Source organism: Lepus europaeus, chromosome 12 (assembly GCF_033115175.1).
Source record: "Lepus europaeus isolate LE1 chromosome 12, mLepTim1.pri, whole genome shotgun sequence".
In the NCBI taxonomy this organism is placed as follows: domain Eukaryota; kingdom Metazoa; phylum Chordata; class Mammalia; order Lagomorpha; family Leporidae; genus Lepus; species Lepus europaeus.
In genome coordinates this window covers 36,716,092-36,978,376 of record NC_084838.1, presented here as the reverse complement: position 1 = coordinate 36,978,376, position 262,285 = coordinate 36,716,092, and the positions used below count along the sequence as shown (strand labels likewise).

The following is a 262,285-nucleotide window of genomic DNA, read 5'->3' as shown; positions in this document are numbered from 1 at the left end:
CATGGGAGACCAGGAGAAGCACCTGGCTCCTGGCTTCAGATCAGCGCGATGCGCCAGCTGCAAGCGGCCATTGGAGGGTGAACCAACGGCAAAGGAAGACCTTTCTCTCTCTCTTTCTCTCTCTCTCTCTGCCTGTCAAAAAAAAAAAAAAAAAGAAAGAAAGTTTAATCAGACCATCTCTGACTGTTCAAGTCTGACAAGATGTTAGTGAGCCATTTTTCCTGAGTGCACTAAGAGAGCAGCTGAAATACGAGTATAACTTCTGTTGTTGTGCCCTGAGATTGTTGAAAGAAGTGTTCTTGATTAGTTTCCCTGGCAAAGCCTTGGGGGTTTCTCTCCATTCCAACCCAACTCCAGAGGGCCTGGAACCAGTAAATCAAGTCCACTTCAATCACGGCCGACCCAAGGCCATGGCTGAAGAGTGTTCAAGGACCTCCTGTTTAGGCCAGGCAGAGGGGGAGGCCGGATAATATTCTGAGCTGTCCCTCAGGCTCCCCACATCAGTGGTGGGGTCTCAGGAAGAAACTCGGCTCAGACCTAGCGCGGAGCCCTATGGAGTCCGCTTTCCTCCGGGAGCGGCACGCGGCAGTAACCATTTCTAAAGCTGAGATCACCGAAGACAGCCCCGGACGCCCGGAGACCGGAAGCGCGGGGGCGGGCCGTCGTCGCTCCCGGGCCCCGCCCACCAGACACGCCCAGGGGCGGGGCGCGCAGGACAGCAGCCGGCCCGCGACGCCATGGCGGTGCTTCGCTGCCTCGGAGTGTTGAGGCCGGTGAGTGAGGGCTCGCGCGATCTGGGCAGCAGGCAGCGCAGGTCGCCCACTACCGGGTGGGATCCTGAGAACCCAGGCGCGTGTGCAGAGTGGGATTCCAGGCCCGGCTCTCGGCTTCGAGCAGCCCGGCCCGGGCCTGGGGTCCCGTGAGGTCCATTCTAAGTTCGCCGTGTTTGCTGTTTTTTTGTTTATTCAAGAGACAGAGAACCTGCCCTTTGGTTCCCTCCCCAAATGCCCTTCACGGCCGAAGCCAGGACCCCGGAACCCAATCCGGGCCTCCCACGTGGCTCAGAGCCCTAACTCTGTGAGCCTTTAGTGTTGTCCCCCAGGGTGCTGGCGAGACTCGAACCCTGGCACTCCCCTGTGGGATGTGGGTGTCTTAACTGCTACGCCAGAGATTCCCGAAGTCCTTGTTTTGAGCCTCTCCTGCTGCCTTTTCTGGTTGGAAATGCAGAGGAGGCCCTTCGCCGCGGGCTGTGTGTGCCATTCATCCTGGGGCCCGCACGTGGGACTTTCTCGGAAAATGGGCCTGGGTGAATTAGGCTCTTCTCCATTGAGGGTTTGCCGGTTCTGAGCCATGCAGCCGCGGCAGCTCTGCCTTCCAGTACCTCTGGCCTTTATCTCTGCAATGTCTGCTATTCATATACTTTAAAAAAAAAAATGTATTTATTTGAAAGTAAGTGACACAGAGAAAGGAGAGGCAGAGAGAGAGGTCTTCCATCTGCTGGTTCACTCCTCAATTGGCCCCAATGGCCAGATCTGCGCCGATCCGAAGCCAGGAGCCAGGAGCTTCATCTAAGTCTCCCATGCAGTTGCAGGGTCCCAAGGACTTGGGCCATTTTCTACTGCTTTCCCAGGCCACAGCAGAGAGCTGGATGGGAAGTGGAGCAGCTGGGTCTCGAACCGGCGTCCTTATGGGATGCCAGCACTGCAGGCGGTGGCTTTACCTGCCACAGCCACAGGGTGGGCCCCCATATACTTTTTTCTTTTTTTTAAGATGTATTTATTTGAAAGTCAGAGTTACACAGAGAGAGAAGAGGCAGAGAGAGAGAGAGATCTTCCATCCGCTGGTTCACTCTCCAGATGGCCACAACAGCCAGATCTACGTTGATCTGAGGCCAGGAGCCAGGAGCTTCTTCAGAGTCTCCCACATGGGTGCAGGAGCCCAAGGACTTGGGCCATCTTCTGCTGCTTTCCCAGGCCATAGAAGAGAGCTGGATCGGAAGTGGAGCAGCTGGGTCTTGAACCAGCACCCATATTGGATGACGGTGCTTCAGGCTAGGACATTAAACTACTGCGCCACAGTGCCGGCCCCTATATACTTTTTTAAAAAATGACTTTTATTGGCCGGCGCCGCGGCTCACTAGGCTAATCCTCCGCCTTGCGGCGCCGGCACACCAGGTTCTAGTCCCGGTCGGGGCACCGATCCTGTCCCGGTTGCCCCTCTTCCAGGCCAGCTCTCTGCTGTGGCCAGGGAGTGCAGTGGAGGATGGCCCAAGTGCTTGGGCTCTGCACCCCATGGGAGACCAGGATAAGCACCTGGCTCCTGCCATCGGATCAGCGCGGTGCGCTGGCCGCAGCGCACCTTCCGCGGCGGCCATTGGAGGGTGAACCAACGGCAAAAGGAAGACCTTTCTTTTTTTTTTTTTTTTTAAAGATTTATTTATTTATTTGAAAGTCAGGGTTACAGAGGCAGACAGAGAGGTCTTCCATCTACTGGTTCAATCCCCAAATAGACGGGGCTGGAGCTGGGCCGATCCAAAGGCAGGAGCCAGGAGCTTCTTCCAGGTCTCCCATGCGGGTGCAGGGGCCCAAGGACTTGGGCCATCCTCCACTGCCTTCCCAGGCCATAGCAGAGAGCTGGATTGGAAGTGGAGCAGCCAGGACTCTAACCCGCGCCATATGGGATGCCGGCACTGCAGGCTGCTGCTTTACCCGCTACACCACAGCGCCGACCCAGGAAGACCTTTCTCTCTGTCTCTTTCTCACTGTCCACTCTGCCTGTCAAAAAAAAAATTATTTTATTATTTATTTGAGAAGTAGTTACAGAAAGGGAATGACAGAGAGATCTGCCATCTGCTGGTTCACTCGGCAAATGGCTGCAATGGCCAGGGTTGGGCCAAGCCAAAGCCAGGAGCCAGGAGCTTCTTCCGGGTCTCCCACGTGGGTGCAGGGGCCCAAGGACTTGGGCCATCTTCTGCTGCTTTCCCAGGCACATTAATAAGGACCTGGATTGGAAGTGGAGCAGCCAGGACTCAAACCAGGGTGCTGGAACTATGGGACGCCAGCACTGCAGGCCGCAGCTTTCACCCATTGTGCCACAGAGCTGTCCCCGCTCGGTGTTTCTAAAGCATATACAGATGCTGGAGAAACTTCTGTTGTAGGAGTGCCAGTGAGCATGCTGGCACCAGGAGGTAACGTGCACTTCTGCAATGACTCTCCCGGGCCTTCTACCTGTAAAGCTTATTGTTATGATGATATCAAAGGAAAAAAAATATTTCACAGGCCCGAGTCCATTTTCTCAGATAAGCAGCAAAGGGTAAATTTGGAGCTCAGAGCAAAACATTGATCATTGGCATAAAATCTCATGAGGCTGTAAGATCCTAAGGTACGTCTGCCCAGGCTAAGAAGGCTTCTGTGGTAAAGGATATCAAACATTTAAAGAAGATACCATCTCTGGAGCCGGCGCTGTGGATTAGCGGATAAAGCCGCTGCCTGCAGTACCGGCATGCCATATGAACTCTGGTTCAAGTCCTGGCTGCTCTACTTCCAATCCAGCTCTCTGCCATGGCCTGGGAAAGCAGTAGAAGATGGCCCAGGTCTTTGGGCCCCTGCACCCACGTGGAAGACTCAGAGGAAGCTCCTGGCTCCTGGCTTTGGACTGTCCCAGCTCCAGCCATAGTGGCTGTTTGGGGAGTGAACCAGTGGATGGAAGACCTCTCTCTCTGTCTCTGTCTCTCTCTCTCTCTCTGTAACTCTGACTTTCAAATAAATAAATAAATCTTTTAAAAAGAAGACACCATCTCTGTAGATATAGAAAAAAGCACTGACAAAGTCTATCCCTGTCACAATAAAAAATATTAGTAGAGGGGAACTTCCCGTCCTGATGAAGGGCATCTATGAAAAACCTGCAGCTAACATACTGAATGGTGAAAGACCTAAACCTTTCCCTCTAAGATCGGAACTAAAACAGGGAAGTCTGCTCTCACCACTTGTGTTCAGCATTGTACTGGAGGTTCTACCAGAGCAATTTGGCAAAAACAAAACAAAAAGTAAAGTAATAAAAGGTATCAAGGTAGGAATGGAAGAAGTGAAGTGTCTATTTGCAGTTGGTTTCTGATATATAGAAAATCCAAAGAAAACCATTAGAACTAACAAATTCAGGAAAATTTCAGGATTCAAGAACAATATATATAAAAAATCAATTCTATTTATGAAATGAACAACCAAAAAATGAAATTTTAAAAATAATTCCAATTATATAAGCATCACATAGAATAAAACACTTGGGAAAAAATTTAACATAAGAAGTGCTGCACTGAAGCTCTGAAAGTATTGAAAGAAATTAAAGGTTATTAAAGAAGATCTGAGTAATTAGAATGGCACTCTGTGTTTATGGATCAGGATATTTAATATTGTTAGGATAGCAATATTCTCCAAATTTACATATTAATTTAACCGAAACCCTCTCAGAATCCAACCAGCTTTGTTGCAGAAATTCAAGGGACCCAGAAGAGCCACAACAGTCATGAACAAAGCCGGAGGACTCACATCTTTGATTTCAAAGTTTGCTGCAAGCCTGCAGTAACCCAGATAGCAGGGTACCAGCATAACATAGTGCCCTAGGGGATAGCAGATGGTGACTTCAGTGGTTGCCACCCACGAGGGAGATTCAGACTGAGATCTATGCTGTTGGCTTTGGCCTAGCCCAACTCTGGCTATTGTGGACATTTGGGGAGAGAGCCATCATTGGATGGAAGAGCTGTCTCCCTGCATTTCAAATAAAGAAAAATGTAAAACACACACAGAAATAAGACCCCACACTTAATAATTAACTGATTTTTGACAAGGTGCCAAGACAATTCCATTGGGAAAGTTGGATATCCACATGTTAAAAAAAATACGTATAATATCTCTAAATGTGTCAAAGACGTAAATGTCAAAGCTATCTTACAAAGCTGTTTGAGGGGCCAGCCTTGTGGAGTAGTGGGTAAAGCTGCCGCCTGAGATGCCAGCACCCTTTCTGGGCCCAGGTTCAAGCCTCAGCTGCTTCACTTCCAATCCAGCTCCCTCCTAATTGCCTGAGAAAAGCAGTAGCAGATGGTCCAAGTGCTTGGGCCCCACCACTTGTGTGGGAGACCTGGAAGAAGCTACTGGCTCCTGGTTTTGGCCTGGTCCAGCCCTGGCTGTTGTGGCCATACGGGGAGTGACCAGCAGATGGAAGATCCCCCTCTCTCTGTAACTCTAACTTTGAAAATAAATAAATAAATCTTAAAGGAAAAAAAAAAAACTCTTGGAAGAAAACAGACAAATCATGATGACATTGGATATGGCAGTGGTTTCTTCAATATGACACCACCAAATACGCCAGCATCCAAGGAAAAAATATATATACATTAAACTTCATCAGAATTAGAATAGACAACCCATGGAATGGGAGAAAATATTTGAAAAATCATACATTTGATAAAGGGCATATATCTGGAATGGATAAGGAGCTCTTATAACTTAGTGATGAAAAGATCACCCAGGAGCCTGCGTTGTGATGTAGCAGACGGGCTGACACCTGCAGTGCTGGCATCCCATATGGGCTGTGGTTTGAGTCCTGGCTGCTCCAATTCTGATCTGGCTCTCTGTTATGGCCTGAGAAAACAGTGGAAGAGGGCCAAATCCTTGGGCCCCTGCATCCACATGGGAGACCCGGAGGAGGCTCCTAGCTCCTGGCTTTGGATCGTGCAGCTCCAGCCGTTACAGCCATCTGGGGAGTGAACCAGCGGATGGAGGACCTCTTTCTTTCCCTCTGCCTCTGCCTCTCTGTAATTCTGCCTTTCAGATAAATAAATAAATCTTAAAAAAAAAATCACCCAGTGTAAAAGTAGGCAAAAGATCTAAGTAGGCGTTTCTTCAAAGAAGATAAATTGTGAGTAAGCACATGAAGAGATGCTCAATACCATTAGCAGGGAAATGCAAAATAAGAACATGAGATACCACTTTATCTGCACTAGGATGGCTAAAATCAAAGACAAAATAACAAGTGTTAGCATGAGGGAGAAAAATTGGAATATTCATCTTATTGGTGGGAGTGTAAAATAAGACAGTGACTTTGAAAAAACAGTTTCACAGTTCCTCAAACCGGTAATTCCATTTCTAGAATATTCCCAAGAGGGGTGAGTCTTGTGGTGCAGTGGGTTAAGCTGCTGCTTGGGATGTGTGCATCCTATATCAGACAGAAAAATTGAAAGCTTCTGTTTGTACAAAAACTGGCACAGAAATGTTCAGAGTAGAATTACTTAAAATGACTCAAAAGTGCAAACAGTGTATTCCATAAACTGATGAATAAACAAAATATGATGTATCTTCCAAAACAATGTTATTCAGGCCACAAAGGAACTAAGTACTGATACATAAATAAACCTAGAGAGCGTGCTCTATGAAAGAAGCCACATAAAAAAAATAAGGCCGCATATTGTTTTAGTCCATGTATATGAAATGTCCACATTAGAAACAGAAAGTTGCATAGTACTCCTTAGGGACTGGGAAGAGAGTTCAATGGGTATAGAATTTCAGTTTGGGAACATCAAAGAAGTTCTGGAGGTGTTGGTGATTGTTATCCAACAAAGTATTTAATGCCATTGAAACATACACCAAAAATGTTTAAAATGGTAAATTTCATGTTATGTATATTCTACTACAATAAAAGAATTGTTTCTACAGAAAAAGTAGAGGAATAGATGAAACAAGTGTGGCAAAAATTTTTGTATATCTTCTTTAATGAAATATCTTCTTCCTATCTTCTGCCCATTTTTTAAATGGGTTGCTTATCTTTAGGAAAAAAAAAAAAGATTTATCGGGGCCGGCACTGTGGCATAACGGGTAAAGCTGCCACCTGCAGTGCTGGCATCCCATATGGGTGCCAGTTCAAGACCTGGTTGCTCCACTTATGATCCAGCTCTGCTATGGCCTGGGAAAGCAGTGGAAGATGGCCCACGTGTTTGGGTCCCTACATCCACAAGGGAGACCCGGAAGAAGCTACTGTCTCCTGGCTTCAGATCAGCCCAGCTCCGGTCGTCGCAGCCATATGGGAGTGAATCAGCAGAGGGAAGATCTGGAAGAAGCTCCTGACTCCTGACTTTGGCCTGGGCCAGCCCTGGCTGTTTTGGCCATCTGGGGAGTTAACCAGTGGACGATTGGAAGATATCTCTTTCTCCTCTCTTTTTTAACTCTGCCTTTCAAATAAATAAATAAATAAATCTTTTTTTAAAAAATGGCAGACACTATGCTTATGTTCATACCTCAGGTATTTTTATTAGTTGACTTAATTTTAAAACCGTTGTAACCTAGCAACTTGCAAGGTTTTTTGTTCATTTGTCCCCCAGTTTTTTTTTTTTTTTTAAGATTTATTTATTTATTTGAGAGGCAGAGTTATAGAGAGAAGGAGAGACAAAGGTCTTCCTTCTGCTGGTTCACTCCCCAGATGGCTACAATGGACAGATCTGAGCCAATGAGGACCCAGGAAGTTCTTCTGGTTTCCCACGTGGGTGCAAGGGCCCAAGCACTTGGGCCATCTTCCACTGCCTTCCCAGACCATAGCAGAGACCTGGATCAGAAGAGGAACAGCCAGAACATGAACCAATGCCCATATGGGTTGCCAGTGCTGCAAGTGGAGGCATAGCCTACTGCGCCATAGTGCCAGCCCCTGTCCCACAGTTTTTTAAAAGTAATTTTTCAAGTATGGTTTTCCCTTTTTTTCTTATGATTTCAAACACATAAAAGTCAGTAGACTCGTATGATGAACCTTTGTGTAGCCAAAATATAGCCCCAAAAGCCACCAATCTTGCCGTTTACACCCATGGGAAAAACACAAAATCAACATTTAAAAATTAGGAGGTTTCATTGGAAAATCTGTTTCTTTATTATTATTATTTTTTAAAGATTTATTTATTTATTTATTTGAGAGGGAGAGACCCAGAGACAGGTCTTCCTGTCTTGCTTGTGTAACTGAATCTCAGAGATCTGTTTATTCACCCACATTAGGCACCGCTTGCTGGGTGAGATACATCATTTTCTTTTTTTAAAAAAGATTTATTTTTATTTATTATTTGAAAAACAGAGTTACAGAGAGAGGTAGAGACAGAGAGAGAGGTCTTCCATCTGCTGGCTCAGTCCCCAGGTGGCTGCAATGGCCAGAGCTGGGGCAGTCCAAAGCCAGGAGTCAGGAGCTAGGATCTAATTCTGGGTCTCCCAGAGGGATACAGGGGCCCAAGCACTTGGGCCATCTTCCACTGCTTTCCCAGGACATTAAAAGGGAGCTGATCAGAAGTGGAGCAGCCAGTATTCCAACCAGCCAGTATTCCAACCATATGGGGTGCTGGCACCTCAAGTGGAGGCTTAACCTACTATTCCACAGCACCAGCCCCCAAAATCTGTTTCTGATGAGCTGATCCAAAATGTGTACTATAGTTTCAAAGATTGGCTAGAATAATGTCAAGTTCAGGTTATTCTCCCTTCAGGTTGCTACCTAACCTGGGACCAAACAGGCAGATAATGTCCATAGCATGAAGGCTATACCTGCTGCCCATCCTGAGATGTGTCTGAAATTCAGTAATGACTCTGTCAGGCAGAAGATGACAGTATTGTGGGCTCAGTTGCCTTGTGTAACTGGATCTCAGAGATCTGTTTATTCAGCCACATTAGGCACCGCTTGCTGGGCGAGATACATTGTTTTCTTTTTTTTTTTTTTTAAAGATTTATTTTGATTTATTATTTGAAAGACAGAGTTACAGAGAGAGGTAGAGACAGAGAGAGAAGTCTTCCATCTGCTGGTTCACTCCCTCGATGGCCGCAACAGCCGGAGCTGTGCTGATCCAAAGGCAGGAGCCAGGAGCTTATTCCAGGTCCCCCACGTGGGTGCAGGGGCCCAAGCACTTGGGCCATCTTCCACTGCTTTCTCAGGCCACAGCTGAGAGCTGGATCAGAAGTGGAGCAGCCAGGACTAGAACCAGCGTCCATATGGGATGCCGGGGCTTTAGGCCAGGGCTTTAACCTGCTGCGTCATGGTGCCGTCCCCAAGATACATCATTTTCCCATGTCCTCTTTTATTGCTGCATCACTGGGCTGACAGCAGACCTCATTCTGAACTGCCACATTCACTTCTCTTGAAAAATATTGTGACAATATTGAAATACTGAAAAACTTGTGACAATATTGAGCTTACATTCCCTCAAAGTAGCTGAGTTGTGGTTGTCCCCAGTGGAGGGAGATGATTTCAGTTTTAGAGACAGCGCCTGCAAAGCTCCTACCAATTTACCTGGTGACGTATTTAATCAACAGATCAAAGTTGTTCTTTTTAATGGTAGTACAGTCAATCAGAGATTTAGGATTAAAATGTTAAGAAGGGGGGCCAGCACTGTGGCACAGTGGGTTAAAGCCGTGGCTTGCAGTGCCAGCATCCCATATGGGCGCCAGTTAGAGTCCCATCCAGCTCTCTGCTATGGCCTGGGAAAGCAGTAGAAGATGGCCCAAGTCCTTGGGCCCCTGCACCCACGTGGGAGACCCGGAAGAAGCTCCTGGCTCCTGGCTTCGAATTGGTGCAGCTCCATCCATTGCGGCCAACTGGGGAGTGAATCAGCAGATGGAAAACCTCTCTCTCTCTGGCTCTACCTTGCTCTGTAACAATTTCAAATAAATAAAATAAATCTTTAAAAAAAATGTTAAGAAGGGTTTAGGAGAAAGCAGGGACCAGGCCTGAGACTTATAGATTGGCTTACATTTAGAAGTTGTCCTAAAAAAAGATTTAATTATTTATTTTTTAAATTATTTATTTTGAAAGTCAGAGTTACTGCTTCACTCACCAGATGGCCACAACAGGCAGTGCTGGACCAGGGCAAAGCCAGGAACTAGGAACTTCTTCTGGGTCTCCCATGTGGGTGCAAGGGCCCTAGGTCTTGGGCCATCTTCCACTGCTTTCCCAGGCCTTGAGCAGGGAGCTGGATCAGAAGCCGAGCAGCTGGGATATAAATGGCACCCATATGGGATGCCAGAATCGCAGGCAACAGCTTTACCCGCTATGCCACAACACTGGCCCCAGGTTTAGAAGTTTTTAAGAAGTACTGTTGAGCAGGCATTTGGTCTAGCCACTAAGACAACAGTTAAGATGCATGTGTCCTGTATCAAAGTGTGTGGGTACGATGCCAGACTCTGCACCTGACTCCAGCTTCCTACTAGTTGCAGACCCTGGGAAGCAGCAGTGATGGCTCAAGTGCCAGCCAGGCACTGCAGGCATTTGGGTAGCCGATGGGAACTCTTTTTGTCTCTATAATTAATCAATTAATTCAAATTAAGTTAATTAATCAATTAAGTCAAAAAGTATTGAGTTGCAATCCTTAGCAGTGAGCTTGTATGCACAGCATAACACATGGTTATTAGCATGACTGCCTGGATTTGCTCTGCTTCTTGGAGGCTCTGTGACTTTTTGGTGTCTTTCCTTTTATCTTTAAAACAGGGATAACAGTACCAACATAACATGTGATTTGAATTATTAGGCACATACTAGGCATTATATGAGTTTAAAAAGTTTTATATTATTTTTAAATGTGTATTTGTTTATTTAGTATTTGAAAGGCAGAATGACAGAGATAGAGAGGAACATCTTCCATCTGCTGGTTCACTCCCCAGATTGCTGCAACAGCCAGAGCTGGGCCAGGCTGAAGCCAGGAGCCAGGAATCGCCACGGGAGTAGCAGGGGCCCAAGTCCTTGGGCCATCTCCTGCTGCTTTCTCAGGCACATTAGCAGGGAGCTGGAAGGGAAAGGAAGCATGCAGGACTCAAATTGGTGCTTCACTCACAACTCAACGCCAGCCCCCGTGTTAGCAAATCCTCATAGAGCTCTGTGGTTTTAGTATTATTTTCGACACAGTGCAGATAAAGGAATTGAAGTAAGAGAAATAACCTGCCTTAGAGCACACAGCCAGGATTCCATCGAGACAGTTGGGCTTCCATTGAGCCCTGCATTATCGCACCATCTTTCACAGCCTGGGACATCTTGACCAGACTGAGTTTTCTAGAAAACCATGATTTTGATTTTTCTTGTAGCTCTCTTATAACTGTGTGTGGTAAAAGGCATAAAGGAGCTGCTTGTCCATGTGTTTGTTTTCCACTCTTCATTTAGAAAGCTATTACCAGGGTTAGCGGCGTGGCATAGGTAAAGCCGCCACCTGCAGTGCCAGCATCCCATGTGGGTGCCGGTTCGAGTCCCAGCTGCTCCACTTCTGATCCAACTCTCTGGATCAGAAGCAGTAGAAGATGGCCCAAGTCCTTGGCCCCTGTACCTGCATGGGAGACCTGGAAGAAGCTCCTGGCTCTTGGCTTCAGGTGGCCACAACTCTGGCTGTTGTGGCCAGGATTGTGGCATGGTGGTAAAGCCACTGCCTGCGACACTGGTCTTCCATGTGTGCCGGTTTGTGTCCCAGCTGCTTTGCTTCTGATCCAGCTCCCTGCTGATGGCATGGGAAATGCAGCAGAGGATGGTCCTAGTGTTTGGGCTCCTGCACCCATGTGGGAGACCCAGATGAAACTCCTGGCTCCTGGCTTCGCCCTGGCTCAGCCCTGGGGAGTGAACTGGTGGATGGAAGATTAACCTCTGTCTCTCTGTAGCTCTGGTTTTCAAGTAAATAACTCTTAAAACAAACAAAAAAAAGGTGCAGATTTTCCAAGCCATTCCTTCAGTAACCCATCCAAATCTGTCTTTGTTTCTTTTCAGTCTCTTCACATTGTGACAAATAGATTGTGGAAAACATTGCCTGTGGTGACCCTGAACTTGCGCCTTTATGAGACTCAGCAGGACGAGAAATCCAAACCCATCAGCCGTTACCCCATTCCCTACAAGAAGGACTTGCCTTTTGATATTTTAGAGCTCATGGAGGAGATCGAAAGGAAGGTGAGACTCGTGTAGTGTGGGGAGTCCCGCCAGCACAAGCCTTTGTTGCTGCAGGCTGTCCCGGCTCCCCAGTGTGGATGAACCCTTCCTTTGGGCTCTACATGTATCCCAATTGCATACTTTTCCAAACCCTCTTGCTTAGGCAAAGCCTCTTGGCTTCTCATCTTCTTTGTCACTCAGTCTTCTGCTAACCTGTGACTGAGGTATGATCTCTGTAGAGTGTGGTGTAGAGATACAACCATGGAGAATATGTGCTAACTGCTTAAGAAAGTGAAAGCTACCTTACTCTTTTCTGTGAAATGTATTAGTTTTAGAAACTACAGGTTGAAAAATTAGAGAAACTAAATAAGAAAATTTTAAAAACCATATAAATCTGATTCTGCCTTTCAAAGTCGACCCACTAATGGCATTTTGATGTGTTTTCTTCTTCCCTGTTTTCTTTGTATAATTATATGTTGTAAATTTGTTTTAATGAAATCATGTTCTCATGAATGTGTTTCTAGGTCAAACAGTATTTTTAGTTGCTGCATGATAGAACATTGTATAATAGAGCTACTGTAATTTATTTTAGCAATCTAAATCTTTTGACATTTAGGACTTGAATCAAAGTTTGTGTGTGTGTTTGTTTTTTAACAGACTTTCTGTGTGCATATATATGGTTTTATGTACATTCCTGAATTATTTTCTGATGGTAGTTTGTAAAGCCAGTGATCTTTGCTAACAAAGTCTAAGACTCTTCCTTAAACATAGACATTTATTCTAAATTTTTATTTTTCAAACTTGGTTATATAATTTTGTAGGTTTTGGGGCTGGCATTGTGAAATAGCAGGTAAAGCCACAGCCTTATGGGTGCCAGTTCAAGTCCCGGCTGTTCTACTTCCAATCCAGCTCCTTGCTAATGGCCTGGGAAAAGCAGTGGAAGATGGTCCTTGGGCCCCTGGAAGAAGCTCCTGGCTTTGACCTGGCACAGCCCCAGCCATTGTAGCCATCTGGGGTGTGAATCAACGGATGGAAGATATCTCTTTCTCCCTCTGTCTCTCCCCCTTTCTCTGTAACTCTTTTAAACAAATAAATATTTTTTTAAAAAAAAGAACGTTATAGTTTTTTAAAAATATTTTATTTTATTTGAAAAGCAGCATGATGGAGAGGGAGAGAAAGAGATCTTCCATGTACTGGCTCACTCCCCATGTGGCCACAACGGCTAGGCTAGGCCAAGCCAGGCCAGGCCAGACCAAAGCCAGGAGCCAGAAACTCAGTCCGGGTCTTCTACATGGGTGACACGGGGTCCAAGCACTTGGACCATCCTCCTCCGCTTTCCCAGGCACTCTAGCAGTGAGCTGTATCAGAAGCAGAACAGCTGGGATGCAAACCAGTGCTCCGATATGTGGGATTTAGGTGGGAGCTAGCACAATGCTGGCCTCAATGGATTTTTTTCTTTTTTCAAAGAAAGTACTGCATAGAAATTCATTATACAAGGGTTCTTCAAAAAGTTTAATTCTGTTTTAAATTCTTTATCTTTTAATTCCATTTTCCCATGAACTTGTTGAAATATCCTCATATAAAAGTGTTTAAAAACCTGGCTGCGGTGATGGCAAGAGTTTGGAGCCCTCACCCTCTCTCAACACCATCTTCCCTATCCACACCTTTCCCCTTCTCCCTTCCTTCCCCAGACTCTACCCTAGCAATGTTAATGTCTCTTTATGCTATGTATTCTTTTTTTTTAAAGATTATTTTATTTTATTTTATTTGAAAGAGTTACAAGGAGAGGTAGAGACAGAGAGAGATGTCTTTCATCTGCTGGTTCACTCCCCAGATGGCTGCAACAGCCAGACCTGCGCCGATCCAAAGCCAGGAGCCAGGAGCTTCCTCTGGGTCTCCCACGTGGGTGCAGGGGCCCAAGGACTTGCGCCATTGTCTACTGCTTTCTCAGGCCACAGCAGAGAGCTGGACGGGAAGTGGAGCAGCCGAGACTAGAACCGGCACCCATATGGCTTCAGGCCAGGGCTTTAACCTGCTGTGTCACAGCGCCGACCCCTATGGTATGTCTCTAGATCAGTAAAGAGGCTTTAGCATTTATTATCAGTTAGAGTGCTTTCAGCTACAAGTTGTACAGAAAGTTCAATTCAGCCAGCATAACAATAAAGACAATTCAATATCTCACTTAATAGCAGCAGGTCCAGAGGTAGGCGACCCCTGAATTGTTTGAGTCAGTGGCTCAGTGATGTCATCAAGGATCAGTGTCTCTCCATCTTGGGCTTTGTCTTCCTCAGTGTGATGACTGTGCTCAGATAATCCCCTCATGGATATTAGAGGACCATCACAGCAGCAAGTGTTATTTCCTTGCACAACTCCTGTGGGAGGAGAGGAGGGCATGCTTGTGCTTTTTGGAGAGGGAGGAAGGCTTCCAGCTGACTTCTCATTTCTCATTAGGCAGAACGGTGTCCCATGCCGTTCTTCAGCCAGCCATTGAGAAGTGGAATGAATCACCGTGAATGGTTTGGTTTAGACCGATAGGGATTCTCTTACTAGCACTGAGGAAGGACTTAGCCTTCTCTGAAACTCATGGAAATCTCATATCTGAGCAACATCCAAGTTCTGTTGTCAGGAGAAGAGGGGAAAAAAAATATGGTTGTTGAATAGCAGCCCAACAGTTGTCTGCCACAGCATCCCACTAGAAACTATTCTAGGGGTCAGCTCCGTGGTACAATAGGTTAATCCTCTGCCTGCAGCACCGGCATCCCATAGGGGCGCCGGTTCTAGTCCTGGCTGCCCCTCTTCCAGTCTAGCTCTCTGCTGTGGCCTGGGAAAGCAGTAGAAGATGGCCCAAGTGCTTGGGCCCCTGCACCCGCATGGGAGACCAGGAAGAAGTACCTGGCTCCTTGCCTTGGATTGGCACAGCTCTGGCCATTGCAGTCATTTGGAGAGTGAACCAACAGAAGGAAGACCTGTCTCCCTCTCACTGTAACTCTGCCTCTCAAATAAATAGATAAAATCTTAAAAAAAAGAGACTATTCTGAAAACTCAGTATCAAAATCCCACAGCTTCACTTTACTTTTGGTATTGGGTATGGCCTTGAGCAAATCACTCAACCCCTCTGGGTCTCAGTTATCTAAAGTGGGAAGGATAGTACTTACCATATCTACCTTACAGGGTTGTGGAGATGTATGAAAGAATTTTAAACAGTATGATATCAAGGCTTATTACTAATTTATTTTTAGAAGAAATGAGTACTACCAGCCCTTCTGTGAAAAGGTGGGACCTAAGCAGTAGAACCTAAATTCCAAGTGTTACTTGGTTTTGTTTTAGCATTCATTCTAATTTCTTAAGATGACTTACCAAAAAGATGCCATATACACCTTTAGAAATAACATCCTAACAGGTAAAGGCATGTGGAGGAGACCACACCTTCCTAAGATTTCATCTGGCATTCGGCAGACAATAATTGTTGCCCATTCTGTTCTTAGTTTCCATTTTGTATGACCCTGTCTTTTTTTTTTTTTTTTCCTTGCAGACAGGATTTTTACCAAATATATTTAAAGTGTTGTCTTACCGGCCATTGGAATTCAGAGCCTTCTTTGCTTATTATAATGTCATCTGCAACAAAGAAACAGGTAAATGAAGAAATAATGCTAGGTGGTTCTTGGATGGGATTACTTAGTAGCGTTCCTTCCCATGTAGTCCCTGACTGCTGTGGGGATAGAGAGAAGCTCAGCTCCTCTGAATTCGGAGTCTGAGCTCCTAATGCAACTTTTATGGTTTTAAGTACAGAACTAAAATACGTTAGTTAGGCACTCTGGCTCGTCTTTCTTCAGGTTTAAGAGCCATCCACGGTTCCCTACAGCCCTTGCATACATCTCACTGGTCTTCAACCTGGCAATCATGGATTTATCATTTACGATTCAGATTACTACTTCCCAGAGCCTAAAATAAAGTGGTTTAAACAAGATTTATTTATTTATTTGTTGCCTCTCTCCCCCCTCTAATAGTCCCTATGTGAGCTGCAGAGGGCTAATGTATGACCTATTGTTTACTGTCTAGAATTGTGCTCTCTTACAAACTCTTGGAGGCTCATCATTGCCTACCTTAAGAGAGACAGGGGGAGGGTGGGGCACTGCTGGGCACACCTTTAAGATCATAACATCTGCTTCCATTTATGTCCCATTGGCCAGAACTTTGTTTCACTGTCACATCTAGCTGTGAGGGAAGCCGTGTGGCAGGTGCCTGGCTAAAATTAAGGGATTCTATTACTAAAGAAAAGTGAGAATGGAGAGTAGGAGAAAGCCAGCAGTCTGTTAGTGTTTCTTCATGGCCTCACACCAGCCTGCCTTTCTGGCCTTATCTCCCATACCCCTCTTTATGTCCTGAGTCAAAATGGGCTGTTTTATCCACAACATTCAGGTCTCATGATTATCCTCTAACTTTGTTTATATTTTTCTGTATCCCTGGAATGCCTTGTCTCCTATCTATGCCTTGTGAATCTGATCTATCCTTGGAAATCCATCTCATTTGCCTTTACTGATAAGAAATTCTTTCTCCTCTGATCTCCTACCACCTCCTTCATCTGCCCTTTTCCAGTGGCATGCAGAATGCTGTCTGCCTTATGTTAGCATCTTATCTGTCCAGTCTGTCTAGTGTGGTAAGAAAAGATTGGTACTTTGTTCACATCAGAGTTCTGCCATAAATAATCCAAGTGAACTTCAGCAAAATACTTAAATATATCAGAGCCTTAGTTTCCTACTGGTAACACGGTGTTACTAATCCCACTATGCAAAGCTGGTGTGAAGATTAAATGAGATAGCATGAAGTTCCCAGAACTGTGCCAGGTACCAAGTAGTTCCCTCCCTCCGTCTCTGGCTCTCCTTTCACCCAAGAAGTAGGTCCCCTGAGGTTAGGAAACCTTTCTTCTTTTTCTTCCTCGTTTTAAAAAATGATTTTATTTGAGATGTAGAGTTACAGATAGAGGCAGGGGCAGAGAGAGAGGTCTTCCATCTACGTGTTCACTCCCTAAATGGCTGCAACAGCTGGAGCTGAGCGAATCCAAAGCCAGGAGCCAGGAGCTTCTTTCAGATCTCCTACACAGGTACAGGGGCCCAAGCATTTGGGCCATCTTCTACTGCCCTCCTAGGCTATAAGCAGAGAGCTAGATAAGAAGAGGAGCAGCTGGGACACAAACTGGTGCCCATATAGGATGCCAGCGCCACAACACCAGCCCCTACTTCCTCATTTTAACTGTTATCCCAACACCTGATGGTCCTCAAAAAATTTTATATGAATTGAGTAGTTCATTCCACATATTTTCTGAGTAACTATTATATGCCAAGTACTTCTCTTAGGAGTCAGAAAAATGGACTTTCAAATATACTTTTTTAAAAATCTTATTTATTTTGAATTCAGAATTATATATAGAGAAAGAGAGACACAGAGAGAGAGGTCTTCCATCCACTGTTTTAACTCCCCAGGTAACTGCAATTGCCAGGGCTGGGCCAGGCTGAAACCAGTAGCTAGGAACTTCTCTCAGGTCTCCCGTATGGGTAGTGGGGGCCCGAGCACTTGGACTATCATCCTCTGCTTTTCTCAGTCCATTAGTAGGGAGCTGGATTAGAAGTGGAGCTAAAAGGACATGAACTGGTGCCCATACGGGATACTGACATTGCAGGCCATGCTTTACCTGCTATGCCACAATGCTTGCCCCTCAAATATACTGTTGAGAGGAGAGAACAGACAGTGAAAAACTAAGTAAAATAAAAGAACAACATAACTTCAGAGAATATTAAATACTGTGAAGAAAATATAATAGTTGGTAGCAAGAAACTGGATGGGTGGACAACTCCATTGCTAAAACATGGCTGAGCCTGTCTAGGTTGTTCTGAGCTACTGCTCTGAGCTTGTGGACAAGTCTGCTCTCTACTTCCTCCCCAGGCCAACTCAGCAGAGCTGACAAGGAGCTCATCATTGTGGTGACCAGCCTAGCCAACAGGTGCCCATACAATGTGGCTGCCCATAGTGCCCGGTACAGGGTCTACTCGAAGAACCCAGTGCTCTCTGACCAGGTTAGTGCCTGCCTCCCCTGTGACAGTTTCAGGGCCTCTGTGTACATGAAGAAAGGGCAATGAATAAGGCCTCTAGCTCTGCCACCTGCGTGAGTTCACCTTCCATTCTTTGTCACAGAACTCACTGGCCTCTGTGTGTGTGTGTGTGTGTGTGTGATATGATGTTTGGAAGTAGGAGCCCCAGCCTGTGCCAGACATGGTGCTGGAAACTTGGCATATATCCTCTGGAATGCACACAATTTCTCCTCCAAGGTGGGGGGAAATTTATACTTGAACCTGAATTTTACATTTGAGGTGCAGAGACTTACTTTAGGTTGGGGGATTTGATGAGAATGTGGCATAGTCCATTTGCAAAGCTGTACTCTTTCTGCTACATTACACTCTCTGCAACTTCCAGAGGGAATTTGTTTCCTCTCCTAATGAGTCCAGATCAGCCTGTTGGATTTTTTTCTTGCTGCTGGCCCTAGGCCTGGGCCTGCCTGCCATTTGTTCCAGAACTGCCTTATTCACTCGTTCCCACCAGCACTGGCAGTCCCCTTAATCAGCAGCCTAATCTAATTGGCTTTATCCAAAATCAGGTCCATTGGGTGTCAGAGGACATACTAATTATTTCCAGAGCATTGGACTGAGGGTAAAGACCTAGCAGATGTGGGTTTGTCACCAAGCTTACAAAATTCCTCTTATTCCTAAGTGAAATCCCTGATCCTAAGAGCCAGGGAACCTCTGTTGTCTTCATTACACTTGAGGTTAGGGTTCATCAGTGTCCCTACTTTCCAACCTCTTTCCTTGACTTGAGTGGAGACCCTGCAGCCTGTTCCCTAGGCACCTCTGTTGCCAGCCTCAAGAGAACTTCAAGATCATCATCTTTGCCTGCTGAGCGCCTCTTGCCTACTAATCTGACCTTGTTTGTTAGTCCAGGATCAGTTTCCCAGGTACTGCCTCCCTAGTGGCCATTGGCTTTTTAGGTTTTTAGTGGTTTCCATGCTCTTGCTTCAGCAAGGGTAATGATCGTCAGTGTCATCTTTGGATTCTGTACACCTGCCTTACTCTAGCCATATGATCTTGGGGGAGTCACTTCACCTCTTTGAGCTTCTGCTTCTTTGTCAATAAAATGGGGATGATAATAAAAACACTACTGCCTAGGCTTATAAGAATTAAGTGAGATAATTGATGTGAAGCACTGAGCACATTCCTAGCACAAAGTAACTCCTGATGTCAGCTATTTTGCATATTGTGTCTTGTTTTGATAAATTAGAAGCAGAAAGTTATTAGATCTGGGATTTTCTGATGCCATGGATATTTACAGAAAAAATAAGTTTTTGTAGTCACAATGAGCAAAGACTTCTTGGTAGAGATGGTGCCGAGCCACACTTCTATGTTTGCCTTCCATTGATCTTGATCCAAAATACTTGGCCTTCTGGAAAGCTTATTTTGGGTTGAGTTTTCCCCTTTGTGCTAACCTTGGATCTCTGTTCTCATTATTGCCAATTTTGTGAGGCCTTATGTTGTATTGGCTTTGTCGTGATGGACAGAGATTCTGCATCTGACCAAGTTTTTTTTCTTGCAGGTCTCTGTGAACTGGAGAAAGTCTGACCTCCCTGCTCGGGAAAAAGCAATGCTAGAGTTTGCACTTGCTATTTCCCAAGCAGATGACATAACAGATGACCATTTCAAAAAACTCGAAGTGCATGGCTTCAATCAAGAAGATGCCTGGGACATAGCTGCAATTTCAGCTTTTTATGCCATGTCCAACCGCCTTGCTAATTTTGTCAATCTTGTTCCTAACAAAGAATTCTATTTCATAGGCAGAACCAGTGATGTTAAAGACATCAAGAGTGAGCTTGCTCCTCCCAAAGTATGAAAGCGGGATGAGTGTTTATCATCTCAGTCATTTTGCATTGTAAGACATCAGTTGGGAAGTAATTAAAAAAAAAAGTCAATGGATAGAGAAGTAAATAAATGTTGTTCTTTGCCTGCTTGATAAGGTGAATCCTAAGTGTTGTGGATATCCTGGGACATGTGATACTAAGGCATAGAGGACACATTTTTTAAAAACTGCTAATTGTTGACTTTTGTTGTGATCTAAAAGGACCACCAGGGGCAAAGGAGTTCAAAGAAAGCTTTAGGTATTTCTGATAATGTGACATCCAGCTGGATTTAAGCAACTGAAGTTGAAAGTTTTCAAAAATGACGTTACACTGAAATCAGCCTATCTAGTCTGTGATTTGAAATCAATTCCTTATTAACGTGGTTAAATTTAAAGACTTTTTTTTTATTTTTTATTTTTTGACAGGCAGAGTGGACAGTGAGAGAGAGAGAGACAGAAAGGTCTTCCTTTGCTGTTGGCTCACCCCCCAATGGCCACTGCAGCCGGCGTACTGCGCTGATCCGAAGGCAGGAGCCAGGTGCTTCTCCTGGCCTCCCATGGGGTACAGGGCCCAAGGACTTGGGCCATCCTCCACTGCCCTCCCGGGCCATAGCAGAGAGCTGGTCTGGAAGAGGGGCAACCGGGATAGAATCCGGCGCCCCAACCGGGACTAGAACCCGGTGTGCCGGCGGAGGATTAGCCTATTGAGCCGCGGCGCCAGCCAAATTTAAAGACTTTTAAAGGCACTGAGTAAATAGGAGCAGGCACAGGTGAAGTTTAGTTCTGTCTTAGTGTTTTCTCAGGTAACTTCAAGTAATTTTTTTTTTACTGATAGGTTGTAAAAATCATTGTAATTTCAACAGAATTCTAGTCCTTTATAATTCTTATTTTGGGTTTCAGTAAATCTTTTGGAATACATTAGCACTTAGACCTTAAGTAGGAATATTCAGAAAAAAATTGGCATTACTAAATGAACTATGTATTACAACCATCACTGCCTTAAGTTTGTGGCCATATTAACTTTTCAAGAATCATTCTCATTATTTAACTGATAGAGTTACATGCAAACCTATAAAATATTTTGTTCCCTCTTAGTTTCTCTGGATTCTACAAGTTGTCTGTCAACAGTTCTTAATCAACTTTGGGCTACAGCACACTGATTTTCAAATCTGAGTATCTTGAGCTTGTGTTTTTCTGTTGGAGCTGTACTTTCAATACCTTGGAGTATTTAATCTTTAAAAACTGAGTTTGATTTTACTTATTTAAAAAGGTAATGACATGGCCGGCAGCGCGGCTCACTAGGCTAATCCTCCGCCTTGCGGTGCCGGCACACCGGGTTCTAGTCCCAGTCGGGGCGCCGGTTCTGTCCCGGTTGCCCCTCTTCCAGGCCAGCTCTCTGCTGTGGCCAGGGAGAGCAGTGGAGGATGGCTCAAGTGCTTGGGCCCTGCACCCCATGGGAGACCAGGATAGGCACCTGGCTCCTGCCATCGGATCAGCGCGGTGCTCCGGCCGCAGTGCGCCAGCCGCGGCGGCCATTGGAGGGTGCACCAACGGCAAAAAGGAAGACCTTTCTCTCTGTCTCTCTCTCTCTCTCTCTCACTTTCCACTCTGTCAAAAAAAAAAAAAAAAAAAGGTAATGACATTTGTAAATATCATGGTCAAGGTTTTACAGGACATGAAATTTTGGCCATAACCTGGGGTGTGTGGGAGGAGAAGAGGAGAATAAACAGGGGCCCTGTACTAAGTGTGTGTTGCAGCCAGAAGTTGTGGCACGTAAGGGACATTATTTGTTGGTCATAAAACAGATCTCTACCCCCATGCTCTGTGGGAGCAACATGGAGGGAGGGAATCCCAAGAATGCTTTCCTTGGTGCAACTCCGGAAGCCTGCCTGCTTCGTGTCCCCGCCTCAGTCAGCTCATGACCCGGGGGACCGTGAACTACTAACTTTCCTGGCGGGAGGCCCTACTGGTGTTCCTCCAGATCCACCTCAGCCTGCAGGTGAGCCTTCTGTGCCACACAGCTCTTGACCGAGGCCTACAACAGCTGCCCATTCTGTCTGCTCTCCTGAGGCCTACTTCCTTTCCCAAAGAAGCCGCCCCCACCCCTTCCCCTTAACTCTTCTGCAAACAAGGGTTGTGTGCACGCAGCAGCAACCATAAAGAGCTTCCCTGTCATGGCCTCCATGCCCACCTGGCAGATACGGAAGCAGGACTGACCCTGGTTTTGTTGCTAAGGGGTTGCTCTGATTGAGGTCTGCAGCTCCCCTCGGTTACTCTTGGCTGGATTGCGCTCCTGTAGAGAGGAAGGCTCTGGCAGCTCAGGGCTGGGTAGACATTCAGGGCCTCAGTAGCCCCTTATTCTAGGCATTGCACAGAGCAGGACCTTTTTTAAAAAATATATTTATTTATTTTTATTTGAAAGTCAGAGTTACACAGAGAGAGGAGAGGCAGAGGGGGAGAGCAAGGGGTCTTCCCTCTTGATGGTTCACTCCCCAACTGGCCGCCATGGCCGGAGCTGCGGCCATCGGAAGCCAGGAGCTTCTTCCGGGTCTCCCACGCGGGTGCAGGGGCCCAAGGACTTGGGCCATCTTCTATTGCTTTCCCAGGACACAGCAGAGAGCTGGATCGGAAGTGGAGCAGCCGGGATTAGAACCGGCGCCCATATGGGATGCCGGCGATTCAGGCCAGCGTGTTAACCCGCTGCACCACAGCGCCGGCCCCAGCAGGGCTTTTCAGTGCAAAAATTATTAACCCGAGTCCTTAGACTCCCGGGCTGCGCAGGCTGTGCGCCACGCCGCTTACCCTGGGTGACCTGCACATAATGCGATTATTCCCCACCCGCCCTCGCTGCCCTCAGTGAAGGAGGCGCCAGTCCGTAATCCTGCCCAGCCTCTGGCCTGCCCGGTGGCCTCCTCGTCCCCAGGCATGCAGCCACCAGGCTCTGGCAACTACAGACCGCCTTTCAGCATCGGTCGCCCGCTCCAACGTACAGCGGGCAACCCTAGCTCGGGTCTCAGGGCCGCGGCGCCGCCAGCCGGGCGGTGCCTCTGCTTTCCCGGTCCCCGGCTCCCGGCAGCCGGCGGGGCGGGGCGGGTTTCCTAGCCGGCGGGATTAGGCCGCCGCACCCGGAAGTAGCGGCAGGAGAGGGAGCGCTGAGGTGTCGGCAGGCGGGACTGCGGCCGGGAGCCGGGGACGGGGGGCGTTGGTCATGTTTCCCTTCGGGCCCCGCAGCCCCGAAGGGGACCGGGCGGCAGGAGCCAGGGCGGAGGAGCAGGCGGCAGCCGGCGGGCCGCCGTCTCCTCCCCCGCCCGCGCCGCCGCAGCCCGGGGCTGACTCAGGCTCGCCCCCGCCGCCCGCCCGGAGCCCCCGCCGGCCCGGCGCCCCCTCGCTGTCCCCGGCGGCGCGCGCTGGCGAGCTCGGGCCGGCCGGAGCGCTGGAGTCCTCAGCCGCCTGCGCCCAGGGAGAGCCGTCACCGCCCTCCTCTCCGCGCCGGCGCTCCGGGCCCGACTGCAAGGCCGGGAGCCGGGGCTGGCACGGCCTCTGCGCCGGCCTGGGCGGCCCCGGCGCCAGACTGTTCGGGTGGCTGAGAGAGCGCAGCCTGGGCCGCGGGCTGTTCGTGGACCCGGCGCGGGACAATTTCCGCACCATGACGAACCTCTACGGTTCCATCCACCCGGCGGACTCGGTGTACCTCAGCACGCGCACGCACGGGGCCGTCTTCAACCTCGAGTACTCGCCCGACGGGTAAGCGCGGCCTCTCGCAGGCCGAGTGCCCGCCGGCGCCGGCGCTGCCGCGCGGGGAGCCTCCCTGGCCCACCTGGAGGCCGGGGACGCTGGGGGAGGGGGCGCCCGGCAGGTGTGCGGGAGCTGGGCCCGGCGGTGTCGGGGCAGACGTTTCCAGTGCGTGCTCCTGGGCTTCGCTTTCTCGCCGAGGCTCGCTCGTGTCCAGGGTAGGGAGCCTGCAGATTCCTGGCACCTGGTGCCGGGGCTGGCCGTGGGGGCGCGAGTGTGATGCGTGCCTTGGCCCCAGCAGGAAGCCGAGACACTGCCGGGAAGCGATGTGAAGTCCCCTGGCCGGACGACAGGCTTCTGTTAAGGCTGTCCGGCCTTTTTCTTGGCGGATGAACTATTTTATGCGTGGCCTTGGTGTGCTTTTGGCTGTGGGGTATTTTCCAAATAATAGGAGGCTTCTCTGTGTATTTAAAACCGCGGGTTAGGCTGCTGTTTACAACGCCGGCGTCCCGTATCCGAGCACCCGTCCGGCATTTCCGCTTCCCAGCCAACTCCCTGCTAATGCGCCTTGGGAAGCCAGCAGAGATGGGCCCGAGTGCTTGGGCCCCTGCCCCCGACGTCAGAGATCGGTTTGCGTTGTGGTCTCCTGGCTTCACCTGGGGCTGGGTTGCTGCCACTGGGAGTGAACCAGCTGGTGGGAGCGCTGTATCTGTCTCCTTTTCCCCGTTCCCCCGACCCCTTTCTGTTGTTGTGCCTTTCAAGGAAAGAAAGAAATCTTAAAACAAGCAAACAAAACAACTCTGTCCTGTGAAGAAATGTGAAAGCGGCCAAAGGAGCAAATGTGTATACAGGAGGCATAGTGATAATTCTTAGCCTATCAAGGCCTCTGGTTTGCTGGTCATTCGCTTGGTTGCTCGTTCATTCCTTTATTCAACAAATACTTGTTGAGCGCTGCTATGCTCCAGATGCAGGGGTAACAGTGGTGAGCAAAACCAGCTAATGGCACTGCTGTCATTGACTTTGGGACCTATCAGATAAGCTTAGAAAATAACGCATAATGTGTGTTTACAAGCTGAGGTAAAAGCTTGAGGCAGCCTCTTGTGGACTGTGGTGTTTGAGGCTTCCCTGAGAAAGTGACACTTGAACCAGTAGGAGAGAAGTGCGTTCAGATAGGGTTGGAGAGGGGATAAAAGTATTCCAGCTAGAGACTGGTGTAGCTGAGGACCCGTGGTAGGGGAGAGGCAGTGTCACGTTAGAGAAGCTGAGAAAGGCTAGGGTTATGAAGCAAAAATTGTAAAGAAACACCTAAAATAGCCAAGGAACAGAGTCAGAAATGGTTGTAAGCAGGCTGGTCTTAGCGCCGTTTCGCTAATGCAGGTGCGGCCTAGTCACATCCTGTGCGAGGGTCCCTGGGACTTCTTCTCTTTCTTGGGGTTGGGTGCACAGCATAGGAGCGGACGCATAACTGATTAAGGCAGACAGTTGGGTGGAAGCTTGTGCATGGAACCTTCTCTCTTCCTTCCTCTAACCAACCCCTCTTCTTCAAGGTCCCCTAAAACACCAGGAGTCTCCCTCTTATTGGTTCCCTTTCCTCTCCGTGTCCTGTTCCCTCTCCTCCCATCCTCTGCCTGTACTTCCAGGACAGGAGAAGGTAACTGCTTCTGTTCTTTGGAGGTGAGATTTTAGGCTGAGGATGGGAGAAGCAATGAGTTATGAAAAAGGAATTCAAATTGCAGGTATTCTGGTACTTAAAATGAAATAATTCAATAATTTAAAATTATACAATATATGTTTATTGTGGAAAATTTAGGCAACAACAGAACAAAAAGTAGCTAAATGCCACTTATAATCCTAGAGACTGAATAAATTCCAGACACTTTTTGTGTTTGTTTATTTTAATGTACATACAATCATCTTGTTTTGTAGCCTTTTTTCTCATAGTTTTTATGAGCTCTTTGTTAATATATTTTTTAAAGATTTATTTATTTATTTGAAAAAGTTACAGAGAGGCAGAGGGAGAGAGAGGTCTTCCATCTGCTGGTTCACTCCCCAAATGGCCTCAATGGCCAGAGCTAGGCTGATCCGAAGTCAGGAACCAGGAGCTTCTTCTGGGTCTTCCACGTGAGTGCAGGGTCCCAAGGACTTGGGCCATCTTCTGCCTTTCCAGGCCATAGCAGAGAACTGGATCAGAAGTAGAGTAGCTGGGACTTGAACCAGTGCCCATATAGGATGCTGGCACCACAGGCGGCAGCTTTACCCGCTATGCCACAGCACCGGCACCTGTAACTATATTTCTGTAACATTATTTCCACCTCTATGAATTGATATTTTTGACTTATGGCCGGCCTTAGGTTAAATCCTTAGAATGATCAAAGGATATGAAAAGTTTGATATCTTCTGTTCAATTGCCCTCTGTGAAGGTCATACCAGTTCTCATTCCTATTAGACACATAGGAAAGTGCCTGCCCTCTTCCATATCTTTGCCAGTGATGCATATCACCATTCTTTGTCATCTTTGTTTAAGGTAGTGAGTGAAAATAATGCAGTGTTTTAATTTTTCAGTATTTTTTAAAGACTTATTTATTTATTTGAAAGGCAGAGTTACAGAGAGAGAGGGAAAGACAAAGATATCTTCCATCCACGCGTTCACTCCCCATGTGGCCACAACAGCCAGTGCTGGGCCAGGCCAGAGCCAGGAACTTCTGGGTGTCCAACGTGGGTATGGGGACCCAAGGACTTGAGCATTAGCAGGGAGCTGGACTGAAGTGGAGCACGCTGTGACTTAACCTGTTAGGCCACAATGCTGGCCCCTTCAGTATTGTTACTTCACTTTCTAGTATGCCCAGCTTTGTATAGGACTTAAAGAACTTCACAGACAGAGGCTGTGTCTGTGTTAAATGAGATAATTTTCTTACATTCTTCAGTTACAGATGAATTAAATCATCTTGCCTGGTAGCATAACCACTGTCATTTACAAGGGCAACTAATATGGAAGAGAAATGATGTAGAATATGAGAATTACATTTATGAATTTTTTTTTTTTTTTTTTTTTACTTTTTGACTGGCAGAGTGGACAGTGAGAGAGAGAGACAGAAAGGTCTTCCTTTGCCGTTGGTTCACCCTCTAATGGCCGCTGCAGCCAGCGCACGGCGCTGATCCGAAGGCAGGAGCCAGGTGCTTCTCCTGGTCTCCCATGGGGTGCAGGGCGCAAGCACTTGGGCCATCCTCCACTGCACTCCTGGGCCATAGCAGAGAGCTGGCCTGGAAGAGGGGCAGCCGGGATAGATCCGGCGCCCCGACCGGGACTAGAACCTGGTGTGCCGACGCTGCAGGTGGAGGATTAGCCTGTTGAGCCACGGCGCCGGCCTACATTTATGAATTTAAATTTTATTTGAAAGGCAGACTTACAGAGAGAGTGGAGAGGCAGATCTTCCATTCGCTGGTTCATTCCACAAATGGCCACAACGACCAGCCTGGGCCAAGCCAACCCAGGAGCTTCTTAAGGGTCTCCTATGTGGGTGCAGCGGCCAGGGATCTGAGCCATCCTCTGCTGCTTTCCCAGATGCATTAGCAGGGAGCTGGATTGGAAGTGGAGCAGCCAGGACTTGAACCAGCCATGCTGCAGGCTGCATCTTTAACCTGTTGCGCCATAGCACTGGCCCCTAACTGTATGAATTGAATAGAGACCAAAGTAAAAGGAATGTGGCACTCTTCCCCCACCCCCCCCCAAAAAAAAAAAAAAAAAAGTAAAGGCGGTATGGACTAGAAAGTAATTTCCAAAGAGTTTGAAAAATGTCTGTGGGGCTGACATTATGGTACAGTGATTTAAGCTGCCATCTGCAAGGTCAGCATCCTTGTCAGATCACTGGTTCGAGTCCCACCTGTTCTGCTTCTGACCCAGCCTTCTGCTAATGTGCCTGGGAGGGCAGCAGAAGATGGCCCAAGTACTTCAACCCCTGCCACCCATGTGGGAAACCCAGATGGAGTTCCTGGCTCCTGACTTGGGCCCAGCCTAGCCCTTGCTGTTGCTACCATTTGGGGACTGAACCAGCAGAGAAATGATCTCTTTCTCTTCCTCTCTCTCTAACCTGGCCTTGGAAATAAATAAATATTTTTTTAAAAAAAAAAGTCTTACCAAAAATTGTGAAAAAAGTGTACCACCTCCTAAGATGACATTTGGGAAAAAATTAATGTTATTAGATTCAGGTGTGAATGACCCTTCTAAGGGCCACTTGGATATACATCATTCATGGGCCATACAATTTTATCAACTTAAAAATTAGTCTGCTGTGGATTTATTGACTTTGTTTTGGTCCTGCCGTGGTTACCTTGGCAGGGCCAGAACAAATGTTTTTGCAGACCCGAGTTCCCCACCCCTGGAGAGAATTGTATGTGAGATGTGAGATGCCTTTTTTTTTTTTTTCCTTTGAAATATTTATTTGAAAGGCAGAGCAAAGGAGAGAGAGAAAATGAATGAATATGAATATCTTCTGTCCACTGCTTCATTGTCCGGAAACCTGCAACAGCCAGGGCTGGGCCATGTGAAAGCCAGCAGCCTGAGCTCCATTGAGATCTCCATAGGGTGGCAGGTAGCCAAGTACTAGAGCGTCACCTACTGCCTTCCAGGATGCTCGTTAGCAGAAAGCCAGAATACAAGTGGAGTAGCCAGGACTTGAAACAGCATTCCACATTGGTTGTGGGCAAAAAGCTTAACCCACTGTGCCATAATGCCTGCCCTATGTGGCACCTTTTTGAACTATCCTTATGAGAACATACTGGGAGGGAACCAGTGAGGAGAGCTGTCTCTGTGATGTATTCTTACAATTTATGCAGTTTTCTGGGTGTATTTATACTTCAATTTAAAAATGGAAATGAATGATATTGTGAACAACTTCAGTGAAACGGGCTAGTTTCTGGAAGAGTAGAAATGACCAAAACTGATATTGTAAAAAATTAGAATCTCAAATAGTAGTACCATAATCAGTGAAAGTACTACATCTGGGGTTTTTTTCCTCTTTTTTTTTTTTTTTTTTTTTGGACAGGCAGAGTGGACAGTGAGAGAGAGAGACAGAGAGAAAGGTCTTCCTTTTGCTGTTGGTTCACTCTCCAATGGCCACTGCGGCCGGCGCACCGCGCTGATCCAAAGCCAGGAGCCAGGTGCTTCTTCTGGTCTCCCATGCGGGTGCAGGACCCAAGGACTTAGGCCATCCTCCACTGCATTCCCGGGCTACAGCAGAGAGCTGGCCTGGAAGAGGGGCAACTGGGACAGAATCTGGCACCCCCACCGGGACTAGAACCTGGTGTGCTGGCACCACAGGCGGAGGATTAGCCTATTGAGCTGTGGTGCTGGCCGAAAGTACTACATCTGTAATTAAAAACCTTGTCTCAGGGCCAGCATTGTGGTGCAGCAGGGTAAGCTACTGCCTGTGATGCTGACATCCCATATGAGCAACCAGTTCAAGTCCCAGTTGCTCCGCTTCTGATCTGGCTCCCTGCTAATGCACTTAGGAAAGCAGCAGCAGATGGCCCAAGTGCTTGGACCCCTGCCACCCTCATGGTAGATCCAAGTGGAGTTCCAGGTTCTTGGCTTTGGCCTGGCCCTGTCTCAGTCATTGTGGCCGTTTGGAGAGTGAAGTAGCAGATAGAAGATCTCTGTCTCTCCTTTTACTCTGTAATTCTGCCTTTCAAAGTAAATCAATCTTTTATTTTTTTAAAGATTTCTTTATTTATTTGAGGGGGGGGGGAGAGAGAGAGAGAGAGCGAGCGAGCTTCCATCTGCTGGTTCCTTCCCCAAATGGCCACAATGGCCAGAGGTGGGCCAATCCAAAGGTAGGAGCCTGCAGCTTCTTCTCAGGACTTGGGCCATCTTCTACTGCTTTCCCAGGCCATAGCAAAGAGCTGGATTGGAAGAAGAGTAGCTGAGACTTGAACCAGTGCCCATGTAGATGCTAGCACTGCAGATGGCAGTTTACCTGCTATGCTGTAGCGCCAGCCCCAGTAAATAAATCTTAAAAAAAAAAAAAAATCAAGTACCCAGGGATAAATCTAACCTAAAACAGGCATGAAAACTATAAAACTTCATTGAGAGGAGATTTAAACCAATGGAGGTGCACCATGTTCTTGGATTGTATAAATGTCAATCCTGGCTGGCGCCGTGGCTTAACAGGCTAATCCTCCGCCTTGCGGCACTGGCACACCGGGTTCTAGTCCCGGTTGGGGCGCCGGATTCTATCCCAGTTGCTCCTCTTCCAGGCCAGCTCTCTGCTATGGCCCAAGTGCTTGGGCCCTGCACCCGCATGGGAGACCAGGAGAAGCACCTGGCTCCTGGCTTCGGATCAGCGAGATGCGCCAGCCGCAGCGGCCATTGGAGGGTGAACCAACGGCAAAAAGGAAGACCTTTCTCTCTGTCTCTCTCTCTCACTATCCACTCTGCCTGTCCCCCCCCCCCCAAAAAAAAAAAAAAAAAGAAATGTCAATTCTGTTCAAATTTCCCTGTAAATTTAATACAGTAATACAAAAAATCAGCTGGATTTTGTGTGTGTGTTCACATAATTTGATAGTTGATTCTAAATATATAGGGATAGTCAAATGCCCAAGAATTGCTAAAATACTCTTCCTTAGAACATCATGAATATGTGGGAAAGTATGCCTGTTACTATATTTGATGATTCAGTCTTGTTACAAGTTGTACCCAATTAATCTGTACAGTCAGGGGTGGGCTTTGTGGTACATTGGGTTAAGCTGCCACCTGAGACACTTGCATCCCATTTTGGAGTGCCAGTTCTAGGCCCAGCTCTTCTGCTTCTAATCCAGCTTCCTGCCAATGCACACCCAGAGAAGGCAGTGAATGATGGTCCAGTACTTGGATCCCTGCCACCCACATGGGAGACCCAGATTAGCCCTAGGCTCCTGGCTTTGGCTTGACTCGGCTCTGGCTATTACAGGCATTTAGGGTGTGAACCAATGGATAAGAAATCTCTTTCTCTGTGTCTCTCCCTCTTAGTCATTCTGCTTTTCAGGTAAATAAATGAATAAATAGTTTAAAATATCTGTGAAGTCAGGGCATCCTATTAAAAATTTCACAAGATTTTTTCTAGTAAGACTTGATGTCCTATAAAATTCATTTGAAGAGAAAATATATTAGCCAAGAAAAAAGATGTTTATGAAACAGTGCCATATACTAAATACATTATAAGCCTTTTAGAAGTTAAGATAGTGTGGCATTACACAGAATACAATATAGAGTCCAAAAACAAATCTTATGCATGATAAAGGAGGTATTAAATGCCCGTGGAAAAAAGGGTTGGCTTTTTAATTATTATTATTTATTTGAAAGTCAAGAGTTACACAGAGAGAGGAGAGGCCGGGGCGGGGGGTGTCTTCCATCCACTGGTTCACTCCCCAACTGGCCGCAATGGCTGGAGCTGCGCCAGTCTGAAGCCAGGAGCTTCCTCCAGGTCTCCCATGTGGGTGCAGGGGCCCAAGGACTTGGGCCATCTTCTACTGCTATCCCAGGCCATAGCAGAGAGCTGGATCAGAAGTGGAGCAGCTGGGACTAGAACTGGTGTCCATATGGGATGCCGGTGCTTCAGGCCAGGGCATTAATGCGCTGTGCCGCAGCGCAGGCCTCAATATTGGCTTTGATATTGGTACATGTTATATCCGTTCAGAAAGTACATATTATACCATTGTATTAGCTTTTCATTAGTACAACTAAAATACCTGAAATGAAGAAAGAAAATTTATTTGGCTTACAATTTGGAGGTTTACTGTCCAAGATCAGGCTCTCATTGGTTCAGGCATCTGGTGAGAGTATATTATGGCAGAGGGACAATCTTACATGACAAGCCAGGAAGCAGAATGTGAAAGGAAGTGTACTGAGCTTATTTAACTGACCCTGTCTTGAGAACTACTTTCTGAAGCCAAGCCACCAAAGACCTAAGACTTCCCACGTGGCCTGCCTGCCAGATGCCATATTTAGGGCAAATCTCTACCCTAAATCCATCAACTATTAACATTAATCCCTCAACTGTTAACATCAAACTTTGGGATTTAACTGCCTGTATGAGTTTGGTGTTCAAGCCATAACACACCATTATAAAAATATACTGTAATTGTATTAAAAAGTGAGTTTTATGGATCTCTCTTTATGTTTAAGAATTACTGATATATTTGCTTACATACAAAAAGGAAAAATGCTCATTTCATGGCTCTTCCAACTAACAAAGAAGTGACTATTTATAAATCTTCTAAAATTATAAATTGAATATTTTTATTCATGGTGATCAGCTAGCATAAAAATGCCCAGGTGTATTTTCTGCTGCTATAACTGAGTACCACAGACTGGGTAGTTTATAAAGAATACAGAATATTCTTTATAAAGAATCACAGTTCTGGAGGCTGAGAAGTCCAACAGCGTGGCACTGGCATCTGTGAGATCCTTCTGATTATATTATAACATGGTGTGGGGCATCACATGAGGAGATGGCAGGCGTGCCCCAAGGCATGTTTATAACAAGGCCACTGCCACAGTAATCCATTAATCCCCAGATGGATCTGTATAATCTTGAGATCACTGACCCTGTGACCAGTCCCCTTTCAAAGGGCCCACTTCTCTGCATTGCTGCACCGCTGACCATGGACAGGGGACACATGGGAAACATAGCAAAATACCCCTATATCATTACAGTTTGAAGTCCAGGTATCTCAAAAAATAGTCCTTTAAAGGACAGTTACATGATCATTGAATATAAGAAATACAATAGGGGTGAGTTTGGGCACAGCATTTGAGATACCACTTGGGAGGTCCAAATCCCATATCCGAGTGCATGGATTTGAGTCCAGCTCCACTCCTGATGCCAGCTTCCTGTGGTGCATGCCCCCAAAGGCAGCAGGTAATGGCTCAGGCACTTAGGTCCCATTGGGGCTTTGACTCCAGGCTTCAATCTGGAGCAGAATTCCCCTATTGTAGGCATTTGGGGAGTGAACCAATAAATGGAAGCTCTTTGTCTCTCTCTCTCTCACTGCCTTTCAATTAAATGAAAATAAACGTTTTTTTAAAAAAATTTTTAAAAAGTAAATGACCAATTTTCACAAATCAAAATATGATTTGCAAAAGGTTTATAAAAATATAATTTTGTCATAGAGAAGGCCTGAAACAAAAGACAAAACTAAGAAAACAGGAAGGGAAAATCTGATTGTAACTACCTGGCCTGGTAGGTAGGATATATGCTAGAGCTTTCCCAATACATTTTAGAGGTGTTGATGAAGAAATAAATAATTTGGTTATATATGATTTTCTCCTAAATTGTCTTATCTCTGCATGGTTTTTATTTTTCTTTAAAGATTTTTATTTTTACTTGAAAGTCACAGTTACACAGAGAGAGGAGGAGAGGCAGAGAGAAAGAGAGATGTCTTCCATCTACTGCTTCACTCCCCAATTGGCTACAACGGCTGGAGCTGTGCCGATCCGAAGCCAGGAGCCAGGAGCTTCTTCCAGATCTCCCAAGCAGGTTCAGGGGCCCAAGGATTTGGGCCATCTTCTACTGCTTTCCCAGGCCATAGCAGAGAGCTTAATCGGAAGTGGAGCAGCTGGGTCTTGAACCTGCGCCCATATGGGATGCCGGCACTGCAGGTGGAGGCTTTACCCATTATGCCACAGCACCGGCTGCTGCATGGGTTTTTTTTGCAGGTAGCTTTTCTCATTTAGAAACGTGTTTTGGAGTCCTTATCTACCCTTCTCTTTTAAATTTCTGTATAGTACAGTAATCTCCCCTTTACCACAGTTTAGCTTTCTGTGGTTTCAGTTACCCATTGTCAAACGCGGTCCAAAAATGTTAAATGGAAAATCCCAGGGGTGGACATTGTGGCACAGTGCAGTAAGCTACCGCTTGGCACACCTGCATCCCATGTCAGAGTGCCTCCGATCAAGTCCTACTTCTGCTCCTATCCAGCTTCCTGCTTATGTTCCTCAGGGGACAGCAAATAATGGCCCAAGTTCTTCAGTTTCTGCTATCTACGTGTAAGACCCAGATGGAGTTCATAGCTTTAACTGGGTCCAGCCCTGGTTATTGTAAACATTTGGGAAGTAAACCAGATCTCTGTTTCTCCTGATCTTTCTGTCACTCTGCCTTTCAAATAAATGAATAAATAAAACTTTTTAAGAATTCCAGAAATATACATTTCATAAGTTTTTTTTTTTTTTTTTTTTGACAGGCAGAGTGGATAGTGAGAGAGACAGAGAGAAAGGTCTTCCTTTTTGCCGTTGGTTCACCCTCCAATGGCCGCTGCGGCTGGCGCATCTCGCTGATCCGAAGCCAGGAACCAGGTGCTTCTCCTGGTCTCCCATGAGGGTGCAGGGCCCAAGCACTTGGGCCATCCACCACTGCCTTCCCGGGCCATAGCAGAGAGCTGGCCTGGAAGAGGGGCAACTGGGATAGAATCCGGCGCCCCAACCGAGACTAGAACCCGGTGTGCCGGCGCCACAAGGCGGGGGATTAGCCTGTTAAGCCACGGCGCCGGCCTGCATTTCATAAGTTTTAAGTTATACACTGTTCTGAGTATTATGATGAAATCTCATGCCATTCTACATCACCTGGATGTGAATCATGCCTTTGTTCAGCATATCTATGCTGTGTATGTTACCTGCCCTTTAGTCACTTAGTAGCTGTCTGTTATCAGATCAACTGTGCAGTATTCCAGTGCCTGTGTTCAGGTAACCCTTTTTGACTTAATGGTGGCCACAAAGCACAAGAATAGTGATGCTGACAATTCAGATATGCTAAAGAGAAGCTATGAAGTGCTTCCTTAAATGAAAAGTTGAAAATTCTCAACAATGAAAGAAAATAAGATTGCTAAGACCTACAATACAATAAGATATTTTGGGAGGCAGAATGATATCACATTCACATTTTTATTACAGTATATTGTTATAATTTTATTTAATCCTTGTTGTTAACCTCTTACTATACCTACTTTAGCTTTATCATAGGTATATATGTATACTGAAAAACAGCATGTATAGAGTTTGGTGCTACCTAGTTTTAGCCATCCATGGGGGATCTTAGAATCTAGCCACTGGACAAGTGGGGCTTATATTATCAGTTATTCTCATTCACCTACATTTAAGTTACTTTCAGTTTTTCATTTTTTACAATATGGCATATCTTTACAGAACCAATGGACAAATGGAATTAAAAATAGAAGTTTGTTTTGGTGCAAAAAATTTTTGAAATGCATGCAATTATTTTTAACTGATGAAAAATATTTATGCCAAGTTAGTTATTTTATGCAATAGTTTTCCTCAACAGACTTGTGATAACCACATCTTTTAAATCTGTAAATAATGTTAACAAAAATAATATTAACCTTTGAAATCCCACAAAAATGTATATTTTACAATCCATCCTGAATATCAAGGCTGCAAGAATAACACATTTCCTATACCCAAGTATTTTACAGCTATACCCAAAAAGAAAAACAAAAAAAGCACGTATGTTTAGTTAAGGGCTAAAGTTACCCACGCAGCCAAAAATAAAATATCCAAATTATTAGCATTAATTAAATACAAGTATAACTTCAATAGTCACTTTGTCATTGACAATGATTGCTTGAGCACAGGGTGAGTGTCCCAGGGTTGGAAGTAGAAGCTGTTGCTGCACACCAGTGTATTTGCATGACTGCACTGCCAGCTCCCGCCTGTGCGTCGCCCCATGTACATCGGATATGTGTGTAAACGTATATTTTAAAACTCTTTCCCCTTACACAGACTTTTTTCTGTTAAGCAGATAACACGGAAGAACAACAACAAAAGCTACACAAACCAGTTGCTTTCTCTTTGGGTTACGATTATTTCCCTTGTGCATGGAGAATTTAATAAAAGCAAACGGAAAGGAAAAGAGCGATTTCTCTCGTACACTCCCTGAACACACAGGCCGAGTTTGCTGGGTCAGATACGACTGTGAGCATTTCTGTGTCTGCTTCCAGGCGGCATCATCTGATGCTTCTCTGCTACTGGTTTCTGTGTCTGAGCCCTCAAACTCAGTGCTTCTCCACGGGGAGAACAGGCGGAATGCGGCTCTGCAGGAAGCCACTTTTCCTGAAGCCGTTTCCTCTCAGCTGCTCTGTCTCCATGTGGAACTCTTTGAGCTCATCTTCTGCGAGGGGAAGGCAATTCTCATCATTTTCAGGGTATTCCTGCCGTCCCATTGCTTTCAGTAACCTGTGCCCTGCTTCCAGGGAGTGTGGGAGGACCTCTCCTTCTTCCACCACAGGGAGAGGAAGACCATTCTGAGGCCAGCCTTCCTCTCCATCTGCCCTTGGCTCAGGTGTGCTGCTGTCCTCCAGATCTCGGGTCTGTCACAGTCTCTGCTCTCTGAGAAGTCTCCATTTCCGTCATCCTCGAGACGGAACTCTCTCCTGTCAGTGGTTCGGCGGGTCAACTTGGTCAGATGAGAGGAGCTGACCTCAGTTGGAGGGGGTGCTGCTGGAGGGACTCCCTTTGGGAGAGTTTAAAACTGCAGCACCAGCCAGTACCACTGGCTTCGGAATGGAGATTGGACTGGTAGAAGCAGACTCTGGGCTAGATGAAAGGGATCCTGATTTGTGTGTGTTCCATTCTACTAGTTTTCCATGCCTTGGGGTTGGAAACCTTGGGCTTAGGATGCAAGTCCTTATAGACGCTGGGAACCATGGTTGATGCTTTGTTCCCATTTGCATGGGAAGATGCTGATGAGGTGAATGCAGCAGGGAAGGCAGCAGCAGGATCCTCTTTGGAAACTTCGTTGATGACGAACATCTTGGAAGTTTGCTTGGTACTAGGTGGGTTTTCCCACACTCCAGAAAGGGTCCCAGTAGGTCTGCATAGCTGACTCTGTTTGCCAGCTTCTGGGTTCAGAGAAGGAATATCTTCCTCTTCAAATTGTAATTTTTCCACCTTTTCATCTTTGTTTTCTTCCCTGATCTCTGTTGGAAGCTTTTCCTGAAAGGCACAGCCTCTCCAGGTGTGCAGACTGCTGCTCCAGTGTTGATGGTTCCCTGCTCCACCTCCATTATGCTGGCTCACGCCATGACGATGATCTTGGGAAGAGCCATGCCAACCAGATGTGTTCTCAGTGATCCAGCATATGCTCTTTAGAGACACCAGAGTCCAGAGAATCATGGCAGAACAGGGAGGGCTGGTGCCAGGAATCTGTAGTTCATAGGGATCCGTTGTTTAAAAAGCTATCAGATGAATTGTGTTGACAACAGCTTACTCCAAATCTACTTTCCCCTCGGGGAAGATGTTCTCTGTGTTTTTCAAAGGTGGCTGTAGGTGACTTAGCTGACTGTGGTGTTGAGAAATGTAGCCAAGCAGGAACAAAGTCATGCTATGCCATTTAGGTTCAGTGTCTCTTTTTAGCCAAGTGAGGCATCCAACTCACGGCCAGGATTCCAGAGTGTAACCCTATGGTCCTGTTTCCCAAACTCCTTGAGTCTGCCAGCTGCATCTCCCAGGAGATTTTCTTGTGAAAGGGGTGCTTAAGTAGCCTGGCTTGCAGCACGCCTTGTAATGAAGCCCAGAAAAAGCGGGGCGCCATGTGGACCACTCTGAGTCTCCGCAATTGCACATCTGACACATTTCCAAATAGGGGAGGGGGGAAGGGGAACATCAAAAGTATTTGTTAAATTTAAAAAAGGGGGGAAGGGGAAAGAGCTGTGTCTGCGTTCACCTCATTCAACTTCCTTGAGCAGTGGCACTGTGATGTTGCTTAAATAGGTAACACACGGGCATTTGCACAGTGAGTGCAAACACCGTTCATAATGTCCTAGCTAGAGAGACAGTAGGCTCATAGGTTTGCAAACACTGTCATTAAGGGGATAAATGAGAAATAAAATATTATACCACTATAAAATATCTTCCAAGTAGTCAACTGCAGTGGCAAAACATCCACATGACAGAGCCCTTAAAACACAAATCTCTCCTCCCTTCGGAGAAGGGTACCTCCTTCTTTGATGGCCCCGTTCTTTCCACTGGGATCTCACTCACAGAGATCATTCACTTAGGCCTTTTTTTTTTTTTTTCCCATGGTATCTTGGCTTTCCATGCCTGCTATACTCTCATGGGCTCTTCAGCCAGATCTGAATGCCTTGAGGGCTGATTCTGAGGCCGGAGTGTTGTTTAGGACATCTGCCATCCTATGAGTCTGCTGTGTATCCCACTTCCCATGTTGGATCTTTCTCTCCCTTTTTGATTCTATCAGTATTAGCAGATACTTATCTTGTTTGTGTGATCTCTTTGACTCTTAGACCTATCAGAGCTATCAATTGTGAGCTGAAATTGATCACTTGGACTAGTGCGATGGCATTGGTACATGCCATCTTGATGGAATTGTGTAGCCCTTGCAACTCATGACTAGAGCCCAGGGAGATTACTGACGCCATGAACAGGAGTGTCAAATTGTTAAGTCAGCAACAGGAGTCACTGTGTACTTACACCCCATGCGGGATCTGTCCCCAATGTGTCGTCTAAAGCCAAGTGATGCTACGACTGGTACTGAAGCAGTATTTTTATACTTTGCGTTTCTGTGTGGGCGCAGACTGATGAGGTCTTTGCTAATTATATACTGAAGTGATCTTCTGTATATAAAGAGAATTGGAAATGAAAAAAAAAAAAAAACAACCTGGTGTTAAAATGGAAAAGGCATAGAAAATTAATTATTTTGAAAAAAAATTATGTAGGATCTCTGTCTTTAATGTGCTGTACATTGCTATTTTATGCTATAATTAGTAATCCAATGGTAGTTTTTTCACTTGATGTTGCTATATGGGCAAAATGTTGAAATCTTTACCTAATATATACTAAACTGATCTTCTGTATACAAAAAGAATTGAAAATGAATCTTTACACGAATGGAGGGGGAAAGGGAGCGGGAGGGGGGAGGGTTGCGGGCGGGAGGGAGGTTATGGGAGGGGGGAAGCCATTGTAACCCACAAGCTATACTTTGGAAATTTATATTCATTAAATAAAAGTTTAATTAAAAAAAAAAAAAAACACAAATCTCGTTATTCTCACACAACTGATAAAAAGTGTGCAGGTGTATTTATACTTGTTTTATCCTTCATAATCTAAGGACATAAGAAATCTTGTTTATAAAATTAAGAAAAATCCGACAGGAATTTGATATACTTTTCCTTCCACAGATATAGCAGCTTTCAAGGCAAATTTCTTGGTATAAAGCTCCTAAATGTATATTCTGTTTCTTTGGTCTTAATAAATTCAGAGCAAAATTCAAACCAGTAAAAGATAGGAGTAAGGGATAGTCAAGGAGACAGACAGTTCCAAACTGAGTTTGCTTCCCTTTTATTTCCTGTACTAGTGGAGTACCAGTAATGCTCTGCTCCTTCCCCAAAACTGAATCCAGCTGCTCCTGGAAGGCAAGTCGAAGAATCTGCTGTAGTACAGAAATCACTAGTTATTCTGGATCTATTTCAGTCAGTAAAAAGGCCACACAAATTCACTCACTTTTTTTAAAGATCTATTTATTTATTTGAAAGAGTTACACAGAGAAGGAGAGGCAGAGAGAGAGAGAGAGAGAAAGAGAGAGAATATCTTCCACCCGCTGGCTTACTTTCTAACTGGCCGCAACAGCCTGAGCTGTGCCGATCCAAAGCCAGGAACCACCTCCGTGTCTCCCACGTGGGTGCAGGGGCCCAAGGACTTGGGCCATCTTCTGCCTTCCCAGGCCACAGCAGAGAGCTGGATCAGAAGTGGAGCAGTCTGGAACCAGCACTCATATGGGATGTTGGTGCTTTGGCTGCAGCTTTACCCACTAAGCCACAGCTCCAGCTCCTCACTGTTCTTTTTTCATGTATATGCATTGTTAAGATTCCAGACCCCAATGGGCCACTTGGCCCTGCTCCAAAGCCTGCAGTACTGGCAGTTTTTTAATAATATGCATTTTCCATGAACTTTTTGAAGGCCCCTCATACATGTTTTTTTGTATTCATAAATGATTCTTTTTTAAAGATTCATTTGTTTCGAAAGTGAGAGTTAACAGGGCCAGTGCTGTGGCATAGTAGGCTGTGGCATAGGCATCCTGTTTGGGCACCCATTCAAGTCCCGGCTGCTCCACTTCCCATCCAGCTCCTTGCTAAATGTGCCTAGGAAAGCAGTGGAAGACGCCCCAATGCTTGGGCCCCTGCACTCACATGGGAGAATGAGAAGAAGCTTCTGGCTCTTGACTTTGGATCTGCTCAGCTCTGGGCATTGCAGTCATTTGGGGAGTGAACCAGCAGATGGAAGACCTTTCTTTTTCTCTACCTCTCGGTATAATGCTTTTAAATAAAATACATTTTAAAAAGAGAAAGCGAGCTTCCATCTGCTGGTTCACTCCCCAGATGGCTGCACCAGCCAGTGCTGGGCCAGGCCAAAGCCAGGACTCAGGAGCTTCATCTGGGTCTCCCAAGTGGGTGGCAGGGGCCCTAACACTTGGGTCATCTTCCACTACTTTTCCCAGGCCATTAGCCAGGAGTTGAATCAAAAATGGAGCAACCAGGACACAAACTGGTGCTCATATGGGATGTTGGCATTGTAGATGGTGGCTTTGTCTGCTGTGCTACAACACAGTCCCTAATAAATGATTATTTTCTATAGATTAAATTCTCAGGAAAAAAAACTGAATCAAAAGGTTTAAAATTTTGGTAGTTACTCTAGAGGTGCTCTCCAAACATAAGCTGTGCCAGTTTATACTTCACTATCATAGAGGGGGGAGAGAGAGAATCATTTCCTCCTACTCTTGCCAACAGTGGGTAATAACATAACCAAAAAGAAAAATTCATCTGTAGCTGGTGCAATTATAAATAAGTGAATATCAGTAACAATACTAGACAACTAACCAAGGGAAATGTGTCGTTTTGCTTTCAGGTCAGTGCTGACAGTTGCTTGTGAACAGACTGAAGTTCTTCTTTTTGACCCAATATCTTCAAAGCACATAAAAACTCTATCTGAAGCTCATGAAGACTGTGTGAATAATATCAGGTTAGTATTATAGTGAAAGAATGAACTTTATCAGTGTGGCCCAAAATAATCTGCTTTAAAAGTTGGTGAAAATACATAATGCTTTGTCTAGCAGTGCTAGATGATCTGTATTGATTAATTGAGAATATAATTCCTTGCATCTTTCTGAAATACATTTTTCACTTTCATTTGAATTTGTCCTTTCTTTTCCTATATCAGGATCATTATTCTGAACTGCAGCCAAGTATTACACTAGTCCTATGATGCCTTTCTGCTATGATCTGTGTAGAAATTTGGCAGTCCTATTGTTTAGCCTCTTTCACCACCACCCCACAAATCCAAACCCTTGAAAGGAAAAAACATGCACAGAGAGCTTCTTTGTAATTTGGGAAGTAAATTACAGTGGAATAGTTTCGTGGATTAATATGCAGTCATTAAAATGATGGTCATAAAGACTACATAGCAACATAGACTAATGCTTGGGAAATATAGGTTAAAATCAAGATAAAAATTGTACAAATACAAATTGCTGCAGAAAAAAATTAAAAGGATATATTTTTAAATGCTGTTGTTAGACTGAAAGGATAGATTATGGGTAATTTTCTATTTTCTACACTTTATGTAATGAGATTGTTACTTGTATGTTATGTGAGATTGTCACTTGTATAATTATTACTTTTAATGTTAGAAAAACAGAAATGTGGAAATTACTTCTAATCAAGGTACTACTGAATTGTGATGTAACCTCAAGCTCCAAACACATAGAACAATGGGTTAAATAGCATAAAACAAGTAGCTAAATTCTGAAATAACCTAAACATCTTTGAGGGCCAGAAATGGAATGCAGACACAAAACTGTGAGCAAGACTGAAACCACAGGCCTGCTGGGTTTTCAGTCCAGCACTGACATCTACTAGTTCTGCTCCTGTCAGACAGAAGCATTAAAACACGCTGAAGTGCTTCACGTGAGGCAGGAACCAGGGCCAGGGTCACCACCTAAAGCCAGGTGTTTGGTTGAAATGTCTGTCTCATTTGTGAAAGGCTGTAAAAAGAAAAAGAGCAGTTTCCTCCCTGGGGCTATGGGTTTCAGCTGATAGACACAGCCTCATCAATAGAAACTGAATGAAGCCACTTGCTGAGTCACTGACTGAATGTGTATATGTAATATTCACAATATCACTGTGAAACTGGACCCCTGAAATGTCAGTTTAGGGCCAGCATGTGGACCCAATACCCAGAAGGCCCAGTGGAGGACAACTCTAAAACCATTGACTAGGAAGAGAAAAAAAATTAATCTGTCCTACTCAAAATGAGCCTAATAACCAACGTTCATAAGGACATCTAATATTAATATAACAAAGTCAGCCACCAGAACATTTTCTCTGAATGAAATTAATTTTATGGAGTAGTCCAACAAAAACTTCATTATAAAAAATAAATTATTTTATTTATTTTTTTTCGACTAGGTAATACATGCACGTGGTACAAAATTCAAAGGTACAAAGGGGTAAACAGTGAAAAGTAAGTCAATCTCCACCTCTGTCGCCTAGCCACCCAGTTTCCCTCCCCAGAGGCAACCACTATTAGCAATTTCTTGCTGTCTTTTCTGAGAGTTTATGCATGTATAAGCATATATATATATCTATACACACACACACAGTTATATGAATGGTAGCATTCTACACATGCTATTATGTATACTTTGCCTTTTTCACTTAACATATAATTAGAGATCATTCCATATCAGTACCTATGGAATGCTCTTACTCCTTTTAATGGCTGCATAGTATTCCATTGGTTGGGAAAAACTTTTAAGCATTTTTCAGAATGCTCAGAGAAATAAATTAAGAGATACTTTACAGTTAAAGAGAACTGAAAATTTTTAAATGAAAGAGGTAAAACAAGCACAGGCTAATGTAGTATAGAACCAAATAAAGCTCTTAGAAATTAAAAAAATGTAATTGGTCATAAAAAACAAGAGATTGGATAAGATTTATCCTTTACACCATTGATGAATGTATTAGTGAGTTGGAAAATAGTACTAAAAACTTCGCCCAGAACACAGAAAAAAGGTAAAAATATTAAAGAGTAGTTAAAAGAAAGGTAAAGAAATTCTGATGTATATTAAGAATTCTAGAAAAAGAAAATGCAAAAAGGCCACCACCTGCAGTGCCAGCATCCCATGTGGGTGCTAGTTCGAGTCCTGGCTGCTCCACTTCGATCCAGCTCCCTGCTAGGACCTGGGAAAGCAGAAGATGGCCCAAGTCCTTGGGCCCCTGCACTCGCGTGGGAAACCTGGAAGACGCTCCTGGCTCCTGGCTTCAGATTGTCCCAGTTCCAGCCATTGCGACCATTTAGGGAGTGAACCAGCAGATGGAAGACCTCTCTCTGCCTGTGCTTCTTTAACTCTGCCTTTCAAATAAATAAATCTTAAAAAAGAAGAAGAAGACTAATGCAGAGCCTGGTGGAAAACTTAATGTATAATTGCTGAAGATTTGTGGTATTGAAGAAAGGAAGGAACTGAGTCCTCAAACTGAAAGTTAATTTACTGTGTCAAGCAGGTGAAATCAAGATGTATACATAACTACCTAGGTTATAATGGTGACCTGCTAGAATATCAGAGGTCAAGAAAACATCTTAAAAGCCACCAAACTTAGTAGCCAAATTACTTAGAGATGTGATAATTCATCTAAATGATTCCTCATCAACAATGGTTGACACTAGGAGAAAGTAGAATAATGCTAATATCTTGAATACTAAGAAAAAATAATGCAGTATCTTACTATATCCAGTTAAACAGGTAATCCAAATTGGAGAATTTTAATTAGGAAAATGTTATTAATTAATGTTACTAGTTAAATGTTATAATTACTAATAGCAGGAAGAAAATAAGGTTTTTTGGAGGGGACTACATTTAAAACAATGTTTAAAATGTTAAAACTCAGACGGCGCCGCGGCTCACTAGGCTAATCCTCCGCCTTGCGGCGTCGGCACACCGGGTTCTAGTCCCGGTCGGGGCACCGATCCTGTCCCGGTTGCCCCTCTTCCAGGCCAGCTCTCTGCTGTTGCCAGGGAGTGCAGTGGAGGATGGCTCAAGTCCTTGGGCCCTGCACCCCATGGGAGACCAGGATAAGCAACTGGCTCCTGCCATCTGATCAGCGCAGTGCGCCGGCCACAGCGCGCCTACCGCGGCGGCCATTGGAGGGTGAACCAACGGCAAAAGGAAGACCTTTCTCTCTGTCTCTCTCTCTCTGTCCACTCTGCCTGTCAAAAAAAAAAAAAAAAATGTTAAAACTAAAACTAGATTAGAACTAATAGAAATGTAATGTTAGGCACATAAATAATTTTCAATTGTGTTGTTACACTAAAAACTAACATTTTCAATAATTTATTTTATTAGGTCCAGTATGCCCAAAATGTTATCATTTCCACATGTAATCAATGTTAAAATATTGAGATTTAATTTTTTTGTAATGATAAGTATTAAATCCAGGGTATATTTACACTTAAAGCATATCTCACTTTAGACTGGCTACATATCAAGCTGCATGTGGCTAACAGCTGCCGTACTAAATAGTGTAGGTTTAGACAGTAGCAACAAACAGATTGAATGTACGGTGTAGCCTTGTTCAACAGGACAGTATAAAATTTTATAGGGTTTGTGTCATATTCAAGGGGAAAACAACTATTAATTCAGACTTAAGAGTAATGAATAATTAAGTATATATAGGATGGAAAAATACCAGAAAGGTAACTAAAGTAATGAAAATTCAATTTATAATTTTTTTTCCAGCCAAGGTGGAAGAAATATTGAAAACTTGACCAATTCAGGAGAAAACAAGGAAACTGTTTTATTTTTAAAAATTTAGTTAAAGATTTTTAAGTAAAGGGAAAGGATGATAAATAGAAAATCAGAAGTAACATTTCAAATATATGGATAGTTCACAATAAATATAAATGGGTTGATCTTTTAAAAAATTTTCATTCATTTATTTTAATTTATTTGAAAGACACAGAAAGATAGTTTTCATCTGCTAGTCACTGACCAAATGCCTGCAGCATCTGGGCTGAGCCAGGCTGAAGCCAGGAGCCTGGAAATCAGTCTGGGTCTTTCATGTGGGCAGCAAGGACACAGATACGTAAAGTGTCACCTGCTCCTTCCCAGGGTGCACATTAGCAGAAAGCTGGAATTGAGGGGCCGGCGCCGTGGCTCACTTGGTTAATCCTCCGCCTGCGGCACGGCATCCCATATGGGCGCCGGGTTCTAGTCCTGGTTGCTCCTCTTCCAGTCCAGCTCTCTGCTGTGGCCCGGGAGGGCAGTGAAGGATGGCCCAGGTGCTTGGGCCCTGCACCCACAAGGGAGACCAGGAAGAAGCACCTGGCTTCTGACTTCGGATTGGCGTAGCTCCTGCCATAGCAGCCACTTGGGGGTTGAACCAACAGAAGGAAGACCTTTCTCTTTGTCTCTCTCTCTGTCTAACTCTGTCAAATTAAAAAAAAATTAAATTAAAAAAAAAAAAAAAAAAGAAAGCTGGAATTGAGTCCCAGAGCCAGGACTTGAACCCAGGCGCTCAATATGGGATATAGCCCCCCCCCCCCAAGCATCTCAGCCACTGTGCTAAACACCTGTCCTGATCTTCCTTATTGAAAAATAGACAGTCAACACTTTGAATACAAAAGAAAATCATCAGTGTATTCTTGTTTAGAGATACCAAAATAAAAGCACCCAGAAACAGGAAAAGAAAACTGCTAGAGATGATCAATATCTGACAAATGACCAAAGGCTTTAGTAAGAACACAGTGTGGCAGTATATATTAATAAAAGAAAAAAACCTACCAAGAAGATATATAATTATGAACTGTGCACTTTAAATATAATTTTGATATATACAAGCAAAAACAGTTATGGAGAATTAGGAGTCTGCAGTCACAGTGAGAAGTTTTAACATAGTTCTGTCCAAAACTAGTAAATCAAGTAAATACAAATTAGACTAGAAGAATTCAAAATATGCTGAATCTTTCTACTAAAAACAATATGCCATATAAAATGTGGTGAATTAAAAAAAGATTTATTTATTTATTTATTTGAAAGGCAGAGTTATGGAGAGGCAGAGAGAAAGAGGGGTCTTCCATCTGCTGGTTCACTTCCCAGTTGGCCTTATCAGTCGGAGCTGTGCCGATCTGAAACCAGGAGCCAGGAGTTTCTTCTGGGTCTCCCACGCGGGTGTAGGGACCCAAGGAGTTGGGCCATCTTCTGCTTTCCCAGGACATAGCAGAGAGCTGGATCAGAAATGGAGCAGCTAGGATTTGAACTGGTGCCCATATGGGATGCCGGCATTGCAGGTGGCAGCTTTACCTGCTTTGCCCCAGCTCTGGCCCTGGTAGTAGGTGTTTTTAATGTGTGGTTGAGCTGGTAAGAAAGAAAGGAATCCTTGGGTCAAAAAGGACATGGAAACAGGATTACAAGAAAGTATGAACAGATACTGAGCTGCTTTTTCCCTGGAGGCATCTGCCAGCTGCTGGTGATCTGGAGCTTCCATTCTGACAGATGTGAGGAGTACCTGGGACAGGAGAATTAATTTTAGTGCTAATTCAACGTAAGGAGTCTAGTAAAGACTCTGTGTAAGAGTGGGACCACAGAGGGTTTACTCAGCATAAAGGTGATCTAGAAATAAACCCTGTTCGTCTACACTGTGTCTTTGGGAGGGGGTGCCAGGAACTCAGAATATCTAACTGCAAACCAGTGCTCATACATGTGTGGGACCCAAATGCAAACTCTAGCATGATCCAAAACCTCCAGCTAACAATTTTTAATTGGATACAGGTTGGAAGTGCTGTCAGGTTCCTACAAAAACAAATGCAGATCACTGGAGGAGAAAACCCAGTGTAAGAAAAAAAATCAGTTGTTCCCAAGTTAGTTTATAAATTTATGCAGTTTTGTTAAAATAACAAGATTTTTCATTAAACATAATTTTCCAATTTATATTGGGGCAGGCATTTAGCCTAGTGGTTAAGATGCCTGTATTTGAGTACCTGAATTAAATGCCTGGCTCCAAATTCTGACTCTTAACATTTTACTAATGCAGAACCTGGGAAGCAGTGGTGATGGCCCAAGTAATTGGGTCCTGGCCACCTAGGTGAGAGACTTGGGCTGAGTTCTCAGCTGTTGGCTTTGGCTGGCTCAGTCTTAGCCATTACAGGCATTTAGGAACTCTTTCTCTATTAAAAAAAATTTTTTTTTTAATTAGCTAATTAAGTTTATATTGGACATCAGAGTACTACAAATAGCTGAGGCAGTTTTGAAGAACACTAAGATAGTGGAAGCAATCACCTACCCAGATATCAAACTGTCTTAGGACAGGGGTAGATTAAGTGGTGATGGGATGAACTAGGGCTTCCAGAAATAGACCCGTGCATATATGGAAATTAAATGGAAAAGAGAGGACTTGGTTATATGTGAAAATAAAACTAGATCTCTACTTCACACCATAACTGAAAATAGTTTCCAGTGAAAGATCTTAATTCTGAAAGCAAGTCTTTAAAGCTTTAGAATAAAGTATATATTTATCTCTTGTGAAGGCGTTTTTAAGAAACAGAAATGCAAAGGATTAAAAATTCAGTTTGAATGCGTGAAAATTTAAAACTTTATTATAACCAAAGACATTATCATAGTTTGAGAAGATAAGCTGTAGATTGGTGATAAAATATATTTTCAGTGCACATAACCAGAAAAGAATTATTATCTAAAATATATAAGATAGTAACCCTATGCAGAATAGTCAGGCTCAAAAGAGAAACTACAAAGAACAATAAGTATGGAAAGATGATTTTCAAGCTTACTAGGTATCATGAAGATGCATAAATAACCATGAAGAAATACTAAGTATTGTCAAAGATGGTGAGAAATTGAAACTTTTTAAAAGTATTCATGGAATATAAATTGGTAACATTATTTTGAAGAGCAGTTTTGCAATATCTGGTGAAGCTGAGAATCACTTTTTTTAAGAAGTGCACATGTGAACAAGGAGTTATGTAAGAAGTTTCATTTTGTCGTTGTTAGTAATAGAAGTTGGAAACTGGAATGTTCATTAAGAGGAAAACATAATTTCAGTGTACTCATACAATGGAATACTATACAGTTCAAATAAACGAGCGGAAGCCATCAGCATCTGAAATGCATCTCAAATTTAAGGTTGAGGCAGAAAAGCAAATTACAGAATGAGCTGTATAGTGTGATACCATTTATATAAGGTTTGCAGACTTCACATATGTAAGCTGGATAAAGGCATGCATTTATGCTTGTTCTCTGCTCTCTCAGCACCTGAAACTCTAAGCAATAATGGTGCTCATTAGATATCTACACAATATGTTGGATACAGAGCAATACCGTAAATTATTTATGGATACATAATGCATTCACAGTATAAAAAAACTTGCATGGGGAATGACAACATATTTTTGGATAGTGGTTCCTTCTGGAGAGGGAGGGGAGGGAATGGGGTTGGGGAGGGATTACACAACGTACTTTAACTGTATTTTTAATGCTGAAATATAAATCAAAGATAACAAAATGTTAAAATTTAATGAAGCTGGGTGGTGGTATCATAGGTTTTTTTTATATAATTTTCTCTGTTTCTAATATTTTATGATTTAAAAATTTCTTTTTTCAAAAAGAAAAGACTATCAAGTTTTTTGCCCCTACTCATCATGAGTTTGACTAATCCACTGTTAGAATTTGTGTTCTTCATATCAGCTTTCATTTGCTACTGTCAGTGTGACTGCCACAGCATTCCATGCCTACACATTTGAATTTACTTCTGATCTGGTGATTAAAGAAATGCATTTTGATGCTTCAGAAGTAAATATAATTTAAGAATTTTGATGAGGATCTCAAGGGTCTCCTGGTGCATGAGCTTAATTGCGCATTACTTATAATACTAACTTCCATTTTTTGAGTGCTTAGTATGTATATTTCTGCAAAGCACTTCTCATACATTATATTGTTTAATCTTCATAGTATCCCCATGTGAGACAGACATTGTGACTATTTCATAGAATGGAGAAACTGCAACTCAAAAAGGCTTGCACAAGGTCTTACAAATGTTTAGTGGTAGAGCTGGAATTCATACTCAGTTCTATTAGACCATCTCACTGTACTCAGAGATGTGGGTGTGCATTTCCACTTTAGTTCTAGATAGTTGCTGTGCAGATACTTGGTAATGTTTTCTGATGCATTTCTTTTTTTTTAAAGATTTAAAAGAGTTTTATTTAGGCCGGCGCCTTGGCTCACTTAGCTAATCCTCCACCTACGGCGCCGGCACTCCAGGTTCTAGTCCCGGTTGGGGCGCCGGATTCTGTCCTGGTTGCACCTCTTCCAGGCCAGCTTTCTGCTGTGGCCTGGGAAGGCAGTGGAGGATGGCCCAAGTGCTTGGGCCCTGCACCCGCATGGGAGACCAGGATAAGCACCTGGCTCCTGGCTTCAGATCAGCGCAGCGTGCCGGCCGTAGCGGCCATTTGGGGGATGAACCAACAGAAAAAGGAAGACCTTTCTGTCTCTGTCTCTCTCTCACTGTCTAACTCTGCCTGTCCAAAAAAAAAAAAAAAGTTTTATTTATTAAAAGAGTTACAGCGAGAAAGAGATATCTTCTGTCTGCTGAGAGAAAGAGAATTAGGATCTGCCATCTGCCAGTTCATTCCCTAAATGGCTGCAATGACCAGGGCTGAGCCAGGCCAAAGCCAGGAGCCAGGAGGTTCATCCAGGCTCTCTCTTGGATGACAGGGGCCCAAGTACTTGAGCCACCCTCCACCGCTTTTCCCAGGCCATTAGCAGGGAGGTGGATCAGAAGTAGAGCAGCCAGGACACAAACAGGCGCCTGTATGAGATACCGGCATCACAGGCAGTCACTTTACCTAGTACACCACAACCCTAAAATGAAAACATTTTAGTTGGAGAGAATATTTTCTGTTGCTTCACTTTTTGGGAAAGTAAACGGGGAAAAGTCTGTAATTTAGATTATGCAAACTTCTCATTCGTGAGAATTCTGTGTATAAATTTAAAAGTTCATTCAGTAATCCAGGTGCTGGTTGTCCTAACTGAACACAATTAAGAGGTTTCAGGAATAAGTCTGAAGTCATCATAAGAATATTTACTTCGCAAGGTGACAGTTGAAACATTGGTGTCCTTTTACGTATACCAGGAGCTAGTTTTCCTCTGCTGTTTTTGTTGGCCTTTTGCTGATTGTTTTATCAAACAATTTAATGTAAATGCAATGCTTCTTATTAGTGCAAATGTGAAATTTCTTTATCTCGCAAAGGGTATAGAATTTCACAAAACCCTGAAAGGGATATCATTAAGTTACATATAGAATGATTGGCACATGAGGGTCTGATATAATTAGATAAGTTATCAAATAGAAAATGACAAATGATGGTTATGTTAGACACTTCACAGAGTATGTGAGTATCTCACAGGACAAAGAAGAGACTTTTGGGAAAATTAATAAGCCCTTAAATGATCTTCTACTTGACTAATACAAAAATATTAAGAATGTCATATGCTACTATCACAATTTCATTGGCAAAATTATATAAAAAACACATTTAACTCATTCTTATCCTAAGAATTTGCATCTAGTTAAATGGGAAAAGGTTATTTGCATGATTTAGTTTTAAAATGTTATTTTAAGAACATTCATTTTCATTTCCTTGTATTGTATATATCTTATGCATGCATATATAGCATGTATATCAATTATCTTCTGGTAATACCGACCTTTATTCCGGTAAAGTGAGCTGCCATCTGCTAGTCACCCTACAGATGCCCACAGTAGCCCCAGCTAAGGCCAAAGTCAGGAGCTAGAAACTGAATCCAGGTCTCCCACATAAGCAGTAGGAACCCAATTACTTGAGCCATCACTACTGCCTTCCGGGGTCTGAATTAGCAGGAAGCTGGAGTCAATAGCCAGAGTTGGGTATATGAAATTAGGTACTCCAGTATTACATGCAGGTTTTATCTGCTAGGATAAATGCCACCCTCACCAATACCAAAATTTTAAAAGGTGGTATTTTGAGGCAAAACTCAAGCTAACTAAACTGGAAGTATAGAATTTCTCATTAAGATATACTTAATTTGGGGCCGCCACCTGTGGTGCTGGCATCCCGTGTAGATACTGGTTCAAGTCCCAGCTGCTCCACTACCAATCCAGCCGGATTATACGCCTGGGAAAGCAATGGAAGGCGGCCCAAGTGCTTGGGCCCCTGCACCTATGTGGGCGACCCCAAGGGAGCTCCTGGATCCTGACATCAGACCAGCCCACTTCCAGCCATTGCAACTGTTTGGGGAGTGAACCAGAGGATGGAAGATCTGAATGTCTCTTCCTCACCTCCTCCCTAACACTGCCTTTCAAATAAATAAATCTTTTTTTAAAAAAAGATATACTTAACTGAAATTTATTACCTCTTATTTCAAGATTATATTCTTTCTACATTTTTGGTATTAAAATAGTTCATGCAATGATTAGTTTTTCAAAATGACTTTAAAGCAAAAATTTAAAAGCTGACACTTTTTTAAAAAAAGATTTTGAGAGGTAGAGTTACAGAGAGAAAGCAGGCAGAGAGAAAGGTCTTCCTTCTACTGGTTCACTCCCCAAATGGCCACAATGGCCGGAACTGAGCTGATCAGGAGCCAGGAGCTTCTTCCAGGTCTCCCATGTAGGTGCAGAGGCCCAAGGACTTAGGCCATCATCTACTGCTTTCGCAGGCCATAGCAGAGAGCTGGATTGGAAGTGGAACAGCTGGGACTTGAACCGGCACCCATTTGGGATTCCAGCGCCACAGGCTGAGAAGTTACCTAGTTTGCCACAGTGCCAGCCTCACTCATTTTGTCTTATTTTGGGAACCTATCCATACCAGAGATCTTTCTGTAACTCTCATGTAATCATCTCATTCTCTTTCTTAAAACCCTTTAGATGGACCCCTGTGGCCCATAGCAGTTTTATCCCACTGGGGTTTAATTTATATGTGCATTAAGTATTATCTGTAGACTGAATTAAACATTTTTTTAAGTATTTATTTATTTATTTGAAAGAGTTACACAGAGAGGGAAGGAGAGGCAGAGAGAGAGAGAGGTCTTCCATCCGCTGGTTCACTTCCCAGTTGGCCTCATCAGCCAGAGCTGCGCCGATCTGAAGCCAGGAGCCAAGAGTTCCTTCTGGGTCTCCCACGTGGGTGCAGGGACCCAAGGACTTGGGCCATCTTCCACTGCTTTCCCAGGCCACAGCAGAGAGCTGGATGGGAAGTGGAGCAGCCAGGACTTGAACTGGCGCCCATGTGGGATGCCAGCGCTGCAGGCCAGGGCTTTAAACCTCTGTGCCATAGTGCCGGCCCCTGAATTAAACATCTTTATTATGTTTTTTTTCTAAATTTTCAAGTGTGTGATGTTCAGTTTTTTTTTTTAAGTTTGACTTTCAAACTTTAAAAAAACTTTATTTTAAAATATTTTTGTGTTTTTATCATATACTTTCTGTAAGTGTGAAAGTCATTAGTTTTTTTTAAAAGCTCATGAGTAAAGGTAATTCTTTAAGAGAAAATATGGATTTGATAATATAAGAACCAAAATTTTGATATAGTAAGAAAACATAAGCCAAACGAATAGAAGTATATGTAAAAAATAGGAAGGTACTTCAAAAAGTTCATGGAAATTAAGATTTATTTTTATTTAAATGATTAAATTCCTACATAGTTTTTCCATAATACTTTTCCACAAACTTTTTGAAGACCTTGGTATATAATACATACTAAAGGGAAATTTTTACAGCTTAGTAACACTATAGTTGTAAAATCAGCAAGGAGTATGAACAGCAGTTCATAAATATAATTTTGGGGGGGCAGCACTGTGGTGCAGTGGGTTAACACTCTGGCCTGAAGCACCAGCATCCCATATGTGAGCTGGTTCGAGACCTGGCTGTGCCACTTCCAATCCAGCTCTCTGCTGTGGCCTGGGAAAGCAGTAGAAAATGGCTCAAATCCTTGGGCCCCTGCACCCGCATGGGAGACCAGGAAGAAGTTCCTGGCTCCTGGCTTCGGATCTGCGCAGCTCTGGCCATTGTGGCCAGTTGGGGAGTCAACCATCGGAAGGCAGACCTCTTTCTCTCTCTGCCTCTCCTTTCTCTGTGTAATTCTGACTTTCAAATAAACAAATATTTAAAAAAATATATAATTTGCTAATTTGAAAAAGTTACTGCAAATAAGAGTTTCAGTTTAAAACAACATGATACTTTTTCGCTAGCACTTAGCAGAATTTTTAAGATTTTTATTTGAAAGGCAGAGTTACAAAGATGCAGAGAGAGACAGAGACATCTTGCATCCATGATTTACTCCCCAAATGGCTGCAATGGCCAGAGCTGCACCAAATGAGCCAAAGCCAGGAGTTTCTTTCAGGTCTGCGATGCAGATATAGGGGCCCAAGGATTTAGGTCATCTTCTACTGTTTTCCCAGGCCATAGCAGAGAACTGGATTGCAAGTGGAGCAGCCAGGACTTAAACTGGTGCCCATATGTGATGCTAGCACTGCAGGCAGTAGCTTTTACCTGCTAGGCCACAGTTCTGGCCCCCCTTGAAGGTGCAGGGGCCCAAGCACTTGGGCCATCTTCTGCTGCTTTCCCAGGCCATAGCAGAGAGCTGGACTGGAAGTAGAGCAGTGGGGACTCAACCAGAGTCCAAGGGGCATGCCCCCACTGCCCCTCCCTAATCCTCTTTTAAAGTCCATTCAGATTACACCACCCTCTTCTTTTGCTATTCCATATAATTATTGTGTGTAATTATGTATTTATAATCTCTTTTCCACTAGGCAAAGAGTTCTTTATTAATAGATGTTTGTTGAATGCATATGTGCCTGGCTGGCACTACATTGGGTACTACAGATCTAACCATAAACTAGGTAGACAGGTTGCCCCTGCCTGCAAGGAGTTTGTAGCCTTGTCAAGTTATTCCTTCTACTAAGTGTAGAGTGCTTTGGGAACTTAGAGAATTGGTAGATCTACCCCTGGCTAGGTAGAGAAAAGGCTTTCCACAGAAGACAGCCAAAAATTAAGAAAGCAAGATTTGGTCAGATCAAGGAGTGTGGAGAAAAGTAGCTTTAGGTAGCAGAACCAGCCCATATAAAGACTGGAATTTTATATCCATGACAAGTTTCAGGAAATTATGGTGTCTATACATATTGAATTTGATTTCTGATGACAACTAGATATAAATCTTTTCCTGGAGGAAGCTCCATAATTAATTTCTTCTGCAAGAGATTAGGAAGTTATACATACGATGAGTCTTCAAAAAGTTCATGGACAATGTATATTATGAAAAAACTATCCAGTGATTTCAAACTCTTTTGGTACCAAAATTTTTAATTTCATTTTCCATGAATTATTTTCCTAAGATTGATTTATTTGAAAGAGTTACACAGAGAGAGAAAGGTCTTCCATCTGATGGTTCACTCCCAATTGGCTGCAACAGCCACAGCTGTGGCAGTCCGAAGCCAGGAGCTTCTTCTGGGTCTCCCACATGGGTACAGGGGCCCAAGGAATTGGGCCATCTTCCACTGCCTTCCCAGGCCATTCCAGAGAACTGGATTGGAAGTGGAGCAGCTGGGACTCGAACCGGTGCCCATATGGGATGCTGGCGCTTCAGGCCAGGGTGTTAACCTCCTGCTCCACAGCGCCGGCCCCCTCCATGAATTTTTAAAAATACCCTCATAATAGCACGTGCTAGAGAAAGTATCCTAAAGTATTTGAGTAAAACAAATTCTAAGGATAAACTGTAAAATTGGTAAGTATTCTACTCTTGTAATCTTGACTGGGCCTAATAAAATGTTGTGAAGTGAGATTTGGGGACCGCCTTTTAATTGATTAGGAATTGCAATTTAAATAGCAATTTTTGTCTGTAAATATGTTCTAAAGATGTTACATGCAGTGAAGATATTTCTCCTGATTTTGAACCTTTTATACTTAATATGTCTCCCTGAGCCTTCAAGTCTGCAGAACCCCCCATTAATTTTCACTTGTTTTCCATGAATTCTGAAATTACCTTCTTCCTTCTACTTTTCTCCACTTACCCCTACTTCCAGCTGCAAATAAGAATAATTTAAAGCAAATGGATCCAATAATAGTGTGGCTCTCATTAAATGATAGTCTCCTGAGCCTCTATGATTATGTGAATTTTACTTTATGACAATCACGGGGTTATATAGTGGCTTTGTAGTTCTTTCATCTTTTTTCTCTTTCTGGATCAGGTAATTAGGCTAGACTGTTTCTCAAATCAAGTTTCCTTAAAAGTGAACAAATTTTTCTTTTCTGCTTTATAGATTTCTTGATAACCGGCTGTTTGCTACCTGCTCTGATGACACTACAATAGCACTCTGGGATCTGAGAAAACTGAACACCAAAGTATGCACTTTACATGGTCATACTAGCTGGGTGAAGAACATCGAATATGATACTAATACAAGACTCTTAGTAACATCAGGATTTGATGGAAATGTCATTATTTGGGACACTAACAGGTTTGTGAATAGGAGACTGTTAGGATTACAAATAAAATCTTTAATATAGCTAATAGCTGGCTTTAGGAAATCAAAAAGTGATTCCATTTTGTTGTAATATAAGACTAAGTACAAGTAACAACTGGAAAAACAGAAAATGAATTGAAGGAGATTAATAGTATAGTTACTGATGAAAACTATTATAAAACGAATTTCCTGAATTTAAGGAAAAATGTTATTTCCTTTGTGAAACTTTTTGGTCCTTCAATTCTAAAGCTAAGAACTTTGAAATTTTTATACTTTTCTTTTCATGCCTTAAAAGAGTAGTTATTTGGAGTGGTATGGATCCCAAAGGTAATGTTTGAAAATAATGTGTGGGGCAAGTTCAGTTGTCACTACTGGGGAAGAGAGGACATCTCCTGGATTTTAGTGGGGAGGTACTAGAGTTTCCAAACACCCTGCAGCATTCGGGAATTTGCACAATGGACCAGTTGTCCTACCTAAAATGCCACTTATGCCTGTTATGAAACATTAAGAAAATGTTTCCTTACAGAGAAATTAAGGAATAGTTTCAGGCCGGCACCGTGGCTTAACAGGCTAATCCTCCGCCTTGCGGCGCCGGATTCTATCCCGCTTGCCCCTCTTCCAGGCCAGCTCTCTGCTGTGGCCCGGGAGTGCAGTGGAGGATGGCCCAAGTCCTTGGGCCCTGCACCCCATGGGAGACCAGGAGAAGCACCTGGCTTCGGATCAGCACGGTGTGCTGGCCGCAGCGGCCATTGGAGGGTGAACCAACGGCAAAAAGGAAGACCTTTCTCACTATCCACTCTGCCTGTCAAAAAAAAAAAAATAGTTTGAGAAATAAAATATTGCTGTTGCTAGCTTTGGTGAAATGATAATATACATCAGGATTGTGAAGTAATATATGTAAAAAGTGGACTTTTTTAAAAAGATTTATTTATTTGAAAGAGTTAGAGGCAGAGAGAAAGAGGTCTTCCATCTGCTGGTTCACTCCCCGATTGGCCGCATTGACCAAAGCTGTTCCGATCCGAAGCTTCTTCCGGGTCTCTCATGCAGGTGCAGTCTTCCCCTGCTTTCCCAGGCCATAGCAGAGAGCTGGATCAGAAGTGGAGCAGCCAGGACTTCAACTGGTGCCCATATGGCATACCTATAACTGCAGGCAGCGGCTTTACCCGTGACACCACAGCGCTGGCCCCTAAAAGTGGATATTCTTAAGCTCTCTAGATACACAAGCATTATTTGAGTAGACGTTGGAGCTATTGATTATCTTTTTAAAATTTATTCATATATTTGAAAGGCAGGGTTTACTCAAATAGCTGCAACGGCTAGAGCTGGGCCAGTCCAAAGCCAGGAGCTTCTTGCAGGTAGCAGGTGCCCAAACGTGTGGACTGCTTTCCTGGACACATGAGCAGGGAGCCGGATTGGAAGTGGAGCATCCAGGACTCGAACCAGTGCCCATGTGGGATACCAGTGTCACAGGCAGCGACCTTACCCACTGTGCCACAATGCTGCCCCCCTCCCTCCTTCCCTTTAAAAAAAGATTTGAAGGCAGAGTTAGAAGCAGAGAGAGGTCCTCTATCCACTGGTTCACTCCCCAGATGGCCGCAATAGCTGGAGCTGTGCCAATCCAAAGCCAGGAGCTGCTTCTGAGTCTCCCATGTGGGTGCAGGGGCCCGAGAACCTGGACCATCTTCTTTCCCAGGCCATAGCAGAGCACTGGATCAGAAGTGGAACAGCCAGCAGCTTTACCTGGTACACCACAGCGCTTGCCCTGCCTTTATTTTCTTTTAAAGGTTTATGTGTCTATCTATTTGAAAGGCAGAGTGACAGAGAAGGAAAGAGATCTTCCATCCACTGGCTCAATCCCTGAATGCCTGCAAAAGCCAGGGGTAGGCCAGGCCAATCACGTGGGTGGCAGGAACCCAAGACTTGGGTCATCATGCACTGCTTCCCAAGCTTATTAGCAGAAGTTGAATTAGAAGCACACAGCAGCTGGGACTTGAAACAAACCCTCTGGTAGGGGATATGGGCACCCCGAGCTGCAGGTTAAACCAGTGCACCACAATGCCCACCCCTAATGATTATCTTTAAAGAAAGATAAATGTGCCTGTTAAAATTTAGAAGTATTTGTTTTTGAGATTTTAGTAGGAAAATTTAATAGAAGTATAATAATTAAAACATCTAATAGAAGCAGAAAAAAAAATCACTTGAAAAACAAGTAAATTAGGAAGTACAAGAATATGGTGGCTTATAACCTAAATATCAATAATCATGATAAGTGTGTATGAACTAACCAGTTCATAGATAGGGTTAGGTTGGATTAAAAACACAACTAAAGGAGCTGGTGTTGTGGCATAGCAGGTAAAGCCAGTGCCTGCGACACTGGCTTCCCATGTGGACACCAGTTCAAGTCCTAACTATTCTACCTGGGAAAACAGAAGATGGCCTGGGGCTTGGGCCCCTGCACCCACGTGGGAGACCAGAGACCCAGAGGAAATTCTAAGCTGCTGGCTTTGGCCTGGCCCAGTCCTGCTGTTGTGGCTATTTATTTAGGGAGTGAACCAGCAATTGGAAGATCTCTGTGTCTCTCCTCCTAACTCTGCTTTTCAAATATAAAAAATTTAAAAAAAACTAAAACATTCTGCATAAGGGCTACAACTAAACATGTAAACCCAGGAAAGTTGAAAGTAAAAAGAGTGGCAGAAAAAAATATATACATATACCAAAGAAAAACAATTACAGAGCCATAATAGCAGACAATTAAAAGGGAGCTATATTAAAAAAAGGAATTCTTACCTTGTATGCACTTAAAAACATAGCCTAAAATAAAAAGAAAAAAAAAAGAAACTAAGAAAAAAATATTCATCTTGCAAAATATTAAGATAAAAAGAGTAAGATTTATTAAGACTTAACAATCCAGCTCCCAACAGATACTGAAGCAAACAAAGTATAAAAATTGCTCATGTATAGGACTATAAAATAGGTATCAGAGAACTATAATCACAGACCATTTCCCTGAACTCAATGTGATTTAGAAATTCCCATGTTTAAAGACTTATGAACTCACTCCCTAAGTAAAAGATGAAAGAACTCATAATGAAATAATACTGAAAATTTATGAACTTCTCAAAAATCTGGAAAAACCTAAGAGTAATAGATAAAGATAAAAGCACAACATTAAAGAAATTGAATAAACAATAAATAAATATTTAGCCATTGTATACCAGTTCAGCTGGAGTTGTTAAAAGTTGTTAAAAGTTGAACTTCTAGGGGCCGGCGCCATGGTGCAGTAGGTTAATCCTCCGCCTGTGGCACTGGCATCCCATATGGGCGCGGTTCTAGTCCCAGCTGCTCCTCTTCCAGTCTCTGCTATCGCCTGGGAAAGCAGTAGAAGATGGCCCAAGTCCTTGGGCCTCTGAACCTGCATGGGAGACCAGAAAGAAGTTCCTGGCTCCTGGCTTCAGATCGGCATAGCTCCGGCCATTGCAGCCATTTGGGGAGTGAACCAACAGAAAGACGACCTTTCTGTCTCTCCCTCTCACTGTCTGTAACTCTACCTCTCTTTTTAAAAAAAAAAAAGAAAAAAAAAGCTGAACTTCTGCATTGGCAAACACCCACTGCCCTGAGTCATCCCCTGACTATCCAAGGCCCCTCTTCTAGGGGATACTACCTTGAAAGTTTTCCCATGATACAGTAGGTAACATCCACCCTTCAGCAGGGACATTCCAAGATCCTGACTGGCCAGTATGCATGTAGTACTGGTTATTTAAGTATTCTGAACATTACTTCTGCAATAGCCATTAAAAAAATGGAAAAAATCAATTAAATCCTCTCTAATAAAAAGGCAGCCCCACTAGTTTTTTAGGTGACTTCTACCAAATATTGTAAGTAACAGAACATTTAATTTTATTAAACTGGTTAGATTTGAAAAGAGAATTCTCCTTCCTTTATGTATGAAGCTAGTTTGACCTGGATACCAAAACTTAACAAAGGTTAGAAGATGGAAAAAATGAAAAGCCAATATGTAATATGAATCTAGATATATTCTAAATAAAAGTTGAATTCTGCAAGATATTAAAATATCATGATCAAATTGAGTTTATCAGGAAATGAAAAGATGGCTTATCAATAAAAGTTCTAGTAGTATAATTTACTACTGTAACAGACAAAATGAGTAAATCCATATGATTGTTTCAGTTGAAGAATAAAACTCAACAGTCATAGTTAGAAAGCAAAGAGGGGACATCATTACCAACCTTACAGAAATTAACTATAAGGAATAGTATAATCAAGGATATAGCAACAAATTAGACAACTTAGATAAATATCTAGGAAGTCACAAATTAGTGAAACTGACTCAACAATAGACTATAGATCTGAAGACCTGTAGCAAATAAAGAAATTGAACTGATAAATTAAAAATCTTCCCATAATGAAAATCTCAGGTGCTAATGCTTCACTGATGAATTCTATCAAACATTTATGTAATAAATACTATCAATCTTTTGCAAAGTATTCTAGAGATTAGAATAATTCAACTGTGAGTCTAGTATTTCTCTAAATGGCAGATAAACATTGTGAGAATAGAAAACTACAAAACAAAAATTGATATAAAATCTTGAGCAAGATATTATCAAATCAAATCTAGCCACATATATAAAGAACTAGATGTAACCACAAGGCAGAATTTATCCTAGGAATGCAGGTTTAGTTTAACATACTTCATACTAATAAATGTCAAAATCTATATCGTCTAAGACAGAAAAGCATTTAACAATCCAGCAGCCATTTCTGATAAGAATACGAACAAAAGGGAACTTCCTTAACCTAATACAGGATATCTATGAAGAACCAGTGGCTAAAATCACAATGTTTAAGACTGCATGTATTCCTCTTAAGACTGAGTACAAGGCATTCTCCACTGTCTCACATTGAGTTGGAGGTGTAGTCAGGCAAGAAATAAAATGCATCCAGATTGGAAAGGAAAAAGTAAACCGTTCTTCATGTGCAGACAATACTACTACATAGAAAATTTTAAGGAATTGACTAAAAGCCCACTAGAATAAGTTTAGCAGGCTCTAGATACAATAAACAAAAAACCTGTTGCATTTCTAGTTATAAGAAATAATCCAAAAAAAAAAAAAAACCTGCATTCACAACATTAAAAGAATACTTAAGTAATGAACTTGAAGTACGAAGTTTGTACAATGAAAACTATAAAACATTGCTGAAAAACTAAAAATTTGTGAAGAGAGATTCTATTTCATGGATTGGAACACACAATGTTATTAATAACAACTATTGGCATGTGGAGAAGCTGGAACTCTGCTTGCTGGAACCCATATAACTGGTGTTTAGAGCCATTTCAGAAAATAGTTAAGACAACTTTATAAAATGTTAAATAATGAGTTACCATATGACCCAAGGATTCCACTCCCAAATATCTACCCAGGAGAAGTTAGCACATATGGGAACACAGACTTGTTTATTGTAACATTATTAATGGCCCCAAAATGAAACCAATCCATATATTCATCAGGTGGTAAATACTAGTAGATAAACAAGATTTGTTACATCTATACAATGGAATATTATTTGGCATTGAAAAATGGACAGATTTGTATCAATATTTGCTACTATATGTATGAACCTCAAAACAGTGTTAACTGGGGGGAAAAAAAGAGCCAAGTTGTAAAAGAATACTTATTCTAGCTATATGAAATTTTCCAAGTAGGCAAGTATACAGAAATAGATAGGTTAGTGACTGACTGGGCTGGGAGTGGGAACCAGAAGTCTTTGCTAATAGTTGGGAGGGACCTTTTAGGGTGGAGAAAATGTTCTGAAACTGGATTGTGTTGATGACCACTAAACTCTATAGTGTACTAAAAATCATTTTTAAAAATTTCTGAAAAGCAAATTTGTACATATTTGTGGGTGCTGTATAATGATTTAATATGTATATACATTGTATAATGTTCAAATCAAGGTAGATATATCTGTCACCTCATTTTATCATTTCTTTAATGGTAAAATATTCAAAATCCTTTCATCTAGCCTTTTAAAAATATAAAATTATCATTACTAATATAGTATAGTCACTCTACTATACAATAGAATAAAACTTTTCTCCTTTTAACTATAATTTAGTGCCCATTAAGCTAAAAATCATTTCATTATACACTTAAGATGAATTAATTTTATGGTAAACTGTACCTCAATAAAGCCATCTTCTTTAAGTTAATTAAATTAGTGGTGAGTCTTGCGATGTTTTCACTGTGAAATCAGGAAGGAGAACATGCCCACTGCTAGTAGTGTTGTTCACATCAATGTCACAGAATCAGTGGGAAGCAGGGTCCTAGTTTCTTTCAATGAAAGAAAAAATATATAAGGGCACTACAGGAAAGTAATCCTGGTGCAAAAAATTTTTGAAGACCATGCATAGTGTTTTCATAATACACATCTTTCATGAACGTTTTGAAATACCATCATACGTAAGGACTGGTGAGGAGAAAAAAAAAGTTAATATCATTCACAGATATGATTGTCAGGAGCATCTGTAGAAAATACATAAAGATGTGGCTATATTCATTTTTATTAGCATTTGTTATGTAAACAGGCAGTGGGTCAGCTTTGACCAATGGGCCATGGTTTTCCAGATTCTGGTCTGTATAGAAAATCCTAGAAATCCTTCAGATAAATGATTAGATTTAGTAAAAGGTGACCAAGATTGTTAGATTATAAATTATGGGAGATAGGGAAGTTCCTTAAATTAAAAATAGAAATACCATATAATACAGCAATCCTTCTAGGTATTTATCCAAAAGAAATTAAATCAGTATAGCAAAGAGATCAGTGGATGAATGGATTTTTTAAATGTCATACACATACACATTGGGATACTATTCAGCTTTTAAAAAGGAAATCTTGTCATTGCAATAAGTGGGTAAGCCTGGAAGAAATAAGCCAGAACAAGAAGATAAATACTGCATATATGTGGAATCTAAAAAAATGGAATTCATAGTAATCACCATTCTACTTTCTGCTTCTAAGGGCAGAGGGTGAGTACAAGGGACAGAATTGAAGAGATGTTGGTCAAAGGATATAAAATTTCAGTTAAATGTGTTCAGGAGGTTTATATTGTACAACACGGTGGGCATAGTTAATGTGTTGGATTCTTGAAATTTGCTAAAATAGTAAATCTCACACAAATAAGTATATGAGGTAATGTGTATATTAACTTACTTGATTTAGCAATTCTACAGTGTATACCTGCTTTAACATGTGTTGTATACCATACACATATGCCATTTTTATTTAAAATAAACAGTAAAAAGTATTTATGGTCAAAATATGCATAGTGTTATAAACAATTTCTTGAAAAAAAATTTAGTTGGTTCACAGGAATAAATTCTAACAGAAGATGTGTATAATTTATAGAGAAAATTATAAAATTTCACTTGAGTGAAAGAGTCCGTAGATTAGAAGACTCCTCTAAAACAAGTATTTTTGGTTTAATTTTTAATATTCATTTTATTTACTTGAAAGGGAGAAGGGAGAAAGATGATCTTCGATCCACTTCCCAAATGCCTGCAACAGCCAGGGCTGGGGCAAGCTGAAGCTAGGAACCTGGATGTCAGTGTGGGTCTCCCATGTGGGTGGCAGGGGCCCAAGTACTTGAGCTATTGCCTGCTGCCTCCTAGAGTGTAAATCAGGAAGCTGTATGGGAAGTAGTAGCCGGGACTGGAATGAGGGACTTCAGTATGGAATGTGGGTATCCCAAGTAGCAGCTGAACTGCTGGTGCCAAATGCCCGCCCCAAGAAGGAAATTGTAAAATAAAAGGAATAAACTCATAAATATGGCAAGATGGGAGAAGAAACAATGGGAACAGAATTTTAGAAGCTAGAAAGCAAATAGATGACTCCTACTGACTTAATCAAGTTTACTTAATAAGTTCAAGAAAGTTGAACCTTAAGCTGCTAGTGGGGAAAAGTTAAGAATTTAAGACCATTTACATAGAATCTTCAAAAATCATAGGCATGGCCGGCGACGTGGCTCAACATGCTAATCCTCCACCTGTGGCGCCGGCACACCGGGTTCTAGTCCCAGTCGGGGCGCCGAATTCTGTCCCGGTTGCCCCTCTTCCAGGCCAGCTCTCTGCTGTGGCCCAGGAAAGCAGTGGAGGATGGCCCAAGTCCTTGGGCCCTGCACCCCATGGGAGACCAGGATAAGCACCTGGCTCCTGGATTCGGATCAGTGCAGTGCGCCGGCCGCAGCGGCCATTGGAGGGTGAACCAACGGCAAGGGAAGACCTTTCTCTCTGTCTCTCTCTCACTGTCACTCTGCCTGTCCCAAAAAAAAAAAAAAAAAAAAAAAAAAAAATCATAGGCATTGACAACTTTGGGTACTCTGTAATAAAAGGGGTTCAAGTCAGAGTTACTTAAGAATTTATTTCTCAGGCTGGCATTGTGGTATAGTGAGGAAAGCTGCTGCCTGCAATGCCGGCATCCCATTTGGGCACTAGTTTGTGACCTGGCAGCTCCACTTGCGATCCAGCTCTCTGCTAATGGCCTGAGAACGTAGCAGAAGGTGGTCTAAGTATCTCGTTCCTTGCTACCCACATGGAAGACCCAGAGGAAGCTCCTAGCACCTGCCTTTGGCCTGGCCCAACTCTGGCCTTTTCAGCCAGCTGGGGAATGAACCAGTGGATGGAAGGTCTGTTTCTCCCTTTCTTTCTAAATAAATCTTTAAAAAAAAGTTTATTTCTCCTCCCTTAATCCATACCAGTGTGCAGTCAACCTCCCATTTTAGCAGAAGTTTATAATTTTATCCACTAAAAAGGATAGAGAATCTGTATTAATGGATGCCAAATAGATTTGAAGGCCTTACCAAAAGCAAGGAGACTAAGTGGCGATATGCACACTGAACATTGAATTCAGGGCACCTTCTTCCAGTTGAATACTAACATTAGGATTTTTGTCCTGTATTGTGAAGCTCAAGCCCAACTCCTGCACCCAGGAGCTCCCACTCAGTTTCCCCACGCTGAATCCTGAGCTGACAGCTGAAACTAATCAGGTACTTGAGGGGCCTGCATCGCAGGGCAGCAGGTGAAGCTGCTGCTCACCAGCAGCACCTCATATCAGCTCTGGTTCAAGGCCTGGCAGCTCCACTTTCCATCCAGGTCCCTGATAATGGGCCAGGTATTTGGGCCCCTGCCACCCACAGGGAGACCAGGATGGAGTTCCTGGCTCCCGCTTTCAGTCTGGCACAGACCTGGCTGTTGTGGTCTTTGGGTAAATGAACTAGGGGAGTAGAATGCTCTATTACTCTGCCTTTTAGATCTTTTATGGGGAACAAAAGGTTCTAATATAGAGGCCCATACAAATAAGAAAAATATTTTAAAGAGATCAATAATCCCAAGACAAAACACTGCTTAATGCGAAAATGAGGTACAACAGAAGAGATGCTTCTAAAATATTGGTATTGTACAACTTAACATTAGTGATGAATCATAGGTGTTTTCTTTAAACTTTTATTTATGTACTTTGAGTAGGTTCACGATTTAAAAATTTTAAAAGTAAATGAAATTATCAGACTGCAAATTTGGAAAAGAGCCAAATAGAACTTAAAGAAGTTTAAAAAATACAGCTATGCAATTTTTTAAAGACATAGGATGGGTCAAATAGCAAATTAGATACAGCTCCAGAAGATTTGTTTGAAAGTCAGACTTACAGAAATAGAGGGAGAGAGGCAGAGATCTCTCTCCCTCTCAGAGCTAGGAGCTTCATCTGGGTCTCTCATGTGAGTAGCAGGAACCCAAGCACTTGGGTCATCTTCCATTGCTTTTCTTCCATTGCTTTTCCCAAGCTATTAGCAGGGAGCTGGATTGAAAGTGGAGCAGCCAGGACATGAACTGGTGCCTGTACGGTATGTGCCACAATAATAGTCCTAAACACAGCTTTAAAAATAGATTTGGGGGCTGGTGTTGTGATGCAGCAGGTTAAGCCACCGCCTCCAGTGCCAGCATCCTGTATGGGTGCCAGTTTGGGTGCCAGTTTGAGCCCTTGCTTTACTTCTGATCAGCTTACTGCTGATGCACCTGGGGAAGCAGCATTAAGATGGAACAAAGGCTCCCATGTGGGAGACCCGGATGGAGCTTCTGGTTCCTGGCTTCAGCCTGGGGCTATCTGGGTAGCGAACCTGAAGATGGACGATCTCTCCCTCTGCAACTCTGCCTTTGAAATAAATCTTAAAAAAAAAAAATTAAAAAAAAAAAAAAATAGGGGTGGGCTTTTGGCCTAGCAGTCAAGATGCTCACTTCCTGTATTGGAGTTACTGGATTTGATACTTGGCTCTGGCTCCAGACTCCAGCTTCATGCTAATGCAGACTTGGGGATGCAGCAGTTGATGGCTCAGGTGGTTGGGTTCCTGCTGCCCATTCAGGAGAGGGTTCCAGTCCCAGCTGGGAGCCATTAGAGGCATTGGGAGTGTGAGCCAGCAGGTAAGACCACTCTCAGCCTTTCTGCTTTGCAAATAAGTTTTCTTAAATACAAAATTAGAGGGTAAATATTGAAAAGTCACCTCAAACAAAACTTGGAAGACATGAAAGAATAGTTATTAGACAAGGAGAGTCAAATGAGAATGTTTCAAACACCTGGAGCTGCAAAAGAATTAACAAGTAACGGGCCAAAGGCAATATTGGAATAATGACTGAGGATTTTCCAAACTGCGTAAATAACACGAATCTTGAGGTTTGGAAAGTCAAGTGAGTCCCAATAAAGATCTAAAGAAATCCAGATTTACATATATCAGAGTGAAATTTCAATAAGACAAGAAGATCAGCCAGAAGAGAAATTATCCAAAGTGACTTAGCCTAATAATCAGAAAGAAATAACTATTGACTGTTAAGTTGATATGAGTTTTATGCTCAGCTAACCCTTTTATCAAAAGAAGAGCACAGATTGGGCATTATGGCACAGCAGTTAAGCTGCTGTATGGGATGCCTGGATTTCCCCCTGGCCCTTTTTGTTTGTTTTTTAAAGATTTATTTGTGGGGCGGGTACTGTGGTATAGTTGATTAAGCCACCGCCTGCAGCACCAGCATCCCATATGGGCGCCAATTTGAGTCCTAGCTGCTCCACTTCCAATCCAGCTCCCTGCTGATGCGCCTGGGAAAGCAGTGGAGGATGGCCCAAGTCCTTGGGCCCCTGCACCAATGTGGGATACCCAGAAGAAGCTCCTGGCTTTGGATCAGCCCAGCTCCAGCCGTTGTGGCCATTTGGATAGTGAACTAGCAGGTGGAAGACCTCTCTATGTGCTTCCCTCTAATTCTTTCAAATAAATCTTTAAAAAAAAAAGTTTGTTTCAAAGGCAGAAAGAGGAGAGACAGATCTTTCATCCACTGGTTCACTCCCCAGATGGCCATAACAACCAGGGCTGGGCCAGGCCAAAGCCAGGAGCTTCTTCCAGGTCTCCCACATGGGTGCAAAGACCTAAATACTTGGGCCATCTTCTGCTTTCCCAGGCATATGAGCAGGGAGCTTAAGTGGAAGTGGGGCAGCAGGGACTTGAAACAGCACTTACATGGGATGTTGGTGTTGCAGGCCATGGCTGGAACCCACTGTACCACAACACTGGTCTCACCTGGAACCCATATTGGAGTGCCAATTCAAGTCCTGGCTACTCGGCTTCCAATCCAGGTTCCTACTAATGCGTCCTGGGAGGCAGCAGATGATGGCTCAAGTGCGTGGGCCCTGCCACCCACATGGGAGACCCAGATTAAGTTCCAGGTACCTGGCTTTGTCCTGGCCCAGCGTTGGCTGTTGCAGACATTTGGGGAATGAACCAGCAGATGGACAGTATCTGTCTCTTTCTGTTACTTTGCCTTTTAAGTAGATAAAAATAGGTGTTTAAAACAAATTTAAAAAAGGAAAAGTGAAATTAAGATTTTCAGGGTAATAAACAGAATTTACCTCAACAAAGTCTTACCTTAAGCATTCCTAGAGATGTTCTTCAGAAAGAGGATGGTCTGCGAAGGAAGGCTGGAGAGGAAAGAACAAATGTGAGCACAAAAGTCGTTACACATGTGTAAACCTAGATGTAAGCTGACTGTAAATTATTTTGAATTGAAATCAAATTTTAATGTTATGGTAACTCTAGGTTTTGTTGGGTTGATTTCTTTATAGGTGTACAGAAGATGGGTGTCCACATAAGAAATTCTTTCATACACGTTTTCTCATGCGAATGAGATTAACACCAGATTGTTCCAAAATGTTGATCTCAACGTCCTCTGGATATCTCTTGATTTTGCATGATCTTGACTTAACCAAGTCTTTAGAAGTAGGCAGCTATCCCATTTTGAGAGCAAGGAGAACTACATCAAGTTCTGGTAAGCTTTTCTTTTGACAAAATGCGTTTTCGAAATAATCTTAGACATAAGAATGGCATCTATTTCTATTCTGAGAATAGCAGGACAAAGGAAAGATTAAGCAGCATTCTTTAGAAAGCTCAATGATAGCTCTTTTTCCCAAGGTAGTGAAATGATTTGATTGTATCTGACAGCATTAATTTATATCAAAAGTGGGCTAGGATGAATAACTATAAAAAATATTTTATCTTAGCTTTCTGCTAGCCAAAGACTCTTTCGTCAGTACTTCTGAATCACTCTAAGGTTTGTGATGGCCCAAGGTAGTGTCAGGTCCTGGAGTCCAGCACAGCTTTAAAGTTAACCATCATTGTAGATTTGTGTTGTGTCCCCTCTCCCAGTGCTGATTCCATAAAACATAAGTGATCTTGGGGCTTAGAAAAAAACTTAAGTACTATACTTGATCAACATTAAAGAGACTACATCTACCTTTGGGAAGGAGAGGACTGGTCTGGGAACATATCATTTATAATATTGTGTTTATGAACAAGAACCCAGAAGAACATTTGGATCACAATATGTTCATAAGCTGCTATTAGAAGGCAGCTTAAAATGATCAGAATCTAAGTTCCCAGGGTCACTGATTTTCCTTTGGGAAGATATAGCATAATTATAGTACAGTTGCCCAATTTAATTGATAAAATTTAAGTTTTACCAACCTACCTGCAAGACAGGAATTCATAGATTAGTGAATATTTTTCAATTCAGAACTGCCTTTCTAAAAAAGTTAAATATTGATAACCAACTTTAGCTTAGTGAGAAATAGTGATTTAGAAGGTCTAGTTGAACTTTGACTCAACAGCCAAGAAGGTTTCTGTCTCCTAAAGGTAATTCTGATACCAAATAACATGATAGGAAATCACATTACTTAGAATTCCCTGTACAGGTGGGGCCACCAAAAAGTGTAATTTAATCAGAGTGCTGTGTGGTGTAATATATCACACTCAAACTACCTGATGCTCATTTTATTTCTTCTGCAGACTTGGAGGTAAAGCTTTGTACTATATTTCAGGAACAGGGCTTGTATGATTTCAAGAGTGATACATTTTTTGGTATGCTTTAGAGGAAGATTGGTCTGTAGTTTTTGGACCCACTGTAACATTAACCAACAGGCCAAATAGCTTAATTTAATTTTCCCTGAATTATTTGGTTCCTTTCAGTATATAAATGACGGGGGAATAAAATACTGTGCTTATTTGGGTTTTCATTTTTATTTCCTATAAGCAAGTTTTTGGTGAAAGATTTTAGAATGGGCCTAGGCCTTAGGACCCTTCAAAGAACAGCCCTGCCTTTCCTTGGTTCAGTTCATAGCCCAGTTTTGAGGTTTTTTTTTTGTTTGTTTTTGTTTTTTTTTTTTTTTTTGCCATGTTTCAGGTGGATTTCAAAACTATGGTTCAAAATAGATAAAGAGTTAAGAGACTACCAGAGGTACTCTAGGCTAATTGTCAGAACTCTTTGTATTTTCAAGATTTGACCACTTCGTCAAGTTCTTCTGGTCCTAGAATTTCTGGTTCACCTTGTCATCACAGCGATTCTAATTCAGCTTCTGAGAAACACATGTCACGAGCCTCTCAAAGAGAAGGTACGTGAGAAGTCACATCATATAATCCTGCAGTACCACGTAGCTTTACTTGGTTGGTTTTAATCTATAAAAGTAAGAGCTATTAGAGATGAGGCGGTTTCTTACTCCCTGAGGTTTGACTGGCTTTGGTTTAAATCTTCGAGGGAATTTGAGCTTTGGTTTTATCACCTGGACCAAATTTGGTCTAGTTGGGAGAGGATGTAGTTGGGAAATGTAGATTTCAGTCCAGGTTCTTATGAAAACTAAGATTATGCATACAAAAGTGCTGTATAAATATGACAATGCATTTATCAGCTAATAGCTAAAGTCACTTGGTCCCAAGCCCAGGAGGCTTTTGCTCCTCCACTTCCTTGCCCCGGCAATGCCTGACATCCTCAGAGGGCAACGGAATAAAATGAGCTGCAATCTGGTCCCAGTCTGTAGTTGCCAGTTTCCCCCCAGCCAGTCTGGCAGAACTGGATGCTCTGCCCTTCTGCCCCTGGCTGAAATGCGTTCTGCCGCTCACATGCTGTTCCTCTCCATACAGATCCTCGTCTTAGCCCTTGCACCATTTTTTTTTAAGACTTATTTTTATTTATTTGAAAGAGTTGCAGAGAGAGGGAGAGACAGAGAGAGAGGTCTTCCATCTGCTGGTTCACTCCCCAAATGGCTGCAATGGCTGGAACTGTGCTGAGCCAAAGCCAGGAGCCAGGTGCTTCCTCCCTGTCTCCCATGTGGGTGCAGAGGCCCAAGAACTTGGGCCATCTTCTGCTGCTTTCCCAGGCCATAGCAGAGAGCTGGATCGGAAGAGAAGCTGCCGGGACTAGAACCGGTGCCCATATGGGATGCTGACACTTTAGGCCAGGGCTTCTAACCTGCTGTGGCACAGCACTGGCCCAGCACCACTTATTGTTTATCCTCTTGGTGCACCGAGTACTAATGGTTACATGACTCATTTTTGGTCAGTTTTCGGAGGTAGGCTTGTCTGTACCTGGATATTTAGGACAGGGACTAAACCTTAGACTTCTGAGTTGTTTTCTCTGGATGGCTTCACCTGGTAGGTGCTGGTTCTCTTGTTTGACAACTCAGTAAAATGTCTTAACAGCCCTTTCTAACCTAACTGATGGCTAGACTCTCCCTGTTCCCTGGGTGTTGAAGCCTGTGATGTTTCACTTAACGGTTAAGAAGTCCTTCCCTAGGGCCAGCATCCCATCTAGGTGCTGGTTAGAGTCCTGGCTGCTCCACTTCCTATCCAGCTCTCTGCTATGGCCTGGGAAAGCAGTAGAAGATGGCCCAAGTCCGTGGGCCCCTGTACCTGCAGGGAAGAAGCTTCTGGCTCCTGGCTTTGGATCAGCACAGCTCTGGCCATTTCAGCCATCTGAGGACTGAATCAGTGGATGGAAGACCTTTCTCTGCCTCTAACTCTGCCTTTCAAATAAGTAAATCTTAAAAATAAATAAATAAAAAAAGTCCTTCCCTTAAATGTAAAAGATGTATGCCTATTTGTAGTAGAAATGTCTCTGCAGATCTACCTTTTCTTTCCCTTCTACGTGAGCTATGGTAAATCAGCAAAATGATCATCAAGAAACAAGTGTTTATTGATTGGTGACTATGCCATCCATGAGGGAAAAAAGATAGTTCATATGCTTGCCTGTTATTGGCCAGTGGTGAACACGAAACAAATATATAGCAGTTTCATGCTAGAGAGAGTTGGAATTGAGGGAAGAAATACTGTATGAGGAGCCTGGGAAGAGAAGTGGAAGGTTAGAGGGTGGACACAAAAAGGGAAATGGGTGGGGGGTGGGGAGGTTTACAGGTGAAGTTGTTGTGATTGTTGGAAATCCCGAGTGCTGCTCAGGTGTTAGAATATGTCTGTGCCACCCTTTGGTGGATATAGCAGCTTTATCCAGAGACTTTCAAACTCATTTCAGCATTGAAGATATTTTAACATTAACTCTGCTGTGAATTCTTAAGGATGCAGAATAAATAAAACCCAATTAGGTCTGGTTGAAGCAAGATTAGCGAGGCTCTTGAGCCTCCGGTATTCGCCATGTGACTTCAGCTCTCACTTGGTTCCTTCCTTTTGCCAGTTCTTGAGACGCATCCAAGGGGCACAACCAGAAAACCACTGCTTAGCTTTAATAGAATGGTCTTCTGTTTTTTGTTCTAGTTTAAGAATTCTGAAAATCTATGTTTTCTCTAAAATTGTTCAAAGTTCTGTCATGTGTGAAGTCATTGTTTTAGTTATAGGTTGGTCATAACAGTGCAATTAGGATCATCACACGTCTCCAATAGTGTGGTAACGTAAAGGGAATTTTTAAGATCTCTTTGCAAAACGGTTCACAAAGTAACTCCTTCCATAGTTGAACTATTTCTCTTAAGCTTCTAAGCTCCTTCCTTACAATGTCCGTGAAAATGGTTCTCCACATGGCTGAAGGCCAGAACATATTCCATCCCCAACAGCAGTTACTGTCAACAGGGCTAGGGAGGAAGAACGGGCACCGTTGAGGCACCAGGAAGAGGTGTGATGTGCAGTGTGTCACATCTCTTGTTTTGATGTGCCTCTGTGTGAAGTGTCCTCCCTCACCTCCAAAATTGTCTGTTACAGTATTCACGGCCCCCAACTTAGAATGGTTCAGCTAACTTTTCAGTTCTGATGTGAAAGCTGTACGCATTTCATAGAAACTGCATTTTGAATTCTGAATTTTGGTCTTTTGCTAGGCAAAAGATGTTACTTCCAGGCATACCCTTTTCCCGTGCCTGCACCTGCAGGATCCACACACACAATCATTGGTGAGGCCCCACTTTGACGTGTGGCAGCACGAGGGGCAGACTCAGGAACGAAAGCCCAAGATGTGATGCTGTCTCAGGCTGGCAGGGGCAGTGAGCAGTAGCTCCCAGTCAGCACACAGTTGAGCCTGCACCCTACAACGCACTGTGTTGCTAAGCCAGCGTGTTCAGGAGGCTCAGTGGTCAAGTGCATCTTCAGCTGGGGATGTAACCCCATTGTGAATCAAAGAGAGACCAAACATCCTGATGCTGTCGTCAACTTGAATGCAGTCTTAGTCTTCAGATAATACGAATCTTTTATCCTTCTTTTCTTGTATCTCAGGAGTTTCACCACGAAACAGTCTTGAAGTCTTAACCCCTGAAGTTCCTGGTGAAAGAGACCGTGGAAACTGCATTACGTCCCTACAGCTGCACCCGAAAGGCTGGGCCACTCTTCTTCGGTGCTCAAGCAACACTGATGATCAGGAGGTACAGGTGGCAGCACTCCGCCTTCAACAAGGCAGATGGGCCAGACTGCCATTGCCAAGTGTGCAGACCCTAGCCCTGGACACAAGTCCCCACCCTCCAGGGTGCACACTGTTGGAGACCTGGCTTCCCTACCTTTCTGTCTGACTTCTTTTGCTTCCTGGTGTCTTTATCCCTTGCAAACTCTTACTCCTTTCCTGCCTAGTATTAGGAAGCTGGGAAGTATTTTCAAAGGCCATGATCACCTTAGATTATGCCTCTTAATTCTTCCCTCCATTTTACCTTAAAGACAAAACAAACTTGCATAATAAACATGGGACTGAGATGGTTCAGCTATAATGGCTAAATGTGAAGTTTTGCTAAGCCAATTGAATATTTTTTTTTTTTTGACAGGCACAGTGGATAGAGAAAGAGAAAGGTCTTCCTTTTTTCCGTTGGTTCACCCTCCAATGGCCGCTGCGGCTGGCGCACCGCGCTGATCCGATGGCAGGAGCCAGGTGCTTCTCCTGGTCTCCCATGGGGTGCAGGGCCCAAGCACTTGGGCCATCCTCCACTGCTTTCCCGGGCCACAGCAGAGAGCTGGCCTTGGAAGAGGGGCAACCGGGACTAGAACCCGGTGTGCCAGCGCTGCCAGGCGGAGGATTAGCATATTGAGCCACAGTGCCGGCCCAAATTATTTCTTCCTAAAAAATCAGGGGAAACTAGAAAAGGAATAGGTCTAAGTGGGTTCTTAAGGGGAAGGGTCTTAAATGGCTTCATGATTTTCAACACTCTGAAAGGCAAGAATGTTCCAAGTATCTCACTGGCTCTAGAGAGGCTAAAAGGAGAGAAGAGCCTTGAGGTCTGTAGGGGAAACGTTACCATAGGGCTTGAATGTACCCCAGGAATAAAGATCAAAATGGTCCTTGTCCTCGGAAAAGGGACTGCATCACTATTGAAGTCACAAGCAGCCTCAGAGCATCATAGCACAGAATAAGTTGGGTTTAAGAAGGTAAGGGACCTACAAATCCTGTTGGTTGGAAAAGGCATAGTGTCCATCTGATTGCTTGCCTGCAACAGTTCCATGGCACTGGCGATCTGTGGAGCTCTTTAAAAGTAAGGGATCTCCTCAGCGCTGTGTGGGTCTCTAACCTTGATTTGTCTTCTCTGCCTAGTGGACCTGTGTCTACGAATTCCAGGAAGGAGCTCCAGTGCGACCCGTCTCACCACGCTGCTCTCTACGACTGACTCACTACATTGAGGAAGCCAACGTGGGCAGGGGCTATATCAAAGAACTGTGCTTCAGCCCAGATGGGCGAATGATTTCTTCCCCTCATGGCTACGGGATCCGCTTGTTGGGATTTGACAAACAGTGCAGTGAACTCGTTGACTGTTTGCCCAGAGAAGCCAGTCCCCTGCGGGTGATCCGTTCTCTGTACTCTCACAACGACGTGGTACTGACAACAAAGTTCTCTCCGACGCATTGTCAGATTGCCTCAGGGTGCCTTAGCGGCCGGGTTTCTTTGTATCAGCCAAAGTTTTAGGCACAACTTACATCAGATAAGGAACTCTTCTGGTCTTTGACTTACAGATTACTTCAATTTAGGTGAAGTATTTTCTTTTTAGAAGATCTAAGTTTGGGTCAAGATCCTGGTTCTTATGGGTCCATGAACACAGCGCGACCTGAGCACGTGGTCAGCATCTCCGAGGTGGACGCGGCGCAGCAGCCCCCTTCGGCATTCCTCTGCTCCTGCTCGCCTGTGCCGCTCGGCTCCCCCTCTTCTGGGTATTTTGCACAGCAGCTCTTGTTAAGCTCCTGTCTTTTCTTCCCTCCCTCCTTCCCTTTTCCACTTTGGTGTGAATATTGTGGACGTTTGACAGGAGTATTCATTGGGATAGGAGAAACAACCTGTGATCCTAGTATTGAATAAAACCCAGAAGTTTGATGTTGGCACACTGGCTGTTGAAAAAGAAATCTCATCGTCATTGATCAGTATAGTTGGCATTTTACATTTGCTGTTGTATTTCTCTATATATGCTCTATATTTCTGAGCATGGATAATGCCATTCTCATAATTGTTAGTCTTGCAAATTATGCAGGTTTTTTTTCATGAGAGGGATTTGTTGTGAGATTCCAGGAAAGATATCACCGCCTCTCTGCACTTTACTTGTATGAATTTAGAGTCTCTTGCATGTGTCCTTAACTGGTACTCTGTTCCGTCAGCGGCGTCGGAAGGGAGAGTGGAAGCGACGGGCTTTGGTTATTCCCATCGAACAGAAGAGGCCTGGTTAGTTTACTGCAGTATCTCCACGGATGTGGTGGCATCCATGCTACTTAGTGCCGGGGTGAAGGGCGCTCACGAGTGAGGCGCGGTCTCTTACGTCTTTCTGTAGGCCAGGTGTCGCCACCTCAGCTCCGTCATTGAGGACTCCTGTAGTCCCCTTCCACTGTCATCCTACCCACGGTGGTTTCCACATCCAAGGCACAGACTAAGTACTGATATGAAGTAGCGTTGTTTTTTTTTTTTGGTTTGGTTTTATGGAATGCAGCAAGTAAAAGCATCAAGCAGTTCAAAAAAATGTTTAAAAAGCATCAAGCAGGGGACCAGGGGTCAAGCACAAGGCCTGCTGCCCTGTTGAATAAGCTTTCTTTGAATCTCCATGAAGAGTGGGATGGTATTTAGAAGAGACTTTCCAGAATCTGGAGTTATTTAAGCCATGCACTAGCCTTGCCCTCTTAGCTGCATTGTTAGGCCGGCGGTTCTCCGATGTGGGGGTGCACTGTAATCGCCGAAGAGCTTGTAGAAAATGCTCAAGCCTGGGCCTCACCCAAGGAGAGGACAGGAATCTGTATCCTTACAGGAACCCCAAGTAACCTCTGGGTGATCTCTGCATCACAGTTTAAAAACCCCGCCCTTAAACAGCAGTTACCACTTCTGTAACCACTGGTGCTCAGCACTTCCCAGAAGGTGTTCTGATTATTTAAGTAGTAGTGATAAGTGAATGAAAGCAGTTTTAGAGGCAGAAAAGGAACTGAGCGGGTTATCTGGCAGGTGAGAAGTTCAGCGAGTTGCCTGAAGTCCTTCTGCAGAGTTGGTGGCAGACCCAGAAGCTGACCTCCTCTCGGAATTCCTGGCTCAGGGCGGCTTCCACCCTAGCGTGCTGGCTGTTAGAAGCCATGGCTGTGAGCGCTTCTCCCGTAAGTCGCATCACTGACAGCACCCAGAAACCAGCCAGGTTGAACAAGGAAAGCATGGGGTAGAGCCAAGAACACCAGCCACAGACGGGAAGCGTTTTCAATCGTACCGAAAAGCTTCGGCAACCTAATACGCGAATAAAAAGGGTATTTCTCTGTAGGACCTACCAAACAGACATTCACATACAGGCACGGAGGTGATAAACATTCTCACTGGGAGCACTGTTGGTTTTCAAACTAGTTTTAAAAATTAGATCATTTTACCACAGATGTTGAAGAAAGGAATTTTTTGGTCATTGAAAATTACCACAAAGCGTAGTAAGAACAGGCTTGCCAGAAATTATGTGAAAAACACATACTTAAAATACATTTTGGGATGTAGAACCATCCAAAGATGTCATCATTAAAAATAAACTACCAAGTACCACAATCTGATGCTAGGCAAGACTACGTGAATCGTAGCAGCCTTGGCCAGAGCTCCTGTCAAATGCTGCTCCCACGTGGTGCCCAACTCTGAATTCAGCCAGTGGTTTTTTGAACCGCTACAGAGTACCAGTTGTGCTTCAGATAACTACACTCTGCTGCTCCTCCCAGACACCTCACCAAGTCAGTGGGATGAGCCCCAGCTTACTTTGCGGGGGGAAGGCGAGGCAGGAGGATTAGGAGGGCTGGGCGGCTTACCTTAAGTCGGCAGTGGGCGGCAGCACTGGCATTCCAGCCAGGGATTGTCGTAGGCCAAAGCTTGTGCCTGCTGCTCTACCATTGCACCTTTTAGTTAAAGGCTAGTCCATGGGCTTGTAAGTTCGTGTAGCATCTTCTGAAGTTTGGGATTAGATTCCAGACCCAGCTCACCTTCCGGTTCAGGTAAAAGAACCTCCGCAAGGCCGATGAGTTCCACGAGAATGCCGTCAACTCAGGACACACATCGAAGTCCATTTGTAACCGGAAAGCCACAAGCAGGACAAACAGCTGTCAGACCGAAGGAGAACAGTGAGGGCAAGCATCCCTGAATTTAAAAAAAAAAAAAGCCTCAGAGGTGAAGAGGTGAGACTTATCACACACACAGCCAGCAAACCCCCAGGAGAGCTTCTGTCCTCCTGAGATACCGTCACCATCACGAGGGCCTCGGCCAGCACGCGGCAAACACAGGCCTGAAGGGCGGGAGGCGGCCCTGCCAGCAGCCAGGCAGTCCCTCACGTGGCCAGGCCCCGTTTCCTGGGGAAGGGAAAAATCGAATCTCGTGTTTTCTACTCTAAATTTTACTCAAATGTTTTTATTCACAAAAGTTGGTAAATGTATTCTAAGTGGTAATGTAATATAATCATGGGTAAAATGTAGTATAAATTGTTGTTTTCAAAAGCTCTCTCCAGAACAGTCTATTTATGGCAGTGCTGTATTAGTTAAGGACAAGTATACAATAAATAGTTCCTTATTTTTAGTTGTGAAAATGAAGTGTGTAAAGCAGAAGACAGCTCTAACTTAGTCTGTTAAAAAGGTGTGTCTGGTCTTTTCCCCTCTCAGAAGCCCAAAGCACATGTCTGTTTTGTCATGGATATCCCCAAGAGGCAGCTATACCAAAAATTTTAGGAAAACAAGAACGCGGGAAATCACACGCTCCCTGCTCCTGGCTCTGGAGCCGGGCCCACGCTGCACGCCTGTCGGAGCTGTGACCCCCGGCGCGTGTACCATGGGGCAGGCGTGCCCGGAGCCCGCGGTCCTGGCGCCGCGTGTCTGACACCTGTAGTTGGAAGGCCGGGGCTGAAGACAGTGGTCCCCACCGACTGACCAGCGGGCCGAGCGCTGGGAGACTGCACTCCGACAGTCTGCCACGGTCCCGAAGGGGACAGCACGCAGGAATTTGGGTCACTAACTTTGTAAGTGCCAAAACCGAAATCTTGGAATTACTTTTGATGCAAGTCTTTCAGGAGTGTAAGTGTGCCTCCCGCCTAACTAGTGCGCTCCGTGTAACTTCTTCCCAGTGAGGAGTCACAGTCATGTGTTACTGCAGACCCCTAGTGAGCTGTGACCCGCACGGGCTGTAGCAAATACGATGCCTCAATCCCTGTCCCCGGTGCTTCCCTCAGTCCCGAGGCCTAGAGAAGCATCTGCCTTGGACTGCCGGCTTGTTTTCTATCTGCTAGGCAGCGCGTTCTGCCGCCTCCTGACCTGCCGCGTGCCGGTGTGGCGAGCTGGGGCGTCCCGAGCGCCTCGGTCTGATCGGACAGACTCCGGGCACGCAGTCTTTGCAGCGGCCCCCTGCTTGCTGTCCGCCCCTTGACTGTCACAGCAACCATCCAGGAAGTATGAGCGCCGGGTTCCAGGCTGAAACTAGGCCAGCTGCTACCAATCAAGACGCCGCCGGGTGGCAGGATAGACCGCAGCGTGCCAGCGGCAAAGGCCCCGATCGGCGGAGGGCTCCTCCGTGCTTTTAAGGAGAGAGAGAGAGCGCGCAGCGGGAGAAATGAAAAAGTCCACACAGACAAGAGGACTTTGTCAGTAACCACTCAGCTGTGTGCTGGGAGTAGCACATGTTGGAGGTGCAGGGCAGTCTCCTAGGTTGTTCTACAATTTATATCCTGGAGATAATCCTAAATGATGTCCCAAGAACCTCTCCTACTCAAATAATGCAAATTATGAAAAACTCTCCAAATCACTTTTATGCGGCTCTCTTTAGTTGTGAATGAATTAGTGGTAGAGTGACAGGCTTCAGCAGAGCCCCAAGGGCCATGTTTCCCATACAGACAGCCTCCTGTATGTGTGGATCTAGTATTCGTGTCACTAGAAACCAAAGTGTCATGCAGAGATAATAAAATAACTTAAAATTTGAATCTGGTCCAAAGTCTATAAATGGCAGCACCTGCAGCTTTTCTAAGCTGTCCAGGCACAGATTGCATGGCATTTGGGTTTCTTTTAAATTTCACTGCACCTTCTCCTGGCAGACTGCGCTTTCTGCTAAATTTGAATTCACATTTGCAGGAAATGTAAAGTGATGCAGATACCATACCAGACACCCAGGACATTCTCTCCGGTTCCGAGCTGCTGTGACGTTCTCGTGCTAGACTGTCAGCTCCTGGCGGGCAGGGGCTGGCTTATTTATCCTCGAGTCTTCAGTCCCTGGTACAGGACCCGACACAGAGCATTTGTTCAATACTCGTTGAATGAGCCAACTGAACCTTCACATGTGGCCCCAAGCTCCCAAGAAGCTAGGACACGATGTGTGAATTACCCAGGACCAGAGGAACCCATTGCTTAGTACATCTAATAGACTGTTCAGAGGAACACAGTTCTGGCTGCAAGTAACCGTTTCTCATGGGTTTGGAAAACTACAGGTTAGCACTCAACTCTGCATTCAACAGCCATTGGGATCCCTACTGTGTGTCTAGTCGGACACTACAGACCGAAGGATCAGAGATCTCTGAAGGTCCGGGTACTTCATGGAGGCCGTTACCATCCATGCAGAGCTCACGGGCGCTGGACCTGTGCACTCGGAGGGCCCCGCACCCAGCAAAGCGCCTCGCCGGACGGATGCTCTGCTGTGGCCATCCTGAATGTGTCTGAAAAGGGGCCTGCATTTTTATTTTACACTGGATACACAGAATTAAGTCGCTGGTCTTGCTAAGATGTTATCATTTTGACAAGTTGGAAACAAAATAATAAAAGTTTCATTATCTTCCATCTATCTTCTAGAAAAGATGTTCACAATCATTGAAAACCAGCTAGCGGGGCCAGCATTGTGGTGTAGCGGGTTAAGCTGCCACCTGCAGGGCCAGCATCCCATGTAGATGCCAGTGTAAGTCCCAGCTGCTCCACATCTGATCCAGCTCCCCGCTATTGTGCCTGGAAAAGCAGCAAAAGATGGCCCAAGTGCTTGGGCCCCTGCACCTACATGAGACCCAGAAGAAGCTCCTGGCTTTACCTGGCCCAGCCTTAGCCATCTCGGCCATTTGGGGAATGAACCAGGGGATGGAAGATCTTTCTCTGTGCCTCTGCCTCTCAAGTAAATAAATCTTGAAGAAAAAAAACCAGCCAGACAGTGCATGACTTAGTGTTTAAACTTCAGAAGTGATTTTACTATCTCCCTCCTTTGAATTTGCTGACAGCCGAAATGGTCTGTGTTTCAGAACTGGAAGGCCTAACACACAATTGGCTCTTACCTTTTGTCTGGAGTTGCTTTGAGTCTTTCATAAGTGCATTTATCTTATCTGTAAACTTACCTACATAAATTTGTACGGCTTTACTAACTTATTACATGTGCACATAATATTTTGGAACAAGCCTACCACATAGTATACTATTAACACGATAGTATGGGCGGTAGGCATTAGGCTGAACAGTTAAGGTGCTGGTTGGGACGAGCCCCCCCCGCCCAGCCCCCATCTGAGTGCCTATGTTTAATACCCGACTGCAGCTGCCGACTTCAGCACCCAGCTAATGCAGACCCTGGGATGTGGTGCTGGGCCAAGTGCTTAGGTCCCTGCCACCCATGTGAGGGACTTAGTTGAATTTTTTTTTAAAGATTTGAGGGGGCCGGCGCTGTGGCTCAGCCGGTTAACACCCTGGCCTGAAGCACCGGCAGGGCGCCAGCCAGTTCTAGTCCCAGCTGCTCTTCTTCCAACCCAGCTCTCTGCTGTGGCCTGGGAAAGCAGTGGAAGATGGCCCAGGTCCTTGGGCCCCTGCACCCACGTGGGAGGCCCGGAAAAAAAGCTTCTGGCTTCAGATGGGCGCAGTTCTGGTCAATTGGGGAGTGAACCATCGGATGGAAGACCTCTTTCTCTCTGCCTCTCCTCTATGTAACTCTGACCTTCAAATAAATTTTTTTTCATTTATTAAACTTTTATTTAGTGAATATAAATTTCCAAAGTACAGCTTATGGGTTACAATGGCTCCCTCCCTCCCATAACTTCCCTCCCACCCGCAACCCTCCCCTTTCCCGCTCCCTCTCTCCTTCCATTCACATCAAGATTCATTTTCAATTCTCTTTATATACAGAAGATCAGTTTAGTATATATTAGGTAAAGATCAACAGTTTGCCCCCACATAGCAACACAAAGTGAAAAAATACTGTTTGAGTACTAGTTGTAGTATTAAATAACAGTGTACAGCACATTAAAGACAGATCCTACATAATATTTCTTTAAATTAATTTTCTATGCCATTTCCAATTTAACACCAGGGTTTTTTTTTTTTTTCATTTCCAATTATCCTTATATACAGAAGATCGATTCAGTATATAATTAGTAAAGATCTCATCAGTCTGTACCCACACAGAAACACAAAGTGTAAAAATACTGTTTCAGTACTAGTTATAGCATCACTGCACATTAGACAACACATTAAGGACAGATCCCACATGGGATGTAAGTACACAGTGACTCCTGTTGCTGACTTAACAATTTGACACTCCTGTTCATGGAGTCAGTAATCTCCCTAGGCTCTAGTCATGAGTTGCCAGGGCTATGGAAGCCTTTTGAGTTTGCTGACTTTGGTCTTATTCCGATAGGGTCATAGTCAAAGTGGAAGTTCTCTCCTCCCTTCAGAGAAAGGTACCTCCTTCTTTGATGGCCCTGTTCTTTCCACTGGGATCTCACTCAGGGATCTTTTATTTAGGTCTTTTTTTTCTTCTCCATGGTATCTTGGCTTTCCATGCCTACAATACTCTCGGGCTCTTCAGCCAGATCCGAATGCCTTAAGGGCTGATTCTGAGGCCAGAGTGTTGTTTAGGACATCTGGCATTCTATGAGTCTTTGTGTATCCCGCTTCCCATGTTGGATCCTTCTCTCCCTTTTTGATTCTATCAGTTAGTATTAGCAGACACTTGTCTTGTTTGTGTAATCCCTTTGACTCTTAGACCTATCAGAGCCATCAATTGTGAACTGAAATTGATCATTTGGACTAGTGAAATGGCATTGGTACATGCCACCTTGATGGGATTGTATTGGAATCCCCTAGCACATTACTAACTCCACCATTTACATTCTTCTCAGCAGTACATGGAACCTTCTCTAGGATTGACCACATACTAGGCCATAAAGCAAGTCTCAGCAAATTGAAAAGAATTAGAATCATACCATGCAGCTTCTCAGACCACAAAGGAATGAAATTGGAAATTAGCAACTCGGGAATCCCTAGAGCACGTGCAAACACATGGAGATTGAACAGCATGCTCCTGAATGAACAATGGGTCATAGAAGAAATTAAGAGAAATCAAAAATTTTCTGGAAGTAAATGAGGATAAAAGCACAACATACCAAAACCTATGGGATACAACAAAAGCAGTGTTAAGAGGAAAGTTTATATCAATAGGTGCCTACATCAAGAAATTGGAAAGGCACCAAATAGATGAGCTTTCAAGTCATCTCAAGGATCTAGAAAATCTGCAGCAAACCAAACCCAAACCCAGTAGGAAAAGAGAAATAATTAAAATCAAAGAAGAAATCAACAGGATTGAATCCAAAAAAACATTACAAAAAATCAGCCAAACGAGGAGCTGGTTTTTTGAAAAAAAAAAAAAAAAAAAAAAAAAAAAAAAAAAAAAAAACCAAAAAACAAAATTGACACCCCATTGGCCCAACTAACTAAAAAAAGAAGAGAAAAGACCCAAATCAATAGGATCAGAGATGAAAAGGGAAACGTAACAACAGACACCACAGAAATAAAAAGAATCATCAGAAATTACTACAAGGACTTGTATGCCAGCAAACAAGGAAATCTATCAGAAATGGATTCTTGGACACATACAACCTACCTAAATTGAGCCAGGAAGACATAGAAAACCTAAACAGACCAATAACTGACACAGAAATTGAAACAGTAATAAAGGCCCTCCCAACAAAGAAAAGCCCAGGACCAGATGGATTCACTGCTGAGTTCTACCAGACATTTAGAGAAGAACTAACTCCAATTCTTCTCAAACTATTCAAAACAATCGAAAAAGAGGGAATCCTCCCAAATTCTATGAAGCCAGCATCACCTTAATTCCTAAGCCGGAAAAAGATGCAACATTGAAAGAGAATTACAGACCAATATCCCTGATGAACATAGATGCAAAAATCCTCAATAAAATTCTGGCCAATAGAATGCAACAACACATCAGAAAGATCATCCACCCAGACCAAGTGGGATTTATCCCTGGTATGCAGGGATGGTTCAACGTTCGCAAAACAATCAACGTTAATACACTACATTAACAGACTGCAGAAGAAAAACCATATGATTCTCTCAATAGATGCAGAGAAAGCATTTGATAAAATACAACACCCTTTCATGATGAAAACTCTAAGCAAGCTGGGTATGGAAGGAACATTCCTCAATACAATCAAAGCAATTTATGAAAATCCCACGGCCAACATCCTATTGAATGGGGAAAAGTCGGAAGCATTTCCGCTGAGATCTGGTACCAGACAGGGATGCCCACTCTCACCACTGCTCTTCAATATAGTTCTGGAAGTTTTAGCCAGAGCTATTAGGCAAGAAAAAGAAATTAAAGGGATACAAATTGGGAAGGAAGAACTCAAACTATCCCTCTTTGCAGATGATATGATTCTTTATTTAGGGGACCCAAAGAACTCTACTAAGAGACTACTGGACCTCATCGAAGAGTTTGCAAAGTAGCAGGATATAAAATCAATGCACAAAAATCAACAGCCTTTGTATACACAGGCAATGCCACGGCTGAGGAAGAACTTCTAAAATCAATCCCATTCACAATAGCTACAAAAACAATCAAATACCTTGGAATAAACTTAACCAAAGACGTTAAAGATCTCTACGATGAAAACTACAAAACCTTACAGAAAGAAATGGAAGAGGATACCAAAAAAATGGAGAAATCTTCCATGCTCATGGATTGGAAGAATCAATATCATCAAAATGTCTATCCTCCCAAAAGCAATTTACACATTCAATGCAATACCAATCAAGATACCAAAGACATTCTTCTCAGATCTGGAAAAAAATGATGCTGAAATTCATATGGAGACACAGAAGACCTCGAATAGCCAAAGCAATCTTGTACAACAAAAACAAAGCCAGAGGCATCACAATACCAGATTTCAGGACATACTACAGGGCAGTTGTTATCAAAACAGCATGGTACTGGTACAGAAACAGATGGATAGACCAATGGAACAGAATAGAAACACCAGAAATCAATCCAAACATCTACAGCCAACCTATATTCGACCAAAGATCCAAAACTAATCCCTGGAATAAGGACAGTCTATTCAATAAATGGTGCTGGGAAAATTGGATTTCCACATGCAGAAGCTTGAAGCAAGACCCCTACCTTTCACCTTACACAAAAATTCACTCAACATGGATTAAAGACTTAAATCTATGACCCAACACCATCAGATTATTAGAGAGCATTGGAGAAACCCTGCAAGATATGGGCACCGGCAAAGACTTCTTGGAAAAGACCCCAGAAGCACAGACAGTCAAAACCAAAATTAACATTTGGGATTGCATCAAATTGAGAAGTTTCTGTACTTCAAAAGAAACAGGCAGGAAAGTGAAGAGGCAACCGACAGAATGGGAAAAAATATTTGCAAACTATACTACAGATAAAGGGTTGATAACCAGAATCTACAAAGAAATCAAGAAAATCCACAACAACAAAACAAACAACCCACTTAAGAGATGGGTCAAGGACCTCAATAGACATTTTTCAAAAAGAGGAAATCCAAATGGTCAACAGACACATGAAAAAATGTTCAAGATCACTAGCAATCAGAGAAATGCAAATCAAAACCACAATGAGGTTTCACCTCACCCCGGTGAGAATGGCTCACATTCAGAAATCTACCAACAACAGATGCTGGAGAGGATGTGGGGAAAAAGGGACACTAACCCACTGTTAGTGGGAATGCAAACTGGTTAAGCCACTATGGAAGTCAGTCTGGAGATTCCTCAGAAACCTGAACATAACCCTACCATACAACCCAGCCATCCTACTCCTTGGAATTTACCCAAAGGAAATTAATTTGGCAAATAAAAAAGCCATCTGCACATTAATGTTTATTGCAGCTCAATTCACAATAGCTAAGACCTGGAACCAACCCAAATGCCCATCAACAGTAGACTGGATAAAGAAATTATGGGACATGTACTCCATAGAATACTATACAGCAGTAAGAAACAACGAAACCTGGTCATTTGCAACAAGATGGAGGAATCTGGAAAACATCATGCTGAGTGAAGTAAGCCAGTCCCAAAGAGACAAATATTTGTTTTCCCTGATCGGTGACAACTGAGCACCAAAGGTGAAATCTGTTGAAGTGAAATGGACACTATAAGAAACAATGACCTGATCAGCTCTTGTCCTGACTCTAGATGTACAATGTAATACTTTACCCTTTTTAGTATTTTTTGTTGTTGTTGTTGTTGTTGTTCTAGTACTAGTGGTTGAACTCTGTAATTAAAATTTAAACACCTAAGAATAATTGTGTTAACTGAAAAGTGATCCCTGTTAAATTTAAGAGTGGAAAAAGAGGGAGGAGATGTACAATCTGGGACATGCTCAATCGGACTTGCCCCAAATGGTGGAGTTAGTAATAAAATAAATTTTTTTAAAAAGATTTGAAAGGCAGTGTTGCAGAGAGATCGACCTTCCATCTGCTGGTTCACTCCGCAAATGGCTACAATGGCCTGAGCCGGGCTGATCCAAACCAGGAGTTTCTTCCGGGTCTCCCACATAGGTGCAGGGGCCCAAACACTTGGACCATCTTCCTGTGTTTTTCCCAGGTCAGCAGGGAACTGGGTTGGAAGTGGAGCAGATGAGACTCGAACAAACACCCATATGCTGGCCCCTTGATTGAATTTTTGACAACTGGCTTTGGCCTGGCCCAGCCCTGTCCATTGTGGGTATTTGGGTTGTGAACTAACAGATAGGTGAAGATCTGTTTCTCTAATAGTAAATTTCAAAATGTTAAAATAGGGCCAGCACTGTGGCACAGCTAGTTAAGTCTCCAGCTGCAATGCTGGCATCCCATTATAGGTTCAAGACCCAGCTGCTCCACTTCTGATCCAGCTTCCTGCTAATGGCCTGGGAAAGCAGCAAAAGATGGTCCAAGTGCTTGGACCCCTGCACTCACGTGGGAGACCCCAAAGGAGCTCCTGGCTTTGGCCTGGCCCAGCCCTGGCTGTTGTGGCCATTTGAGAAGTATACCAGTGGATGCAGGGGCCAAAGCACTTGGGCCATCTTCCACTGCTTTCCCAGGCTACAGCAGAGAGCTGGATAGGAGGTGGAGCAGCCGGGACTCGAGCAGATGCCAAAATGGGGTGCTGGCACTGCATGCAGTTCTACCCACTATGCCACAGCACCGGCTCTTGCTCCACTTCTGACCCAGCTCCCTGCTGACAGTCTGGGAGAGCAGTGGAAGATGCCCAAGTTCTTGGGCCACTGCACCCATGTGGGAGACCTGGAAGAAGCTCCTGGCTCCAGCCATTACAGCTATTAGGGGAGTGAACCAGCAGATGGAAGAGCTCTCTCCATCTCTCCCTCTTTCTGTAACTCTGCCTCTCAAGTAAGTATTTTTTTTAAAAGATTTTTATTTATTTGAGAGGTACAGTTACAGTGAGAGGAAGAGACAAAAAGGTCTTCCTTCCGTTGGTTCACTCTCCAAATGGCCTCAATGGCTGGAGCTGCGTCGATCCAAAGCCAGGAGCCAGGGCCTCTTCCAGGTCTCCCATGTGGGTGGTGGGGGCCCAAGGACTTGGGCCATCTTCTACTGCTCTCCCAGGCCATAGCAGAGAGCTGGATGGGAAGTGGAGCAGCCAGGTCTCGAACTGGTGCCCATAAGGGATGCCAGTGCTTCAGGCCAGGGTGTTAACCCGCTGTACCACAGTGCTGGCCCCCATGTTTTATAATCTTAAAAATTAGCTTTTATTCACTGAAAGTTGTATTTGTATCAATTGGAAGCATAATTGCCGCATTTTTATTTGTCAACCTTCATACAGTGATTGGCTGTCATACAAACTCGGAGCACGCTATTTTTCAGTGTTCCAGAGAATAACACTTTCTTATATTAATAATGTGATTGATGGCTCATTTTACCATATTATTTTCATTCATCGGAATAATTACAGGCATGCCTAAGATGCTTGTGGGGTTTTTTTGGTAAGTCACTGAAGAGAAAACTAGAGGGAATCTCTCAATAGAAATTATTTTGTGAAACTAATCATTCAAACTGATGTAGCTAACCATAGCATCAATTAGCACTATTTCAGCTCTCCCTGACTGACATATCTGGGGCTATTTAAAGCAATTTATTGAAAAGGAAATTATTCAGCATGTATTAATGCCGATGAATTAATTATGTAAATTAGTTTCCCATTACTACTGTAACAAATTACAACAAACTTAGTTGTTTAACACAGCACAAATTTCTGTTGTGGTCCTGGAAGTCCATAATGGGCGTCCCTTGGCTACAGTCAGGGCATCGGCAGGATTGGCTGTGCCCCGGGGGCCTCTAGGGAGCCCATTTCCTGGCCAGTCCCAGCGCTGGGGCCACCTGCAGCCTCCGCACCCTCCTTCGCCCTTCCATCTGCAGGACCCTCGCCATCATGCTGGGCCCGTCTCCAGATCCAGGATACTCCCTGTTGTAAGGTCAGATGAGCACACTGGATCCTATCCATAGCCCTGGCCACAGAGGACGTGGACAGCTTTGGAGGGCCACTATGCACCCAGTACTAGGCATAGTACCCATTCTTGGGTGGTAGACAAAGTACGTGTTCCCATTTTACAGGACAGAACTAAGGCTTGGAGAGATTCATTTACCTAAAGTCATAAACCTAGTAAGTTTCAGAGTTAAACTCCTAACCGTCAGTGCGACTTCATGGCCCAACTTCAGTTGCTATACTACTTTGATAATTCAATGAGAAAATATTTATTGTAAGCAAGCTGTGTACAACATTGTGATTACAGAGCGTTAAACTTTTTTTTAAAAAAGGTATCGCAGGGGCCAGTGCTGTGGCGCAGCAGGTTAACACCCTGGCATCCCATATGGGCGCCAGTTCTAGGCCTGGCTGCTCCTCTTCTGATCCAGCTCTCTGCAATGGCCTGGGAAAGCAGTAGAAGATGGCCCAAGTCCTTGGGCCCCTGCACCCGCGTGGGAGACCCGGAAGAAGCTCCTGGCTTCAGATTGGCATAGCTCCAGCCGCTGTGGCCATCTGGGGAGTGAACCAGCGGATAGAGGACCTCTCTCTCTGTAACTAACTTTCAAATAAATAAATTAAAAAAAAAAAAAAGGTATTGCAAACTTACAGTATAATTAAGCGACATTTTTTGTTTTGTTTTCTTTAAAGATGTATTTACTTGAAAGAGCTACAGAGAGAGACAGGAGACGGAGACAGAGAAATCTTCCATTTGATGGTTCATGTCCCAAATGGCCACAACAGCCAGCGCTGGGCAAATCCGAAGCCAGGCGCTTCTTCCAGGTCTCCGCATGGGTGCAGGGGCCCAGAGATTTGGGCCATCATTCGCTGCTTTCCCAGGCGCACTATCAGGGAGCTGGATCAGAAGTGGATCAAGAGGACTCGATCCAGTGCCCAGATGACACTGGTGCCACAGGTGACAGCTTTACCCCCTATACCACAGTGCTAGCCCCAACCAACATTTAATTACCTGGGGGCAGGGCCCCGGTGTTGTGGTACAAGTTAAGATGCCGCCTGTGCCTACAGTATCCCATGTGGACACTGGATCACGTCCCGGGTGCTCTATTTCCAATCCAGCTCCCTGCCAAGGCTCTGGGGAAAGCAGCAGAAGATGGCCCAAGTGCCTGGGTCCCTCCACCCATGTGGGAGACGCGGATAAAGCTCCTGGCTCAACCCTGGCCATTGTGGCCTTTTGGGAGGTGTACCAGCAGATGGAAAATCTGTCTCTCCTTCTCTGTAACTCTGCCTTTGAAATAAATCAATCTTTAAAAAAAAATCTGGAGGCAGAGGTGTTTGGCCTAGTGAGTAATCATTGCATCCCATTGAGGTGCCCGAAGCCCCAGCTCTGTTCAATTCCAGTTTCCTGCTAACGCAGACCCTGGAAGACAGCAGGCTCAAGTGGATGGGTTCCTGTCACCCATATGGGAGACCTGGATTGAGTTTTTGGCTCCGGGCTTTGGCCTGGCCAGGCCTAGTATTATGGGTATTTGGGGAGTGAACCAGCAAACAGGAGCTCTGTTTGGTCTCTCTGCTTCTCAAGTTAGAATTTTTAAAAAATTTTCAGCTGGCACCGTGGCTCACTAGGCTAATCCTCCACCTTGCTGCGCCGACACACCAGGTTCTAGTCCCGGTCGGGGCACCGATCCTGTCCCAGTTGCCCCTCTTCCAGGCCAGCTCTCTGCTGTGGCCAGGGAGTGCAGTGGAGGATGGCCCAAGTCCTTGGGCCCTGCACCCCATGGGAGACCAGGAGAAGCACCTGGCTCCTGGCTTCGGATCAGCGCGGTGCGCCGGCCACAGCGGCCTTTGGAGGGTGAACCAACGGCAAAAGGAAGACCTTTCTGTCTCTCTCTCACTGTCCACTCTGCCTGTCAAAAAAAATAAAATAAAAAAATTAAATTTTCTAGTACCAGTGTGTACATCCTCTACTTAATGTGCCGAGGGCCTGATTGTTTTTAGGGTTGTCTTCTACCACTGAGTGCTTTTTCTCCCAGGCCTTCTACCAGGCATCAACCGTGTTTGGTTTATAGTTGTCACATTCTGCTATTAATTTTTTGAGACACAGAGAGCCTTCATTCACTGGTTCCTAAATGCCTGGAACAGCTGGGTCTGTGCCAGGTTGAAGCCAGGAATTCAATGAGGACCCAGTGTTTTTAATGAAAATGTATACATTGTTTGAAAGGCAGAGAGAGGATAGAGAGATCTCTCCTCTAGGTTCACTCCTCAAATGCCTGCAGCAGCCAGAGTTGGGCCAGGCCGAAACCAAGAGCTCAGAACTTCATCCAGGTCTCCCATGGGGGTGGCAGGGACCCAACAACTTGAGCCATCCCCTGCTGCCTCCCAGGTGCACCTGAGCTGGAAGCTAGACGCAGAAGCAGAGACAGGTCTTAACCCCAAGCACAACCCACACCCACCCCAGGAACCCTAGTTCTTGAGCCATCCCCTGCTGCCTCCCTGGGTCCGTGTTTTCAGGAAGCTGGAGTCAGGGGCAGAGCAGGTGTCAAACCCAGGCATGGGTATCTGAACCAGCACCTTAACTGCTAGGGGAAAGCCCTTCCCCAGATCAATGGCATAAAGAGAACGCAAAAAATCCATGGTGGAAATAGAGTGAAAAGATGGTGCACAGGGCCGGCGCTGTGGCTCAGGTTAATCTTCTGCCTGCGGCGCTGGCATCCCATACGGATGCCGGTTCTAGTCCTGGCTGCTCCTCTTCTGACCCAGCTCTCTGCTATGGCCGGGGAAAGCAGTGGAGGATGGCCCAAGTCCTGGGGCCCCTGGACCCACGTGGGAGACCTGGAGGAAGCTCCTGGCTTCGGATCAGCTCAGCACTGGTCACTGCACCCATCTGGGGAGTGAACCAGCGGTTGGAAGACCTTTCTCTCCATCTCTCCCTCTCACTGTAACTCTCAAATAAAATCTTAAAAAAAAGATAGTGCACAGTTAACATCACTTAAAAATCCCTTGTTTATATGTTTACTGATGTTATGTACAGTTTGTTGCTACATCTCAAACTCCATACCAGGGCTGGAAAAAAAGATCCATGATATGGGGGCCAACATTGTGGTACAGCAGGTTCAGCTGGTGCCTGCAGTGCTGGCATCCCATATGAGCACTGGTTCAAGTCCTAGTTGCAGCAGATTGGGAGAAATTATTTGCAAACTATGCAACTGATAAAGGATTAATAACCAGAATATATAAAGAGCTCAAGAAACACCACAAAAACAAAAACAAAACAAAACACAAAAAACAACCCAGTTAAAAAATGAGCAAAGGACTTAGACATTTTTCAAAAGAAATCCAAATGGCCAATGTCTAGACACATGAAAAAATGCTCAGGATCACTAGCCATCAGGGAAATGACAACCAAAACCACAATGAAACCTCATCCCCATTAGAATGGGTTTCATACAGAAATCAACAGACAACAAATTCTGGTGAGGATGTTGGGGGGAAAAGGAACCCTAATCCATTGTTGGTGGGAATGCAAACTGGTACAGCCATTGTGGGAGACAGTTTGGAGATACCTCAGAAATCTGAATATGGCCCTACCACACGACCCAGCCACCCCAATCCTGGGAATTTACCCAAGGGAAATGAAATCTGCAAATAAAAGAGCTGTCTGCACCTCAATGCTTATTGCAGCTCAATTCACAATAGCTAAGACCCGGAATCAACCTAAGTGACCGTCAACTGAAGACTGGATAAAGAAATTATGGGATATGTATATCATGAATACTACACAGTGGTTAAAAAAATGAAATCCTGTCATTTGCAACAAAACGGATGAATCTGGAAAACATCATACTTAGTGAAATAAGCCAGTTCCAAAAGGGACAAATACCATATGTTCTCCCTGATCTGTGGTAACAGAGCACCTAAAAGGAAACCTGTAGAAGTGAAAATGACACTTTGAGAAGCGATGATTTGATCAGCCCATCTTGACTGCCAAGGAACAGGTTTTTTTTTTTTTTTTTTTTTTTTCCTTCTCAATACCATTGGTTGAACTCTTTATTTAACATAGAATTAATCACACATGTATAAAGTCAAGTGAAGATAGATCCCAGTAAAAATAAGAGTGGGAATAAGGGAGAAGCTGTATAGTTCTGCATACATTCCTATGGACATACTTCTATGGGTACAGCTCAAAATTTGCCATGGGATTCCAAACCCCATTAAGCTGAGTAGTAATAATGCCATCTTAAGTGTTAAAGTGATCATATAGATAGGACTAAATGTTAAAGGGATCATATAAATAAGACCAAGTGTCTGGTAATAACACATAGAATTAAAAAGGAGAGAATGTTCCAACATGGGAAGCAGCCCACAGCAGACTCATAGAAAGACAATTACTATAAATAGCACTCTGACCTCAGAGTCAACTCAAGACATTCTGGTCTGGCTGAAAAGCCCATGACAGCATTTCAGGCATGGAAAGCCAAGACACTGTGGCAAAAATGATCTACATGAAGGATCTTTGTGAGCGAGACCCCAGTGGAAAGAAGGGGCCATTAAAGAAGGATGCATTTTCCTCTGAAGGGAGGAGAGAATGTCTACTTTCCTATGGCCTTGTCAATTCTGATGGAGATTGTGGACTCAAAAGCTTTCCATAGTCTTGGCAGCTCATGTCAAAAGCATCTGGTGGTCACTGACATCATACATAAGTGTTAACTGTTACATTAACAAGAGTCACTGTGCACTTACTTCCCATGCAGGACCTCTGTCCTCAACGAGTTGTATTACGAGAGTTAACTGTAAAACTTTTTCCCATTTTTATATTTTGTGTGTGTATGCACAAATTGTTGAAATATTTAGAGTTGGTCTTCTGTGTATAATTGAAAAATGCATCTGAATGGAGAATGGGACTTGGGATGGGAGAGGGAGGAGGAGGAGGAGTGGGAGGGTTGGTAGGGTGGGAAGAATAACTATATTCCTAAAGTTGTATTTAATGAGTAAAAATTTCATAAGTTTTTTTAAGATTTATTTGAAAGTCAGTTACACAGAGAGAGAAGGAGAGGCAGAGAGAGAGAGGTCTTCCATCCACTGGTTCATTCCCCAGATGGCCGCAACACCTGGAGCTGCACCAACCCGAAGCCAGGGGCTTCCGCTGGCTCTCCCACGCAGGTGCAAGGGCCCAAGGACTTGGGCCATCTTCCACTGCTTTCCCAGGCCATAGCAGAGAGCTGGATTGGAAGCAGAGCAGCCAAGACTAGAACCGGCACCCATATGGATGCCGGCACTGAAGGCAGCGGCTTTACCTGCTACGCTACAGTGCCAGCCCCTAATTTTTTTTTTTTTTTTAAAGAAACAAGTCCCAGTTGCTCTGCTTCTGGGCCAGCTCCTTGCTATGGGCCAGCTCCTTGCTAATATGCCTGGGAAAGCAGCTCAAGTATTTGAGTCTCTGCCACCCACATGGGAGACCCGGATGGAGTTCTGGACTCCTGGCTTCTGCCTGGCCCAGCCCTGGTTGTTACTGCCATTTGAGGAGTGAACCAGTGGATAGAAGCACGCATTTCTGTTTCCCTCCCTCTCTCACTGTCTCTCCCTCTCGCTAACTCAGCCTTTCAAATAAGGAAAAAAAAATTAAAGCCCATAATCTCATCAGAGGCCAAAGAGAAGCAGAGGGCAGAGGGAGAAAGGTCTTCCTTTTTCTGTTGGTTCACCCTCCAATTGCCGAGGTGGCCGGCGCACCTCACTGATCCAAAGCCAGGGGCCAGGTGCTTCTCCTGGTCTCCCATGCGGGTGCAGGGCCCAAGGACCTAGGCCATCCTTCACTGCACTCCAGGGCCATAGCAGAGAGCTGGCCTGGATGAGGGTCAGCGGGGACAGAATCCGGCGCCCCAACCGGGACTAGAACCCGGTGTGCCGGTGCCACAGGCGGAGGATTAGCCTAGTGAGCCGCGGCGCCGGCCAATCTTAAAGCATTTTAAGGTTTAGGGCTTCCAGACCCATATTCTCCAAGTTTCTCCCTTGATCACCTGGCTTTACCTACAGGAGCCATGCTCAGAAATTTTCCTCTCTCAGCACCAGGGATGGCCCGGTGCACGATGGGGTGGACGTGGGTGTCTGAAGCCATCAGTCACAAGCGGTCATCTAGTGTGGGCTTGGCAATGCGGCCACGCTCAGCCCCACAGGAGCACTCAAGACAATGCGCCAGCCCTTGGGCCAAAACCAGCCTCTCCAGCGTCCTCTCACTGGGTATTGGAGGCACCTGCTGCAGCACCAGGCTCACCGGCTCCGACGGCATCCTCATCACGGGCTGTAGTCCGTGCTCTGACCGCTGCCCCTCCCGGCCCAAGCCCCTCTTGAGAAAGCCCGAGCTTTCCTTTCCCGACACCCACAGGCCTGTCCACTGGGTTCCCTCCGCGTCCCTCCCTGTCGCGAGCATGGGTGTCTCCCCGAGCACTGGGTACAACGCGGCTGGCGGCCCCACACCCAGACGGGCCCATTCTGTGTGTCTGCACCGGGAATAGCAAATTTCGTGCGTGTTGCGTTGTGGGAGCCCCCGGTCCAAGAGGGCTCACGCGCGGCGTTCATAATCCACAAAAACTACCCACAGGGTCCCTGGGGAGAGACACGGTCGTCCTACTTACCGGGGTGACTGCCGAGCCGCCAGGAACCCGCAGGGCCCAGCAGAGCGGAGGCGCACGCGTGTTAAATCGTGGAGGGGGTGGAGCACGCTCGGTGCGTGGCTCCAGGTGCTCTCCACCTGATGCCACTTAAGGCGTCCCCCTGGGGTGGGGGTGGGGCGACCGCTCCGGGTTCTTTCTCCTGGGGGCGAAGCAGAGCCGCCCGGCAGGCAGCTGTTGCTGTGAATTCTGGGGGCTGCGGTTGGAGCCCCACAGATACAGAAACTGCTGTTAAGGGTTAGGCTGTTCGTGGGTGAAGGAAGTCAGCTGAGAACATCTTGACTTTTGTGTTTTTAAGGACTTTTTTTATTTATTTGAAAGAGTTGGAGGGAAGGAGGGAGAGACACAGAGATCTCTATTCAATTGGCCTCAACAGCAAGGGCTGGGCCCGGCCAAAGCCAGGAGCTTGAAACTCCATCTGGGTCTCTCACGTGGGTGCAGGGGCCCACGCACTGGGCCATCTGCTGCCGCTTTCCCAGGTGCATTAGTGGGGCTCTGGATTGGAAGTGGAGCAGCTGGGATTCGAACCAGCGCCACTATGGGATGCAACAATGCCGGCCCCCAACATCTTGACTTTTTGAGGTTGCTGCTATGGGTAGACCACGGTGTGTTCCTTCAGCCACATTATTCTCAGGACATTGTCAGGGTGGTTCTTTCTACGCTGGAGCTAAGATGTCCCTATTTAACGTGGTACGCGAAACCTTCTAGGGAACAGAGCTTGGGGCGCATTTTGTAACTCCCAGGGGAGCAGCTCCAGACACACGCTCCCTGGTGTGCAGCCACTGCTAACAGCTACGATCAGTCCTGGAGAGGAATGACGGACCCTTTAACCTGGAAGGACACAACTCGGAACAAGTTTTACCTTTTTTTTTTTTTTTTTTCAAATATTGTTGTTTCCCTGCAAGTCACTTAAATTATGGGCCCCCAGACTGCTGTGTTGACATAAACCTGGCAAAGCCTTCTCTATAAAAGATTCTCTTTTGTCAAGGTAAAAAAAGGATCCAAACTTCACTGGGGAAGGATTACTTTTTAACAGCTAACTACAAAGCATCCGATCTGTTCTGAATACTATTTCCATTTATTTATTTGGAAGGCAGTGCCTGTGAAGCGACACCTTGACAGTAGGGACTCCATCTCAGCACCCGAGGCTCCATCTTGAGAAAGCACACCCCCCCCCACCGTGAGACTCGCATCTGAAACTATGACCTAACAGTACCCCGCGTCCCACTCGCAGAACATCGAAACTCCCCAGCATGATCGCTCAAGCTTGAAACAGGCTCACCTGGATTAATGGTAGCAGTGTAATGGGAATTGTTAAGATCTCAATTGGTGTTGTCAGGATTGTAATTGATGTGTTTCACATATGCTTTAGGTTCAGATTGTAATTGGTGCTGTCGAGATTCTGATATTGGTTTCACATAGGCCTTGGGTCAGCTTGACCCTAGCAACCATGTATTCCCCCTGGCCCAGCCACCACGTGTTCCCCTTCTCCTCCTTGTGGTTTTTGCCTTCATAAACCCTGTTGCTTTGAGCTTCCGGGTCGAGAGTTCTTTAGGGCATGAGCCCACTCCCCACCACCGGCAATAAAGGACCGTGGTCAATTTTTTTTTTTTTTTTTTTTGACAGGCAGAGTAGATAGTGAGAGAGAGAGAGACAGAGAGAAAGGTCTTCCTTTTGTCGTTGGTTCACCCTCCAATGGCCACTGCAGCCGGCGCATCGCGCTGATCCAAAGCCAGGAGCCAGGTGCTTCTCCTGGTCTCCCATGCGGGTGCAGGGCCCAAGGACTTGGGCCATCCTCCACTGCCTTCCCGGGCCACAGCAGAGAGCTGGCCTGGAAGAGGGGCAACCAGGACAGAATCTGGTGCCCCAACTGGGACTAGAACCCGGTGTGCCGGCACCGTAAGGTGGAGGATTAGCTTGTTAAGCCACGACGCCGGCCAAGACTGTGGTCAAATTTTATCAACATGTGCCGCTCCTCTGTTACACTCGCTCAGGCACAACACTAGGGAGAGAGAGCTTCCATCTGCCGGTTCACTCCTCAAATGCCCATTACAGCCAGGGCTGGGCCGGGCCGAGGTCACGAGCCAGCAACTCCATCCTGGTCTCCCATGTGGGTGGCAAGGGCCCAAGCCGTGGAGCCATCACCTGCTGCCTCCTCCCAGGGTGTGCACTAGCAGGAAGCTGGATGAGAAGCGGAGGTGGGGCTGGCTCCCAGGCATCCCCACATGGACGCGGTGTCCCAGCGGCTTGCCGGATTCCGTCACAACACTGCCTGCACCATTATCTGTCACGGCAAGATAATTAACTCCCAGGCCACAGAGCCCCCTTGCGGCCGGCGTGGCCTCAGGGCAGCGTCAGGGGCTTGCTGTGATCTGGACGGAGGCCCTCACCTCACTGCTACACGCGGTGCTCTGTGGGAGGCTCCCTACGGAGGGGTCCCAGCGCTTTATGACAAATGCATTCGAACGTCAGCGAGAGGAAGGAACTGTGGAGAGCTCGGGTTTACCGAGGTTCCGCCAGCAGCGGCTCCCGGTGCTGCTCCTCTTACCCAACTCAGCCAGCCAGCGGCTCGGTTTCAGATGGTCTGCATCAGCTGCCGGCATCCGGACCCACCTTTGTCAGAAATCCTCCACCTGCAGATCGCTGTCTGGAGTTCTGGCTTTAATTTTTCCTCCGCTGTGGAATGTGCGTCCGGTGAAGTGCACGGATATTAAGTGCAAGTCAGCTGAGCTCACACAAACATTCTTTTAAAAAGATTTATCTATTTGAAAGTCAGAATTGGGGGGTGGGGAGAGACAGAGCTAGATCTTCCATCCCTGGTTCACTCCCCAGATGGAAGCAACTGCCTCAGGCCTAAGCCGGGAGCCAGGAGCTTTGGGTGCAGGGGCCCAAGCACTTGGGCCATCTTCTGCTGCTCTCCCAGGCCATAGCAGAGAGCTGGATCAGGAGAGGGGCAGCCAGGACTCGAACTGGTGCCCATGTGGGATGGTGGCACTGCAGGCGCAGGCTTAACCTGTTACGCCACAGCGTCAGCCCCCCAAACAGATGGCTGTTGTCCCAGTAACTCAGGCTCCGGCTAAGCCTCGGGGCAGCCCCACGGGCTGGCCAGGGCCCTCGGCGCAGCCGGAGGTCACCGCTGTTCTCCCTCCCCTCCACCGCCCAGCTGCCTCCATCAGCGCTCCACGGCCCGCAGTCCCTCCTAGGTATCCCCAGAGGTGGGCGATCCAGACAAGATTCCTGAGGCATCCACGGCCTCGCTGATGCCGACGGTGTGGGCTCGGCCTGCGACGGGCACGCCAAGGACAGGGACGGGAAGACGTCCTCCCGGCCCCGAGGGGAACCCCATCCCGCCTGGGGGGCTGTCGGGGGTCGCGGGGCCCAGAGCCGCGCTTCGCACGCACCCTGCGGATCCCCCTCAGCACCCAAAGCCACGGGGCTGCTGCGTTGGACAGCAAGGGGCGGACGGCGCTGCAGGAGGCAGCCCTGGCCATGAGGGAGCCGCAGCGCGAGCAGAAGCTCTGGGGGCTCCCCCTCGGCCCCAGGGGCTTCTTCCCTCTGTAGCTCCGGGCCTCCCCGGCAAGTTCCGGTGAGACGCACTGGCCGCCGGGGACGAGGCTTGGGCCCAGGAGAGTCCTGAAGCTTTGTTGTTGTTTGGTCCAAGGCGAAGGAGAACGCTCCTTACCGCAGGCCGGGGGCGGCCTTGGCAGGTTGTTGCCTTCTGCCGGATCACCTCCCGGGAACAGCAAACCGCGCTCGCTCGGGCGGGAGGAGCAGGCGGCTGCCCTGCCCACAGCTCGCCGCTCAGCCATCGGAGCTCCGGAGGCGAGAGCTCGGGGGGGGGGGGGGGGGGGGGGGGGGGGACTCGGGGCCTTGGGCACGGCTACACCTTGCCAGCGCCTGGACACTGGCAGCGCACTCAGCGGCTTTCTTCCCGCCCTCGTCAACCGGCGGGGTTGGCTCCACCACCACGAGGCAGAGAAGAAAGGCAGAGCGCCTGGCCCTTTGCATCTTATGCCCACAGATGTGTTCAAAAGGCTTATTGATTTTTGGCTACTTGAGAGGCAGAGCAGGACAGGGGGACGTGGTGGTGGTGGGGAGAAACTTCCATTTGCTGGTTCACTCCCCAAATGCCCGCGAACAGCCTGGGCTGCAGCAGATTGAAGCCAGGAGCCTGGAACTCCGTCTGGGTCTCCCACGCGGGTGCAGAGGCCCAGGCACTGGGGCAGTCTTCTGCTGTTTTCCTAGGTGCAGAGAGCCCAGCAGAGAGCCGGACCAGAAGCAGAGGAGCTGGGACTGGAGCCGGCGCTCCAGTATGGGGTGGGGGCTCCCCAGGGGCACCCCAACGCCGGCCCCGCCCACACGTTGTATCTCTCTGAGTGTTTCCTAAAGCGGGAGAGGAAGGAAGCGTCCATCAGCTGCACAGTTCTCATTCTGCACTGAATGTTCGCGTCCCGGTCAGGGCATTTGGAGGTGGCCTTAGCAGGTGATTCGGGTTAGGCGAGATCTGAGTGCCAACCAGAGGGAGAGGCCTCCCCGGGACCACATCCCCCGCAGCACCTCCGGAACCGGGAGAAATCAGTGTCAGGTAAGCCAGCAGCCGGGGCTGCTCTCTTCCCGCAGCCCGAGGTTACCCCGGCACCTTGAGGTCAGGGCAAAAGTTACTTTTTCCTTAACAGCAACCATGAGCCATCAACAAAGGAGGGTCGGACAGGACACTACCAAGTGCCGTGGCAAGTGGCGCTGTGTCCCTCCTCCATCTGTTCTCAGGAACCAGTGCTTATCAGGGGCCAGTGTCGTGGTGCAGTGGGGTAAGCTGCCACCTACGATGCCGGCATCCCATATGAGCACCTGTTCGAGTCCCAGCTGCTCCACTTTCGATTGAGCTCCCTGTGCCTGGGAAAGCAATGGAAGATGGCCCAAGTGCCTGGGCTCCTGCACCCATGTGGAGACCTGGATTATTGAGTTCCTGGATCCTGGGTTTGGCCTGGCCATTTGGGAAATGACCCAGTGGATGGAAGATCTCTCTCCCTGCAACCCTATCAAATAAATATATTTAAAAAAAAAAAAAAATGAGGGATGGGGCCTCCACCTGCACTGCCAGCATCCCGTGCGGGCACTGGTTCGAATCCCAGCTGCTCTACCTCCAATCCAGCTCTCTGCTAATGTGCCTGGGAAGGCACCAGAAGATGGCCTTGGTGCTTGGGTCCCTGCATCCATGTGGGAGACTCGAAGGAAGCTCCTTGCTCCTGGCTTTGGCCTGGCCCAGCCTCTTGTGGTTGCAACCATTTGGGGAATGAACCAGCAGATGGAAGATCTTTCTCCTTCTATCTCTGCCTTTCAAATAAATCAATCTTTTAAAAATATGAGAAACATTTGTCAGACATCTACCAGGTGAGTGGCAGCCACTAGAGATGGTGGAAGCAGAACAAGAAGGTGCCTGCTTTACAGAGCTGGCATGCCGGGTGCGACATAAACTCAGCACAGCACAGCTAAAGGAAGCACCATGAATCGCATGAATCAGGCCGTGAGGCGGGGGCCGGTGATGGGCGGCTGGGAGTGCGGGCTGTGAGCCGGCTTCACGGGCCAAGCGGCGGGACTGTTGGAGCTCACAAGCGAAGCTGGGCAGGGCGTCGTTCGGGGCCCAGGACTGGCACGGGCAGCGGCTGGCAGCAGAGCCGTGGCCATGGCTCAAGTGCAGGCTGAGCCAGCTTCAGAAAGCAACCAGGGGCCAAGGTGTCTGGCCTTCCCGGCAGAGGCAGGGGCAGGCGTTTGCTGAGGGAAGGGACATTTCATTAAAAAAACAATCTGGTAACAAAATGTAGATTGGAGGGAGCCGAGAATCTGGATGAATCCCGAGTCCAGCTCCATGGGATCCTCCGAATTAGGTGTTCACATAGCGGGAAGGTGGAGAGAGCCACCAGGGCCACGCCCCTCTGCTAGGGTAGGCTAGGGTGACCGCTCATCAGATGTATGACAACTCTGCTGCTGTCATCAGTTCGGAAATTCTGGAAATTAGCCTGTCTGATGGGTTCCTATCCCAACCTGGAATTTTAGAAGCATTAAATGGCAACCGGTCCCTGGCCCAGCCACCCTGGGCAAGGCGCAATGTAACGTGGAAACCAACAGGGGGGCTGATGTGCCTTCTCTCCTAGCCGATTCTCTACGGCAGAAAGGAGCAGCTGTGAGGGCAGAACAGGTAGAGGCGAGGCCCGTGCAGGGCTGTGGTCAGCCCATGTACCCCACGCGGGCGTGCAGGGTTCCCGTCCATTACTCTGGGCTTTGACCCAGCGCCATGCTGATGCACACGCTGCAAGGCAGCCGAGGACGGCTCACGTGCTTGAGTCCCTGTCTCCCGCAGGGGACCTGGCTGGCGCTCTGGGCCCCTGGTTTCCACCACGGGCTCAGCCCTGGCTTTTGTGGACCTCTGGAGAGTGAACCAGCAGGTGCGAGACCTGTCGCTCTTGCAAATAAGTAAACATTTTATAAAAAGCAAACATTTGGGCCGCTTTCCTTGGGGGTAAGCATGGCCTGAAGGCACAATAGAAATGGCTGAGAAGCGCGAGGGACCCAGACAGCGCATGTGCAGTAGGGACAACGTGTAATACATTTAATACATCTCAAGAGCAGCAGCCGCCTGGCGAGTGAGCCCCCTGAGACCCCTCCCGAGTGGCGAGATGGAGAAATGAAGGGTCGCCCCCCCTGACAAACCCCGGAGGGTGCGGAGCGTTTTATCAAGAAAAGACCAGCAGCCAAAGGTACCATGAGAAGCCCGCCACAGAGAAGACCAAAGAGGATGGACTTAAAAAACCAACTTTATTACAATTCCCCAGAAAGAGGCTGTGGACTCGGAAACATCCAGCGGACTTCATGCCAGTCATCCGGTCACGTGACTCAAAGTGTCAGACCAGCAGTTCTGTGCGAAGTCACTTTTAATAATGAAACTGTCAGAGAGATGTGTGCAGACCCACATGCACACACACCGCGTGGGGGCCACGGAGGCGAGCAAGTATTCAACATCAAGCAAAGAGACAGGATTGAAAATGGAAAGTCCTCCTCAAATTCAGGGAGAATGCCTCTTCAAGTCTTCGGTATGCATGTATTTGCAATAAGGAAACAGGAGAATGAAACCAAGTCCTGTGGCACCTGCACACAAAGGCCGCACCCTCCCTCCACCCCCAAATGGGGCGCTTCGTCCAGCCGAGCCAGTGTGGGCGCACAGAATCAGCAGCCCTGAGCCAGCCCCCGGGCCCCACCGCAAGCCCGTCTGCTCCCCACTCTTCCACGCCGCGGGGCCGTACACCGAGTGTTGCTGCTGTACCTGAGCTCGGGCACCGCAGGCATTAAGAACCAGAATACGCCATTCTTATTGCACAGTTTGCCATGGCTGGCGAGTGATTAGATAAGCAACCATAAGTTAAGATGGGTATTGACTATTTAGACAAAAACACATCATCTGTGTTGCCAAGCATGAAGGAAACAGGTAACACACTAACTGATGACCACGTGAAGGCTGTGTTTACTCTGCGAGGCGGCCCTGAGGTCTCACGCCGCAGACATGGGGGACAGGGTCCTGTGCGCAGGAGCTGTGACGCGCACGGAACAGAAAGGCCAAGCTAAAGCTGTGCAGCTGGCTCCCGTCATGTCTGCCTTTGTCATCCGACCGTGCTGGTCCGCACGGAAGCTAGAAACAGCGCTGAGAATCCCTTATGCCCAACACATTTTGACTTCAAGGGCAGGCAAGGCAGCTGGCTACAAGGTCTGTGTCAACTTATCCAAGTCTACAGGACAACACAGAACCCCGGCGATGTGTTTGCAGTTTGGTCTTCAAAAGCTGTAGAGAGTGACAAATAAAAGCAATGAGCTAAAACCATTAAAAATACCTTTCAGCGCCGCGCACCTGACAGCGTTTTCCTTAGAAGCCTTCCCTCACGTGTATTTCAGCAGAGGGCTTCAGATTAGCGTTCTGTCACCTGCCTGGAGTGTGAAGACAAAAACCAGCCCCCAGGAGTGCATTCCCAGGGCCAGATTACAGCCCGGGTGAGCTCACCCTGCCTCGCTGAGCACCCAGGGTCACACACATAGGAGGGATAGCGGCACCTTCATTCATGCCTGAAACCTGATCCCTGACTATGCAGCGGCCAAAAGAGGCTCCTGGCATTTATTTGGCGTCCTGTTCTGAAACCCTTCCACTTGCATCTTGATCTGGACAGCAAATGCTTTCTCCATCTCGGCACCGACAGGTGCCTGGCACCCGCTGCCGTGCACCTTCCTCCTCCTCACTGCACTTAGAGGGCAACAGCGCCGGGCTTTGCACAGAAACTTGGAGGCAACAGGCAGTGGAGACCGGGTTCTTACTCCGGCCAGTACGCACACGTGTTCACAGGTGGCGACCAGGACGATGGGACACGGCGGACGCCAGAAGCCGCCTCCTCTACAGAGGGTGAGGGGTCACGAGGTGCCTGAGCCACTGTTCCTGCAGGCCTCCTTAGTCCACTGGCGTGTGCGTCACTGTACTTTACTCATTGGGATATTTAACTATTTTCTAATTCCTTTGACAGATAGAGCAATAGGTGAGGGATGAGGACGCAACCTCTAGAACTCAGAACCTTCCAGATGTCTTTCTGTACCTGTCTGCTCTCACTGTTTGGATGACACAGGATGTCAACATGTCAAAGTCCTCGTCTCCGTGTCCAAGAGTAAAGTAAGACGATGGGGCGAAGGCCATCGGAGCCTGTGGCCCACGTCCCCCTCAGCAGTCAGAAACCAGGGGGAAAATGTGGGGCACTAGCAGACTTCCAAAATAAAATTTCATGGAAGTGCTTGTTTATTTCTCAAAAGTATAGTTTTAGGAGAACAGGCGCTTGTATAGGACAAATTACCACTCAAGGAGAAAAAAAAGACAAAACTCTGCTAAGTTGGCACCAAGAATTCAGAGACTGAGTGGACAGTTTGATCTATAAGCAAGTAACGATTGCTCAACAGGACGGAACACCTGCTAACAAAATTTAAGTCCTCCTGTCTTTTGGCAGTGAAACAAACGTAAGGTTATTTCAGGAGGGCTCAAGGTCACGTTCAGAATTCAACAGAAAACCTACAAAGCTAGAAAACAAAACAGCAACTTGTGTCAGCTGCTCGATTCTCCCATCTCCATAGAAACAGTATGGAGAGTGTGATCCCAACAGGCGCTGTTTCAGAACTGAACACAAACACTTTATCATGGAACATCTGTGCCTCGAAGGTGCGCTCCCTGCCCCACGCCAAGTGCACGTCCGAGTTCAGGAGGACACCACCCTTTCCCACTGCCCCGGAGGGCAGGGGATCCAGAAACAGAGATAGAGTCAGCTAGGAAGTCCGGGGCCATGGCCGCTCACGCCCACGTGGGCTTCAATTCAGAAGGCGCGCGGACTGCCGAGGGGAAGACGCCCGAGCTCGGCGGCCAGGCGGCCCCGTCCAGGTGCAAGGCTTTTCCAGGCCGGCAGCCTGAAGCTCCTGGGTGTGATACACAAATCAGAACCCCTGCCATTTTCCTAGTGGAACCTTTTATTCTCTTTCTGCCGATGCTTAAGGAAAACAGTTTGTCCACGACTCACGGTGGCCTGGATGCCCATCTGTGTGTGGGCCCAGTGGGAACGCGGCCAGGTCGAATCCTCGCTGGAGAACAGCCCGGCCTGGCGGTGTCCCTCCTCACACAACCTTCAGCAGGAACTCGTATGTGGCGTTGATGATGCCCCAGGAGATGAGGGAGCGGTGGTAATTCAGATGGGCGCCCCGGAAGAGGTTGATCAGTTTCCTGTCCCGCTCCAGCCAGATGGTTTTGAAGACCTTGGGGAAAGACTGGAACTCCCCCCCGATCTGGGACTGGATACGCGTTTTCACGACGTTGATGGGGAAAAACAGGAAGCCCAGCATGGCGCCCAGCAGGCCCCCGCAGATGAAGTCGTTGACCAGGTGCGCGCTGTGGGTCGTGGCGGTCGGCAGGTGCTCCTTGATGGGACCCCGGAGGCCAAAGAAAAGGACGTTGCTGAATCCGTTCCGGAAGAGGATGGGCACCAGGCCCCGGTAGTACTCCCCGAGGCCGTGGCGCCTGAGCGCCCGGAAGGCCTGGTAGGTGTTCGTGAACTTGTCATGATGCCTGTGGTCCTGCAGCAGCGTCTGCACTCGCTCCAGCGGGGTGAAGACGGCTTCCGTGGTGCCCGCCAGCACGGCCGCCACGCTGCGGGTGGCGAACTCCGGGGCGCGCACGTGCCTGTGCAGCAGGCAGGACAGGTCCTCGTAGAGGCCGAACATGAGCGCCAGCGTGGTGGTCTTCTGCAGCAGCGGCGGCAGGATGCCGCGGTACAGGTTGCGCAGGCCGTCCCGGCGCAGCTGCAGCACGGCGTCGCGCGTCTTGATGCCGTACAGCTGCTGCCGGAAGAGGACCTTCTGGATGGGGAAGGTGACGGCCACGTTGTTGAAGGCCGCGCAGCAGCCGCACAGGTAGTGCTTCAGCTCGCCCACGTCGGCCAGGTGCGGCGACCGGTCCGGCTTCGACGACGCCAGGATCGGCGGCCGCTTCTCATGAGCTTCGGAATCCATCATGTTGCTGGCGCCCCTTCTTCATGAAGGCTTTCTGGAGATTTTCTCTTTTTTTTTTTTTTTTTTTTAATCTACAGGCAATAAACGACAATGGGTAAACCTTATCACAGAGAGCTGGACTCAGTGAGTTTGCCCCAACCCCTCTCCGGCTCCTGGACGGCGACCCCCTGCTAGCCCTTAGAGGTGGGTCTCCACGTCCTGTCAAAGAAGCCCTGGCGCCCACGAGGTCCTCCCTTGCCCACGTGTAACTGCGTGAGGCCAGAGTTTCTGTACGCGCTGCAGCTGCCCAGCCGGGCCTGAACGCAGAAGCGCACAGGGGACGCCCCTATCTGGTGAGCCCAGCGTAAGAGATGCTTGGAAAGCTGTGAACCACTCTTCTCACTGAGGGGGGAGGGGAACAGTTCTTTTTCATGAAAATCTGTTAACATGCTATGGGCTTATCATTGATATGTTAAAAGCAACATTTAGGGCTGGCACTGTGGCACCGTGGTTAAAGTCACCACCTACAGCGCAGGCATCCCATTTGGGCGCCGGTTTAAGTCCCGGCTGCTCCACTTCCGATCCAGCTCTTTGCTAATGCACCTGGGAAGGCAGCAGAGGATGGCCCAAGCCCTTGGGCCCTGCCACCCACCCCACATGGGAGACCTGGATGGAACTCCTGGCTTCGGACCCACCCGGCACTGGCCACTGCGGCCATTTGCGGAGCGAACAAGCGGATGAAGAGCAATCTCTCTGTAACTTTGCCTTTCAAATAAATAAGTAAGTAAATATCTTTAAAAAAATTTAAAACCTTGGCTCAGTAGGCTAATCCTCCTCCTTGCGGCGCCGGCACACCAGGTTCTAGTCCCGGTTGGGGCACCAACCCTGTCCCGGTTGCCCCTCTTCCAGGCCAGCTCTCTGCTGTGGCCAGGGAGTGCAGTGGAGGATGGCCCAAGTTCTTGGGCCCTGCACCCCATGGGAGACCAGGAGAAGCACCTGGCTCCTGCCATCGGATCAGTGCGGTGCGCCGGCCACAGCGCGCCAACCGCCGCGGCCATTGGAGGGTGAACCAACGGCAAAAGGAAGACCTTTCTCTCTGTCTCCCTCTACTGTCCACTCTGCCTGTCAAAAATAAAAAAAAAATAAAAATAAAAAAAAATTTAAAACTTGTGCATTTAACTCTCAAGACCTTACCAAAGGTGTTTGACGTCTACAGTATTTTTAAGAGCGTAAATGAGCCCTGAGACCCACTGGACAACTTCCTCACTTCCGGCTGCCCTGCATGACGGCTTAACTCCAGAATTCACCTGTGCTACACTACTCGCAGCACAGCCCTCTGCGAGCGCCATGCCAGGGGCTCACAGACTCACAGGAGAAGCTGCCGAGGGAGGCAATGGTGCTCCAGTGTGACACATTCCACACTGACAGGTGCTGGGATCCCGAGGCAAGGGGCCCTGAGCGTGCACTCTGGGAGGGGCAGGTGCCACAGAGTGCAGTCCGGGCTGGCCCACAGCTGTGCACTAGGCCTCCATTCCCCCCAGTTCTCAGAACAACTCCATGACGTCGTATTTGCGGACTTTTACAAGGGGAAAAAGAAAACAAACATTCTTTGTGCAGCCACAGCTGGTAACAGGTGGGGTGGAATCCAGAGTTCACATCCCTGCTGTCATCCCCTGGAGGCTCCCCTGGCTGCCCCAGACAGTGCTGACCAGGATGTGGAGCCTACACGCAGGTCTGCTCCCTGAGCAGAAGCAAGGCAGGGGCCGGCGCTGTGACGTAGACGTAGCGGGTTAAGCCACCGCCTGCAGTGCCCATCCCATATGGGCACCGGTTGGTTTAAGTCCCGGCTGCTCCACTTCTGATCCAGCTCTCTGCTATGGCCTGGGAAGGCAGTAGAAGATGGCCCAAGTCCTTGGGCCCCTGCACCCACGTGGGAGACCTGGAAGAAGGTCCTGGCTCCTGGCCTTGGATCAGTGCAGCTCCAGCTGTCGCAGCCATCTAGGGAGTGAACCAGCAGATGGAAGACCTCTCTCTCTCTCTCTCTCTCTCCTTCTCTCTCTGGGTAGCTCTTTCAAATAAATAAATAAATCTTAAAAAAAAAAAAAACCAAAAAACAAAACAAAACAAAAAGCAAGTAGAGTCCTACCCTTGTGCTACACCTGCTTCCATGAAGTGTAAGGTGCTTCCTGTCAGTCATCTCCATCTGATCCTCCCTCCCCTCCCGGGCCCCCAAATATCCAAATTCCTGCATCCTGGGATGAGCCCGGAAATCCCCTCCATCGGGATAACATGGTCAGTTTTACATTTCAGACCCAGCAGGCTAAATGCTTTAAACTCCTCAACAATAAAAGGCCACATTTAACTAAAGTGCTAATAGAATATCAAATAATCTGACTGAAATAATGGGCAAGGGACTTGAATCAGCATTTCTCTGAAGATGCTGTACAAATGGCGCACAGGTGAGCGGGAAGATACCCAGCACCCTCATCACCAGGGAAACGCAAATCCAGCTCCAATGGGCTATCGGTCACACCCAACCCAAACACAGAGGTGGCCGTTCTGCCTGAGCGTAACAAGCTGGGGCCCTGGTGCACTGCTGGTAGGATGGCCAAATGGTGCAAATACTTAGGAAAACAGGACAGCGGTTTCTCAAAAAATTAAAGACAGAACTACCAGGGGATCCAGCTATCCCCCTACTGGGCATCTACCCAAAGTAACCGGAAGTAGAGTCTTGGAGACCTTGCTTGCAGCTTCCAAACGGCTGAGTCACAGCCGCCAAGAGGCAGCGGCGGCCCAGACGCGTCCAAGGGCTCAGCAGGGAAACAAGCACACTACAGGAAAGTGAAGCGACAGGGAGTCACCGTCAGGCAGACGACAGACCGAGGCACGGACCCGGAAAGTGCCAGTGCTCCTGGAGCCCCTATCTGCGGGAGCCGGGTAGGACAGGTACAGGTCACACACGGACCCTCGTAATTTTGCTTCCAAGATGCACACATTCAACTGTTACACAGTCACTACAATGCTCTTGGTAAATACTGAATACAAACAGAATGCTCATCAGCGGAGGACGCACTGCACACGTGAAGAGGAGTCCACAGGACAGGATACTGCACAGACACTGAGCTCGGGGTGGGGGGGGAGCACTTGGCAGAGCCGATAAGTCACCTGCTCGGGGCGCCCACCCCCTACACTGGAGTGTGTGGTCTGAGTCTGGCTCTGCCTCTGGCCCAGCTCCCTGCTAATGCACACCCCGGGAAGGCAGCAGAGGATGGCGCCAGCACTCAGGTCCCTGCCACCCACATGGGACACCTGGGCTGAATTCCAAGCTCCTGGCTTTGGCCTGGCCCAGGCTAAGCTGCTGCTTGGGATGTCGGCCACCTCAGAGTACTTGGGATCCTGTTTCACTTCTAAGCCAACTTCCTGCTCACGTGCACCCCGAGAGGCAGCAGGTGATGGTCTGAGTGCCTGTCACTCAAGTAGGAGGCTGCAGATGGGATTCCTGGCTCCTGGCTTAAGCCTGGCTCAGTCCTGGTTTTGACATTTGAGGAGTGAAACAGAGGATGGAAGATCTCTGTTTCTGTCACTGCATCTCAAATTAAAAAAAAAGAACAGACTTTTTTTTTTTTTTTTTTTTGACAGGCAGAATGGACAGTGAGAGAGAGACAGAGAGAAAGGTCTTCCTTTTGCCGTTGGTTCACCCTCCAATGGCCGCCGCGGTAGCGCGCTGTGGCCGGCGCACCGCACTGATCCGATGGCAGGAGCCAGGTGCTTCTCCTGGTCTCCCATGGGGTGCAGGGCCCAAGCACTTGGGCCATCCTCCACTGCACTCCCTGGCCACAGCAGAGAGCTGGCCTGGAAGAGGGGCAACCGGGACAGGGTTGGTGCCCCAACTGGGACTAGAACCCGGTGTGCCGGCGCCGCAAGGCGGAGGATTAGCCTGTTGAGCCACAGGGCCGGCCCAAGAACAGACTTTTAAAAAGTTCCTTTCACTGTAAGTCTACTGCTGGCACTTCTGTTGTTTCTTTACTGAATTGTAAACTGTTTAATAGTAATAGGGGTAATAGTTAGACTGGTCAAATTGCGGCCAGCACTCTCTCCATTTCGTATCTGTATTTTTCTAACACAGAAGTTAATCTATCGGCCTCGGGAGCGGGCCACGAGCCTACCAGCAAAGACGTCTGCAGCCCACAACGGAGTGCTTGGGTTCCATTCCCAGCTCTGGCTCCTGAGTCCAGCTTCCTGCCAACGCAGGCCCGTGCAGGCAGCAGTGGTCGCTCAAGTGACTGGGTTCATGCACCCACGTGGGAGACCTGGACGGTGTTCACGGCTCCTGGCTCTGACCAGCGTTGCTGACATCTGGGGAATAAGCAGGCAGTTAGGAGTTTTCTCTCTCAAAAACAAAACAAGGAGCTGGTGTTGTAGTACAGCAGGTTAAGCTAATACGTGTGACGCTGGCATCCTTTGTGAGCATCAGCTCAAGTCCTGGCTGCTCCACTTCTCATCTAGCTCCCAGCTAATAAGCCTGGGAAAGCCGTGGAGAATGGTCCAAGCACTTGGGCCCCTGTCACCCAAGTAGGAGACCTGGATGGAGTTCCAGGCTTCAGCCTAGCCCAGCCCTGGTCACTGTGCCCATTTGGGGAGTAACCCAGCAGGTGGAAGCTCGCTCTTTCTGTCTCTCCCTCTCTGTAACTCTGCCTTTCAAATCAATCTTTTAAAAAAAATCAAGAAAACTGTCTTCCTGGCTTCTAGATCTTAGGCCCTCCTTAGGCCTTTATTACTGCAAAATTGAAAGCAGCTGACCCAGGCGTGCTTCCATACCATCCAAGGCTTCCTTTATCACCAGCACTGGCAACCTCTGGGAACTTTCTGTACAAGGAGCGAGACAAAGATAAGAGACTGCCAACATCACTGACTAATGGATTTTCTTTTCAACGGTGGTTTGCATAATTTAAACACCCACAGGCATTTGCTTTTTCCTCTGCATTCCATTCTTCTCCACTAATAACCTAGTACTTCCTCCCTAGTACTAAACTGCTTCACCTATTGCAACACCGGAAGCTATTTCATTACCTAGGAGAGCTCCCTGTTCTACTCGTAGCAGAATTTCTGCGAATTCTGAATTCTCTGTTTTCCAGGTAAATTTCATTTTTTTGGGGGGGGGGGGGGTGTCATATTCCTCTCCCAAAATCCTATTGGTAATTTATATTGGAAATTTTAAAAGCTTCTACCTTTTTAAGATTTATTTATTTGAGAGGTACAGTTGGAGAGAGAGAGAGAGAGAGGTCTTCCATCCACTGGTTCACTCCCCAAACAGCCTCAATGGCCAGAGCTGGGCCGATCCAAAGCCAGGAGCTTCCTCCAGATCTCTCACGCGGTTGCAGGGGCCCAAACACCTGGGCCATCCTCGCTGCTTTCCAAGGCCATACGCAGAGAGCTGGATTGGAAGAGGAGCAGCCGGGACACGAACTGGCGCCCATATGGGATGCCAGTGCTGCTGGCAGAGGTTTAGCTTCTAACGCCACAGCACTGGCCCCAGCTGCCACCTTTTCAGACTTACAGTGGCACGGCGTCTTCCCATGTACAAACCTTGCAGCACCTACAACTTTGCTTGTGTAGGTCTGGGTTCTTCCGACATGTCAGTGTGCTCACCTCTCCAGTCACTCATTACCAACAGGCCGCTCCCTCCCAGCAGTAATTCTCCAGCACGTCTCTCTCTGCGTGAGCCAGCTGTCCGTTCTTGGGTACTGAGGTCACAATCAGCCAACTGAACCCTCCAGCTACTCCTCGGCTTTCTGGAAGATCTGTTTCAGCTCTGACAAACCCTTCTGCCTTCTTTTGAGCAATACAGCTCTTGTTTCCTTCTTTCTTACTGGGCTAGCAATTCTTCCTGAGCAAAATTAAACTGTGGCAATGGTGAACACCCTTCTGCTGCTCCTGACTTTCCTGGGCACTCTGCTGGGGATCAGCAGTAAACATGACACTGGCTTTTGGTTCGAAAACAGGAAGTTCTCGTCATCTGAGGGTTCAACAGGGAAACCACTCATCATGACACAGCTGACCCACGTAAGGTTGGTTCCTGTTTACCACCCACCCCTGCCCAGCCCTAGGATCGTGCTGCAGGCATGAGGGCTGGGTCCCAGACCCATTCGTGTAATTTCTGTCATCTGACAAAGGACGCTAAAAGCACAGAACGTCACTCTGCACTTGTTCTTAGAAACAGGTTAGTTGCAATGAAAACGTAGACCTTTGCCCCCACCGCTTTTTATAAAACTGCGACTCCCACTGAAATAGATTTCATTTTTCTGGTAGCAATGACCAACTGGTAAGAAGGCTCTCTTACAGAACTGTCCAACACGGAAGGGAACCTACACTGCTGTGTCCCATCACCACGAACTTGTTCAGTTGATCTTGAACTTTGGTGAAATGCTTCTAGGAAGCCCCTGGGAGGATGACCCAGAAACTGGGGCCAGCGCGGGGCCAGCACGGAACAGTATGGCCTCTGGGAAGCACTGCCTAGCGCAGGTCTCAGCGCCGCATCTCCTGCGTGACCTGTGGCTTCACTCCACGTCTGTGGCTGTCTCCTCACTGATAAACACGACGCTGCCTGCTCACGGACTGGCTCAGCAGAGGAAACGCAGGGACAAGGACGAGGACAAGCTGCTCCCACTACTTTTTCTGAAGCTTTGGCCGCGCGGCTCTTCCTGGACTTATGGGGGGACCGTGTCCCAATAGCTGCACCATAAGTTGAGAACACCCTACTCAAAAATGAACTTAACATACTCAACCCACCGTGGAACACAGCACAGCACAGCGGATGAGCTGTTGGCCTTCGCCACCCCAGGATCAAAATTCAGAGAGTGGTTGCCAGTGGACGTGCATCATTTCCGCACCATCACGAAAGTGAGAAATCGCCAGGCCTAACAACCCGAAGCCGGAGGCTGCGCTCCGCTAGCGTAGCGCTCGCCTGTTCTATGGAGAGGAACTCTATTCTTTAAATGGAGTGCTAAGCGTCACTTGCTAACAACCGCTTTTAAATTCTGCTTTTCTCTTCCTCTCACATCAAGCGTCTGATTTGAGTATTATCTTCACGTCAGCTCCAGCATCAGCGTCCCTGTCTTTCCTTATGCTGTGGAGCAACTTCAGTCTTATCAGCTCCCCGTTCCCTGGAAGCCTAAGAGAGCGCACCTGCCGCGCCAGCGGGGCCTGCCGCGCCGAGGGCCCACCGACTTCTAACTCTCCCGATCCTTTCCATGGCTACTGGTTCCTTAGGTTCTCTCTTTGGCACTTGGTTCTAATAACTAGGTTTCCTAGAGGGGGGAAAAAAAAGAAAATCTGGGTTAAATTATACAGCCTTATAAAGCGTTTGCTATTTTAAAAAACGACTTGCAACCTTGTGTATTTATGTTCCCTAATTTCCCAGCAGAGTAACCAGTTTATCTACTTTTATACTCCTAAGTCCAGCAAAGAACCTGCTCCATCAGCAGTTTATTATGTCTTCCATTTTTAAATTTGCTTTTCATTTCTCAAGTTATATAGTTATTTTGTTTTATAGTCTGATGGAGTGTTAAGGCTGTGCATTTGCTTTTGGGTAAAATTTTTATTACACTTGATTTTACTCTCGTTGCTTCTAAGTGTTTTGGAATTTCCAGTTAGTCACACTGATGCTGTTACCTGCAGTAAACACGGGATTAAAAACCAGCATCCCAGCGCTCCCAGAACGTCATCTGCCCCCTTGTTTTGTGGCTTTCATATGATCAACTTAAGAAAATGTTCCGCAGACACTTGAGAGGCTTGCCATGGTGCTGAGCTGGATCGGTCACTATTAATCACCTAGTCTGCCACATCTTTGTACCCTTTCTGTTGATACAGGCATGAGTTAAAAACTCGGGTTAGGACACGAGTCAGTCTTCAATTAACCACGTCTTTTAAAAAGCTTATTATTTTCATCTACTTGGAAAGTAGAGACAGACACAGGCCAACCTTCTATCTGCTGGTTCACTCCCCAGATGCCTGCAACAGCTACAGCTGGGCCAGACCAAAGCCAGGAGACAGGAACTCCATCTGGGTCATGGCCAAGACCCACTTCCTTGAGCCATCAGCTGCTGCTTCCCAGGTGCATTAGCAAGAAGCTGGAGGAAGCAGAGGAGCTGCAACTCCAACTGGGGCTCCAATATGCACACAGGCGGCCTTACCTACTGGGCCACGACACCCGCCTGTAACCGACACTTAAAAATGAAAAACTCATCATAGAAATGCTTGACACTTACGTGATGCTTTACTCTTCCTAAGGCTTCAGAATTAAAAAATGGTAAGATCATGAGAAATACCGATCTGAAGTTTTTATTTGAGAAGCAGAGAGCGAGCAAGAGCGAGCTGGTGTGCAGGAGAGCAAGCCCCCTACTCGCTGGTTCACTCCCCCAGGCCTGAGCCATCCAGGTGCCCCACAGGGGAGGCAGGAACCCAATAACCCGAGCCGTCACCACGCCTGCCTCTTAGACCAGAGCTATCGGCAGAATCTGCGCCAGCCGGAGTCAGCCAGGAACTGCACCCAGGAGCTGACGTGCGACACAGTCATTGTAACCTCCAGGCTAAACACCTGCTCCCTTAAAAAATATTTATCCTGGCCGGCGCCGTGGCTCAACAGGCTAATCCTCCGCCTTGCGGCGCCGGCACACCGGGTTCTAGTCCCGGTCGGGGCACCGATCCTGTCCCGGTTGCCCCTCTTCCAGGCCAGCTCTCTGCTGTGGCTAGGGAGTGCAGTGGAGGATGGCCCAAGTCCTTGGGTCCTGCACCCCATGGGAGACCAGGAGAAGCACCTGGCTCCTGCCATCGGAACAGCGCGGTGCGCCGGCCGCAGCGCGCTACCGCGGCGGCCATTGGAGGGTGAACCAACGGCAAAAGGAAGACCTTTCTCTCTGTCTCTCTCTCTCACTGTCCACTCTGCCTGTCAAAAAAAAAAAAAAAAATATTTATCCTGACATGTGCACGATTATCACAACAGTGCACCAACCCCAAAGCCAGAAACATTTCACTTTTACATACTGAACTCCTAACACTCGATTCTAAATCCTACAGTCACCACATCCAAGCTGGCAATATGCTCCCTGACAGTCAGAACCAAGTTATCCATGCCCCTGAACAACAGTATGAGTTTTTCCATGTTCACTTTTCAATTTTACTGGATGGTATTTGTATTACTTTCTCTAATTGTGCAAATTAAAGTTACTTCATTCACTCTGGGATGAGTCTTGGTAATAAACCAGAAAACCATGGCCAACAAAAGCTAGCCAGTCATTTATGGACTACTGTATCAAACTATTATACGAAAATTTATTTTTAAAGATTTTAGAGGCTGGTGCTGTGGCGCAGCAGGTTAAAGCCCTGGCCTAGCCGGCGCCGTGGCTCAACAGGCTAATCCTCCGCCTTGCGGCGCCGGCACACCGGGTTCTAGTCCCGGTTGGGGCACCGATCCTATCCCGGTTGCCCCTCTTCCAGGCCAGCTCTCTGCTGTGGCCAGGGAGTGCAGTGGAGGATGGCCCAAGTGCTTGGGCCCTGCACCCCATGGGAGACCAGGAGAAGCACCTGGCTCCTGCCATCGGAACAGCGTGGTGCGCCGGCCGCAGCGCGCTACCGCGGCGGCCATTAGAGGGTGAACCAACGGCAAAGGAAGACCTTTCTCTCTGTCTCTCTCTCTCTCACTGTCCACTCTGCCTGTCAAAAAAAAAAAAAAAAAAAAAAAGCCCTGGCCTGAAGCGCTGGCATCCCATATGGGCGCCGGTTCTAGTCCCGGATGCTCTTCTTCCAATCCAGCTCTCAGCTATGGCGTGGGAAAGCAGTACAAGATGGCCCAAGTTCTTGGGCCCCTGCACCCACGTGGGAGACCCAGAGGAAGCTCCTGGCTCCTGGCTTCGGATCAGCACAGCTCTGACCGTTACGGCCATCTGGGGAGTGAACCATCGAATGGAAGACCTCTCTCTCTCTGCCTCTCTCTGTAACTCTTTCAAACAAATAAATCTTTAAAAAAAAAAAAAGATTTTTAGAGGCTGGAGTTGTGGCCCAGCAGGCAAAGCTGCCACCTGTGACGCCAGCATCCCACATGGGTGCCTGGGAAAGCAGCAAGAGGCTGGCCCAAGCATCCTGCACCCACATAGGAGACCCAGAAGAAGTTACTGGCTTTGGCCTGGCCCAGCTCTGGACGTTGCAGCCATTTAGGGAGTGAACCAGGGGATGGAAGATCTCTCTCTCTCTCACTGTAACTCTGAGTGGGTGGCGGCAGGGTGCGTGTGTGTGACACAGATCTTCCATCTGCTGGTTCATACCCCAGAGAGCCGCAATAGCCATGGCTGGGCCAGGCTGGAGCCAGGAGCCAGGAGCCAGGAGCCAGCAGCTCCACTGGGGTCTCTCAAGGCCCAAGCACTTGGGCTTTCACCAGCTGCTTTCCAGCGCTTTAGCAGAGAGCTGCATTAGGTGTGGAGAGAGAGGAGGAGAAGCCAGGACTTGAACTTGCTCATCCGGGATGCCGGCCTTGCAGGTGGCAGCTTTACCGGCTGCGCCACTGCGCCGGCCTCTGTGTTAAGAGATTTAAGAACTCTGAAGCACATTTAGATTGTGATTTCAAAGGCAGACTCCTGGGAAAGAGGGGTGTTACGAAAGCCGCCTGGACATCAGAGATGCACGGCTTTCCCTACGGTGTGAGGTGTGAACCTGCTCTTGGCTTCGCAATGGGAGGACAGAGTGCACCTCGCTCTGTGGCAACGCAGCCTGGAATTCCGCAGAGTTCACCTACACTGCGAACACGGCCACGCTTCCTTCCTAAACTGCCTGCAGGATGTAAACCCTTTCACAAGGAGACTCTTTGCAAGTCACTGCAAAATTAATCTCTGTAACTTTACCCTTGCTGGCTACCTAAGACACCGGACCTCGACATAAGGAGGCAAAGCTAAGGAAGCTGACTTTCAAGTGACCGCTGGTGTCAAACTTGCGCGGCAGAAGAAGGTACAAAGTTCAAAATACTCGCTGTAATTTACAACCCACACGGACTTGCACGCTCCAGATGTGACCCCAGCGCAAAGGTCTTACTGCAAAAACTAGGTGGAGGGTGACCGCTCGTCTCCAAAGATGCGAATCCGCAACAGTCAGCATGCAGAACGAGCCCGGCCCGGGGTTCGAGTCCTAGCGACCCCACGTCTCTGCCGCCACAAACACTAAGTCCACTACTCGAGCTCACGTCCGCAGCAGGTGAATCAGCGCCTCTCCGAGGTAAACAGCGGGTTAATTTCCCTTGAGATGCGCGAGGGATTTCCGAGGCGCCTACGCGGGATCCGGAACCGCTCCTGGACAAAGCAAGCGCGAAGAAGGCTCGACCTGGCGAGGGAACCTCCCTCTTTCCCGGGCTTTCCCGGACAGGGAGGCGGGACACGGGTGGGCCTGAAGACCCGCCGGGCGGCGCGTCCACACAGCTGGTGCGCCGCCACGCGCGCCCCGGAAAGCCCTGCACAGCCCGCGTTCTCGGGGCGTCTCCTCCCCGGTCGGTGACAAGGCGGCAGCAGGTCGCACCCGCGCCCTAGCACCAACGCCCCTTCGGTCTCCGACAGTCCGGAGCCAGCAGCCCCCGGGGACGCAGGCCGGACGCCCGCGAGGAGCCGGGCCCTGCCCGCCCGGGCGGCTCTCGGGGCGCGCCCCGACGAGCGCTCAGCCTCCTCCGCCGGAGACGCCGCCCTGCATCCCGGAGGCCCACGGGCCAGCCCGCGCGCGCCGTCCCGGGCGGGGCCTGCAGCCGCCGGGCCTGGGGAGCCGCAGGGGCGCAGCGCGCGCGCGGAGGACCCGCTGGCCGCCTCGGAGGGCGGCCGCCCTCGCCGTGGCCCCGGAGGCCGAGGGGAGCTCCGCGCTTCCTCACGCTCGGCCCCGCACTCACCCATCGCCGCAGGCGCTCAGGCCCCAAGCCCCGCAGCCGCCCGCCCGCAGGACCGCGAGCGAGCGAGCGAGCCGGCGAGCCTGTCGCACCCGCGCATGCGCAGGTCTCGGTCACCCTCCCCGGCAGAGGGGCGGGGCGCGCTCGGCACCCTTCGTGTCACGTGACAAACGCTGCCCCCTCCGCCTCCCGGAGCCCGCGGGCGGCCGGAAGACGCCGGCCTCCTCGGGCCGCTGTCTACTGCACCGGGCCAGGTAGAGGGTCGCAGCGTCGGGCTCCGGGGGCCCGCTATCTACCATACGGGATCCTGGATGCCGTACGGTGGCCTCAGCGTGCCAGAAACAGGCAGCGCGTTCTCTAGCGCGCTGCCCGCGGAGTCGCGGCGAGCGTGCCAGCGCGTGCGCCGACCGCCGCAGAATGCCCGGGCTGGCCCCTCCGAGGGGTCTGGGGTCTGGGCTCGGGGATCCCGGACCTTTGGCTACGCATGCCCTAGGACACACCGATCCCTTCTAAACCCTTTTCCCTTTGAACTTGAGGCAACTCGCGCGGTGTTGAAGGAGCAGTGCACCTGTCATTAGGAAGCCTGGGTCAGCGCCCCAGCCCTGACGCCTCCAGGAGTGGCGGTGGGCAGGCTACCGGTCCCCGAGCTCTGCATCCCTGCGTGGCCCGTGGCCCCTAGCCCTGCTCAGTGGTTCTCCGTGTCGTTTGCAAACCGGAATGCGTGCAGCGGCTGTGGGCAGCCGTGCAGGAGGCTCACCGGACTGAGACCAGGCCCGGGGGTAACTTCCCCTGCAGGGAACGGCCCTGGGGGCTGCCCGCCTCCCCCGGGGCGGAATGCCCAGGCATGCGGTCCTCGAACCCCGGCCAGCGCACGCTACCGAGGGACCTGCCGCGGGCCAGGCACAGTCCCGGCCCGTGGAGGCTCCGAAGACCCGACAGAAAACCCAGAAGCACAAGGGGCTTTTCCCCTTGGGAGAAAAGCAGAGGGGGCTTCAAAGAGGAGGAGCACGCGGAGGAAGCCCCCGCCCGAGCAGGAGATGAGCGTGTGGAGGGCAGGTGGCTGGGTGGATTTTGGGAATTTGGACTGTCCGAGGCAGACACCTGGCGCCTAATTAGTGCTCAAGGGAGAGAGTGTGTGCTCTGCAAGACGACGCCAGGGCCACGCAGCGGAGGAGGGGGCATTTACCCTTCTGAAGAGCGTGTTTGCCTGTCTCGTGTGAACCCCCAGTCACATGCATTGTCTGAAACACAAATGGGCCGGCAGGCGGCAGGTCACATCCTCCAGGCCACGTGTGCACCTGTCGCTCCCCAGCTCGACCACCCTCCACTTGGCTCGCTGCCCTGTGTCCCTGTTCCCCTGCCAGCCCGTCCAGCAGCCCGGAGCTGTCTCCCAATGTTTTGCACATCTTTCTGTTCCTTTATTCTGTTTCCCCCTTTCCTATCCAGTCAGTCTTTACGTCCCTGGTCCTACTGCTACCTCCTCCTGGAAGTCTTCCATGATCTCCGCCGGCAAAATTGGCTGCTCTTGCCTCCACCTTCCTGCGGCTCCCCTACAGCCTGCTTCATGTTATGGTCGCTCACGAAGGTGTCTTTCCCACTGGCTGCTCCCGGAAGGGGGTGCTGTCTGACCGCTCCCTGGCTCTCCAGTTCAGGGCTTGCCCAGAAAAGAGGTGCCTGGGAGAGGTTTGCTTAAATGGAACGGCCGTGCACTGCAGCGCTGCTGAAGGCAGGGCTGTGGAGTCTCGGGGAGGTGGGGAGGAGAACACGGTCCCATCTGCTGGTCGCTCCTCGAAGGCCCGCCGTGGCCGAGGCGCTGGAGCAGTCCGGAGCCAGGAACCGGAGCTCAGCCCAGGTCGTCCTCCCCGGGGGACAGGAACCTGACCGAGCACTAGCGGGAAACTGGGACTGGGAGCTGGGCGGGGACTGAACTGAGGAGGGCGTTTTAAGGTCTGTTTGCGCAGGCACTCTCTGCTCCCCACCGCCCACAAAGCTTTCTAGAAAGTTATCTGGCACCCTCAGCCTCCACGGGCCTTTCACGCCCACGAGAACAGCCGTGTGCACCCTGCCAGGCAGCCTCGGCTACTGCGAGATGGCTCCGCCAGGGAGAGGTCACCCGTGGTCACCCCAGCGAGGGGTCAGTGCCCTTTCTCTTTGGCTCTGCCTTCCCGGGCCTCCGCAATCCCCTACGCATTTCTGCGTCACACCCCCGGCTCCCTCCCTCCCGGGCCAGCGCTGCCGCTGTGCTGTGGCTGTGGGTTGCCTGTCCTGAGCTTGCTTGCATGATCTGGTGCACGCCCCCGGGGCACCGCACAGTCTGTCCTCTGTGCTGGGAGGCTCTGCTGGCGTCCTGATCACGTCCTGTTGGCCCTCGGTTGCTCGGTTCCAGCAGAGGCCCCTTGTCACTGCTGACCTCACTGCCCCACGCTGCGGAGCCCCTGCCCCCAGGACTTGTGCCCTGTGCCGGGGCTGCTCTGTGCCCTCCAGGACTGCCTCCCTTTCTCCTGGGCTCATTTGCAAATCTGTTTTGATCTGGCAACTCCCCTGCCTCTGGAGACCAGGGCCTTTCACACGGTTGGTGGGAAAGCAGAATTCAAATATAAGCATATTTTCTGCAAAAACGGAAATCATCTGGTTTTTTTTTTTTTCAGACATTTTCCAAGAATTCTTTGAAGGCCACCTGTATGTAACACATGTAACTGAGGTCAAGGTTCCCCCTCACAAGCCTGTGAGATGGCCTGTCTTCTCCTATTCATTTAAAAAAAAAAAAACTTTATTTATTGAGAGAGAGAGATCTTCCATCTGCTGGTTCACTCCCCAAATGGCCGCAAAGCTGGGGATGGGCCAAGCCAAAGCAAGGAGCCAGGAGCTTCTTCCAGGTCTCCCACGCAGGTGCAGGGGCTCAGGCACTTGGGCCATCTTCTACTGCTTTCCCAGGTGCATCAGCAGGGAGCTGGATCGGAGGTGGAGCAGCCAGGACCGGAACCAGCACTCGGATACGGGGCGGGTGGCGCTCCAACCTGCTGCACCATAGCACTGCCCCCTTCATTTGTTTTAATGCAAATAACTCAGCCCTGTTTGACCTTAGAATCACTGGCAAAAGCCATAAGAGCCCTAGCAGTCCCCCTGCCCTTGGAGATTCTGGTTGCCTGGGTCGGCGGTGGGGTCGGGCAGAGGCGGTGTAAAAGCCCTCCCCACCCCTCTGGGTGTGCCAAGGCTGAGCCCTTGCCTCCCCCTGTCCCTACCTGAAGATAAGAGTCACCTGGACCCGCTTGGCAACACGGGCCTGTGTTACCCGGGAGCTCGTAGATACGCAGCCTCCAGGCCCGAGGGAGCCCACGCGGGGGGTTAATGGCTCAACAAGTGGCTCGGGTGCATATGACAGATGGGAGACAAGGACCTGGCATCTGGATTCTAGAAGTTTCATTAAAAAAAAAAAAAATCCCCAGCGAAGGGCATTGTGCAGCAGGTTAAGCTGGCCACATCCCACTTACCAGCTCCAGTCCTGGCTGCTCCTCTTCCCATCCAGCTCTCTGCTGTGGCCTGGGAAAGCGGTGGAGGATGGCCCAAGTCCTTGGGCCCCTGCACCCACGTGGGAGACCTGAAAGAAGCTCCTGGCTCCTGGCTTCAGCCTGGCCCCACCCTGGCCATTGCAGCCATTTGGGGGGAGTGAACCATTGAATGGAAGATCTTTTTCTCTCGGTCTCTCTGTCTGTAAATCTGCCAAATAGATAGATAGATAGATAGATAGATAGATAGATAAGAATTGACATTCTGATGCATCCTAGCGAGACACAGCTTGGAACACAAGTCCCTGGAGCAGGGCTCAGGAAGGGGACATGCACGAGCCTATAGCCCAGAGAGCGTGGAGAGCCCAGGCCTAGGGAGATGATCAGCGCTGTTTGGGAAAGGCACTGGACAAGTGCAGTGAGCGTTGATGGGAGCGGGAGGCTGTACCAGCTGCAGTCAGGGAGGGCTCCTTGGAAGAGGTGAGCCCCTCTGGGATTTAAACAAGGTGGGCACCAGGAAAAGCAGGGGACAGGTAGAAGTGTTACGGGGAGGTGGCGGCAGCCCGCTTGCTCCCCTGATCTTCATCCCAACCCAACTTTGCCTTTCTCCCTGCACCCTGGCCACGCGCAGCTCAGCAAAGTGGCTGAGCTCTGGCTAGGCCCCAGGGACACCTGCGAGCCAGACTTGGGAAATGCAAACACATTCGTATCTAGAAAGGGCCAGGTCAATAAAACAGCAAACATTTGCATCACCATCTGGGTGTTCCCGAACTACTCCAGGAGCCATCTCCTGGGCCATTCCCTGGGCTGTTGGTCAGATTTGTGTGCTCAGAGAGCTCCCCGGACCTGCCTGGCCCCAGCCCGAGGTCAGGCGCCGCCTCCCTTGTGTGGGGACAGAGGCGGACGCACATCGGCAGTGGAGGCCTCTCCTGCTGGCACTTGTGCAAAGGCACTGCGGGGCGGCACGTGGGCCTCTTACCCTGGCCTCAGTCTTCCCAGCTGCAGAATGGAGTCTTCCTGGGGGCCCCCTTGGAGACCCTGAAGGAGGCCCCCTAGGATGGCAGACAGCCTGGTGAACAAGGTCCGTCTCCTCCAGGGGGCAAAGGAACTCGGGGCCTCTGAACACCACCTTTGGCCCTTGGGGAAGCCAGACAATGTCACTTCCCCTCTCGCCGCCGGCATGTGGCCTTCCTCTGGGCCCCCACTGCTGAACCCAGCGCCTGCTGCTGGGAGCCTGTTCTTGCCCGCCCGTGCAGGGAGACAGGTGCCTGTCCAGTGTGAGGCCCGCAGTCAGCCTGCCGTGAACGGGGCCTTCCCAGGGTTCCGTCGTGGGGCATGCGCGAATTGAGCACCTACTGTGTGCACGAGCTCGCCTCGCTCCCTTCCTCTTGGGACATTGGTGGGGGGGTGCAGACGGACGGGGAATCGGGAACGCGGCAACACCGCTGGAAATTTAAACAAGGCAGGCACTGCTGAGATGGCCAAGGTAACCAACCCAGCAACGGGTTTAATACTGAAATAAACAACGAATGCGGTCATGATTTACAGCGTAAACACAATGGGGGCTTCTTCCTGAACTAGTAACTGCAGGGGGTTAGCGTTCCTGTAGATCCCAGGGCCGGCCAGGAGCCAGGAGCTTCTTCTGGGTCTCCCACACAGGTGCAGGGGCCCAAGGACTTGGGTTATCTTCTACTGCTTTCCCAGGCCGCAACATTGCAGGCTGGGCCATGGCGCCCCCCACCGCGAGTGCATCTTTTAGCTGCACGGGCAGCTTCCTGCCCCCCCCCCCCCCCCCAGGCCCCCTTGGAACTTTCCTTTGAAATCCCGTGGCTGCGAGGGCTCCCGCACGCACCTGTCCTGGCCAACCTCATCTAACAGTCGATGGCTCTGGAAGCCACGCACAGGGCTAGCAGGCTCGCTGCTTTCCTGCCATCTGCTTCCTGCCGCTGCTGTGGTGGGGCCCCGGAGCCTGGGCTGTGCAGGGCGCCGCCCGGGAGGGTGGGGCACCGTCTGAGCTGCTCTGGGCGGCCCCTGGCGCAAGAGGGGCAGAGGCAACCTCTGCTGAGTGGAAGGGACCGGGCTCCCTCAGGGGCACGCGGGGGGGGGGGGGGGGGCTGGCGGCCAGGGCCAGAAGCAGCTGCGATGGCTTCGCTTGGCGCCATCTGTGGTTGTAGCCCCCAGACAGGGACAACGGGCTGAACCCGGGCAGCCTCGCGTCCCGCTGCACGGCCCCAGCACCTGAACCCCGCCGCCTCTGCTGACTGCAGGCTGCTCAGCTCAGGCCACACGTTTCCGGCCAGGTGCAGAATGGACCCGCGTCCCCCGGGGGCGCGTGCCAGTGGGGCAGGGGAAGACGATCCGATCCGTGGCGGCAGCCGGAAAGGTCTCAGCCAAGCGCGTTTCCTCCCTGCGAGGCCAGAACACAGAGGTGCCCTGTGGATGCACGCAGCTGTGGACAAAGGGCGGGGCCGTGGAGCTGAGTGCAGGTGCGGCTTGAGAGCACTGGGGAGTGGGCGCGGGGGTAGCGAGCCCCGGGCAGCACTCCAGAATCCCAGGAGTATCCTGCCCCTTCCCTTCGGAGTGATTGTCCTCTTCCCAAAATACAAACTTGGTTCAGTAGGTTCATACTTTTTAAGGAATCTAATGCATACTCTTATTTTATTTATTTATTTGAGAGGTAGAGTTACAGACAGAAGGAGAGGCAGAGAGAGAGGTCTTCCATCCGCTGGTCACTCCTCAAATGGCCGCAATGGCCGGAGCTGCGCTGATCTAAAGCCAGGAGCCAGGAGCTTCTTCCAGGTCTCCCATGCGTGTGCAGGGGCCCAAGGACCTGGGCCGTCTCCTGCTGCTTTCCCAGGCCATAGCAGAGAGCTGGATTGGAAGAGGAGCAGCCATATAGGTGCCTATATGGGATGCTGGTGTGGCAGGTGGAGGCTTAGCCTATTATACCACAGTGTGGCCCCAAAAGTTGATAATTTTTTGAAACAATTTGTTTATTTGAAAGGCAGAGTGTTAGAGACAGAGAGATTTACCATCTGCTGGTTTACTCCCCAAAAGCCTGCAATGGCTGGGGCTGGGCCAGGCTGAAGCCAGGAGCCAGGAGCTCCACCAGGTCTCCCACATGGGTGGCAGGGGCCCAAGCACCAGAGCATCTTCTGCCTTCCCAGGATGCATTAGCAGGGAGCCGGCTCAGAAGCAGAGCAGCCAGGGTTTTCATAATCAGAGATCAGTAATGCAACAAAAAGCATTGCATGACACTGCTTCTGTACTGAGTTGTTCTGGTGTGGCCTGCCCCTCCTTCTCAGTCGGGGGCTGCAGGCCTGGGAGCAGGTGCAGTGGGAGGAGGGAGCACTGGGCTGGGAGTTGGAGTGAGCCCCTGGGGCTGGCTCATGGCGTTCCCTCAGCCTAGGCTGCCCCTAGGCCCCCCATGTGGGTCCCGGCTCAGATGCCACCTCCTCCGCCCCTCCTGCGAGAGCCCCCATCATGCACCACTCTGTGCTACCTGCGTCTTCCTCCTGGCCTCAGCTCCCTAACAGGCCTGCTGACTTGGAGCCTGTGTTTGCCTCTAAGGGCTGGCTGCAATCCCAAGTGTAACCACGCGAGGGCACTAGGGCCACGCTGGTAACTTCAGACTATGGCTCTCATTCAGAAACTATCCTCAAGGCCACAGGACGGGGGTCACTGCCGGCCGGGGATACTCCCACTCAGGAGGGAACCAGCAAGGAGTAAATTGGTTTATAAGCTCGGGGAAGACGCCCCCAGCCCCACCCTGTGCCTCCCAACCCTGCACTTGGCCAAGGTCACTCCCCTCCCCCCCCCCCCCAGCTGGCCCCGTTTGAGCCCCACCAGGCACATAGAGATGGACGTGCTGTGTGGCCTTGAGTGCGCCTCTGTCCCTCCCTGGGCCTTAGCGTCTGGCCTGCCTGCTGGGCCCCTGTGCGGAGACAAAGTCTCTGGCACTCCATGCTAGCTGCCCGTCCTGGCCATCAGCTCGTCCCTGTCAGTGTTTCTTGCTCCACACTTGTTGAATTCCCGCTTTAACAAACGGGAAAACTCCCTAGTGCAAAGCAGTCTAGAGGTGACCTTTCTTCCCTCCCTTCAGGACACCCCTGGGACCTGACTGGGTCAGCACAGGGGTCACCAGGGCCTGCCCTCCCTGAACGCAGCTGTCCCCTGGGCCTGTGGGTGGGTGCCTGGGAGCTGGATGTGTGGAGGGGAGGGGAAGAAGGGGCAGGCTGGGGCACAGAGCAGTGTGGGGGGCTGGGGCTGGGGATGAGACAGGCAGGTTGGCTTCCTCCAGGGAGTGTCGGGGCGTGGGGGGGTCTCCCTGATCTGTGTGAGGGAGGGGCTTGGGCTGCAGAAAGACCTGAGGTAGACCCCAGTCTACCTGTGCCTTGCCCTTGCTCGTCCCCAGAGACCACGGCTACTTTCCGGCTTCAGGTGCTCACTGCCCTCCGCCCGCCCTGCCCCTTGGCCTCCACTGTAAGAAGCCCTTGCAGACCAGGTGCCATGCCCATTCCCCCAGCCCCCCAGGCTCCTAGGAAACTCCTACTCATCTTCCAGGGCCCAACTGTTCCTGACCTTCCTAGCAGATCCCTGGCCCGGGGCCCCCAAGCAGCTGGACTCCTTCCACACTGCGTTCTGGAAACCTCCTATGGACGGGGCGGGGTGCCATTCACCTCTGTCCACCAGCCTCAGGGACCAGCGGGCGCTCAGTCCACGTCTTCCCCACAAGCTGTTCCCACTTACAAGGGTCCCTCCTGGCCAGGACAGCCCTCTTTGTGGGGGGTGGCAGAAGCGCAGGTGAGGCGACCCCGCTGGATTCCTGGTTGCACGTCACGGAAAGAAAAAATGCAGGCTCCGGGGTGCGGTCCACAAGACACGTGTGTATTACAAGCTGCACATTAAGTATCCGTCATCACACACAGGGGCACACACAACTGGAAGCTGACATTGACGCTGTCTCAGCAGGAGGGGGCTGGAAGGGGCCTCGCCGAGGGGGGCGGGGAGGCCGGGGGTCCCTGGGGTGGCTCTGGCAGGTGGAAAAGACAGATGTGGCAATTTGCTGGACGGTGGCCTGACCCAGCCCGGCCCCTGCTTCGGCTGCTTCCTGAGGTCTGGCCTGGGGAGCTTTGTAGGACTTGGCGTTTGGAACCCTGGCGCTGGGTTTGCCGCCGAGGCTGCCGGGGCTCCCTCCACCTGCTGGCTGGAAGCCGCATCAGGGGTCTGTGCAGCTCTGGCCTTCCTGGAGGCCCGAGCCTCCTCTTGTTTTTCCCGGGCTGTTCTGGGAACCTCTCCAGGAGAGCTCCTCTCCCACACAAAGCCGCCTTCGGTCTGCAGACGCCACGTGAGGCCGCAGAGAGGGCTCTGGACTCCCAGGTGGGCGCTGCGGTGAGCAAAGCAGTGTGGCAGAGACAGACACAGCTCTGGGGCCCTGGGCAGGGAGTCCAGGCGTGGCTGGAGCCGTGCAGGGTGACAGCAGTGCTGCGGGGGCTCCGGGGTGCCGGGCAGCTGCTTCCCCCAGGGCACTGGCCGCAGATGACAAATAGATAAAAAGGCCACAGAACCCCCAGCCCAGGGCAGTAACCCGAGTGAGCGTGCCTCTGAGAGGCCAAAGCTGTTTCGATTGTTGGCTTGTCCAAGAAAACACGCACACACGCTCACAGGAAGCAGCCACAATCAGAGGAAGAAGAGGGAGAGGTTCGTGGAACGAAGGGAAAATGCCTTTGGGCAGCTCCCATCCTGTAAGCTGGCTCCTCTGCCCGCCTGGTCCCCGAGGGCGCAGAGGGTCCCAGGATTCCCTCCAAGGGGCAGAGCGGCTGCACGCACAGCTCCAGCCCTCAGGAACCTGCCAGGGTGAAGCCTCGTGGCACGGCCCCCCTCCCTCCCCGCGTGGCCAAGCTCTGCACTTTCCAGGCCTCCTCCATTAGACAGGTGCAAACCGCCCCCTACAACCAGACTCCTCCCTCCCTTGACCGGAAGGATGCTTTGGAAAAATGCAAACAGGCACAGGGTCAAGGTCAGCGTCTCCGGAGACAGCCTCAGGCCACAGGAAACAGGAGCGGATGAATGCCAAGTCGCCCAGGAAACGGCTTCGGCCACAGACCGTGGAAACCCACACTGTCCCCCAGTGGGCCCGGCTTTTAGTCCTGCTCTGCCCCGAGTCCACGGGCAGCCTTGGCGAGTTCTCCCCCTTTGCGGGGCCTCTGTGTCCGCACCTCAGCAGCGAGCCGGAATCACCTCTGAAGACGGCCGCCGTGTCCGAGCTGAGGCCCTTCCCGCGTGCGCCACGTCGGCCCCCAGACTCCAGTCTATGCGGATCAGCAGGGGGGTGGGAGGATGTGTGCTGGGCGACGGCGCTGGCCCTGTGCCCACGCTGGAGCCCTTGCTCTGGGTTCAGTGGGCGGCAGCCACCCCTCCACAGTACCAGGTGGGCGGGGAAGAACCCCTAGTGCTGTCAAGGTCACCTTTCTGTGTGTAAGCAGGCGGACACCAGATCAGGCTCCGTGTCCCCTGCAAGGCTGGGATGCTGCCCTGCTCCTGCCCCACCCCAAAGCAGGGTGACAGCCAGGCCACGTAGAGGCGGGGGAAGAGCATTGGCCGTGGAGCCTGCTCTGCTGCTCATGAGCTGGGTGACTGCGGGCAAGTTACTTTCCCTCTCTGTGTAACTGCGGGATGACGGGAGAAGAGCCCTCTGCAGACTCACTGGCTGCAGGCAAACCCTGGTTGCTGGATGCTGGCCACAACCAATGCAGGCCTGGGGGCAGGGATTGCACGAGGACTCTTTGGGGGCGGGGCCAAGGAATGCCCCACCCCCATGCTGCTGCACCTGTCCTGTGGGCCCCTGCCTCCTTGCCCACCTGGGGGCTGCTCACACCGGCAAGCACAGAGCAGACCGCCCTTGCTCTGGGAATGAACCCAGCAGGCAAGAGGCCCTCTCTGGTACATTAAAAAAAGGGATTAAGAATATATATTAAATGACTATTTTATTTACACACCCTATTCATAAATAATTGAGGCCTCTTTTGGACTGCACACAATAGCTTGACGATCTAATGATTACACTGAGTGACTACGAGTGGATCCGTGGGTTTCACTCATCCGTGTGTGCCCATGCTCTCTCACACGCACGCGCACACACACACACAGCACACACGCACGCGCCAGGGTGGGGCGGGAGCCCCGGGCCTCCTGGGCTCTCAGAGCGCCAGCATTTGGCTCCTAGCACCGGTGGGAAAACTTGGCCTCACACACAGGTGTGAACCCTGACAGCTGGTGAACAAAGAGATGCGCCCGGGAGCTCGTGCCCCGCCCCTCCGGGCAGCTCTGCCTTTGTTCATCCTGGAAGGCATCTCTTTGGATTTGCAAATATTTTAATTCACAGAAACTCAAGGAGGGGGTTGGGTGGGGGCCGGGGTGGCTTCTGTCCCTCATCTTCATCCAGGCCCTCTCGGGCATTCGAGGGACACGCAGTGGTGTGCTAGTGCCGTGCACACGACACGCACAGGACAACGGCGGCCGGGCCGCTGGCTCAGAGCCGGGCTGGTCTGCTCACAGGGTCCGCACGGCCACCGGGTACAGGAGGGACAGGTGCTCGGCGCCTTTGATGGGCAGCTTCCTGGTGGTGTAGTAGTGGATGACTTCCGGGACACTGTCGAATGGGGGGCTGTTCTGCCCCAGGACGTATTTCTCTTTGGTTTTGGCCAGTTTCATGTGCATAAAACCCTGGTTGCTCCTGTGGACAAAACACAGAGGTCATTAGGATCTGCAGAGCAAGAGGCCCAGGCAGCCTGCTGCCGGATATGGGGGAGGGCCCGCTTGGCCACTTGGTCAGAGCTGCTCGTTTGCCCTGAGCAGGATGTGTCCTGTGTCACACCTGTTCCCTGAGAACCACCCCCCTGGCAACTCCTGTTGAGGTGCAGGACACCCTGGATCACAGCCACCAAGCCTCTGGGAGCTGCACCAATCCCAGCCAGAACCCCGGCCCCAGAGCGGCTGCACCCGGGAGCGCACCCGACCAGGAACCAGCAGCGACCACAGCTGCAGGTTCCACTTCCCGCTGGGGGCTTCCTCAGCCTCTCCTCCTATTAGGTCCTGCCTGGCAGGTGCAACCGTTTGTGTCCCCATCCCCCTGTTTAGAGATGAGGAAACAGAGTGGCAGGGATGGCGGGCAAACTGCTCCGCCTTCCACAGTGTAGCCTGGTCACTGGGGAGGAGCCACACAGCCAGGGACTACATTTCCCAGCCTCCCTTGCATCCAGCCAGCCACGTGATGAGTTTCAGCCAATGGCACGTGCGCTCTTTCTCTGCCTGCCCCAGATCCTCCCGGGTCAGTGCAGCCTCTAAGGGGAGGTCACCAGGTCACTGATGCACAGATGCAGCTCCCTCCCTTGTGGAGCACCCAGGAGAGCGGGCTGACCGGAGACAGACTCCCCTAACCTGCTCACTTCCACTGTGGCCTGTGACCTGGCCCGCCCCCGCCTTGCTTTCACTGGAGGCTGAACCGGTCAATAGAGCTGCTGGATCCTGAGCCTTCGGCCTCGACGCTGCACTAAATGAACCTGTTTGTGAAGCCTCCAGCCTCAGGGATTCCGTCAGAGCCGCAGAACGCAGAGCGACGTTCGCCGCCCCTTCCCTCTGCCCGGCGCCTCCAGGCCCCTTCGGGCAGTGCTGCTTCCCGTCGGGCTGCTCCAGGACACCCGCACGGCCACCTGCTCTTGACTTTCTGAAGTGTAATTACCTCGTAATCCTCCCAGTTCCCCGGAGAGAGCCATGGAGTCGCAAGGCCCAGTCACTGCCCCCGAGCTGGCTGGGTCCTCCTGCCCACCAGTGTGGGCACAGCCCCAGCAGAGCACTCCCACCTCGCAGCTCCATCCACCTGCCTTCCCCTCCCCCACTCAGCCAATCCTGGCCTTCCGGGACCTGACTGTGCCACGGCCGCCACACCTGTGGCTGCTGTGGCACTGTGGGAGCACGCTTGGGTTCCCTGAGAGTTTGCTAGAGAGCTGGGGCTGCCCCTCACCTCCTGCCTCCAGCTCTGGGTCTGGCCCAGGAGGCCACAGAAGGTTTGCAGGCTGCTGCCCTCCAACTCCTGTCACTTCTGTTACCCCCACCCTCACACCGAGGGACCCAAATGTGCGTCTCTTCCAGCCGGCGCAGGCCTCAAGTGTCTGCTCTATTAACACCTTAATGTGGGCCCCAGGACCACTTTGAGATGGGCAGAACAAATGCCTAATGAAGTGCCGGCACCGAGCAACGCATCTGCCCATAATAATGTATTTAGAGATGTCACCCCTGGCTTAAAGGAAATCGTTCGGAGAGCAATTACGGCTTCAAGAGAGAATAATTCCTGTAAAGAATTGAAATTGAAATCAAGATTTTTTAAGGCTGGCGATGTTGTAATTACAGAGCCTCTGGCAAGCTCTGCTCCCCAGTGAAGGGTCAGCGCACTGGAGGATTGCCTCGCCTCGCCTCGCCTCGCCTCGTCTGAGAAGCGCCAGGCGCACCGGCTCGGGCCGATGCAAGGGAAGCCGTGCACGTGTTAAATGAGGAACACAAAACCCCACGGGAGCGAGCACTCATCCGCCTGCCACGTGGAGGGACCACCAATCTGCGCCAGCCTGCAAGGGGCTGTGACTGCTCCATGCCGTGTTGAGACGGCGTGGCCACAAATACAGTGGGGAGAGTTGAAAAGCCCTGTGCTGTGGCATGGCGGGTAAAGCTGCCATCCCATAGGGTGCTGCTTCCAGTTCCACTTCTAATCCAGCCCCTTGCTAATGTGCGGTGGGAGATGGCCCAAGTATTTGGGCCCTGCACCCTACATGGGAGACCAGGATGGAGTTTGTGGCTCCTGCTTTGCCCTGCCCAGCCCTAGTTGTAGCAGCCATCTGGGGAGTAAACTAGCGGATGGAAGAAATCTAACTCTGCCTTTCCAATCAATCAATCTTAAAAAGCAAAGCAAAGCAAAGCAAAGCAAAACTCTGTGCTCCTAGAGGCTGTGCCTGGAGGAGGGGTGTGGGCAGGTGCAGGCCAGGGCGCAGGGCTGCAGGTGTGAGGGACACTAGGCAGGCAGTAGTGGGTGGGGCTGGGACTGATGCCACAGCTCTGCAGGTGACGGCTCAAGTATTTGTGTCCCTGCCATCCTCGTGGGAGACCTGGATGGAATTTTGAGCTCCTGGCTCATGCTCTTGCAGGCATCTGGGGAAATGGGCCGGTGGATGGAAGACCTGTCTTTCAAGTAATAATAATAATTAAAAACCCTTCTGCGTCGTCTGTCTGAACTGCTGACAGACAGGGAGGCGGGGCAGCTGTCAGGCTAAGGGCCCACACGCCTCCTCAATGCCTCGAGTCCCCCCGCGTGCTGTCATAAGCAGCACGTGCTGGGGTGCAGCAGGTTAAGCTTCCGCCTGAGATGCTGGAATCCCACATGGTTCTAGATCTGGCTGCTCCATTTCCAATCCAGCTCATTGCTAATGTGTCTGGGAAAGCAGCAGAGGATGGCCCAAGTCCTTGGGTCCCTGCACCCACGTGGGAGACCTGGAAGAAGCTCTGGTCTCCTGGTTTCAGCTTAGCGCAGCCCTGGCCATTAGGGCTATTTGAGGAGTGAACCAGCAGATGGAAGATTCTCTCTCTGCCCCTCGCTTGCATCTCTTCCTTTCAGATAAATAATAAATTATTTTTGAAAGGTTTTATTTATTTATTTGAAGGGCAGAGTTATAGAGAGGCAGAGGCAGAGAGAGAGATAGGTCTTCTATCTGCTGGGTCATTTCCCAAATGGCCACAAAGGCTGGAGCTGAGCCGATCCAAAGCCAGGAGCCAGGAGCTTCTTCCAGGTCTCCCATGCAGGTGCAGGGGCCCAAGGACTTGGGCCATCTTCTGCTTCCCCAGGCTACAGCAGAGAGCTGGACTGGAAATGGAACAGCCGGTATTTGAACTGGTGCCCACGTGGAATGCTCGCACTGCAGGCTGCGGCTTTACTGGCTATGCCACAGCACCAGCCCCAATATATATATATATAAATAAATATATATAAATATATATAAATATGTATATAAAAATATATAAATATATAATATATATAAATATATATATAATATATATAAATAAATATATATATATAAAAAGGAAGAAATAAGGATTTCTGGGGGTAAAGAGAAGCTAAGGAGTGTGCACAACAGGGCCAGGGCTGCTCTCAACAGAACAGCTTTGGGGCTGGAAGCAGGCTGGGGATCATCTCCTTCCACGTCCTTGAGTGCCCTGGGGGAGCCAGAGGCCAGAGAACGCACCACCCAGTGCCACTCACACAGCAAGGGGCAGGGAGGGGGCTGCAGGTGCAGCCAGAATCCGGGTGCTGTGTTCAGGGCCAAGGGCCTGGGCCCAGGGCTGCGCCTGCTCCCAGCCTCTTTAAGGCTGTGTGAGGCAGCACCAGTCCCCTGGGGAGCTCCTGTGTCAGCCCCATGTCTCCTTTGATAGGACATCCTGAGAGCAAAGTCACCAGGAGGGGCGTCTCCCTGGCGGTGACCTGACAAGTCTCATTATCATCACAAAAAGCTCCTCCCCCTCACCAGGATTATCAGACAGACCCCACCTCGCCTCATAATCACGGCTTTAATAAAACATCACTCAGCCCGCAGCTGCCGCCCCCGAGCAGGGCACACGGCCTCACCTCTCCCTTTTAGACCTAATTGCTCGATGCATATTTCATGAAGAATCGTGGTAATAGTTATGTTAAATCGCTTCTTTTCATGATGAAATGACTTAAAAAAAATACTTGCATATAATATTTATGCGGGCGAAGGAAAGGAATTGTCCTCTGGGAATAGCACGGAGGACCCAGTTATAGGAAGCTGCACGCACAAGGCTCTCTGCTCCACGTGAGCCTGAAAGGGGACCCGGACTGCTCTCTCTCATGGCCCTGACCCCACCCATGGCTCCTCATTGCCGGTACAGAATGCAGGCCGCCCAGCACTCTGTGGGCCCCCACCAGGCAGGGACCATGCCAGGAAGTAGGCTCTTATCACTATGTCAAGAGATCCTCCTGTTGGGGACTCTGGCACACAGCCCCATCTCCCTCCCTTTCTCCACCCAGAGCCAGGAAAACAAGATCCCAAACACTGTCCCTTCTAGGCTGTGGGTTCCTGTGGGTGGGCTGGTGCCTGCTCCACCCCGGCCCCCGGTGTGGCTCTGCCAAGGTAGACGCGGCGTCCCCGAGGTCAGACACACAGAGGCTGCTTTCTGTGGGCAGCATGGGCCCCAGGAAGAGACCACGAGGACGAGTAGAGGGGGCTCAGCATAGGTGGGACCATGGGGGCCTCCAGAATGCCTCCCCACCGGCTGGGTACCACGGCACATGGCTCTCAGATAAGGGAGGCTGCGGGGAGGCGCGGGGCAGGCACCACTTTCCCCGGGGGCCCCCGAGCTGGCCAGTGCCCTCTGCCCAGGCCTAACAAACGTGAGACAAGGCCCTTCCCAAACCTAGGTCCTCCTGAAGTGAAGAGGGGGCGAACCTCGCCTGCAGAGACAGGACCCCAGGGCTCTAGGGGAAGTGCAAGATCCTAAAGGACACAGACAGCCAGACCTGGGCCTGGACCACGGGTCTGCAGATGCCACCCTGCCTGTGCCGGAGCTGTGACCGCCCAGCCGCACTTTTAAAGCAAATATTTAAATGGTTCATGTCTCTGGTTCAGCTGCTCAAAGCCCAGGCAGATCCTGCTGCCCAGAGCCAGCTGCCTCTGATGTGGCTGGGCCGGCGGCAGGTGAGATACCATTGTGCAGATGAAAAAATCGAAGCCCAGGGGGAGAAGCACAGCCCCAGGCCTTGAGCTCTCCAACTGTGTGGAGGTGGTGGGGGGTGGGAGCCCGGGGGGTGCGGAACAGCCTGCCGAGGCCAGTGCCCCGTACCCTGCCCACCACCTTCCAAAGTCACCTCAGTGAGGAGCCTGGCACTGAGCGCGTGGTCCACAGGCCACGGCTGCGGGCCAGACAGCCTGATTTACAACTGAGTTACCAGACCTGCGGCGTCAGTAGCCCCCAGCCCTCCTGAGGTGCCTGCAGGGGCTTTGCCTGAGCTCCGGACTGGGGGCTCAGGGCGAGGCCTTCCAAAAACCCCGACAAGAAGCCTTCTGCGGGCAGGTGCTTCCCTGGGAACACGAGGCCAAGGCGCCTTTTTGCAAGGCGGCAGCAGCCCCAACAGGGCTGTCGTGGCGAGGACCCACTGTGGAGGGAGCGAGCCTCCTGTCCCCAGAGGAGGGTAAGCACGAGGGTCAGCTCCCTTGGTCAGTGTTCCCATTGGTCCTCAGACTTGGCCGGATGCTCTGGAAATGGCAGGGAGGGGCAGCCCTGAGGGCAGAGCCATGGGGCGGGGACACAGGGTTTCAGGGCTTTTGATCCTTTTCCTTTTCTTAGCTCTAATTGAGGGCTTTCCTAGGGGAGTGAAGGCCTGTGTGTCTGGGACAGGTGGCGCTGGCACCAGCAATGAGAATGAACCCAAGACCTGGACTGCGGCGGGCATGGGCTCAATTCTCTCTCCCTGGGCCTTGGCGTCCCCATCTGGACAAGGTGGAGGGCGTCTCTTTGGTGCTGAAGTTCTTAAGCCGATGAGGGCCACACCAGGGTGTGTGGGGAGCAGGGGTTGGTAGCTCCCTCGGTGTGGGTACAGCGCTGGCCATGCGGGCTCCCCATGTCCGTACCAACAGCGCGGCCACCACCGCTTGGCCCCAGGGAGCTCCCTTGCTTCTGAGGTCAACCCCCGGCCACCCACGCTCTGCCTAGGACGACGGGTCTCCACGGGCCCCCTCTGCATTTCCCCCTGCCTCTGGGGTTACCTGGCAGGGGCTAGGGGTGTGGGTGCTTCTGGCATCCCGTGAGAGGCCAGGGATGCTGCCCCTCCCCCACATCAGGGACCACCCAGCCCTGGGCACTCACGGTGGCCGGTGAAGAGGAAGTAGCAGCGGAGTCTGCTCTCACAGCCGCTCCACGGAAGTGGGGACACATCACAAAGGTTTAGGCCCTCCTGCTCCTCGTCTAAGGCTCAAAACTGCCTGGGCCACCTCCGCCCACCAATTGGGGGGGCAAGCAGCCTCTGGAGGGGGCTCCAGAGCAGGGTCTGAGGGTTTCTGCAGGCAAAGAGGGCTGGAGAGGGAGACAGGGGGCCCCTGGGCAGGGCACCCCGCCCTGAGCCTGAGCATCTGACTCTCCTGGCCCACCCCTAAGGCTGGCCTGAGGCCTGAGGCGGATGGCGGTGAGCAGGCCCAGCTCGGAGAAGGGACGGCCGGGACACCACAGGAGCCTCACTCCTGGCCAGTGTCTCAGGAAGTGGGGCGTGGAACAGCGCTGGCAGGTTTCAGCTCAGGATGGGTTTTTAATTTTTCGGATCAAGAGCAGGGCCCTTTCTGACAACACCGATTTACATGTAGGACTCAAGGCTTGGGGGGCTCCCTGGGGGCCTGGTCTCCACCTCACTGGGCAGGAGACACCAAAGGTCTCTGCCCGTCTGGCTCCTCACTGTCTGGGCTGAGCCCCGAGTATGTCTGTCTGTCCGTCTAGCCTGCTGTTCATGGTAGCCCAGAAGCCAGACACGGCTAGGCAGGGCTGCCTGTCCGGCCAAGCAGGGAGTCTGGGTGCTGGCCCCAGCTCTGCCACTGGGTGGTGCTGGGCAGGGCTGTTTTCCACGTGGAGGGCCACATCCCCATCCACGCCATCTCTGAAGCACAGGGCTGCCCACGGGAGCCACGTGCGTACAGGGCAGCAGTGAGGAGCAGAGGCTTCTCCGCGGAAACACACAGTCACAGACGGTCTCTGGCATTTATTGAGTGCTGACTGTGTGCACTGCACTGCATCGACAGGGAGAGCAGACACCACCTGGGGGCTTGGAGACCTTTTGCTGCCTTGTCCCCATTCTGCAGGCGACACTGGAGCCTGGGGCGGGGGCAGAGGTTTGCTGCCATCCAGCAGGGAGTGGAGGTCAGAATGCCCTCACTCCCTGCCCCGTGCCATCCGCCGCGGGCACCACCAGCAGTCCCTGTCGGCTGCGAGCCTGTAGTGACGGGCAGGACAGGGGACACGGTGACCTCTGCCTTCCCCTGCTCTTCTCACTCTCAGGACCAGGAGCACCTGCTCCTGGGCTCAGCTCCCATGAGCCCTGGCCCTGACTAACCCTTACCCCAGCGTAGGCACTGGCTCAGCTGCCCACAAAGCTTCGTATCCAACCACAGTCCGGGTCCAGAGGGATCTTTAAAGATTACAAATTCCGGGGCCGGCGCTGTGGCGCAGTGGGTAAAGCCGCCGCCTGCAGCGCTGGCATCCCATATGGGCACCGGTTCGAGTCCCTGCTGCGCCCGCCGCGTGAAGAGGGACAAGCGCCTGGACAGAAGCCTGCCTTCGTTACAGACCCCAGAGCCTGGGGCTGGGAGAGCACGATTCCCTCCCACACAAGTTCTTCCATGAGCCCTGCCGTGCCCTCAGGGAGCCGGAGCCTTGTGAGACCCGCAGGCTCTGCCACTCTGGAACCCACGTCTCCCTCCTGGGTCACAGCCCCAGTGCTCAGCGTCCAGCCTGTGTTGCTTACTCCCAACTCCGGGGAGCTCACTCTCCACGGAAACGACCCCCTCCCTGGGAAGTTCCTCCTTGTGTGGCCTGCGGATGGTCCCCCCCAGGCGGCCTTGGCTGCTGCGGACCCCGCTCTTTCCCTCTTCTTCCAAGTCCCAGAGGACAGCACCTCCTCGACACACCAGAGGCAGCAGGCGTAGACGTCGCTCAGCTCCGGGCCCAGCCCAGAGCAGGCAGGCATCCGAGAACGTGAAGCAGCAAAAGCCTGCTGGCGCCGGCCTCACTTACAAGACTCAGAAACGCGATTGGGGCTGGGGAGTGCTCTCGTCCCCCACTCAGGTGGCGGCGCTACAGCCTCTGCCCGCAGGGTCGAGGACGCCCTCGGAGCCCCAGGCCGTAGGCTGGGCTAATAAAAAGGACCTCCGCCTTCCTTTGCTACTCGGCCGGGCCGCAGTAATTACAGGAGCTCCCAGCACGCTGCGTGCAACTGGACTCAGAGCGCAACTGCCACGAGAGGAGAGGAGTCCGCTCCGGCGTCTTCACACAGTGAACACTCAGGCCAGAAAATGAAGGTTTTTTCCCCTGGCAGGAAGCCCTGAGCTCACAGGGGGGTCACGCCGCTCTCTGCCTTTGCTGCCCTGCGTTGCCAAGGTCGGCTCGCCGTCTGGTCGGAGCTCACCGGCATTGTTCTCCCTGCCTCAGGGCCACCCCGTGGGAGCCTGCTCCCACTGATTTCTAACACCAGGCTCCCAGGCCTGCAGCTGGAGGCGTGCTCACCTGCGCTGGGACACCTGCTGCAGTGTCAGGCGGGAACGCCGGGAGACTGGCTGGCTCCCTGGCAGGTGTGGGTGACAGGGAGCTGCAGAAAACACGCATGCTGGGGGGTGGCCCGGGGGAGCCCTGCGCCTCTCTGAGCCCCGTCCTTGAGGGCCAAGCGGGAGCACCGTGAGGAGCTGGAGGGGGCAGACGAGGACTCCCGGGTTCACACGGCGTGTCCTGGTGGCCTCGGTTATGGTCACCAGGATCCAGGGAGGTAGCACAACTACTACTCCCATGATACAGATGTAGAAACCGAGGCTGCCCGGGGGGTAAGAGGCAGAACTGAGATCTGAACCAAGGATTCTGGCTGCAGGCAGTCCAGCCTCTTGCCACGGGGCTGTATGGTGCACTGACCTCCCCCAGACAACTGGGGGCACAGGGAAGCCACAGAGAAAAGCTCACGACAGAATCGAGGGCAAAGCCCGGTCTCCTAACTCCACAGCCAATGAGTTGCCCACTCTGCTTCACTTACACACAAAACAAAGACCAAAACGGGCCGGGGTGAAGACGCCGCCCCTGACACAGGCACCCGACGCTGGAGCTCCACTTCATCCCCAGCTCCCTGCTAACGCACTGGGAAAGCAGCAGAAGACGGTACAAGAGCTCGGGCCCCCGCGAGCACCCATGTGGGAGATCCGGATGAAGCTCCTGGTTCCGTCTGGCCCAGCTCCGGCTGTTGCGGCCATTTGGGGAGTGAACCAGAGAACGGAAGATCTCAGTCTCTACCTTCCAAATAATTTTTTAAAAAACAAAAAGCCAAGAAATACTTTAAGGGAGATTCGCTGGAGGAAATCTAGAACACACAAGCAAAACGATGACAAAAATCCCGTCCCTCCGTGCTCCCAGGCAGCTGTCATTCAGAACCTGGGACCAGCAAGGTCTTCCTGTATTTTTTTCCACTCAAATGCGTATCTGTCTGTGATGAGCAGTTCCAGGCTGAATTTTATAATTTGCTTACGACCATGGCTCATTTGGGACGCTGTCATTATCTTTCGCAAGCACCCGCTACGTGCCAGGCCCTCTGGGGGTGGGGGGAGCGGAAGCAGCCTCAGCCGCCCAGGGTGCCGGTGAGACTCCCAGTCGTGTCCGCCTCTGGCCCTGAGGGTCATGGTCACAGCTGCAGCTGCCAGAGGGGGATTTAGGGAGCAGGGCTCTGAGTTCGTGCACTCCAGTTTCAAACTGAGTGACAGTATACAGAAGAAAAAACTCAGGCTGGGGGAGAGGGGCCACCGCAGAGGCCGCCAACTGAGCTCCAAACCTGAACATCCTTGACCCCTGCTGTTGCTTCCTCAATAAGTTACACCCCTTGCTTTTTCCTCTCAAAAATCTTATCCATTCTCCAAGGAAGGCCCTCCGCAAATGCTACCTCCTCCAGGAAGCCCTCTAAGATGCCTCAGTCAGACTTGCTTCCTCCCTGGCTCATCCTCTGCCACTCCTGTCGCCATCAGTGCTCTCTGGCTCCTGGTCTCCTGCACATAGAGTGGCCCACGTCTTCCCCTCCTTGCCCAGCTGAAGGCCTGGGGCACAGCAGGAACCCAGCATGGAGAGCTGAGAGTTGGGGGCACTCAGCAGCACATGGGTTTTCAAAGAGGCTGCAATGAGAGCACTGCTAAGAAGCTGGCTTGGCCAAAGCTCAGTGGTTCCGGGCTCCTCTTGGGTGAAGTCATCTCAGAGAGAAAGAAGCAAAAGCCTTGCTGAACGCGGCAAGGGCCGCCTGCTGGGGAGCTGAGCAGAGAACAGCGGGTGTCAGGGGCTAAGCCCCAGGAAGGGAGCAGCCCCCACCCCAGCAGAGGGCAGAGTGTGAGCGAAGGGGGAGAGGGAGAGGAAGGGGGGGGGAGGGCCACACAGTGCTTCCACACCTTCAGCACTGGAACTGCGGGGGCACGGGCGAGCGCTGTGAGCTCTGACATCGACTTTACAAGTCTGCCAAGTCCTGAGTGGGTTTACCTGGAAAGCGGGAGAAGAGGACACGCGCCTTGTGGGGCTCACAGAGCTCGCAGCCCTGGGCTGGTGGCCTCACGTCCTACTCAGAAAGCCCGGCCTGGGGCCACACCGTTCACACACCTGCTTGGGCCTTGGCGAGGCTTCTAAGACCCCACTGGGGAAGAAGCGGGTGTGGTTTCCATACACAGAGGTCACACAAAGCCAGAATAACGGGGGGGGGGGGGGGGGGCGCATCAGGCCAGGCCAAGATCCCAGCCCTTTCTCAATGACCGTGAACATGAAGATAAAGGTCAGGGCGGGGCTGAGCCTGGCGGTGAACGCAGGTTCGGACGTTAACCTCCTCGCTCGAGTACCCGCTTCCAGTCCCGGCTCCAGCTCTTGACTCCAGCTTCCCGCCTTTGCAGGTCCTGCTGATGTGCCACCTGGCCTGCCTTCACTCGCATGCCTGCTCTGCCTCCGGCCCTCACAGCCACCTGGCAGCTCAGAGAGGCAAGACCAGGAACCCAGCGCCCTTCCATCCGCTGAGAGCTGGGCAGGCCGGGAGCTCCTGGGGCAAGCAGGAACCGGGCCGAGCCCCACACACCTGCTTCCTTGAAGGTTTGCCCCTAGGAGGGTGGGTCACTCCCTCCAGGGCTGCGTGAGGAACATGACAGCAGCACACAGGGCCTCTGCGCGGCCTTTGCAGGGACTGCCGGGCAGCCCACACACGGAGTGGCCAATCTCCACGGGGCCAAGGGTTCGGGGCCTCAGCAAGCAACACGGGGTGCCTGGACGGCACAGGAAGTGATGTCTGGGTCCCCACGGTGAACGCAGGGCGAGCAGCCTCTGCTCGGTGGGCCCCCTCCCCACCCCGTCCTGCGTTATTACTTCTTGCTCCTGGCTGTCAGCAGCAGCAAACTAAGATTAATCACGCGGCTGCCCGCTGGGCCCAGACAGGCCTCTGTTTGAAAACTCTCCCCCTCGCTATATAAATCAGCGAGGGGAGAGAGGAAAACTCACCTAGCTGAGACGCACCCGCGGCACCTGCCAGCTCTGCTCGGGCCCCCGACACCCACCCGTCCTGTGCTGGGTGCAGACGGCACAGACGGCACAGAGCCGGGGCTCCGGGCGCCATGCAGCAGTCTGAGGGGCGGGAGGCTGGCTCCTGCAACAGTCCGGGCCCTGTGGGCAGGGAGCGCAGCCTTCCCACCACCTCAGACCGAGGCCAGGCTCTGTGGCCGGATCCTGGGACCCCCAGACTTCAAAGCAGGGGCCCCGATGCAACTGCTGGGCTTAACTTCACAGACGCATGAAGAGGGGAGAAGTCCACGCAAGTCAGAGCACAGCGGGAACAAACAGGCCTCGTCCCGGGGCTCCGTTGCCTCTGGGAAGGCCGAGGAGCAGAGACCACCGGCTCCTGAGCACGTGCTGTGTGCCAGTGCCGTGTGTGGGGCTTCGCTGCCAAGGCCCCCTTCGTACCTGCACGCCCTGATTTCCGGGCAATGCTCAGGGGAGCACAGGACTTGTCTAGCAGCGCACGGCTGCTGAGGTGTGCAGTCAGGATCTGAACCCAGGGCTCTCTACCTGCGGAGCCTGTGGTTCTCCTTCTGCGCCTTGAAGCCGGGGAGGCCTGCTCCCAGGCTGCCCACCCCCGGCCCTCCCAGCAGGCCCCCTGCTGCTTCTTGGGCTGCGCCAGCTCAGGTGGCATTGTTGCAGGCGGCTCGTGGGGGCAGAAGCTGCGATCCACCCTTGATGACACCCACGGGACCCCCCAGCTCACGAATGGTTCTAAAATGCGGCCCCGAGAACATCACCAGCGCACCCTGCTCCAAGCCTCTGAGAACTCGCTGATGAAGTCCCTCTCCCGGGCTCCAGTCAGTGCGTGCTCTGCACCCTTTCCGCTCTCCCCTCAAACACCTCCTCTTCCGGTCCCTTCCCTCCTTCCAGGCCCACAGTGACGCCCACCTTGGGTGGCTCCTGACACATCCTCTGAGTGACGGGGGTCAGTGGCTCCTGCAAAGCCGGAGCTTGCTAAACAAATGACGCTCGCTGGAGGCAGGGAGGGTGGAGGGCGGCTCCCAGGCCATTAGGCATCCAGAAGCATCTCCACAGTGCCAAGCTCTGGGCCTGCTTCCCCTGGCAGGCCTGACATTGTCACAGGCACCAGAGCCGTGGCTGAGCCCCTGCCAGCCTCTCCGGGTGCCCCCTGCCCAGCAGGACCCGCCCGGCCTCCCTGCGCCCTCCCCAGCAGCAGAATCCAGGCTGGATAGTCCTGTGCCCCTCATGTCCGGGTTCCTTGGCAGAGACTTGGTGCAAAGTGCCCCACGAGCCCTCTGGGGGTTCCTGGACTCCTGGTCCTGCCGCCGCACGCCTGCCTTGCCAGAGACAGGAAGCCCGGCGGCCGCTGGATCCCTCCTTGCCAGTCTCTCAAGACCCAAGGCTGCACTGGGTGTGCCTGGGGGCCAGGGCTAGGGGCTGGGGTCAAGGTGTCTGCTGGCAGCCAACAGGGCCCACGGATGCCACACTAGGGGAGGGAGGGAGTGGAAAGTGACATAGGCAGTGAGGCAGGGTCTCTGAAGCCGTCCCCATGGGTGGCGCCATGGAGGGCCCACTGAGGTGCAGGAGGCAGCCTGGGTGACAGCCTGGGCTGGCCCAGAAGTCTCCTCTCTACCGTCACTGGGGTTCAAGTGCCAGCTGGGCAGCCGTGGGGCAGCCTCGATCCTCTGTTGATTTTAGCTTCCTCACCCACAGAGCAGAGGGACTGGGTAGACCCTGGTCAGCCACACGGCTCCCTTTGCCCCTGCCACCACTGGGGGGCCACCCTAGGGCGAGTGTGCAGGCCTTCTGGAATGCAGTGTCTGCTGATACCGGGCGGGGGCCTGGCAGAGGGGATTTGTGGATAAGGGGGTGCCTCAAGATGGGACCTGTGTGAGTGGGGCCTGAGCCTCGGGGGCCAGCTCCCCTGGGAGGCCCAGAGCCTGCAGGACTCTCCTGTGGCTTGGCGGCTTTGTGGGAGCCGTCCCCTCCCCGTGAGATGCCCGCCCAATTCTCTGCAAGGCTCAGGGGCAGCCCACCCACATGCCACCTCGGGGCTCCTGGCCCCTTGTGCAGACCGGCCTGCAATGAGGCACAGCTGGAACCAGCCAGACCGTGAGCTCCTGCAGCCGGGCCTGGCTCTCAGCCTGGCTCTCCCTCTCCGATGCCCAGGCTGGCGCCTGGTACGGAGGGCTTGGAAGCACAGAATGGGTGGAGGGCCTTGTCCTCTGAGGTTAAACTCCCCCAATCCTCCCTCCACCCAGGGCAGGGTCTGAGGCTCAGATGAAAATGGCCAGAGGCGGGAACTGGCATAGCTGGGATTCCAATGTCAGTTTGCACCCTGCCTGCATGGGGAATGCCACTCCCCACCCCACTGATCCAGGCAGGCCCTGCATATCTAAGATCCATGTCTTGCCTCTCACATGCTGGCTGGCAGAGCCGGTGTCCACCCCAAGCAGCCAGGACACTCAGTGTTAGGGCCGTCCATGGCCGCCTACCACGGTCAAGGTGATTAATGCTGGGGCCTTGTGCCCTGTCAGCAGCCACATTAATCACTGGGCACTGGGGCTGTTCTGGGAAGCAAGCTCACCTCCTCCCAGCGGGCAACTGGGCCCAGCACAGGACGGGCCAGCCTACTCTCCCTTCCTGTGCCAATGTGGGCACTCAAGGGAAAGCTGAGCAGCTGCACCCAGCCCCCTGGCCTCGGGGGCTGGTGACCTGATAACTCTAGACAAGCATGTAAAACTACACCTCCACCTCCAGCCCCACGGGGCGCAGGCCAGTCATCCGACAGCAGTCCCGATGATTGGATCTGACAGGATGGGTACCAGAACATGAGCTCAGGGCCTAAAAGCACAGTGTTCTTGTCTGGGGTCTGGGTCTGGCCTGCATGGGCTGCCGGGCTGGCTCCCTGCCACATTCCACCTCCACCCCCAGCCCAGAAGTTGCACTGGATCTAGCCAGAGCACACCAGGGACCAAGGGGGTGCAGAGCTCACAGACTGGGTCATGCACAGGGTCCTGAGCCCACAGACTGGGCCATCCCCAGGGGTCCTGAGCCCACAGACTGGGTCATCCCCAGGGGTCCTGAGCCCACAGACTGAGCCATCCCCAGGGGTCCTGAGCCCACAGAGACTGGGCCATCCCCAGGAGTCCTGAGCGACCAGCAACATCCTGCTCCTCCCTGGGCAGACGTGGATGCTGTGGCCCAGAGAAGGGAGGGAACTCACTCAGGGTCACAGAGTGAGCAGCAGGAGGCAGGGCAGGCTTCCGTCCTGGACTCTGGACAACAGGCCCTTCCCATGACTCTTTGAAAAAAAAAGGGCTTTGGGGCCGCCACTGTGGCATAATGGGTAAAGCTGCCACCTGCAGTGCTAGCATCCTATATTGGTGCCAGTTTGAGTCCCAGCCGCTCCACTTCCCATCCAGCTCTCTGCTATGGCCTGGGAAAGCAGTAGAAGATGGCCCAAGTGCTTGGGCTGCTGCACCCATGTGGCAGACCCAGAAGCTCCTGGCTTCTGGCTTCGGATCAGCCCAGCTCTGGCTGTTGTAGTCATCTGGGGAGTGAACCAGCAGATGGTTCCCTCACCATTCACCTGCCACGTGATCTCTGGGTGAGAGAGGTCAGCGTGTTGCTCAGTGACTCTGAGCCCTCGTCAGCACCCCAGCAAGCCGGTGCTCTGTCACGTGGCCTCTGGCGGTGGCAAGTGGGACAGAGGGGAAGGCAGGCAGAGGGTTTCACAGCTCCCGGGATTTTGTGTCAGCTTTGGGCCCCAATTATGTCACTAACTTCCTATGCGCCCATGGCAAAAATCTCCTTTCTCTGGGCCTCCATTTTCCTGTCTGTAAAATGGGTTGTAGGCACTCTGTTAGGTCTCACTCAGCAACTACACTGAACGACGGAGTCCCCTTCCCCTTACTCCTGGGCCTGCCCGCCCTGACAACAATGCCTCGCAGATCAGAAAGACGCAAAGGTTACAAGGCAGCCACAGGAGACGGAGCACCGCTTGGCTTCTTCCCAGCCCCTGTGAGGCCCAAGAATCAGGTCACCCAGCCAGCGGCTGGAGCCCAGGAAAGGGCTGCTCTCTCGGCGGCGGTGTAGCACTGGGAAACTCAAGCCCTGGCTCAGCCACTCGGGCCAAGCACAGCCCTCTAGGAACCTCAGTCTGCTCACCTGCAGAATGGGAACCATATGTTCCTCATCAAAGGGCTGTCAGAAGGTTTGGGGTGGGGGGCTGAGGCATGCTGCGAGCTTCCTACAGCCCTGGCTCACTGCACGCAGGAAAGCTGCTCCTGGTTGGTTACCATAAATCCTAGGAGACCCCTCCTCTTCTAGGAAGGCAGCAATGGCAACCATAAAGACTCCTCTGAGACACAGGCTAAGAGAAAATCGGAGAACCGAGGTCTCGGGGCCAGTGTGGTAGAGCAACGGGTTAAGCGACTGCCTGCAGTGCCGGCGACCCACGTGGGCACCAGTTTGAGTCCCGGCTGCTCCATTTCCAATCCAGCTCCCTGCTAAAGCACCTGGAGAAGCAGCAGAAGCTGGTCCAAGTACCTGGGTCCCTGCCACCCATGTAGGAGACCCAGATGGAGTTCCAGGACCCTGGCTTCAGCCCGGCCCAGCCTTGCCTGTTGCAGTCATTTGGGGAGTGAAGCAGTGGATGGAAGGGCTATCTCCCCCCGTCTCTATAACTCTTTGAAATAAAATACATAAATAGATCTTTCAGAACATGGACAGCCAGACGGAGGTCTGAAGCAGCTTGCGCCGGCGAGGGCACAGCCGGGGCCCGCCACACGGGCCGGGGTGTGGGGTGGTACTCACTTCAGGGACAGGGAGTAGTCGTGCTTGCTGGTCTGGCTGTTCCGGACAAGGTAGCTGCACTCCTTGCAGAGCCGTAGCAGGTTCTCGGCGTCTCCTCTGCTGATGGCTCCGTGATACCATCTGGGGAGAGGGCAGAGTGCAGTCAGAGCCCAGCAGCAAAGGGGCGCCCGTAGCCCTGGCACCCGGTTTCCTTGTCCCAGGCAGGTGTGTCGATCTTCGTCCAGCACCTGCTATGTGCCAGCTCCTGGGAGAGGGCAGTGAAAGGAGCTCAGAGTCCCCTCCCCCAGGAAGCTCACGCCCCGGGCACCGCACGGCGGGTCTTGTGGTCACTGGTCCTTGGGGATGAAGAGGCCAGGTCGCACACTTGAGTTACAGAGGGTACTGACTCAGGGGTCACCCTGTCTCTATGATACTCGTGGGCAAAGCTCCTCACTCAGGACAGGGCACAGAGCGTGGGGCAGCTGCACTATGCTCCCATCCAATGGCGCTGGCACAGGCTGGCCATGTGGGCATCCAGGTCGCTGCTTCTGGACCACACGGCAGAGGGGGGCAGCAGAGTCAGGGGTGGGAGCACAGGAGCACATGGGACCTCTGATTTTCCTGACTGTTGGAGCTTTCGGTGAAGCTGCGGTGAGAGCAGAGGCCCCCTCCCCCCGCCATGATCACAGGCTCCTAACAACCCGCTGCTTCCATGAGGGTCTCCAAGGGGCAGCTGGTGCTGAGTGGGGCAGCAGCTGGGGGTCAGGGTGCGACCTGGCCAAGCACCTGGCCAGAGGCATCTGGCCAAGCCTCTGTCCTTTATCAGGTTAGGGCCACCCAGGCCCTTCTTGGGGTTGTGGGCACGGCTGCTGCAGAGCCTGGAGGGGGGTGAGGTCACCAAGTGGCAGTGCGGGGCACTGGCAGAGAGAGCCTGAACCGGCCAACCGCCATGCACGAGCCCCTCATCGGCACCGCTGCAGGCTCCTGCCCGGCCACCGTGGGAGCGGGGACATGCAGGACCTCTGCGAGGTCTGTCACCAGCGCTGCCGTGGGCTCCTGCCACTTTCTAGCCGGTGCCCTCAACAGCTAGCAGCGCGGCTGTGACAGTCACCACCAGCGCCGAGAACGTGAGGCCTGGGGAGTTATGACTGTCCCGTCTGTGGGCTGACTAGGAGGTGGTCATGGAGCTGGCCGACTGGAAGGGAAATGTGTGTGTGTGTGGGGGTGCATGCACTGTGCAGACCCACACAGGTTGCCATGGTTAACCCGAGCCCAAGCTGTGCTCGAGACAGGAAGTGTGGCTGTAACTGGGAGACGCACGCGGAGCCGCCCTTGTTTGGCGAGAGCATCTCCTGGGAGAGTCTGTCTGCGTAACGCAGCCCCAGGGAGCGACAAAACCAGCGTTTCATTAGCAAGCTGAGCCGTCCCCAGGGAAGTCCAGCCCACCTTGTGCCCTGCCAGGGGCGTGGGGTGGGGTGGGGCCAGGCAGGCCCTCAAGCCTCTGGGTACTTGTTAAAGGTAATCCCCGGGGCTAACAGGCTAAGCTGCTGCTTCCTTCCCCTGCGGCTCCCTCCATGGGGAGAGAAAAGCAGGGGACTTGGGGCCGAGGATCAAAGGAGAGAAGGGTCAAAGGGCACCGTGTCAGGGGTCGGGAAGCTGGTCGGGCACTGGGCAGCCTGGACTCCGGCACTCCTGGGGGAGCTGTGCCTGGATGCAGGAGAGGTCCAGGCCGGGGCATGCTGGGGATGTGCTGGCCTTCCCGGAGCTGCTGAGTCAGGGCACAAGTGGGAATCAGGGAGATTCTGCCACTTGATGTTTACTCAGTGCTCGCCTCACCTCTGATCCCACGGGGCTGGCACACGGAGTGGCAGTCAACAAGTGCACAGGAAGCCACTTCAGATAGCGGCGAGTGCTATGTGGGAGTATTGGGGTGTGGCAGGGGCTGTGCCTGCTCTGCAGTGAGTGGTCAGGGGAGGCCTGGACTGTGAGAAGCAGCTAGTCATATGCATGGAGGTTTTTTTTGTTTGTTTGTTTTTTGTTTGTTTGTTTGTTTTTGACAGGCAGAGTGGATAGTGAGAAAGAGAGAGAGACAGAGAGAAAGGTCTTCCTTTTTGCCGTTGGTTCACCCTCCAATGGCCGCTGCGGCTGGCGCACCGCGCTGATCCATGGGGTGCAGGGTCCAAGAACTTGGGCCATCCTCCACTGCACTCCCTGGCCACAGCAGAGAGCTGGCCTGGAAGAGGGGCAACCGGGACAGAATCCGGTGCCCCGACCGGGACTAGAACCCGGTGTGCCGGCGCCGCAAGGCAGAGGATTAGCCTAGTGAGCCGCAGCACCGGCCCGCAGCTAGTCATATGATGAGCCAAAGAAAATACCTCTGTAGAGGGAACAAAGGCCCTGGGGTAGGAAAGACCTGGGGCTGTCCACATGACAGGTGGCGAGAAGAGCTGAGCAGGGTGGGTGGCGGGGCCCAGTGGGCTGAGGCCTTGTGGGCCAAGGAAAGACATTTTGTTTTGTCCTAAGTGTGCTGGAGGGGATAAGACTTTCACAGAGAGACACTGCTGGTATTAGCGAGGGAGAAGCCACAGAACTTGGTAACGCAGCAGATGCTGGCATAAGGCAGCAAGACAAGACTCCACTGTGCAGTGTAACTCTGCAGACGCGGCTGGTACGGCGGTATGGAAGCCTGGGAAGGAGCAAGCTCTCCAAACGGCAGGAGCCGCATTCTGAACACGTTGACCACGAAGCACCCACTCGGCAGTTGCGATGCCAAGCAGGCAGCTGGGGGTGGGAGTCGGGAGCTCTGGGAGAGGTGTGGGCTGCAGTGCCATGCCTGTGAGTCAGCACCAGGATCCTGGGAGAGACTTCCTGGGCGGAGCCCGTGGCAGGAGGCAGGGGGAAACCAGGCCGGGGTCGGTCATCTGGGGGCCAGGCAGGAGAGGGGCGCTGGTTGGGAGGGCTGCCAGCTCCTCGGAGACACTGTGAACTCAGGTGACGGCTGTCTGCTGAGCGCCTGTTATGTGCCAAGCGCTGTTCTAGGCGTGGGGAGGCAGTGGTGACCCAGGCAAGTCCCCGCCCCAGGGTGCGTCTGTGTTGGAAGGGGGCAGCAGCTGGTGAGGGGTGGCTGGGCAAGGCTATCTCATCTCTCCCTTATGTAGACAGTTTGTGACCAGTAGATGGTTAGATGCCGACGGGGACGGAGGTGCAGGAGGCAGGGCGTGCTGACCCTGGGCGCCAGCGCAGCCCTTTCCTCCAGGGTGTCCAGGCACAGGTGCGCCAGCCGGTCCTCAGCAACCCACCCATCGGACCTGAAGGTGTCTCCTGAGCTTGAGGCCTCGTCAGCCTGGGCGGGTGGATAGGGGACCCTCTACCTAGTGCAGCAGGCCCTGCAGGAAGTGGGGTATGGGTGATGAGTCAGGACTTCTGGAAGGCCGGGGTAATCCTGGGGAGCAGGGATGATGGGGGAGGGAAAGCAGGCAGGCAGGACTCCGGACCTGCAGAACCTTGTCGGGCAGGAATGGAAAAGGCAAGGGAACTGAGCAGTGTGGGCCTAAGGGCCCGGGGAGGGGAGGCCTGTGGACTGGACCCCAGGCCTCTGTACATCATTGCATGCTTGCTGATGTCAATGTGCAGTCTGATAAGAAGTAAGCAAGAGGGCAGTGAACCAAGCTGTGAGCACGGGTTCAAGTCCAGCCCCCTGCTAAGACACCTGGGAAAGCAGCAGAGGGTGGCCCAAGCGCTTGGGCCCTTACACCACGGGAGACCTGGATGGAGTTCCTTGTCTACAAGCCCCAGCCATGGCAGCCACTCGGGGAGTGAACCCAGGAGATGGAAGATCTCTGTCTGTCACTCTGCCTTTCAAATAAATAAATTGATCTTAAAAAACAATGACAAGAAGACAGACTTTGGCCAGTTAGCCTGCGTGGCTGCGACAAAGGATGGACAACCAGTGGGAGTGGTGGTGCTCCCCAGCATAGTCCGCAAGGCAGGAGCTGGGCGGCCTGGAAGAGGCTGCAGCCCCTCCAGGGCTGGCAGCTCGGGCCGTCACTGGGAAAACCTGCGTCCTGCCCTCTGAGCGACCCTTGCCCACGAGGGAGGCACTGCAGGTTGTGCCAAGCGCAGAAGCCACAGGCCAGGCCGAATACGACAGGCGCCACACGCCAGAAAGGCTCCCAGGCGGGCGTGCTAGTGGCTGCCAACCCTTGAGCCGAGGGTGTGCTCAGTGTGAGGTCACGCGGGGAGCAAGGGCGGGGGAAGCGAGGCAGTGTGTGGGGTCAAGGGCAGGAGCACTCCAAGCTGAGGCCCCAGCCAAGGCTCTGCACCTCCCTGGATCTGGATTTTCTCATCAAGGCAGTGACGGCATGTTTGCTTGAGAAGCCGATCACGCACCTGAAGGCACAAAGTTCCTGGAAAAGCTCGCTCCAGCCGAGGGATGTGGCATGGTAAGAAAGGGAAAAGGACTTTGGGGGCAACTCCCAGAGCAAATGGCAGGCTGGGGAGACGGAGTTCCACCCTGCAGGTAACAGGGAGCTCCCGAAGGCTGTGGAGCAGAGCCGGGAGATGATAATTACGGGCGGCCAAGGGCCCGGCCCAGCGCAGCGCTGGGGGCAGCGAGGAGTGAAAGGGCGTGAGAACTGGGGGCCGGCATGAACGGGACCTGGCCACTGAGCAGAGGGGAGAAACGTCTGGGAAGAGACGGAGAGAGGGGAGGTCTTGCACAACCGGTATGCCGCAGACATGCAGAAACAGGACTGCGGCCAGAAAACAAACCCAGCTGACTCCAAGTCTCACGCTTAGCTTTTCAAGAACTCATCTGCTGCACGATGGGGTTAGAAACTAGGATGGTGACATGGGGACGAGCAGTGCGCACAGCTGTGCGGGCCCCTCCACTTGCCCTTGGAGGCTACGCTGGGGACAAGATGCAGGGCTGGGAGCCCAGGCCTGTTGCTGACTTGTAGGGGGCTCCTGGTCTTCCACGAGCCTCAGGCCCTAGGCGAGGGGGAAGCAGGGGTGGAGAAGACCCTCCCAAGCCCCCCCACCTCTCCAGAGCGCGTGCTGGAGCGAGGGGGGAGTTGTGACGCTGCCGCTCCTGCAGAACTCACATTTGCTTCTCCAGTGGCACAGCGGGGTCTACTCTCTCTCCCAGGATCCCGCAGAACTCGGGGCTGCCGTGTTTGATGGGCTTGAAGCCCCCACCAGGAGCACGAAGCTGACGCCGCCGGTCCCGGGAAGGCGAGGGGGACGACTGCCGCTTCTCACCGCCGTTAAACTGGGCTGCGGGGGACAGAGAAAGGTCGCAGTTACCAGGAGTTCAGCCTAAGGAGACGGGGGTAGGGGGGACGCGGGGGGCCTATCCGGCTGTTCCAGCTGCTGCTATGCAACTGGCAGGAGGCAGAGCTGCCAGCAGAGCGAGCCACGGCTGGCCAGATTCTGGCCCCTGAAGACAAGACACAGGTGCTGACCACCCACATGGCGTGTCTGAGGGGCTGTGTGTCTCCATCGAGGGGCAAGGCCCTGTCCTCTGCTCACTTCTCAGGGGACGAAGTTCTTCCTGCTATCCACTGTGCCAAAACCTGCCTCTAAGTGGCTTTTCCCCTCCTGTCCTGCCCGGGGCCACCCCAGCCACACCTACCTCCTTGCTCCTATGGAGCTCCACTCGGGTCCCCTAACGCTGCTCCTCTTCATTCTTTTTTTTTTTTTTTTTTTTTTTTTTGACAGGCAGAGTGGACAGTGAGAGAGAGACAGAGAGAAAGGTCTTCCTTTTGCCGTTGGTTCACCCTCCAATGGCCGCCGCGGTAGCGCGCTGCGGCCGGCGCACCGCGCTGTTCCGATGGCAGGAGCCAGGAGCTTCTCCTGGTCTCCCATGGGGTGCAGGGCCCAAGAACTTGGGCCATCCTCCACTGCACTCCCTGGCCACAGCAGAGAGCTGGCCTGGAAGAGGGGCAACCGGGACAGGATCGGTGCCCCGACCGGGACTAGAACCCGGTGTGCCGGTGCCGCAAGGCGGAGGATTAGCCTGTTGAGCCACGGCGCCGGCCCTGCTCCTCTTCATTCTGATGGCCCTGCGTGGGCCCCTGGCACAGACTGCCTGTCTTGGACCCGGCCAGCATCCAGCTGAGGCCAGCGCAGTGAACTGCACCTAACCAGCTTCCCTCGCCACCCTGGGCCCGTGGGGGTGCCGCTCACCCCAGGGACCTGCAGATACCCCACAGACAGCTGAAACCAGAGCTGCCAGAAGAGCTCCTGGGAAACAGCCAGTCCCCCTTTAGCCCACCTGTGGGCCTCAGCCTCCCTCTTAAGTGCAGGAATAGCGATGGTACCCACCTCCTGTGGCTTCAACCAGGCGCTGCACTCAGCAGAGTGCCTGTGGGGAGCCACTGCATAATATTTAACTTAATGAACTTCATAAATATTTACTTTTGGGGCCAGCATTGCTCCACGGTGGGTTAAGCAGCTGCTTGCCATGCTGGCATCCTTATCACAATGCTGGTTCGAGTCCCGGCTGCTCCGCTTCTGATCCAGTTCCCTGCTAATGCACTTGAGAACGCAGTGGCAGATGGCCCGAGTACAGGAGCTCCTGCTGCCCACATGGGAGACCCGGATGGAGTGCCTGGCTTCGGCCTGGCCCAGCCCTGTCTGCAGGGCCCATCTGGGGGGTGAACCAGCAGATCTCTGTCCCCCTCTCTGTCATCTGCCTTTCAAATAAACAAAACTTAACAAGAAATAATTCCTTTTATCACTACCACGCATGCTCAATGCAGATACAGTACCAGCGGCTTCGTGTAAGGTAGTGAGCTGATCTGAGCCCCTCTGTGAAGCTTGCCAGGGACCAGCTCTGTGCCCTGCCTGGGTGACTGAACCTCTCAGAGTCCCCACACAGCTGTGAAAAGGGGCCCAGCACACACAGGACGCTGAGCAGACCACGCCAGGGCAGGCAGAATGCCCAGCTGCAGGCCCACACCAAGCCATGAGAAGGCGGAGCCTCCTGGCCAAACAGCACGCCAGGCCATGCCTCTGACCCGATAAGCAGCACCCAACCCTTGCTCCTGGAAGGCACTGGGGAAGCCTTGTCCTGATGGGTGCACGGCACTTTCCACTGGGACCCAGGAACGGGCGTCAACCCGTTCTAGTCTCAGCCACTGAGCAACTGCCGCCATCAGGGACCTCCAAACACTTCTGTCCCTCCAGGGCCCAGCAGACAGCAGGGAGGGCCGTCCCCGCCCCGGGGCTGTGTGGGGCTCGTGGCCAGTTTGTCTGCCCTGCAGCCCGGCCTGGCAGGCAGCCTGTCACCTATGACCCTCCACAATGCGCACATACGTGGCGCTAGGCATAGGTCAAGGCCAGGGAAAAATCCCCGCCTGCTTCCCTCTTCCAGGAAGCTCCCCCTGACCTCGCCCCCGCTCCAAGCCCCCATCTCAGCCCATGGCACCATGATGACCGGTTTCCTTGCTGGGTGCCCAGCGAGCCTGAGGGGCTGAACCACATGTGCCCCCCGTCTCCACACCTAGCACCGGACCTGCCACATAAACAGGTGTTCAAGGGAGGAGGATTACATGAAGAAACCTAATGAGCTGCTGTTTTGCTTTATTGAGAAAAAATACCGGTTTTCATACCCGATAAATTGGATAAATCCTCCGAATGTCCTAGTCAACACTGTAATTCCCCACTGAATTAATTTATACATTCACTGGCAAGCTTAACAATAGAGCCATATAGTGTAGAGAGAACAGGTGGTGATGACTGACAGGCTTAATTAGGCAAATCATTTCACCTAAAATACAAATATGCAAACTGCCGAGTATAGCAAAAGAAAAAAAAAATTAAGAACAAAAGCTCTAAACACAACTGCTTTCATTCCTTCTAATTAAGTTTCTCTTTAATCTGCAATTTAAAGTGGCAATTCTTTTACTTTAGTGATTTTTCTGCAAACGATAAAGACACAATCCCTCCAAAGAATATCTGCGTTTGGAGAGTATGTGCACCCCCGTGAGTTGTTAGGACGAGGGAGCCTAATTAATCCCACCTATAGGCAATTAAAAATGGAAGTCGGAATCCTGCAGGGGTGCAGCGAGACCAGGCGCTGGGAAGACAAGGCGCCGGACTCCGTCTGACTTCAGCTCCACTGACACAGGGACCAGACCCCTGGGGCTGGTGGAGGGGTCACCTGGCTCATGTCCCCCAGGGCTCAGCCAGACGGCACCTGTCTCGTCCCACACGCCTTCTGGAATGTTCTGGCCTGGTGACAGGACTCGTCCTTTAAGACCCAGCTCCTCTTCCAGGCTTTTGGGGCTCTCCACGTGGAATGGCAGACCTGACGTCCATCAGTCCAATGACAGGAGACGACCCCGAGGCACCTCCCAACAAGCTGGCCGTGTGGGCACCAGGCAAGGAGGAGAGGCAGAGGAGTCCCTCCAGGGTCTCGGAGGAGGGCGCAGGCTGTGGTGCACACTCAGGGGCAAGGGGCCCTCCAGGAGAGGCTCCCCATTTCAGGGGTCTTCCTTCCCCACACACACCCGGAGGGCTGCCCACCTACTCCACTTTAGGGCATCTGGAAGCCTCCTAGGCCTGGCACACACGACTCCTTCCAGCAAAGCTTGCTCCAACCCCACCTGCCGAGAGCTCACAGACCCTGGCGGCCCCTCCTTAGGGCTCTCCCATCAGCTGGGGTGTCCTAGAGGGCAGCGTCCAGGGCAGAGGATCCAGTGCCTCTGCCCGTTCCAGGCTTGTCTGATCCTGAAGTCACTGCAGTGCCTGGCACGAAGCAGGTGCTCTGAAAGGGTGTGCCGGGGGCCTGCGTGTGGCGTAGTGGGTTAAGCTGCCTCCCGCAGTGTTGGCATCCATATGGATGCCCGTTCAAGTCCTGGTCACTCTACTTCCGATCCAGGTCCCTGCTAATGCATCTGGGAAAGCAGCAGAAGATGGTCCACGTGCTTGGGCCCCTGCACCTATGTGGGAGACCCATATCGAGTTCCAGGTGCCTGACTTCGGATCGGCCCAGTTCCGGCCATTGCGGCCACTTGGGAAGTGAACTAGCAGATGGAAGATCCCTCTCTGTAACTGCCTTCCAAATAAATGAGTAAGTCTTGAAAGAAAGTGTGTACCCAGGGAAATAAACATATCCCCACGGGGACCACTTCCTTCCTGTCCAGTGCCTGGAGCTAGCCAGAGAGCAACTCCCCAAGCACACTCTCCTGGGCTACAACCCTCACTGGCTCCCCAGTGCCCCACAGCAAGGGCCTACTCCCCTCTGGGGGGCTTATGGTCCGCAGGGAGCCAGCTCCAGCCTGACCTTCCCCTAGAAAGTCTTCGGGGCTCCCCCCGTCCACTGTGTCCCTATCTTCACCATTGGGGTCTGCACAACTCCCTGCCAGCCTGTGCAGTGCGGTTCCAATGCTACCTCCTGGGCAAGCTTTGCCCCAAACCCCCAGCCAGGATGCCTCTGTCCTCTGAGCCCCAAGGCCCCTTGCTTACACCATGGCCCTCGCACTGGATGGACGCTCCACAAGACAGGGCTTTGTGCCTGCCTCCTCTGAGGCCCGCACGGCCAACATCCAGTTCCGCTGCATAGCCCTGGGGTTGATCCTCTGCCGCTGTAATCAACTGTGTGACCCTGGGTGCGTCGCCCAGCCTCTCTGAGCCTCAGCTGCTCATTTCTGTGCTGGGCTGGGACAGCTGCCGCGTGGAGAGCTGTGGAGGGGTAACAAGGTCCAGGTCCCCCACTCTATGGTCATGGGTGAGCTTACAACCACTCCTTCCACGGATCAGACGCCACCTTCTCTCCCGACTCCTGCTAGAATCCCCAAGCACCACCAGACCACAAGACCTCCACTCGTCAATCACGGGAGTCCACTTAGGAACTGGACCTCCACTCAAATGGTCCTATTGGGTTTGAAAAATGCCGTCCTCTTTACTTAGTGCTTCCTGTGCATGAGGCAGGGAGGAAGACCTGAAGGGCACCTTCTCCTCTAAAAATCCACCTGTTTGCCTTGAAAGGGAGAGAGGAGACAGGCAGAATCTCCCATCTGCTAGTCACCCCCCAAATGCCTGCAACAACTCGGCTGGGGCAGGGCTGAGCCAAAGCGGGGAACCCAATCTGAACCTCCCACGTGGGTGGCAGGGACCCAAGCACTTGGGCCTGTTGCTTCCCAGTGTGCACACGGACAGGACGCTAGAATCAAAGTGGAGCTGGTGGGCTGCCACTGTGGCACGATTAGTCAAGCCACTGCCTACAACACTGGCATCCTATACGGGCACCAGTTCATGTCCTGGCTGCTCCACTTCCGGTTCAGCCCCCTGCTGATGGCCTGGGGAAAGCAGCAGCAGATGGCCCACGTGTTTGGGCCCCTGCACTCACATGGGAGACCTGGATGAAGCTCTTGGCTTTGGCCTGGCCCAGCACTGGCCATTGTGACCATTCAGGGAGTGACCCAGCAGATGGAAGATTTCTCCCTGTAACTCTTTCAGAATAATTCAATCTTAAAAGAAGCGGAGCTAGGCCGGCGCCATGGCTTAACAGGCTAATCCTCTGCCTTGCGGCTCCGGCACACTGGGTTCTAGTCCCGGTCGGGGCGCCGGATTCTATCCCAGTTGCCCCTCTTCCAAGCCAGCTCTCTGCTATGGCCTGGGAAGGCAGTGGAGGATGGCCCAAGTCCTTGGGCCCTGCACCCCATGGGAGACCAGGAGAAGCATCTGGCTCCTGGCTTCGGATCAGCGAGATGCGCCGGCCGCAGCGGCCATTGAAGGGTGAACCAACGGCAAAAAGGAAGACCTTTCTCTCTGTCTCTCTCTCACTATCCACTCTGCCTGTAAAAAAAAAAAAAAAGTGGAGCTAGGACTGGAACCCGGGCACTGCGACGTGGGATGCAGCATCCCAGGTGTCACCTTATCTGCTGCACCCGACCCTACCCTGCACAGCTGTCCCCGGAGGTTGGTGCTGTTAATGCCCATGTTTCCAGGAATGAGGCCTGGTGTCAAGGACTCATGCCCCGCACGGAGAGCACAGGCTGCCACACCAGGCAGCAGCCCTATCCCTGGGCGACCCCTGTGGCGCTGTGCTGCTCTCCAGGTTCGGACCCTCCAGCTGCCCCTTGCTGGCTGGCCTGCAGCCTCCAGGAGATGGAGCCTCCTTCAGGCAGACTCAGCACCACTAAAGGAAGGCGTCATGTGCAGCGTCAGGGGCTCGGGAGGGCCTCTGAGCCTCCAGGCTGGCCGTGAACTTGGCTCGTTTGTAAGCCACGGTCTGACAGCAGGGCCTGGTGCTGGCTCACGGACCTCCTACCACTGTGAACGCACCAGGTCCAGAGGCTGATCCTTGGTGTGAAGCCCCAGGCTGGGACTCCCAGGTTGTCTGCTCTCCAGGCAGCTGTGACCCCGGGGAAGGTGGGGTGGACTATGTGGCCTCTGGCATCCATGAAAATACCAGAAACATTCACAACGCCGACACCTGCAGATGACAAACCGTTCACTGCCCACTTTCCAGTCACACGCACCATGTTGTGTCACCCGACCCTCGCCCACAGACACGGGTCTGCTAAACATTCCCGGGAGGCGTATGTTCTGAAAAAGCTACGCTTGCGCTTCCAATCTTTTTGCACCAGAATAAACCTATCTTTTTTTTTGACAGGCAGATTTAGACAGAGAGAGAGAGAGAGAGAGATCTTCCTTTTTCCGTTGGCCGATCGGAAGCCAGGAGCCAGGTGCTTCCTCCTGGTCTCCCATGTGGGTGCAGGGCCTAAGCACTTGGGCCATCCTCCACTGCCTTCCCGGGCCACAGCTGGACTGGAAGAGGAGCAACTGGGACAGAATCTGGTGCCCCAGCTGGGACTAGAACCCGGGGTGCTGGCGCCACAGGCGGAGGATTAGCCAAGAGAGCCACAGCGCTGGCCATGAATAAAGCTTTTCATTCTATTAATGAACATCTTGTTCTTTTAATGAACTTCTTGAAGGAGACTCCTATTAGAATTCCCATTTTACAGGTGGAGAAATGGAGACCCAGAGAGATGAGAGCCCTTCCCCCGAGCCAGGTCAAGAGCCGGCCTGGCTCTCCTCCCAGGTAGGTTGTAAGACAGCGTGCACCTCAGCAAATGTTCAGATCGTGTTTCCAGGATCACCAACAAGAGGCCTCTGTGTTCACCTCACGGACGCATGTGGGCCCCAGGGCACTGCGCTGCCATCCGGCAAGGGAGGAGTGGAGAACAGAGCTCCTCATTGTCACTGCTGCCCGGGTTCCAGGAAGGCCACCGGGCTGGGTGGGCAGGCAGGCCTGGCCCAGGAGGTGCAGCTCTGCCTTCCAGTCTGTGATCCCTTCCTGCAGGACACGAGGACTCCATGGGTGGGCGCCTGGCCACGGGCAACCCAAGGAGAAAGCCTGATGAGCATGACTAGATAACCCACAGGCAAAAGCCTCTTCAGCCGCCAAAGGAAGCCACCTTCACCTCCGTAGCTCATTTTGCAGGTGAGGGAGATGGGGCTGCAGAATTGACTTCACTCCCCCGAGGTCAACAGCTCCGCTTGAACTGGATGCCCCCAACGAGCTCAGCACAAATCCTGTCCACAGTGCAACGCGTTCTCAAAACTACAGTGACGACAGTGACGCTGAAGGCCGAAGGCCGACTGAGTGCTCACTGCGCATGGCGCCGCCCCATTTTATATAGGAAGAAATGGAGGGAACTGAAGTGGCAGCAGGGGGCTTTCTATCCAGGCGCCCTGCCCTGGCCCAGCCCCACCACCCACACCCACACCCACCTGGGACCTGCTCAGGTCCGACAAGGGTGTCTTGTGTGACACTGCCTCCTGTAGACACTCCCAGTCCCCAGGAAGTGAGTCTTCTCCCACACACAAGCCTGGGACCTGCGTGGGGCAGGCTGGGAACTTGTAGAGATGAGTCGCTCCGGCAGTGTGGCCTGAGGGCCCACCGGCTAGGCACTGCCACACCAGCCTATCCACATGGCATCTGGACTCACAGCCGATCCTGGCAGGCGGGGACACACTCTCTGCTCCACCTTGGAGTTCAGGCCGGACAAGGCCAAGCACAGCACTGGCAGCCACCCCTCGATGCCCTCACCTGCAGGCTCCCTGACTTGGCTATAGACAAGTGTACAGCACATGGACCCCACGGTTCCCTGAGGCTTCAGGGCAACTTGGGGTGCTCTCCTGAGGTTCAATTTAGTTCATAACACCCCAGCACTCACGATGCACAAGGAGGCACCGGGGGCTGGGTGGGGGCCCCGGTGTGAACGAGGCAGGCCGGTCTCTGTCCTTCTGGACCGGATGCACAGAGACCTGTGACCTGCCAGTGACAGCCTCTCACACCTCGGCCTCTTGCCCCACACAGGAGCCAAGGGCACCTGCAGGAACATTTCCACTTGTCGGTCACTCAACGAACTCACCTGTCCGTCTGTCAAACAGAAAAGCCGACTGGAAAAACCTGTCCCTCGGTAACACATTAGCCACAGGAAGCCTGCGACCCAGACCTCCCGCTGGAACCCCCCCTCCTCGTCAGACCTGCTGTTCGCACGTGTTAAACATTAATTACAACTGTTACTCATTACACAGCACAGAGCTCCTGCTTCAGACGCTACTGCTCACTTCTGCCCAGGCCCAGGGCATGCTGGGTAGCTATGTGGGGGCAGGAAGGAAGCATCCCGGGAGCTCATGGGGTGCAGCAGGTGGCTGCGGCCAGGGCGAAGGTTTGCCGAGGAAATCCGAGGTCAGGCCTGTTTGTTCCCAGCAGGCGAGGGTGAGTTCGGGGTGCAGTGGGAATGGTGAGCAGACAGTGCCCCATGTGCAGCCTGGGCACCAGCCCCTGCACATGTGCATCTGAGGCCCACGGCGCCACGTCCGGAGGCCAATGCAAGCAGGTGCACCTGCTTCTGCCTCAGCAGCCACCGACGCCACCCCACAGCCACCCAGGGCGCAAGGCCTTTTCCGCACTGGTGATAAACGCTCAGGGGAGACAGCGTGTGCTTGGCAGCCTGACCCGAGTTCACTGCTGTGTGACAGTGGGCCAGCCGCTCACCTTCTCTGAGCCTCAGCAGAACCATCTGTGTGGTGACAAGGGAGCAACATCCACCCTGCAGGCCTTCATAGGGTTAACAGACGGCAGGGCCACGGTTTCTGTCTCCCTGTTCCTCCCTCACTTTAGCCTTATTTGGATTCAGACAACTGAGCAGGCTCAGAGATGACCCAGGGCTGTTTAGGAAACAGGGGGGGTCAGGGGTGATCACCCAGCATTAGCACAGCGACAAACGTGGCTGTGGCTGGAGCACTCAGGAGGGGGACCCCGTCTAACCCAGGTGAGCCTGGGGAGAGGCTTCTTAGGAGGTGACACGCCCTCCTTAATGCAGTCCTGACCCTACACCTACCAGCCAGGCGTACTCAGGCAGCTCCGGCTCTCGGGGGTGGGGGTTTCCCAGGTCGGCTGCGCCAGCCTCACCTGGCCCTTCTGAACCAGGACTCCGAGGGTGGGGTTCCACAGTCGCTCTAACACTTCCTCCAGGTGACTCAGGCTGGAGACTCCCCGCTCAGGCACACCAACCACTTCCAGCCCTGCAAGGGGAGGGGCCCCCACACCCAGGGACCGGTGGCCCAATCTCGGGGAGGGGCCGAAGATCGGAAGACTCTGGAGACTTGTGATGCAAAGCGTTGCTAGGATTCGGACGTAGGATTTCCTAGAGCACTGGGGCTGTTTCCGAGGCCGGCCCTGCTTCTCACTGCCAGGCAAGACAGGGAATGAGCTTCGTTAATGGGCCCTCGGCGGCTGCTCAGAATCTCTTTATGGATATGGTCTTTATATTAAATGAGATTTTATTTAATACAGCAAGCCTCCCCTGCACACCAATAACAAATCTGGTAACACACCACCCTCTAGGGCTTGCTATGCCTTTTCAGCCCAATCTTTCCCCTGGATCTCCACAGAGACCCAGTACGGCCACAGCTGTGCCTATCCCCATTTTACAGCCGGGACAATGGAGTCTCAGGAAGACGGCACAGCCTGTCTGGGTCCCAAGGCTGCTGTGTGCTGAACGTGGGACTGTCCGACTCCTTCTACTACCCCAGGAGTCCCGATGTACAGGACAGCCTGTCTTAAATGTTCTGGGGCAGAGAAACGTGCCGGGGAGTTAGCACCCAAACAAAACCATGCTGTGCACAACACCCAATTCGAGTCATAGGTCTGTCTTCCACTTTTGCCAGCAGGCAGACCTGTCACCGGCTGCCCCCGGGACACTGCCTGAAAAGTAATTTCAACGGAGACAAATCTTCAGACGGTGAGTCACACCCAAAAAGACTGCTTCCCGAGGATCTCTAGCTAGAGAGCCCTTCACACACACCTCTGCCACCCGGCCCTCCATCGAGCACCCCAATTACCTGCAGCTCAGACTCTACTGCGAGTGAAGACACCCTTAGCTCCACCCACTGCGCTCATCTGCTCCTGTCCTGTGTCTGGCCCTGCTGGCTTGGCCAGGGAGTCTTCAGAAGCCCCTTGCCCCACCCCCCACCTCAGTTTCCCCAGAAGCACAGCGGAGTGTGACCAGCCCACGGCATGACTGGTGGCTCCCGTGTGGGCAGGCCCTGTGCTCAGCAGGGACCTCGCCAGCGGCACCACAGCAGCCGAAGCTGTGGGAGGTATGCACTGTGGGACAGCACGGGAGGCCTCCCTCAGGCTCCAGTCACGGTGATGCACGCACATGCTGGCCAGCACAGGGAAAGCACGCATCCTACGGACAAGGGCGCGGGCTCGGGAGCACTTGGTCAGCCACCGGCCGGCTGGTTCTTCCCTGTCTTTGGGCCTTAGTTTCCTTATCTGTGGAAGGAGACACTGGCCCTCCCAGAGGAGGAGGAGCGCTGGCTGGGATGCTGCACTTCCCTGCGGTAGGGACTCCCTGTCGCACTTCCCACGTGAGGGCACTGGGGCTCCCAGGGCAGCTACACCCCTGTCCCCTCCACTAGGTTTGCTGTTGCTGCCCATGGGCCTCTCCCTCTGTGCAGCCTCCACTTGTTCCCCTCACCATCGGCACCACAAAGCCTGGGGCCAGGCAGACCCACCCCCAGACAGGGTGGCAGCCTTCCAGGCTCCTTGGGCTGTGCACGCGTAGGTGGGCTCAGAGCTGTATGGCAGGTGGTGCTCGGGGAGAGGAGGCCATTTCTGGACTTACGTGGGGCTTCACAATGCACTGCTGTGAAGACTCCAAGGGAGGGGCCGGCACCATAGTGTAGCAGGTAAAGCCACTGCCTGCAACGCCAGCATCCCAGGTGATCGCCGGTTCAAGTCCCGGCTGCACTTAAGATCCAGCTCCCTGCTAATGTGCTTGGGAAAGCGGTGAAAGATGGCCCAGGCGGTTGGGTCCCTGCACTCATGTGGGAGACCTACAAGAAGCTCCTGACTCCTGGTTTCGGCCTGGCCCAGCCTCAGCTATTTTGGCCATTTGGGGAGTGAACCTGGGGATGGAAGACTTCTCTGCCTCTGTCTCTCCCTCTCTGTAACAATGCCTTTCAGATGAATAAATCTTTTAAAAAAAACCCAAAAGATTAAAATATAGGGAAAGCAGGGAGTGACTCAGCTAGCTCTGGCAGGTGGCATGGGGGCTGACAGCTTGATGGACGCCACAGAGCCTGTGGTGACACCTGGCCTGGTGTGTGTCCCGGGGACTAGGGCTGGGCTCTGTGAGCACAGGCCACACCAGCTTCCTGGAGTGAGAGTAGGTAGCGAACACCCAGGGTTCCTGGGAGTGCATGTGGGATTTCTCACCCCCCAGCTCCTGTGCAGACTGAGAAGGGGGTTGTCAACCCCAAGCAGCTAGGATACCTCACAGCCTATGACAACTGGAGACAGAATCGGAGGCTGCGGGCAGCCCGATTGAGACGGGAGGTCCTGACTGTGCATATGCTGGGCCAGAGCCGCCGGCCTGGAAAGGCCATGGTTCCCTGGCAAAGGGCCTCTCTGCATAGCGGCCATGCAGGCAGCGCCAGAGGACAGAGGGCACTGTGGCACCACAGCTGGGACACAGAGCGCCTGGTCTCCCCTCGCCCATCTATGAGCAGCAGGCTAGGGTCCCCTGCTGGAACGAAGCCTGGCGGCACCCCTGTAACTAAGTACGGGGCCAGCTCCCCCTGCTGCAGGGCCAGGCCAGCTTGCAAACCTCCCCGGGGCAGGGAGAGACAGCTCATGACACACTGCCAGGTCCATGTGGAATGCTCACCGCTCACCTGGGCCGAAATCCCCGTGCCTCAGCGTTGGCAAGCCTGGCTCAGCCCACGGGGGCCCCAAGTGCTACATGCTTTGGAAACCTGAAACCACGGAGCAGCTTCCTTCATCCAGGCTAAACATGCAGAAGCAGAGAATACAAGGGCGGAACACAGAGGCGGAGGATTTTGCCCAGCAAACTTCACACGATGGGCTCACTACCCAGCCACGGATCCTGTATCCCAGGCTGCCAGCTCCAGGCAGTGAGCGCCCAAGAGCCAAGAGGGACCGTGTGGGCATTCCTGATGGGTACTGGTACTGCAGGGCCCAGCCAAGCACTCCCTGGCCACACGCGTGACTTTCTGAAGAAGACATCCACACACTTACACAGCACTGACGCGGGTGAGCAGCTGCACGGCTGGGTGGATGCGCAGGGCCAGGATGATACTCTGCCCTTCCAGCGAGCTGCTTCCGGCCAGCCCTGCTACCTGACAGGTGGCCCTGCCGCCTCTCACTCCACTTCTGTTCAGGGCATGGGGACCTGTGGAGGTGCGTCTCGCCTGCCAATGCCGTGCCCCACAGCCTCTGCCCACGGAGCCAGGCAGGATGCAGTCCTGACCAAAGGCCAGTGTGCACAGCATCCCTCCAGTGCAGCGCCGTCCCTGCTCCAGCAACCAGAGCAGAGCCAGGAGCACCAGCTCTGGAGCAGGACACGCAAAGGGAAGTGACCTGACAAGACACAGACAGGGACAGGAGTCCGTATCTGTCTTCTCTTAGCAGTCCGGGGTGTCAGACACGTGGTGACCCCTGGGCAGTAACCAGGGCTTGTGGGCTCAGAAACCGATGGTGCTGAGGCCTCAGGGTCCTTTGGGCAGAAGTGTGTGTGTGTGTGTGGGGGGGGGGGGGTAAGGTTCTTGCCCGAGAACCACGGGAAGGCTGTGGTCCTGCAGGGGAGGTGCTTCTCATCCCCACGTCCACACACACCGCCTGGGGACCTTGTCAAAGCAGAGCCAGTGCACTGGGTGAAGTCATCGCTGGCGACACCAGCATCTGGTATCAGAGTGTCAGTTTGAGGCCCGCCTGCAGTACTTTCTATCCAGCTTCCTGCTCAAGTGCCTGGGAAGGCAGCGGAAGATGGCCCAGTTGCGTGGGCCCCTGCCACCCACACGGGAGACCTGGATGGAAGATTTCTCTGTCTCCTCCTCTCTGTCACTCTTGAAAATCTATCTATCTATCTATCTATCTATCTATCTATCTATCTATCTATACATACATATATATATTTTAAAGATCTATCCATTTATTCGCAAGGCAGAGTTACAGAGAAGCAGAGGCAGAGAGAGAGAGAGAGAGAGAGAGAGAAGTGTTACATCTGCTGGCTCATTCCCCAATGACCACAATGGCTGGAGCTGCACCGATCCGAAGCCAGGAGCCAGGAGCTTCTCCCAGGTCCCCTAGGCGGACGCAGGGGCCCAGGCACTTGGGCCATCTTCCACTGCTTTCCCAGGCCATAGCAAAGAGCTTGATCGGAAGTGGAGCAGCCAGGACTAGAACGGGCACCCACATGGGATGCCGGCACTGCAGGTGGCAGCTCTACCAGCTATGCCATAGCGCCAGCCCCAATCAATTAATCTTAAACCAACGAGACTTGGCTTGCACAGGTCTAGGGTGGGCCCTGAGGCCCCGTTCTCCTAGCTGGCTCTTAGAGGACACAGACACTGCCGGTCCAGGGACCGTGTTCTGAGCAGCGAGACAGCTGCCCTTGTGTGACCTGTGAGCAGCTGGACCAGGCCAGGGTGAGAGCCTGCACCTGCTGCTCTCACTACGTGGCCCTCGGTGTCCACTGGAATCGCCACAGGAGCCTGTCAGCCCTTTCATCAAACTGCTGTTTGCCTGGAGTCAGGCCCTGGAAGGTACCAGCTCCTCCCACGCCCGGAGAGGCCCGGGCACCTTGCGGATTCCCGTAGGTCTGTGAAGAGAGGCAGCTGCGGAACACAGCAGAGACCTGCGAGCTCCTCCAGCCACAGGGCCACCTTGTCTTTGGCTCTCAGCCAGGCCCTGTGGTTGCAGAAAGGTGATGAGATGGGGAGTCCTTGAGGCGCCCGCGGCCTGACAGGTGAGGCCGACATCTACAGAACTAATTCTGAGTTGGTGTGAGAAAGGTCCCCCCAGTGACGCACGCAGCCAACTCGACAGGCCGGGGGAGGCAGGGGTTTAGGGGGGTGAGGCGGGACCACAAGGAAGTCTGCAGCACACACGGCTACATTTGAGCTGGGCCTCCCACCAGGCGCAGGACTGTCCCGGGTAGAGGGAGGCAGGGAAGGTGTCTGGGCAGGAACTCGGGCTCAGCACAGGGCACACTGTGCCCAGGGAGCTATGAGTAGCATATTCTGGGACAGCTCAGACATCAACTGAGGGGCCCTGGACCAGGCCAGGGCTCCCTGCTGGGTGCTAGAAAGAGCAGACAGGTCTAGTTGTTTATGAACAAACTGAAGGTTCCCTAGGCCCAACATACCCCCAGGCACTTCACTGTGGTGAGAATTAAATTGCTGCCACCTGTTGATCTTTTTTTTCCCCCCAAAGATTTATTTTATTTTACTTGAAAGGCAGAGTTAGAGAGAGAGAGAGAGAGAAGGAGAGAAAGAGAGACAGAGAGAGCGAGAGCTTTCATCTGCTGGTTCACTCCCAAATGGCCTCAATGGCCAGGGCTGTCAGGCTAGAGCCAGGCGGTTTGTCTGGACCTCCCACGTGGGTGCAGAGGCCCAAGGACTTAGGGCATCCTCTGCTGCCTTCCCAGGCACATTAGCAGGGAGCTGGTTGAGAACTGGAGCAGCTGGGACTCGAACCAGTGTCCGTATGGGATGCTACATCACAGGTGGCGGCTTTACCAGCTATACCACAGTGAAGGCCCCATGAGCTGCTTTGAGGTCTGGTTTTCTCTTAGTTTCTTAGAAAGCTCAGTCTAAAATCTGGACGCTTGGCTTCAGTGAGCGAGGGCGTCCTCCACAGGACGGAGACAGTCAGTGGATGACAGCTTGGGTTCAGAACTCCGCAAGCCAGACCCAGCGTTTGTCCTCGGCCTGGCCCCCCTCCCTCAGGGACCCACGTTATCTCTGAAGTGCCCAGCTGTAACAGGAAAAAGCACAGCCCACGCAGCTGCTAGAAGCCCCGGGGCCTGTGGCAGGGCAGGGGGAGACGGCTGCACAGACGCCCTTTCCCCACGGTACACGCGGAGCGGGGCCCTACCTGCCAGGGCCGGGATGGTGACCCGGTTCCATTCCCACGGCTGGTCGTACTCGTCGGCGGGCCTGTCGTCGTCCTGGGGCAGCTTGCTCTCGCGCAGCCGGGGGCTCACCGTGCTCTCCGAGTCGGAGTCGCCGCTTTGGCCTTCGGGCTCATAAGGGGTGTCGTATAATTGGATGCCTTTGTGCTGGGACCGGACACTTTCCTGCCTCTGGAATTCTGCAGGCCAAAAGGAAGGAAGCAGAGATGTAATGGGCGTGTAGCATGCGCTTCCTCCCCGGGGATCCCCACCAGGGCACACCCGGAGTTCAGAGCCGCCGGCCAGGGAGGCCAGCACTGCAGGGGAACAGGCTCCTGTCTGAGGTTCACAGCTCTCCTGCCCATGAAGGTGGCGCCCTGCTCTCGCTTGTGCACAAGGACCACAGGCTCAGGGCCCTGCCTGCATCCACCCACCGAGCCCGGTCTTTTTTTGTTAAAAAAAAAAAAAGAAATATTTAGTTACTTATCTGAAAGGCACAGCAAGAACAAGAGAGAGAAAAAGTTTCCGTTTGCTGGTTTACTCCCCAAATGCTGGAAACAGCCAGTGCTGGGCCAGGCTCAAGCCAGTAGCCTGGAACTCCATCCGGGTCTCCCACATGGGTGGCAGGGTCTCAAGTGCTTGAGCCACCACCTCTGCCTCCCAGGTGCATTAGCAGGGACCTGGATTGGAAACCGAGTAGCTGGGATTTGACTGGCACTCCGTTACGGGATGCCGGTGTCCTAAGCAGTAGCTCCATCCACTGTGCTGCAACGCTGGCCCCCGATCTCAGTCTTAAAGGGCGGCCCCAGAAGTGACCATGAAGCCACAGGTTTGCTCTGACACCTGCCCAGTTCTCTTGCTCGACAGTTGCGTAGGGGGTTGGTCTTCCCCACTGAGGCAGTCCCCAGCTGTACAAGAAGGAGACTGGGTCAATGATCCCCAAGTTCCCACCCAACTCACATACTCACTTCAAAGAACCAACAAGCAAAGGATCTCCCCAGTGGGATCGCAGATGGCTGTTTTTCCCCCTGCGAAGCTCCAGCGATCTCTCCCCTGCCCCAGAGCCCGCCCTGACCAGGCTGTCATCTGACAGACCTACACAGCCCAGGGTTTTGGAAGCATCTGTTTCACTTCTGAAGGAGGAAGGGATGCCTGCAATGTTCCGGACAGGAGGCTAAGGCCTGGCTCTGGGTGGGCTAGGGAATGAGCACCCCTCTGGACGAGGCCCCAGCCGGGACATTCATGTTGGCTGCTGCTTGTCCTGGGGAGACAGCAGTGCTGGAAAGACGGATGCTAGGACGTGCCATCAGGTGCTTCCTGGTCGCGGCAGGAAACACGGTTCGCTTTGGCTGGTGACACCGCTGTGTGCAGGGCCCGTGCTGGGGATGTGGGGAAGGCTGGCTGGCTAGGCTGCTCTCAGGAAGCCCACAGGTGCCCGACTGCCAGCACCCTTGCAGGTACAGGGGACTGGGGACTGCTGGCAGGAACGGGATGGCCTGGCAGCCGACAGGAGGGGCCGGCATGGCCTGTGGGAGGACCGGGCGTGCAAGTGGAGGAACACGCTCACCGCCTTCTTGAGGTTTTATTGTGGTGATGTACGTGACATTCACCATTTTAGCCTCAATAAAGGGCACGATTCAGTGGCACGGATGCACTCGCAAGGCTGCACAACCACTGCTCCTGTCTGCCTCACGGATTTTATCATCTTCCCAAACAGAAGCTCCATCTGACTTCCCAGTCCCCTCCCAGCTCTGGATGCCTGTGTACTTCCCGTCTGGCTCTAACCACTCCAACTGCCTCTTTATTATTAATTTTTTTTTTTTTACTTGACAGATAGTTAGACAGTGAGAGGGACAGAGAGAAAGGTTTTCCTTCTGTTGGTTCACCTCCTAAATGGCCGCTATGGCTGGAGCAATGCTGATCTGAAGCCAGGAGCCAGGTGCTTCCTCCTGATCTCCCATGCGGGTGCAGGGTCCAAGCACTTGGGCCATCCTCCACTGCACTCCCGGGCCACAGCAGAGAGCTGGACTGGAAGAGGAGCAACTGGGACTAGAACCCGGTGTCCATATGGGATGCTGGCACCGCAGGCGTAGGATTAACCTAGTGAGCCACAGCGCTGGACCTCCAACTGCCTCTTACAAGTGGAATCTGGTATTTGTGCAGCTGTAACAGCTTCTTTCTTTCAAGATTTATTTATTTTAATTGAAAGAGTTAGGGAGAGAGCGCGAGCGAGCGAGCGGGCTGTTATCCACTGGTTCACTCTCCAGATGGCCACAGTGGCTAGGACTGAGCCAGGCTGAAGCCAGGAGCTTTATCTGGGTCTCCCACGTGGGTGGCAGAGGCCCAAGCACTTGGGCCATCTTCCACTGCTTTCCCAGGAGCATTAGCAGGGAGCTGGATCAGAAGCTGAGCAGCCGGGATATGAGATGCCGGTGTCTCTGGCAGCGACTTCACCTGCTACGTCACAACATCTGCCCCAGGCTAGTCTTACTTAGTGTGATGTTTCTGAGTTCCCCGCGTGTTGCAGCAGCACGTGCTGGGACCCCTTCTGGCTAAGGCTGAGGAACATGCCACTGGATGGGTGCTCACTGTCCACCTGCGCTAGAACACCAGGTCCAAGGAGGTGGCACTGACACACTCACAAGGTTGCACAAGGAGGTGAGGGTGTGGAAGTGAGACTTCATTAAGTGTGTGTGGAGGGTGTTGAGAGTTGAGCCCTTTCAGCTCCCTCAATCAGGAGTCCTGATGGCATAAGGACATGGCAGAAGCCCACACGAGGTACGTGCCTTAAGGAACAGCTAATGCGAGCTGGGAGGGACAAAGCCCTTCTGAGCAAGAACACCGATTTTAGGCCGGGCTTTATGATCCAAGGCCAGCTCAGAGGGCACATAAGAACCCCCGCCCCGCCCCCCACGCCCCGTGAAACAAAACAGATGCTTCACATACAAAGAATGAATGGGAACAAAACCAGTCGGTGGTGCCTGCTGGGAGGGGGCCAGGGACTTGCTTTTTTCCCTGCTGAAAAGGGAGATTTGCAAGGGCTGGAGAGCTGGGGGGAAAACACTTTGCTTGGCAAAGAATAAATTTCTCTCTAGACAGAGTAAAAAGGGAAAACCCTCACAATGTGATTCTCAGGCGCCCTAAAATCACGTCTCTGTGAGATACCCCAGACCTTGGCAAAACGTGACTTCTACTGGGCCATGTGAGAAGCCTGGCATTTTCTGTGCAGAGGGAGGAAGAGATGAGAAGCAAGAACTACACCAAGGTAGAACTTTGCTACATTAAGGTGAAGATGCTATAGGGACCGGTGCTGTGGTGTACTGGGTTAAGCCATCACCTGCGATGCCAGCAACCCATACAGGCACCAGTTCGAGTCCTGGCTGCTCTACTTCTGATTCAGCTCCCTGCTAATGCTCCTGGAAAAGCATAGGCAGATGGCCCAAGTCCTTGGACCTCTGCCAGCCACATGGGAGACCCAGATGGAGCTCCTGGCTCCTGGCCTTGGCCTGGCCCACCCTGGCCATTGTGGCCATCTTGGCAATCAACCAGAAGATGGATGATCTAAGTATCTCTCTCCCTCTCTGCAATTCTGTCTTTCAAATAAATAAAATAAATCTTAAGGAAAAAAAACCAACATACGGTAAATCAGTAAATCTACCGAAGTCTCTGCAGCCGCTTTGTAGGGGTCTCGTGGTCAGCACTGCTCACCTCCTGGCTCTGAAGTGTCACCTGCTGTCGGGAAGATTCCCAGGGCTGTGGCTACTGGGCATATGGCTGGCAAGGCCCTGCCCTGGGTAAAACACCGTCCTGCTCGCAAACAGGGCAGCACCACGCAGCGATTCACACACACATTTGCAACACTCTCACTCAGAGCCCTGTCCTGAACAGACGCTCGGCAGGCGTGGGTGGGATAAGCGAAGCAGAACTCGACAGCCAGAAGCCACTCCTTGTCCCAGATTCCAGGGAGAAAGCACCGTGCCCAGGAGAGATGAGCATCCCATGCAAACAGCAGCCCAACAGGAAAACACGTGCTGTAGACAGATGCGCTATTAGGTCAGAGGGACCTGCGCACACCCCTCTCCTCCAAGATTCACTGTTCCGGAAGCATCTGCACGCTACCAAAGCCGGGCTGGTAACGCGTGTGGTTAGGGCAGGGCTGTTCCGACGCCAATCACTACCTCCAGCCTCTCCTTGTATTACACGGTGAATTCAAATTTTCATTAAGGCCCCAACAATAGGCAACAGTTAAGTAAATCATGGCACGTTAACCAGATGGAATATTAAGCAGCCATTAAAATGATAAATTGGAAGATTATGGAGCTACGTGGCAGAGCGTGCATGAAATTATGCTAAATACCGCAAAGTAAAATATGAGAGTGTTCGTGTGTCGAGGGCAGAGTGGATCGTGCAGGCTTTCTGAGCAGGTCCCCGGCACCACCACGCCCCAGGGGAATGCCGTACCACACATCTCGCCCGCCACGTCTAAACCCTGCTGAGTACCGACAAGCAGGAATAAAGGGGTGCAGGCCCGAGACAGCGCGGCAAACAGCTGCTGCACGGCGGGGAGGGGATTATTGCGTTGTTATTTCTGAAAATTGTTTTAAATAATGAATAAAGATGTTAGTAAAGCAAAAACATGTAATTAAGCCAGGAACAGGTGAAAGTAAATATGATTTTGTGCAGGGCGGCCTTCCCGGAGCCGTGTAGCCTCAAGGAAGTAGCTGCCGCTGCTGGAGGGGGAGCCTATTTAGGGGGCAGCTCCTCTCCCAGGAGAGGGCCACCTCGCCAGGTCAGCTCCGTGGACGTCGCTGTCTGCGGCCTAATGCCCAGGCCCGTCCCCCTCATTAGCCAGGCTGATCTGTGACGGCCCAGAGACTGACCTAAGAGCGGTACTGGCGACCATCTGTTTTAAGTCACAAGTTATTGGGGCATCACCATCTACACGTGCATGGAAAACGCCCTTGAATGTTGGGTGTCAGGCTGTGTTTTCACGCCTCTTAGGCAGTGAGCAGAAACATTAAATTGACAGGGTGGGGATTTCCGCTGAACTCTGGAGCACAAAGGTTTTCAAGTGGGACGACGTGGGGAGCAAGGACAGAAAAACGGAGCCCTTTCTTTGCAATCAGAGCACGTCAGAAAGGCCTGGGCAGGTGCGCTGCTCCTGTGGCCTGACCTTGGGAACAGACAAGGCAGGGGCTACAGAAGGGAGTGGGGGATGATCTGAGCAAGGGAGCCAGGACCAGCTGGGTGCCACCAGAGCCTCTTGAGTGGGTCTGCTGGGGGCTTAGAGATGCCCTGGGCTTCAGCTCTGCTCGGCACTGGCTGCCCTTTTTTCAAACACAGACTTTATATTTTAAAGAAGTCTTAGGTACACAGTGAAATTGAGGGGGATTAAAGTTAGTGGAAAATGCATACTGTGAAAGAGCTGTGTGGACTTCAAACTTGTATGCACCAAAATAAACTGACCTCTTAGTTCCCTCTTCCCACAAACTTTTTGATGGTCCCTGGTCCAAACATGCACACTGTCCCGTTAGCAACACGCCCACCCTGTGACTGGTGCACCGACACAGCCTCATCACCCAGAGTCCACGGTGGACATCAGGGTTTGTATAATGACGCGTGTCCGCTCTCACGGTGTCTTGCAGTGCAGCCCCACTGCCCTGAAACCCTTTATCCCTCACCCCAACTCCTGGCAACTGCTGTTCTTTTCCTGAATGTTAAGGAGTTGGAATCATACAGTATACAGCTTTTCAGATTGGCTTTTTTTTCTTAGTAATATACATTTAAGTTTATGTCTTTTCATGTCTTGTCATGCCTTGATAGCTCGTTTTTAAAAATATTAATTTATTTGAAAGACAGAGAGATATATATGGAGAGACATAGAGAGATCTTCTACATGCTGGTTCACTCCTAAAATGCCTGGAACAGCCAGGGCTGGACTAGACTAAAGCGAGAAGCCAGAAACTCACTCCAGGTCTCCAAGCTGGGTGGCAGGGAGCCAAGTGCTTGAGCTGTCACCTGCTGCCTCCCAGGGCGTGCAACAAGAGAAGCTGGAGCCGAGAAAGAGCTGGGACTCAAACCCAGGCACTCTAATGTGGGCTGTGGGCGTCTCAAGTAGTGGCTTAACCCCTGTGCCAAATGCCTGCCCTGGCTCATTTCTTTTTAGTGCTCCATGGTACCTCATGGTCTGGGTACACCAAAGTTTATTAGCCAGTCTCTTACTGAAAGACATCTTGGTTGCTTCCCAGTTCTGGCACTCGTAAGTAAAGCTGTTATAAATACTCACATGCAGATTTCTGCATGGATATTACTTTCCCAATCCCAGGTACAGGTTGAGTGTCCCTTATCCAAAATGCTTTGAGCCGGAAGTGATATAGATTTCAGAGTTTTTAAGATTTTGAGATATTTGTGTAGATGTTATCAATTTAGCAACCCTAATCTGAAAACCTGAACTCTAAAGGGTTCCAACATGTCCGAGTCTCAGAATTGGGGGAGCATTCTGGACGTGGAATGTTCAGACTTGGGATGCTCGACCTGTAGTTTGGCTCCTGGATGCTACGATACGAGCACGAGTGGCCGCTGCGTTCCGCCCTCCCAGCAGCAATGTGTGAGACCTTCTGCTGTGTGTCTCTCTTTCCCCGCTCTGGCTGCCCGGAAGCTGGGTTAACTGTGACAGGGAACCTTAGTAGCTGTGACAGCTTAGGTAAGGGTGCATTCATTTGCCCTTTCTTCTAGATGGATTTTTATTCTTTTCCTAATAGCCTTGTTACGTGTGGGACATGATGGACAGCCTCAAACTTGTTTTTTGATAGAAAATGGACACCCATCTAAATAAATGCATAATATAATTTATAGTATCTTTTATCAGCAAGGACATTAGAAGAAAACCAAACGCTTGGGGCCAACATGTTGGCACAGTGGGTTAAGCTGTCAACTGTGACGCCAGCATCCCGTATCAGAGTGCTGGTTCAAGTCAGCTGCTCCGTTTCTGATCCAGCTTCCTGCTAATGTGCCTGGGAAGGCAGTGGAAGGTGGCCCACGTGGGAGACCCTGTTGGAGTTCCTGGATCTTGGTCCAACCTTGGCTATTGCAGTCATTCAGGGGAGTGAACCAGAGGATGAAGATCTCTTCTCTGTCTCTGCTGTACTCTCTGGTGCTCTGCCTTTCAAATAAGCAACTATTAAATTAAAAAAATAAAAACCACAGTAGCACCAGACTAAGTGAGGAGCCTCCCAGGAGCTGTGGTGGCTGGTGTTTGCTGTACACAAGCCGCTGCCAGGCCAGCTTCCAGGGCACCACAGCAGACAGGCATGTGAACCGTTCAGACAGCTGCTGGCGAAAGGCCCTCCCCGCTGACCAGGCGCTGCGATGGCTGTGTGAATGCAGGGGCCCCTCAGAGGCTGAGGATGGGCAGCCTCAGACAGCAGCTTCCCATGCGTGCCCTTTGTAGGCCAGCAAGGGCAGGGCAGGGCAGAGCCTGGAGACAGCCCAACTCGCACACAACACAAGCAGGAGCACTCCCGCCCCCCATCTAGTCGTTTCCGGAGCTGTCCAGAAGCCAGGAGACTGACTAATTGGAGCTCTTGTGCCATCTCTTTTCCAGGCAAGCACAGCAACACCCAAGCAACAGAGGGTGAGCTCTGCGGAAGCAGGGGCGTGGAGCAGGAACAATGGCCATCACAGTGGCTGGGGCGGCTGATCCTTGGCAAATCCTCCCCGCCTGCTCTCTTGGGCTCAGCCCAGGGGTGAGGGAAAGGCCCGGCTGTGCAGTTAGCAAGCCTGGGTTTGCTCCCTTCCTTCACCCACCTGGCCAGGGACTTCTCGGGAGCTCCCTCTGGACTGAAGCACCAGAGGGAAGACTCTGCCTCCACCCCCCACCCCCCCGCACCTGCTGCCAACACATGTGCTTTCATCACAATGAACAAGGCCACGCAGGCCTAGGTGGCTGCACGGTTACCACTGTGTCAGCCCAGCCTGTCACTCTGCATCTTCCAGTGACCGCTTTTGCGTGCAGAGGCTGGGTCCTGGCGCCGTCCCCCATGGAGACTCGCTGGGGCGAATTCACTGCTGCTCAGGGCCCACGCAGGGAGAGACTGGGCCTCCTTTTAAATGAGCCACTCCCTGGGGGACAGCTGTGTGTTTCTAGGTTGACTGCAAAACGTGGTGTAGGCAACCTGCCTGGTTTTATTCCTCAAACACCCATGGAGCCCCAGGGCCAGAGGCTGGGTACCCATGCGGTGCTGGACCAGGTTTCCATTGTTCAAAGAACTCATGGTTTAGCAGGAGAATTAGAATGCTGCCTCTATAAACTCAGAGTTAGCAACAGGAGCCATGGAGGACCAGGCGCTGCCCTGGGCACTGGGAGGAAATTATTCAGCCCTGAGACGCATCAACAAGAGGTAGGCAGGTGAGCGTCCCAAATGTGGAAATCCTAAATGCTCCAACACTCGAAGCTTTCTGGGTGCTGACATGAGGCCACGAGAGGAAAATTCAACACTGACCTCATGTGACAGGACACAGCCAAAATGCAGGTGTATTAAAAAAAAAAAAAAAAAAACTGTGTAAAATAACCGTCAGGTGTGTGTATAAGGTGTGTATGAGACATACATAAATTTCAGGTTTAGACTAGGATAGCATCCCTAAGATAGCTCACTGTGTGTGTGTGTGTATGCAAATATTCCAGAATGGAATAGAAAAAGGCCCTCCTGTTCTGGATAAAGGATATTTAACACACAATGCATTCTTCAGTGCAGACAATGAGGCTCTGACAGGTGCAGAGTCTATGCTGGGCGTAACGGCTTCGGCTATCATCACGTGTACATGCACCAGCAGCTTGGTGGAGGCAGAAAGTAAATTCAGTCCTAAGGACTTACAAAGACCTCATGGAGGAGGTGGCAAGTCGTAGGATCTCAAGTCCTTACACAAGGAGCCCCCTCGAGGATCAGGAACACCGAGGAGCCTGGTAGCGTCACAAACAGCGAATGGTAGACTCGGGCGGAGAATATATCCGATAGGAGAGGTGGGGACAAAGGTGACCGAGGCAGGACAAGCACAGGGCGGCTGTGGAGGGAGGGAGGCTTGGAGGGCTTCTGAGGTTAAGTAAAATGCTTTTGCAGTTTATATGGCCTGAAGCCTGGAAAGGGGAGTGGCCACCCAAAGGAGGTGAGGCCTGGATGCCGGGACCAACCATGCAGATGCCAAGGGCAGGATGTTGGAGGAGGAGGAGCAGCACTCGTAATCAGGTTTCTGCTTACACACACACACACACACACAGCCCTGTTAGAAGTCAGCAGGAAACTCAGGGCATGGCCACCGGCCGCTGATAATGCTGGAGCTGGCCTGTCAGGCCTCCACCCTTCCCACAAGTGGGTCGAGGACGCCCAGGGCTCTACAGAGAAGAGGACGTTCTTAGAAAGAGCCTGAAACATGGCGACACTGGCATTCCCACGGGGAGGAGGTGCAGCGGCCAGGGTGGCCCAGGCTGGCACCGGAAGCCCCAGGGTGGACATCGCCCACCTCCCTACGTGGCAGAGAGAGGCCAGGGCCTCAGCAAACACAGCCAGCCGTGCGGGTACTGACGGCACGGCCTGTGCAAGGCTGGCCCTACGCTCGTGCCTCCTTCCAACCTGCCGGGCATGGCAAGCTCCTGGCGCCCACTCTAATGCGATCCCACCTCAGGGGCTGGCTTTCACGCAGAACCAGTCAACCTGCGCGTTCTCATCCAGCCCCCGCAACACACACGAGCCCCTCCCCACCTGACTGACACAACGCCTTCAGCTGGGACAAGCTGAGCACCTGGGGCAGGGGCCATGTGCAGTGCCTCCAGCTGCTCTTTTAATTCTCACAGCATCTTTATGAGGTGGGACCTCCAGGATGCCAGCATTGTAAGGATGGCTGCGGAGTGAGCCAGGAGCAGACAGCCTGGCTCCAGGGCCCATGCCCTCACCTGTGCAGACGCCTACACTGGTCAGCGCGGGCAGCAAGCCCTGGAGGAACCTAGTTTCAGAGAGTTGAGGGATGCCGGGCAAACCACGCCCCCTCTGTTGTCTCGCTGCTCATCTGGCAAGGTCACGGGGTCATCTTGCGTGTGTGTGTGGGGGGAGGTTATCTTACGAGGACCACACGCAGGTCCTGACATGGTCATTCTTGAAGGAAAGCAAAGAGCCTGAGAAAGGACGGCCTATAAGAGATGGAGTCAGCACATTCTAGATGCTTACAGGGGCGGCCACCAGGCTGCTGGGCCCCTGCACCTGCTGGCACCGAGTCAGTGGTTACACAGCGGCAGCAGGTGCGGGGGCCCGCCTCCCAGGGCAGGACCAGGACCTCTCCTGGGCACTACCCTGCCCTCCCCCTTGCCACCTGCACACCTGGGGCTGGCCACAGAGCCACTGGTTCACACCAAGGGGGTGCTGCTGGCACCGTGCCCTGTGCCCAGTGCAGCTGCCCTGGCAGAAGTGACTTGCTGATATCTGGCGAGCTCTCTGCCTGGCCTCCCTCCCTCTGGAACTGCTTCAAGAGAGGAGCCAGGCCCCCCAGGGACTTGTAGACAACCTCAACCTACTGGAGCCTGAGGATGAGACTGCCAGCCTGGGACCAGGCTGGTCCTCCGCTCACTGGCCCTGTGGCCTTGGTGAACTGCCCAACACACTGGTGCTGAGATGCCTTGCAGGGGAGGCGAGAGGGGTCCGACCAGATGATGTCAGAGGCCCTTCTGACAGCACAGTCCCTCGAGTCTCTCTGAAGAACGGATGGTCACACATGGGGCTGTGGTGCCGGCTCGTGAGGGAGGAAGGGGACCTCTCCAAGAGCACCCATCCCACGTATGGCTGTCACTGACATCCTAGCCATCTGCCGCAAACTTCTCCAAAACAACCACACCCAGGATGGTTCGTTTTCTGCATCAACTGGGATGGCGTAAGGGGTACCCAGCTACTCGGTCAAACATTACAGTGGGTGTTTCCTTGAGGGTGCTTTGAGGTGAGGCCACTGTTTACACTGGTAGACAACAAAGCAAATTGCCTCCCACCTGCCACCACATGTCGGTCTCACTCAATCCACTGAAGGCCTGCACAGAACCAAGCAGGTAGGGCCCCACCCTGTCTTCTCTCCCGGGTAAGAGAACTCCCCTGCCTGCCTCTGAACTGGCATAGCGGCCTCCTTCCTGCCATTAGACCGGAACTACACTGTGACTCTTGTGGTTCTCAGGGCTTCAGATTGGGTCTAGAAACTAAACGGCTCTCCTTGTCTTAGCTTGCAAACTCACCTCCCCATGGCGGGACTCACCAGCTTCCATAATTCTTGGAGCCAAGTCCTAACTCAGACACACACACACACACACACGTATGTATATGCACATGCATGTACACACACATGCACACGTGCTGTCCTGGGTCTCGGGAGAACCCTAACCTCTGCATGCCTCTATGCAGAGTCCTTGAACTGGCTGCTTGTCTGTTCCCCACCTTAAGAAACAGTTCCTTGGGGCCAACGTTGTGGCATAGCGGGTAAAGCTGCCATCTGTAGTGCTGGCATCCCATATGGGCACACGTTCGAGTGCTGGCTGCTCTACTTCCCATCCAGCTCTCTGCTATGGCCTGGGAAAGCAGTGGAAGATGGCCCAAGTCCTTGGGCCCCTGCACACATTGCCCTGGTGGAATGACATGGCGAAATACTTAGGTTTGCAGTGAGAGAACCACGCTGATAGACACTCAGTGATTCAGAATGGCAAAGAGAATAGCACTATCCCTGACCAGAGGACCCCAGCAATAGCAGTGCAGCCAATCCAGATTGAATCCGCTTCCCAAGAGGCACTGCCACCCGCAGCACTTTCCACGGCCAGCCCCAGGAGCGGTAAACTGCAACATACAATGGCCCACCTGCCTCACCCAGCCTGTCCCATGAAGCCGCACCATTGTCCCAGACTCGAAACCGAGGCTCCACTAACCTTTTTAGTAAATTAACTTCAAAACTCACAAGGAGTCACAACGTATCTGCTGAGCAAAAGGACAAGAACAAAGAATCAAAACCTCGCTCCCTGCGCTTCACCTGGAGCATGAAGACCACCAGCTCCATGGACCCCAGCAACATGATGCGGGAGATCCGCAAAGTGCTGGACGCCAACAGCTGCGACTATGAGCAGGGGGAGCGCTTCTTGTTCTTCTGTGTCCACGGCGATGGGCACGCAGAGAACCTCGTGCAGTGGGAAATGGAGGTGTGCAAGCTGCCAAGACTGTCTCTGAACGGGGTCCGGTTTAAGTGGATATCAGGGACATCCATAGCTTTTAAAAATATTGCTTCCGGCCGGCGCCGCGGCTCAATAGGCTAATCCTCCACCTTCAGCGCCAGCATCCCGGGTTCTAGTCCTGGTCAGGGCACCGGATTCTGTCCCGGTTGCCCCTCTTCCAGGCCAGCTCTCTGCTGTGGCCCGGGAAGGCAGTGGAGGATAGCCCAGGTGCTTGGGCCCTGCACCCGCATGGGAGACCAGGAGAAGCACCTGGCTCCTGGCTTTGGATCAGTGCGATGCGCCGGCCACAGCGTGCTGGCCACGGCGGCCATTGGAGGGTGAACCAATGGAAAAAGGAAGACCTTTCTCTCTGTCTCTCTCTCTCTCACTGTCCATTTTGTTTGTAAAAAAAAAAAATATATATATATATATATACATATATATATACATATATATATATTGCTTCCAAAATTGCCAGCGAGCTAAAGCTGTAACCCAGTAATTATGGTGTAAATTCAGTGGCAGTTGGAAGTGTTTTCCTGAACACTGATGGAAATGTATAGAATAATATTTAGGCAATAATGTCTGCATCTTCTAAATCATGATATAAATCCCGAGGACGAGCACACGCCTGGGAACGGAAGCTGCCTTTTTCTACGAATGCACTACATTAAAGACGAGTGACCTGTGGGAAAAAAAACTGGGAGGCCCAGAGGAAGCTCCTGGCTTCTGGCTTTGGATTGGTGCAGCTCCTGTCGTTGCGGCCAACTGGGGAGTGAACCAGCAGATGGAAGAGTCTCTCTGTGTAATTCTGACTTGAAAGAAAGAGAGAGAGAGAGAAAGAGAAAAAGAGAGAGAGGAAGAGAGAAAAAGAGGGAGGGAGGGAGGGAGAAAGGGAGGGAGGGAGGGAAGAAGGAAGGACGGAAGGACGGAAGGACGGAAGGACGGAAGGAAGGAAGGAAGGAAGGAAGGAAGGGTTTCTGCAGAGACTGGATCAACACAGAAGAGGAAAACCGCTATGAGGAGACCCCTTTATCACAAGGCAGGGATGACTGTCACTCTTCCTCCTGACCCCAGCTGCTCAGCAGTCCTCCAAGAAGGACCTGCAAGTCCACTCCCAGGAGACCTGACAGCAGCAAGGCCACGGCGAGCCCAGGGACTTCAGCAGGAGCCCCACGTGCCAAGGTCCCACCGAAATTTAACGAGAAAGACTAGCAGCAAGGCTGCACCTCCTGGCCCATAAAACCCTCACATCCTTTGGTTCTGACTGCAGGTGGCTCCCGGCAGGCAGCACCAGTCTCTGTACTCACCAGGGGAAAGACAGGGAACGCTCAGAATCCAGGGTCCTGGCCAAAGCCACGGGCGAGGATTGGCACAGTCGCAGAGCGGGTGCCTCACCATCCGACTCCCCCCGGCTCTCTAGCCCCACTGTCACAGCATGAACCCCCGCCCCCGTGCCCCACGGTATTTGCGGTTGGTTTTAAAGAGGAGTGGGGAAGGTGACCCAAGGACGCAGCAAACGGGGCCCTGAGGGCTGCCTGTGTCCACAGTTACCATCACCAGCTGTCAGATGGCCCCTCCACACTACCACCCCGAGAATCACGTGGAAGGAAAGTTCTGGAGAACAGAGGCCTCTGCTGGGGAGCACAGGCCCTAGGAAGGCATCCTGAAGGCACGGGATTTGGCACGAGAGGGGTCATCACCTTCCGGAACACTGAGCAGGGGCACTCTGAGGCTCCCAGCCAGGACAACTCTTTCTCAGTAGTGGTCTCGTCCCCTGGCTCCCCTCCCCGGGGCCCCAGCCCGAGACAACGCCGTCCGCTCCACGGATGCAAGTCCCTCTTTGGGACACCAAGTACCGAAGTCCCACGGTATGCCACACAGGTGGGGCAGGGGCTTAGAGACAAATCCAACACCGTCAGCGGCATCTCCTCCCCACCTGATGTCAGCGGTGACAGCTCCCTCAGCCCGGGGCTTCGAGGCTTCTCTACCACTTTCTGGTAATTATGCATGCTCAGCTCCTGTCCCCCATCCCAGCTTCCGAGGGTCAAGTTCAAGTGCAACCCACCTTGACACAGCTCCTGGATTCCTCATGCAGAACCTGGCTCCCCAGAGGCTCAGTAAACCCTGGCTTTTTCAAATAGTGTGCCCTCTGGAAGGGCACTGTACCCACCCTGCTGGAGGGAGCATAAGTTGGCAACAGCCTTTCCAGAGGTAAAGTCAGCAGACTGAATAAAAATTAAATACCATACGGCTGGAAGTTCTGCTTCTAGAAACCTATTCCGCAGCCGTACCCGGGCCCACGTGTAGAAGTAAACGCGCAGGGATGTTTGCGATGGATGATGGAGCACTCTGGGCCCCAGCCACATCAGGGCACCATCCCAAAGAAACAATGGCCTTGCACGGGAGCCATGGCAAGGACAGCGCTTGGCAGGACAGTGTTTATGCTGGCAGTGGGGATCGTCCAGCCTGTGGGCTACGCAAAGCCTGTGCAACTATCTGGTCTGGCCCTGCCAAGGCGACCACAGCTAGGACCTGACATTCAACAAACCTGTAGCAGGCTCATTTCCAAGCTGAATGATGTTCCAAATATCCACATGGCCCTTGGCGGGAAAAAGGCTCCCCACCCCCGATTTACGTAGACAAGAAGTGTGTATCTGGGTACGGAGGGATGTGTGTGTCTGTAAGCAAATGAGTGAAGGCCTAAAAGACACAGAAACTCACTGCGGCTGGGGGCGGAGCTCCCGTTCCCCTCCCTCTGTGTGCTGAATGCTTGTTCGGCGGTACATATTTTTTAATGGGATAATTAAGTAAGTGTGTAAAAGGAAGTTGCAAACGTGGCGCACGCAGACCAATCTTTTTAGTATTATAACTGCTGGTGACGGCACTTGTTGAGCGAGCCGGGCACCATGCCAGGAGTATCGCATTACCCAGGGATGGATGAAGAAACCGGGGCTGAGACAGGAAGGGGAGAGGCCACAGGCACAGTGAGGAGTGGCCCTGCCCGCTGTCCTCGTGGCTGCATGCTGGGGGCCGGGATGCTCCCTCACCCACCTCTGTTCCCACCGTTAGAGTGACGGCTTCTGCCTCTGTGATGACGCCTACACATTTTAAGTTTAGAAAACAAAGTTCAGGACAAACTACATCTTGGCTTCTAAATCTGAGATGCACATTTTAATTATGATAGAGGCAAAGCATCTTCAGGACCCACGGAGGAGCTGGATGAACGCTTCCCTGAGACGCAGCCATGAGGACCGGCGTCACTGCTTCCTGGGACCCAGTGTATCACTGCAAAGGTCCCCTCCTCTCTCGGGCTTGATGCCTTTTCTTGTAAGCCACATGTCAAGGCAATCCCTGCCATCTGACCCTGGTCAGCAAGCCCTGGGCCAAAACCCACCCTCAGATGGATGATAACCAAGTAGATGCCTTTTGGGGTGGCAACACTCGGGGATGACACAGGTGGAGACCACGGGCAGATCAGAGGGGATTACCTGCAGCCAGACAAGCTCATACCCGCAGCCTGGCACCGGCAGAGGCTGCCCATGCTTCTAGAGACGGAGCGAGGGTCCTGACCCTGGCTAGAGGGGGAGAGGAAGGGCTGGGTCAACACCCCCCCCCCCCCCCCCGTTCATTCTTCAGCTGCTCGCCCATCAATAAACCTGGTCCCTGCCCTAGAGAACTCACAGCCTAAAACCACTCAGGCATGTCAGCCGCACACGGGCCACCAGGCTAAAGAGGCTCTGGCTTCAGTGCAGGGGCTCCAGGGGGCTGCCGAGAGGGGAGCAGGGGCATGTATCTCCCCCACTCACCACCTTTATTCCAGTTTTGGGGGCTGGGCAAGTCATGTTCCTAGGGCTTTAGGCTGATTCTCACTGCTGCCCAGCCACCATACATAGAACCCCAAGGACACCAGCCCAGTCAGTCTATCGGCCACGGGTCTGCCAGCCAAGTATCCCCTACCGGCTCCTGAAGAGTCGAAAGCTATGGGTGCCAGCGACAGCCACCGGGGCATCAGTGTGCAAGTAGGTACAGGTACACGTAAATCGTGCTCAGAGCCCCCAGCCCACCCTGGTAGGAGGGTTTTCCCTGCAAGGAGGCCCAGAAGGTACACACACGGGAGTGTCTCAGCCGACAGAGAGTGGAGACCTTAATGAAATGGCAAAGCTCCTCAAGACGCACTGACTCTTCCCCTTCCTTCCTCCCGGCACCAGGTGAGGGCTGGACTCCCCTTCCGAAGTCTCGTGACCCAGCGGGCGAGAACTGGGGGAGCGTGAGATGGGGAGCATGCATGGGTGTGCAGGGAAATCACAGGAAGAAAAACGAACCAAGCTAAAAATACGGCAGCTCCAGCGCGACTGCTAGACAGAAAATATAACCCCAGCGAGGCAGGGAAACCAAAGTGGTACAAGACGGAAAAGATGAAGTGCCCACCCCAAAATAACCAGCGGCACAAATGTGGACTCATGGATGAGAAGTGAGGAATCTCAGACAGGAGCCTGGGATTGCAGTCTGGCGTGGTGGAGAGGGTCTGACCGTATTCTGGAATTTAGGGTTCTCATCCAACTAGGAAGCTCACGTCGGCTCAAAAACCCAAGGAAAACTCAGAACACGAGGCTTGTCTGAAGCGCAGGGGACCTGTGGGGCAGGGGCTGGGAGCCAGGAGCTTGGCCCACTCTTCCCAGTGGGTGCCAGGCAGCTCCCCTTCCCCCTTGCAGCTTCTGCACCTTCAACGGGACGGAAATCCTCCTTTTCCACACTGCTCCTTCAATTGTTACACTTCATAGCTACGTACAGTTGTAGCAACACCATAGTATGAGAGAGGAGAAAGGCTCAGGGTCACCTGGCCACCGAGCTGGGTGACCCAGCAACTCCTCCAACCTCTCTGGGCTCCCTACTCCCCAACAGCTCCGTGGTGTCAGTAGGCCCCAGTGAGGAACAAAGGAAGAGCAAATATTACCCTCTCTCGCCCCACCCCTCACCCAACCTTGAGCACACTGGAATAAAGCAAATGCAATTCAAAAACGTTTATTCCTTCTCCTTGGGTCCCAGGCATGGACCCACACCCGTAAGCATGAGACTGAGAGAAGAGGGATTGAGTTCTGCCACTTCCCAGCGTGGTGCTCAGGGAGTGACTGGCCCCAGGGGAGCCTCGGCAGCCTGTGCTGTGGTTCGGAGAGAACATTAACAGCAGCTTCATGGGGCTGTTATAAAATTGAGCCAGGCGAAGGTTAGACGAGAGGCTTGTAAACCATAACTCCGCATGCACATGTTCCCCATTAAGAGGGGAATCCACACACACGTGCGCAGAGCAGAGCCCGAGTTCTGGCTCACATCTGGGACCAATGAGCCACCAGCCAATCGGCGCGCCTCCACCAGAACGGAGCCGTGATCGCGGCCTTGCACGGTGCCTTCGGGTGCATCCCTGTTCACCTCGGGATTCAGCAGTTTTGATATGTGGCCCGAGTACTCTGTAACAAGGTTGCAAGAAGGCTTTGTGGGACCAGTTTTTATACCACCCGCGAGAGCTTTGTGTTTTATTGTGATGTCGTTGCTCCCAGCGGGATGGGAAATTTTTTTTTTTTTCTAGAGTGTTACATTGACTAACTCATCTGCTTGCATTTCCAGCAGCAGCAGCCGGGAGCCTACAACACCGACACGGGTGACAGCTGAGTGGACGCTGCCAAACTGCCCCACTCAGGACCGGGTAGGGAGGACATAAGAAGGGACAGCAGCAGCTGTCACATCACAGCTGCCGCCACACCGCCACGCACTTCAGATCTCGCCCATGTCCCCCCGACAAGAGGGAGGCGCCAGCCAGAGGCCACATGACCATAGGGGGCTCTGGCTCACCCTCTTCCTGCTGAGACAAGGAGGCGAGGTGCCTCCCCAGGGGAGCCCCACCCGCCACACCCTCCCGAGGAATCCTCAAACTCCTCTGCTGGGCAGACTCGCTGGCCGCTGGGCCTGGTATTTCAGGCACCTGCCCGCCGCTGCCGACGACAGGGAGGCTCCACTTTTCCTAGTCTTGCTGCCAGCTGTGGCCCAGGGCCGGCGGCTCATCTGCAGGCAGCGGTCACAGGGCGCCCCCAGCCTGGGGGATGACAGGTCCTCAGGGGCCCCGCTGGAATGTCCACCATGCAGGGGAAGGCGCCTGCCCTGTGCGCTTCCTCACTGACAGTATCACGTACATCCGTAGCAGGAGGTGCTGGGGGCTGGGGAGCAGAGAGAAGGGGTCCGCAACAGTAGGAGGACAAGCTTATCCAGGAAAGCCACGGGCACCCGCAGGGGCCCTCACTACATGCCAAGGAGGAGCTGGCAAGTGGCCCGTCTCTCCTCCCCATCCGAGACGAAGGTGGATGTCCTCGGGACCCTCCGCCCTGCCCCCTTCAGCCTGCCAGAAGCAATGGCTTCAGATCAGTGAGTCTGAGGCCCAAATCACTGTCAGCTTAGACAGATGTCTTTCAACATCCACTGGCTCCCGTCCAAGGATTCCACAGAACAGGTCAAATCACTCTGCTTCCTGGGGGTTTCATTTGCAACTAATTCCTCTTAACCAGGCTTGCCAGGAAGCTCCTGCTGTTTAAAATCAGACGTACAGGGGCGCAGAGCGGGGAGCTGATGGAGATTCTCCTCTGCGGCGGACAACCCGAAATGGATGTTTTGAAAAGCGGCCAAGCCACTCTGCGTGTGCACAGGGAGCTGCGGTCTGTAGGTGGGAGCCCAGGGAGGGCAGCCTCTGGGGAAGCCGCCAGGCTACCTGTCCACAGATGTGACCGGGCATCTCATTTTGAAGGGGACCTGAACCCCGCCTCTTCCTCACACCCAGTGTCAGCTTTCTAAGTTTCCTGTCTGGATCACAGGCCTCATACTTGCCTGGGGCTCCCATGAAGCCTGCCTGGCCCTCGAACAGAGGGTCCTTAACCCGGGTCCGAGGCTCATGCCCAGGTGGGGTCCTGGGATCCTGGATGTGGGTGTTCAGTCCGCATGGACCTGCGCTGTTGGTCTGAGGGCAGTACTCAGATACAGAAGTGCTTCCCAACAGCTGACGCCTAGGCAGGAGCCTACAGACCTTGTCTGCACCACACCAGCCGCCCCACCTCCCGAACGCTGGGCGGATTCAGGGTCTGCTGATGTGCAGGCGTCCGGCCAAGGTCAAGGCCTGCTCCCCACCCGCCAGCAGCTCCTCTTTTCAACCCCCAAGGGCCTTGAAGTCCAGGCTTAGCTCTCAGCTCCTTCAGGTGCTGTCCTTAACCACCTGGGGTAGGGGCGGGGGCGGGGGATCCTGTCCTCCGGTACCCAAGGCTGGTGCTGCTGTCGGAGTCATGTGCCCATTAACCTTGAGCCATTGCCAGTGCTGGCTCTCGCTGCCCTAAGACTTCGTGTCTTCAATTTCTTATCCTGGATTCATTTTCTTGACCCGGGTTTTTGAGAGCAGAGGCTCTAAGGGATAAATCTGTGTGTCTCAAGTGGTCCTCGGAGCCTGCCTCATTATCAGCAGGAGTCCCTCCAGCTCAATCATCGGATTCGGGGAAGAGCAGCTGACGGACCGGCCTCTGGATGAAGCCCCAGACCCTCTGTGGGGTGAAAGCAGCCTGTGAAGCCGCCCAGGTGCGTGTGCCCCCTGGTCCCTGCGGCCCTCTGGCCATCTCTCCCCCTCACAGTCCGTCCCGCGTGACCCCCAGGACTCAGCCCAGCAGCTCTGAGACAGTGGGTGTGACCCCAGACTCAGCTCAGGCCTCTGCAGGGAAGGCCCCTTCCCCCACCCCGGGGCTCGGCTCCTTTCCCAGCCTCCTCTTCCCTCCGAACCTGTGCAGTCGTAACATCCCTTTCAGTCCTCATCCCGTGAAGTGAAGTCCAGGTGCCCAACCTGGATCCATGTCCGCTTCCCACTGTAGCCTGGGTCTCATTTACGTCCAATGCCTGGGGGCCCAGCACAGGGGGTGCAAAAGGACCACCAAATGGACAAACCTCTCCTGAGGCACTGCTACCCCCTGTGCCGCCCCCCAATCCTCTCTTCTTGTGGCTGACTTTCCAGGCTATCCTGCTGCCCCTCGGGCCACGCCTGCAGCCTCGCCCCTCGAGAACACGAAGGCCGACACAGCCTCCTCCCTCTCCTTGAGGCCAGCTGGCCTGTCTGGCAAACAACAGGTGTCCAGGGTGGACAGCAGCTTCCCAGTGTGTTGTGTGACAAGGGCAAGTGGGAGAAGGGACAACAGGGCCTTGGGGCCCTGAGATGGGTTGGGCCGGAGCATGGCTGCGTTTCTTCCGCAGAGTCCGCGGCCGGGTGCTGGTCAATCTGCCGCAGCACAGCTGCTGCCCGCCCACAGCAGCACCCCACCCCACCCCACCCCCTGCCTTCTCATAAAGGGACACAGGACGACGATGTAGAACTTTCCTGCCCGAGCTCTCTGAATCGCAATTCTAAGGCACCAGATTCTAGCAGTGGGCTGCAGGGGAGGCTCCAGGGCCAAGGCCTAACGTGGTCCTCAGCCCGACTGCCCTCCTGTCACCTGGGCTTCCTGACCACAAAGGGCTCCATGACCTGTAACCATCCCGCAACTGCAGATACCCTGGAGGCTCAGGGTCTGCCCCCGCCAGACAAATGCTGCCATGTAGCCTGACTGCAAGCCCATCACAGCACATGCTCAAAGTCCCCAAATCCTAGGCGTTTGCTCATCTCCCACAGAGAGCCCTGGGCCAGCTGGTTATCACATCTGCAGCCCCCAGACTCCCATCAAAGGGAGCAGGAAAGGCCATTTCCATTCCTGCGTACCTTCCCCCCCAACCCCACCCCTCCGGGCTGGGCTCCAGGGACCCAAGGCACAGGACAGAGGGTGGGCCCTGGGGGAGAAGCGGGTGTGGGAGGGGGCTGGAGGGAGGCTCGGGAAGCGTGCATGTGGATCTAAGGGACAAAGCTAAGGTCTGAGCAGGAAGGTAACCTGATCCCCCAGGCCTGGGAAGCTCATCAGGGGCCAGAGCAAGGGCGGGATCCAGGATCCAGAATCCGGGGAGGCAGCTCTCAGGCCTCTCCTGCTGGGCTGTCGCCTCCCCCCAAGGCCTTCCCCTGCTCCCCTGCTCCCCTGCAGGGGTGGAAGGCAGGGGAAGACACTGGCATGGGCACCAGGAGCTGCTCATCTTTCCTCTAATGATGCACATGGAAATGACAGCCCTTGAAAAGTACACACAAAATTATCCTTTAAGTAGGCATGGTGAAATTAGGCCTCATTTGGAAGCGGGCTTCTGTGGAAAGACATCCCCCTGGGAGGCCGGCGTGACTGCAGCTCGCAAACAGGCTTCCGGGGCGCTGAGTGGAGGCAGCCGACACCAGATGTCACACCCGGAGCGATGTCTGCTGGCAGCCAGGGACAAATGAACAAAGGCTCCCAGGAGACAGCAGCAAGCCTGACACGCAGTGCATGGGAGGCTTTTGTCTGGGGTGACCCTGAGCGTAGCAGGATCTGAGCGTCCAGTGTGTCTCACTGCTCCCAGGGCCGCCCCTGGGACAGGCAAGCGCCTGTGCTGCCTCACCTTCAGGTGGAGGCCCTGACTTTAGGGAGGGGAAAACGGAGGCCCAGCAGGATTTGGAGGAGCTGGGATTAGCTCCTGAGTGCTGCGACTCAGCATCCTTCCCCTGCACATCCTCCACCCCCAGCTCCGCGCGACCTGGCGTTCAAAGATTTTACCCGGTCCTGGCGGTGAGACCCACAGCTTTGGGACTCTCCGCAGCCCCAGGCAGGTTCCCAGGACTTGGATGGGAATGGCAGGGAGACAACAGATGTCCACTGCCTGCAGTGGACAGAGAGAGAAAAGACAGCGAGGGAGGATGTTGGGGAAGATGCTATAGGCAGATCTTGCTCAAGGCAGAGATGCAGGAGTTTCAGGAGACCCCGGGCTGGGGCCCTCTGTTGGAGCAGGAGCTCTCTGGCCATGGGCCGCCAGCCCTAGGACCAAGGGCAGGGCCTGGGAATCAGCAATTCACCACTGTCTACCTACCTTGCCCTTGTCCCCCTGTGACCACAGTACAAGCTGACACAGAAGGATCAGGGTCGTCAGGATGGTCTGCCCTTCAGCCTGGCCCAGGGTTAGTTAGGGCAGCGAGCCTGGCCGGCCAGCCTGGGTCTTCGCTCCTCTATACTGTGTGCAGATTCCCCCAGGGGGCCTGTCCCAGGCCAGGTGGGCTGCTTCTGTCTGCAGTGCCAGGCTCACCCATCCAGTCCACTGTGGATGCTGGTGTGATCTGGCCTCCAAAATCTGCAGAGGTGGCCCTCACTGCTGCCATATTATGTGCATGTTACCCTGGCCCTCACTGCAGTCCTAATAGGGGACTGGCACCTTGTCCTCCAAAATGGGTGAGCCCCTGCCAGGGTAAGTTGGGGGTGAGGGAGCTCATAAAGCTGGCCTGCAGACACAGAGGGCTGCGCTCTGTCTGACTTTGGGCAAGTCCCTTCACCTCTCCGAGCCCTCATCTCCCACCTGTATCACGTGGCTAGCATGGCACACGGAATGGCCCACCTGCCTGCAGGACCAGTGCTCAGCGTGGTAACAGCAGGAGCATGGGGACGCAGTTCCGCGCTGGCTTTTTCTTTTCTTTTGTAGCATCAGGAAAAGGCTTGTTCTTTCCTTGGTTTTCGAGACCAGCTCAGCCCAGAGGCAGTGGGCATTCATTTTTTGCAGCAGGTAGGAAAGCGCTGGCGTGGCTTCTGCCTGGCTGGTCCCTGCGATCCAGAGGAGGCAGACCCCCTGGGCAGGGGATGCCGAGCTGCACTGGGAGGTGAGTGTGCTCGCGTGAGGCCTCTTCTAGGTGGACGGGGCGGGACCAGCCTCGCCAGCAGAGAAGAGCTAGCTGATCACCCAGCACAGCTCCCTGGCAGAGGCACCGTCGTGTAATTAAAGATGGTAATTAAAGCTCTACGTCTAGTGGCAAACCCAGGCTCTCTCCAGACACGAGAGAGCCTTCCTCACCCAAAGTGGGAAAACATACGAGGCTCTCTGGGGGCTGGAGTGTGCCCGGACACTTCTGACCTTCAGCCGAAGGTGGCTTGTCCGGGCCATTGCCTTCATATGCTTTGACCTGGAAGCCTATTCAGGCAGGCTGGGTCGGACCCTCCTGGAGCTGCATCCTCTGCACATTTGCCTCGCGGCAGGGTGAGGCCGGGTGCCGGGGCCACTGGGACCACAGGCAGCCCCCCAGAGTGGGAAAGAGGCTGTCTGGCGCGGAGGCCAGGGCTTCTCTCTCCCAGCAGCCCCTGCCCCAGGACACTGACTCACGCACTCAGCTGAGCAGTTGCCCCGCACTTATCCATGGAGGCCCCTGCAGACAGGAGGTCAAGAGAGATGAAGAGGAGGGAGGAGAAGAGACCACGTGCTTCCTGTCTCTGGGTCCCCAGCCCCCGAGCTCAGGAAGGCAGGGGTGGTGGTAAGTGACTGCTGCACCCTGATCCCGCCCGGCAGGACCTGGCCTGGTGTGCAGGCTTGAGTTCATCAAAGACAGGGGCAGGGGATAGGACCAGCATAAACAGCAGAGAGAGACCCTGGCTCACTGACCCTGCAGTCTCTGGCTTTCAGTTTCTCTGTGTTAAACAGGAGACGAGCAAGCGCCGCCTCCAGGGTTATTCTGAGGATGAGATGAGATAATGTCTAAGAGAGTGCTTTGCAGTCCGTGAGAGGAGAAATAAACGCAAACGTGAATAGCAATAACCCCACGCAAGGAACTGAAGTCCAGGTCCTGGGGGAAATGAGAGCAAGCCCAACTACCCTGACAAGATTCACGAGGAATCTCCAACCCCACACAGGCTTCCCAAGCAAGGATGCTTTCCTCATGGCCTCTTATGCCCGACAGAGGGGACGACCGTCACCCTCTGCAGACAGGAGGACCCAGACCGGCTACTGCAAGGGAAGGGGGGGCATGCCACACTCCCCCAGGACTGGGCAGAGGTGACAACTCTCAGGGCCTCGCCTACTGCAAAGACCGAGGCACCCATGCTGGAGAGAAGTCACCTGTGGGTCATAGGTGATATGGCTGCAGGAGTATGTGGAAGCACCGTGGTGACCCTGGGCTGGGGCAGCGCTGGCAGCCCTGCCCCAGCCGTCAGTTTCTCTGCCTGGAAAACAAGAGGTTGATCAGACAAGCTGTGCGGTCGAGCCTGGCACTAAAACGCTCACCTTACGAGGGAACATTTCCATGGACAGGACAGGCCTGAAGACCCACGTGCAGGCTTTCCCACCAGCATCAGGGACAGCTCCGGTCAAAGCCAGCCAAAAACAAGACCGTAGACTTGACTGCAGCACCAGGACGCGGTGTCAAGTTCCCGGGAGGAAAAGCGAGGCCTGTGGGTCTTAAAGGGGGTCCACGCTGGCCCGAACCTGAGAGACCCCACACTTCTGTGATTGCCGGGGACCCAAGTCCAGAGCATGGGGCCGGGGTCCAACAGGCGGCTAGGAGCTTTATGCCGGCACCAAGAACCCTGGGGATTTACGACACCTCCTGGTCTAGATGAAAATCAGTTCCAAGTCCAGGGTCAGCAGGCTGAGTATATTAATAACAAGCCAATCCATCCTCCTAGTTCCTGGATGTAAATTATGAAAACAACGCAAGCATCGCCAAGTCTCCTCGGAGGCTTGGTGCAAGGACGAAGCTCGCAGTGTGTGGCAGCCTGCTGCATGGCCCATGCTGGGCAGAGGGAGTGACACAGGGCTGGGCAGGCCAGTGGCTTAACCAAGCCCGTCCTGGCTGGGTGCGTTGCACCATTCTGAAGCCCCTGCAGCAGAGCACAGGGACCCCCTGGGGTTCTGTTTCGGGACCAGACCCTCAGCCATCTTTTCCAACTCTACTCTAAAAGCCTGGGCTTGGGCTGTGCCTTTCACTGAGCGCCAGAGGAAGTGGGCTGCTCTGACCAACGTCCGCCCCTAACCAAGCCCGTGGAGCCCACACTCTGCAACCCAGTTACAGGAGAGCGGGACTGTCTGCCCACACAGGACATCCCTGAACCCCACCAAGTGCACGGCAGGCCCCAGGAAGGCACCATCTCCCAACCCTAACGCCCAGCGCCCAGAACAGCAGGGGCTCCACAGACACTCCACAGAGTCCCCTCTGGAGCTTCACCCCGAAGAGTAGGGATAGAATTTGGGGCAGTCGTTCCTCTACCCTGTCTGACTCTGACACTGTTCCCAAGTGTCCTACGCACCCCAGTGCCCATCTCCAACCATGGCTCCAGATTCCCTTCCTCAGCAAAGATCTTCTGGGCAGAAGCAGCTTGACCCACACCAGTGGGAAACAGCATGGTCAAGGAGGCGGGTGCTGTCACCTGCCAGCTGTTCTCAGGCCTGCAGGCTGGGGGGTCGTGGCGGGGGTGGCCCCTGCTGGCCCCGTGGCCCACCCAGCTGGACCCTGTCTCCCATTTGCACAGGCCCAGCCCCACTCCAGGAACCACTTTCCTGCCTGGCCTTGGGGACACAGCTCTCAGGCTGCCCGGGGGCTCCCTGGTGGCCCTGCACAGTTGCTCAAGTCTCTGCTCCTGTGTTCTCCCAGGTGAAAAGGAAACCTGGAGAGGGCAGCAGTGAGGGCAGGAGGGCACAGGGGCCTGGGATCAGCACCTCCTGAGCAGACTCTCGGGTCTGTTCTGACTCCAGGACCGTGGGCATCTGCAGAGAAGGCGGGTCAGGGAGGAAGCAAGCTGGAGCCTGGCTGACCCCCCAGGACAGGACAGAGGGCACGGGCCGCAGGCTGCATGGGGAGGGGCCTGCAGGGCTCAGGCGGAGGCCAGAGGCGGTCCAGATCTGGCTGGGGAAAGGCATGGCGAGGGATGCTCCCGTGAGGATGACAAGGGCTCAGGCTCAGGCTCCAGTGCCCAAGGGAGACCAACAAGGAGAGCGCAGAGACATGAAAGCAGCCCCAGTGTGGGGTGGGACGTCAGGCAGGGCGATGAGAGTGGCGTGCCAGGGCCCACACGGAGACCTGAGGCCTAGCAGCGAGAAGGGGTGCCCCCCCCACCTTCCCCAGAGCCACAGGCCAGCGGGTGTGGGACGGCATCAGGGAGGGGGACTCAAGATCCAAGGGCAAGGGTGGGAGAGTCTTCAAAGCCAGCAGGTTCAGAGGAGGGGGTGTTCTTCCCAGGCCCATCCCTCAAACCCTGGGTGCTGACAGTCTTGAGGGCAGAGTCCCTGCCTGCCCCGTGATCCCGACCGCCAGGGCCTCCGGCTCCAGCAGATAAGTGACCAGGGCACGTGGCAAGTGCTGTGTCAGCAGGCACCAAGGCGGGGGACAGGGTGGCGAGGAGGACAGCAGCACCAGGGAAGCTTGCCCCAGGAGCCCAGCCCGCCTCCCGTATGTTTTCGGAGGCCTGGCGATATGACCAGCCCGTGTCCTGCAGGAAGGGCCAGAGGAGAGGCGGCCTCTCACTTATCTACATTCACGCCGCCAGCTTCTAAAACGGCCCGAAAGGCAGCATGAGGGACCTGTGAAGACCTGAGGCACTTGCTGAGTTCTGCCTGCAACAGAGACTTTGCACCCAAAGCCTGGCCCCCGACCTCTGTCCACAGCTCTGAGGTCCTGGCCCCGACACACTCCCTCTGCCCTTTCCTAACTCCCCTATGTCGCCCTGAGCACGGGACCCCAGCCCAGCCTCAGCTGGGACCACCCAGTCGGAACCTTAGCCCAGTTTCTGCAAGAAATACTTCCGACTGAAAAAAGGGACACAGACTGGAGCCTCCTCAGCACCCCTCCCAAGTGTCCCCACCAGGCAGTGACCCACAGGGAGAAGGGTCCCCGCAACGGGCAGAGTGCCTATCCATCACCATGACTCAGCCCTCTCACCTGCAAAATGGAAACAATCGCACCTGCTTTTGCCTCGGGGAGACTGCTGGCCTAATCCATAAAAAGCACCCTTTAAATACAGGGCTCTGTCATCTCTGTAAGCTTCTAGAAGGCCAGCCTGAGCCTCAGAGGAGGGTACTAATTAATTAGCCAAATAAGAGGGTGTGGGGTGAATCACTGCATCTCCTGCAGACTTCTGAAGGGTGGGACCGGCGGCCCCCTTCGCCTGCCCTGCAAAGCAGCCACTCTCCCCCGACCAGCAGCTCCCAGGCTCGTGGGCACGAAGGGTACTCTCCCATCCTGTCCCGCCCCTGACCTGGTTCTAACTCACGAATGTACCCAAATCTGCCCCAGGCCCTGCAGAGGCGCCCACCTGTGAGCTCAGTGACTCCTCCAGGAGCCTTCCTTCCACGTCTCAGCCAGGTAGCTGACACTCCCGGCTCCCCGCTGCAGCACCACCCAGCCGCTCCCTCTCCTCGGGCACTGCACCCCAGGTGCCCGCAGTCCCCCGCAGCCCCTGCCTCGGCTCCAGCCTCAGCCCTCTGGCCTAGATGACTGTCACGGCCACAGAACCAGTCTCCCTGCCTCCTGCTCCTTGCGGCACTAATCCGCCCCACACACCCAGGCGGATGCATCGTCCTCAACAACTTCCTGACCGCATCCCATCCCTGCACTGCATGACTCCTGACTGTCTCCACACCCTGCCTGACACAGGGCCAGGAGCTGTGCCAGGGTCCACTGGGGCTCCGGGCCTATTTCGGGACAGAGTTTCCATCGGCTTCTGCACCTTCAGATCTTCTGCTTTCCCTGGGATCCGGATGTGCGGGGCTGGGCAGGGACAGGGGTGCAGGTGGGCACTTCTATCCCACATCCCATCCCTTTATGTCCACCTTGTGTTCTACTCTACAGCCCCCTTCTCTTCCAGCTGCCAAGGAGGAGGAAGGGCTCAGGGTGCAATCTGTGGGGGTCTCGGCCCTTAACCGACAGTGGTCTGCAGGACCCGATCACCACCCTGGGCCCTCAACACCCATCGGCCAGGCGCCAGCAGCACAGAGAAAATCCTGCAACCTTTAGGGTCTGGGCTCTCCCACTGAGGCCAAGAACAGAGGAACAAGCGCTCATCCCCAAAGGCAGCACTGAGACCAGCCGACCTCCTGAAGGTGGCCAGGGCCCAGCAGCCAGGTCTCCACTCTGCCCTTGACTTTGAGAAAGCCCCTGACTTGCAGGCTTTGGTCTCCTGGGTTCCCCAGCATCTGGGAAAAGATCTGATGGGAATCAGGGGGTGGCAACCCTGCCCCTTGGTGTGCAAGCTCCAGGAGAACAGGGGCTGCGTTCACTGATGAAGCCCAGAGCCAGCCTAGTGCTGCACACAGCAGGTGCTCACCAACATCCACCAGGAACGAAGGCACCGCCCTTCCCCCCAGACCCAGGCCCTGCTCCTTCAAGCAAGCGGGTCTCAGCAGATGGACGTCGTTTATGGTATTTGCTCATCGCCTGTTTCCATGTTTTACATTTCTTCCCCGTACAGCCTTGCACACCTATAACTCATTTACGGGGCCAGGGGAGAAGGGAAGATGGGTTGAGACCTGCCCTTCCTCCAGTAAGCTCTCAGCCCAGGCAGGAAGGGGGCAAGAAGTTCGATCCCTCCATCCCCACGTGGTCCAGAGGCTGTGGAGACAGAACTGGGCGGAAGGCACCGCAGGTCTCCCAGCTCCCAGCCTGGGCACAAAGCCAGCTCCGTCCCCCAGCCCCATGCATTTAAGAAGCGGCTGAACTTGGACCTTCCAGATCTGGTGCTTTTGGGGGCAGGCTAGGAGGTTTTGGGGCTCCTGCCCTCTGTAGTCCTGTCCTGGGTCCTCAGAGTGAATTAATGCACGCGTTCACTCAACCGATAATCACTGTGCACCTCCTGAGTGCCAGGTACTGCGCCAGGAACAAAACAGACATCTCTGCCCCGTGACACCCACATTTCAGGGGTGAGACCAACTATGCGCAGGATGAAATGCGAGTGAGACAGAGCAAACAATGTTAAGTGCTAAGTGCTAAGGATCAAGATCAAGCCAAGAAGGCGACAGGGAAGGCCTCGCTGGAAAGGTTGCAGAGTCCACAATGTCAAGTTTGGCTTTGCTGGCCCAGCTCACTCTGGTCTTGAGGCAACCAGAACGGTGCCATCCCAGACCAGGTTTCCCACTTCACTACTGTGTTCCTTTGTCGTGTTCGACACAACTGCAGGCACTGAGTGCTGCCCCGGGGCCCCAGTGCACCTCCCCCATGTGGTGGTGGGGACACCCGCAGGGCAGGGACCCAGGGCCCAGGGCTGGTGTGCTACCAATGATGGCTTCCCGGGCCTGTTCCGGGGTCTGCCGCGACCTCCCTGAAATGTGCTCAGCACTGAGTGTCCAAGAGGAGAGGTGAGCGATTAGGAAGCCGTTCCCAGAGCACAGCCAACACGCCCCGCCCAGCAGCTCAGCAGGTGAGCACTGCTGGGCTGGGTGTGTGAGGAGGAAAGTCATCAGTGACTAATGTGAGATCTATTTACACTTGATCATCTCCTTCCTGCCCAGTGGGTAAGTGGTTCTGGTAAATGACAGACCAGTCGGGGCACTCTGCATGGTCCAGGACTGAACCTCCCGCCTGCCTGGAGCCCCAGCTTTGCAGCTTGCTGCTGCATGACCTTGATTGGCACACACCCTGCTCTGGGAGGAAAGGACAGTTCCATCCTGTCACCCACCAGCTGGGGAAGCGCTATGCCCGCCAGGACAGGCTGAAGCCAGTGGCCACCTGGGAGAAGGCCGGCCAGGGAGGGGCACACGTGGGGGCCTGCTGAGGGTGAGCGGCAGCAGGGCCACAGGAAAGTCACCAGGCCGGGACTGGGGACATTTCAGGGCGCAGAGCTGCACACAGGGACGCGCTGGGAGCAGAGTCCAGGGCACTGCCGGGCTGCACTGGGAAAGGACTGAACGTAGGGGCCCAATACAGGAAGCCCGTCGCTTCCCCAGCCACCAGGAGAGCAGTGTTGCAGAGACAGCAAACACGGTAGGAGGCCGAAATCTCAGGGTCAGACAGCCCCCGACCCTGGGCCAAGCCTCGAAGACCCCCTCCTCCGAGAGGCCCCTGTTGACCTGCAGGGGCCTAACTTAGTCCAGAACTGGAGGACAGGAGGGCTTGGCTGTCCTGACAGTGGAGGGGGCAGCATGCGTGCCCCTGGGAGGGGGTCGGGGCCAGCTCTTTCTCATAACCCAGCAAGACGTGGGTGGGGGGCAAAGGGTCTCTCCTGCCAAGAGCAGCTGGAGAAGGCCACTGTGACCACAGCAGCAGGGCCCCAAAGTCACCCCAGATCTGCTACCTCCTTGAGTGCTCAGGACCGCCAGGGAAGAAGGCAGAATCCGATGCTACGGCTGAGGGAGCGCAAGCCCAGGGAGGGGACACGACCTTCCCCGGGGTCCCACAGCAGGCCAGGGGCACAGCCAAAGCCAGCAACCCCCCCCCCCCCCCCACCATGTCCTGTCTCCTTTCTCCCGATGCTCAGAGGCCACAGCTGGAACAGTCTTTAACACAGCACACACCACAGCGCTCTCAGAAAGCCTGCTGCCCCCAGGGAGACCACGCTGGAGGACGAGAAGTCACGAAAGGTCATCCCGTCTTCTCTGGAGAATCGGAGCCTGGCCCCGACTGCAAAGGGCAGAAGGCGAGCCACAGGCCAGGGAGACAGCCACGTCCAGGCAGCAGAGCCCTGCGCAAGGTGACGGTCTTTTCATTTCCTCTTATTATGCCATAAAGTTGATTTAATAATAAAAACATGCTAAGGACTTTTTAATGTGTAATTGCTCACATATTAAAAATTACGTGAAAACACTTTCAGTGGGTGCTTGAGTGAGTCATCCTGTGAGATGACACTGGGAACGGGTTTATCAGGGATGCTGGGGAGGGGGTGGGGGCAGCCACCCCTGAGAAGGGGGTGCTGGGAGCTGGCAATTTTCCAGTTCTGTCGGCAGACCCTCTGGGAGCACAGGACGGACGTGGGGGCTGCCTGGTCCCAGTGCTGGGACTTGGCATTCTCTTCTGTGAAATGGGTGTGGTGAAGGTTTCATATGTGTGAAATGCCAGGCTGCTGTGATTGGATGAGCTGATCCATGGGCAGTCCCTGCTGTGTCTCTGCCATGGTCCCCGGCACCCAGGGAAGCCCACCACACAAGCTAGTGACCGTCACCTTCCTGGGGCAGCAGGCCCGTGGTGGGGCGGATCTTGGCTGCAGAACTACCCTACGCCTTTCAGCTAACTCGGGCTCCATGATCCCAGCCAGTCTCTACGTGCTCCCGGCCCAAGGCCTCATCTCCTGACACTCCTGTTCACGCCCTTGCTCGGGCTCCTCCTCTGCCCAGACTGCCCGGCCCAGCTCTCCCAGCGTCCCCACTTGGATGGCCCAAAGTGGAGGCTGTCATTCCCTCCTCCGGCTCCTGGGGAGGCACCTGCCCATCTCAGCGCACCAGCTCCTGACCGCTGCAGGTCCAGGCCTGTCTCCCTGCCTCAGGATGTTCCTGGAGTGAGATGTGGTGGTGGTTATCTGCCCTGGTTACTTGGTCCAGCCTCCGACATGGAGGCTGGCCTGGAGCCCTTATGATGACCCAGTGCATCCCAGAGGGCCTCGTGGAGAATGGACAGAAAACTTGGCCTGGCTAGGGTCTGGTACCCTTCCTACTGTGTCACCAGGTCCCTAGGCATCTGGGCACCTTCCTCCTGGGACCCAGACTCAGGGAAGGAGTGGGTGCTGTGGCACAGGGGCGTAAGCCTCTGATTGGGATGCCCGTATCCCATATCAGAGTGCCTGGTTCCAGTCCCAGCTACTCTGCTTCTGATCCCACTTCCTGCTGATGCATCCTGGGGAGGCAGCAGATGATGGCTCAAGTGCTCCCCACTACCACTGCATGGAGCCAAGGGACATAAAGCCTTGTCAGTTACACAGAACCCAGGTCAGCAGTGCTGGGGTCCAGATGGCACATCTTGTACTCTGCTTACGACAGGACCTCGGGCACAGGCTTCCAGAGAGGTGCAGAAGATGCTGTTTGGGAGGCCTGCATCCCACATCCTGTGACTGCATCCCAGTCCCAGCCCTGCTTTTGATTCCAGTTTCCTGATAATGCACACCCTGGGAGGCAGCAGACGGCGGGTCAGGTACCATGGTCCTTGCCACCCATGTGGGAGAGCTAGATGAAGTTTCTGGCTCCTGACTTTGGCCTGGCCCAGGCCCTGGCTATGGTGGGCACTTGAGGAATAAACCAGCAGACAGAAAAAATATCTTTCCAATAAAAACTGGAAATTAAATAAACATCAAACACCAAACAAATAGGGCCTCGAAAGTCAATCCAACATCTGTGCAGCTGGGCTGCCTTGGGCTGCTTACTTAACCTCGCTGTGCCCCAGTCTCTCCTTGGCAAATTGGGACTCCTACACTCCACAGGGTGCAGGCTGGTGAGGACCCAATGAGAATTGACACCAGCAGCTATGCAGGAATTCGGCAGCTACCTCTATTGGTGCCGTTCCACCCAGCGTGACACCAGACACACAAGGGTACACCACCAAGGTCGAATGGCTGCTGAGTAGCCAGAAGCAGCTAGAAGTGCTACTGATGGCCCAGCTTAAGACCTCTGCTCTGCAGGGGTAACTGTGGCCCGCAGGCCATGGAGGGGACAAGTGGCCATTTCAGATCTGCTCAGCCCCAGCCTGAGTCCCTCTGCACGGGTTCCTGTCCCAGGCACGGTCTGCATTATGCAAAGGCCACCCTGTACCTAAGTCACACACGCGCACACACAGGCCACCCCACCCCACCCCAATGCAGCATCACCCCACAGGGGTCACTTTAGAAAGGTCAACTCTCACTTGTGTGCTCCATGGTGTCACCAGCACCACACTCTCTCTCCCTGGAACACTGAGCTTCCCTCCCTGGAACACTGCTGGGCTGATGGCTCACCCTGGCCTGTGTCTACCCTGCCATCCGTCATAGTGGTAACAGCACACACAAAGAATTCCAGTCTCAGGGAGCTCCGGTGGGGACCTTATAACCAGAAAATACCCTGTTTAATCACCTATGCCCTGAAAAGCAAAAAATGTGGGTGCGCTTGGCACAGCCTCCAGGCCAGGAGAAACGTGCTAAGTGGCAACTTGGAGGCTGCTCTGTGCAGACAGAACAAGGTCTTCATGGGCGTCCTGGGGAAATCCCACTGCCTGCCTTGCACCTGCCCATGAGGTATGCCCCCACCAAAGGCCCAAGTCCCCCAGGATGATGCCACCCAGCCGAGGAGCTCCTCCTCCAGGTCCTCAAGGTGCCAGGCAGGGGCAGTCCCTCCTGCCATGTCCTTGTGTCTGGGAGACCTCAGCACCACCCTGAAGTCTACCCTGGGCAGCACAGGCCGCTGCTGGCGTTTGGCCCCCAACTCAGGGTGTGTCTTTGGCAAGTCTCTCACCTGCCCTAGCCTCAGTTTTCCCATCTGTAAAATGATGCTGTTGGGTCTAGATGATCTCCAAGATCCCTCAGTGTCCTGACATGCTGACGGTGCCACAGTGTCCCAGAGTCCTAGGCAAGGCCTGCAGGAAGCAAGACTGACCAGGCTGGAGCCCCCGCCTGGATCACTCAGTGGAGGGGGCCAGGTTACTGCAGGTCCTGAGCATCCATCAGGGGACCTGAGTCACTGGAGGACAGCAGACGGCCCTCCCTGGGGACCCCAGGCTCTGCCCCAACGCACACTCTGCAGAGTCTGCCTCACCAGCAGGAATTAGGGAGATGAGATAAAGCCAGCCCTCAGCAAGGGTGGCCTAAGGCCCTGTGGTCACCTGTTTCCTGTCTCAGTGTCCACAGGGAGCACGAGGCTGAGAGTCCTAGAGGCAGAGGCTAGACTCACACCCAGACCCCTTACCAGTCGTCCCTCAGAGTCCGCACAGCCCTGTGAGCTAATGGTCAGCACAGGCCCAGGGCACGCTGAGCAAGCATTCCGGGTCACTTCCTCTCCCCGCCTTCTCCTAATTCAAGAGGAATCAAGAGAAAGCGTTCACAGACCCAGCACCAAACAATAGGAGGACCACAAAAACAGGCACCTGCATCGTGAGTCCCCAGACACACAGGGCCCTGATTCAAGGGCCTCCGGGCCCAGGGGAGCTCCCAGCCTGGTCCTGGCCACCTGCCTGGAGACGGTCAGAGGGGTCATCCGACGCAGCTGACAGCCCCCTTCCCCATCGTGTGGGGGCTCCTCTTCCTGCACTTGTCTTCCCACCCCTGCTGTGTTTGTGAAGAAGGGGCAACAATTGTCCCTCCTCCTGGCTGGAACCACAGGGTGCTGCGTCCTCAGCCACACTCCTCTGGACCCCACACACGACTGCTGTGACAAGGCTTGGTTATCGAGGCCTGACCAGGACACCTGCCACAAGGGGGTCTCCGTGTCCCCTGAAAACCCACTAGGAACACCAGGGTTCTCAACAGGGCTTCCGGCTCCCCAGACGAGGATTTCTGGGTATGCAGGCAAGGATAATTCCGTCTCTGCCAAAGATCTGGCAGGCCCCTTGGATCAGGCAACGAAAGCAGGCGGCCTAGCCCGGTCCACCTTTCACCGTGGCTGTTAGGAAGCTCCAAGTAAAGTTTCTATCTCAAATGCTCCCTCTTTCTGCAGTCAGAAATTGCTGGTAGCACTTTCTCCCTCCTCTCTCCATCGGCTTCTCAGTGGCTGCCTTTGGGTGACTGTGCACGGCAGGTGCTCTCGTATCTGGCCTTTCACTGTGCCCTGCAGTATTTTCCTGACGCAGGTGAAACACAGCAGGTCAACGTGTGGGAAGATTTAAGACAGCACTGCCCAGCCATCACCATGAAAGCACAAGGTTTCCCTGGCTGTGGCTGGGTAGGAGGGCCCAGGAGGGTCCTCCCACTCTCTTCTCTGTGGGTCTCTGAACCCGAGGCTTGGCTTACCTGTCATGATCCTCTGGGCCTCGTAGGGCTCCATGTAGCCGGCACTCTCCCCCTTTCCTGCTTTGTTCTTGAGATCATTCTTGGCATCGAAAGGATCCGAGTAGTCATCAGCTATGGTCACCTGCAGGAGGAAGACGGGGCAGCGTGAGTCCACCTTTGGCTGTTTTTGCTTCACTTTGGTTCGCAGCAAACATCCTCTGGGCTAGGTGGGGCAGAGGGAGCTGGTGCTCTCGTCCTGCGGGAGCCCCAAATCTTGCATGGGGTGACAAGTCAGACAATGCACCCTGGCACTGGTCCAGAATGGGGGGGGGGTGTCCTTGGAGCCCGAGCACGCCGTCTGGCTGGCCCTGGGCAGTAAGGTGAGATCAGAGAGGCACCTGGCTGGTGGTAAGTACATGCACGCAGCACGGAGGCAGGAGCCTGCAGGGTATCTTCAGGGAAGGAGCACTGCTCAGTTCAGTGCAATAGAAAAAGTTGAAACGGAGATCAGAGTCCAGAAACACTGGCGCTCCCGCTCCTGGTGCGGGCTGAGGCTATGTGCTCGGCGAGAGATAATTACAGCCGGCGCTTCACTGTCCCCAGATCTGGAGTGCAACCACGCCTTGGGTCATCACACAGCAATGTGATGAGATCAACACGCAGGAAAGATGACGGTAGCCCCAGAAACCCAACAGAAGCACAAGAGCAGCTCAGCGATGGGCAGACAGACAGCAGCCCAGGGTGGAAGGGCAGGACCCAACTGGGGGCCCTCCAGGGCCTCTTCAGAGAGATAGGAATGCCAGGCCCCGGGCTGGGCCTGCGCCAGAGAAAAGTTCCAAGGGACACAGAGTTACCGGGAGGACAGGAGGAGGGCGGGAGAGGGCTGCCTGGAGAACTCCAGGGCTGGTCAGAGACCCGGGATGTGGCCAAAGGAGGGGGGACCACACAGGCCGGGGGTGGGAGACAGGATGGTCTGTATCCCAGCCTCGGCAGCAGTCCCTGTGCCTGCCCTCCAGGGTCACGCGTGCACACGGGGCTAAGGAAAAGCCAGCAGTCTCCGGGCTGTGGTCACCCAGCTGGGTCTCTAAAGAGGGGTAGGTCAGCATTTCTCTCCACCCCGGGGTCCCAGGAATTGTTATTTAAATGGAGGGTTTAATTAGAAACCTCGGGAGCCTCCCCTTTCTCCCAGCTCCTGGAATGTGAGGCATTTGAGGGGCTGTAAACCCAGGGGAGGGGGAAAAAGTCCCCTTTGTATGCCTAGTAAAGGGTGGCTGGTGGCAGCAGCCTGGCAGGGTGCACGGGGATGACCACGGGCAGCTGCTCGGGACACTATGCTTCTATGCTCGCAGGCAGCTCTGTCCCTGGCGTGTGGCTGGGGCCGGCTGGGGATGACAGGACAGAGTATGCGGCGGTCAATGCTCTCAACACAAGAGCAGCCTTTGGAGTGGAAAACCCTTGCCTGGAGCCAAGGACATCGGAGCAGCTGCACCCCGGCTGCCTCCCAGCAGGAGCCACTTCCAGATGTGGACAGTGTGCTCAGGGCCTTGCTGGGGGCTCTCAAAGCTTCAGTGACACCCGGCTGGGAAGGGGTGGGGGTGAGTGCTGGCTTGGCCATGCCTTTCATCTGCTACTTCTGCTTTGCCATGTGCAAAACACATTAGGCAGAAAATGACACAGGGACAGACATCTGTCTGACAGAATGGCTCAGATGCCGGTCAGGTGCAGGGTGAGGGGTCTCGGAGTTCAAGGGACCCGAGGATGGAGACAAGGAAGCACCTGACGTGGCCGGCACCGACTCTCCGCCCTTGTCCCCCAGACAATTCTGCTGTCACTTTTCCCCGCAAACAGCCTCCATGTGGTCTAAAGGAGTGAATATTTCTCCAAGAAAATCACCGTTTCGGAGGGATTCGCTGGGGAGCACAGAGAACCAGGAGGGGGACCTCAGCACGCCAGCTTTTTTGGAAGGGCTCTGCAATCTGTCAACACGGGGCCTGTGGGATGGAAGCCGTATCTTTGTTCACCCTGGGACAGGCGCTCTGGGACGCCTGCGATTCAGCAGGCGCTATCTGTATTTTCTAATTAAAGTGAGATCTGAGCTCAGGCTGTCACAGGGCCCCCAGCTGCCTGCCCCACTGACTTCCGTTTCAATAAGAATTTACAAATCCTAAAACTCGGAAGAGCCCCCGGTCTCTGCTGACATATGGTTCCCGTTATACCTGCCGACAGCTGAAAAACCGTTCCATTTAAGAAAAAAAAAAAAAAAAGTTTAGGATTCTGTTCATTTAAGAAGCAAATTGGAAGGTTCCTAAAATGAATATTTAATCAATTTGCTTTTGAACTTCAAAGTGAGGTTGTGGAGGGAAGGGAATTGGAGGTTTGAGAGCCTGAAGCCCGGAAAGCAGGGTGTCTATCGCACATCCAGCCTGGCTTAGGGAGACAGACTGAACCAGGTGTTAGGAGAGCCAAGTAGGCCCTAGGCTGGAGGGCCGAGCCCCGGCCACCGTCCAAGCTGCCCAGGGCTCTCCGTCAGGCAGGACGGCCCCGGAGGAGGTCTGAGTGAAGTTTGCTGCTCCTCTGAGTTTTTAAAAAGAAAGGGAAGGAGTCCCTGGCCCCGAGGTGGGCTTGAGCCCCGCCGGCTGGCTCCGGCTTTGCTTCAGAACGCCCCAGTTAGCGAACAAGTGCCCTGAATCTAACAGAACAATCCAGCCAGAAGGGAACCAGCAGGGATTTCTCAGCAGACCAGGCTACCTGGGCACACAGGAAGTTTTCCTTTGATTTCGGTCTCAGGCTGGCCAAGATCTGACGTCTGTCAGATTCCTTCCTGTGGCCTGCATGGTCGCGTCGGGGCAAATACAGGAGTGACTTGGGAACCCAGGCTGCCGGTCCCATCCTGGCTGAGGGTTTACGGGGACAGCTGCGGCAGGCAGGGCAGGCTGTCGAAGGCGGCTGCCGAATCACTTCTGGGATGGGCACCAAACCCCTGGCCAAAAACCCTTCCTTCCTAACAAAACCACAGACCCCAGGTCAGCCCAAAGCCGCTACAGGACTCCCACAGTCTCCTTCTCTGGAGCCAGCCACTGGGCCTGGAGGCCAGCCCTCACCCCGACTCCCGAGCTCGAGTTCTAGATCCCAGCTCAGCCACTGCCTCCCCGATGTGCTACACACAAGCCTTGGCTCTTTGTGCTTCCTCTTTATGTTGCACACACGCTGTTGGGGAGAACTCGGTCCCTTCCAGCTGTCTTGGGCTCTGGCGACTTTATCACAGGAGTTTAGTTTTGTGATAGGAAGTAGTCGTCCTATCCATCCCCAAAGAGGAAACCTTAGAGAAGTGGGTGCTGCCACGTGGCCACACTGCCCTGCACACTGAGGGGTGCTTTAGTTGCTTTTGTGAGACAGCTGCACCTACGCGGGGCCCTGAACCCATACCCTGTGCTCCCTGTGGGAATGCACAGAGGCGGAGCCACTCTGAGGGGGGATTCTGGGCAGGATCTATTAAAACCCCCAAACGCACACAGTCTGACCCAGGCGTCTCATGTCTCAGTATTTATTCCCCAGTGTGCACAAGGAGACGTGGCCAAGGATGCTCAGTGAAGCAACCAAAGAGGAGGCATGAGTGACTGCTGTTAAAAGGGGAATTGCTACATATACGGTGTTAGTTCCGTACTGTGGGATGTGATGAGGTTTAAAAAGAAAACCCATTTCTCTTCATGGCTTTGAATGGAAAGAAAGGAGGTTGAAGAATGGTAATTGTAACACGCCACCTATCCATGAAAAAGACAACAGAAACTTGTATCTCTCTTCCTTGAAAGACAAGGTCTGGGGAGAAGGATGCTCCAAACTGACCTCTCCTCTGGAAGGAGGGGGATGGGCGTTGGGGGGAGTCAACGTTAGCACTGCCAAACAAGGAGAACCTCTACCTGCTATTTTATGCAAACCTGAACTTGCTGTACAGTGTTCCTTGCTCCCGGGCTAAGGCACCTGCATCTCCCATCACAGTACCTGAGCCTGACTCTGGCTCCTGATCCCGGCTTCCTGCTAACGCATATCTGGGAGGACTTGGGACTCCACCACTCAAGGGGGAGACCTGGATTGAGTTCCTGGCCCCCAGCATCCTCCTGGCCCCACTCCAGCCATTGCAGGCATTTGTGGAGTGAACCAGCAGACAGGAGCTCCCTCTGTGTCTCCCAAATTTAAAAGAGCAACAAAAAAGCATTCAGTAGACAGGCTGCTTCTCAAACCTGCCTGAAGGCAGCAATGCTTGCTAAGAAAACAGATTTCTAGCCCCCAGTAATCCCCATATTAAGCATGCAAACCAGGCGATGGTTATCAGGAAAGTTTGGGAAACAGCAAGCTGGAACCCGCCCCTCCCCCACGGGTGGACCGGCAAACCTCCAGATACGCTGGAATTCCACTTTTCCCAGCTCCTTCTCAGCCCTGTTCATCAATGCAACACCTGTCCTACTTCCTGCCCTGGAGGTCAGCTGGCGTGAGATGACCCCACACACCTTGGCCTTGGTCCACTTCCCGAAGGCAGGACGCGGAGCCTTGGGCCTGATCAGGGAGGAGAGGGCTCTGCAGGTGAGACCACCACCCTGCCCTGGAGGGGAGCCAAGGGCCATTCGGGGCAAGGCTCTCTGTGCCAAAGTACAGACACGTTCAGGTCAAGTCCACCTGGCCCGGGGCAAACTCCTCCAGGAAGAAGGCCTGGTGGCAGTGCCAGGAAGAGCCGAAGAGACCCACACTGTCTCCACTGGTTCCTCCCCGGCCACCTCCTCATGCCCTGCTGTCCACGGCAGCTAGCCACGCCAGGGCAGGGCAGCCCCAGCCCTCCCCTGGGCTGGCTGGACAAGGGGGTCTCTGGGCTGCTCTCCCCTCCCTGCAAAGTGAGGGGGCGGCACCCCCACAGGGCCCCAGATTCTCCCCGAGCCCATGATTTCTTTCTGTTCTGCTCCATGGCAAACTGCACGTGAACACTCCTGAGAAGGTTCTCCATGGTCCCAGTGGGACCGTCTTCTCACTAAGGCACCATCCAGGCTGTTCCTCAGTTTCCATAACAGTACTAGGATCACAGACCCTTGGGAACCTGATCTCTGACAAAGCTGAGGCTCCCACAAAGTGTTGCTCACCTTACCGAGAGGTCACGGACCCCAAGCCAACCAAGGCCCCTTTCATCGGAGCCACTTTCACTATCGGGGAAGACTACACACTCTGCATCTGAGCAAGGAGGCCAGTGCACAACCACGAGGTGCCGACCCCATCGTGACTCAACACCTGTTACCCACCTGGCTAGAAACATGTGTGACACATGTGCAGCGGGCCCGCAGGGTAACGAGAGCCAGGGCTCTCTGGCACTCAGGAGCAGAGGCACGGTGGCCCTCTGCCTCGCTCGGGATCAGGCAGGCTCCTTCAAGGGGGGCTGACAGTAGGTGGGGGCACCAGGCGGCCACTGCAGCTAGAAGGCCCCATGCCTCTGTCCCCATCAGAGGCTAGGCAGGCCCAGAGTAGTCCTGGTGCTCTTGGGGACCCTCTGTGATGCAGGCCCTGGCAGGCCTGAGGGCCACAGGAGAGAGCCTCCGCTGCTGTGCCGAGCAAGAGGAAGTAATAAAGAAACCTGGGTCTGGAGGGGTCTGTGGGCGGCTTATGATAACCAGCTGGCTGGTGGGGAACTGGCTGCGGACAGACATTCTGCGCGGTCCTGGGACCCACAGAGCCAAGCCCGGTGGTTCAGCAAGGACACAGGACAGCCGTTAAAGGACATCTCGCCTGAGAAAGGGAGCTCCTGCTAGAGGGTGTCCAAGCAGCGGCTCTAGGACGGTTCTGCCAAGGGTGGAAGGTCAGCTAAGTGGACGCCCCCTGGATCGTCCCAGCGCAGACTCCACTCAGGCACACAGGCCAGAGGCGCAGCATGAAGGAGTGCAAACTGAAGGGCGAGAGGCACGCACCAAGGGCACAGCCGAGCAGGGACAGTCCACGCCAGCGGGCCCTGGAACCGGCTCTGCTGTGGCCTCGCGAGCCGACCTTGGGCAGCCCACTTCAGCTCCCTCAGCTTCTGCAGATCACCCGCAAAATGACACAGGGCCCAGCCATCAGCCTGCTCGGCTTGCTGTGAGGGGTAGAGGAGGCGAGTCAGGAACCACCTGTGAGAAGTGGCCGGGGTTTCTACAGAAAAGGCTATGTTCTTAGCACAAGACAAGGGCACCTGCTGGGTGTCCAGGACCTGGCCAAGTGCACAGACTCTGCCCATGACAAACTGAAAACGGAGGCGAAGACGCGAGAAGAGACCCTGACCCAGGCCTCTGTGATGACAGAGAAAAATGGTGCAGTGGAGGATGACAACAGCTGTCCTAGTTCTCAGCACGGAAGGGAAACTTCCCTGCTTTGATGCTTTGGGTAAGGGGCACCTCCTGGCTGGGGCATGTGGCCAAGGGGTGGAGAACCTCTCGGGACCCTTGCGCCAGCCCCCTGGGCGCGGGAGGCAGCAAATGCGTTCCCCACTTCTGTCCCATGTCCGGGGCTCCATGGGCTCCACGGAACCTGGCTGTGACACCACACAGGGCTATGGGGACGCCACACAAGCCAGTGTTCCCTGCTTGCCTCTCTGCATCCTAGGCTCTGACCATTGTGGACGAGCTCTCCTTGCAGGCATGCCAATAAATCATTTCTGACGTGTAAGGAAATTAATTTGGGGAAGATTAATTAGCTCCGTTCCTGCAGTCAGCTGTAACTCCTGAAATCAGAGAGGAGGGAGGCACTTTTCCACCCGACTTGAGACGGCTTCCCTTGCTTTCTTTAAGGGCTGACTCAGTTACACAGCTCTTCCCCTCCCCCCCAGGGCTGTGCCAGCACTGTTAAGGCAGCTGTCCTTGTGTTGGGCTAGGATCCGCCTCCCCCTGGCCCCTGGGGCTCCACGGGAAACCTGCCCCACCTCCTGGAGGAGAGGGGGGTCACCACTGGTCTTTCCAGTCCTGCCCCTCCCACGCCACAGCTGCTTGTCGAGACACCTGCAGGCTGCAGCTTGTCAGGAAAAATGCACTCCAAATTACAGCCTCCGCCAGCTCCCCTGGGCCCTGCTCTCCTGCCCCCCACCTCCCTCACACGCACACCCCACTCTCCTTCAGTTTAACCGGCTGGGCAGAGCCCAGGCCTGCTCCAGAACCTCACTGCCAGGTGGAAGGGTCAGATTTTCAGCCATCTCGCAGGCAGTGGGAGATTCTGTTTTGAACTCAGCGACAGCTCACCCCTAGAGCTCTCAGCAGGGCCTCCAGAGAGGTCAGCACCACCCCCTCCCCTCCCCAGGACAGAAGCTCCCTCAGGCCTGTAGTCCTGCTGGGAGGTGGGCTGCTTCCTTGCACTGTTTCTCACGCTCTTGCCTGTGCATGGTTTGTGCAAAGAACTCTGGCCTGCCATGCTACCCGTACCACGAGAGAACAGGCACCACTGTCTGTCAATTAATTCACTGGGAATAGATCAGGGATGAATTTAGCAAGGTCAGCGCCAGAAACAGGTAACCAAAGCCATGTTTTCTAACTCAAAGGTCCACACTGCTTCTGCAATACTCATGCAACAATTTTTTCTTATAGCCATCCCTAAAATTCTTGGGGCATAACCACCCCCCTGGGAGAACCACTGCCTGTCACTACAGCCAGCTCAAATAGGAGGTGGGCCCGAGGCTACACCAGGTCCACACGGGTCACATCTTGAGAGCTGCGACCCACGATCACCCTCCTTCCCAGACAGTCCTTCCCCTCAGACTTCCTGCTCACGTGCCCTCCCTGGGGCTGGGCCACCATGGAGAAAATGCTCAGACCAGCCCCAGCCAAGCAGGGTCAGAGGAGGGTTTGCCTCTTCTTTCTCCTATAGGGCTAAGACAGGAAAAGCGAGGGGAACGGACCAGCCAAGTGCAGGTACACAGGCAGCAGATGGCTCAAGTCGTCGCCCTCTCTGTGCCTCCACGTTCTCATCTGTAAAATGGAGCTGGCATTCCGGGTCTGGCACACAGCAAGTGCTCAAACAACGTCGCCGTCATCTCAACACAGCCCCAGTCTGATGGATTCTTTTGTCTTATAGAGGATACCTAGTTCTTGAGGAGGCACTTGGCCATTGACAGAGGCAGGCCCTACAGAAGACTGGACGAGGAATCGCTGGGGGTTTCCAAGTTGACAGGTGACACCAGCAGAACTCTTGGTGACAGGGTGACAAAACCCGACTCCTGCCAATCCCAGGCACAAGAGAATCTCACTCATTCACTGACCTGCGTACTTACAGCTGGCCTGCTTCCCAAAAGGGGCCCGTGACAGCTTAATTCAGGGCATTTTTCCATCCTGCACGGACACGGCCGGTCTGTCCCCTGCTCGCTTCCAGGGAAAGGATCAGGAATGCCCGTGAGGCTTTCTCACGGGTCCAGAGGCTCTGGCACTAAGAACAGCTCCAGTGTGCTCACAGGAAAAGTATGCAAACCCAAACAGCAGCGCCCCAAAGCCAGGGCCCCTCCTGCACAATAGGGCACTTCTGACAGCAGGCACTCGTGCCCCGTGTGGGACCCAAGGGTAAGCAGGACCCCCTGAGGGGGCCTCACCCACCCACGTTTGCTTCCGGAGCTCGGCACTGAGAGCGAGCTCTGGACGGGTGCAGCGCGTGGGAACTCAGTGGCCGGGTGCGGGAACCTGGCTCACTTCTCTCCGAGTGGGGCCATCAGGATGATTCATGCACAGCTCCCACGAGGCAGGCTGGGGTGTCTGCAAGACACCAGCTGCCCTCCCTGGACAGCCTGAGGATGGACAGCGGTGACCACAGTCAGCCCACTCACCCACACTCAGCTTCACGGACAGTGGAAGCTCTGGCCGGGTCGGTTCATTTTTGGAAACCCTGTCTCGGGGAGGTCTTTGTCACGTGCAGTCACCCAGGCTAAGAGACTGTCCCCAGACCCGGCACTTGGGAATGTCACCTGTGTCAGTGCTGGCGTTGACTGCTGTTTATGGCCTGCCTGTGCACACCAGGAAGCGGGCTCTGCGCAGGGATGTGGAGGTGAGGACCAGCAGGCCTGCTCCCCCACTCTGGGCAGTGCCCGGGCCCCAGGGAAGATGGGCACACATCAGTTTCATCTCCCTGGCGAGGGCTGCAGGGTCAAGGGTAGCAGCTCCTCAGCTGATGTGTACCAAGCAGAGGCGTCAAATGCACAGAAGGTCCCTTCCCCTCCCGTACAGGCCCCAGGCTCCCCAGGCACAGAGCCTGGAGCAGGTGGTTTCTCCGAGAGGAGACGTGAGGTTGGGACCATGGACTGCAGAGGGAAAGCAGCCAGCAAAGTGGGCAAGGAAACACCGGGAAGCCCAGCCCGGCCCACACCTCGGAATGACCCTGCCAGGCGTAGATGAGATGAGGGCTGGACACCCATCCCTCCGTGTGTGTGGGCACAGGTGTCCCCATTCCCAGCTTCTGGGAAAAGCCCTTGGGCACAGGGATGCGGCGCCCAGCCGGCTGGAAAAGGCCCTGACAGCATGTGTGGCTGGGGCTGGGAAGGGTTCCAGGGGAGAGGCGGAGGCAGCCAGGGTCCCTCTGGTAAGGATACCCCAATCGAAGCAGGGTGAGCCAGGCAGATTGTCCCGGGCTCCTGTCCACCTGGCCTCTTTCCTGGCCACGTCCCTGCTCCCCTGAGCCTGTCTCTGTGCTGTGAACACAGAAGATCTCAGTGCCCATGTCCTGCTGGGGGTTCTCAACAGACTGTGGTCTTGCAAACGTGAAGCCCCTCCTCAGTGCAAGCGGTCTCCCCCACACAGCCCATGCGCCACTCTCCTGGGCTGTCCACGGGATCACGCAGGCACCTCCCTGAGGACACCCCTGGGCGAAGCCAAGGCGGGGTCTTTAGTCCCTGCAGAGGTCCCAACATCAGCCTGGTGGCTTCAGGGAGAACTCAGAGCTGCTCCTTGGACCCAAGTGCCTGTGCAGAACGTCTGGAAGGGACGGACCTCTCCAGACTGAGTCTACTGTAACCCCTGACGCCCCCATTCTCCTGCTGGAGATGCCGGAAATCTGGGCTCGCTCCCCCATCATACCACATGCCTCCAGTGACACCTTTCCCCATACCACCTAGACCCCAGCTTTCTCTTTGTGCAAACCTGTCCTGCTCAGACCCCAACCAGGAGTGCAGAAAGGGAGGAGACACCCTGCACAGTCCACACAAGAGGCCAGCAGATCTACTTACTGATTCAAACAGGGGGCCGGTGCTGTGGTGTAGCCAGCAAAGTTGCCAGCTGTGACACCAGCATCCCAGATGGGCGCTGGTTCAAGTCCCAGCTGCTCTACCTTCAACCCAGCTCCCTGCTAATGCACCTGGGAAAGCAGTGAATGATGGCCCAAGTGCTTGGGCCCCTGCCACTCATATGAGAGACCTGGAAGAAGCTCTTCACTTGGTTGCTACTGTGCCACAGCTCCTCAGGATCATGGCTGGGGGACAGACTGGTGGGTACAGGATCACCGAGCTTTCCAGACTCAAGGAACCCCTCTACTCCTAGAGCCTTCCTCCATGCCCCGGGTCCCTGGTCCCATCCCAACAGATGCCCATCTAACCTGTCATCATATAGTCCATTCTAGGCCATGGCAGCCTTTGCTTTGAAGACCCTATGTGCTTCCAACAGCTGGGGGAGTCCAGTCGGCTCCGCCCATCCCCACCCTGTTCTGCCCCAGCCTGGAGTAAGAAGATGCAAGCCAGCGAGGGAATCAACACAGCACCCACTTCTTCCTAGCAGAGAGCCAGACCTCCATGTTGAAGACAGCACAGATGCAGCTATTTGGGGCCTGTGTTGTGCTATAACGGCCGGTTCTAGTCCCAGCTGCTCCACTTCTGATCCAGCTCACTGGTGATGCACCTGGGACAGCAATGGAAGATGGCCCAAGTACTTGGGTCCCTGCACCCAAGTGGGAGACCTGGAGCAAGCTCTGGATCTTGGTTTCGGTCTGGCCTAGCCCTGGCCGTTGTGGCCATTGGGGAAAGAATTAGTGGATGGAAGACCCACCCGCAAGTCCCTGGCCAGTAACCCTGCCCTTCAAATACATAAAATAATCTTTTACAAAAAAAAAAAATGTTTTTAAAGGCAGCACAGACAACTGTGTTGTCACTCAAGGACTTGTTCACTTCCAGGCTGGGTGACCTTGGGCAGGTGACGTGACTACCCGGACCTCATAAGAACAGGACTAAGACCAACCTCATGGGGTTGCTGCGACATTTAAATGACTTACTATCTGTCACATGCTGGGGTGGGCATTGTGGCGCAGCAGACTAAGCTGCTGCTTGCGCTGCCAGCATCTAACATCAGAGCATTTCAGAAAGTTGGAGTCCTGGCTGCTCCACTTCCGGTCCAGCTCCCTGCTAATGTGTCTGGGAAAGCGGAAGATGACAGAAATCCTTGGGGGCCCGCCTCCCATGTGAGAGACCCAGATGGAGTCCCAGGCTCCTGGCTTGGGCCTGGCCCAGCCACAGCCATTGCAACCATTTTGGCAGTGAAGCAGTTGATAGAAGACTGGCTTTGTCTCCACCTCTCTCTCTCTTTCTGCCTTACAAATACATGAAAGAAATCAAGAAAGAGCCTGTCACACTTAGAACAGTGCACACAGCCCACGGTATGCGCCATCTCTGTGCCCAGCACATTTGCCCGGCGTGTGCACCTGCACCTCAGCCTGCACACGCACGTGTGCACATAGGCAGACACACATGTACTCCTGTGCACTTCGGCACTGCATGCAGGGTGATCTGTTTTCCCTACAGGGGCTGTGAGGTCGGATGTATGAGCTCCAGCATAGCTCAGAGGAGCAGGGCGGACTGTGGCCTGCCCTACACAGAGCAGTCCAGCAAGGGGAGTCCGGCCAGAGCACTGACTCACAACTGTGGCCAACGAACCCAGTAATCTGCCTGGGCCTGGCTCTCCCACACCCCTGCTGCTCCTGGTCACAGAGTACCAGCCCGGCTCCTCCCCCGCCTCACCCTACACACGCTTGGCCTGGGCTTCCGAGACAGGTGACCTCAGTCCCAATCTTAGATCCCCTGGCCCTAGAAGAGACGTCTCAGGACAAACCTTCTGCAGGCCAGGCAGGCAGCCCTGACATCCTTCTTCCAGGGCTCGCCTTCACCATTCCCTGAGTGGCTTCTTTCTCAAAGTCCAGCTTCCTCGCAGAGGGCTGCCAAGAGCAGAGGAAGCACTCTAACTGGGGGCCCTGGGGAGGGTGAGGGCCTGGCCCCATGCACTTTATTTCTTGGGTTAAGTACCATGGGCACTCATGTTAAAATGCCAATACATCAGGGACTGTGACATTTATGGTCCCCAGGGCCAGCTTCAAGGGCATGTGGCCCTGTGCAGTCCCACAGAGTCCTGCACTTATGTTAACGCTCTGCTGTCAGCGTCCTGAAATTCTTCATTTTGGAATGAGGGGTCATGCATTCTTACTCCGCATGGGGTGGTCCCCCAAAATTATGGAACTGACCTAGGTGGCCCCCTACAACCAGAAGTTTCTATGGGGAGCTTGAAGTCAAACTCTAATACCCTCCTCTCACCAGCTGGGCACCTTTAGCTAAGCCACACTGCCAACACCTCGGTTTCCCCACCTGTAGAATGGGAAGGGTCGCTATAACAACAAATGAGGAAAGGAAAGACACAGGATGCCAACCACCAGCAGACACTCAATGGTCCTCTGCCCCCACCCACATTTTACAAGGGAAAGAACAATAACAAACAACAAAGACGAGGAATGGGGCAGAGGGACAGTCTTCCAAGTGAACTAATTTAGCTCCACTAAAAACCCCTGGGGCGGGAGCTTGGCACAGCTCGTAAGATGCCCACAACCCACATCAGAGCGCCTGAGTTCCAGGCCCAGTGATTCTGCTTCTGATCCAGCCTTCTGCTAATGCACACCCTGGGAGGCAGCATGGGATGGCTCAAGCCCCTGCAACCTGTACGGGATATCTGGATGGGGCTCCTGGCTCCTGGGCTTCGGCCACCCAGGGGGAAGAGATCTTTTTCTCTGTGCCTTTCAAACAACCAAGCAAGAGCTGCCTGTCAGGTCCACATTTATCAGAGATCACGAGGCTTTTTAGGGGAAGCATCAGACCAGTGAGCATTTCGGTCCTTTCAACCTCATTTTATTGACAGCACACCCTCTCTGTGGGCCCCAGGGGCTGGTACACAGGTCGTGGCTTCAGCTCCCTGCCTTCCCTGCCCCACTCCTCCCCCTGGGCCAGCACAGGGCGTTCTCTAGGAAACACCCACACAGCACCGACTGCAGAGAGCTTCCTGAGCCAGGCACAAGGTCACATCCCCTTCCCAAAGGAAGGCCATCGATCACCTGCCACACCGGAAACATTCTCTGCTTAATGGGAACAGAGGTATCTTGAGCTGAATTCCAGACCTCTCATTGCGACACAGCAAACTTTGACCCCCTGCTGCTGCGTAAATCAAGTGCACAGCAAAGGACAGCTCCTCGCTGACGGTGCAGCTGTCACAAGGCATCCCCAGCAAACTCCCAGCTGCCTCTCTGCCGAGACCCAGGCCCCTGTGACTCACAGGCACCGAGCCCCACGGCCTGGGGTCCTAGGAACCTCAGACCAGGCCTGTGGACAAGCCTGAATGCTTTTGAGCAGGGATGGGGGTCTGTTGGCTGGCAGGCTGCATAAGGCCATGAAGTGGTGGGGTCGGCCCTGCCAAGGCAAGCGCAGGTGGGACTTTTAGGCTGACAGCTTCGTGTGGCTGTGAACGATGTTATAAATGCCCAAACGGTCCTCGGTAGAAGAGGGGTTCCCACCCGTGCCACAGAGGACCAGCGGGTACTCCATCACCTCGCGTTCAGCTGAGAAAACCGAAGCTCAGAGATGCTCAGCGACCTCCTGGAGGCCCCGGAGGCCCCAGCATGGCTGGTGTCACGCCAACGCACTGGCTCTCCTGGCTCCTTCCTGGCAGCAGCACCAATCTCTGACGGGAGGCTTGACAGGAAGAAGACGCGGCTCTGCCAACCTGGCTCACAGGTGCCAACCTTGGGCAAGGGCCACCCAGACACACCCGTCATCAGTCAGGCGCTGGGAGCCACCCTTCCTCTTCCTCAGCTGCCCCGGGACTCCACACACCTGCACCTGCCCAGCCACACCTGGGGAAGCAGGGCTTCCGCCTGCAGTCTGCACTTGCTCTTCGGCTTCCTGCTCTCACCCTCCTCTACCCTCACCCTGCCTGCCCGGGGGATCCCACACGTTCCACACCCCCAAAACAGTGCTGCACGGCAGAGTCCTTGTTCCTAAACTAGAGGGAAGGCACGCCAGCACGGTGAAGTTGCTCACAGCAGCACCCCATGAATAGCCCCAGGCACCTCCTCACCATACCCCAGGAACTTTTCTTTTTTAATTAATGTAACTGAAAGGCAGAGAAAGAGATCTCCCATCTGCTGATTCACTAAATGCCAGTAAAAAGCCAGGAGCTGGAAATTCAACCGAGGTCTCCCACTTGAGTGGCAATGACCCAAGTGCTGGAACCATCACCTGCTGCCTCCCAGGACTTCAAACCAAGCACCTGGATACTAAATCTTAATCACCCACCAAATGCCCACTCCCCATCCCCGAAGCTTGGCCTGTGGCAGCCTCCATTCAGCCCAGGAGGCACTGGCAGCCACAAGGGAAACTGTAACCTCAGCCCCCAGCTTCCTTAACAAGAACACATCGTCGTCCCCTGCCCTGCACACTCCGGGTGTCTCAAACACACGGCCTGTTTTCAAATGACTGCAAAGAAAACCCATTTTTCTTTTTTTTCCCATGAGGACTGACAAGAAAAGGGGATGTTGGGGCCAGCGTTGTCGTGGTGCAGCAACCCCTCGGGACGTCTGCATCCCATATCAGAGCACTGGCTGGAGTCCCCAGCTCCTCACTTTCGACACAGCTAGCTCCCTGCTGATGCTGTGATGATGGCTCAAGTGCTTGGGCCCCTGCCACCATGTGGGAGACCTGGATGGAGTTCTTGGCTCTTTGTCTCAGCCTGGCCCAGCCCCAGCTGCGGAGTGAACCAGCAGATGCAACATCTCTTTCCCTCTCTTGCTGTCACTTTGCCTTTCACATAATTTTCTTTTTTTAATCTTTTTAAAGGGAATGTGATAGTAGAATTGGTTCGTTTTTCAAGATAGGGTGAGCCAACTGGAGATAACACTAAACACATCTGCACTGTAGAATTCTGGCTGGGTCCATCAGCCTGCAAGCAACACAGGCCTCACAGCTCAGAGGTGGTGGTGGTGGTGCCGGAGGGGGGCCAGAGGACGAGCTTGGAGCAGTGCCCTCGTAAGACAGCCAAAGGCACCCCTTGCCTTCATGGGTGCCACCTAATGTCCACTTCTTGGTGATAACACAGGTGTCGTGGGCCACCTGGTTGGTGGGAGGGGGTCCTGCCAACTCACAGGTCTCTGAAGCAAGCCCTGGAGCTCTTCCATCAATGCCCCCAGCTAGCTAAGGGGGAGCCCAGCCAGGGCTCTTGTGCCAGTCGTCCTGTCCCCATGGCTTGTCATGTTATCCCCTGACAGAGAGGTAACAGGGCCACACAGAAGGTCCCAACCTTCCCCGCCAACCTGGGCCCCCTAACTGGACCTACCACACCCCAGCCTTTGAGCCTGTGGACTGGCCTGGGCAAGCCTGCTTGGTGAGGTAGGAAAGGTTCCCAGCCCTGTGCACAGCCTCCTCCACCCAGGGAAAACTGCTGTGAGACGCTGACACCCTCCCAGCACTGCCTGCTGCATTTGGGAACCGCTTCCCAAAGTGGCTTGGGTTTTCAGGAGAAAATTGGATCCCCATTCCTAGGGCATGTAACAGGTAAAACGGGTTCCGCCATTGATGCACGAGCCCCCGTAATCATGGGGCTCACCCTTCACCATTAAGAATATTAACCTCGTTCCTGGCCCAGCGATGTCATAAACGCAGGGGGCCCCATGGGGGGGGGGGGCGGGGCGGGGAGCTCTCTTATGGCCCAGGGGCTCCTCTGCCAGGGGAGAGGGCTGGGTGAGCACCTCCTACCTTAGGGGCAAGCCAGGAAGGCACACGGCCCTGAGTGCTCTGACGCCCATAAAGCTGACTGCAGGAGGGCAGGGAGGAGATATAATGTCACAATTTGTCACATGCATGCGGGACCGCCTCAGCTGCCCAGGACTTAAAGTGAAGCTGTGCTCCTGTGGTCTGCAAAGCTTCCCGTGGCTGACCAGATGGCGGGACGTGCTGACCTGGCGGTTTCCACTACAGGTCCGTCCACTGCACAAACCAGCGGGCTCCTGGACAGCCACATCAGCTGTGGGCCCTGTAGTTTTTTTTTTTTTTTTTTTTCTTTTTTAAGGAAGATTGATTTATTTATTTGAAAGGAAGAGAGGAGAATCTTCTATCCCTAAATAGCCACAATAGTCAGGGCTATATCAGGCTGAAGCCAGAAACTTGAAACACCATCTGGGTCTCCCACGTGGGTGCAAAGACCCAAGCACTTGGGCTATCTTCTGTTGCTTTCTCCAGTGCATTAGCAGGGAGCTGGATTAGAAGTGGAACAGCTGGGACTCAAACTGGGATGCTGGTGTGGCAGGTGGATTAACCCACTGCACCACAGCACTGGCCCCCGGCCCTGTGCTCGAAGAGCTCTTGGTCACCAAGACGGACAGCCCAGACTCTATCTCACGGGTGTGACTGAAGGTGTCTGGGGGGATCTGAGGAACTGGGGGCAGATGAGCACAGAGAGTGAGGATCCATGGGTAGAGGGTATGGAAAAGATTTCAACTTGTCTTTAGGAAGAATGTCCAAAAGAGAAGAGGTATTTGGGAACCAATGAGCTTGGACACTTCCGCGCACAAGGCAGTGGGGCACCTGGCAGGCAGGAGGCCCTGGACTAAGACTCCCTGCCATCTGAAACCCCAGGCTCCTCCTGGGAGCTTCACTGTGCCCCAAAGCAGGGGGCCAAGTGGGCCGGTGTTCAGGAGTTGGTCCTTCTCTCATTTTCTCCAGAAGCCCCAGGCCCTGCTGCCATTAAGGACCAACAGGTGCCGCTCTTCCCCAGGCGCAACACCTGGGGATGAGATGCAGAACCTGGCATCTCCAGGGAGACACCCAGCATGCTCAGTGGAGAAGCGCCTCAGCCAAGACAGGCCCTCTTTCTCCAAGAGCGCCTGGAAGGCAGGGTGCCGCATGGGCAGCATCAGGTCACCCTGAACTCACAATGCCCACAGCGGGCCCGGTGCTGAGGACGGAGGGACAAAGGTGCCGAGTGCCCCCCCCCCCCCCCCAAGGAGGGGACGGTCTAGGTAGGCGTCAGCACATCTCTTCTGGAAAGAACCAAACAGCGGCAACTTTAGGGCCTCTTGGGGCTCACGGTCTGCAGCCACACACAGGAGCAATTGCTACATAAACAGGCAGCAGCCAGGCCTGGCCCGAGGGGCTGCAGGTTAGCGACGACCCCTGCTCCAGTCCAAAGGCTGCACACCAGCACCACCGGGGAGCTTGCACAACCTTCTGAGGCTTGAGCTCCGCCCCCAGAGAGTCTGACTTAAGAGGGCCAAAATGGGGGTTGGGGGTCAGTGCTTTCCAAACCATCCCGGAAGCAGAGCTATGGTGCATCCATGATGGACAATCACTGGCCTCTTGGCAGCAGCAGGTGTGTGCCGATACCTTTCTCCCATTTCATTGCTTCCCAAACCCGGGGAAGTGACTTGCACAAGTCGAGTCAAGAGCCAAGGAGTCTGCCAGCAGGACCGCAGTCCTGGGTTAGCAGGTGCACGTGGACAGAACCCCTACCCCAGAGTGTGGGGTGCAAGGGCCTTCCTGCTCACGCCCCACTATTGCAGAGAAACACCAGCCATGTTCACCAAGGCACAGGGTGCCGACCTTGCAGACCGTGACCCAAGATGCCAAGAGTTCCCCAAGTCCCCCTCCTCCTCCCGAGAAGCAGCGTTTTAACCCAAGTTTTAAAACAGTTTATTAGCATCTGGGAGGAACAAAAGGCAGCTGTAAAACCTCTGCTTCTTCAGCCCTAACGAGCACAGCCACAGGAAACTCTTTGCCAATGACACCACTGTGGACCTGCTAAAACGTGCCGCCAGCCCAGGGCTCGGCCCACGCAGGGCTCAGGCGCAAGGAACCCCCCCCCCCCCCCGCCAAAGCCCTCGGCGATGTTGCAAGACCTTGGCTGGGGCTGGGCGGCCACTGAGGCGATGATCTCAGCGTCTACATGAGCAGCTGGGCTTCAGCAGATCGGGCAAACCCAGGCACCCCCAGGGCCCTACAGCTCTGCGGGTGGCCAAGAGCCTGAGAGCCCCAGACCCTCCCTTCTCTCCACTGAGCCACGGGGACAGCCAGGCACTCCAGGGAGCAGGGACGGGACCAGCATACCAGCAACACAACAAAGGCTGACAGCAGCTTCCAGGGGCTGTGCTCTGAGCCTCGATCACTCCCAACAGTCCTATGTGTGAGAGTTCGCAGGCTGGCCAGGGACAGCCACGGGCCCACAGGCAGCCCTGACACCAGGTGGCTGGCCCAGAGGAGGGGCTCGGGAGCAGCATTTCAGTCTGTCACACTCCAGCAAGACTTTTTCAAAACATCTGGCTCCCTTCCCACAGACTGAAAGCAGTCTCCCTAACTCCTGACAAGTTGAAGACGTCTCTAAAAACCAGCTCAAACGACATTTGGAGAACTCCAACAGCTCCCAGAATCTTGCCCGCCCTGGTGTTATAGTCTGGGTCTGGCTGGCCAGCCCCGACTCTGCCTGACCCCTCGCCCCTCCACATGTGTGCCTGAGCCCATGCATTTCACGCTGGTGGTGCATGGGTGCCAGCCTGGACAGGATCTCCAGACTTTATATCCAATGGAGCTGGCAGCCCCAGGATCCAACCCTCTTTCCGGGGTATTGCACTTCAGAGTTTACGGATGGTTCCAAGTCTGAGTGTCACCTGCTATTCTCATATACCTAGAAGTTATCTTCCCATGATTACAGAGACGCCCTAAACTGGGGGCTCCAGGGCAAGGTCTGAGTCCATGCATCTTTGTGGTCCCTGTGTCCAATGCAATGTGAATGAAAAAATAAAGTTGATGGGGCTGGTGCTGTGGTGCAGTGGGTTAATGCCCTGCCTGAGGCACCAGCATACCATATGGGCGCCGGTTCCAGACCCGGCTGCTCCACTTCCAATCCAGCTCTCTGCTGTGGCCTGGGAAAGCAGTGGAAGATGGTCCAAGTCCTTGGGCCCCTGCACCCATGTGGGAAACTGGAGGAAGCTCCTGGCTCCTGACTTCGGATCGGCGCAGCTCCAGCCATTACGGCCAACTGGGGAGTGAGCCAGCGAATGGAAGACCTCTCTGTCTGTCTCTTTCTGTCTCTCCTCTCTGTGTGTAACTCTTTCAAATAAATAAAATAAATCTTTAAAAAAATGACATTTATAATCAAGGAAATGCGCTGAGAGGTTAAGAAACATGCCCAAGGTCACAGAGCACAGGGAGGCAGCAGGTCTACCCGTTTCCCCTGCTTCCTCTTGCCCTCACCCCCAAGCACAGGGACACTCTCCTCTCTGCTCCCTGCAGGGGTCATCAGCCAGCCTGGGAGCTGCCTGGGCTTCTAAGAGGCAGGGGGACAAGGCCAGACTGCAGGAGTGACAGGAGGCAGGGGCTCCCCACAGAGAGGTGGTGGGCAGAGGCAATGAAACCCCAGCAGGGCACGGCTGCCAAACAGAGAACAAAGGCAGGAACAGGGACGGGCTGGGAGCAAGGAGCCGGGAGCTGGCTGAGCAGACAGGGCTGGCAGGAGGGTGGCTGGCCGGGGACAAAAGCCCAGGACAGGGTTCTGCACGAGTTGTCTCCATGCCGCTGGCCAAGTACACCACTGTGGGATGTTGCTGTCCGGCCGGCCGGCCTCCAAGGCAGTCCCCAAAGCAGGGGACTGGGTGCCTAAAAAAATACAACTCTTTCCTAATTTGCCACTGCATCTAAATCAGGAAGACCTCGCAAAATGGGTTCCGTTACCAAAAGAAAATGCATTTTGCATTTAAGCCCCAGAGCAGGCTGAATGCCAGACTTTCCTACGCTGTCAGGGGCTGCTCTGGCCCTGGCCTGTGTGTGCCGCTGCTACTCAGGCTGTGAGATCCAAAGAGAGGGTCCAAGGCCTTGGTCGCAAGGATGGGTCTCATGATTCCTGGGGTTCACCACCTGCAGCCCCTGTACTCCCACACCCACAGCAGAGAGAACAAGACCCCCATAGGCCCCACTGCATTCTGTTACTTCCTGGCCACACCAGTCCAGCTTTCTAAAGAAAGCTCTTCACCTTGCACACGTTCACCCACTTGCACACGAGGGGTTAGGCCACTGCCTGCATTGCCAGCATCCCACATGGGCACTGGTTCGAGTTCTGCCTGCTCCACTTATGAGCCAGCTCCCTGCTAATGCGCCTGGGAAAGCAGCAGAGGATGGCCCATGGGAGACCGGAATCATGTTCTAGGCTCCTGACCTCAGCCTGGTGCAGCCCCAGCTGTTGTGACCATTTGGGAGTGAGCCAGTGGATGAAAGAGCCCTTTCTCCTCTCTAACTCTGCCTTGCAAATAAATACATCTTTAGAAAAAAAAAAAAAAATTTCAACAGGCGGGGTGCCCAAAAACTGCTCTGATTTAAGAAATACCCAAGAGAGGCTGGCCCCTTGCCTAGGGCCAAGACACTGTTGGCCCTGGGGCCTACATCAGCAGGGGCAGTGACTGAGTATACCCAGCTACCCAGCAGGCACTGAGGCCACTCAGGTAACCCACGGCCGAGGGTGGGGGGGGAAGGGGGCAGTTCAACCCTGGGTGTCGATTTCGTTTTGAGCCAGGAGCAGGGATCGAGGGTCCGAGGCAGGGGTATTCGTGGTCACCTAGTTCCTGCAGTGCAGCTGCTCCAGGGAATGAGACTCCTCGAGACTTCAGAAACCTGGACGGCGCCCCACTGCTCGCTCCCCGTGACCATGGCTGCGGTGCCCACGGCCACGCCACTGTCTGCAGGAGCCAGCTCCTTCGGAGGCTCAGACCTCACTGTGGGCAGAGGCTGCATGGCCAGGTTCAGAGAGGCAGGGAGGGCTCAAGGCAAGATGGGACAGGACCACGCTGCAGCCCCATGGGGCCCCAGCTGGCATCCAGTCTGACCTGCGCAAGCCTCAGCGGCTTCGTGAGCACAGAGAGGATGACCATGGAGGTTGCTGGAGAAGAGAACGAGAGCACGTGTGCAAAGTCACACGTTTGAGTTATCGCTCATGCTGGGGCCGCCTCAGAGGCACATCAACACCCATGGCACGGTGGAGGGCAGGCTGCAGAGGGAGCCCAGGACCAGACCCCGGCTCTGCACCAGTGAGGGTGGGTGGGGTGGTAGGGGCAGTACTGGAGAGGCCAGAGCAGCTTCCTGGGGGACAAGGTGGTCTGTCCTGGGCCCAGGTGGGAGTGTCAGCTCCAAGGCAGGGGAATGGCTCAGAGGTGGGAGGGGCACAGTCCCAGCACCTGGGCACCTGCCACCCACGTGGGAGACCCAAAGATCCATGCTCCTGGCTTCAGCTGTTGTGGATGCTGAGGAAGTAAACCAATGGATAGTCTCTCTGTCTCTCTCTCTCTCTGCCTTTCAGATCAGATGGAAATAAATAAATACAAATGTTTAAAAAGACAGAGATCAGTCCACGCTACTGAAGAGCTTGTAAGCTAGCAATGGAGTGTGGGGCGAGGTTAGAGGCTCTGATGCTGAACTCAGGGCCTTTACTCCAGCCAGAGAAAGCGTCCCGCGCTGAAGCAGAGGCAACGGGTGTGCAGGGCCGGACGGCGATGCAGCTGCTGCCCTCAGATGCTCAGAGGGAGGTCAGCTTCCAGGGGCCTGGGCCTGGGGGCACTGGGGCAGAGGCGGTATGAGGACACGTCCTCCGTCCTCCTTACTGGAGCCCTTTTTTCTCCGCGCTCAAAAGCCACACCGTACGTAGCTTCTTCCAAGCAGGGCCGGAGGGCGAGAAAGTGCAGTTACCACTAGGTAACAAACTGAGCCGAGCTCTGCGCGTCCTGGTGTTTGGCAAGGCCCCTTCCCCCTACCCCAAGCATGATGAGCCTGCCTGTCACCTCTGCCCAGGGACGGCCTCTTGTCAAGCCCCCAGCCTCCAGCAGCAGACCAAGCACAGAGGCGTGACCCACAGGTGGGAGAGAAGAGATGACTTCACACAGCTTCCCCAGGGGGCATGAACTGGGCTAAGCCCATGCTCACCAGGCAGGATGGGATGATGGGGATGGGGGAGGCAGGTGCACTTCAGGAACGGGCACAGGTGAAGGTACAGAGCCATCAAAATTCAGTGAGGTCAGGCCGGCGCTGTGGCCCAGTAGGCTAAGCCTCTGCCTGCAGTGCCAGCATCCCATGTGGGCACCAGTTCTAGTTCTGGTTACTCTACTTCCGATCCATCTCTCTGCCACGGCCTGGGAAAGCAGTGGAAGATGATCTAAGTGCTCGGGCCCTTGCACCTGCATGGGAGACCTGGAAGAAGCTCCTGGCTCCTGGCTTCAGACTGGCCCAGCTCCAGCTGTTGTAGCCATTTGGGGAGTGAACCAGCAGATGGAAGACCTCTCTCTCTGTCTATAACTACCTCTCAAATTAATAAAATCTTAAAAAAAAAAAAAAAAACTGTATAGTTTAGGAAAAAAAAAATTCCAGTGAGCTTTAGGTGTAGCATGTAGGGAGTGGGTGGGGCCTGAATACCAGGTTACAGCAGCTGAACGCTATCCCAAAAGGCAGTGGGAAGGAATTGGGGCTTTGGGGGAAGTTGGGGGGCTGGCTCCGAGGGGTGCTTCCACTGGAGGGATGTGATGTCAGTAAAGCTCATCGCCATACGGTACAGCAAGGACTTCCTGCTTGCCAAGACGTAGCCGTTCCAATTCAGTCTCAAGCATACGTTTTTAGACAGTGCTTTGGGCCTTGGTGGGAACCACTTCATCCTCAGCCTATTTCCTTTCGCGTTCTTCAATTTTCTCCTGGGTTGGTGCCTATCAACCTCCCAAGGAAGTCATTAGCTGGAGCTGCCGGGGGTTCTAATTATAAATCCCGCCAGGAGCGCCAGGGCAGACAAGGGAGCGTGCCGCGACGTCTGGCTTCCCAGAGGCACCGCCAGGGATCAAGGTCCGGGGCGCAGGCCCTGGGGCGGGGCCGCCCGGAGCACACGCCTTGTCTGTACAGAGCTGGGTCGGCGAGAAGTGGCAATCCCAAGAGGACCTCCAGGAAGCTGGGTCGGCGAGAAGTGGCAATCCCATGAGGACCTCCAGGAAGGCTGCTGCAAGCATGAAGCCAAGAGGAGCTGAACACAGCATGTGGCACACAGTAGGAGCTTCAGATGTCCTAGTAAACCCAGAAGCCACCCACTACGCTCAGTTGTCACCTAGTTACAAACCTCACCTCAAACCGCTCACCTGCCCTTTGCTCACCTGCCCTTTAATCACCGAGGAGCAGAGCTGGGTAGGAGGAAGCGAGGCTGGGGAGTGGGGTGCGGGAGGCTTCCCGACTTCAGGATGACTTTCCCAGCCCTGAAACGGGAAGTGGAAATCCCCTTTCCCTTTCTCTCTCTCTCTCTCTCCCTCTCCCCCTTCCCTCTCACTCTCCCCCTGCCCCTCCCTCTCTCGGCCTCCTGGGGCAGCTGAAGTGCCCGAGGAGGGGCCAGCGAGGAGGGGCCAGCGCTTGCCCATCCGCAGCTGCAGCGGGCGTCTGAGAGGGCATCGCCTCCGCAGGAGAGGCCTTCCCATCTCGCCCATCTGTCGCTGTCCCTCGGAAATCACTTGTGACAGCTCTTGGAAGGCTGGGCCAACAGAGTGGCCAGCACAGTGGGGGCCCAATTCCAGTCTGGCCAGGCACCAGCTTTCCTGGGGCGACCTAACCCAGCCTGGAAGTCGAATGCCTATTAATTCCTGCCATGCTAGCAAAGTGCCTGTGGTGGGCCGGGCCTCGGGGTTGCCCTGGGTCCCTGTAGGGACAGAGCCCCATCAGGCCATCAGAGCCTCTGAAAACGGCCCCATCCGCCACTCACAGCTTCCCCATCAGACCCCACCTGTCCTTGCCAATTGCCACGATTCTGGCCAAGCTCTGCCCTCTGCCTGGAGGTCTTTTTGCTCTTCCACTTTTCAAGGCCAGGCAGAAACCTCCCCACCTCCCCCAAGGAACGCTCCCAGAAACAGTCTGCCGGACACACTGTGACCTCCTGTCTTGTCTTTCAGGGGAACGCCTTGTGCCTGCAGCTCTGTCCCCAGCTTCTCTTTGCCTACTCTATAGCACCCCTGCTCTACACTCTCCACAGTGCCCAGACCAGGGGCCACCTGGTGACATGCAGGAAAGGAACCGTAACCCCTTCCCCTTTAAACTGGGTAACTGCTCCTGGGACTGACAGCTGGCCTGTGAGCTGCACCCTGTCACAGTGGTCTCTGGGCAGGGTGAGGGGCAGCCACGGAGCCGGCTTCTGGAGCTGGGGTAGAGGTAGAGGCAGTGGTGGGAAGGAAATCCAGGGTCAGTGGAACCTCCCACCCCCAGCCCACAGGGACCATCCACTGCGTCACAAGTCCTGAAAGGGCCAGGCCGGCTGCTCGGAATCCTTCCAGAACGCACTGGCACAGCAGGGCCAGCTCCCAGGGCAGGACTCCCAGCAGGGCTACAGCCCCCGAGCCGCAGCCAGCAAGCCGAGGCGGTGGCCTGGAGAGGCAGGCAAGCCCCGGCTCCGCCTGGCAGCCCGCGCCGATCTGCCACTGCACATAAATGACAGGGAGGAGGCCGGTGGCCAACTGGCTTCAAGGCCGGCCCTGCCCCTCTGCGGCACAAGGAAGTGCTTTGTGCGGCCCAGCACCTCATTATCTGGCATCTCAGTCACGCCGGAAAGGGCAAATAATGGGGTGAGCGCGCCCCGTGTGGTGCAGACGCCCCTCCCTGCACACACCCGTCCTTGAGTCCCCACCGCCTACAGGGCAAAGCCTCAATTAACTCCTTGGTATTTGCAGCCCTTCCATCTGGCTGCAGCAAAATCTTTCCAGAAAATTCTCCCCTAGTCTCAGTCGTAAAGCACTTATGGAGCAGCTCCCACATGCCAGGCAGATGCTGGAGGAGCTGAGGGAGCCCTGAAGGCCCACTGGCCCTGAACCCAGTGCCTATCACACACAGTCCCGGGGCTGAAGCCGTGCACGCTGCAGGTGCTACTCAGCACTTGGTAATCATCACGGCTCCCACCTGCCGCTGACGAGGGCGAACGCTGCCCTTCCCAGGTGCTCACCCAGAAGTCTGACCACCCCCTGAGACAGGCAGCCCAGCCGCTGGGGACCACCGCTGCCTGGATTGTAGGGCGTCCTGGCTCTCTGCGGGATGCTGGGGTTCTCCTCTAGGCTCGAAGTTCCTGGAAGTTTTCATACTCTCAGCGTTGCAGAGCCTACCCAGCTCCCGATCAGCCTCACTACGGTCACTCATCTCATGGGCATTCCTGGGCCCACTGTAGGGCTCTCACTGCAACTGCAGGGCTGGCAGACACAGGAGCCACAACACGATGTGACTGCTCCCGCCACAGAGGGACGGACACAGCTACCCACAGACTGGAAGGGTGGGGACGGGGGAGGGGCGCATCCTGAATGGGAGGACAGCTGAGCGGTACCTCAGGCCCGGGGTTAATAAAGGGATGCTACGGGCATGTGACGACACAGAGGCCTGGAGGGAGCCCTGTGTGCAGGCATAGCGTGAGAGGTTTCCCGCTGGCTGGCGTGGAAGCAATGGCACAACAGGAAGCCTCTCCAAGAGGTGAGGGGCAGCCAGAAGGCCAGGCCATGAGGCTAAGACACGCCCCTATCCGGGGCTACTTTTGGCCAATACAAGACGGACAGACCAGGAGGGTGCAGACTCAAGCAGTATGGCCTATCAGGGAGGGCGGCTTTGCTCTGACGGCGTCTGAAAACGCAAGGACAACACACACTCTGACGACACCATGAACGCCCGCCTGTACCACAGCACCAGGCCTTGGTGGTGGTGTGGGGGGACAGCCCTGCTTCTCAACAAGGCAAAGTGGGCCGGCGCCGCGGCTCATTAGGCTAATCCTCCGCCTGTGGCGCCGGCACCCTGGGTTCTAGTCCTGGTCAGGGTACCGGATTCTGTCCCGGTTACTCCTCTTCCAGTCCAGCTCTCTGCTGTGGCCCAGGAAGGCAGTGGAGGATGGCTCAAGTGCTTGGGCCCTGCACCCGCATGGGAGACCAGGAGGAAGCACCTGGCTCCTGGCTTCGGATCGGCACAGCGCGCTGGCCATAGCGGTCATTTGGGGGGTGAACCAACAGAAAGAAGACCTTTCTCTGTGTCTGTCTCTCTCACTAACTCTGCCTGTCAAAAAAAAAAAAAAAAAAAAAGGCAAAGTGGGCAATATCTGAGTAGCCAGGGACCGATCAAAGATCTGCCAGCACGTCCAGGCCAGAGGAGCCTTGCAGCACACCAAGGGGACAGGGGCTGGGGTTCTTCTCACAGCCTGGAGAGAACAGGGCTGCGGAGACAGCCCGCCCATGTGAGCTGGGCAAGCACGCAGAACGGTGCCTACCCTTTGAGACCCGGGACTGGCAAGGCTGTGCTTCTGCAAAGAAGGCACCATCGGGACACAGCCACACCTGTGCCTTGGGTTCCATGGTCCCTTCCACTCCACGAGGACAGAAGGAGATCCCTGCAGCAGAAACCGTATTGCCGCAAAGCCCAAGATACGTGCGCCTGCTGACCTGATTAGACACATGAGAACTCATCTGTGCCAACCGGAGCGGGCAGTCCCCTGAGAGCCACAGACTCCTCCCCGGAAGGCCCTTAGAGGACGCCTCACATTTTTCTTGTAACATCTGAGGGTGGTAAATCTTCCACCCTCTGGAGTAGGTGTAATTTTTGGAAAGTGCTCAAGGCTTTTCCAAACCCATTCAGGTGAAAAGGTGGGTGATCCCGCCCAGGAGCGAAACGCGCAGGCTTGCCAGGGGCAGGACGCGTGCCTTCCACACGGGAGGAACTGCAACCAGGGAGAAATGTGGTTTCATTAGAGTGTTGTGCAACTTGATTTCTTGTGTCGTCTTAATTGGAGACAATTGCCTGGCATTTGGGCCTCCACCCGGGAATGAAAAAAAAAAAAAAAAAAAAAACCCAAACCCTCAGTCACTTGTGCCTTGTGACTGTCTCTTTGGAGATGCACTTGTGGTCCAGGGATGGCTGTTAGGGGCCTTGGTGAGAGAGGACACCTGGCCACTTTAACAAATGCAGACACCATGGCCCAGAGAGGGTTGAGGCCTTGCCCAAAGTCACCTGGCCACAGGACCTCCAGCTTCAACTCTGGCAGGTGCTCCGGGTTCTGTGCCCACTGCGTAAACAAAACACCAGTACATGTTCTCAAGGAACCCAGTCCCTGGCCTCCAACCAACACAGGGATGTCCACAAAAACAAAAGCAGGCCTTGGGCACATCCCCGGGCCTCTCCGTGTCTCTTTCCTTGCATGAGCGCTGGAGACCACCTTCCTTCCAGAGTTCCTGGGAGGATCACAAGGAGGGGGTGCACACCGAATATACCCAGCAGAGCACAGCACCCAGAAGTGCTAGTCCCAGGCTAGAGACAGAGCTGCTCTCCAGCTGCAGCAGTGCAATCTCCTTACTCACAAGCTTGTCCACACATACCCCGCTGGCACAGGCGGCACTGGGCACCTGTCATGTGCAAGGCCTCCCACAGGGAAGTCAGGGGGGGACCTGCAATCAGCCTCTGCAGCGGCTGGGCCAGCCCTCCTGGCAGCCACCGGCCACGAGGAGCACAATCGTGAACACGGGACAGGCAGGGCCCACGAAACAGAAGCAAGCTGCTCTTGCTTTTGGAGGCAGCCAAGAGAGCGGTCTTCTTCCAGAGGGGCACCCGAAGATCCCCAGGCCCCCCTCTGCCCCCCGCATCCGGAGTAATGCCAGTGAAGCCCTCCACTCGGGCCCCTTCTCCTTGTGTGGAAAGTGGGAGTTCAGTGAGAGAGGGCGTGACTTGCAGCTTCCGGTGCCTGACTGTGCAATTCCCATACAGGTCCCCGCCCCAGCTGAGGCCATGGCTGCCGACACAGGCAGATGATGTCCGGAGAGGGCACGGGGCCGGGCGCTGGCACCCATGAGCAAGCCTGGTGAGCTTATATAACAAAGGGCCTGTCACCACTTCCTGCAGTCCTCATCGCCAGCATTCCAACACAATGAGACACTCTCAGCCCTGGCTTTGAAGTTCAACAACTCATTCAGATGGCCCCAGAGAAATCTCCCGCTGGGAGGCCACAGCCAGCACTTCCACACCTTCCCTCCCTTTTCCCCACAAGATGGGCTGGAGACCCTGCTTCTATTAAACTTACATTAGCAATGAAGCAAGAACCCTACATTTGTCTTTAAAGACTGCAAGCTCTCCCAGCCTGCCTGGATGACCAGTGTTAAGTTTCTTGCCAGCCCTTTATCTCCAAGGGGGATGTGGGGGGGAGAGGAATACAAACATGCCCATGCCCTCTCCCTGGGGACCCCTCTGCGCTGGAGTTTACTCAACTCAGCTCTCAATGGCAGAGTTCAGAGTTCGGTTCACCAGTGGCGTGTGTCACGTGTGATGAGCCAGTGCCCACGGCTGGATATTTAGGGAATTCCCAGCTTTTTAGATTTGTTTTTTTTCCAAATGCTGTAGGTGACTTGTACTTAGTCAATCTTTTCATTCTCTCCTCAGGATAATTCCCTAAGAGGGACCCACTGGGCCCCAGAGCAGCAGCCGCCGGTCAGTTTCTCCACGCTGCTCTCTGTTTCAGTCCCTTAGTGTCACCCAGAGCCAAGCCTATGTCATTTTGGGGGCAACTGTGATTGACTAAGTCGTTTCAGAGCTGCCTCCTAGGCTGACTTCAGGACAGGGAGGAGCAACCCCGCTTTAAAGATGGAAAAACTGGTTCGGAGAGGTCAGCTGACTCGTCCCAGGTCCCAGACCCTCACCTTGAACCCCAGACTGACCCTCGGCAGAGCTCCCTGGCTGCCCCACAGGCCTGGAGGCCAGGGTTTGAGCACACAGGGGTACCACGTGGGCTTTCATGATCGAGCATGTGACAATGTGCAGTGTACATGCTTGCTGCAACGCCCGGTCGCTCTGCGGTTTCCGGTCCACCTGTCCTGAACATCCAACCCCAGGCCACTTCAGGCAAATGCCACAAGGCCATCAACACAGGGCTTAAGTGGCTTCTTTCTCATTTAGCAGTGGGGAAAGTTCTCTTTTACCAGGAGACCGCTACAGGAGGGGTTGACAATGACAATGGAATCCACTCTGTGAGTTTAGACTGCGAATACAAACTCAACTTCAGATTCAAAGGAGTCTTTGAAATTCACATATACGGATCTTCCAAGGAAGCCAGGCCTCTTCCTAGCAGGGAAGCCCCCCATTTCCCTTTCTGAATGTTTTAAAGAAAAGTCTGGAGAAGACACACAAACAAAGGAACTTTTCATTTGGTTTCACAGATCCAAAGTCCCTTCCCCATAACTACAAAGGTTGCCACCAGAAATGTCCCGGTGTAAAATAACTCTGAGATGGGGCTAAGCCACCGCCTGCAGTGTGGGCATTCCATATGGATGCCGGTTCGGTTCAAGTCTCAGCTGCTCCCCTTCTGATCCAGCTCCCTGCTAATGCCCCTGCGAAAGCAGTAAAGATGGTCCAAGTGCTTGGGCCCCTGCACCCATGTGGGAGACCCGGAAGAAGCTCCTGGCTCCTGCCTTTGGATCGGCCCAACTCCAGCCATTTGTGGCCATTTGGGGAGTGAACCAGTGGATGGAAGACCTCTCTCTCTGTCTCTCCCTGTGTCTGTAATGCTCTCTCTCAAATAATAAAATGTTAAAAAGAAAAATAACTCTGAAAGAATCAAAGTAGACCACTAAAATTTACTTTCAGACTTAGAAGTATTGGGGTGCAAATGGAACCAGAAGCCACTGAACTTCAAGTTCTCTCTCCTAAAGTGTCTGCTAGTGTGTATGCAAACAGGTGAACTCAGAAGAGACCGGCAAAGCAAGGGAGCCTCATCACAAGCACAGGGGTTCAGGTATGTCAGCAGCAGCAGGCGTGCAGCCTGCATCCCACGCAGGAGTTCACAGCCTGGGAGGCAGCAGTGACGGCTCAAGTCAATGGGTCCCTGCCACCCATGTGGGAACCCTGGACTGAGTTCTCAGCTTCTGACTTTTCCTGGTCCAGCCATGACTATGGCAGATATCTGGGGAGCGAAGCAGCAGATGGGAGCTCTCTGTCAGTCTCTTTTCCTCTCAGATCAGCCAACCAACCAAATTATTTAAAAAAAAAAAACAAGCAAACGTGTATGCTATCTTATAGCCACTTAGGAGTGACAGATGGGGGGCCGGCACTGTGGCACAGCGGGTTAATGCCCTGGCCTGAAGTGCCAGCATCCCATATGGGCACTGGTTCTACTCCCGGCTACTCCACTCCGGATCCAGCTCTCTGCTATGGCCTGGGAAAGCAGAAAATGGCCCAAGTCCTTGGGCCCCTGCACCCATGTGGGAGACCCAGAAGAAGCTCCTGATTGGCGCTGCTCCAGCTGTTGTGGCCAACTGGGGAGTGAACCAGCGGATGGAAGACATCGCTCGCTCTCTCTCTCTCTCTCTCTCTCTGTGCCTCTCCTTTCTCTGTTTAACTCTGACTTTCAAGTAAATAAATAAATCTTAAAAAAAAAAAAAAAAAGAAGTGACAGATGACATCAGGGATTTGTTTCTAAAGATATTTTCTGGAATAACCATTCTCTAAGGGAAGGTGTTTCTGCTGAGCTGGACGGAGCAGCACTGGAAAGAGACGGAAGAGAGGAGGCATGTCCCCACCCCACCAGCAGCTGATCTGCCGCAAGCCCAGCTCTCCCTGGTGGCTCCCTAGAGAACACCCAGCACTCCTCCAAAGCCAGGGCAGAAAGCCCACACCCACCTAAGTCTGCGGGGGCCTCCAGAATTCAGAATCCAGGGTGCAGAGGAGTCTCCAGGTGGGTGGAGGAGGGGAGGAGTGGGGGAGGGAGGCTCCGGGCTGGGTGTCTGCGCTGACAGCCTTCAGAGTGCAGTTCAGGCTGTCTCCAGGTCCTCAGGAAGTGATGACGCCAACTCCCTCCCCCTTGTCACTCCACAGTCACACCACAGATGGCTGGAGCATGCTGGTGTCCCTGGGTCTTTACAAAGCAGGGCCAGAGCGGCTGGACTGAGCTGTGACCGCTGACTGACAGGCCTGGCAGGGGCCCTCGTGGGGATTCTGAGAAAACCCAGCAAACATCCTCATCAAGGCTCTAGGAACCTGATGGATCCCCAGCACTTACTGTTTCTCAGAGAGCTTCCCCCGGGGCGGGGACCCCTTCCCAAGGCCAGCATCAGCTCAGGGCCCGCCCTCCCCCTCTTCTCTCCTCCAGAACTCCAGCTTATCCCCAGGCGGAGCACCCAAAGCTTCCTTCCCAGTGCCCCGGCCCACCAGGACAACCTGGAGCGGCTCTAACCCTGTGAGCTGCTTCTCTGCCAAGCCCTGGTACACACCAGCCTGCACCCCATCTCCTGGGTTCCGTGCACTGACGCCCTCATGCCCTGACCGCCTGTAGCTCTGCCCTCTCCTGCTCCGAGTGTCTGCAGAGACAAGTGGTGTGATGTGCTCAGGGCTTCCTGTGCCCACCCTCCCACCACCAGCAGGAGGCGAGGGGCCCACGCACGGCCACTCCCCGACCCAGACTCCGTGCCCTGGGCGTGCGTTCCGTCTGCCTCTGACAGGAGGTGGACAAACGCTCGGCTGGACCGAGTCACCAACAAAGTCCAAGAGAGGGCATCTTGGTTATGACAGCAGCCATCCAGAAAAACCCATCCTCTGACACACGCTTGGTTGGTGCCCCCCGATGGGCCGGTGCCATCTGAGAGCAGCAGGGTGGTCTGCTGCAGGGCTGGGCCCAGGCCCTCCCTGCCTCTTGCCTGAGGCCCTGCTGTCTCCTCCCTGGGTCCCACGTGCCCCTGGTCGAGCTGCACACACACAGCTTCTCAGCCTTGCTCCACCCCCTCTCCTTAACCACAGAATGAACACCAAGCTGTGGCCTGGCCGGATCTCCTTCAGCCATGGGGGCCATCACAGGACCCCCTCCCAGAACATCCTCCTCTCAAACACTAGAGGGTGTTTTTTTTTTTTTGTTTTTTTTGTTTTTTTTCTTTCTCTAACTAGAGTAAGACAGCGAGAGACAAACCTTTCCTCTGCTGGTTCACTCCCCAAATGGCTGCAATGGCCAGAACTGGGCCAGCCTGAAGCCAGGACAGGAACTCCTTCTGGGTCTCCCACGTGGACGCAGAGGCCCCCATACCAGAGCTGTTCCCTGTTGCCTTCTCGGGTAGCTGGGTCAGAAGTGGAGCAGCTGAGACTCAAGTGGCTTGCTCATACAGGATGCTGGCATGGCAGGTGGCGACTCAGCCTGCTGTGCCATGATGCTGATCCCTACCTTGAGGATTTAAGTACTCCAACCCACTTATCCATGAAGGCCCAGCTCCAAAGTCACCTCCTCCATGAAGCCTTCCTTGATGCTGCTTTGGCAGCATTATCCCAGTGCAGAGTACCTGGCCCGCACTGGACATTTCATCCACAGTAGAGAGCTGTGGTTTCTAAACGGCTCTGGCTTCATGACTCTGAGGCCACCAGGTGACACAGGGCTGTCAGTGTTATCGACATCTATGTCGCACAGTGGTTAAGGGGGTGGACACAGGAGCCAGACTGCCTGCCTGCGCTTGACCCCAGCTGTAGCTCTGCCCATTTCTAGCAGCGGCACCTGTTTGCCTCAGTTTCCCTATCTTGGGCATCAGTGAGTTGGTGCAGATAGAGGCCCCTACCGCACAGTGGTAACCCCAAGTAGAGCCTGGATTTCTCTCGAGCTGCAAGATATCATGGGTCAACCAGAAACTGACCTACTGAGACAAAGACAGGGCCACTCCGGGAACAGCAGCAGCACCAGGCCAGAAAGGGCAGCAACACTGGCTTGACAGTGGCAACTGAAGTCCAGAGTCCAAAGCTGGACTGAGACCCGGGACAGACTGTGGCCAATAACACAGATACGGCCCCTCCCCCCCACCCATCTGTGAAACCACTCTTGCTCCCTACCCAGCCTCCTGGCTGCCCAGGTACTTGCTCGGCACAAGCTCCACCCATCCACTCAGAACCTGGGCCGGCAGGATGCCTGTCTCGTAAACAGATGTTTGTACTCAACCCTCACAGAGACCTGACACACGGACCTCATCCCCCAAATACTCTGCCACCTGTGAAATGGGCATTTTCACAGCCCTGCCTCTGAGACTGGCCGTGAGGCTCCAGCATGGACTCTTCCTGTTGCGTGCATTGCGAGGCCCTGTGGGAGTGGACAGGAAATGCCATCTGTCATTACTGTACCCACGTCACGTGGGCCATTCCACCTGTCCCAGGCCACCAAGCTGCCAGGCACGAGGACTAGGGTTTGGGCTCAGGACTTCCAACACTAAAGCCAGCGTTTGGTTCACGCCACCACGGAGGGACACCCTTAGGGTCCTGCGTGTGCAACAGCCACTAGGGCACCCGTGGCCCCACACCAGGCCACTCTCAGCTGGCCAACTGCTATCCCACCTGCTATTGACACAGGCTGATGTTCTGGATGGTGAGGCCACCCGTTAGCTACTCCTGGCTGCTCCCCTGCTCTCCTTGCTAGGGCCCCCTCACCTCCAAGCCCACCTGTGACATCGACCTTGACCCCCATCCAGTCACCCGTCTGTACCGATGTGGCCCACCCATTCAGAACCCAGGCCAGCCCCCTCCTCCACACAGCACGTTCCAGGTTGGGGCTCCATCATTCGTGACACTGAAGGGCCCCTGCCTTGAAGATAACCATCACACATCTGAAGGTTCTCACTGGGAGAAGCAAGGTTAGACTGGTTTGACTTGACCTCAAAGAATCAGAGCAAGACAGCAGGAGAACCTGCAGAGGAAACATGTCCAGCCCAACACCAGTCCTAAACAGACCTGTACTAAGTTGCAGTGAATGCCAGAAAAAAAAAAAAAAAAAAAAAAAAAAAAATCAAGGCCCGGTGTTGTGGCTCAGCAGGTTAAGCCACCAACCACCACTTGAGACGCTTGCCCGCATCCCATAACCGAGTGCCTGGTTCAAGTCCAGGCTATTCGGCTTGCAGTCCTGGGAGGCCCCAGGTGATGGCTCAAGTGCTTGGGTCCCTGCCAGCCATGTGGGATACCCACATGAAATTCTGGGCTCCTGGCTTTGGCCCAGCCTAGTCCTGGCTGCTGGGGGGCATTTGAAGAATAAACCAACAGATGGAAGATTTCTCTCTCTCTCTCTCTCTCTCTCTCTTTCAAATTAAACGAATAACTTTGAAAAGAAAAACAACTTTCAACCACAGCCGTGCAAAGGGAGCTGGCCTGGGAGGTGACGGATCCACTCATCACTGGAAGTTTCCAAGCACGGATGGCACAGAGGGGCAAATCCCTCACGGGTTTCGGACAGCAGCTTGCAGTGCTGGCTGCGGTCACTGTCATTGGAAGAGCTTCCAGAACTACTGACGCCCAGGCTGTCTCCCCGGAAATCACAGCTCAGTTACGCTGGGCCGGAACCCAGGGAACTGAAATGAGAGAAACATAAGCAGCTCTCGTGGCGGACACACGGTGCAGCAAACCAGGCAGGCTCCTGCAGCTTCTGAGGACCGTGGGAACGCTGCGCGGTGCTCACGGGTCCGCTCCCCAGGCCCTGGCCTGCTCCTTCAGCGTCATTTCATTAAGGTCAAAACCTCACCACGGACAAGGCAGGACGGACCTTCCCGACAGCAAGCTAACAGCCAGCAAGTGAGCCAGGCAGAGGGGTCCAGACAGGGGAGCTCACTGGCGGAAGCCACAGGACACTGGGGTTGCAGGGGCTGGAGAAGAACCCTGTGAATGAATGTCATTTGAATTGGGTTTCGGCAGGGGCGGAACAAAGTCAGCTCTCAAGTCTCACCCACAGTCTCCTACCATGGGCTGCTCACCCCCCACCAGACTCCAGGGGGAGTCCGCCCCACTTGGAGAGCTGCTTCCTTGCCTCTGTGCTGCCTTAAACTCTTTGGGTCTTGCGTTAGAGATGCCCAGGGGCTTTCCAAGACCTCTCCTGGGCTCTCAGTTACAGCTGGGGGGCGGGATCTATTATCTGATTGTCCCCAAGCCTCAGCCAGGCACCGGGAACAGGGTTGGTATCTAAAACATGCGCGGGGCAGACTTCTGAGCTCCATGCCCCTCTGTCCCTCTGTCCACAAAGCCCAGAAACAGAGTCCCAGTTAAAGCCACCCACAGCACACCTGAATGGCCCAGCCTCTGGGTCCTGGAGGAGGAGGAAGAGGTGGAGGTCAACTCCTGCAGGGGTGAGGTGAGGCTCTCCTGGCCACACCCCACCCACTGCATCCAAAGTCCCGGTGCTAATACCCAGTTATCTCTCCCAGGTGTCAGGAGGTGAAGGTACAATAAGTTGCAGACCAGAGGCATCATTTCATAAAGACGCGCGTTCACCATGATCATAAACACAGTCGGGCCGAGACGGAGTCCAAATATTTAAGTCTGAAAAGGCACCTGAAGAAACACAGACAGATCATGGGCCAGCAGAGAGGAGAGGATGTCCAGAAACACACTAGCCGCTCGGAAACTAAAGCTGCAATCCTCTCTTGGCACCGTATAATCAGACTGCAGACAGATGAAACTTTCACTGCAAGAAAGGAAGAAACCTTTGCAGCCTTAGCACACGGGCAGAGTGGACGGAGTAAGACGGCTTTTCCACCGCACACTCAAAGGTGCGGCAACAATGGAAAGCAATTCACCGTAAGCAACAGAACACAGCCAGACAGAGCCACAAAACAAGCCATAGACTTTCAAAAACAGCAGGTAAGGGGCTGTCTCCTTAATCCACGCGGTACCCCGCATGGAGACGGATGGCCAGAAGATAGAGTGGGTAATTCTAGAAAGGCGGCACGATCCGTCAATGCCTGTGTCCGCTGGCGAGCCCAGAAACTGCGATTTGAAGTCAAGCGCATTTGAATTCTCAGGGTTGTGCAAGAACAGGAGTTTGAAACCTGGAATACAACCTGGAAAAAGGGCATCTGGACTTTTACCGTCTGGTCCAAACAATTCGACTTCTCAGAACCAGTCCCAGGGAGACACTCACACAGCCCCCTGAGGAATGAAGCCACAAAGGTGCTCATTACAGCGCTGTGGGATTAGGAAACCCAGGAAGAGCTGAAATTTGCAAACAGAACACAATATAGGCATTCAGTGGGGGCTGTTAACTGTCCAAGATAACACGGGCACTGGTCAGTGAATGTCTTTAAGGGAAACGAAAAAATAAATACACACAGTATTAATTTTTGTGCAGGGAAAAGTGACTAGATGGAAAACCAGTGAAACATTAATGTTGGTTTCTCTGAATTACAGAATCAGGGCTGGTTTCTATTTCAGTTTCCCTTGTCTGTGTTTGCTCTAACAAACTTGTCTGAATTTTATCATAAGCGGGAAACAAGTGACCGCAGAGATAAACACCGAAATACACCTCTAGGTCCAAGCTCTGGGAGACGCAGGCTCAGGGCACTGCCCCCTGGCACCGGCCCCACACAGGAGGGAGGTAGGGGCTGCATCATTCCACAGATGCCACACGATTCCCAAATCACATGCGTGGTTGTGGAATGCAGCAGGGGGATTATGGGGCCGTCTGGGTCTGGCTCTCATTCGACAAAATGTTGAAGTCCCACTGTCAGCAGCACCACGGCCTGGAGCAAGCCGGAGAGTTGCACTCCTCCCAGCTCTGCTGCATACAGGTGAACCCCCTGTGAGCAGGCAGCAACGCAATGCCCTCCGTAGCAAGACAGCCACGGGGCTCCCCTACCCCTTCCCCAGCTCAGGTGTCCAGCGCAGCAGCTGGCCCTTCACACCACACTCCTGGTCACCTTCTCCACGGCCTGCTCCATGGCAGGCCCCGGGCTCGGGCCACACTGAGTGCCCCCAGCAGAGCCCCTGTCTGATCTCGGGTGTGGGTGTGTGGTGTGTGGGCGGGGTCCCTTCTGCCTGGGATGTCCCATCCATGCCTTCTCTGGACCTGCCTCCGCCCACAGAGCCTCCTCTTCCTGCTGGTTTTCCCATCTCCTCCAGAGCCCTCGCCTCTGGCCATCCATGTCCTCCGTGGGTCCTCTGGAGGGCAGAGGAATCTGCATCCCCAGGACTCAGCTGCTGAACCAGTCTCCTTGGCTGGGTGGCAGCCGCCCTGCCAATGACCACCCAACCCCTTGGCTGCTCAGGACAAACCCTCGCAGACACCCTTCTCACGTTGCACCTGTCAGCAGAGCCTGTGGCCCTCCTTCACAGCCCTTCCCCACCCGAGCTGTTCGCGTCACCCACTCCAGTGCCTGCGTCCTAGGGGTCTCCCCACTTGTCCCCTCCACCCCATCCTCTGCTAAGCAGCCAGATCCAGCCTCTTCACACCTGGGCCAGCTCCTGTGGCTCCTCTGCTCAGACCCCTCCCTGCACTGACTTCCCAAAGCTACAAGACCTGCTGCATGCCACCAAGGCCCCCAGCCCCTCCTCGTCTGCTGTTCCTGAACTTCCCAGGCTGGCTCCTAGGGCTCTGGCCTTGGCTCCTGCTCTCCTGGAATCCTCTTCTCTTGGAGAGCCACCCCATGACTGCCACTGAGTCCCTCAGCCAAGCCCTCTCTGGGCCTCCGTATAAAGCTGCAGCTCCCACCTGGCCCCCAGCCCCTGCTCGACTTCTCCCCATGCCTCCCACCCGAGGGATGGACTTGTCGGCTTGGGGGGAGCACGGTGGTTTGGCCTCCGCTCCCTGCTTGGGTCCCAGCACGTGCAGGGAGCAATCCACAGCACGTGGATTCAGGGGCACTCAGCAACGTGTACTGAAGGAGCAGATGAGTCAGCAGGGACAGGGGGCTCGGCGTGAGCTCCTGGGGTCCAGCCTGCAGGTCGTGGCCCAGCAGTGGCCCACAACACCACCAGATGGGAAGACGGCGGCCTATCCTGGAGCTCCGTTCTGACCGTCACCGCTTGGAAAGCGCTGGGCTGAGTCACTCCCCGGGCCCTGACTAATTCTCTCCCAGGCCCCGACCCACCTCCCAGCTCCTTCCTTTGCAGCATAATGGGAAATCCAGAGAGCTCCCCTTGGAGAAAATGGAAAGGAACTGAATGATTGAGGGGAAAACGCAGGTCTTCCTGGCCCGGCAAGTGAGAAAGCCCAAACTCTCAGGAAGTCAGTGCCTCTGAAAGTGAAACATTAATAGAAATATTACTGGAAAATACCAAACAGGAAGAGAAGGAAAATTCCATTGTGGAAGCAAGGGCCTCTGTCGAAGTTCCTTAATCGTCTCAGCAAAGTGTTTCAGAATCAAAACACAGAAAGAAACGGAAAGCAATCAGGCTGTCACCCTTCCTGTGGGCTGGGGCTTCGGCCAGGCCACCTCGCACCACCCCAGCGCCAAGGGCACTAGGCTCGGGACGCACACACCTCCTCCCCCGAGCCTCTGTCTGCCCATCTGTGAAACGGGGAGCACAGGGGCCGCTGTTGCGGTGCAGCCACTTAAGCCGCCACTCGTGACACTGGCATCCAACACGGGAGCACTGGTGGAGTCCCGGTGCAGAAACCGGTCACTCACACCACGGCAACAGGGGACTTCTATAAAGATTCAGTCAAGCTACAAATAAGACAGACAACATTGAGGCATGAGTCTGGGCAGTCTGAGGTGGTATCACCCAGGGGTTAAAGGCTGAGTCGGGTGTGGGGGGGCACTGTGGGGGGTGCTGCCACCCCCACGCCAGCATCCCTTCTCAGAGTCCCCGCTGCTCCACTCCCCATCCAGTTCCCTGATTATGGCCTGGGAAAGCTGCAGAAGACGGCTCAAGTGCTTGGGCCCCTGACACCCACGAGAGACCCGGATGGAGTTCCAGTTTCCTGGCTTCAGCCAGGCCCAGGCCCAGGCCCAGCCACTGTGGCCATTTGGAGAGTGAACCAGCGGATGGAAGATCTGTCTCTCTCTCTCTCTCTCTCTCTCTCTCTCTCTCTCTCTCTCTCTCTCTCTCTCCATTTCTCTCTGTAACTCCGTTTCAAATAAATCCAATTTTGAAAAAAGACACAGCTCTGGATCTGGCTTCAAATCCCATCTCCACCATCTCTGTGTGACCTGGGACCAGTTAGCTAACCTTTCTGTGCCTGTAACAACGGGAACAATAGCAGCACCAACGTCAAAGGACTGTGATGAGGAGTAAATTACGTGAACAGCACCTGGCTCAGGCCATGTGCAATAAAAGTATTTGCCAACACTACTATCGTAGACCGCTCCATTAATTCAAGTGACTACTCCTTCGCTACTCAAAATGCCTCCTCCTCCAAGAAGCCTCCCATACTTCTCCAGTTGAAATGAACCTCTTCCTTCTGCTTCTCCTCTGGTTCAACAGAATCAAGACCCTGCCCAGAACAGCCTCTGTGCCAGGCTGGCACTCAGCTCACCCATGCCATTTCATTTATCGACAAGTTCAATTTGATTCAAACAACTCTGTTTGCCAAGCCAGCCTTCTGTGTTCCCAGCCGGAAGATAAGCTCCTTATGGGCAGGCACTTCTCAGCCCCTGGTTCATCTCTGTATCCACAGCTCCTGACAGTGGCCTGCGCATAGCAATTCTTCAGTCACACAGGCCAAAGAAGTTCAAAGGCACAGGCCAAGGCAGCCTGTCTCTGCCCTGTAGGAAATGCTTACACACACACACACCCAGTCTCTGCAAGCCAGCAGGTGCACTCCCACCAGACAGTGCCGTCTGGGCTGCTGCAAAGCCACAAGGCCCAGTTTGGGTCCTAGGACCAAGCCTGCTGACCTGCCCCTCCCCCACAGGCCACTACTTCCTGGCTCTCCCAGCACCAGTTCAACGCAGGGGGGTGGGGGTGGGGGGTGTGACACTTGACCATATGCAAGTTTGGCTTAGCAGAGGGATGGAAGGAAGCCACACCTGTTTCACATTTGCTCCTGAAAGCCACTTTCATGGGTCAGAAATGCCTTGGGGGCAGGGAGAGGGAGGGGTCAAGGCCAGGGTCATCAGTCATGTTCTGAGATTGTCAGATTAGACAGGGCGGCTATCCGATCTCCAAAGGAAACTCAAGTTCCTCACTGATTAGGGCCAAGGCACCAGCTGGTTCATCCTTAGAGCAGAACACACACACAGTTTTGCCTGTCCTCGGGGGGGCGGGAACGCTCAGTGTCAGAATGAGAAGACGTGACAGTTACAAGACACACGGGCTATGTGGCAGTCCCCTGGGAGCGCCAACTCTGTGTGCAGAATTCCTCTACAAAGTAACTCAAGCACTGCATTAGCATCTCATTCACGAAACTCCGAGGCAGATGGGCCAGAGGGGGAGGCAGCTCTGGGGCCTCTCCTGGGTACCAAAGCCCAGACCCTCGGGAAGGGGGACATCAGGGCATAGGGAGGTAAGGGAGGGGACATGACCACACATCCCAGTGGACACCTGAACCCTGCGCTCTCCCTTTAGACTGTGCGGAGAATCAGGGAAAGGTGTAGCGGGTTCTGAATTCAGACTGCACAAGTGGGACCTTTGGGTAGCTGAGTGACACCAGGCAGATCATTCCGTTTCTAAACTCTAGGTCCTTATCTGCAAAATGGGGGTAACATGAGGGTACTTCCAAAAGTTCATGGAAGAGGGATTAAAAGCTTATTTCAGGGCCAGCACTGTGGCATAGTGGGTAAAGCCACCAGCCTGCAGCACTGGCATCCCATATGGGCACCAGTTTGAGTCCTGGCTGCTCCACTTCTGATTCAGCTCCCTGCTAATGGCGCCTGGGAAAGCAGATGGCTCAAATACCTGGGCCTCGGCCATTCACGTGGGAGAGGTGGATGGAGCTCCATACTCCTGGTTCTGGCCTGATCCAGCCCCAGCTCCTGCAGCCCTTTGGGGAATGAGGCAGTGGGTAAAAGATCTCTATCTCTGTACCTATCTGTCTCTCTAACTCTACCTTTCAAATAAACAAATAAATCTTTTCTTAAAAAGTTTATTTTGGTGCAAAAAAAAAAAAAAAAACCACCTTGAAATCTATGTGTAATTATTTCTTTTCTTTTTTTTTTTTCTTTTTGACAGGGAGAGTGGATAGTGAGAGAGAGAGACAGAGAGAAAGGTCTTCCTTTTTGCTGTTGGTTCACCCTCCAATGGCCGCCACGGCCAGAGCATCTCGCTGATCCGAAGCCAGGAGCCAGGTGCTTCTCCTGGTCTCCCATGCGGGTGCAGGGCCCAAGCACTTGGGCCATCCTCCACTGCCTTCCCGGGCCATAGCAGAGAGCTGGCCTGGAAGAGGGGCAACCGGGATAGAATCCGGCGCCCCGACCGGGACTAGAACCCGGTGTGCCGGCACCTCAAGGCAGAGGATTAGCCTGTTAAGCCACGGCGCCGGCCGTGTAATTATTTCTAAATCCACACACTCCACTTCTTAAAGTACACCTGTACCCCCACAGCAGACGACAACACGGAGACCACTGACAGATGCCTGGACGTCCGCCCTTTGCTCCAGAGCCCGACCTCTCCCCCTGAATCCTGGCCGACCCTGGGACCCCTTCAGGTAAAGTGCAGCAGGAGGGACAGTGTGCCAGGCTCCTCCAGGAACCTCACAGGTTTCTACTCTTTCTTAGGACTGGACCCAGCCACCACCAACGTGGTCATGTGTGGAGGATGGGGAGTTGCTAGGAACAGCCCAAGGCCATCCTGAGCCAACCAACCAAACATGCAAGGAAGCCCCACTGGCTTGGCAGGCAAGAGTGAGCCCAGCTGAGACCAGAAAAACTACTCGGGTGTGCAGGCTCAGGGACTGTAATTGGAAGCAGAGATTGGAAACCACAGCCCACAGGTCAGCTGCCTGTTCTTGCGAGTGAAGTTCTATTACAAGACAGCTATCTCCACGAATCTGCACTCTGTCCGCGGCTGCTCTCATGTGACAAGGCCAGTGCTGGACAGTGGTGATGTGGAGCCTGTGGCCTGCAGGCCTAAGGCTATCTACTAGTCGGCCCTTTAAGAAATCTTTGCTGTGGGGCCGTCGCTGTGGTGCAGCAGGTAAAGCCGCCACATACAGTGCCCGCATCCCATATGGGTGCTGGTTCCAGTTCCAGTCCTGGCTGCCTACTTCCGACCCAGCTCTCCGCAATGGCCTGGGAAAGAAGTAGAAGATGGTCCAAGTCCTTGGGCCCCTGCACCCACGTGGGAGACCTAGAAGAAGTTCCTGGCTTCAGATTGGCGCAGCTCTGGCCATTGCAGCCATCTGGGGAGTGAGCCAGTGGATGGGAGATTTCTCTCTCTCTCTGCCTCTGTCTCTTTGTAACTCGGCCTTTCAAGTAAAATAAATAAATCTTTAAAAAAAAAAAAAAAAAGAAACCTTTGCTGCTCGCTGCTTTGGGGTGGTTGCTCAGCAGCCACAGCTGATAGCGCCCCCACACCTCCTCTCATGGAAGGGCGAGGTGAGCAGGGAGCCAGGAGCATCTCTGTCCCTCCCGGGGAACCAGGGGAAGCACTGCATTTGTCCGCAGCCCGTCTCTCACTTCGAATGCATGGGACTGCAGAGGGGAGAGTGTCCCAGGCCAAGTCGCAGCCACTGGGTCTGACCCTCCTTGCCCTTTCCCTCAATGACATTTTAACTGGAGCCTGTGGCTGTCAATCAAACAGGAATGACTGACAACTCCGGTCCAACCCTGGCTTCCATCAAGCTCCACAAGATGTCAACGATTTTCTGTAAAAGGAGCAAGGCAAGGCACAAGCCCCCAGAGCCAAGCACGGGGGCACACGTTCTTCCCTCACAGGCTCCAACCTCCTCGTCCGTCACCTGCCTCCTGCCACACTCTCAAGCTGCTTGGCCCCTCGGTGCACAGGGAGCCTTGGCGGGGGGATTAATTCCCACTCATGCTGCCAGGGTCAGCTCAGAGGTCACCTTCTCCTGAAGGCTCCTGGACTCCCCAGGGTGTGGGCGCTCCCAGCGGCTCTGCACTCCTCAGGTTGCCATTCCGTCTCTGGCTGCACCTGTCTCTGAATAGCCCTAAGAAGCCGGCCCCCTCAATCCTCAGAACCCACAGGGGATTGGTTCTGGGACTCCCCACGGACACCCAGATCCAAGGGTGCTCCAGTCCCTGACCTCACATATTTGCATATAACCTACACACAACTTCCTGCATACTCTCAATTCTACATTAGAATGCCTAATACAATATAAATGCTACGTAAGTAACTGTTACACTGAATTGCTTACAGAATAAAGATCCAAAAAGTCTGCACAGGATTCAGTACAGACGCGATTCCCACCCCACCCCCACCACCTCACCCCGCAGCTGGCAGTCCACAGATCTGGATCCTGCCCCGCCCCCCCCCCCCCCCCCCCCGCAAGCTGGCTACCACTTACTCCTCTCTGAATGCCCTGTCTAGCAGACAGCTCTGAAACTGCTGGATGTTAAAAAAAAAAAAAGTTAGACATGATATTATTTATTCTGTAACTATGGCAAACGTGTTATTTAACTCAACTCTGTGGATGCTGACAAAATATAAAGTGTCAGTCCACACGAGCCTGTGTTTAAACCTGGGGAAAACTGATGTCATGCTACATGCCGACTTTCTCCGTTGTGGTGCAAACAACATGTATTTCATTACGATAAAAGCAGCAAGACTTCAGCAGAAGACCTAACTGGATAAGTGTCCCGGTGGGGGACAGAGCAGGAGACCTACCAAGGCCCTGGCCGCTTCTGGCGCTATTGTTTTTTCTGCAGAGCACAACTTGCCCCTGCTGTAGTGGCACCTGTCTTCCCGGTAGCTCGGGCGCTCACCATTTCCCACCTGCACTGCAGCCCCCAGATTTCGGCTTCTGGGCAGGAAACCTCACCTGCGGCCCTGAGCACATCCTCCCTGGCTCCCCAGTTTTAAAGGGCTCGCCTGGGGGGGCCCCACTCTGGTCCTCGCTTTGCTCCTGCCACAGCATACAAGCTCTGGTTTGTGAGCGCATGCCCCACACTGAGGTCTTATTCTCACACACACCTATCTATTGTTACACACGTGCATGTGCACACACACACACACACGCTTATCTTGACCTGCAGCCCCTCACTGTCCCAGGCCCTGTGCTGAAATCCCACTTCCAACTCTAAAGCCACCTGGTACCCATGAAGACCTCCCCAGATTCTCAAGACTGAGCAACAAGCCACCGAAACACATGACGGAAATACACGTCACAGCCTCCCCTGCGCTCAGGCCGGAGACTGCTGACGAGCCCTCGGCATCCTGCACACCCTCACCTCATCGCACACACAGTACAGTACCAGGGGCTCGCCGAGCACATCACCACTGCGAAGCTGGCCAAGGCCTAAGCTGGAAGAAATGATTCTAGAAGGAGAAATGCCAAGACTGGATGCTGATGGTGGGGGCGGGGGGAGGTGGCTAGGTATGTATGCCCCAGCACTTGCCTGGGAGAAGGGGGTGGACACCCCTAAGTGTGTGACAGGAGGCAGGACAGGGGCCCCCAAAGGCAAACGGTGGTGGGGCTGCCACGGGAAGCACTGAATGGAGAGTCTGTTGACCAGAAGTTCCAGCTTTCACGCCCCAGTAGCCCGCTGATGCGAATGCAAACACAAGGGGTGGGCATTATGGTCCAGCGGATTAAGTCACCATCCGAGACACCTGTGCCCCCCTACCTTCCCGCTTATGTGCCTGGGAGGCAGCAGAAGCTGGCCCAGGTACCCACCCACACAGAGTGCCTTGTGCCCAGTCTTGGCCTAGCTCAGCCCTGGATGTTTGCAGGTACTTGGGGAGTGAACCAGCGGATGAAAGGTAAATCTCACTCTGTCACTCTTTCAAATAAGTCAGTCATTAAAAAAAATAAAAATAGATAGAAAACAAACACAGGGCCTGGCACCCAGGCGTGCAACAGAGACCCAAGAGTCTCAGGCTGTTCCCTCATAACTGATCAAAGGGAGCTGGGCTGCAGCCCAAGCCAGGTGCGAGAAGCAGGTTTTCCTGGATCCATGGGTGAGGGGCAGGTTCAGGGCTGGAGCTGCAGGACGCCTGGCCTTCCAAAAGCTGTCTGGCTGGAAATACTGTGAAAACCAGACGGCCTCCTGACCGCCTGGGGCAGGGGGCAGACTGGCCCAAGATCAGGAGGTGGCCACACACAGAGGACAGGGACGGGGCATCCAGAGTCTCCACACCCCCAGCTGACCCTGACCAGAAGACCCAGGGCGAGGGGTGAGAAGTCTATGCTGCGCTAGCAGTTCTCAAAGTTAAGGTCGCAGGATCAGCAGCCAGAGATTGTCCTGCAACTCGTCAGAACGCAAACTCTCAGCCCTTTTCCCCCCAGCACCCACAGAGGGTCAAACATACCATTCTGGCAGCAAAAGCCCTTCCCCGGCCCCCACTGCTCTCTGCTGACCAGGCCTCCCTCACGGGGGCCTGCTGCCCCACCAACCTGTCCATCCCAGACACTGCGGCTCCACCTGCACTTCTTAAAGCACCAGACTCTCTCCCGCAGCCACCCATGGGCAGAGCCCCTCTTCCAAGATAACGGCCCCGCCTCCGAGGAGTAGCCCCTGAAGCCCAAGTCACTGGCCTCTTCTGTCATTATTACTCTTGCGGTAAAGCACAGGCTGAAGGAATAACATCGCCCCCATCCTGGCACAGCGGCCTCCGCCACAGCGTTCATTACAGAGGTCAGCTCCGCGAGGGGCCCTGCTCCCGCAGCCAGGGTAGGGCACCGAGAACACCCACAAGAAATATCTGGAGATGGACTCCAGCCAGCTCTTCAGCACGCTTGACGTTCTAGCCATAAAACGCACTGCTCCTCCGTGCTGTATTTCAAACAGTTCTGGTTGCAACTGGGCAAAAAAATGTTTACTGAAGCTCTGAAAGCTACAAAAGACAACTTCGGGGAGCGGGAGAGGGAGATCTGGCCTCCTCGGGGTGGTCGTGGGGGCAACAAGGGGGCTGCAAGGGACACCCCCAGGTTCTCCAGGTTTGTACAACAAACAGCTGCCAGGCCGGGCCCAAGACTGCAAAGAGCCTCTTTGTGCTGAGCCTGCGACTCAGTACAAGCCCAGGGGCTCCCAGGGAGTCTGCCCCTTCCCCGGGGTGGCTCCCGGTTGGCCACCTGGCTCCCAGCTCCCAGCCGTGGAGGCGTGGCATCCCAGGCCAGCAAGCCCAGAGTCCGGGCTTCCGACCGGTCTCCCCACACTGGCTCCTGGGAGAGAGGTGGAGTCCAGTGCAGACCGCCCATGCCACCCTTGGCAGGCCGGCAGGGGGGTGGGGTACCCTGGGGCCCCAGGCAGAAAGCTTGGAGGAGGGGCGCCCCCTTACTCCTCCCTCCTGGAAAACAAAAAAAGATCCCTTTCCAAGCACCAGCTGGCAGGTAGGAGGCCGCCTCCCTCCTGTCGGGACACCCAGGCCCAAAAAGAGCCCCCGCTGTTTATCAGTCTCCCCAGCAAAGGCCTGAGTCCAAGTTTACCTTGGGGAGAAGAATGCCGGGAGAACAAGAGAGGCAGCGGCCTGACAGCCACGCAGCCCTGCCCTAAGGACCCTGCACTCCCACTGGGCCTCAGATTTAATCAAAACACTGCCTTCCACCAGAAGTAGACAGAACAAGTATTATTTTATGGGGAAAGGGAGGGCTCCCAGGAGTGGGAAGGGAGGGCTCCCAGAAGTGTGAAGGAGGAGGAGGGGACGGAGCCTGGCTGTAATTAGCTGGCCTGCTTCAAAGGAGGGGGTCAACACGGCCGGCGACATCGGGAAGGGGCTGTCACCAGGCGCCGCTCGGGCCCGGGCAGAGTGGTGGGGGTGGGGCCCGGAAGGGAGACAGTGACAGCAGGAGGAACCGACAGGCTCGCAGGAAGCTCCACGGTGGGGAGCGCTCTCCGAGGTCACGCACTCCAACCGCACGAGCACGCGTGGGGGTTCCCGGGGCAGCCCCAGCACAAAGGGCCGCCTGGGCTGGGAAATCTAGCCCGGGAGTGGAGTGGGCAGCGCCCGGGGGGGGGGTGGTGGTGGGGTGTTAGAGAGACTGACGTCACAGGTTTACAGACGGCCGGTCCGCATGTGCCACCAAGCCTGCCGAGTGACAACGGGCGAGGGCTTGGCCAGCCCCGGACTCAAGGCAGATGGGTGCGGAGTGGGGCAGGGGCGTGCCTCGGGCTGTGGGCTCAGGGAGGGGTGCTCGGGGGGCAGCAGGCGGATACCGAGCTAGGAGAGTGCCGAGGCGCGCTGCGCGGCAGCCCTGGCCGCGGCTCCCAGCCCGACGTGGGCTGTGGATTCGGCTTCCCCACGCGCGCACGCGAGCGCAGCGCCCTACCTTGTCCTTCTTGCCGGCCCCGCTCTCCTCGGCGGCCGCGGCGGCGCACTTGTTGAGCAGCTTCTTGCCTCCGCAGGCCGTCGGGCTCCAGGTGCGGCCGCCGGAGCAGGCGCCCCCCGCAGGGTCCCCCGCGCCGCCGCCGCCGCCGCCGCCGCCGCCCGCGGCGCTCTCCACTTTGATGAGGCGGTGCTTGGGGGAGATGTAGCGCACCTCGGCCGGCGTGGCGGGCCGCCGCTCGCTGCTGCTGCGGTAGAGGTGCGGGGAGCCCGAGGACGACGACGAGGACGCCGCGGCGCCGGCGCCCGAGGAGGCGCAGCAGCAGCCGGCGGCGCCCGACGCGGACGAGGCGGAGAAGGCGCGCTGGCCCCCGCCCGGCTCCCCGCCGCCGCCCCCGCCGCAGTAGTCCAGGCGGCACATGGCGCGCAGTTTGCGCAGCGACGAGCCCGGCCCGTTGTAGGGGTCCTCGAAGTCGCGCTCCTTCTGCGCGCGGTAGGCGCGGATAAGGTCGCTCGTGCTGCCGCTGTCGTCGGGCAGCGAGCCCGACGACGCCGAGAAGCAGGAGGCGGCGGCCGGACCGCAGGACGCTGAGGCGGCCGAGGCGGCCTGCGGCACGGCCTGGGGGGGCTGCGAGGGCCGCTCGCCTCGGCGCCGCTGCTCGCGGTAGTCCGGCCGCGGCGGCTGCGGCGGGCTCTTGGTCTTGCTGTTGCCCAAGCTGAAGTACTTGTTCAGCCACTTGGCCATGGCGAGAGGCCGCCTAGGGCCGCGGCGCGGGAGCCTGGTCCGCCGCCGCGGCCATTCGGGGGGCAGCGCTGCCGCCCAGGTCCCTCGGCGCCCCAGCCCCAGCGAGGGGCGTCCGGGGCGCCCGCTCCCGACGCCAAGTTCAAGTTCTCGCCGCCGCCGCTGCTGCCGCCGCCGCCGCCGCCTGCCGGCAGCTCTGGAGCTCCGGCAGCTGCAGCGCCGCCCTCCGCCTCCGCCGCGCGCCTCCCGGGCTTCGGATCCCGCGCCCCTCGCGGGCGCGTCTCATGGGGGTCCCGGCCCGCCGCCTCGCCGAGAGCGGAAGGCCCGGGCGCCTCCCGCCGCGGCGCGCGCTTCTGTCCCGTCCGAGACGCAGCCTCCGCCGCGGCCGGGATCCGCCGCTGCTGCCGCTGCTGAGGGAACTTGGCGTCCTCGGCCCCCGCTTTCTCCTTCCCGAGAGCGCCGGGGCGAGCCCGGCCCCGCAGCCGGCGGGAGAGCGAGCCACGCAGGGAGGCAGCAGCGCCCGCCCGTGCCCGTCTCGGCGGCGCCTGCCGCTCCGCCGCCGCCACCGCCGCCTCCCGAGCCGCCGCGTGTGTGACACTCGGGCCGCCAGCGCCCGCCCCGCGCCGCCGCCCCGCCCTCCCCGGGCCCGCGCGCGCGCCCCGCCCCCAGCCCGCCCCCGCAGGCCCGGCCCTCCAGCCCCGCGGCCCAAGCGCCGCCCTCGGCTCGCCCGGGTCCCCTTCTGCACGCGCCACCTCCCGCGGCTGCCCCGGCGCCAGCCCCTGGGTCGTGCCCGAAAGCGCTGGGGTCCCGCGGCGCCACCGCCACCGCCTCCGCCTCGGGCGAGAGGTACCCGGGGCCGAGCCTGCAGCGCTCAGAGGCCGAGCCGGTGCGCGGTCCCCCGGGACTGGAGCGCCGTGCGTTCCGGGGGTCCCCACCGTCGGGGCCGGGCGGCGGGGGTGGACGAACTAGGGCTTTGGCTAGTTCACAGTGTGGTCGGTGCGGAAGAAATGCGCTGTGGAGGGCCCTTGGGGACAGCGAGCCTGTCGCCCTTCTTAAAGGCACAGCGACTCCGGTTCAGCCCCCGTGCGCCGGGTCTTGGGAGAAATCCATGCTAATGGGTAAATTAGCGACCCAGATGACGGATGCGGCCAGGATAGGCGGCGGCCGCCGCGCCGTGCGCCAATCGGAAAGCGAGGCTAAGGGGCGGTCGGAATGTTTGCTTACCTTTTCACCTCTGCGGAAAGTCGGGCCTTTAACCCTGTTCACTGCCAGCCTGGCACAGCGGGCTGCGGGAGCGTCCAATACGTTGGTAGGCGGTGGCGAGGCTCCGTGTCATCCCCCTGGAGCCGTTGAGGCCCAGAGGAAGGTCACAGAGGCCGCTGGGGCTCCCATTCTCAAGCGTGCTGGCGCCATCCGATGCCATTCCCACCGGTCTCTCTTCTGCGACTTCGAAACATGCTTTGATGGTTAGCCAGAACGAGGGGCAGAGCTTGCTCAGGGTGCCCCTTTGCAACGCCGGGGGCGCCCGTGGCAGGCCCCATGCCCGTGCTGCTGGGAGATGCCGCTGCCAAGGGCCCGGTGCTACTTCGATTTCCTCTGGGCAAGCATCAGAAGATGACTTGACCCTAACGTGTTGAGAAATTCTAAGAATGTGGATTTCCAAAGCAATAGCCCAGAGAGAGCTTCTGTGTTCACCACCTGTGTATCACCGATGGGATCTGGGGGAGCTGATGTGCCCTGTGCCCTATAGGAACAGTAGGAGCTGACATGTCTGACAGCAAGGTGGGGAGCTCTTTCCTTAGGGACTGCCTGCGGGCCAGGCTGGAGGTGGAAGACAGACTCTGAGACTCCCCATCTCGCTCAGAGCTCTTCCCTCTTCCTCTCTCTGTGGCCCCTGACTCAGGCCTGCAGCCCCAGGGAAGGAGTGGCTGAAGAAGCTCCAACTCGGACCTCTCGGACTGCTGTGCTGTGACCACGCAGGCACCTGTGAAGCAGGGACTGACTGCCCGTTCCCTCTTGGGCCAGACATGGCCAGCATCTTCCCCATGCAATTGGATTTTCCAAATCTGCCCTGTGATGCCCGGAGTCACCGAAAGCATCACCAACTACACAGCCCTCCACTGCCCAGGATCTAGCCACTTAGCATTTCAAGGAAATAATCTGTGTGTATGTGTGTGTGTGTGTGTGTGTTTGCTGTGTCTGGGGAATAGGGAGGGGACCTAGAAGTTGACCTGGCTAAGATGTTTGCTTTGGGTATCTCCAGACTTAAATATCTCAAATTACCCTTTAAATCACTCCTAGCTGCACAAGCTCTTAATTATCCTGCATGTGGGGAGCCCCCAGCAGAAAACCCGAAAGACAAGGACATCCTCCTTCTAAGCCCCGCCTAATCCAAACACAAATCCTTCCCAGCTCCCTCCCTTCCCAATTCCGTGTCTAGACTGAGGAAGGTGGAGCAGCCAGGAGGTGCTGCTCCTTTCCAGAATCTGGAAGCTGTTTTGCTGCAGGTGGGTTGCACGTGGACGCGTTATCGCTGCCTTTTCCAAAGGCTTGGGAAGGGAAGTTGTATTTTACAAGTGATTTTTTTTCCGTTTGGCTTTCAGCAGGCCGTGAGGTCAGACCTGTTGGCTGTCCTGTGGGACACCTCTGCCGGGGTATGATCGCCAGCCAGGAGGATTATAATGCTGCAATAGTACACCAAGCACTCCCCGAGCGCTCGTGGGCCTGCGCGCCCTGCACACGCTCTGTTTGTAACTTGCCTTCTCCACATCTCCGCAGTCTGGTGTTATCCCCAGTCTGCAGTTGGGGCGGCTGGCCGAAGGGGATATTGACTTCAAGCAGGCGGATGACACGGGGTGTTTTCCCTTTGAGAGCTTGTAGAGACATACCTCCCGTGCCTCAGATGCAGGAATCATCACTCTGAAAAGTGCAGACAGGCTTCCTCAGGGAGATGCCAGAGAAGCAGTGGTGTCAAATGGTTTAGGGAGACAGACACTTGCAGGTAAGAGTCAGAGCCATGGCGTGGTCGGTTAAGCCTGCCATCCCATATGGACGCCAGTTCGAGTCTCAGCTGCTCCACTTCTGATCCAGCTCCCTGCTGACAGCCTGGGAAAGCAGTAGAAGATGGCCCAAGTGTATGGGCCCCTGCACTCATGTGGGAGACCCGGAAGAAGCCCCTGGCTTTGGCTTCCTTGCAGCCCTGGGCACTGCAATCCCTTCTGCCTGGAATGTTTCCCCCAAGTGCCCCCAAGGCTCACCCTCGGCTTCTGTCAAGTCTCTCTTTGAGTGTGACATGATCCATCAGACACAGTGGCCGCTGCCAGCAGCACTCGCCGCACCTGTCCCTGTTTCTGTGAGCATCGCTCACCTCTATTTTAGCCCTGCTTGCCTATTTCCTTGTTGTTCTTGTTTAGTCTTTGCCTTGACACGTGATGGAGCAGGGCCTTTGCCCGTCTGTTCACTGCGCGTCTCCACTGTGCAGAACACACAGTAGGCGCCTACTGCTTGTTGAACACATAAAGGCATTTGAGTGGTGGAGATGATGCTGGGCAGAGCGCTGTGGGCCACAGTGGTTGTCTGTTCGGAGTTGGTTCTGGTGACTGTTAGCTTCGGCCCGGGGGTGGCAAGTGTGTCCGATTTCTGGATTTACAGGAGTGGGTAGATGTAGACCTAGACATAGGTAGAGGTATAGATACAGATAGTTATGGATATAGAGAGGCGGGTAGATCCAGATATGTGGGGTGAATGCCATGATGTTGTGACGTTCACATGCATAGTGAAATGATTGCTCTAGTCAATTCTAGCCAGTTGGTCTAGCTATCATGTCACAGACTTGTGGTTACTTTTTGTGGTATATGTAGTAACAGCACCTAAAATCGCAGAAATTTTCTATTTACAACACAATGCTATTAACGATCATCCTCACGCCATACGTGAGCTCTCTTGATGTATTCATCCTGCACAACTGTCCCCTTTGGCCTATGTATCTCCAGCTCTCTACCCCACCCCTAGCCCTGCCCTGGTGGCCAACATGCTGTTCTGTATTTCTATGTATTTAGCTTTTTAAATTTTTATTATTACTTTTCAGAAGAAGCTAGCTGATTAATCTGAAAGAGAGAGAAGACGGAGAAAGAGAGAGCAAGAGAGATCTTCCATCTGCTGGTTCAATCTCCGAATGTCTATAACAGCCAGTGCTGGGCCAGGTGAAACGCAGGCTGGGTCTCCCGCATGGCTGGCAAGGACTCAAGTACTTGAGCCATCACCTGCTGCCTCCCACGGTGCACATCAATAAGAAGCTGTATTGGAAACAGAACTGGGGCCCTAACCCAGGGAGGGACTCTGACATGGGATGCACATGTCCCAAGCAGTGGTTAACCACTGTGCCAAATGCTCATTCCTCCATGTATTCAACTTAAAAAGAGAAAGTCCACATGGAGATCATGCAGTATTTTCTCTTTCTACATCTGTCTGATTTCACTTATTATAGTGTCCTCCAGCTTCATACATGCTGTGGCATGGGCTTTTTTTTTTTTAAAGATTTTATTTATTCATTTTTTGAAAGGCAGAGTGACAGAGAGACAGAGAAAGGGAGAGAAAGAGAGAGCTAGAGGTGGATCTTCTATCCACTGGTTCACTCCCCAAATGGCACCAATGGCTAGGATTGGTCCAGTCTGAAGCCAAGAGCGAGCAGCTCCATCCTGGTCTTCCACGTGGGTGGCATGGGCGCAAGCTTTTGGGCCATCCTTGCTGCCTTTTCAGGTGCATTAGCAGGAAGCTGGATCAGAAGCAGAGTACCTGGGACTTGAACAAGTGCTCTGATATGGGATGCCAGAACCCAAGCAGTGGCTTAACGTGGTGTTTCATAGTGCTGGCTCCAGGATCTTCTTTTTCAAGGCTGAATAATATTTTATTGTGTGTATACATGAATATATGTGTATGTACTTCAAAAAGTTGATGGAAAAATGAGATTGAAACCTGTGCATGATTTTTTCATAACATGCATTTTCTATAAGCTATTTGTAGACCCCTCATGATGCTTGGATTTCAAAATTTTTGTATCAGAATAAATTTATATTTTAATTCTGTTTCCCACAAATTTTCTGAAATACCCATACACATATGTATATATGACAATTTATTCAAATCCTCAAATACCTAGGCTGTTTCCATGTCTTGGCCATCATGAATAATGATGCAATGAACATTCATTTCCTCTGAGTGTAGACCCAGACATAGAGTTGCAGGATCATGCCACTGCTCCATTTTAATTTTCTGAGTCACCTCCATACTGTTTTCCATATGGGCTGCACAGTTTGCATTCCCACCAATAGTGTACAAGGGTTCTCTTTTCTCAACACCTTCACTGGGGTTTTCACCCATCTTTTTGATAGCCATCCTAACAGATCTGAAGTGGTCTCTCATTGTGATTTAAATTTTTTTTTTTAATTTGGAGCCAGTGCTGTGTTGTAGCTATGAGCACTGGTTCAAGACCCGGCTGCTCCACTTCCGATCCAGCTCTCTGCTGTGGCCTGGGAAGGCAGTGGAAAATGGCCGTGCTTGGGCCCCTATACCTGTGTGGGAGACCTGGAAGAAGCTCCTGGCTCTTTCAAATAAATAAATAAATCTTTAAAAAATTTTTTAAAATTTATTTTCATCTACTCAAAAAGTGGAGAGAGAGAGAGAGAGAGAGGAAGAGAGGGATTTTTCTACCTGCTGGTTCACTTCCTGAATGTGCACAATAGCCAAGACTGGGCCAGGCTGAAGCCAGAGGCCTGGAGCTCCAGCTGGGTCTCCCATGTGAGTGGCAGGGCGGTAAGCACTCAAGCCATCACCTGCTGCCTTCCTGGTACATTAGTAGGAAGCTGGGTAGGAAGTAGAGCTCCCAGAACTGCACTCCAATGTGAGATGCTGTGTCCCAGGCAACAGCTTAACCCGTTGTGCTACAAGGCCAGCCCTCTCCTTATGGCTTTAACTTGCCTTTCCCTACTGAGTAGTCATTTTTTTGAGCACATTTTCCTATTCATATTGACCATTGTTTTATCTTCTTTGGAGAAATGTCTATTCAGATCCTTTGCTCATTTTTAAAAAAGATTTATTTATTTATTTATTTGAAAGTCAGAGTTACACAGGGAGAGGGGAGAGAGAGAGAGAGAAAGGTCTTCTATCCAATGGTTCACTCCCCAATTGGCCGCAATGGCCGGAGCTGTACCAATCCGAATCCAGGAGCCAGGAGCTTCTTCCAGGTCCCCTTTGTGAGTGCAGGGACCCAAGGACCTCGGCCATTTACTGCTTTCCCAGGCCATAGCAGAGAGCTGAATCGGAAGTGGAGCAGCCAGGTCTTGAACCGGTGCCCATATGGGATGGTGGGGCTTCAGGCCAAGACGTTAATTGGCTGCACCACAGCCCTGGCCCCTTGCTCATTTTTAAAATTGGGTTATTTGACTTTTTTGCTGTTGAATTATGTGCGTGAGTGCTGTATGTATTTTGGATGTTAACCCCTTATCAGATGGTTTGCCAATATTTCCTTCCAATCCATAGGTTGCCCTTTTATTCTGTTGGTTGTTCGCTTTGCTACACAGTAGCTCTGTGTTTCAATATAGTCCCACTTGTTTATTTTTGCTTTTGTTGCCTGAGCTTTTGGTGTGATATCCAACAAAATCATTGCCAAGGCCTGCATCAAGGAGCTTTTCTTCTCTGTGTTCTTCTAGGGGTCTTACAGTCTCATGTCTGTTGGGGGTTTAATCCATGTCTGAGTTGATTTTTGTGCCTGGTGCAAGATAAGAACCCGAGATCATTCCTCTGCCTGTCGATACCCAGTTTTCCCAACACTCTTTACTGGAGAAACCGTCGTCTCCCTGTTGTGTGTTCTTCGTGCCCTTATTGAAAATCAGTTGACTGAAGAAGCTTGTGTTAATTTCTGGGCTCTCTATCCTCTGTTGCGCGGCGCGTCTGTTTTATGCCAGTACCACACTGTTTCGACTTGCTGCGTGTCTGAAGCAGATGTGTCCTGGGGTTTTGTTATTCAATGCAGTCCTTTAAGCGGAGAAGGCAGTCTGTAGCTCATCCCTGTCTTCCCAGCACCTGGAGGGGCCTCCAGGAATGTGGCGGCTCCCAACAGCCCCTTCCACGTGAGTCCCCGTCCTGCTGACAAGCAAGCCTGTCCCCAGTGGTGTCACTGAGCCAGCTGCTGTTCTCTCCACATCAGGTATAACTAATCTTAGGAATCTCATTATGGGTGGAAAGATAATCCTCTCCATCTAGATTAAAGGCTGTGTTTTGACCATTACTGCGCATTGAGCATTGAGCCGACAGTTTAATTGAGCTGTTTATGCCGCTGCCTTCATCTCGTCCCAGAGAATTTACAACTAATTCCAAGTGTCTCTGTGAATTAAGTGGGCCTCTCCCAACATGCTTTGCCTGTGCCAAATCCCACTTGTCCTCATGTTCCCCAATTATGGGCTCTCGCACACAGCTGTCTCTGGCCAGGGCCACTTCCAGCCCACTTCCTCGTTGAGGTGGCCATTAACGATACGGCCCTGACGACAGCCATACCCCAGGATAGCAATGAAAAGGGGGGACGGTCAGGCCTGGGGCAGGACAGAATGGACCCCCATCGCACTGACCTCTTCAAGGTCCCCTCCTGGCAACCAGCTGACAGGAAGCATCTAACAAGATGCGTGCCTTTGGCATGGTTTAGCGTCATGGAAAGAAAAAGTTCCAGACTGAGGTCAAGACACCTGCGTTCTTATCCTGTCTTCCTGGTGACTGCTGGGGCCTTGGTTTCCCTATCTGTAAAATGGGAACTGCAGACTCTCTTCCTTTCTGTGTTCTGGATGTGTCTCAGGAAAAGGTCACCAGAGTTGGAGAAAGCAAAACCACACAAAGGACATCCAGGCAGTAATTGGGACACACTTATAGTTGCACGTTATTTATTGTTTATCTGAAATTCAGTTGTAACTGTTGTTCCGCATTTTCTCCAGTGACCCTACTCAGGGGTCCCTGTGGAAGAGAAAGAGCCCCACCCCCAACCTCTGCTGTTGAAATGGACGAGAGCAGCACTTCTCATCCCTACGTCAATGACTAAAAGCTTACAAAATACCCAGTGATCGGTTGTGTCCCAAAGCAACTCAAGCAGAATTTCTTGAGGTGAATTCAGGTGTTGGGTGTTTTTTTATTTGTTTGTTTGCTTGTTTTAATAAGCTCTCAGGTGAATCTAAGTTTGAAGATCAATGGACTAGAACAGTGGCTCCCAAAGTGAGGCGGCCCCTGGACCAGAGCAGCAGCCTCACCTGCGAGCCCATTGGAAATGCAGATTCCAAACTCTCAGAACCGGCAGCGGGGCTGTGGCCCTCTAGGTAGTTCTGATGGGCATGAAGGCTCGAGGGCCAGTGGACTGGAGGATCCCGAAGGCTCATCGAATGCTGGTGGGGCTCTGCGCGGAGGGGCCCGCGCTAAAGGTTCGCACTGGGAGAACAAATTAGCTGCAGTGCTTTGCGGGCATGCATCTGGATGGTCCACCAGCCTGACTTACGGAGGTTGCAAATCCACTGAGCACAGTGGCTTTTTCTGCCCCAAACAGCAGGCTGATGGCAATCTTGAAGGTGCGGCCGGTGCCGCGGCACACCAGGTTCTAGTCCTGGTCTGGGCACCGGATTCTGTCATGGTTGCCCCTCTTCCAGGCCAGCTCTCTGCTATGGCCCGGGAGTGCAGTGGAGGATGGCCCAAGTGCTTGGGCCCTGCACCCCATGGGAGACCAGGAGAAGCACCTGGCTCCTGCCTTCGGATCAGCGCGGTGCGCTGGCCGCGGCGGCCATTAGAGGGTGAACCAACGGCAAAAAGGAAGACCTTTCTGTCTCTCTCTCTCTCTCACTATCCACTCTGCCTGTCAAAAAAAAAAAAAAAAGAAAGCGCCCACTGGCACCTGGAGTTTCCTGGCAATAGGTCAAGTCAACCAGCAAGAGCCAGAAGTTGGGCCAGGAGGGTGTGGGGGCACAAGGTCTGGGTCAGCAGAAGTCCATGGTTAGGAGGCAGGAACCAGCCTGGGTCCCTGGGGGGCTGGTGGCAGGGAGGCTTGGGGCCCCCAGGACATCTCCAGGGCTGGCTGGGCAGGGTCAGGCCTGGCTTCTGTCCAGATGGGGGGCAGACTGGAGGAGGCAGGTGTCAAAGTGAACAAAGCAGGCTGTGCTTGCTTTGTTTTGCACTGAGAAGCTAGCGCTGATGGAGGGCAGAGCTGTCTGTCAGCAGCCGAGGCACACTCCAATACAAGCAGCCTCCTGGCGTCACCCACTGGGCTTCCTTCTCTGAGGGGTTCACAGCGCCAGGTGCCCAGGACCCGTGAGCCTCCTGTCCTGTGAGATGTGGGGGGGGCGGGCAGCAGGGCTGTGTATCACTCATCCCCACCCCAGGGTTCGCTCTGTGCCTGCCAAATGCCAAGCCCCAAGTGTGTGCATCGTTGAATTCCCTCGAGATCCACCACGTCCCAGTTCCTAAATACGAGTTCCTACCTAGAGCTTTAATAAACCGCACCGCAGAGGGACCAGCCATTCCCTGTGCCAAAGGGCACTGCGACCTTGTGGAATCCTGCGGCCCCGACTGCCCCTTGCTCCCTTCCTCCCCCCCCCGCCTTCGGAGCGTGTGTCCTTTCTGTGCCCAGACTCCAGATGTGACATCACTCAGCTCCCCCACGGGCTGTGCACGCTGTCGCCCACACAGGAAAGAGGACGTCACGGCCACTGTTGAAAAGATCACACTGACCTGGGCGGGCGAGGGGGCTCACAAAACGAACCATGCCGAGCACCTGCCCGGGTGAACTCTTACTTGCAGGCCTGCAGCTGGGAGGTGGATTCATTTCTTCAGCGTCGGACCCCACCAGCTCCTTTCGAGTTGGCTATAATATTTAAAGGCAGTTTTAAAAGTCACTTTCCGTGCATAATCGCCTCCCACCATCCTTTGTTCTTTCTTTCTTTCCTGAGTTAGAATGGTTGCCATACTGCCTTCTGAGGCTAAGCTAAGTGGGGTGCACTGGTCTCTGCCAGAATCCACCAAGAGCTGAAGCTGCCAACGCCCCTCTCTCTGTTGTTTCAGTTGGGAGGTGGGGCGGGGCTGGGGAGGATCTGGGCATCCCCCCTCCCTATGGCTGCGTGCGGAATGTCCAGTCCCCTCTACTAACTCAGACCCGGTGGTGGAGGCCTGCCTGAGCGGGGCCTGGTTTGGAGTAGAGGAATCTCGGCATTAGATTGGAATTTTCCTGGCCAAGTGGTCTGTCTGATCCCTCAGCTGGAGCTGAGAGGCCACCCAGCCACGTTCCAAACCAAGCCCTTGCCAGGCCCACAGGAAGCCAGGTGGCTGTGGCAGCTTCCTCCACCCTGGTGGCAGCCGACAGAGCGTCAGGACCCCAGGAGAGTCCTGCAAGACGGGTGGGCACTGCTTGGGGAGGCATCGAGATTTCTGAAGCCTGCATGTGGTGCCCAAGTGCGGGAATCCCCACCACCTGCAAAGCCCCAGAGGAGGAACTGCTGGGTTGCGCAGCGCCTCGAGGTGCTGGTGGGGGGAGGGGCTCCGTCTGCCCAGGCCTTGGAGCCCATCTGAGCCCTGGAGTTCTAAGGTGGAGACCAGGTGGGTCCAGGCTCAGGGGTCCAGGGGCCTCCCCGCTCCCGAGGCTGGGGTGGCGTTTCACCCACACGCTTTAGGTCCAGACTAGCAAAGCCCTGAGAAAAGCATTGCTCCCCCCAAGCCTCCCACTTTTATCTCTACATGCAGCTCCATTGCTGTCTCCGTTTGCTCCGTTTGCAGACATTTCTGTGGCACGCAGAGCCTTTTAATGTTCGTCTTGGGCACCACCTCAGGAATCCACCTGTCCGACGAGCCAGTTTTGCTGTAAAGACGAGCTCTACTGCCCCACACTACAGAGTGCCCCAGAATCGCCTGGAAGGCAGTGTGAGGCTGTTCACTCCCAAGACCATGGGGAAGTGACACCACAGCTAGGGGGCGCTCAGGAGTCCCCGGATCCCCCTGCAGTGTGGCTGGAGGCCCCCTCTGAGAACCCCTGCGTAGCGTCTGATCCAGGCCTGCGCCCATGAGTGGGAGCTTGCCGGATCCGCATCCGGATCCGGCGCGGGAACATTTCTGAGGTTTCACTGGCTGATAGCCTGAGGGTCTGCACTACAGGAAGGCCAGCAGGGTCCCTGCAGCGTTCTGCCCTCCCCCTCAGTACCCAGTCTAACGGGTTCTGCAGATGAATGGGGGTTGGGAAAGAGGAGGGGGAGAGAACACACAAGGACGCTGGAGCTGCTGGACTTCGCACCGGCAGCAGGGACATCGGCCACTCGGAGACCTGTGGGCAGCAGTCAGGCACCGACTTCCACCCAAGAAATCCCAGGCTCCGAGTGGCCCCCTCGGAAGCATAGACCCCTGTAAACCCAGGCGTGTCGCTCACGGCCCCTCCTCTTTCATTCTTGCTCTCTTTTGTGGGCGGGAGGGGTGGCACAGGTTCATTACAACTTTTTCCCTCTACCTTTTATTTTGAAAAATGTCAATTGCAGAACAATTGCAGGAACAGCACGGTGAACCCCTGACCCTTTAATTGTTAACGTTGCACTCTGTCTGCTCTCCGTCTCTCTCTTCCTACTGCAATTTGTTAATTCATCTGAGAATTGCTTGGAAATGTGTGGGTTTATTTGTGCTTCTACGCATTTCAGCTTATTTCCAAAGAACAGCCAAACAAAGGGCATTCTTCCACAAAACCACAATAAAAGTGATCACAATGAGAAATTTAATATTAATACATTGCTATTTAACTAATATCTGGCTTATTTTCCCAACTGTTTACAAAATGTCCTTTGTATGCTTTTTTTAAAAAAAAATTAGAATCCAATTCAGGATCACTTACACATTTGCCATGTCTCTTTTGTTCTAGAAGTAATTTCAGTCTTTTCCCCCCTCTCTTTTAAAAAATTTACTTATTTATTAGAAAGAGCAACATAGGGAGAGGGACAAGAGATAGAAATAGAGATACAGATAGAAAGAAAGAGATCTTTCTTCAGCTGGTTCACTCCCCAAATGACTTCAACAGCTGGGGCTGGGCCAGGCCAAAGCTAGGAGCCAGTAACTCCATCCTGGTGCCCCCTGTGGGTGGCAGGGGCCCAAGCACTTGAGCCATGCTCTGCTGCTTTCCCAGGTGCATTAGCAGGGAGCTGGATCAGTATTGGAGAGGCTGGAACTCAAACTGGCACTCCGACACGGCATGTAGCCTCAAAGGCTACGGCTTAACCCAGTGCCCTGTCCCCACCCAGCCTCCCCCACCGCTTACCTTGTTGAAAGGACCGGGGTAGGAGTGGAACAAGAGGAATGAATGTAGGCCGTGAAGCCCAACGGAAGTGAGTTCAAGTCCTGGCCCTGGCCTCTGGCTGATTGACCTTGAACCTATCTGTTAACCTTCCCAAATCCTGGTTCTCTCTTTGTAAATGTAGCAGGACCTCTGCATTCAAGGATTATAACTCATGGAACTGAAGAGCCTAGCAGAGCCCCTGACATGTAATTAATTATAAATCCACACATGGTGGCTGTCATCAAGTCCTGAAATACCAGGCACCCACGTAGCCCACTTCTGCTTCCACACACCTTGCAGGTGCACCCTTCTGTGCTCTCCCCATCCCCCCACTCCATGGTACCTCTGTTGCCACTGCCTCCTTTCTGTTGCCCACGCCCTAATCCGTCCCACGCATCCCACCGCGGGGTCCCAAAGCCTGGCCTTGCCATCATATTCTCCTGGCTTCCTTCTTCCCCATCACAGGGAATCTCATTGCTGGGCACCCAGCACCCTCTGTGGTCTCAGCTCATCGCACCCCCCTGGACACCCCCCCACACTACTTGCCATGGAAATGTGATTACTCTTGATTTGGCTGCTAATGTGTTCTCCCCCTTTTCTCATTAGCCAGAGACCCTTTCCTTTCCTCCATCATGGGGGAGGACACGAATGACAGTGAGGGTGGGGTTACAGCAGCAGCCACTCCTGGCATTTCAAGTCAGAAGGGAGTTGATGAAGGAGAGCAGGTACTTGCACAAGCTGGATTGGCCCAGCAGCTAAGACACCCATGCTCCATAATGGAGCGTCTGGGTTTGAATCTGGGCTCCAGCTCCTCACTCCCGCTTCCTGCTAATGCATACCCTGGGAGGCACCAGACACTGGCTCAGGTAGTAGGGTCCCTGCCACCCACATAGGATAGAGACCCGAGTTCTGGCTGCTGGCTTGGGCCTGGTCTCAGATCTGGCCATTGCTAGCATCTGGGGAGTGAACCAGCAGAGGGGAGCTCTCTGTCCATCCATCTGTCTGTCTTTCTGTCTCAAAAAAAAAGAAAAGAAAAAAATCTGGGCAAACAAAGGCAGAAGGAAGTCTAGACAAGCAGGTCAGAGAAGGCCACCGATTCCATTACTACTTTTGTCACCAGCTTTCATAGATAGGAATCAGAAGGAATTTGGGAGCTACTGGGATGCTCATAGCTGCCTCCATTCTCGAGGCCTGTGACTTTCAGCCCTAGGTTAGGGTTAGGGTTAGGGTTAGAGAACACGGAAAATGTCAGGTCTGCCTGGGCCCAAAATTTGATATTAGCCAGAGGAGTGAAGATCTGGCTTCTGCCTTCCTTCTGCCTGCCAGATCCTGACAGGTAATTCCCATGTGTGTGTGTGTGTGTGTTTAAGATTTATTTATTTATTTGTAAGGCAGAGTTACAGAGAGGCAGAGGCAGAGGCAGAGAAAGAGAGAGGTCTTCTATCCACTAATTCACTCCCCAGCTGGCTACAATAGCCAGAGCTGGGCTGATCCGAAGCCAGGATCCAGGAGCTTCTTCTGGGTCTCCCATGCGGGTGCAGGGGCCCAAGGCCTTGAGCCATCTTTTTTTTTTTTTAAATATTTCTTTATTTATTTGAAAGGCAAAGTTACACACACACACACACACACAGAGAGAGAGAGAGAGAGAGAGAGAGAAAGAAATATTCCATCTGCTTGTTCACTCCCTAAATGGCTACAACAGCTGGAGCTGGGCATGTCTGAAGCCAGGAGCCAGGAGCTTCTTCTGGATCTCCCACATGGAAGGGGACCAAGCACTTGGCTATCTTCCACCGCTTTCCCAGGTGCATTAGCAGGGAGCTGGATTGGAAGTGGAGCAGCCGGGACTCGAACGGGCATGCATATGAGATGCTGGCATTGCAGGTGGTGTCTTTGGTTGCTATGCCACAGCACAGGCCCCATATTAACCACATCTTACACCCCCTGCACATATCCACAGGGGTATCACATGGAACCAATGGACTGCTTACTCAATGGGGAGGTGGAAGTTCTCATGGTCAGTTAATTGAAGGAGCGAAAGTGGACGAGAGGAATGCTATTCAGGTACCATCATCCAGGAATAAGGAAGTCTTTCCAGAGAGTATGGTCAGGGTGGCTCCAAATGTACTTGGCCAGCATGGATGGACCTGGAGTCCTGGGCTGTGCACCCCCCAGTGGCCACAAGGGGGCGGCAGAAGGCACAGTCCAGGTGTCAACCTGTTAGGGCCAACACCAGGCAGTCAGTCAGCTAGCCCGGCTCTGGCTGGAAAGGAGACCTTGGCTGCACAGGGTAAGGTGGACCTACAGTCAGAGGTCCTGGGAATCAAGGAGCCTGGCCCAAGGTTGAGAGAGCCAGAGGATGGATGCTGGATGGTGAACATCAACAAGCATCTGTGAATAGGAGACAGACCCTCCAAAATCAAAGCAGAGAGCCAGCTTCAAGAGACCCATGCGTTCTGCAAAGGGGAAGGGGTGGCCTCAGAGCACCTTGGCGAGGGGAGCAGGAAGCCCAGGCCTGGTGTAAGTTGCAAGGAAGCAGGAGTCTTGGAG

General features: G+C 52.8%; 3 protein-coding genes and 1 pseudogene across 8 annotated transcripts; 1 reads left to right on the top strand and 3 right to left on the bottom strand.

The window, feature by feature from the left end:
• Window positions 1-23,002: 23,002 nt before the first annotated feature.
• DCAF10 (DDB1 and CUL4 associated factor 10) lies at window positions 23,003-77,205 on the top strand. Its single transcript, XM_062207927.1, has 7 exons — window positions 23,003-23,589; window positions 40,481-40,594; window positions 54,927-55,124; window positions 67,305-67,507; window positions 69,012-69,125; window positions 72,217-72,362; window positions 73,514-77,205. Exons 1-7 carry the CDS (start codon window positions 23,054-23,056, stop codon window positions 73,880-73,882), a joined length of 1,680 nt encoding a protein of 559 aa, XP_062063911.1. The 5' UTR covers window positions 23,003-23,053; the 3' UTR covers window positions 73,883-77,205.
• Window positions 35,337-36,953, bottom strand: LOC133771848 (vasculin-like protein 1; annotated as a pseudogene).
• A 23,398-nt stretch (window positions 77,206-100,603) lies between the features above and the next one.
• Window positions 100,604-116,363, bottom strand: SLC25A51 (solute carrier family 25 member 51). 6 transcript variants are annotated; one of them, XM_062207923.1, is made up of 5 exons: window positions 116,278-116,351; window positions 115,443-115,696; window positions 111,153-111,670; window positions 108,530-108,719; window positions 100,604-104,455 (listed from the first exon to the last, which is right to left on the bottom strand). In XM_062207923.1, the coding sequence occupies exon 5, from the start codon at window positions 104,385-104,387 to the stop codon at window positions 103,494-103,496; it is 894 nt and encodes a 297-aa protein (XP_062063907.1). In that variant the 5' UTR covers window positions 104,388-104,455; window positions 108,530-108,719; window positions 111,153-111,670; window positions 115,443-115,696; window positions 116,278-116,351; the 3' UTR covers window positions 100,604-103,493. The 6 variants fall into 6 exon arrangements, with proteins under 6 accessions (XP_062063907.1, XP_062063905.1, XP_062063908.1 ...); XM_062207921.1 differs by having other exon boundaries at window positions 111,549-111,670; XM_062207924.1 differs by having other exon boundaries at window positions 111,549-111,670; window positions 115,591-115,696.
• Window positions 116,364-124,656: 8,293 nt separating this feature from the next.
• On the bottom strand, window positions 124,657-247,956 carry SHB (SH2 domain containing adaptor protein B). The gene is given in 7 exon segments (XM_062207920.1): window positions 124,657-127,515; window positions 143,925-144,044; window positions 149,006-149,177; window positions 164,332-164,547; window positions 199,334-199,454; window positions 246,676-247,621; window positions 247,623-247,956. Coding segments are annotated over 7 exon segments (1,836 nt in total). The 5' UTR covers window positions 247,700-247,956; the 3' UTR covers window positions 124,657-127,331.
• Between the last annotated feature and the right edge of the window lie 14,329 nt (window positions 247,957-262,285).

Excerpts from the sequence above, each read along its gene's own strand:
- DCAF10 (XM_062207927.1), top strand. The coding sequence starts at position 23,054 with ATGTTTCCCTTCGGGCCCCGCAGCCCCGAAGGGGACCGGGCGGCAGGA. Across the intron at positions 40,595-54,926 it reads GACTGTGTGAATAATATCAG|ATTTCTTGATAACCGGCTGT; the intron begins GTTAGTATTATA and ends TCTGCTTTATAG. Across the intron at positions 69,126-72,216 it reads ACGAGCCTCTCAAAGAGAAG|GAGTTTCACCACGAAACAGT; the intron begins GTACGTGAGAAG and ends CTTGTATCTCAG.
- SLC25A51 (XM_062207922.1), bottom strand. The coding sequence starts at position 104,387 with ATGATGGATTCCGAAGCTCATGAGAAGCGGCCGCCGATCCTGGCGTCG.